We start from the raw sequence: 288,358 nt of genomic DNA, 5'->3' as shown, positions 1-288,358 counted from the left end.
ATCACTGACCCAATGGACGCGAGTCTGAGTGAACTCCGGGATTTGGTGATGGACAGGGAGGCCTGGCGTGCTGCGATTCATGGGGTCGCAAAGAGTCGGACACGCCTGAGCGACTGAACTGAACTGAACTCTCCGAAACTAGCATATGATCCAGCAATTCTACTTCTGGGAATTTATCCAAATAAAACAAAAACTCAAACTTCAAAAGCTATTTGCACCCCCACATTCGCTGCAGGATTATTTACAATAGCCAAGACATGGAAACAATCTAAGTGTGCATTAAAGGAGGAACAGATAAATAAAATGTGACATAATACTATTTCATCTTAAAAAAGAAATGAAATCTTGCCATTTGTAACAACATGGATGGACCTTGCTGCTGCTGTTGCTGCTGCTAAGTTGCTTCAATTGTGTCTGACTCTGTGGGACCCCAGCTCCCCTGTCCCTGGGATTCTCCAGGCAAGAACACTGGAGTGGGTTGCCATTTCCTTCTCCAACGCATGAAAATGAAAAGTGAAAGTGAAGTCGCTCAGTCGTGTCCAACTCTTAGCGAGCCCATGGACTGCAGCCCACCAGGCTCCTCTGTCCATGGAATCCTCCAGGCAAGAGTACTGGAGTGGGGTGCCATTCCCTTCTCTAGGATGGACCTTGAGCGCATTATATTAAGTAAAATAAGTGAGGCATAGAAAGCCAAATATATGATCTCACATACACTTAAATTCAAACATCCAAGCCAAAAAATACAGAAAACAGACTGGTGATTTCCAGAGGTGATGGATGGAGGTTGGCAAAATGGGTGAAGGAGATGAAAAGTACAAACTTCCAGTTATAAAATAAATAAGTCATGAAAATGTAATGTGCAGCTTAGTGACTACAGTTAATAATACTATTTGTATTACATGTTTGAAAGTTGCTGAGAGAAATAAAATGGAATAAATTATTGATCCATGATACAACATGGGTGAAATCACAAAATAATTATGCTGAGTGAAAGAAGCCAAACAGTGTGTTTTTTATGACTCCATTTACATAAAATTATCGCAGATGCCCAGCAACAGAGACAGAAAATAGACCAATGGCAGCCTTTGCAGGGGGTAGGGGATGTGATACAGAGAAGCCGCAGGAGGGAGGGTATTATAAAGGAGCGAGAGGTAACTTTTGTGGGTAATGGATATGTTCATTATCTTGACTGAGGGGATGGTTTCGTACAAGCTTGGCCGAAAAGTTCGTTTGCACTTTTCTGTACCATCAGCGTGTATGCCCCTTCTGATTAAGTGTTCTTAGCAAATACAATTGGCTTCTCAAGTCCATATTTCTCTAAGGCCTCTGACACGCTATTAAGTGAGAGAATTTTTTTAGGTCTTGTTACAAACAAAATACCTCTAAGAATCTTAACATACTAGTAGCACTTAGTTGTTAAAAGGCACATAGAATAACTCAATTTTATATATTACATTAATTCTCAGCAGAAAAAGCTGAAGTTATATATCAAATCTTATATCCCCTACTAACTTTTATTGTAATATACTTGGAATAAGTTAATATATTTTTAAAAAGCATAACATGTTCTTTATTTCAAAGTCTTTTTTTTACAATTTTCCTGTACTCTAAAATCAAGTCAGTAAAATAAGCCAAATCTATCATTTCATACTCAGCTTTAACTCTTAATAACCCCAGTGAGTACTTGGTCATAGACAAGGATTCTAGAAAAGCAATAATGTGAAGAATGTGAATGTGAATTGGAGGACTATAGAAAATATCAAAAGGTCAATCTCCCATTCTGTAAGCATACAAGACATGTCATAAGTTTCCTTGAATCATCTTAAGATACCCCATTCCATAATCATCAGTATAGTATATACACCTGGTCAGTTGCGTTGCTCAGTCATGTTCAACTATTTGCGACCCCATGAATCACAGCACGCTAGGCCTCCCTGTCCATCACCAGCCCTGGGAGTTCACCCAAACTCATGTGCATCGAGTCAGTGATGCCATCCAGTCATCTCATCCTCTGTCGTCCCCTTCTCCTCCTGCCCCCAATCCCTCCCAGCATCAAAGTCTTTTCCAATGAGTCAACTCTTTGCATGAGGTGGCCAAAGTATTGGAGTTTCAGCCTCAACATCAGTTCTTCCAATGAACACCGAGGACTGGTCTCCTTTAGGATGGACTGGTTGGATCTCCTTGCAGTCCAAGGGACTCTCAAGAGTCTTTTCCAACACCACAGTTCAAAAGCATCAATTTTTCGGTGCTCAGCTTTCTTCACAGTCCAACTCTCACATCCATACATGACCACTGGAAAAACCATAGCCTTGACTAGACAGACCTTTGTTGCAAAGTAATATCTCTGCCTTTGAATATGCTATCTAGGTTGGTCATAACTTTTCTTCCAAGGAGCAAGTGTCTTTTAATTTCATGGCTTCAGTCACCATCTGCAGTGATTTTGGAGCCCAGCAAAATGAAGTCTGACACTGTTTCCACTGTTACCCCTTCTATTTGCCATGAAGTGATGGGACTGGATGCCATGATCTTAGTTTTCTGAATGTTGAGCTTTAAGCCAACTTTTTCACTCTCCTCTTTCACTTTCATCAAGAGGCTTTAGTTCCTCTTCACTTTCTGCCATAAGGGTGGTGTCATCTGCATATCCGAGGTGATTGATATTTCTCCTGGCAATCTTGATTCTAGCCTGTGCTTCCTCCAGCCCAGTGTTTCTCATAATGTGCTCTGCATATAAGTTAAATAAGCAGGGTGACAATATACAGCCTTGATGTACTCCTTTCCCTATTTGGAACCAGTCTGTTGTTCCATGTCCAGTTCTAACTGTTTCTTCCTGACCTGTATACAGGTTTCTCAGGAGGCAGGTCAGGTGGCCTGGTATTCCCATCTCTTAAAGAATTTTCCACAATTTATTGTGATCCATACAATCAAAGGCTTTGGCATAGTCAATAAAGCATGTTTTTCTGGAACTCTCTTGCTTTTTTGATGATCCAGCAGACGTCGGCAATTTGATCTCTGGTTCCTCTGCCTTTTCTAAAACCAGCTTGAACATCTGGAAGTTCACGGTTCATGTATTGATGAAGCCTGGCTTGGAGAATTTTGAGTGTTACTTTACTAGGGTGTGAGATGAATGCAATTGTGCAGTAGTTTGAGCATTCTTTGGCCTTGCCTTTCTTTGGGATTGGAATGAAAACTGACCTTTTCCAGTCCTGTGGCCACTGCTGAGTTTTCCAAATTTGCTGGCATATTGAGTGAAGCACTTTCACAGCATCGTCTTTCAGGATTTGAAATAGCTCTACTGGAATTCCATCACCTCCACTAGCTTTGTCATAGTGATGCTTTCTAAGGCCCACTTGACCTCACGTTCCAGGATGTCTGGTTCTAGGTGAGTGATCACACCATCATAATTATCTACATTGTGAAGATCTTTTTTGTACAGTTCTTCTGTGTATTCTTGCCACCTCTTCTTAATATCTTCTGCTTCTGTTAGGTCCATACCATTTCTGTCCTTTATCGAGCCCATCTTTGCATGAAATGTTCTCTTGGTATCTCTAATTTTCTTGCAGAGATCTCTAGTCTTTCCCATTCTGTTGTTTTCCTCTATTTCTGTTCATTGATCACTGAGGAAGGCTTTCTTATCTCTCCTTACTATTCTTTGAAACTCTGCATTCAAATGGGAATATCTTTCCTTTTCCCCTTTGCTTCTTGTTTCTCTTCTTTTCACAGCTATTTTTACGGCCTCCTTAGACAGCCATTTTGCTTTTTTGCCTTTCTTTTTCATGGGGATGGTCTTGATCCCTGTCTCCTATACAATGGTATTAACTTCCATCCATAGTTCATCAGGCACTCTGTCTATCAGATCTAGTCCCTTAAATCTATTTCTCACTTCCACTGTATAATCATAAGGGATTTGATTTAGGCCATACCTGAATGGTCTAGTGGTTTTCCCTACTTTCTTCAATTTCAGTCTGAATTTGGTAATAAGGAGTTCCTGATCTGAGCCACAGTCAGCTCCCAGTCTTGTTTATGCTGACTGTATAGAGCTTCTCCATCTTTAGCTGCAGAGAATATAATCAATCTGATTTTGGTGTTGACCATCTGGTGATGTCCATGTGTAGAGTCTTCTCTTGTGCTATGGGAAGAGGGTGTTTGCCATGACCAGTGCGTTCTCGTGGCAAAACTCTATTAGCCTTTGCCCTGCTTCATTCCGCATTCCAAGGCCAAATTTGCCTGTTACTCCAGGTGTTTCTTGACTTCCTGCTTTTGCATTCCAGTCCCCTATAATGAAAAGGACATCTTTTTTGGGTGTTAGTTCTAAAAGGTCTTGGAGGTCTTAATAGAACCATTCAACTTCAGCTTCTTCAGCTTTACTGGTTGGGACATAGACTTGGATAACTGTGATATTGAATGGTTTGCCTTGGAAACTAACAGAGATCATTCTGTCGTTTTTGAGATTGCATCCAAGTACTGTATTTTGGGCTCTTTTGTTGACCATGATGGCTACTCCATTTCTTCTAAGGGATTCCTGTCCACAGTAGTAGATATAATGGTCATCTGAGTTAAATTCACCCATTCCAGTCCATTTTAGTTTGCTGATTCCTAGAATGTCGACGTTCACTCTTGCCACCTCCTGTTTGACCACTTCCAATTTGTGTTGATTCATGGACCTAACATTCCAGGTTCCTACGCAATATTGCTCTTTACAGCATTGGACTTTACTTCCATCACCAGTCACACCCGCAACTGGGTATTGTTTTTGCTTTGGCTCCATCTCTTCATTCTTTCTGGAGTTATTTCTCCACTGATCTCCTGTAGCATATTGGGCACCTACCGACCTGGGGAGTTCCTCTTTCAGTATCCTATCATTTTGCCTTTTCATACTGTTCATGGGGTTCTCAAGGCAAGAATACACCTGGTATATCTCAGCAAATATTACATTGGTGAATTAACTACTACTGGGCTTAAAGAGAGACTAGGTAGAATTCAGTAACTCTTCATAGAGGTAAGTTTGATGGATCATATCACCTGACATTGTGTATACTAAAATGCTTGTCAACTATTAATGTCCATAAGGTGGTTCAAGTGTAAAAAGTTCTCATTGTGAAAGGTCAGTAAGTTAAACAGTGAAAGGCCTGGGTATCATCCAGAAACCTATAGGGTGTTATTGTTTCCTAGTGGTGTTAAGAGCCTAATTCAACTGTCAGGACAACATGGTTTTACTCAGGAACATATGGTGAAATAAATGATGTTTATTCTGAAATAGTAATTCTTAATGAAATAAATTATGCTTATTACACTGTTTCCCAGGTGGTACTAGTGATAAAGAATCTGCCTGCCCGTGCAGGAGGTGTAAGAGACATAGGTTCTATCCATGGGTCAGAAAGATCCCCTGGAAGAGGGCATGGCAACGCTGTGTATTCCAGAATACTCCAGTATTCTTGCCTAGACAATCCCATGGACAGAGGAGCCTGGCGGGCTATGGTCCACAGGGTTGCAAAGAGTCAGACATGACTGAGTGACTTAGCACAAGCACAACACTGTTTATAAAAAGAAAGAAAGTTGCTAAGAGAGTAATTCTTAGCAGTTTCAAGAAAAATAAATAAATAACATCTGAGAATAAGTGTTATCCAGACTTACTATGTTGATAATGTTACAGTATATACAAACAGGGAATGATTTTACACACCTGAAACTAATATAACTTATGTCAACTATACCTCAGTAGAAAGAGAGAGAGAGAGAGAGAGGGAGGGAGAAAGGAAAAAAGGATAAGGGGCTGGGAAGTCAGTGAAAAGTGTATTATTGAGCTAATCACCACTAAGCAAAACAGAGCTCTAGTCTCTGAGGAGCCTCTAGTCAATGAGAGGTTGAAACACTTACCCCCCCCTCCCCTGCCCCGGCTTCCATGCCCCTTTGGTTGAAGTATGCCTGAGGTGCATTCCTTCCTTACATTTGGAGCTTATCCTGTTCACAGCTATATAAGCTCTTACTGCTTCAGAGAAAGACTTGAAAAAGGAAGTCAGAGAGATAAAGCGGGCACTTGGGATGGGACTCTGTCAGCGCGCTTGAGAACATCCACTACTCCTCTTATGAAAATCAAAGGTGGGCTGAGTGGAGGTGGCGCAGTTTACTACAAGCCTCTACTTCCGCACCAAAGCCAGCCCCATACACCAATAGGTGGTCTCCTTGAATTAATATTTCCATTTTATGGGCCCTATCTATTCTCACCAGAGTAACCCTTGTCTCCTCAAGGGCACTGAGTGAGAGAAGAGATGACCTATGCACACTTTATAAAGTTAGCGCTGAAGTTAGGAAAGATCCCTGCTCCTCGGAGTTGAGTGACTGTGTGCCTTCCTGTCGTGTGTGTGTGTGTGTGTGTGTGTGTGTGTGAGCCTGTGTTAACATATTGGAGGAAGTGAAAGTGAAAGTTGCTCAGTCGTGTCCAACTCTTTGTGACCCCATGGACTATAGAGTCCATGGAATTCTCCAGGCCAGAATACTGGAGTGGCTAGCCTTTCCTTTCTGCAGGGGATTTTCCTAATCCAGGGATAGAACCCATGTCTCTTTATCAGGTCCTCAATCCTTTACCAGCTGAGCCACAAGGGAAGCCCAAGAATACAGGAGTGGGTAGCCTATCCCTTCTCCAGCACATCTTCCCTACCCAGGAATCAAACCTGGGTCTCCTGCATTGCAGGCAGATTCTTTACCAACTGAGCTATGAGGGAGAATTAAGCAAATTATCAGCTGTCCAATCTCTTGCTCCAAAATCCAGTGTCCAGAACATAGAACTTTGGTTCACCTTGCATGACAATATCTGGGGGCAGCCTCTTCCAGAGAAGATACTAAAACACGTAGATGAGAAATAATACAGGTTTTTCTACTCTTTGGTGAACTTGTGGCCTATCTTCCATCCTCCCAGAGAATGGAAGAAAAGGAAGAAGAGTAGTGCTTACGGTTATCATTAGTATTGTGCCTGAATCTAGGCTGAGATTCGGTGTGGGGGAGAGAGCACTTTGGGTAAATGTCTGGATACATGTCCCTCCTCCCCACTTGCTCCTCTCGGGTCGTGGCCTGTCCTTGGCATTGGTCAATGTGGGCTGGTCTCCAGGCAGTGCATTGAAGTTCAGAACTTAGAGACAAAGCTGTACCTATTGGCACATACTGCTTGAAGCTCTTTCCCCCAACCCTTCATTTGAAGATTTAATGTGTCACCCTGAGGGGATGAGGAATGGGGTTAAGAAGAAGGAATGAGGGGGCTACAAAGAGTATATTTAAAGGAATATTTGGGTCAGAACAGCGGCATTATCTTCCATCCTTTCCAGCCAGCGGTTCACACTGCTCTCTCTCACCTCTGCCCCAGGACAGATTTTATTCACAACTTGAAACATGCTACTTCCATTTTCAAAAATGCTTCCTCACTTAAGGAAAGGAGCTTAGTTGTCAGTTCTCCACCTCTTTTCTTCTTTCTTTTTCCTGTCCTACTCTCCAGTGTCTCAGACCAGCTTTATAAAAAGAGCAATTAAAAGCAAAGATGGAACAAAACGAGAGGCATCAGCAAGGAACGCCTGTAAAACAAGTTTCACTCGTCTACACCAAACTTAGAAAATGGAAAACCGAGAGGTCTTCCTTTCAGTTTCACCCCGAAGCAGATTCTGCAATAAGGATTTGGGGACAAGGAGTTTGGAAGAGGCAATGGCACCCCACTCCAGTACTCTTGCCTGGAAAATCCCATGGATGGTGGAGCCGGGTGGGCTGCCATCCATGGGGTCACACGGAGTAGGACACGACTGAAGTAACTTAGCTAGCTATCTACAAGGAGTTTATCTGAGGGGTGATCGCAGGCAGCAGGGTGATGGAGGCGGGCAGTGAAACAGCAAATGGAAGGAGATAGGGCAGAATGGTGGATGCTTCCACAAAGAATACCGGGGTGAGCAAATGGCCTTCAGTGCCACTGCGGCCTCTCTGGGAGATTTTGTAAAACACAGCTGAAATAGTCCCACGAAGGACAAGGAAGTAGAAGTATTTTCCCCTCAAGATCCACTCAGTCATGGTTGAAGACCCGGGAGCCTTCAGGAGTCTCTGGAGGTAAGCAAATTGTCTGCCTGAACACAGCTGGCCTCCTGGGTGGGCTGAGGGGATGTGAGCAGGGCACTGATGTCAGAGTTGTATATTTTTGTATTTTGACTGAGTCTTTAGGGTTTTCTATACATAAGACCATGTCATCTGCAGAAAGAAACAATTTTATATATTCTTTATCTCTGATTTGGATAATTTCATTTCTTTTCTCACCTGATTGCTCTGGTTAGAACATTCAGTATCATGTTGAATAGGAGTCATGAGAATAGGCAAAGTGAGGTGAAAGTGAATTCGCTCAGTCATGTCCAACTCTTTGCAACCCCATGGATTGTAGCCTACGATGTTCCTCCATCCGTGGAATTTTCCAGGCAAGAGAACTGGAGTGGGTTGCCATTTCCTTCTCCAGGGCATCTTCCCGACCCAGGGATTGAACCCGGGTCTCCAGCATTGCAAGCAGACTACTTTACCATCTGAGCCACCAGGGAAGCTTGAGAATAGGTAAACCTCTGAATTTTAGAGGTAGCCTTCAAACTTTCGCCACTTGGTGTGTTAGCTGTGGATGTAAGCATCGTTAGTTTTAAAAGATTAATTTGAGTTAGCAAATATTCTAGATGCCATAGAAAGAGAAATGAGGAAAGGATTGGCTCTCAGGATGTGGAGTCTTTATGATAAGACTTAAACCACTTGAGGGTAAGGATGATGTCTTAGATCTGTATTCCCATAGTTCAGCATAGTTCCTGATAAACAAAAGGTTTTCAAATAAATAATCTAAAAAACTGGAAACATTTAATAACACACAGTAAGTATCCAAATGGTATCTCACGGAGAGTATTCCTACAAAGATTCCAAGAATGGGATCTAAACTTTTCAAAGTTTCAAGATGCTAAAATTCACCAGGACTTTCATTATTTCCTTATTTAAATGGTCCATACTTTCAAAATTATGAACTCCATTTTATTCACATGTAGAAAGTATATAGCTCTCCACTCAATTGTGAAGTGCACACTTCTTCCAAAAGAGCACTATGGAAAAAAGGGAAAAGAATAACTTCAGGGTGTAGAAACTGACAAACACTGCCTTAGCCAGAAGATCAAACTGAACGTCAATGGTGATAAATCATTTTAATAGCACACACCCTTGATTATAGGGCTTCCCTGGTGGCTTAGACAGTAAAGAATTTGCCTGCAATGCAGGAGACTCAGGTTCAATCCTTGGGTCTGGAAGATCCCCTGGAGAAGGGAATGGCAACCCACTCCAGTATTCTTGTCTGGAGAATTCCATGGACAGAGGAGTCCATGGGGTCACAAAGAATCGGACACTACTGAGCAAATAACACACACCCTTGACATAGTGTGATGAAGTGGCACTTTAGTTCTGTGATCTTTCTCCCTAAAATTTATAAGCCCAGGCTGATTATAAGAAAAGCATAAGGTGAATCTCAATAGAGAGATGTTCTTCAAAATATTTACAAGCATACCTCAAAACTGTCAAGGTCATAAAAAACAAGGGAAGTCTGAGAAATTGTCACAGCCAAGAAGAGCCTAAGGAGACACAGCTATTAAATGTAACTTGGTGTTCTGAATGAAATCCTGGAACGGAATACTGACAGTAGGTAAAAAGCTAAGGAAAACTGAATAAAGAATAGACTTTAGTTGATTATGGATGTGCGTGTTTAGTCATGTCTGACTCTTTGCAACCCTATGGACTGTAGCCCATCAGGCTCCTCTGTCCATGGGATTGTCCAGGCAAGAATACTGGAGTGGGTTGCCATTTCCTTCTTCAGGGCATCTTCCCAACCCAGGGATCGACCTCTTGTCTCCTATACATTAATTTAAAATGTTAATAACAGAGGAAACTGGGTGGGGAATATTAGGAACTCTCTGTACTGTCTTCAAAATTTTCAGGTATATCTAAACTAGTTCAAAAAATAAAATTAATTTTAAAAATATAGGGACTACATTTAAAATGGATAACCAATAGGGACCTATTGTGTATCACAGGGAACTCTAATCAATGTTATGTGCCAGCCTGGATGGGAGGGAAGCTTGGGGGAGAATGGATACGTGTGTATGTGTGGTGTGTCACTCTGCTGTCAACCTAAAACTACCAAAACATTGTTAATTGGCTATACTCCAATATACAATAAAACCTTTATAAATAAATGATCTTTAAAATATATATATATATGCTAAAAATAGTCAAAACAGAAATATTAACTTTCTAGTTTCCTGTTTTTTACATCTCATACAAAACTGTTTTTGCCTTTCCAATAATAGAAATACACATAGAAGCATATTCACATCACAGAAATTCATAATAATCTGTACTTTGACAGTAAGTATCAAATACATTTACTGCCAAGTTGTAAAGTAAGTTAGTTGGAAAACATTAGTTTTAATTAACTATGTGTAAGGAGATCCGGGTTCAATTCCTGGGTCTGGAAGATCCCCTGGAGAAGAAAATGTAACCCACTCCAGTATTCTTGCCTGGAGAATCCCGTGCACAGAGGAGCCTGGAAGGCTACAATCTATGTGGTAGCACGAGTTGGATATGACTTAGCGACTTAACTACTACTAACTAACCTAAAGACATCATGAACAGCCAAGTGTCAGTAAGTTACCAGTTTTATGTTTAAAGAAATTGTATCACCATCCACGGTTAGAGAATTGTCTTGGCATGCTTTTTATAAACTGTCATTTGTGAACTGGATATTACCATGAAGACAGATGCTATTAAAAAATCAAACTGATTTATTTTATAAAAGAATATGTTACAAAATAATTTGTATAGCAGTTATCCAGAATGTTACCTTTTTCTTCTCATCTGTTTTCAGTCTTATGGTTTTTAAAGTAGGAAGCCAAGTACTGACAATGCTATTAGGTTATTTTCTTATTTCAACTTTTATAATTAGAGGTCATATGAACTATCCAGAGTAAAGTCAGTATATCTACTTAATTGCTTGGCTCCCACCTTAGCTTTAAAACTAATTAACTGGATGAACTTTGGCAAATTATTTACACTTTTTGTGTCTCAGTTTCCTCATCTCTAAAATTGTTGGCTAGTATTATTTCATATGACACAAAGGTGTCATGATAATAAGTAAAGTAATAGGCATGAACACTACATGGTATGTAAGTTATCTTTCAGAGTACTAAAAGTTCTTTGTAAATAGAAACATTCAGTGAAAAAAAATTCTCTGAGGTTATGGGAATGGGAAAGATTCTGTAAGGAGAAAGATTGGTAACTGGGAGTAACTTGTTTCAAACATGGGGGGAAAGCCTCATATATATTTGTTATACTAATTTATTCAGGTTACTCACTTATATTCCTCTCATAGCTCTCAAGGAAATATCAAACTTTGGGGCTAAATCCATTATCTTAAACTTGTAATAAAAGATAATTAATAAAAATAATTAATTGAAAGTACTACTTAACGTATAGTAAACATTAAATGTATCAACTGCATATGAAAAAGAATTTCTGCATGATCTCAATTTGCTAAAGCCCTTAACTTCTCTCACGGATACTTATGTTCAAACTACTTTCCTAGGTTGTCATGGTTTATTAATATTAACCTGAATGTGAACTCAAGGTTTCTGAAGCAGAACAGACTAATATTTGCTTACAGCAAAAAACTGTACCAGTTCCCTTTTGTCCCAGTTCTTAGCCGTACAACAATGTGATGAGAGATGGACCTGGTATCATCACACACATATCAGAGTTTGTAATATGGTTAAGAACTCAGAGAATATAAATCTGGGTGTTTACCTAGAGAGGGTCAGCTCTTTCCCCTCCTCTTCTGAAAGGTAAGGACAAAAACCTTTTTTCCCTTGAGAAGGATCCTAGGTTGCTGCTCTTACCCTTTGAAATAGAAATAAATCTCACCAGGAGAAGATAAGACTAGCATCTCTGTGGAGGGTTTTATAGCAGTTTTATAGCTTCCCCCAAAGGGTTGTCCTGAAATATGAAATGATAAGTATCCTATTCGTGCAGGCTATAAGGATAAAGTTGATGGGCATATTTTTAAAAAGAAAACCAGAGGTGGAATTTCTGTAGTAAGAAGGATGATTGACTAGAGAATCTTCAAGTTTTTCTTGTTTTTGAGTTTATGGTAAAAGTAAAAAAGGCATTGATTCTTTCCTGCTATTCATAGTCTGAGGAAATTGAAGACGTTCAATAAGTAGCAATATTCTTTACAAATATCAACTGAGCTGGGAGAAAAAGGTCAGTCAGGTTAGGGTCTCCAGAGAGCAGAATCAGGAGAGGGTGAGGTCCAGAATCTATGTTTCAATGAGCTCTTCATATCATTCTATATTCTAAAGTTTGAGAAGCACTAGCAGTAATGATACGACAGTCACGATGATTTTTCATGCAGAGTTTTGCATGATTACCATAATATTCCTTTTCTTATTTGTGGTTAATATAGGTGACGGACTTCAATTTATTGGGCTCCCAAATCACTGCAGATGGTGACTGCAGCGTTACAGTTAAAAGATGCTTGCTCCTTGAAAGAAAATCTGTGACCAACCTAGACAGCGTATTAAAAAGCAGAGACACTACTTTGCCAACAAAGATCTATCCAGTCAAAGCTATGGTTTTTCCAGTAGTCATGTATGGATGTGAGAGTTGGACCATAAAGAAAGCTGAGTGCTGAAGAATTGATGCTTTTGAACTGTGGTGTTGGAAAAGACTCTTGAGAGTCCTTTGGACTGCAAGGAGACCAAATCAGTCAATCTTAAAGGAAATCAGTCCTGAATATTCATTGGAAGGGCTGATACTAAAGCTCCAATATTCTGAGTCAGTTCTTGGCCTGATGCGAAGAACTGAGTCATTTGAAAAGACCCTGATGCTGGGAAAGATTGAGGGCAGGAGGAGGAAGGGACTGCAGAGGATGAGATGGTTGGATGGCATCTCCCACTCAATGGACATGATTTTGAGCACGCTCTGGGAGTTGGTGATGGACAGGGAAGTCTGGTGTGCTGCAGTCCATGGGATCACACAGAGTCAGACTCGAATGAGCAACTGAACTGAACTGATAGGTAGCTCATCCAGGTCTTTTGTGATGCCTTGGTATAGGATGGGTGAATTTGCCTTGACACCGTTACTAGTTACTTTTTTGTCAAATAAGGATGTGGAAGTGGGAGGAACTGGAGGACTTGCCTAGAGCAGAGTAGAACCATTTATAGCCAGGGACCGAAGGTCTAGATTGTTTTCTTGGATTTTTGTTAGGACTCCATTTGCCTTTTCAGATGGTATGAAAGAAAGCCTCTCAGTCATGCCTGACTCTTTTCGACCCCATGGATTGTAGCCTGCCAGACTCCTCTATCCATGGAATTCTCCAGCAAGATTTGCCAGGCAAGAACTCTGGAGTGGGTTGCCATGCACTCCTCCAGGGGATCTTCCTGACCCAGGGATTGAACCCAGGTCTCCTACATTGCAGGCAGATTCTTTATTGTCTGAGCCACTACTTCTCTTCAAATTGCAAAAACTAGCTAGTTTTCCAGCCCCTCACCATGGATTGGAAAGGACAATGTCCTCTGTTGGTTAGGTTGGTTTCTATTTTGGAAGGAATCAACCAGGACTTCATGGATGGTTTGATGGAGAATGAAGAGAGCTGCTGGTCCATGAGCTGAGGTTCAGCACAAACTTGGGCACCTTGGGATGCTGCTAGGTTATCCAGTGATCAAGGGTTTGAATGGAGCTGGGAATGATAGAACCGATAATCTCTGTTTTTCAGGAAATAGGATTGCATCCTCCTAGTCCCCTTCAAAGCTTTTCCTTCCTAGCTTTTGAGGGCACCCATGAACTGATGCAACACTACAAATCTAAATCTATTTTCACCAGTTTTCCTCTCCATCCCCCAAAGAAGTTGACTGTGTTCATACCGCTTTGCCTCTCCTTCCTTTTCATTTGGGAAGTTCTTTTTTTTTTTCCTAACCGCTCCTTTCACAGTTTCTCCCCCTTTCCCATCTCTTCCATAAAACCTTGAACATTGTTGGTCTTATATTGTCAGTTTCTGTAGCACTTATCCCCTGAACCATGTAATTTAACCATTAATTACATGTTGCACCAGATTGTTTGCTCTTGCATTAACATGTCTTAGATTTTTTTTTCTCCAACTAAATTATAAGTATCATGAGACTTTTCACATCTCTCACTTTACAAGTGCAAAACCCTGCTCTTAGCATAGAAAAGAAATTCAGGTCCCAGATTTAGATCTGGTTTTAGCACGTGAGCCTCCGCCAGTTCTCCTATTTAATTCTACCAGATGCTCTGATTTTGGAATATTTTCTCTAAACTCTCTTATCTTACTTTGTAAATGACTCCTTCTCTTTCTCTCTCTTGGATGTTGATAAATGTTCATTTCACAGGATGGATGTGTTAGCTACATACATAGACCACCACATGTGCTTATAAAATAGAATAGAATATTGATGGGAACAACATTATCTTGGCCTTATGGCATTTCACAAATGAGTTGTTATAGCATGTGGTAAAATCTGGTAAGTTGAACTCTTTAATGAATAGGGACTCCCACATTCATGAGGATTTTTACGAGAAATATTAAGAAACTCAACTCTACATTTATTGTTTAAAAATGTCATTCTCTTCTGCTATTTCCACGGCTAAATCCACTCCTTCATTCATCTACAGTTCTCCTAACTTGTTACTTTTAATGTTGCACAATGTTGGCCTTAGCCAATTATTTCTAGAGGCGTATCTGCTAAGTCACTTCAGTCATGTCCGACTCTGTGCGACCCGATAGACGGCAGCCCACCAGGCTCCCCGGTCCCTGGGATTCTCCAGGCAAGAATGCTGGAGTGGGTTGCCATTTCCTTCTCCAATGCATGAAAGTGAAAATTGAAAGTGAAGTCGCTCAGTCGTGTCTGACCCTCAGTGACCCCATGGACTGCAGCCTTCCAGGCTCCTTCATCCATGGGATTTTCCAGGCAAGAGTACTGGAGTAGGGTGCCATTAACTCATCTACCCATCTCAGAATGTCTATCCATCTGACTAAGAGGTTGGGTCTGCTTCACTGACGTAAACTTGACGATGATGATTAAAACAAATAGGGGAATATTTTTCTCACATAACAGGAAGTAGGAAGTCCTCCTGGAAAGCAAGAATTCAGCTAGGGTAGCCCAGGGATGGTTACCACCTTACTTGGGTCATCATCTCCAGGCGCCTTTTCCTACTTTGAAATATCGAACATGTGCCTTTTGTTTTCCTAATAGTCTCATGGTTACAGTATACCTGCCCCACATTTTGTTTCCCATCCAACTCTGAGGTAGGAAGCCAACAAATCAAGCAAAAATAAAGCAATAAAGGAAACAAGGAAAACAATCAGGAAGGAGGAAGAGCCTATATCAAGAAAATAAAACTCTTGATCTGCAGTAGATCTGAGGCTACATGTCAAGGATAGAACTATGTCATGTGGCCTCCTCTGGCTGTGGTGGAGATAAGGAATTATAGGTTTTTTTAGTTGAGTACACTGTCAGCTGGGGTTTTTATTATTAGGGAAGAAGGTGAGAAGGATATTTGATAAGCAACAAGCACTGTCTATCACAGAAAAGCCAGAGGCAATCACTCATGAACGATCTAACCTACTTTCAAAGTTCCAAGACATTGTGGCAAGGAGATTATCATGTGTGTGTGGTTGGCTGAGACATTTCAGGCAAGACTGTTGAAAGCTCTGAGCAGAATCTCAGCCCTTCAGATACTGCTTGCACTGATTCATTAGTCTTCTACATTTCTCAATTAAAGGACGCCTTATTAGTTAAACCCAAATAAATGCCTCAAGAGTTCCTTATATTGAATGTAGGAGACTAGAGAAAAATATTCATTCTACTCTGAAGGGTCAAAAATAAACAGGAAAAAAACAGCTATCCTTTTGGCAAGCATTGTGCTTAGTTTATTGATGTTTGCTGCCACCTGCAGTTTAAACTTGATATTCACTCTGGAGCATATTGACCCAGGAAGTAAAAAGACAGAATTAGACTAAGAGTATCTGCCACTGCTGGAGGGGTGTGTGGGTGTGGGTGTGGGTGTGGGTGTGGGTGTGGGTGTGGGTGTGGGTGTGTGTGTGGGTGTGGGTGTGGGTGTGTGTGTGGATGGGTGTGTGGGTGTGTGTTTTCATTTGACTGTTTGCCTTTAGTTGAGTGATTATTTGATATTTAAGTGTAAATTAACTCATCAGCTATATCACTTACACCTGGCTTCATGCTCAACAGGTTAGAAGCCTAAATGGATTAAGTGAAGTCGCTCAGTTGTGTCCGACTCTTTGCAACCCCATGGACTGTAGCCTACCAGGCTCCTCCATCCATGGGATTTTCCAGGCAAGAATACTGGAGTGGGTTGTCATTTCCTTCTCCAGGAAATCTTCCCAACCCAGGGGCTGAACTCGGGTCTCCCACATTGTAGGCAGACGCGTTACCATCTGAGCCACCGGGGAAGTCAAGTGGATTAAGGCAAAGTGATTTCTCAAAAAGGCACAAAGATCTGAAATGTCAGTGAAGCTGAATGGTGGTATACTCTGCTTTGCTAAGAAAATGATGCAGTCCCTAACAGAATTTAGCTCTATTTATTATCCTTTCTAAGTAGACTGTCACTTTTTACTGTGACGTTTTTTCTTTGACAGTTATTTGACCATTCTCTAGTAGGACTACTGCTCTTCTGTATTGGGTTGTGGATCATTAAAGAAATACCAGATGGGCAGCCCTCCTGTATGGAAACACCCAGGCTCGGTGGTCAGAGAAGCGGGGGAAGTCTCCTAAGGGCACGTCCTGCATAAGGAGGGGTTCCGGGGGAATTCAGGTATTGCTGGAAGATATAGTTCCTTTGTTAAACCTATGCTATTTACATTGATAAGTTGATTACTGTTCACCCTATTTGCCAGATGCATAGCTGGTTTGGTCACATAATCTTTGGTAAGACAGACTGGTATTTAGGAAATAAATCTAGGCAGTTATTTTTTAAAACTGTAGAGAAATATATCTGGAAACATTGTTCCTCCCTATTCTATTTTTGATTCTGTCTGAGTCACCCATTTTTTGTGGGTTTTCACTATAGTTGTAATATGCAGGTATAGATGTTCTGACAAACATTTACAAAGCATACCCCAAAGCATGAAGTTGAGGTGAAGTGAAGATTGCTCAGTCATGTCTGACTCTTTGCAACCCCATGGACTATAGCCTGCCAGGCTCTTCTGTCCACGGAACTCTCCAGGCCAGAGTACTGCCACGGAACTCTCCAGGCCAGAGTACTGGAGTGGGTTGCCATTTCCTTCTCCAGGGCTTCTTCCCAAACCAGGTATTGAACCCAAGTCTCCGGCATTGCAGTCAGGTTCCTTACCATCTCAGCCACCAGGGAACCCCAAGGCATGTTCACTATCGATTGCTATTTATGGAACCCCATGTCACTGATAAGTAAAATTGGTCTTGAAATTTTTCGTTTTATTTCTTTTATAAATTGAAAATGTTCTTGGCTATTCATAGCCTTAGCTAATCAGTGTTTATGGAATTAAAGATGACAGTCAAAGAAAATTTAAATTAAAAAGATTCTTGCCTTTTCATTCATTTGGTTTAATTGCCTGGCCAATGAACAAGTTAGCAGTCATGTACAGATGTGAGAGCTGGACCGTAAAAAAGGCTGAGTGCCGAAGAATTGATGCTTTTGAACTGTGGTGCTGGAAAAGACTCTTGAGAGTCCCTTGGACAGCAAAGAGATCAAATCAGTCAATCCTAAAAGAAATCAACCCTGAATATGCATTGGAAGGACTGATGCTGAAGCTCCAATATTTGACCATCTGATGCAAGGAGCCAATTCATTGAAAAAGCCCCGGATGCTGGGAAAGATCGAGGGCAGGAGGAGAAGAGGGTGACAGAGGATGAGATGGTTGGAGAGCATTACTGACTCAATGGACATGAGTTTGAGCAAACTCTGGGAGATAGTGAAGAATAGGGAAGCCTGCTGTGCTGCAGTCCATGGGGTCGCAAAGAGCTGGACACGACTTAGCAACTGAACAACAATAAAAATGGACGAGTTAAATTCTGGCACAGTTTCTATTACTCCCGTTCTTAGCCACTTCCTTACAGACTTTTTATCTATGTGTATTAATGATGCAAAGAACTTTACAGTATCAAAATTCATCTTATAAGTTCAACAACTTTTATTGACTGGCAAAATTTTATGAAATTTTTGGATTAAGTTATGCTGGAACTTATGATAACAACTCTTGAATTTTAAAAGCAAGACAAAAATGATTATAACTAGCTGATTGGCTTCAACTTTGTGCTAGTGATTGCAATTATAATAAAAAAATCTACATTTACTTATGAAATTTTACCTGGGGGTGTAAAAAAAACCTCATAGTCTATTAGAAAGATGATAGTTTTATATGCTATTAAAATGAGTCATGCTGAAATTATTGCTTACTAGGGGTCCATCTAAATGATAATGGGTACAAAATGTAGGTTATGCTCTGACAGTAGAGGTCTTATTTCCATCTGGCAAATCTAATGATACTTGAAAGATGTTAAGTCATGAACAAACTAATAGCCCAATTAGAACATCAAATAATCCATGACCCTAATGGTTTATTTTATCTTACACCTTTAAAGTACTTTTGGTAACAATTACTAATCTCTATGTTCCAAAAAGATATAACCTCAGAACCTCTATAGTACTGAAGTTGTTTTTAGCTCTCTTGGTGTTATGTATCTGAGGAATATTCATACCTAATTTTGCATAAAAATTCCTGGGATTCATAGCTCTCTAGAAATCCTATTCTGTTAGGCATAGAAAAGAATATTAAATGAAATGGAGTTAATTTTATTAATGCTTTGAAAGGTATGATTTATAAATGATTCTTTATCAACATTGCTGTGACTTGATATTCAGAAATTTTAATTCATACCCAGGCCATAACATTTATTAATATTTTCTTAGGATAAACCTTCAGAAAATTTGCATACACACCTGGTCTAAGACTTGAGCCAGCTTTATTTTATCATTCAGTCAGTCAGAAAATGTATGGTTAACAATTACTGTTGTGGCCATCTATAAGGAAGTCACAATACAGGAAATATTTCCTTCAGGTTTATTCTCTTACATTCATTGAAGAGCTAGTTATAAACTTAGATGGACACACCAATTTGCTCATCAGTGTTGGGGATTTTTGCATTTTCCGACATAACAAATACATGTCTACAACTTTGCACCCACAATTGGCAAGCTACTTTTGAATTCTCAGAGTTGGGTCTAATTCTACAGGGTGTCCATTAGTCAATATTCTGTGATGAGGAATTTTCAGAGTCTTGTTCATAGCACGTGCCACAGGGAAAAAGCAAACATCAAGCCAAGTGGGAGATTTCCCCAGGAGCATGTAGCCAGCGGGAAGTTTGACAGTGGAAGTCAGGATGCTATCTTGAAGAGTTTCTGAGTGGTGAGAGAACCATTCAGGGTCCCAACAAGAAATGGATGGCACACTCAAATTAGGGTAATTTGAGAGAGGTCCACTTACAAAGAGATGGTTCCAGAAATAGAGGTGGAGTAGGGAAATTATTACAATAGTGTGGGAACCTGGGACCGCTAACTGGGACTGTCCCCAGCCCTAGGTCTGAGGGCCCATGATGAAGAAGAGGTTACTAGGAGCTGGAAGGGAAAGCGTGATGGAGTTCAGGTCACCTCTATCTGGGGATACATCAGCCCAGAGTGGCCTCCTGGGATGGAGACGGGGAAGGAACTATCTCTGTGTCACTCTCCTCCCACCTCTGATCTCTTGTTGGGCTCTCTTTTAGCAAGAACCAATAAAACCCCCTGGGTTTCCCAGGTGGCTCAGTGGTAAAGAACCCGCCTGCCAAGCAGGAGACACCAGTTTGATCCCTGGGTTGGGAAGATCGCTTGGAAAAGGAAATGGCAACCCACTCCAGTATTCTTGCCTGGGAAATCCCATGGACAGAGCATCCTAGGGGACCACTATCCATGGGGTCACCAAAGAGTCGGACAAGACTCAGTGACTAAATGACAACAATAAAAATCCCTATTGGTCAGCCTCCTGGGGCAGAGAGTGATAACAGATAACAGGGGGAGAGTGACTTCTGGGCAAAGTGAATGTTCTTCCACCCAGAAGCAAGACGACTGAAAGCCCTCCTTTTTCAATCACTGATGGTATTTAAAAACTTATGAAAATACCATAGGGGTAGAAAAGTTTTCTGTTCTGACCTTTCTCTCTGAACCTCAACCTGCTTTTTCCTCTCCTGAACTGAGTAAAACCAGTTGCTTTAAAATCAGACCCTCTGAGGATACAAAGCATAAACCCCTCATTTTCTATGCTCCCCAGACTGAACCTGAACTATTAGCCATATTCAAACATTTTCCCAAAGTCACTGAGGATCCCCACGGATTTGCTGAGGAATCTAGTATAGTCATTTAAACTTATCAACCTGGTTTCTCTGACTTTTATCAGCTAGTTCTTGTGCTTCTCTGTGAAGGCCAGGCCCAGTGGTGGATGAAAGCTGCTAACCGGGATGATCTTGAGAAGTCTTTAGAATTACATCTTCGATACAAAGGAATCCCTGCTGTTTACTATTTGATGTAATCATATTATCTATGATCGGGTATGGAGAACAGCAGGTGACTGCATCTGACAGTTTCTAAGGCTTTCCCAAATCCAGTTGATTGGAATAATATTCAGGCTTTTATTAAAAACCCCAGTGAGCTCATGCATGATCATTAAAGCCAGCTCCAAACTGTCTTTAAAGAAAACTCTTTTTTGTATGTTGAATCACTTGAGAAGACCTTAAGTCTATGATCATTAGCAGGCTGAACCGAGATCTTTTTCTTCTAGTTAAAAAGGCCAGGATGGAATAGGAAACTATGTCCTGTCCAGATTTAATTTAGCAGACCAGCTCACCTACACCCTAGAAGATTAGACCAAAAGGAAGATCACTAAAGTCTTTAATTTTCAACTGCAAAAAATGGAGGTCCCTAAACCAAACCAAAACTCTCTTAGTCTCTGCCATTATTGCAGAAATCCAGGGCACTGGAGGAAAGATGGTTATAGGCTTAAGTGCTCCAGATGCCTTCAGACTTTTCAATGTCCTCCTGACTCCCCAGTGATGAGACTCTGAAGAACTATAGGGGTTTTTCCCAATCCTTCCCCTTAAACAACTTGGAGAAACCACTCTCCAGATTGGGAATGAATCTTTCTCTGCCTTTATTGGCACTGGAGCTATACCTTTGGTGCTCAACCCCACTGTTATGAAAGTCCCTGCCTCCGAGTGCTAAATAAAATGGTTCAAATAGTACGGGGTCTCAAACTTGGACAAGTTATTGTTTCTAAACCCATCCCCTTTGGTTTAGGCCCTCGAAGACGTTCTTACCCCTTTCTCTTTAGTTCTTCCACCTCTTATTTATGTATTGGGGAGAAATTTCTTAGAAAAACGTCATGCTGAGATATCTTTCTCCCAAAATGGGGAAATAATTCTAGGATTTGATAGTAGCAACCAAAACAGCCAAACAGGCAAAGCAAATAACCCTTCAACATTCCCTCTTTCCTCTGCTTCTGAACACACTAGAGCTAATTTTAGGAACACTAATCATTTGTCCCCATTGGATCAGCTACCACATTCCTTATCAACAAAATCTGTAACTGATATTGATAGAGTGTACCTTCTTCTGAAGTCCAAATAGATCCCTCAAAGCCTCTCCCCAGAATTAATCAATACCTTATAAATAAAGGCTTCCCTGGTGGCTCAGATGGTTAAGAATCTGCCTGTAATGCAGGAGATCTGGGTTCAATACCTGGGTTGGGAAGATCCCCTGGAGAAGGAAATGGCAACCCACTCCAGTATTCTTGCCTGAAGAATCCCGTGGACAGAGGAGCCTGGCAGGCTACAGTCCATGGGGTCCTAAAGAGTCAACTAACACTTTCACTTTCACTTCACTATAAATTAAGAAGTCCTGCAAGGCATTAATCTGATAATGAAAGACTAAGACCCAGGACTTCCTTATCCTCTTCACTAGTCCCTCCCATAACCCTATTTTGCCAGTGAAGAAACCTAACATCTAAGGATGGATATTTGCCCAAGACCTCTGAACCATAAACAATATTGCTATCCCTCATCAACCTTTGGTTCTCAGTCTCAGTTTATTAGCCTTCATCATGCTGAAAGCAAATTGTTCACCGTGACTGGTTTATGTAGCTCTTTCTTTAGTATCCCTGTGGTAAAGCTGGTCAGTATCTCCTCGCCTTTATTTGGGAAAGAAAATAGACCTGGAAGTGATATCCCAGAGTTTTACCAAAGGCTGTTCTTAACTTTCACCTTGAAAGCAGATTTAGATAATATCATCCGTGTGACCTGTTGCTATTTCAGTGTAGAGAGTAGACTAGTTTTCTGTTGCTGTGTAACAAGTTGCTGTTAACTTAAAGGCTTACAAGAAAAATCACTGATAGGCTCACAGTTCTACAGATCAGAAATTGGCATGCCATGGTTATGTTCTCTGCTCAGCGTCTTCCTAGACTGAAATTAATGTGTCAGCCAGGGCTGTGATGCTTATCTAAGGCTTGCAGTCATCTTCCAAACTTATTCAGGTTATTGGCAGAATACAGTGGCTTGTGGTTGTCTGTCTGAGGTTGCCACCTTTTGCTGGTGGCATTGCTCAGCTGCCAGGGACTGCCTATTTGAAAGTCACTTATTTGGGACCCTTGGAGATTATCCTTAGTGAGCTTGACCTAGTCAGATAAGTTACTAAAGGTATTTGACTTTTTCTGGAAAGAGATCCAAAGCGTCAGGGAGATGTGATGGAAGGGAGGGTCTCCGCTGCTGAGTGTGTCAATAGGAGGAGTCATGTGGCAGGGAACAGTGGGCAGATGTAGTCACAGTTCTGAGAGGTGGAAGGGAAAGGCTGACAAGGAGGGGAGATGAGCATGCCATGTGGAATTTTTCCTTACCTCATCCATCCGTCCATCCATTCCACAGACAGTCATGTAAGACCAGCTACTTTGTGCCAAACACACAGAAGGGCAGCTAGAGAGATTCAGGTGGACAGTCTCTCTGCTTCCTGTCCAGCCAGAGAGACAGAGGTAAGTGGATGCAAGATGGTGAATGTTACTGAGCGGGGACCATAAGATGCCAAGAGGGAGAGAGCAGGAGTCCTTTTTAGGAACTAATGCTTAAGGATTCTGTATTAGCTAAGAGAAGAGGGTGGAAGAGCAACAGAGTGGGAAAGGTGGAGACCTTCCTTCCTTCAGGAAAGGAAAAAAGCGCCGATGAAAGGTGGAAGCTTTAATGACTAAAGGCACATTTAAGGAACTATAATTAGCCCACTATGATCTGAATTGTCTCAGCCCACCATACAAATCATGCTAATGAGTTTGAATTTTTTCTCCTAAGCACAATGGGAAGACACTGCAAGGACTTAAGCAAGACTAACTTGAAGAGATTGGCATTTAAGTGATATTAATATCAGTCAGGCTGTAGTGTGAAAAATTTATTGAAGAGGGTGGCCATAGCAGAGTCATTGAGATGACTGCAGATGGGTGGGACCAGGAGAGGGAGGAGAGAAGAAGGCAGATTTGAAAGAGATGCCTAGTGCTTGGTTGGACTTGTGTGATGATTTGTATGTTATCAAGTATAGGAGTTGTAAGATTAAATGTGACTGCATGAACTTGAATTCACAGTTGCCCCTTTATACTACTCAAGATGTGTCTTTTCTGTTATCAAGATCCTTAGGTTGCAGCAAGACAGCATGTCTTCTAGCCACGTTTGGAATACTTGTTCCATCAGTTTGGAATATTGCACTGGGAATACGTTTTTAAGCAGGATAGAGAAGATCTGGATTCCTGTGCCTTTTATTTCCTTGTCTGCTCAATGAGAGGACTGAATTGTAAACCTCAAAGGCTGACTCTAGGACTGACACCCCTGAACTGGGCTCACTCTTGTTTCCACCCAGGCTAGCCAGAGTTTCTGGCTGTAGTAATAGCAGAATTGGCAGTACCCTGAGAACAGTGCATATTTGGATCAAAGGCTGCTTTTGAACTTTTGTACTCCTCCAGTCCCAGGAGTAACGTAAAGAGAGTAGCTAGAAACAGTCAGGTTTATAGATTTAGCTTCATAGCCTGATACCTCTGAAAGTTGCCCAATGTGTCACACAGCAGGGTCATCCATCTGAGCACATGGGAGTATTTAATCACTGTCAATTTCCCTTTAATTTCTCCTCTCTCAGTAGGAGAAGACGCATTGAGTACAGTGAATGACATAAATTCCGCATAAAATTTATATTTTATGCATATATATATGTAGAATTCCATACTGCATTTATAAACTTCATTTTGCTCTGTCCTCAGAGATTCCAATCAGCAGTGGAGTTCTATGCCTGGGCAGAAATGCCTGAATGCACAATGCTGAAGATGGCAAGGAGAAAATTCTGTCTGCAGCTAAACCTACCAGTGCCAACCTGGGCTCCTCCAGCAAAACCTGCTGTGAGGCAGATATGATGGAGATTTCCACTCTTTTAAGACCCAGACTCATTTCACTGGATGCACATTGCCTTTTTGTGAATGTATCTCATACTTTGTCTTTCTGTGTACTTTAATCTAATTTAACTCTCCTAATGGCTTAGATGGAGAAGGAAATGGCAACCCACTCCATTATTCTTGCCTGGAGAATCCCAGGGACGGAGGAGCCTGGTGGGCTGCTGTCTATGGGCTCTCACAGAGTCAAGACAGGACTGAAGCGACTTTGCAGCAAGGACTTAGATGAATTGTAGAAAGTGCATTTTATTTTAATCCACTAGAGGGAGCCAGAGGGATTTAGACAATGGCACAAAGGGAACAATCAAGCTGCTTAAGGGCTAAGAAATTTAGAAGTTTAAACATTTAGAGAAATATCCAGGGTTTCTCAAAGTGGGCTTATTGTCAGTATTACTGGGAGGTGCTTTATGTTTCTGCTTCTTAACTTGTTTGCATTAAAAAATAGACTAAGAATTTTAGATTTACAGCAAAGCTGAGCTAAAGGGGAGTTTAAAAATATGTAGATTTCCAGACCCTGTCTGAGATCTATAACATCAGAAGCTTTGGGGTGAGGAATCGCTACTGGAAGGGTTGGTAGAATGTCCGGCTTATAAAAAAATGTATGCAAGCTTAAAACCAAGCACAGGGGCAGAAGCACGCTGAACTGTATGTAGCATACACAGCAGGATATAGGAACAAAGACTCACAAAGATTTAAATATCAAAAAAATAGAGAGAGATTAAAAACTTAGAAGCTATCAATATTTAAACTATGGGTTGTATATTTTTCTAATTTCAACTGTTATTAATAAATATAATCTATGTGACTTACATACAGTCAAAGGAAAATCTGAGAACTACCATTAGGATAAGTTTTCCAAGCTCCAAGATGAGATTTTTAGGGAACCCCCAAATCAGTAAAGAGTATACTGTTTCGGAAATAAGCATTTCATGAAAGACAGCCCGATTCCTGTGGCTCTTACCCAGGGAATAGAAATAACTGCTCTAGATCCGATTGCTACCAGACCCAGATGTCTCCACAGTGTCCAGCGCAATCTGTCACACTGGCCCCGACACAAGCAGCTTAAAAAATTAAAGAAAGAAAAGAGGGCACGTGGATTAACAGAGAGAAGTTAACACATTCTGTCCTTACAGAAAGAAATTTAAAATAAAATGAAAGTAATCGGATTGATGTATAGAAAGTGTGTTAGAAAACCCAAGTGGTATGATGAAACTTAGCAATCCAGCCCCTTTGGATGCGGCTGGCCCTGTGGATATTTATAGATTTGTTTAAATCAACATCAAATAGCTAGAATCCTTGTGCTAAGAATTGGTCTTTATAACCGGTGTCTGAAACCTAACTTGAATATCAAATAAAAACTCAGAGCAATGCTTTAACCAACCCCACCAAGGTCCAGCTAACTAGGTTTTCTTTTTTCTTATCTCAATTTATTTATTTGGCCACACCACCTGGCATGTGGGATCTTAGTTCCCACACCAGCGATTGAATCCACACCCCCTGCAGGGGAAGGGCGGTCTTCACCGCTGGGCCTCCAGGTCGTCCCCCTAACTGGGCATCTACTACAGTCTCAGGGTCAGAAGCGTCCTCCTGATGATGACGCCCTTCCAATGTCAAGAAGTAAAAGGGCACACCTCTTTTTGCCTCTACGTAAAAACAGAGATTCTGAGCACAGTCAAACTTGAAATATTTTTCCTCAAAGATTAAATACAACAGTAATTTTAAAAGGAAAAATGGCAAGGCTCAATTGGCCCAACAGGCCCTGATAAGTGTGGAAACAAGATTCTTCCCGAGAAACCTGGGCAGGTTGGCTACTATCTTAAGAGTTCTTCATTATTTTTTCTTCAAAGGTTTCTTTCCTCTGTAAGGAGGGCCCTCATACTTTTATAACTGAATCTACTCAATCATAAAGCATAACAGAATTGCATTTTATGTTATTGATGTATTTCAACACAGAAATACAGGGAAGTTATGTGATGGAGAAGGAGGTTATGTGATGGAGAGCAATTTAGTAACGTACAGTCAACTCTGAGTAAATCATGCAAATGAATAAAACTCTTTTTAGCTAACTTGATTATATATCCTTCCTCTATATAATCATGTTCAATTTGAAAATAAAATTTTAAAGGAATATTTTTGTGGATAAAAAATTTTTTTTGGAAAAATCTTTTGTTTTAAAATAGTGAATAACAGGGAATTCAGGGAACTATGATCCTGCATGCTCTGAGGTATGACTAAAAAACAAAAACAAAAAATAAATGAAAAGTTCCTTCTGGATTTTAATGATAGTGAATATAAGACTATGTGCCATTTTCCTCATAATAAAATATAAATACATTTATACTGTTATTCACTCCCTTGATTGCAGAATCATTTTCAGTCCCCTGTCTGCCCTTACCAGCTAAATGTTGTTCTCCTATCAGCCTTTGGTTAAAAATGAAATATATCTTACTATAAGTTAGTTGGCTGCAAAACTTGGCAATTCCTACTAGGCTGGCTTGGCTAGAGAACGAGCTCTTGTTTGAGGTTCTGATATAGAGTCTGGCCTTCAAGATCATTAAAATTGTCAGCTGGTCTGTAACAGCTGCCTAGGTCCCAGGTTCAACACCCACACACCAAATCCACACTTTTGAAGAGACAGGTAATTTTAATAGTAAATACCATTATTTTTTTCATTTGCAAATTTATTATTCAGTCTCTGATTTTTTAAAAAATGTTAACCACTTTCCACTCCTACCTTAGTTATCCCACCCCTGAGAGGCATATTTAATGGATCACAGTTGTTTTTCCCTCAGAATGGGGATGTAGACTTGTAACCCATCTAGCATAGTGATCCATAGTTTCCTTTACTGGAAGTTGGCACTTGCGGTGAAATCTATTTACTACCCTGGCTTTAAGTTACATCTTTCAGAAACATTAGGTTCCAATTAGCTTTTCCCTTGGTGGTAAGGATCTTAGAGGAGGAGTTCAACTGGGACGCAGATGCTCATACAATGCTCCTTTCATTTTAATCAACACAGTGTTGAAAATATCAGGGGACCAAAAGTCAAACCTGGCAAGACAGACTTTGTTCATAAATATTACTGGCCTGGAGCTTCTCACTGGGTTGAGAAACTGGGTGACACGTATCTTGTTTGATTATGCTTGTTTCTGCTCAATTGTGGATATTTTTGATCCACAATTATCTTGAATGAGTGGAGATCAGAAGATCAGAAACTCATCAGAAGTTTGCAAATTAATAAAGTCTCAGGAGGGAACCTGTATTCAAGGGAGAAATCTTGGCAAGTATTTGGCACAAAAGTCAACTCTGATTGGTTGTTGCCAACTGCATTCTAAAACTCAGTTCCTATACAGGCTTTTTCACATGAGTTTTAACTGATTCCAAATTGTTTTACTAATTTATTCTGAATTATCTTAATTGATTAAAAATGTTAGATAATGTGGTAAATGTTAGATAATGTGGTAGATTAGCTATAACTTTCCTATATGAAACAGTCAAATCTTAGTTTTTCAAAGTCTCTCTTCCTTCCTACCTGCATTGGTAAACTGACATTAAAGTAAGAAAACCCCAAACCTCCCAAACAGAAGAGAAAAGAAGAATTCTGAAAGCTAAGGAAGTTCAAACCAATCTTCACTGTGAGACTGTCTGCCAGACCTTTGAGACTTTGAGATCTGTTTGATCAGGCCAGAGAGTAGGGGCAGTAGATGAAGCCCAGCATCTGCTCCAAGTGGGAAACTTGATCTGAGGCGCTCACATACAGCTGAGTCCCCAAAGAGCCTCACCCTCAGTCTCAGAGTGAATGAGTGAAACTCCTTGCATCGAAGGGGGAGGTGAGAAAATATGTGCCTCTTGACTTTGGCACCAAGGGAAGGGCAAGGAATAACTGGAGAATTCATAACCCTACACTGTTCTTGAGTGGCTGTGTGTTTTTAATTCATTCTGCTCATGTGGCCACAGAAAGCCTTACGTGTAGGATATAATCTAATGTGGTTTCAGGCTGGTGGTGCCCCTGGATAACTGGCAGGAACAAATGGCCTCTGGAGAGACTCAGGCTACGAACAAATACAAACGGAAAGTTGCCATGAAATGATCCTCATTAGAGCGCCAACAAATTGATGCTTTCAAACTGTGCTGCTAGAGAAGACTCTTGAGAGTCCTTTATATAGTAAGGAGATCAAACCAGTCAATCCTAAAGGAAATCAGTCCTGAATATTCATTGGAAGGACTAACGCTGAAGCTGAAGCTCCAATACTTTGGCCACCTGATGCAAAGAGCTTACTCATTGGAAAATACTCTGATGCTGGGAAAGGTTGAAGGCAGGAGGAAAGGGGACGACAGAGGATGAGATGGTTGGATGGCATCGCTAATTCAAAGGACACAAGTTTAAGCAAACTCCAGGAGATGGTGAAGGACAGGGAAGCCTTGTGTGGTGCCGTCCATGGTGTTGCAAAGAGTTGGACATGACTGAGCAACAGAACAACAAGAGGAAACTCTGAAATTTCCATTTTTGCTGAGAAGGAAGGTCTGAGATGCAAGAAAGAATGGGGAGCTAAAATATTGCTAAATATGTAGATAGATGCAAACAAGATTGCTAGGAGAAATATCAATAACCTCAGATATGCAGATGACACCACCCTTATGGCAGAAAGTGAAGAAAAACTAAAGAGCCTCTTGATGAAAGTGAAAGAGGGGTGTGAAAAAGTTGGCTTAAAGCTCAACATTCAGAAAACGAAGATCATGGCATCTGGTCCCATCACTTCATGGCAAATAGATGGGGTAACAGTGGAAACAGTGTCAGACTTTACTTTGTTGGGCTCCAAAATTACTGCAGATGGTGATTGGAGCCATGAAATTAAAACCTGCTCACTCCTCTTTGAAGGAAAGTTATGACCAACCTAGACATCATATTAAAAACACATTACTTTGCCAAGAAAGTCCGTCTAGTCAAGGCTATGGTTTTTCCAGTAGTCATGTATGGATGTGAGAGTTGGACTATAAAGAAAGCTGAGTACAGAAGAATTGATGCTTTTGAACTGTGGTGTTGGAGAAGACTCTTGAGAGTCCCTTGGACTGCAAGGAGATCCAACCAGTCTATCTTAAAGAAAATCAGTCGTGGGTGTTCATTGGAAGGACTGATGTTGAAGCTGAAACTGCAATATTTTGGCCACCTGATGCAAAGAGCTGATGTTGGGAAAGACTGAAAGCAGGAGGAGAAGGGGACAACAGAGGATGAGATGGTTGGATGGGATCACTGACTCAATGGACATAAGTCTGAGTAAACTCCAGGAGTTGGCGATGGACAGGGAGTCCTGGAGTGCTGTGGTTCATGGGGTCGAAAAGAGTCAGACACGATTGAGCGACTGAACTGAACTGTATAAAAGAATATTTTTTCCCACAGATAAAACATTAAGATTAACTAAAAGACTAGATAGACAGCAATAAACTTATAAGGTTGGGTCAGGATAGAAGGGTAGGAGAGTTAAAAGTTTTTTAAGGTTCTTATGTCTTTCAGGAAGGGAATAAGGATATTAACTATAATTTTTAGGTATGTGAATTAAAATAGCTTGAATTGCCTTTAAAAGGCTAGAAATAATATAACTCTTAAAGAAACAGAGAAGGAAAAATGGGATGGTAAAGATATAGCAATTTTAATCAGTTTAAAAGAAGGCAAGAAAGCTAGGAAGGAAAAAAGAAACAGAAATTTAAGACAAAGAGAAAGTACATGATTCAGTGCTAGAAATAAATGCAAATATGTAAAAGTCCCTGATGCTGGGAAAGAGAAGGCAGAAGAAGAAGGGCATAGCAGAGAATGAGATGGTTAGATATCACCACTGACCCAATGGACATGAATTTGAGCAAACTCTGTGGTACAGTGAAGGACACGGAGCCTGGCGTGCTGCACCTCATGGGGTCACAAAGAGTCAGACATTACTTAGTGACCGAACAACAACAGCAATATAAATAATTACAACCACTCTCTAGTGAAAGGCAAGTTTTTTCAAAATAAATAAAATTCTGCTGTATGGTCTCTATAAGAGCTATACATAAACATAAAAAAACACAGAAAGATTGGAAGTCAAAGGATTGAAAAGATACTCAGGAAACAGCTAAATGAAAACTGGCATAGCAAAATTATTACTAGACGAAGTATAATTAAGGGTTAAAGTCACTTTATGATGGGAAAAGTTAAATTGCTCAGGATGATGCAAGTCAAAACTTGTATGTACTTAATGAAGTCTCAAATGATATAAACCAAATATAGAACTGTGAAGATAAATTGGTAAGTCCACAAGCATACTTGGAAATATTAAATCTCTCTCATAGTAATAAATCTCTCTCGTGTGTGTATACTCAGTCATGTCCAACTCTTTGTGACCCCATGGGCTGTAACCCACCAGGCTCCTCTGTCCGTGGAATTTTCCATGCAAAAATACTGGAGTGGGTTGCCATTTCCTACTCCAAGGAATCTTCACGACCCAGGGATCGAACACAGGTTTCCTGCATTGCAGGTGGATTCTTTACCACTGGGCGACAGGGAATCTCCAATATCTCTCATAGTAAATAATAAGGCTGACAATATCTGTGAAGATAAAAGATGATTCGAAGAGAAAAATAAAACTTAACCCCCAAATTGGAGTATGCACATCTTTTTGAAGCACAGATGAAACATTATGAAAACTGACACTTTGAAAACTGATATTAAGTTTCCACACCCATCAATGTAAAACCTCAAGTCAAAGGACTGGTGTCATACCGATCACTTCTCTAACACAAGGCAACTAAATTAGAGATAAGAAAATCCTACATATTTAGCTATTCAAAAAACCACTCATGTCTAAGGGTCACAGAAAAGATTATAGAAATTAGAAAATGTTAAGCTCTGAACAATGATAAAAGTACTCCCCATCAAATTTGGGGGGATTCAAATAAAGTGGTACTTAGGGGAAATTTATATTAAGAAGAATCAGGGTTCAAAATTAGTAAGTTAAATATCTATCTTAGGAAGTAAAAAAAGAACAAGAGAATAAAGTGAAAGAAAAAAGTAATGCAATTTGAGAAGAAAATGATGAAATAGAAAAATAAACAAACATACAACAGAGAAATAGACATAGTCTCAAAATTGATTTTTTGAAAAAGAATACAAAAACAAACCTCGGGGAAATTAAGGAAAAAAGGGAGAGTAGTCTCAAAATAAATGTCATGAACAAAAAAAATGCTATGACTAAAGATGTCAAAGTTATGAGAAAAGTAAATTATTTTACAAACTGGATGAAAATATTTCTTATAGAAATACAAATTGTGAAATCTATTTGAAGAAGAATTAGAGAAGCTGAACAGTCTTATAACCATTAAAGAAACGAAATAGTTGAAAACCTTTGCAAAGAGCAATTTTGATCTTCAGATAATTCCAGTCTTCTCCAACCCTTTCAGAGACCCGAAATGGAGGGATATACTCCCCAACTTATTTTATGAGGCCAACATTATCTTGATGTCAAATCTAGACAAAAACATTACAAGCAAAATGGAAGCCCAGAAAACCCTGAAATGAGCCAATCTCAATCACGACCACAAATAAAAATTCTGAGCAAAATGTATATTAGCAAACTGGATCTGAAAATGCACAAAGATAGCACATTATGATCAATTTGCCTTCATCCCCCAAATGTAATTATCAGTTTGCTTTTAAGTTGTCTATGGCCTCATAAACAATAGAGAAAAATCAGATGATTACTCCAATTGATGCAGAAGAAACATTAGAAAAACTTGATATTCACTTAGATTAGAAAAACTGGAAAACTGAAAATAGTCACTGTCATAGCTTGAGTTTCTCAGGAAGAAGTGTCTGAGATGGAGGTTAACATAGAGGAAACTGATTAGGGAGTGTTCCCAAGGTTAGGATCTTTGGAAGAGAAAGCAGGAAGTAAGACGGGGCAGAGAAGGGAGAAGTCAGGCTGCAGTGTAGACTCAGGGAAAGCTTCACCCAACCCTAAAGAGAGTGCTGAAATGAGGGTAGCCCTTTGGAGTTGGTTTGACTTGTGGTGATAGGTGGGCCTTTACACCTTGTGTCAACCAGCCACCTGAGGTGAGCTACCCCAGGAAGTGGGTGTGATGTGGGCAGGTTGACTCTCTTCAGCCGAAGAAGGCTGACAGTCAAGGGCTATTTGCCAGTAGCACCGCCAGCTGCTGGAAGAATTACTTCAGTTCAGAAAAGAGGGACCACAGGGGGACATCACAGAGTCTGTTACGGGCATGTATAAAAAGCCTACATCAGATGCCACAGTTAATGTTAAAATGTGGAGAGCACTCCCTTCAAGATGAGAAACAAGACAAGGAAGTCCATTATTACCACTTCTGTTTAGCACTGTGTGGTGAGCCAGGATAAACAGGTTTAAGGATTAAAACGGAAATAAAATGAATATTGTTGTAGCCACGTATTCCGGGAAACAAACTCACTCAGAAGGACAATGCAGATGGAGTGCAGTTTATTACACTGGCGGGCCCAAGACAGAGTCTCCTCTTAGCCAAGGACCCTGACCAGTTTTTGTGAAAACCTTATATACCCTAAGTGTAGTTGCTCAAACCCACCTCCCCAGATTCCTTGAAACTAGTCTGGACAAGGTAAAAGAGAGATATGATCAAAGTTAGCCCATGGTTCATGGGTCACAAGACTAGACAAACAGTGGACATTTATCAACAGGCCTGTGGTCATATCCCGATAAACATAATGGAATTTACCACTTTGTTTGGTTAGAGAGATAATTAGCATATTCTTTTAGGTGAGTCCAAGTCCTGAGGCTCTTTTATCGGAGGGTCTGGTTTTCCATTGGTATGCCGCTTCTATAGACACCCGGCGCAAAGTTCAGAGTCCATTGGGAGGGTGACCCTGCATGTAGCCTGATGTTCGCAGCCTGGCCTAAGACGGAGTCCAGCTCTGTCTGTTTCCTCCTTCAATATGATTTGCAGGTGATATGATTGTCTATGAAGAAAACAACCTACAAATGAATTATAACAATAAAAAGCTAGTCAGCACTGCTGGATGCAAAGCAAATGTATATAAATGTGTATACATATATGTGTTGATGCCATTTTTATAGATAATTATTTAGAAAACCTTATTCATAAATGGCATTTACAATGGCATAGAAATATAGTAACTTGAAATAAATCTAACAAAAATGTGTGATACTGAAGAATATGTTAAATAAATATATGATGTTTATGGCTAGTACTCTATTCTATAAAGATTTCAAATCTTCCCCAATTGATCTATAGATATGAAACTCCAATAAGCAAAAATACTACCATGTTGTTTGTGGAATTTGACAAGCTGATTTGAAAATTTACAGGGAAGCATAAAAGACCGAGGAAAATGAAAAGTGAAAAGACTTGCATTACTGGATAAAGTGACTTGTTATCAGATTACATTATTAAGAATAGGATGTTGATGCAGGGATAAATTGACAAGTGAAACCGAGTAGAACAGAGTCCAGAAGGAAACCCCCATATATGCACAAATAGAAAATGGATTTTCACAGATCACTGGGAAAGAGTAGACTATTTTGTTAATGGCTTAAGGATGATTTGGTTCCCATATACTTTTAAAAACCTGAAAATTGATTCTAATCTTATATCATAAGGTCAACTTAGGTGTTAAAGACAATGTAAAAGGCAAAACCATACAGTTTTAGAAATAGTGTATAGGGACTATCTTAAAAATCTTTAGTAAGTAAAGTTTCTTAAAGAAGACACAAAAGTACAAATTATGCCGGAAAAGATGAATACACTCAATCAAGTACATTAAAAATGAGAGTTCAGATAGTCAAAAGACACAACAAACAACCCCAAAATTAGAAAATTAAAAAAACCCCAAACTAGGAGATGATATTTGCAACCTTTATTATTAACAAAAAATTAGTATCTGAAACATATATATAAACTTTGAAAAAAATAAGGAAAGACAAACAAACACAAAAATGGAGAAAACACATGAGCCAGATACTTAAACAGAAAAGGAATACAAAAAGTTCAGAACCATAGAAAATGTGTTAACCTCATTAGTAACAGCATATTGAAAAGCAGAGACATTAGTTTGTCAACAAAGGTCAATCTAGTCAAGGCTATGGTTTTTCCAGTAGTCATGTATGGATGTGAGAGTTGGACTATAAGGTAAACTGAGTGCCGAAGAATTGATGCTTTTGAACTGTGGTGTTGGAGAAGACTCTTGAGAGTCCCTTGGACTGCAAGGAAATCCAACCAGTCCATCCTAAAGGAGATCAGTCCTGGGTGTTCATTGGTAGGACTGATGTTGAAGCTGAAACTACAATACTTTGGCCACTGATGCGAAGAGCTGACTCATTTGAAAAGACCCTGATGCTGGGAAAGATTGAGGGCAGGAGAAGAAGGGGACGGCAGAGGATGAGATGGCTGGATGGCATCACTGACTCAATGGATGTGAGTTTGGATGGACTCTGGGAGTTGGTGATGGACAGGGAGGACTGGCATGCTGCAGTTCATGGGGTCGCAAAGAGTCGGAAGTGACTGAGTGAATGAACTGAGCTGAATAGGGAAATACAAATCAAAACCAAAATAAGCCATGTGAGTTACATTTTCCTTTGCCTCTAAACTTAGTAAACACTTACTATCTCAAAGTTTCTGTGGGTGAGGAATTTGAGAGTGGCTTAGCTAGGTGATACTTGCTCAGGATGTGTCATGAGGTCAGACTCAAGAAGTTAATGAGACAAGGATATCATACAGCCAGGGAATATAGCCAATATTTTATTATAACTATGAATGGAGTACAACCTTAAAAAGTTATGAATCACTGTGTTGTACATCCAAAACTTACATAACATTGTAGATTAACCATATGTCAGTTTTAAAAAGAGAGGCTCATTTAAAAAAGATTTAAATGATCCTCATAAAATTGCCAAACATGACTGTTTGTTGGCAAAAAAAAAAAAAAAAAAGAGTAACTTTTAGATGGATTGATATCTACCTAGGACTTGTTCATTAAACCCACCTGTCTGAGTATTGTGACTTGATTGGGGTTTTCTTTAAGTCACTCCTGAAGCATTGTGATGGCTTTGTCTAACATTAATAGATTTTTAAAAATGATATGTCTTGAGGTATGACTATGAATAAAGGGGAGAATCTGTTGCTATTGCAAACCAATTATGGAAGTAACTTAAAAAGAAAATCTGAATTGTAACTATGTTTCTATTTATGTAAAATACTGTCCTTGCCTTTCAGTCTGTAGTTGATGTGCACAGACACAGCAGTGGCTCTTGGGTTGCTGTTCTGCTATCTTCCTGTCTCCTTTAGTCCCTCCATGTGTATATGAACTTCAATGATATAATGGGGCATTTAACAGAGATTGCTATGTGCAATACTGTATTTAGTGTTTCTATTTTAATTTTTCTAGGATGTTAATTTATATGAAAATAAAATGCATAATAAAAGAAAAAAAAAAAAGACAGTAGCTGAGCTGTAGTCTTCTAAAGGCTCGACTGGGACTAGAAGGTCTACTTCCAAGATGGCTCACACACATGGCTAGCAAACTGATGTTGGCTGTTGCCATGGGTAGAAACTGCTTGAGCATCCTTACAATATGGCAGCTGGCTTCTCTCAGAGAAAATAATCTAAAAGAAAGGAAAGCCAAACTGTGATTTCCTTTGTGATCTTTCCTCAGAAATCATAATCATCCATTTTTGCAATATCTTAGTGTTTACAGAGATCAGCTGTATTTATTGTGGGAGTACAGTGTATCAGGAGGAGAATATTGAGAGTCAGGATTCATTGAGAACCATCTTAGGTACAAGTAACTATGGTTACCATTGCACATTTAACAGACTGACAAAATTTTAAGTCTACCACTCCCTGTCATGAAAAAGGCACAGTTATGCTCACTAGGATCACATGGGGAAAATTCAAGACTGAAAAGTTAACCATGTCCTGTGTGTCCCCTATCCTCTTATCCTACTGGTGAGAGAGAAGAACTAGGGCCATTGAGCCATGCTGTCTCTCTCAGTCCAAGGGTTTAGAGCGTCAAAGACTGTCACCTGCTCGCACATGGGAATATAAACTGGCACAAACATGTCAAAAATATTTGGATTTCCTAGGAGAGTTGAACTTTTGTGCAACCTGTGATCTAGCAATTCCATTCCCAGTATGTACTTTAAAGACAGTTTTGCACATATGCAATAGAAAAACATGTTCACAGAAGTCTACTTTTAAGACCAGAGATTTATAAATAATCCATAAAAGGATAAAAAAATTATGGTTACTTATCAAGCAGAAAATGATATAGTAATAAGTGAAGAGGAACTAAAGACCCTCTTGATGAAAGTGAAAGAGGAGAGTGAAAAAGTTGGCCTAAAGCTCAACATTCAGAAAACTAAGATCATGGCATCACTTCATGGGAAATAGATGGGGAAACAGTGGAAACAGTGTCAGACTTTATTTTGGGGGCTCCAAAATCACTGCAGATGGTGATTGCAGCCATGAAATTAAAAGATGCTTACTCCTTGGACGCAAAGTTATGACCAACCTAGATAGCATATTCAAAAGTAGAGACAATACTTTGTCAACAAAGTTCCGTCTAGTCAAGGCTATGGTTTTTCCTGTGGTCATGTATGGATGTGAGAGTTGGACTGTGAAGAAAGCTGAGCGCCGAAGAATTGATGCTTTTGAACTGTGGTATTGGAGAACACTCTTGGGAGTCCCTTGGACTGCAAGGAGATCCAACCAGTCCATTCTAAGGGAGATCAGTCCTGGGTGTTCATTGGAAGGACTGATGCTAAAGCTGAAACTCCAATACTTTGGCCACCTCATGGGAAGAGTTGACTCATTGGAAAAGACCCTGATGCAGGGAGCGATTGGCGGCAGGAGGAGAAGAGGATGACAGAGGATGAGATGGCTGGATGGCATCACTGACTTGTTGGACATGAGTCTGAGTGAACTCTGGGAGTTGGTGATGGACAGGGAAGCCTGGCTTGCTATGATTCATGGGGTTGCAAAGAGTCAGACACGACTGAGCGACTGAACTGAACTGAATTTAAAATGAATGAACTAAGGTACATGCTTCAATTTTAAGTAATCTAAAAACAATATTGAACAAAAGATGCAAGTCACAAGGAATATGCTCAATATATTCTTTAGAGACCGTACATATGAGATGAAACTATCAAGAGAACAAGAGAATGAATGAACAATATAAAATATAGACTGGTGGCTACTTCTGTGGGAAGGGGATCAGGAAGTAATTCAAAAGAGGGTTTTGGTATTGTCCCATCTCTCAAAGGCCATGGTTCTTTAAATTCTACTGGTATATTTTATACAGTCCTTTTGTAAAAAGGACATGTTTCACAATAAAAATGCAAATTAAAGTGTTCTTAAAAAATAATTTTAAATGTCAGGGCTATTTCAGTGAGCAAACAAATTGTTCTTAAATATTCATCATTACACATCAAGCATCTCCCCATCCTCCATGCCTCTTTATCAAAAGAGAAAAGTATAAATGCATCAAGCCCTTCAAGGAGGACCAAGTTTCCTCAATTCACAAATGTTACCATAAAAGTCATGGTAATTTGCCCCCAGAGCTCCCTCTGATTCATTGTCTGGCTCCATATCTTTGATGTAGGTTTTCAGGAGAACACTAAAATAGACTGAGAATAATAAGCCCAAATTCAACTTCATGCAAAAGAAAAATTAGAATTTGACTAAAATTGATGTCCTAGGTGGATTCTTTTATTCCTCAGGTCTGTGACATCATGGCATTTTAATTTTAAAATGTATATACATATGTGACTTGGACTTCCCTGGTGGCTTAGTGGGTAAGAATCTGCCTGCCAGTGCAGGGGATGAGTTCAGTCCTTGGTCTGAGAAGATTCCACGTGCCTAGGAGCAACTAAGTCCATGTGTGACACCTACTGAGCTGAAGTGCTGCAGCTACTGAAACCCAAGCACCTAGATCCTGTACTCTGCAACAACAGAACCCATCACAGTGAGAAGCCCAAGCAGAGCAACGAAGAGTAGCCCCCACTCACTGCAACCAGAGAAAGCCCACACACAGCAGCGAAGACCCAGCATAGCCAGAGATAAGAGGAAAAAAAGAAAAAAAAAAAAAAACCCAAGCATATATGACCCTCTTTATTCTCACTGTTTTGTAAATACTTCAAAATAGACATTTCATCAACTCCAGATGAGTTACCCAGATGGCCCTAAATATTAGGGTGCTCTTGTTGATTAAAAAAATCAGAAGACTATTTCCAGAAACATAGTACATTTTCCTATAGTACGTTAATCACTAAACTCTTTTTTTAAATAACATTCTTTCCAAACCATGAGTAGCTTTCAAAGTGTATGCATTTTAGTTGCATAATTATACAAAAATAATTCACTGGCATTAAGATAAGATCAACAGCACAGATTTGACAGACCCACGTATCTGTCAGAGTTTCATGGCTGCAAGCGACCAAAACCAATGCTGACTGGTTAAAACTAGAAAGTAATTTATTGTGAGGATATGGGGTGTCACCAAAGTGAAGACATAATTGACCAAGCAGACTTTGGAAATGGCAGGATTTAGTGTAGCTCCAAGAATCTAGACAGTAGAAACTATTAGGCAGTATTTTTCCCTAGGTACTGTCATCAAAACAAATTAGCTCCAGGTCTTCTCTGGTGGTTCAGTGGTGAAGAATCCACCTGTCAATGCAGGAGACACAGGCTCAATTCCTGATCTGGGAAGATCTCACGTGCAGCGGGGCAACTAAGCCCGTGCACCACAACTCTGAATCTGTGCTCTAGAGCCCACTTGCCTCAGCTACTGAAGCCCACGCACCCTGCAGCCCGTGCTCTGCAACGAGAAGGCACCACAGTGAGAAGCTTGTGCATGGCAGCTAGAGAGTAGCCCAGGGAGCAACGAAGACCCAGCACAGCCAAAAATAAGTAAGATAATATAATTTAAAAAAAAATTTAGCTCTAATATATTTCAGTCCTTATGTCACTGTGCTCAATTTTCATATTTCTCTGATAATCTGGTCTGGGCCACTTCTTGGCAATAGAAAGTATGGCATAATTGACAATTCCACTCAGGCTGCTGCAGTCAAAAGTTTGGGGTGGTAGTGGGAAAAGATTCAGTAGTTCCCAAAGTAAAATCAGGTGCTGTTACTAAAAGAACGGGGGGTGCTGATGCTGAGCTGGCAAACAGCAGATATCCACTATAACCCTCTTAACAGAAATTAATTTTGCTGTAATCTTCTTATCCGGAACCACTGCACAATTTAAATTAATGCTATAAACATTTGTGCGTTGTCTTAGTCTGCTTGGACTGCCACAAAAAATAAATAAGTCCAATAGATAGGGTGGCTCACACAACAGAATTACATTTTCTCACAGTTTTGGAGGTGAGAAGTCTGAGATCAGGGTGCCAGCATGGTTGGCTTCTGCGGAGAGAGCTCTTCCTGCTTGCAGATGGTCACCTGTCCTCACATGGTCCTTCCTGTCTCTTTATCTTAAGGCCACCAATCCTATCAGGTTAGAACCCCACCCTGATGACTTCATGCAACCTTGTCTTTTTTTTTTCCATTGACCTGGAAAGTTTCAGTTCATTTTAGCGGTTACTATTTAGGAGTGTTTGCGAAATGATTCTGTTATTAAAAAGTTGTGAACCTACGATATGATGGGTACCATGGGGTTGTGCAAATAAGTAGAAAGTAGATAATTATGTCTTAATAGTCCTATCTCCAAATACAGTCATACTGAGGGTTGGGGCTTCAACATATAAATTTTATGGAGACACAGTAGTTTTTTTTGGCGGATACCACTATGGGATTCACGATTTGCTAACTCACTTTGATAGTCTTCTTGTCCTCATGCACAAATTTGATTGTAAATTCTGGTGAACTCGTGCTGTTTTCTAAGTAATCTGTCAGAGGTTTGTGGGAAACCCTGCTTGTGCTCTTCCTAGACCAGGAAACACTGTGCTCAAAACCAGAGGCTCGTGTCTACCGTCCATATGCCAGACTGACTTGTCTGAGTCCTTTTCCGCACTTCCGCGCTGGAGCACTCTCTGCTCTGGTCTGGGTATCGCTTTCCTGTTTTTTTGCGAGGCCATGTGGAGTCGTGGAAAGGTGTGGAAGTCGGAACACCTGTGTCTGTTCCTAGCTCCAGCACTTCAAGCTGTGTGACTTTAGAGAAATCACTTACCTTCAGTAAATTCATCTGTGCCCCAATGTGCCTTGCTTTCCTACTTGCAAATCTGCAGCTAGGTGTTGAGAAGTCAGAGATACATGCTATGAAGGAAAATGTGGGATGCTATGAGAGCGTGTGGGCGGGGTGAGGAGCGAACAATCAATCTGGTGGTGTAGGTTGCAGAAGGCTTCCTGGAAATGATAACGAAAATGCAGGATGAGCAGGAGTTACCTAGGAGCAGGCTGGGGGCAGTGTGGGGGAGGGAACACTCAAGACTCAGGGACCAGCCTGAGTACAGCCCCTGAGGCCGGAGGGACTGGGCAAGCTGAACTTCTGACTGGCCAGAGAGAGACTCGGCAGGTGTGATGTCTGGTGAGCCTGGGCAGGCATGCAGGGGCAAGAGTAGGGAGCTGCCAGGCTGCTGGAGATTCTGTTCTCTATTCCAGGACTTGAGAGAGGAGCATGGACATCCCTGGTGGATCAGACGGTAAAGAATCCGCCTGCAAAGCAAGAGACCAGGCTCTATCCCTGAGTTGGGAAGATCCCTTGGAGAAGGGAATGGCAACCCACTCCAGTACTCTTGCTTGGAGAATCCCATAGACAGAGGAGCTTGGCAGGCTTCAGTCCATGCAGTCGCAAAGAGTTGGATGCGACTGGGAGGCTAACGCTAAGAGGTGGCTGAGGCAAGACTAGTGAAGCAGCTGGGGAGGATGGTGGTTTGGAAAAGAATGGGGAGAGTAGAGATAAACATACTAGTCAATTCTTTCCATTTTCAATATATACATGTTTAACTGCACCGGGTCTTAGCTGAAGCATGTGGGATCTAGTTCCCTGACTAGGGATTGAACCGTGACCCCCTGCATTGGAAGCTTGGAATCTTGACCACTGGGAAGTCTCAACCTGTGAAGTCATTTCTAAACAAGGGTACTGTTTAAGTTACCTGCGGATTACATAATTCTACCTGATTGGCCTAGAGTGATGTTTATTGAGTAATACATTCAGCATATATTGAACTAGACACTTCTCTAGGTGCTGAGGACATAGCAGTGAACAAAACACAGAATTTGACCTCTTACAGCTTTTTTGCTAGTAAAATGGCTTGCATTCTACTGAGGTTGTTATAGAGTCCAAACAAGATATGTAAGCTACCCAAATGTGAATGGTTACCTTGGGATCTCCAGTTCACAGACTTCTAGAGAATACTGGTTTTCAGCTTTTCCCCAGTATTAGTTTACTATGGTTGCTGTAATAAATTACCACAAACTCAGAGGCTTAAAACACCACGCATTCATTACCTTCAGTTCTGGAGGTCAGAAACCTGAAATGCATCTCAGTGGCTCCATCTGAAGATCCTTCACTTAATTACACTTGAGAAGTCCCTTCCGCATAAGGTGCTGGGGGTCAGCACGTGGACACCTTTGGCAGTGGTCATTATTCTGCTGACCCCACTCCCCAGTGCAGTTACAGTCTGCCCAAGTCATGACATGGAATCACGTTTTCTCATCTCTCTTTTTGGTGACCGTCCCCAGAGTGTTAGGGAACAGTAAAGGGAATCACAGGGACAACCACGTTGGTTCAGTCCCTTTTTCCTGTGTCTGAGAGGTTTAGAGACTCGTGGAGGTTCCCTCTTTACGAGAGGATCTAGTGTCAAAACCCCAGGCCTCGCCCGTGCAGCTGGGGAGGAGAGCTGAGCGGGTGGTTCCTAGTTATCTCAGCTGCCTTGCTGCTCTCAGACTATTCCTGACAGTATCTGGAAATCTTTAACTGTGAGTGGTCTCTCGAGCACAATGTCCTTCCTACAGGGTTACTAGTGGGGGAGAAAACAACACTCTCAAGAATGTACCCTGATGGTGGCTCAGGTGGTAAAGAATCTGCATGCAAGGCAGAAGACCCAGGTTCAATCCCTAGGTTGGGAAGATCCCCTGGAGAAGGGAATGGCAATTCTAGTATTCTTGCCTGGAGAATCCCATGGACAGAGGAGCCTGGAGGGCTACAGTCCATAGGGTCACAAAGAGTCAGACCCAACTGAGTGACTAACACACACAAAAAATATGCCCTGACACATTTTACAGCACAGAGGTAGGAAAAGATTCAGTTGATTAAGAAAAGTTCTGGAACTTGCTTCCTTAAGGGGGAAGCAATTCTAACCAATTCCTTTAAGAATTACACTTTCCCACAATGCTGCTATTAAGGGATGAGAAAAACACCCCGGGAGATTTATTGGCATTTCTTCATCAGCGACCAGGCTGTAATTTTATGAATCTTTCCCATGGCTGTGTTAGAAGAGCAGCTCTGAAAAAGAAATAAAAGGTTAAGTTAAGAAAAGGTTAAGTTCTCTTTTTTTCTCCCTTCAAGAAAATGACTAGGGTTTCCTGATTCCAAGTAAGAAACTGCCAACTCAGTAACAGCAAGTGAAAAGTTACCCGCTTCAAATGCACACGTTGTAAGAGGTGGGAGTGAGGTCTGGGTCTGCCGCAGTGCCCGGCAGGGTCCTTGGCTGCACTTTGCAGGCAAGTTTGATTTGGATCCTCAGCTCCTGTGAGTGAGAGGGTATAAGGGCCAGCAGTAGAGAGTGGTTTCAAGTATGTGGATGAAAAGGGCTTGAGATGGAGGATGGGTACTAGAGTGGTGCCAGAAATCAAGGCTGTTATCCAATGGAAAACAGGTCCATTTGCTCTCATGAGTTGTTCCCGGTGTGACAAGGGATGGGAGCTGACAGTGGAAAGGTACACTGAGATAGAGGGCAGGAAAATAAACTTTCTGGGCCCGTGTCTATTTTTTTTTGGCCGTCATGGGTCTTAGTTGTGGCATGTGGGATCTAGTTCCCTGACCAGGGATTGAACCCAGGTTTCCTGCATCAGGAGGGTGGAGTCTTAGCCACTGGACCACCAGGGAAGTCCCCCAGCCCCATGTCTTTATTGCTTGCCATACACCACACTCATGGGTCCTCTGGTCAGATTTGCTTCTCCAGTAAACAAGATTCTTCATTTTACCCGGCCTCTGGGAAGGCCCCTGGGAGAAGCAGACAAATGAATTTCAGGAGGGACGTCTTTGAAAGACAAAACCACGAGAGGCCCGCAATCCACACTGTCCACTTTCCTGGACTCACAGTGCACATCTTTCTTCCTTTCTCAGCCCCTGTCTGAACCCTACTCTCTGCTTTCTTTCAGTCCTTATGATCGCATCATCTTGTCCGTGCCTTTCAGCGGCTGGCTGGCTGGCCTCTGTTCCCCGAGCGGTGATATCGGTTCTCAGGGGCACTGGCTGGAGAACAGACGCTGCCTCTGCTGGGAGCTGAGTCTCCTTTCCCAGACTCCAAAAAGGGAAATGGGTGAAAGGGAGGTGAGGAAGGGCCTCTCTTTCATTTTCAAAACCCTGGCATCAAACCCTGCTAAGATTTCCATGCGGTACTTCCTTGTGCATTGAGGACTGCAGCCCATGTCCTTTCTATTAAAGCTAGAATTGATTCACTAGGTAATGAATGGAAAACTCCTCCGCAGGCTTCCCAGAGAAATTACATATGCTATTAGTAGCATTCAGCAAGCTTTTACAACTGGAGATAAGCTACCCCAATGTTCTGTCTGTCACAATGTGTAAAAGCCTGGGCTTCTTCACCTGACTTCAGGTGGGTGACAGGGTCAGAGGAAAATGTGGCCGTTTGTGGCTCTGATTCCCAGCATGGTTTGTTCCTGTGGGGTATTGCTCTCGTTCTTTCACTAGAAAGCATGGCTTATTAAAGCCAACTAGACCCAGAGAGCATGAAAAACACACTTTAAAATTCTGACTTTGCTTTAGGGCTTCCCATGTGACGCTAGTGGAAAGAACTTGTCTGCCAATACAGGAGATGTAAGAGATGTGGGTTTGATTCCTGGTTTGGGAAGGTCCTCTGGAGGAAGGCATGGCAACCCACTCCAGTATTCTTCCCTGAGAATGCCATGGACAGAGAAACCTGGCGGGCTACAGTCCATAGGGTTGCAAAGAGTCGGACATGACTGAAGTGACTCAGTATGCTTGTCGCCTTAGGATTTAGTAACCTGCCTAGTCAGATTGCCCTGGTGTTGATCTTAAAGCAAAACTGCCTCTGTAAGTAAATTGCCAGGTGGACCTGTCCAGGCAGCTGAGGAGTTTGTGTCACCGTGTCGGTCGAAATTGCTGTCTGCTGCAGTTTCGACAGTCAGGTGTGGGGTGGGCCCTGATTGTAGGGCAGCTGAGCTGTTGAATAGGGGAGATCAGCTGAACTCCTTTAGAAGTCTGGCTCAGGACCCCAGACTTGCATATCTGGAAGAGTCTATGTGATAGATATATCAGTAGCCCCTTTTTTCAGTAGATGAGCTCAGAAAAATTTTAAGTGAAATCTTTTATTATTATTATGGCTGGTTGTTCAGTTGCTCAGTCGTGTCTGACTCTTTGCGAGCCCATGGACTGCACAGCATGCCAGGCTCTTTGCCCTTTACCATCTCCCAGAGTTTGCTCAAACTCATGTCCATTGAGTCATTGAGGCCATCCAACCATCTCATCTTCTGTCACCCTCTTCTCCTGCCCTCAGTCTTTCCCAGCATCAGGGTTTTTTCCAATGATTTGGCTCTTCACATCAGGAGGCCAAAGTACTGGAGCTTCAGCTTCAGTGTCAGTCCAGTGAATATTCAGGGTTTATTTCCTTTAGAGTTACCTGGTTTGATCTCTTTGCCATCCAAGGGATTCTCAAGAGTCTTCTCCAGTTTGAAAGCATCAATTCTTTGGCGCTCGGCTGTTATTATGGCTAGTATAGTTTCATTTAAGGAATTATTTTCATAGTCTCATTTAAGGAATCACATAACAAATCCTTTATAGACACAAATAATCATCCCTTAATTGTACTTCTAGAATTGCTGATTTTCATATGTTGGAAAATGGTTATTCCTCTAGAGAACAAGTTTCAGGGGTAAGTAAGCTGTTTAGCAGCAATATAGTTATTTAAAGTACCGAGAGTGAATAATTTCTGTTCCCTCTCTCAGTAAATCTGTTTTGTGTGTCTCAGCTTGAAGAACATTGCAGAGGACACAGACAAACATCTGAAGATAATATTTCAGCTAGGCAGCCTAAGCTCCTCTGGGGTGCAGTATTTAAGGAGGTGGTGACAATTAGATAAGCCAGGGAAGGACATGATGACCTTGCAGTCCCTATAGTCTTGCTTCCCAAGAGTGTCCAGGCACAACATTTTTGCCTGTCCTTTGGGACAAGGTGGGTAATGCAAAGCAGCAGAGAATGTATTCTTCAGAGATCCAAAGATACAAAAAATACAAAGTGTGAAGACAAGATTTGATCTCCTGAAGTCCACCCTTAATGTTCTTCCTTCTCCTAGGGATGAAAATGACATTGAACATTTAACAACACATAGTGAAGGCAGTCCCAGTTAGAACCAGAGGGGCGCTCAATAAGCAAGAATGAACTCAGCAGTCCAGACCAAGAGGCAAAGGGAGAAGGAGCTCCTTACAGTCAGAAGGCACACAAGCTAAATCTCAGCTTAGACATGATACTCCCACCCAGTATGATTCTTCAGCATTTACAAAATGCACTGAATGCTCACAGAGATCCTGGAGGCTAGCTGTTGAGGGTTGAATTTGTCTTCCTGAAGGTAATGTTGAAGTCCTGGCCCTAGTACCTGTGTATGTGTGTAGGTACATATGTATGTGAAAGTCGCTCAGTTGTGTTCAGCTCTTTGCAATCCCATGGACTGTACCCTGCCAGGCAATTCCATCCATGGGATTTTCTAGGCAAGAATATTTGAGTGGGTTGCCATTTTCCTTCCCAGGGGATCTTCCTGCCCAGGGATCAGACCCAGGTCTCCCACATTGCAGGCAGACTCTTTACTGTCTGACCCACCAGGGAAGTCCTAGTACCTGTGAAGTGAAGTCGCTCAGTCGTGTCTGACTCTTTGCGACCCCGTGGACTGTAGCCTACTAGGCTCCTCTGTCCATGGGATTTTCCAGGCAAGAGTACTGGAGTGGGTTGCCATTTCCTTCTCCAGAGGATCTTCCTGACCCAGGGATCGAACCCAGGTCTCCCGCACTGTAGGCAGATGCTTTACCGTCCGAGCCACCAGGGAAGTAAGGTCTTTGCAGATATAGTCAATTTAAGATGATGTCATACTGGATTAGAATGGGCCCTAATCCAGTGACGGGTATCCTTGTAAAATGGGGGAAATTTAGACACACAGAGAGGAGAAAATGTCATGTAAAGACACAGACACACAAGGCAAGACAGCCATGTGATAAAGGAGCCATGTGACAATGGACGCAGCCGAAAGCCAAGGAGGCCAGGACTGCGAGCAACCACAGGAGCTAGGGGACAGACATGGAACACACTCTCCCTCTGAGCTACCAGGCAGGAACCAGCTTTGCTGACACCTTGATTTTGGACTTTATAGCATCCAGAATGAAGAAAGAATACATGCTTGTGCTTTTAAGGCATCTAGTTTACAGTACTTGGTTATGGTATCCATGAGAAACTAATACCGTGGGTGATATATTTCCAGTTGTATGAAAAAACAAACAAACACAGGTTTCAGAGATGTTAAGAAACATACCCAAGATTATATAGTCAGTAGGAGGTTAGTATGGGCTTTCCTGGCGGCTCATTTGGTAAAGAATCCACCCACAATGCGGGAGACCTGGGTTCGATCCCTGGGTGGGGAAGATCCCCTGGAGGAGGGCATAGCAATTCACTCCAGTATTCTCGCCTGAAGAATCCACTGGACAGAGGGACCTAGTAGGCCACAGTCCATGTGGTCCCAGAGTCTGACATGACTGAGCAACTAAGCACAGCATAGCACACGGAGTTAAAATGGAAACTGAAAACCCAGATTTATGACTCTCAATCCTCAGCCCTTCCCTCAACACAGCCTCTGAAACAATTGACATGAAGGTGAATAAAAAAGAGATGTGTAGATAGCTCATTTCTGGCTATATACTCAAAAGTATTGAAAGCAAAGTCTCAAAGTGATATTCATACACCTGTACTCACAGCAGCATTACAATGGCTAAAAGGTGAAAGCAGCCATAATGTTCACTGATGGATGAATAGATAAGCAAAATGTGGAATGTATGTATATATACAATGGGCTGTTATTCGGCCTTAGAACACAAGGAAATTCTGACTTACAGTGCAACGCAGATGAGGCTTCCGAGGTGGCTCAGTGGTCAAGAATCTACCTGCCAATGCAGGAGATGTAGATGTGGATTTGACCCCTGGGTAGGGAAGATCCCCTGGAGAATGGAATGGTACCCCACTCTAGTATTCTTGCCTGGAAAATCCCATGGACAGTGGAGCCTAGCAGGCTATAGTCCATGGGATCTCAAAAGAATCAGACACGATTTAGCATGCACGCACATACTATAACATGGATGAACCTGAGGACATTTTGGTAACAGAAATACGTGGATCACATAAGGACAAACACTGTATGATCCCACTTATATGAGGGATCTAGAGCAGTCAAATCCCTCGAGACAGGAAGTAGAAGCCTGGCTGCCAGAGGCTGAGGGAAGGGGGCAGAGGGGAGTTGTTTAATGGGTATAGAGTTCAGTTTTACAAGATAGATGGAGTTCTGGAGATTATTACAACAAGTAAATGTACTTAACACTCATGCACTATACACTTAAAAATGATTATATGGTAAATTTTATGTGTATTTTACCACAATTTAAAAAGAGGGAGGGAGCATATTTTGATAACAAGATTGTTCGATTGGATTTGCTGTGAGCAGACAGCCGGATTGAAAGGGCTGGTTTCTTCCCTCAAGAAAATATTGCTTCCACCTAGGTAGCTCAGCTGGTAAAGAATCTGCCTGCAATGCAGGAGACTTTGGTTCGATTTCTGGGCTGGGCAGATCCCCTGAAGAAGGGATAGGCTACTCACTCCAATATTCTTGGGCTTCCCTGGTGGCTCAGAGGGTAAAGAATCCACCTGCAATGCAGGAGACCTGGGTTCGATCCCTGGGTTGGGAAGATCCCTTGGAGGAGGGCTTGGCAACCCACTCCAGTATTCTTGCCTGGAGGATCTCCATGCACAGAAGAGCCTGGTGGGCTACAGTCCATTGGGTTGCAAAGAGGTGGACACTACTGAGCAACTAAGCACGCACTGCCTAGGCTGTCCACCTTAAGAGAGGCTTCAAATAAGGGGGAGTCACCTGCCTCCCTCCAGGGGGTCTGGAAGCCCACCCTCTGAGGGTGCCGGCCTCGCCCTGCAGGTCTGTGCAGGTGCTGGTTATTTGCTCCCGAGACTTCCAGGGTTACGTTCTTCTCTCAGAAGACTTGCACATCCTCAATTTGTTAGTAGGATGGGGATTTTCATTGCTCTGCTTCCTGATTTTGCTGGTTTGTGGTGTAGAAGGGAGGCGTGGGGGTCCTTTGCATGGTTTGTTTCCTTTGTGGTCCTCGCTAACAGAGCTGTGGCCAGGGTTGGGAGATGGCCTCCGTTCCGTTTCCTGGATGGGAGCCGAGGGCTGAGCTGCTGAGTTCCTGGGTGGTGGCCCTTGGCCTGTGGGGGGCGCTCTAGATGGGTAGTACATGCCTCTATTTTGTCTGTGCCTTCTCTTGTGTTTGTGTCGTTGACATACACAATTACAGTCTGATTCACCTAGCATTTCTTCCGAGAATTAAGGGGCAGGATTTAAGGACTATCACTCGCAGACAGATAAGCATCACAATATAGTAAACGTGTTGGTTCCTCTGTATCCAGTCCTCAGCATATTTTTCCCACACTTCTCTGCTGACGTCTAAGGATGACCTGTCCAGTGCTCCCCTTGCCCTCTGGCTTCCAGTTGGGTTTAGCCTCCAGGAAGCACTGGCAGGGGATGACAGGCAGGAGGAGAGTCCATTCACGCTAGGTATTTATTCTGTCTGCGTCCTCACTGCTGGCCCGTGGCTGAATTCCTCCACTAAGGCCACAGCTCCCACTGGGGGCAGAGTGGTGTGACCCTTCTTGGCTTTGGAGCGCCCAGAGATCCAGGAACAGCCTCCTCCTAACAACAAAACTAAAACATTCTAGTCGTGAGTTTGATGTCCTGTATTCAAGAGAAAGCAGTCCGTGGGCTAGGGGGAATGCAATGACTCCAAAACAGCGGCACACTCTTCTCGAGGGAATTTAAACAAGAGCCAGTTTTACAGAGTGTTAGAAAAAGCAACTTGGAAACAGGGCATGATTGGCTGGAATTACATATCTGACCTTATTCAGAAAGGTCAAGGGAATAGGACATAAGGGAGAAGGCAATGGCACCCCACTCCAGTACTCTTGCCTGGAAAATCCCATGGACGGAGGAGCCTGGTGGGCTGCAGTCCATGGGGTCGCTAGGAGTCGGACATGACAGAGACTTCACTTTCACTTTTCACTTTCATGCATCGGAGAAGGAAATGGCAACCTGCTCCAGTGTTCTTGTCTGGAGAATCCCAGGGACGGGGGAGCCTGGTCGGCTGCCGTCTCTGGGGTCACACAGAGTCGGACACGACTGAAGTGACTTGGCAGCAGCAGTAGCAGTAGAGTCCAGACTGGCTTGGTGTTTGGGGATTGGATGACGGCTACGCTGCATTATGGGTGCATGGAAGTCCAGGCACATCTCCATCGACAGCTCTATTACTGGTCTCTTACGTGACTCCTTTGGGTACCATCTAATTCCTGCTGAGACTCTGCCTGATACAGTGAGTGTCAGGAGAAAACAAGAATATTATCACTGAGAACCAAGGGGCTGGGAAAGGGCAGGTAATATAAAAAGCTCAAATCAAAAGTTGATTGATATACTTCGGTTCTCTGACTCACCCACTGGAATTTTTAACATGAAAGGCCCAGCAGCTGCATTGACGAGGTCAACTGCATTTCTAGGAAATCAAATATAGTTTCTCACCAAGATAGAGCAAGGACCCCAAACTCTCATAGAGGAACCAAGTTACCCTATGAAACCGTGGCAGGCTCTGTTTCACGTCTCTTGCCTCCCTCAGCTGCCCACAGGATGGGCCGCCCTACTGCTATCAGCCCCACTGCCATCAACACCACCGCCACTTCCTCCTCTTGAAGCTTAAGTTTCTTTCAAGTTCCTCATCCGATCCTGACTAAGACAGCAAGTATCCTGACTCTGGGTACATTTCCTCTCTGCTGCTGCCTGCCTACGTGGCAGTCCAGCAGCCCACCCCTGCTCTGCCTCCAGGGGTCTTCTCCGTCCTGACTTTCCCTTCCCCAGCACACACACTCTTGCTGTATCTATCAGACAGAGGACCAGCCAGCCCTGCTCTCACAGGCCCCCCAGCACAGCTATCAGTCAGTCTCCCTGCCCGGCTTGGCTCTCCCCGAATTCTGGAAGACACTCAGTGGCCACATGATGGCACTAGAAAGTTGCCGATGCTCTTACAGAGCTGGCGACTGCAAAGCTCCAGGGAGCCGGGATCTGGGCTTTTCTGTTTTTGTGAAAGTCACAAAACTGAAAACTGGTCATGGTCAACAGCCTCCGGAAAATCTTAATATTGTTTCGTCAAGCACTCTTCCTAATCAATGGTTATTGGTGTTTGACACTTGCCGAACGTCAACCCTCCTTCCTCAGCATGCAGCCACACTGCCCAGGGCTCTCTTCTCTTCGCACTCAATACATTTCCGTCCTAAATAGTCTGCCAGTTGCCATGAACCCAAAATTACACACACAGAGATGTAAGAGAGATTAAAATGTCTCACCTAAGCATGACTGAACTGTTCTCTCCTTTTGTTTTGGTTCATGATTATGCTACATAGTTAGATGTCTTTTCCCTTTACACAACAGAGCTGGGTAAACATGCGCAAATGAAGACTGCCCACATTGAGAAAAATCCCTCGGCTGCCCCTGGCTGATTAGTCATTACATATTTACATAACACAGGCAAGGTTACCGGAGTAATCATACAAACATTTGCTATTTTCCTGTACCTTCCCTGGCTGATTCAGATTCTTAGGAATCGAGATTTGCTTTGTGCATGCTTTTAAAAACAGCAATGGTGAGATTTACTTGGACGGCTTCTGTTTTAATGTGACTGACTGACAGCCTAACGTTCTCTGAGCTCTGTATCAAAGACAGCAAAACAGAGTGGGGTGGGGGGAGTGGAATACATCTCCAGGATCTAGAAGGGGGAAGGGAACCCGCTGAATCCTGGCTCAGTTCTTTGCCACCTTTGCCAAATGTTCTCAGTTTCTTTGACCTTTAATTTGCTTATCTGCGGACTGGGGTAAAGAATATTTGACTTCTGGAGTTGTTTGGGGGGATTAAATCAGATAAGACAAATATGCACAGAAGGTACTCAATCATTTGGAGCTATTAATAGTATTCCTGTGATTAGGCTGGATGATCACAGATCCTAACCCACGGTCAAGCGGCTGAAAGGTCAGGAGACGGCCTTGTGCTTCTCCTGAAACGCCACATGGTGAGGAAGAGCATGATCTTTTGAGTCAAAAGGTCTGGATTTAAACCATGGTTCTGCCATTTGTGCAGCAGATGAGTTCGGCAAAGGTAAAATAAAAAGCTTTCCAAGCCTCAGTGTCACAGTTTGTAATCGTAACATTCATAGCTGTTATAGCACTGAACAAGATAATCCCTGTATTGTGGATTGAGTTGTGTTCCCCCAAAAGATGCTGAAGTCCTAACTCTCAGGACCTGCCACGGTAACCTCATTTAGTGATAGTGTCTTTGCAGACGGTCAGCTTAAGATGAGGTCATTCAGTTCATTTCACTTCAGTTCAGTCGCTCAGTTGTGTCTGACTCTTCGTGACCCCATGGACTGCAGCACACCAGGCCTCCCTGTCCATCACCAACTCCCAGAGCTTACTCAAACTCATGTCCATTGAGTTGGTGATGCCATCCAACCATCTCGTCCTCTGTCGTCCCCTTCTCCTCCCGCCTTCAATATTTCCCAGCATCAGGGTCTTTTCCAATGAGTCAGTTCTTCTAATCAGGTGGCCAAAGTATTGGAGTTTCAGCTTCAGCATCAGTCCTTCCAACGAATATTCAGGACTGATTTCCTTTAGGATGGACTGGTTGGATCTCCTTGCAGTCCAAGGGACTCTCAAGAGTCTTCTTTAACACCATGGTTCAAAAGCATCAGTTCTTCCGTGCTCAGCTTTCTTTATAACCCAACTCTCACATCCATACATGACTCCTGGAAAAACCATAGTTTTGACTACACATTAGGGTCATTAGGACGGGCCGTAATCCAATACAACTGGTGTTCTTACAGAAAGCGGACATTTGAATCCAGAAAGAAGCTCGCACGGGGAGAGCACCATGTGAGCATGAAGGAAGAGATCAGGGTGATGTGCCTACAAGTCAAGGAACGCCAAAGGTTGCCAGCAAACACCAGAGCTAGGAGAGAGGCATAGACAGAGTCTCCTTCACAGCCCTGGGAAGGAACCAACGCTGCTGAAACCTCCATTTCACACTTCTAGCCTCCAGGGCTGTGAGATGCTAAATTTCTGTTAAGCCAGCCCGTTTGTGGCACTTCGTTACAAGAGCCCCTCCCCCCTACAGACTAACACAGTGTGTATGCACTAACCCAGTGGTTGGTACCTCGTAAGCATTCAATAAATCTTAGATATGATTGCTGTGGTTGTTGGCTAATGACATGTCTTACCTTTTCTAACATTAGTTCCTTTGCACACAAATATTCCCAGCTGCTCTCCCCTGCTTGGTTTCTAGAACATGCATTTTATTGTGATGCTTAAACACGTACAGAAAGGGATATACAAATGCAGATTTCAATCAAGCTGTTGTTTGGATTTTTAAAACATGCAAGCACCATGAACAGAGCTTCATTAAATAGAAAGCCCAGGGTATAATGATTTTATACAGGGTGAGGGTGGAACCAGAAAACATCCCTGATTAAATTGTGAGGCATTTTGGCAGGTGTCAGGCCCACGGCCAGCAGGGGACAGATCAGCGGCTCAGAGAGTGAGGATGAGGCATCTCGACTTGCTATTCACACGTTTCCAGGGAGTGGAAGTTCATCTCATGAAAAATACAAGATTCCTAGCGGGGCTCCTCAGTGGCTGTTTTATTTTACACTTGTCCTGTGACAGCACAATAGAAGCAGTTTTATTCTCTCATCTCTTGGTATGACCTGTCTTGCTGATGACAACTACTCAGGAGTCTTGACCGATCTGACCTGTGACTTGGTTTTGTACCTTGGCATTTAAACTGTATCTAAAACCACATAAATAGCACAGAAGCTCACACAGTTTCTTACTCTCTGTTCAACAATATGTATGTGCTGGAAGAATATGAACTGCAAAAATAAATATGTATTTTACTAATACTTGATCCTTGACCTTAAAGATCATTAGGATGGTCTCACTGGAAACACACTATAAAAGTTTCAGGTGGAAAGCATCGATGGTCTGTCTTTCCAGAGAAATTAAAATTACAAGCGTTCTCTTCCTCTCATACATACAATATACAAACAATCCCTAGAAATGAACTGTCTGGAGTATTTTATTTCTTAATTAATCCAGTTTTGCTATTTGGTATAAATAGGATGATGTTCAGGCTGAATGAAAGAATAGGAAAGTTTAGGGAATACAATCCAAGGAGGAGTTTTAACTCCCTCCACATCTGCTGCTGTATTTTGCTTTAAATTAGATTTTAAAATTAATTTAATTTTTCATTTGAAATGGCTCAGCTTTCCCTCACCCCTTTCTTTTTCAATTCTATAGCTGGTCCTCCTGTCTGTGTCCCCTTGGAGGACAAATACTACTTTCTCCAACACCTGATAGTTCTTTTCCCATCTTTTTTTTTTTTTTTTTATCATTTAGCTATATTTCTGGAGAAGGCGACAGCACCCCACTCCAGTACTCTTGCCTGGAGAATCCCAGGGACAGGGGAGCCTGGTAGGCTGCAGTCCATGGGGTTGCTAAGAGTCGGATACGACTGAGCGACTTCACTTTCACTTTTCACTTTCATGCATTGGAGAAGGAAATGGCAACCCACTCCAGTGTTCTTGCCTGGAGAATCCCAGGGACCAAGGAGCCTGGTGGGCTGCCATCTATGGGGTTGCACAGAGTTGGACACGACTGAAGTGACTTAGCAGCAGCAGCAGCAGCAGCTATATTTCAGTAAGAAGAGCATGACATCAGAAATAGGCTTATTGGCATATAAAAAAGATAAAATTCTCTCCCACGATGTTAGAAATTCCACTTCATAACTCACCTGTTTCTGAAAGCACTGCCCTCTTTCCACATGCAAATACTCAAGGTAACACAATATTATACAGCTTGACACACCTTCACCTTAGTTTCCTCATGTGGGAAACTGAGACTCACCATGAGGATAACTATATCCCAGAACTATTGCTGAAGATCGTATTTTCATGTATCTATTGATAAAGACTCAGTTTTCCAGCAAGCAAGATTTTATCTGCTGACCACACATATAATACAAGAAAATAATGGTAAAATAAAATTAAGGAACCAGAAACAAGGATGAAATAAGGATATTACATGTGATAGTAGAAAGTCAAGATTGAGTCAGGAAAAATATGTTGTGGGGGTGGGGTGGGCTGGGCCACCTAGTTTCTGTAATTAAGCTTTAATTAATAAATAAATAAATAAATAATTTTTTTGGCTGTACAGCATGTGAGACCTTAATTTCCCAACCAAAGATGAAACCCCTGTGCCCGGCAGTGGAAGTGCACAGTCTAAACTGCTGGACTGCCAGGGAAATCCCTGAAATTAAGCTTTAAATACAACTTAGATTCTTGAGAATTCATGGGTTAAGGGTCAGTTATATGATCTTTATGATCACAGAGAAGATAAGGGTTTTAAGAGAGGACATGTGGAACTTGAATGTCCTTACCCCAACAGCATGTGATGCAATGAGGTCATGTTTTCATGAATAATTCACAACCCATAACTTCTGGTTGTTGATATTAGCCCCTTATCTTCCACCTACTGCTCTCCTCTACTTCCTGCATCTCTATGCTGTCTCCAGTCACCCTTGCAAACAGTAACAACAACAGCACACAAAATAGGAACCACAAAACACAGCTTGCCACATGGTGGAAGGGATGAGGGACCTCCCTGGGGTCTCTTTCATAAAGGATGCTAATCTCATTCTTTTATAAAGTATGCTAATTTCAGCTCATTCAGTTGGATGTGGATGTGACTGGTGATAGAAGCAAGGTCCGATGCTGTAAAGAGCAATATTGCATAGGAACCTGGAATGCTAGGTCCATCAGTTCAGTCGCTCAGTCGTGTCTGTCTCTGCGACCCCATGAATCGCAGCACGCCAGGCCTCCCTGTCCATCACCAACTCCCGGAGTTCACTCAGACTCACGTCCATCGAGTTGGTGATGCCATCCAGCCATCTCATCCTCTGTTGTCCCCTTCTTCTCCTGCCCCTAATCCCTCCCAGCATCAGAGTCTTTTCCAATGAGTCAACACTTCCCATGAGGTGGCCAAGTTTCAGCTTCAGCATCAGTCCTTCCAATGAACACGCAGGACTGATCTGCATTAGGATGGATGGGTTGGAACTCCTTGGAGTTAAAGGGACTCCCAAGAGTCTTCTCCAACACCACAGTTCAAAAGAATCAATTCTTTGGTGCTCAGCTTTCTTCACAGTACAACTTTCACATCCATACATGACCACTGGAAAAACCATAGCCTTGACTGGATGGACTTTGTTGGCAAAGTATTGTCTCTACTTTTGAATATGCTATCTAGGTTGGTCATAACTTTCCTTCTAAGGAGTAAGTGTCTTTTAATTTCATGGCTGCAATCACCATCGGCAGTGATTTTAGAGCCCTAAAAAATAAAGTCTGACACTGTTTCTACTGTTTCCCCATCTATTTCCCATGAAGTGATGGGACCAGATGCCACAATCTTCGTTTTCTGAATGTTGAGCTTTAAGCCAACTTTTTCACTCTCCTCTTTCACTTTCATCAAGAGGCTTTTTAGTTCCTCTTCACTTTCTGCCATAAGGGTGGTGTCATCTGCATATCTGAGCTTATTGATATTTCTCTCAGCAATCTTGATTGCAGCTTGTGCTTCTTCCAGCCCAGCATTTCTCATGACGTACTCTGCATAGGAGTTAAATAAGCAGGGTGACAATATACAGCCTTAACGTACTCCTTTTCCTATTTGGAACCAGTCTGTTGTTCCATGTCCACTTCTAACTGTTGCTTCCTGACCTGCATACAGGTTTCTCAAGAGGCAGGTCAGGTGGTCTGGTGTTCCTACTCTTTCAGAATTTTCCACAGTTTCTTGTGATCCACACAGTCAAAGGCTTTGGCATAGTCAATAAAGCAGAAATAGATGTTTTTCTGGAACTCTCTTCCTTTTTCCATGATCCAGCGGGTGTTGCCAATTTGATCTCTGGTTCCTCTGCCTTTTCTAAAACCTGCTTGAACATCTGGAAGTTCACAGTTCACGTATTGTTGAAGCCTGGCTTGGAGAATTTTGAGCATTACTTTACTAGCATGTGAGATGAGTACAATTGTGTGGTACTTTGGACATTCTCTGGCACTGGAATGAAAACTAACTTTTTCCAGTCTTGTGGCCTCTGCTGAGTTTTCCAAATTTGCTGGCATATTGAGTGCAGCACTTTCATAGCATCATCTTTCAGGATTTGAAATAGCTCAACTGGAATTCCATCACCTCCACTAGCTTTGTTCGTAGTGATGCTTTCTAATGCCAACTTAACTTCACATTCCAGGATGTCTGGCTCTAGGTGAGTGATCACACCATCGTGATTATCTTGGTCATGAAGATCTTTTTTGTATAGTTCTTCTGTGTATTCTTGCCACTCCTTCTTAATATCTTCTGCTTCTGTTAGGTCCATACCATTTCTGTCCTTTATTGAGCCCATCTTTACATGAAATGTTCCCTTGGTATCTCTAATTTTCTTGAAGAGATCTCTGTCTTTCCATTCTGTTGTTTTCCTCTATTTCTTTGCATTGATTGCTGAGGAAGGCTTTCTTATCTCTCCTTTCTATTCTTTGGAACTCTGCAATCAGATCTTTCCTTTTCTTTCCTATCTTTCCTTTTCTCCTTTGCTTTTCGCTTCTCTTCTTTTCACAGCTATTTGTAAGGCCTCCTCAGACAGACATTTTGCTTTTCTGCATTTCTTTTCCATGGGGATGGTCTTGATCCCTGTCTCCTGTACAATGTCACGAACCTCTGTCCATAGTTCATCAGGCACTCTATCAGATCTAGTCCTGTAAATCTATTTCTCACTTCCACTGTGTAATCATAAGGAATTTGATTTAGGTCATACCTGAATGGTCTAGTGGTTTTCCCTACTTTCTTCAATTTAATTCTGAATTTGGCAATAAGGAGTTCATGATCTGATCCACAGTCAGCTCCTGGTCTTGTTTTTGTTGACTGTATAGAGCTTCTCCATCTTTGGCTGCAAAGAATATATCAATCTGATTTCAGCACTGACCACCTGGTGACGTCCATGTGTAGAGTCTTCTCTTGTGTTGTTGGAAAAAGGTGTTTGCTATGACCAGTGTGTTCTCTTGGCAAAACTCTTTTAGCCTTTGCCCTGCTTCATTCCGTATTCCAAGGCCAAATTTCCCTGTTACCCCACGCGTTTCTTGACTTCCTACTTTTGCATTCCATTTCCCTATAATGAAAAGGACATCTTTGGGTGTTCGTTCTAAAAGGTCTTGTAAGTTTTCATAGAACTGTTCAACTTCAGCTACTTCAGCGTTACTGATTGGGGCATATACTTGGATTACTGTGATATTGAATGGTTTGCCTTGGAAACAAACAGAGATCACTCTGTCATTTTTGAGATTGCATCTAAGTACTGCATTGCAGACTCTTTTGTTGACCATAATGGCTACTCCATTTCTTCTGAGGGATTCCTGCCCGCAGTAGTAGATATAATGGTCATCTGAGTTAAATTCACAAATTCCAGTCCATTTTAGTTCGCTGATTCCTAGAATGTCGATGTTCACTCTTGCCATCTCCTGTTTGACCACTTCCAATTTGCCTTGATTCATGGACCTAACATTCCCGGTTCCTATACAATATTGCTCTTTACAGCATCAGACCTTGCTTCTCTCACCAGTCACATCCACAACTGGGTACTGTTTTTGCGTTCATCTCTTCATTCTTTCTAGAGTTATTTCTCCACTGATCTCCAGTAGCATATTGGGCACCTACTGACTTGGGGAGTTCCTCTTTCAGTATCCTATCATTTTGCCTTTTCATACTGTTCATGGGGTTATGTTCATGAATCCACACAAATTGGGAGTGATCAAACAGGAGATGGCAAGAGTGAACGTCGACATTTTAGGAATCAGACTGGAATGGGTGAATTTAACTCAGATGACCATTATATCTACTACTGTGGGCAAGAATCCCTTAGAAGAAACAGAATGGCTGTCATTGTCAACAAAGGAGTCCGAAATGCAGTACTTGGATGCAGTCTCAAAAACGACAGAATGATCTCTGTTCATCTCCAAGGCAAACCATTCAATATCATGGTAACACAAGTCTATGCCCCGATGAGTAATGCTGAAGAAGCTGAAGTTGATTGGTTCTGTGAAGACCTACAAACCTTCTAAAACGAACACCCCCAAAAGATGTCCTGTTCACTATACGGGACTGGAATGCAAAAGTAGGAAGGCAAGAAATACCTGGGGTAACAGGCAAATTTGGCCTTGGAGTACAGAATGAAGCAGGGCAAAGGCTAATAGAGTTCTGCCAAGAGAATGCACTGGTCATAGCAAACACCCTTTTCCAACAACACAAGAGAAGACTCTTCAAGTGGACATCACCAGATGGTCAACACTGAAATCAGGTTGATTATATTCTTTGCAGCCAAAGATGGAGAAGTCCTATACAGTCAGCAAAAACAAGACCGGGAGCTGACTGTGGCCCAGATCAGGAACTCCTTATTGCCAAATTCAGACTGAAATTGAAGAAAGTAGGGAAAACCACTAGACCATTCAGGTCTAGATCAAATGACCTAGATCAAATCCCTAATGATAACACAGTGGAAGTGAGAAATAGATTCAAGGGAATAGATCTGTTAGAGTATCTGATGAACTATGGATGGAGGTTTGTGCCATTGTACAGGAGACAGGGAGCAAGACCATCCCCCCAAAAAAGAAATGCAATAAAAGCAAAATGGCTGTGTGAGGAGGCCTTACAAATAGCTGTGAAAAGAAGAGAAGCCAAAAGCAAAGGAGAAAAGGAAAGATATACCCATTTGAATGCAGAGTTCCAAACAATAGCAGCGAGAGATAAGAAAGCCTTCCTCAGCAATCAGTGCAAAGAAAGAGGAAAACAATAAAATGGGAAAGAGTAGAGATCTCTTCAAGAAAATTAGAGATACGAAGGGAACATTTCATGCAAAGATGGGCTCAATAAAGGACAGAAATCGTAGGGACATAACAGAAGCAGAAGGTATTAAGAAGAGGTGGCAAGAATACACAGAAAAGTTCTTCATGACCCAGATAATCGCGATGGTGTGATCACTCACCTAGAGCCAGACATCCTGGAATGTGAAGTCAAGCGGGCCTTAGGAAGCATCACTATGAACAAAGCTAGTGGAGGTGATGGAATTCCAGTTGAGCTATTACAAATCCTGAAAGATGATGCTGTGAAAGTGCTGCACTCAATATGCCAGCAAATTTGGAAAACTCGGCACTGGCCACAGGACTGGGAAAGGTCAGTTTTCATTCCAATCCCAAAGAATGTCCAAAGTACCACACAATTGCATGCATCTCACACGCTAGTAAAGTAATGCTCAAAATTCTCCAAGCCAGGCTTCAGCAATACGTGAACCGTGAACTTCCAGATGTTCAAGCAGGTTTTAGAAAAGGCAGAGGAACCAGAGATCAAATTGGCAAAGCCTGCTGGATCATGAAAAAAGGAAGAGAGTTCCAGAAGAACATCTATTTCTGCTTTATTGACTATGCCAAAGCCTTTCACTGTGTGGACCACAAGAAACTGTGGAAAATTCTGAAAGAGATGGGAATACCAGACCACCTGACCTGCCTCTTGAGAAACCTGTATGCAGGTCAGGAAGCAACAGTTAGAAGTGGACATGGAACAACAGACTGGTTCCAAACAGGAAAAGGAGTATGTTAAGGCTGTATATTGTCACCCTGCTTATTTAACTTCTATGCAGAGTACATCATGAGAAATGTTGGGCTTGATGATGCTCAAGCTGCAATCAAGATTGCTGGGAGAAATATCAGCAACCTCAGACATGCAGATGATACCACCCCTATGGCAGAAAGCGAAGAAGAACTAAAGAGCCTCTTGATGAAAGTGAAGGAAGAGAGTGCAAAAGTTGGCTTAAAGCTCAACATTCAAAAAACGAAGATCATGGCATCTGGTCCCATCACTTTATGGGAAATAGATGGAGAAACAGTGGAAACAGTGGCAGATTTCATTTTTGGGCGCTCCCAAATCACTGCCGATGGTGATTGCAGCCATGAAATAAAAAGACGCTTATTCTTTGGAAGAAAAGTTATGACCAACCTAGACATCATATTAAAAACACATTACTTTGCCAAGAAAGTCCATCTAGTCAAGGCTATGTTTTTTCCAGTAATCATGTATGGATGTGAGAGTTGGACTATAAAGAAAGCTGAGTGCCAAAGAATTGATGCTTTTGAACTGTGGTGTTGGAGAAGACTCTTGAGAGTCCCTTGGACTGCAAGGAGATCCAACCCGTCCATCCTAAAGGAAATCAGTCCTGGGTATTCATTGGAAGGACTGATGTTGAAGCTGAAACTCCAATACTTTGGCCACCTGATGCGAAGAGCTGACACATTTGAAAAGAAATTGATGCTGGGAAAGATTGAAGGCGAGAGGAGAAGGGTACAACAGAGGATGAGATTGTTGGATGGCATCACCACTCAATAGACATGAGTTTGAGTAAACTCTGGGAGTTTTGATGGACAGAGAGGCCTGGCTTGCTGCAGTCCATGGGGTCACTAAGAGTCAGACACAACTGAGCGACTGAACTGAAACTGAATCTCATTGATGAATGCTCCATCCTCATGATTCAAGCACCTCTCAAAGACCCTACCTACTCAGACCATGACAGGATTTCAACACTTGAATTTTGGGGGAACAAAAACATTCCATCCATGGCAGTGGCAGACTCCTCCATTGGCAGAGAGGTGGGTACAGACATGGAGAACTCAGATCTCTTTTTTCGTTTTGTTTTCAATTAAAAATGGACTCTAAGTTGCCTTTTGAACACAGTTGAAACTGCTAGCATAGGAGGGATAACAAAACAGTGAGGGAAGTAACATAAGCCAAAACGGGGTGGGTGGGGGGAACCATCAGGAGTTAACCTGCTTTTGGGCTGAAGACTGGGTTCCTGACCAAGAGTCAGTTAGGCTTTCTTTCCTTTTTCCTTGGGAGATCTCACACTGCACCCTGTGCATCCTCAGAAGAGCATTAGTCCTATGCTAGTATCATCATCTTCTATTGACCTGTCTCTCTCTGGATTCTGGCGTTGCCTGAGAGGAGACTTCTGTTTTTGTGTTGTCTTTACCTGAGCATCGCTAATTCCTAGTAGGTTTTTAGCTGCAAGAGGGCAGGGAATATATTTTGCTATCTTCTCTATCCCCTGCTCAGTCTGCAATAAATATTTGTTGCATGAATACATAAATTACTCAGCAAATTTTAGGGATTAATAAATATTTATTCAATTAATGAATCGTACATGGAAATTAAATCATGCTCTGCTGTGCTAAGTCACTTCAGTCATGTCTGACTTTTTGCGACCCTTTGGGCTGTAGCCTCCCAGGCTTCTCTGTCTATGAGGTTCTCCAAGCAAGAATACTGGAGTGGGTTGCCATGCCCTCCTTCAGGGGATCTTCCTGGCCCAGGGATTGTACCCACGTCTCCTGCGTCTCCTGCATTTACCACTGAGCCACTGGGGAAGCCCAAATTAAATCATATTTTCATGCAATAAGGGAGTTAACTGCTTTGAGACACATTAAATATATTGTGTGTTAACTGATTCTTTTATCCACTTAAAATCTCTAGTCTTGTCTTTAGGTTTTCCTGATTGTACAGTAATATGTATCCTGGACTGAAAACCTAGGAAACACAGAAAATATAAATGATACAGAATCCTCCCACATAAAATTAAGAACTGTTAATATAGCCTTACTCATACAGCACACATAGTTTTTTATTCTGCTCTTTACTTAATATTTTCCTTCATTGTCAAGTCTTTTGGGTTAACATCCTTTTTAATGGCTATGTGATATTCTGACTAATTGATGTGCCTTATTTTATTTAGCTATTTCTCTTATTCTAATGTAGGTCAGTTTTGATTTTTCACTATTATAAATAACATTGCAAAGAAGACTGAATATAAATTCCAGTCTGCATTTCTGATTGTGTGCTTAGAATTGATTTCTAAAAATCTTTTTTTCTCCCAAGCTGTTCAGGGCAGTATATCTGAGTAAACACTAAGACTTTCTGCTTTTTATTAGTGACCTTGGGTAAGTGGAAACATTGTTACCAGCTATTAGTCTGCAGATGGTTCTTTCTTCAGGATAGAGACCCAATAATTCCTTCTGCTCTAGCCTGGGACTACTTACTGAATTGTATCATTATCTCAGCCATGTTTACAATGCTCTGGCACCCCACCCCTGCCCCTTCCAGGGCTGTCTGAATGCCCTGGACATTTCCTTAACATCCACAAAAGGGTTTTGAAAACCCTGAGATTGATGGGGTCATTCAGGAGTATCCTCTTCAGGACAGAAAGGATGAAGGTAAGGACATTTTTATGACAGCATTCAGTCACCCTGAGCACCTACTAACCTCACCAATCCCCTGCATTCATGCCCCTTGTCACCCTCTGAAGACTACTTTGGACTCTAGCGCAAACTCAAGGACATGGTGATTCTGTCAACAGTGTGTGGCAGTAGCTCTCAGTAGAAGAGCAGATGGGTGCCCCTTAGCCCCAAACATTACATAAAGAATGCCAGTCTCCATAGCCGCAGAGGCAGCTACCTTGACTGTCCCTAGGTAGCCTTGTTGTGGCTAATACCTGAGTAGCTACAGTAGATTTTTAAACTGGACTGAACAGAAATTGCCATGAGGCTGAAGACACGGAGCTGGTTCTGGTCCCCAGCTCTGCACTGGGGCAGCTCCTGTGTAAATCCCTAGGACTGGCCTGTGATCTCCAGCTGCCACAGGGCTAGAGGCTTAGTGGACTGCATAAGAGGCCCCAGCTATTGGCACATGATGGCCCTCAAGATGGTCATGGGTCAGGAGAGGGTCAAGAGGGTTAGAAGGCTGAGTGCCCACCTCTGCTTTTAGACATTTTCTGGGTTACCATTCCCTGGTGGCTCAGTGAGAAAAGACTCTGCCTGCAACGCTGGAGACCTAGGTTTGATCCCTGAGTCAGGAAGATTCCCCTGGAGAAGGAAATGGCAACTCACTCTGGTATTCTTGCCCAGAGAACCCCATGGACAGAGGAGTCTGGTGGGCTATGGTCCATAGAGTCACAGAGAGTCAGATATAACTTAGCCACTAAACCACCATCACCGATAGCTGAGAGACTGGCTGGTCCAGAAGAAAGGAAATCCTTAGAAAGTCAGGGGATCTGTGGTCATGTGTTGGAAAGCTGCATGTGCCAGGTATGAGAGAGGCAGAGAGGCAAGGACAGCGTGGGAAGCATGGTCAAGGGAGGGTGCAGGTAAGTGTCAGCATGCCCGAGTCCATAGCCAATTTCTGGTTTTAGAACAAAAGAAACATTCGATCTGGAAATAGATGACAGGCAGGATTAAAGCAGACACTTATGAATTAACAGTATGAACTTTTAAACCGATGATACACACACTTAACTGGTGGCCCAAACACTGTGGTTTAAAAAAACTATCACGTGGCCAACAACCCCTGCCAATATATTTTTACAAGGTGGTTAATACTGCCAACACTCTGTGATGCTGAGCCAAATTACTCTGGGGTATTGTGGTGCAGAGCATGATGCCGTGTTTTTGTGACAGACTGGATAGCTGGGGAGCAATCCCTATAACTCAGGAATGTGTACATGGGGCCAGAAGGCACTGGTGGGATCCAGGCCTTCGTGTAGAGCATCTCAGCTCCCTACCTTTGATGGTGGGGCGGGTGGAGAGTTAGGCTGAGTGAGACATCTTCCTCGGAGGCAGGGAAACCAAGACCTGGTGTTGGTTTATTAAAACCCCAAGCATGTATCTCATAACTAGAATTGGGAACTTCTCCCGGCCTAACGTTTGCCTTAGCGTGTGATACCCGGTAACGAGCCAGTGATGTTTTCCAACAATCAGCATGAGCGCTGGCTGGAGCTCCGCTTGCAGGAGCCTGGAGCAGGTCTCCTTGAGGTCATCGACCTGCAAACAGGCCCAGCATCCACCAAATGCTCACAGCACCCATGGCCAGGCCAGGCCTGCTGCTGCTTAATGGGTACCTTCCTCACCAGTGCCGCTTCCCCCACCTCCAACAGGACCGACTTCCTGCCTGTCTGACCAGAGCTCCTCTGGATTCCCTGATGTTCAGTCCAGCTGCTTAATGAAGAAGCCACGGTTCAGTCTGTATTTCAGTACAGGAGATGCCAAGGCCTGCGAGTTTGGCTAAGATTCTCCTGGTAACCAAACCAGATGAGAGCTGAGAGGCTGCTAAGTGGGCAGGTGGATTGTTTACACCTGGCTCTTTTCAGAGGTTCTCTGCAGAGCTGACTGTTGCCTTATTGTGCAGTACACGGTCTCCCAGGGCTGGCGGCGATGGGCAGACCAGAGCTGGGTGAAGGCAACGAGAGTTCTTGGGGTTTAGCAACCACACAGACCATTAACACAAGCATCTAGCACTTGCCTTGGAGCATGGAGTATGTGCACCCTAGCTATTCATTGCAAGAAGGCAGCAATGTTCTCAACAGCGGGTAACATTGAGGGAGAGGGAGAGGGGATGTGTTTTTCACAAACAGTACTTCTTTTCCCTGCAGCAACCACTCTCCCTACCCAGACCTTCACCCTCTGCAAGAAGGATAATATGGAATATGTAATGGGAAAACACGTCCCTTTCCTTTCTTCTCCAGTAGCTTTTCTAGACTAAGGTGTGATGGGGACTTCCCTGGTGGTCCACTGGTTAAGACTCTGTGCTCCCAGTGCAGGGGGCTGGGGTGCGATCCCTGGTCAGGGAGCTAGATCCTACTTGCTGGGACTGAGAGTAGGAGTGCTGCGACTAAAGGTGCTGTGTGCAGCAACGAAGACCTGGTACAGCCAAACGAATGAATGAACCAAAAAACATTTGGAAAATAAAGATAGACTGAGCTGGGATGCAAAATGGCTGTCTGGGGAAGTGTTACAAATAGCTGTGAAAAGAAGAGAAGCGAAAAGCAAAGGAGAAAAGGAAAGATATAAGCATCTGAATGCAGAGTTCCAATAATAGCAAGAGATAAGAAAGCCTTCCTCAGCAATCAATACAAAGAAATAGAGGAAAACAACAGAATGGGGAAGACTAGAGATCTCTTCAAGAAAATTAGAGATACCAAGGGAACATTTCATGCAAAGATGGGCTCGATAAAGACAGAAATGGTCTGGAGCTAACAGAAGCAGAAGATATTAAGAAGAGGTGGCAAGAATACACAGAAGAACTGTGCAAAAAAGATCTTCATGACCCAGATAATCACGATGGTGTGATCACTCACCTAGAGCCAGACTTCCTGGAATGTGAAGTCAAGTAGGCCTTAGGAAGCATCACTATGAACAAAGCTAGTGGAGGTGATGGAATTCCAGTTGAGCTATTTCAAATCGTGGAAGATGATGCTGTGAAAGTGCTGCACTCAATATGCCAGCCAATTTGGAAAACTCGGCACTGGCCACAGGACTGGAAAAGGTCCATTTTCATTCCAATCCCAAAGAAAGGCAATGCCAAAGAATGCTCAAACTACTGCACAATTGCATTCATCTCACATGCTAGTAAAGTAAAGCTCAAAATTCTCCAAACCAGGCTTCAACAATACGTGAACCGTGAACTTCCAGCTGTTCAAGCTGGTTTTAGAAAAGGCAGAGGAACCAGAGATCAAATTGCCAACATGTGCTGGATCATCAAAAAAGCAAGAGAGTTCCAGAAAAACATCTATTTTGCTTTATTGACTATGCCAAAGCCTTTGACTGTGTGGATCACAAGAAACTGTGGAAAATTCTGAGAGAGATGGGAATACCAGACCACCTGACCTGCCTCTTGAGAAACCTATGTGCAGGTCAGGAAGCAACAGTTAGAACTGGACATGGAACAACAGACTGGTTCCAAATAGGAAAAGGAGTACGTCAAGGCTGTATATTGTCACCCTGCTTATTTAACTTCTATGCAGAGTACATCATGAGAAACGCTGGGCTGGAAGAAGCACAAGCTGCAATCAAGATTGCTGGGAGAAATATCAATAAGCTCAGATATGCAGATGATACCACCCTTATGGCAGAAAGTGAAGAGGAACTAAAAAGCCTCTTGATGAAAGTGAAAGTGGAGAGTGAAAAAGTTGGCTTAAAGCTCAACATTCAGAAAACGAAGATCATGGCATCTGGTCCCATCACTTTATGGGAAATAGATGGGGAAACAGTGGAAACAGTGGCTGACTTTACTTTTTTGGGGGCTCCAAAATCACTGCAGATGGTGACTGCAGCCATGAAATTAAAAGACGCTTACTCCTTGGAAGAAAAGTTATGACCAACCTAGATAGCATATTCAAAAGCAGAGACATTACTTTGCCAACAAAGGTCCGTCTAGTCAAGGCTATAGTTTTTCCAGTGGTCATGTATGGATGTGAGAGTTGGACTCTGAATAAGGCTGAGCGCTGAAGTATTGATGCTTTTGAACTGTGGTGTTGGAGAAGACTCTTGAGAGTCCCTTGGACTGCAAGGAGATCCAGCCAGTCCATTCTGAAGGAGATCAGCCCTGGGATTTCTTTGGAAAGACTGATGCTGAAGCTGAAACTCCAGTACTTTGGCCACCTCATGTGAAGAGTTGACTCATTGGAAAAGACTCTGATGCTGGGAGGGATTGGGGGCAGGAGGAGAAGGGGATGACCGAGGATGAGATGGCTGGATGGCATCACCGACCTGATGAACATGAGTTTGGGTGAACTCCGGGGGTTGGTGATGGACAGGGAGGCTTGGCATGCTGCAATTCCTAGGGTCACAGAGTCGGACACAACTGAGTGACTGAAATGAACTGAACGAAGCTGGGATGACCTAATTGAGGAAGAAGCCCTGACCTGGAGGAAGTCATTGCCAGATGGAAATAGGAAAGGAGAGAGCTCCTTCCTCCGTGGGTGGGTTTGGAAGTGACAGAGGACATGATGGGGAGGGCGAAGGTCAGCTGTGACTGTCTGGCTACCATCTGCTGCTGGTGGGTGAGGCTTCGGCAGCATTCCTCAAGTAGTAACAGACCGGGAACCCGCCTCACTGTCCCCCCAACCCCGCCCAGCTCTCTGTGATGAAATGTTCCCCCGGCCACTCTGGCTGGAAGCTGGAAACGCAAAATAAAAGAACAAAAATGGAGGGTGCCAGAGCCCTGAGGTCTGTGCTTGCCATCTGTGAATTTTCTGAGTGATTCTGCTTCCAGCCTCCCCTCCAGAGGCAACTGATATTATTTTCATAGGCAGAGCTTCTCATATCCTGGCAGCCTTCTTTGGCTGCCAGAAATAAGTCTCAGGGTCGAGAAGCTTCCCCAGATATCTGATCCACTCAAGAAGGACGTTGTCGGTGGCTGCCTACTCACGGGTGCTGGGGCAGAAACTGTTCCCAGTGAGGAGCTGAGCATGTGATGTGCTGTCTTGTGGGTGGGGTGCAGTGGGGCGGGGGCGGGGGCGGCCTTATGTGTGATGTGGAGCTGGTCTTTTTCCTTGGCCACATCAGCCCAACACATGAAACCTTCAATGACCCTGTAGTTCTCAATGGGGAATGTTAGACTCTTTCTCCCACTTTCATCATCCTGCTTAGTCTGGCCCCACCCTGCTTACGCAACTTGTTTTGTACTCACCACCCTTAACACCTCATCCTCTGTCCAGTCGCCCTGTTGGCCCTGTTCTCAGATGCCTCATCTTCTGTAGACTCTCCCAGGTCTCCTCCTTTCTGATCACTGCTTGGCACACATTTACTCTACACTCTTCCAAAGCTCACTCTGGTCTCTGGTGTCAGTTTTGTCTCCCTCAGTTCATTCAAAAATGCATCAAGGCCAGTTCAGTTCAGTTCAGTCGCTCAGTCGTGTCCGACTCTTTGTGACCCCATGAATCTCAGCACGCCAGTCCTCCCTGTCCATCACCAACTCCCGGAGTTCACTCAGACTCACGTCAATTAAGTCAGTGATGCCATCCAGACATCTCATCCTCTGTCGTCCCCTTCTCCTCCTGCCCTCAATCCCTCCCAGCATCAGAGTCTTTTCCAATGAGTCAACTCTTCATATGAGGTGGCCAAAGTGCTGGAGTTTCAGCTTCAGCATCATTCCTTCCAAAGAACACCCAGGACTGATATCCTTTAGGGTGGACTGGTTGGATCTCCTTGCAGTCCAAGGGACTCTCAAGAGTCTTTTCCAACACCACAGTTCAAAAGCATCAATTCTTCGTCACTCAGCTTTCTTCACAGTCCAACTCTCACATCCATACATGACCACTGGAAAAACCATAGCCTTGACTGGATAGACCTTTGCTGACAAAGTAATGTCTCTGCTTTTGAATATACTATCTAGGTTGGTCATAACTTTTCTTCCAAGGAGTAAGCATGTTTTAATTTCATGGCTGCAATCACCATCTGCAGTGAATTTGGAGCCCCCAAAAAAGTAAAGTCAGCCACTGTTTCCACTGTTTCCCCATCTATTTCCCATGAAGTGATGGGACCAGATGCCATGGTCTTCGTTTTCTGAATGTTGAGCTTTAAGCCAACTTTTTCACTCTCCACTTTCACTTTCATCAAAAGGCTTTTTAGTTCCTCTTCACTTTCTGCCATAAGGGTGGTATCATCTGCATATCTGAGCTTATTGATATTTCTCCCAGCAATCTTGATTCCAGCCTGTGCTTCCTCCAGCCCAGCATTTCTCATGATGTACTCTGTATAGAAGTTAAATAAGCAGGGTGACACTATACAGCCTTGACGTACTCCTTTCCTTATTTGGAACCAGTCTGTTGTTCCATGTCCAGTTCTAACTGTTGCTTCCTGACCTGCACATAGGCTTCTCAAGAGGCAGGTCAGGTGGTCTGGTATTCCCATCTCTTTCAGAATTTTCCACAGTTTCTTGTGGTCCACACAGTCAAAGGCTTTGGCATAGTCAATAAAGCAAAATAGATGTTTTTCTGGAACTCTCTTGCTTTTTTGATGATCCAGCAGATGTTGGCAATTTGATTTCTGGTTCCGCTGCCTTTTCTAAAACCAGCTTGAACATCTGGAAGTTCACGGTTCAGGTATTGCTGAAGCCTGGTTTGGAGAATTTTGAGCATTACTTACTAGAGTCCCTGCCTAATTGCTGTCTCTGAAGTCCCATATTAGTCAAAACAGACAAGGGCGAGCTTTCGCTGGGGTTCAGGTCTTGTGTCTCTGAGCTAAGACCCAACTCTTAAGAGTTGTGACCTGTGTGGGGCAGGGAGCACAGCACGTTCTGGGAAGAGGAAGAGGAACAAGGCTGTGCTGGCCGCTCAGTGGGATGAACAATTCCTGGAAGTCAGTAACGCGCTGGTGGAACAGGACCTGGGGTGGCCACTCCTGCCCCTCTGGTCGTTCCTAGTCTTTTTTCCCTCCAGGCGGTAAGGTGGGGCTAGAGAGGAAACCCAGGCCTGCGGTCCTGCTGGGAAGGAATCCCCAGCACTTCACTGTGTTGGCTCCTCCCTGGAGGCGGAGGTCCGTGTGAAGGGGGGGCACTTTCTGCAAGAGATGGTGCTGTGGGAACCTGGCTTCGGTGGACTCCCATCCAAGCAGTGCACCTCCGTGGTGGGAAGTGGGTGTTGCTCTCTTTTCATGTCAGCATTTCACCTCCTCTCATTGGCAGTGAGAGGTCAGCCAGAGGAAGCGCCAGAGGGGCAGCCAAGCATGTCCTTCTGGGGAAGGCCCCCATCTACCTGCTTGTTGCCCCTTCTTCAGTCTGCCCCATCCTTCTCAGGGACCTGCTGGTCCACACCTACCTCACTCTTCAGTGTACCCAGTGGCACCCAATCGAGGGTCAGGCCCCCTGACCGTGAGCTGCAGGACAGAACCCTACGTCCCAGTTCAGGGCCTGGTCAGGCATGCGAGTGGAGCGGGGAGGGAGATCCGGCCAGGGAAGGGGACCCTCCCTGTGAACAAAAGTGCCTGCATTTCTGACCCTCTCCCTCCACCCTGGGTCTCCAGGGGGCCTGTGGTGGGCCTGAGCTTGGACTGCTGGCTGCAGGGTGGGTATGGGGGGTGGTGATGATGAAAATGTTCAAATTTGTTGCAAAAAAGACACCTTGTTTTAAGAAGTTTGCCCTCTGATACTCTGCTCTGGGGCACAGCTTCCATTTCCCAGCCCGGCTTTTGGGCTCATTTGCACGAGCTTTGCACCTGAGGTGAAAGAGGTGGACGGGACCCTGTTGTATCTTTTTTTTTTTCATTGTATATTTTTAAAAAAATAATTTTTATTGTGGTAAAAGTCACATAAATAAAACATACTATTTTCACCGTATTTCACTGTACAGTTCAGTGGCATTAAGTACATTCACATCGTGTAGCTCTCACCATTGTCCATCTCCTGAATTTTCCATCCTCCTAAACTGAAACTCTGTCCCCTTTAAACACTAATCCCCGTTCCCCCATCCTCTCCCCCTCAGCCCCTGGCACTTACTAGTGTACTTTCTGACTATGAATTGGACTATTCTATTCTAGGTACCTCATATAATGGAGTCCAGTAGTATTTTTAAGGTTAACTTGTCCTACGAACAGATTGCTTTTTCCTCCTGTGTTATACAGTAGATTCTCATTGGTTATCTGTTCTGTACATACTAGTGTATATGTGTCAATCCCAGGCTCCCAAGTTATGTCCTCCCTCCTCCATTGTATCTTAAATCCTTTGCTCTAGCCAGTTGCTTTTCCTGGAACACTCTTCTCCTGGATGACCCAAAAAACTCCCTGCCTAATTCTTCGTATCCTTCATGCCTTTCCACCAGTCTCCCATTCTCCATGGTGGTCCACCCTGACCACCCGATCTTCATACTGCAACATGTACAGAAGGTATCATCCCCGGCTCTTGTGATGTCTTAATCTTGTCCCATTTCCTATCCTTCTCTTCTTTATGTTTTCCTATCCTCCCATCCATCAGTTGCTAAATAGTGTCTGACTCTTTGTGACCCCCATGAACTTCAGCACACTAGGCTTCCCTGTGTCCTTCACTGTCTCCTGGAGTTCACTCAAATTCATCATTGAGTCAATGATGCCAACCAACCACCTCATCCTGTGCTGTCTCCTTCTCCTCCTGCTCTAAGTGTTTCCCAGCAGCAGGGTGTTTTTCAGAGTCAGCTCTTTGCATCAGGTGGCCAAAGTATTAGAGCTTCAACTTTAGCATCAGTCCTTCCATTGAATATTCACAGCTGATTTCTTTTAGGATCAACTGCTTTGATCTTCTTGCTGTCCAAGGGACTCTCAAGAGTCTTCTCCAGCACCACAGTTCAAAAGCGTCAATTCTTCAGCATTCAGCCTTCTTTATGGTCCAACTCTCACATCTGTACATGACCACTGGAAAAATCATAGCTTTGACTAGATGGACCTCTGTTGGCAAAATGATATCTCTGCTTTTTAATATGCTGTCTAGGTTTATCATAATTTCTGTATTTATGAAATTTATCATTTTCTGCTAGTGGCCTGTTTGTCCACTGCTGTCTCTGAAGTGCCTGGCATTGTGACTGGCAGGTGGCAGGCATTCAGTCCATGGCTGAGGAATCAGTTTAATAAAAGGTCACCCTCGCCTGGATCTAGACAGAGACAGAGCTGGATTCGAACTCTAAAGGTGTCATCTTGCTCTTCCATCTCAGAACCCAAAGCCTGTCCAGCTGGAAAGCAGGCTATTGGCTGCTCAAGAGATGCCTGTTAACTGGATTTCCCCATCAGACTGCTACTCCTCGACAGCAGGGATATCAGAGGCTGTGAACACAAGGCCTGGCCTTGTTTTTCCTGGTTGACAGGTTTGCTGGCATCCAGAGATGGTGGCACACTCCTGGTCACAGGGCACCAAGCTCTGTGGTCCTCAGGAATGTCCTGAATGAGCTCTTCCAAACAATACTAGCCGCTGGGCCCATGCTGCGTGCTCAAGACACAAGCTTGCAATCTCTCCAAGTCAGACACCTGTCAAATCCAGAATTGGCTCCCGGCCTTGCTCGAAGGATTTGCTCTTTAGGAAATGATGGAGGGAAACAGCTGGGGCTTGCAAGGCATGAGCTGGAGGTATCAGGGCAGCACAGAGCTAGAGAGGATGCAAGGAGAAGCCGGTGGAGCAGGGGCGCCAGGTATCTCCCAAGAGGCTGCTCTCTGGGCAGAAAGGCAGCTGAGCCTAGAGGGCTGAGATGAGACAGCGGTTTTGCCGTTTTTGTTTTTAATGAGGGTCTGGGGATGGAGACCATGAAGAAACTCTATAACGTGAGGGTAGACTTGGGTCAGTCGGGGTCCACTGGCTTAAAGGATGAAGACATCTTCCTGCTCATTTCATAATCAGTTTCCTCAGAACAGATTCTCCCCTGAACTCCATTTACCTGGTCCTTTTACTTGTTATGCTGTGGTTCTGGCTTCTATTTTCTTTTTTCTTGTTTTTGTTCCTGTTATTAGCTGACCTTGTTTATGTTGGCATTAAGGACAGTTTTCTTCCTAATCTCAGTGGCTTGGTAATAGAAAGTTACACATGGTTTGGATTCTGGGTGAAAGGGAACATTTGTATTTATTCTCATACTTACTGGCTATGTTAGTGTTTCTAGGATAGCCCCAGAATTAATGTTTTAATGAACACTCTAACTGCTAGGAACACCATTCTGGAACATATTAACCCAGTTAGAGAACTGCCAGTTAGGCTGGTATTTGGTCAACAACAAGCATTTTCTTCCCCACAAAAGAGAGTAATGGAATTAATTTACCATTTCCTCGCTTATGGCATCTATCTAAACATAAATCTCTATAGAGAGATCGATTGCACATATAACTAGAAAACAGAGTATTGGGAGAAATATTATGATGAGGAAAATCAGAACAGAAGCACAAATCAGGCCTGGCTGATGACATACAGGCAACTAATACATGTTCTCAGGAACAGCATTTAGAAAATGGACTTAGGAACTTCCCTGGCGGTCTAGTGGTTAAGACTCTGCCTTTCAATGCAGGGGGTGTAGGTTCAATCCCTGGTCAGGGAGCTAAAATCCCATATGCCTGCAGCCAAAGGACCAAAACACAGAACAGAAGCAATATTGTAACAAATCAACAGATTTTAAAAATGGCCCACATAAAAAAAAAATCTTAAAAAAAAAAAGAAAATGGACTATAATGAAAATAAATCACCTCTCTATGATTTTTCATTGCAGATAATCTCAGTATTTGGAATGAGTGTGTCATTGTTTCAGTCAGTTCTGGGTAATTCTGGGTGATTTAGTCTTGCTCCCAGTGGATATACGTTTTCTGTTCACGAGTTACTTTGTAACAGAAGTGCATCTTCGCATTGAGACTGTCACTTTTTGATGACCTAACAAGTAAAGAAAATAGTTTTTAAAAATAGCATCTTGGTGACCAGAGAAAATCTGCTTGGCTTCCTAAAGTGTATAGCTCACCTGGATGCAGTTTGCCCCTGGCCCCAGACTGCCTGGTCTAGCAGAAAGCACACAGGGTGTCGACATGGTAGCAATATCCTTCTTCATTTGAGCATCTCTTCCTTGGTATTCTCACAAAAGCTCCCAGATGAATAAAAAAGAGACTCAGCTTCTTCACCATATGTTAACTGGGATCACAGAAGAAAACTGAACAATTTTAGCAGAATTCTCCAGATCCAAATAGTGCAATGAACCTACACTTGAGAGCGCCTAGGTTAACTGAACTGCTTGTTTTTAACTTGTTAACTGTAGCATCTATCTGCAATGGTGGTTTCTAGTCTTTTTCAGGTCACAGACTCTCTTTCTCCCACTTTGGGAATCTGGTTAAAGTTTTAGATTCTCATTTCTGAAAAATGCACATAGAGGTATACCCTCATGGTTGAAAGTTCACTTTAGGCCATTTTAACGAAGACTTACATCAGTTCTTGTTTTCACTAACCAGAAGAAATCCAAGGAGGATTTCTGATTTTACAAAAAAGACAGAAAGTGAAAATAGCATTCAGCACATGTCTTGCAGTGTGCTGTTACAGAGGCAGCTTACACCTTGAGCAGCAACAATGTCACCCCCAAGCTCCTTTCCATCCTCAGCATCTCAGCATCCAGGCACATAGCTTTGAACTGTGTCTGTGAGCATCTGGGCTTTATCTCAGTTTGTGTATCCATTAGCAAGATGCCTCCTAAGGTAATTGCTTCTTTGCTTACACCATTTCGGCATACAGAAGGTTTTTCAGATAACAGGGAATCCTATACACTAACAGGCCCCATTCATAGACTCCTAGGCCAACAATTGCTCATCTGACACCATGCCAAAAATCTCTTGTGTTTATGGTCTTTGGTGTGCTCTCTAGAAATGTGCTAAAATTTGCTGTTTATATTGAAACATGTACACATACTAAATGTATATATACATGAAGACACTTGAGAGTCCCTTGGATAGCAAGGAAATCAAACCAGTCAATCCTAAAGGATATCAATCCTGAATATTCATTGGAAGCACTGATAGTGAAGCTGAAGCTCCAATACTTTGGCCACCTGATGCAAAGAGCCAACTCATTGGAAAAGACCCTGATGCTGGGAAAGAGGGAAGGCAGGAAGGGAAGGGGGCAACAGGATGAGATGGTTGTATGGCCTCAGCGACTCAAAGGACATGAGTTTGAGCAAATTCTGGGGGATAGTGAAGGACAGGGAAGCCTAGTGTGTTGCAGTCCATGAGGTCACAAAGAGTTGGATATGACTTAGTGACTGAACAACTATATATATATATATATATATGACATTTTCTCTATTAGAATGAATAAATGAAATAATATATGAAAAGATATATCATAAAAAGCCAAATTGAGAATGTTGATATTATTGTTATTATTATTTGAATTGGCCATTTAAAATTCAGCATCAAAACTTTAGCTTCATATTGCAGCAGGTAGTATCTTTTACGGAAACTGCTCTAACATATGACCTTTTACATTCTAATAATTCAGACTGCCTCTTTATTTTTATATCACTCTAATCAATCATTTAAAAAGTCATGACACACCTGCTCACCAATCTTTGTGGGACAGGTACTTTTGGGGTGTGTACTGTATATGAAGTCTTTTTCATTTTGTGAAAAAAACCACTTCTCCACATTACTCTGATTGGAGTTACTGTAACTCCAATACAGGTCCTGACAAAAGCAATTACATTCTGACCTGAGTTAGAAATCTTATTAATTACGCGTAATCGATCAATTGCTTGTTTGTTTCGCTGATTTCTTGTTATAAACTGATTATAGACCATTAGTGTTCATTCATATACCAAATTAGATTTCACATCTTCTTCATTATACACTGGAAATAACACCAGTTCACACTTTGACAGGGTCTGTTAAAAAGAATGCCTGTTGTAACCATACTCTCCTATGTGATTCTGGAAGTAGATAAACCACTCAAGAACAATTTATGAGCTTGCTAATTTTTTTTCTGCTCCTTGCCTTTAGCAGTAATATATAGCTTTGATATGGAGAGCCCTCAAGAGTGCTGTCTCAATGAAATTCTTAGAGTAGGGAGGAAAATAACTTACGAGAAGGATAACTTTATTCCAGCATATGTTTTATGGAGAGTGAGACTTTTGCTTAATATTTGGGGAGGAGGGATACTGAATAGGGGGAGCTGGGAGTTGGAGAAATACACAGAGAAGAGTAGGGAGAGAAACAATATTTCCTATTTTGAAAAATAGCATCACAGTTCAGTAGAATCAAATTTGAACTAACGGACTCATGAAAAGTTTTTGTTTAAGAAAGACCTCTCAATATACATATTTGTCGAATACATGAAAGAGTGGGCACCATCTGTAGATATGGATTGAATTTAGAAGGAAAAAAACCAAAATTATATTTACAGTTAGTCCATTGGGGCTGCTATAATACAATACCATGGACATTCGTTTCTCACAGTTCTGGGCTGTTTGAGATTCTGAAGATTCGATGTCTTAGGAAGGCCCTCCTCCTGGTTCACAGATGACCTTACTGCTGTGTCTTCCATTGGTAGGAGATATGAGAAAGCTCTCTGAGGCTTGGGATCTCTTCTTATAAGGACACTTGCCCTTATAAGAGGTCATGAGGGGCTCCACCCTTATGACCTCATAACTTCTCAAAGCCCCACCTCCAAGTACTATTGTATTGGGAATTAGGTTTAAACATATGAATTTGAGGGACACATATTCAGTCTATAAACATACTCATTTATTAGGTGCTTAGTATATACTATGAGCTAGAGTCAAAGATGAATATGCATCATTATAATATTTTCTATAAAAAGGAAAACATACCTTAAATATTGTTTTCTAGAAATCAATTTTGGACTTCAAAGTTGTTTCAATTTGTTGCCTAGTGCCAGATACTTGTCTTACTCAATCTCCTAAATTGGTATTTTGGTTGTTTCAATTTTTATAAGTAACACAGAGTAGCAACTAACAGAGAAAATAATTTAGCAAAATGAGAAAAACTCCACTCCCAATTCTGGGAGAAAAAAAAAAGAAAGAACAAAAGAACCTCCCAAAAAACCAAAACACTGTTCTACAAGAAAATGATCAAACTTGGCAACAGTGACTGAGGATATTATTTTTTTGACCAAATTATAATGCAGACTGGCCTTAATTGCTTTTGATAAATTGTTTTGGTCTAAATCACTAGTAGAGAGAGAGAGAGACTGGCACAAATAACTGCAGTATAATGTAATAAGTACACCCCTTTAAGCTTATCCAAGATGCTAATACATCAAAAAGAAAGAAGACAGGGTTAGAGAGGGTCACAGGTAACATTTGAACTGGACTTAGCAAAGTAGGCATTTCCATCTAAACCCAGCCAAGAATGCAGAGAAAAATACTCCAAAATGTCTCTAAATAATTTTTTTAATCACAGGATTCTATGATGCTAAGTATTATTAATTTCTGTCCTTTATCTCTAATTTCTTGAAGAGATCTCTAGACTTTCCCATTCTGTTGCTGGTTTTAGAAAAGGCAGGGGAACCAGAGATCAAATTGCCAACATCCACTGGATCATGGAAAAAGCAAGAGTTCCAGAAAAGCATCTATTTCTGCTTTATTGACTATGCCAAAGGCTTTGACTGTGTGGATCACAAGAAACTGGAAAATTCTGAAAGAGACGGGAATACCAGACCACCTGACCTGCCTCTTGAGAAACTTATATACAGGTCAGGAAGCAACAGTTAGAACTGGACATGGAACAACAGACTGGTTCCAAATAGGAAAAGTGGTTCCAAATAGGAAAAGGAGTACGTCAAGGCTGTATATTGTCACCCTGCTTATTTAACTTCTATGCAGAGTACATCATGAGAAACGCTGGGCTGGAAGAAGCACAAGCTGCAATCAAGATTGCTGGGAGAAATATCAATAACCTCAGATATGCAGACAACAGCACCCTTATGGCAGAAAGTGAGGAGGAACTAAAAAGTCTCTTGATGAAAGTGAAAGAGGAGAGTGAAAATGTTGGCTTAAAGCTCAACATTCAGAAAACGAAGATCATGGCATCTGGTCCCATCACTTCATGGGAAATAGATGGGGAAACAGTGGAAACAGTGTCAGACTTTATTTTTGGGGGCTCCAAAATCACTGCAGATGGTGACTGTAGCCATGAAATTAAAAGACGCTTACTCCTTGGAAGGAAAGTTATGACCAACCTAGATAGCATATTAAAAAGCAGAGACATTACTTTGTCAACAAAGGTCTGTCTAGTCAAGGCTATGGTTTTTCCAGTGGTCATGTATGGATGTGAGAGTTGGACTGTGAAGAAGGCTGAGGACCAAAGAATTGATGCTTTTGAACTGTGGTGCTGAAGAAGACTATTGCGAGTCCCTTGGACTGCAAGGAGATCCAACCAGTCCATCCTAAAGGAGACCAGTCCTGGGTGTTCATTGGAAGGACTGATGCTAAGGCTGAAACTCCAATACTTTGGCCACCTCATGCGAAGATTTGACTCATTGGAAAAGACCCTGATGTGGGAGGGACTGGGGGCAGAGGCAAAGAGGACGACAGAGAATGAGATGGCTGGATGGCATCACTGACTCGATGGACATTAGTTTGGGTGAACTCCAGGTGTTGGTGATGGACAGGGAGGCCTGGCATGCTGCGATTCATGGGGGGTCGCAAAGAGTCGGACACGACTGAGAGACTGAACTGAAGTATTATTAAACTAATAGAGTCAGTGTTGTGAAAAAAATCTAAGTTCTCTCTCTTGGAAGATCATTTAGCTTTCATCATTTTTATGTTCCACTAAGTAGGATATAAAACTAAGCTGATATATATGGGTTGGCATATAAAGGCTTAGAAAAGTGCTACTATTAGTCATGTGAAAATCTGGAGTTAAGATCAATTGTGATCCAAAGCAGGGTAGCCAAAGTTTAATCACTGACATCTGAAACGATCATTTTGATGGCCAAGCTTTTTTCAGGTTTTATTTCAGGTTCATCTGTCCCTCTGTTCTCTGAGAACAGGTGCTTCATGGACTCACATATTTCCTTCTCTGAAGCCTATTCTCTGACTGAAAGCACATGCTAAACTTTTTGGATCTTTCATGGATGGGTAAATGTGACTTCTCACCAGCAAGTTCATCACTGAGATATGAAGGCTCAAAAATACAGTCAATGTTTTTGCTCTGCAGCTCAGGGAGGACTCATGGATTGTTGCAATCAAGGCTCTCAATCTATTAGTTTCTAGCAGCTGGTAGTCTTAAGGCTTATTTTTTTTCAATGAGGATCTCTCAAGCTAAGCGGAGGTTCCAAATGGTGAGTCTAGCTATAGCTAATTTGGTGACATTTACCTGTTTCCTCTCCTGTCTCTTCCTTGAGCTTCTTAAGGTTAACTCTGCATTTCAGGGAACTACAGTTCTCAGACTCCTTTGTTCTGTTTTCCTGGTAGTCTTGGTCGTCTTGGCCAATGGGAAGCATTGGTAATAGACTGTGAAGTAGGAGAAAGGAAGAAGCCAGGGCATTTTCCTGTTCATTGTGCTTCCAGCGCTGCCCAGCCATTGCTGTGCCACCTTCATGATTCCAGCCTGTCCGGGACCATTCCTTCCCGCTGCGGTCTCGGCCTCCGCTGAGTCCCCCGTTGTTGATCTAGCTCACGCTCTGGCCTTTTCTGCTCTCTTGCAGCAATGCCTTCACCTTGTGTCTTTCCTCGTCCTGCCCAGAGAGTGCCATATTGCAGTTGCTAATTTCTGAACTGCCATCAGAGTTCACCATCCACTGTTTGATGGCTCAGCTCTTCCATCAGCAATGTAACACATTCTTCATGTTAAATTTCTTCTTGTTGAGACTGAGTGGTTTCTGGTTCCCTGGCTGACCCCACTTGTAATAATTACAAAGATAATGACCATAGAAGAACCTGGAGGATTTCTCACTTTAAACAAATCTCTTCACAATGTGATGCCTGCTTCTGAGAATCTAGGGATCTTGTATTGTAACCATGAGAATCACAGAAAAAAGAAGGTTTTGCCAACTTCCTTTGAGATGTGGGGCATATCAGCAGTTTCACCAAAGGTCTCAGGGAAGCTCCTAAAATGTACTGAGGAGCCACCAAGTAACCTCTGTACAGTGGAGCAATAATTGACACTTGGTCTTGGATTTTTATCTCACGAGGTAAATTACAATCTCATTGCCAAATGGATTTTTTTTTCTTGCTTCCAGCTTTTTATAAAAATATCACGGGCAAAAATGTAATACAGCATATATTTGTAGGGTAAGGGAGCAGTATGTACGTCTCATTTTTCCCTTCACACCTTTTACTCCAAAATAGAATAAAACAATTTATTTTACAGCGTATTCAAGACTCATTTTAAACAGAATAGCTTCTACAGTTAATCAATAGATAAAGACTCTGGAGAAGTCTTTGCTCTTGCTCAGACGTGCTGAATCTCCTATTTAAAGAATGAGCTGTGTACATGAGCCAAGAATGCTTTTTGGTTTGGCAGTCTTTATCTGATCTTTGGGAGAGGTTAAAAGCCCAGATACACAATGTGGAAATTTTGAAACTGCTCCTTAATGCACTCATCATTGTATGAGGAGACAGAAAGAAAACTAAATCTATTCTATACTGTTTTTACAACAGAAAAATAAATCCAAGATCTTGTGAACATTCATTATATTTATCTACCTTTTAATCATGTTTTTGATGTATTAGATGCTTTTATCTAGTGTTTAAAAGAAATTGTGTATATTGATTGATAATAACAACAAAAGTCACTTTCAGATTTTCAGGGACTGATGAATCTCTCTGAGATCTCTTGTTCATTCTCCCTCTCGATATTTGCTCATTTATATTAGCACTTCCACCAGAAATAAAGAAGACAAGAAGATAAGGTTGATGACAGTGAAAATTCTAGCTAGCCATTTTGTCACCTGTTATTGTCGCTGAAGAAAGGCCCGCTTGGGAAAAGGAAGATGAACTTATTAGGAAGACTATAACAATGTAATTATTAAGGGATTTGCTTGACTCCTAAAATCCTTGATCCTATTTCTAGAGAGGATTACAAAAATGCTGCAGTAGCTAAGAGGTGTTCTTCTTTACCTCACGGACAGTGTCTCCCATGTTTCACTGACCAAAAGAAGCCAGTCTCAGATGTGTGAGCAGCCTTTAACTATGATGGCTTAAACAAAAAACCCCCCATCCCCTCTAAAACAAAATAAGCAAGCCTAATCCTAATGATGAGAGAGTATCTGGTGTGTCTGCTGATCTTACCAGCAGTGTGTAGTCCAGGTCAATTAAAATGGAGGAATACAGCTCAGGCTCCTGTGGGTTTTCCCTGAGACAACTGATATATTTTGAACATGCTGCTGCTGCTGCTAAGTCGCTTCAGGCGTGTCCAACTCTGTGCGACCCCATAGACGGCAGCCCACCAGGCTCCCCCGTCCCTGGGATTCTCCAGGCAAGAATATTGGAGTGGGTTGCCATTTCCTTCTCCAATGTGTGAAAGTGAAGTCGCTCAGTCGTGTCTGACTCAGCGACCACATGGACTGCAGCCCACCAGGCTCCTCCATCCATGGGATTTCTTGCCTGGAAACAGGCAAGAGTACTGGAGTGGGTTGCCATTGCCTTCTCCGTTTGAACATGCTAAGAGATGAGAAAACTGTTCTATCTTTGGTGAGTTTACTGTTGCAAGTACAGTGATGAGAATTTTCTAATGACAGCTTATAATTAGGTATCTCACAGTTAAGGTAAACATGAGATTACCCACTAAAAATAGAATCTGCATTCAATCTTGCAGATAGAAGTACCACTTTGTGTTAGTAGGGCCTAGCAGAGGCTGTGTTCTGTTGCAGGCAAACTTAAGATGAAAATTCTGTTTATATTTTTTTCAACAAGAGTTTGAGACTTTTCTTTCATAATACTTTGTATGTGCTAAGTTACTTCAGTTGTGTCTGACTCTTCGCTACCCTTTGGACTGTAGTTCTCCAGGCTCCTCTGTCCGTGGGATTCTCCAGGCAAGAATATTGGAGTGGGTTGCCATGCCCTCCTCCAGGGGATCTTCCCGACCCAGGGATCAAACCCCGGTCTCTATGTCTCCTGCCCTGGCAGGCGGGCTCTTTACCACTAGCGCCACCAGGGAAGCCCTTAACACTTGGTTCAGTCTTTATTGTACATTCTCTGAGTGCCTTCTAGTGCAGGATGGAAGGACGTAACCAGACTGAAGACAAATACATGCCAGAGGCCACATTAAGTCTTGTATTTTTATTCATTAATAAGCCATGGCAATTTCCTTTTAAAATTTTATATATTTTTGCATATTTGCCCTGTTTTCTAGCTCTGTTCAAGCAAGAAGCAAGTCTAACTTGCTCTCTGCTGAATCGCTAGGAACCTGGGAGAGTGTCTGAAACACTCTGGGAGCTTAATAAATGTCTGTGGAATGAATGAGTAAAAACTAATGACCCAAGAATGTGATGCAGGTGAATAGGAGTTTGTATAAAGTCCTTTGGAGACTCATAAGAAGCAAGAACAAATTGGGGGAAGAGAGAGGCAGGTAGGTCACAAACATGTAAATTGAGACTTAAAAAAGGTGAATAGACATTTTTCAAAGAAGAGTAGAATACAGACAGGAAGGGCCATTTCAGGTGGAGTGCAGAAAAGTGAAAGTCAGCAGGGGTGTGGCAGGGGAGGAGAGGGGAACTGTGTATATTTTGTTAGGCAGAATCTAGGGCAGAAATGCAAGCCCCTCTTTAGAACTGAACAGTCTGCTTCACTGGCAGGGAGTAGTAGATGAAAAGGCAAGTGTCACTCTGACATAATTCATGTTCTCAATGCTACAGAAACTCTCAGTTTCTTTTTTTTTTCTTTTTCTTTTTGAAGGCGGGGGACAGGTAACTGGACTCTCAATAAAAATCACTTTATGCATTTGTCTTTGAAAGGACGTGATTAGTTTTAAATCGCTATAAGTACATTTCAAACATTTAAGCTGAGGGGCTTCCAGTTCAAGATGGGAGAGTAGAAGGATGTGTGCTCATCTCTTTCTGCCAGAGCAACAAAATCACAACTAGCTGTTGAACCACCATTGACAGGAGGGTGCTAGAATCCACGAAAAAAAGATACCCCAGTCCAAAGACAAGAAGATGCAATGAGATGGTTGGAGGGGCACAATCATGATAAAATGAAATCCCATAGTCACCGAGTGGGTGACCCACAGGCTGGAGAACAATAACACCAAAGAAGTTCTCCCACTGTGAAGGTTCTAGGCCCCAAGTCAGGCTTCCCAGCCTGGGGATCTGGCAAAGGGACTGGGAATCCCCAGGGAATCTGACCTTGAAGGCCAGCAGGGTTTGATGACTTCCACGGGACTGGAGGGCACAAACATGTAAGCTGATCTTGGAAGCAATACTGGCTCTTTCAGAAATTATTTCAGCAATCCTTCCTCGTTCATAAAATTGATTTTGTTGGTTTCCAAAGCTACTTTTGGATGAAAACAAAACTATACTTCAATTTAAAAGCAGTTCTTAACTTGCAGTCACTGGTTTATTTTCACGGCAGTATTTGAATATACATCAGTGACACAGCTGATAATGGTGCTCTTACTAGTGCAGCAATCAGGCAGGTTGATCCCTATTTCTTTTCTTCTATAAAGGCTCAAAGAAAACCGCCTGTTCTTTAATAGAAAGTACGTGGAAAAGTCAATTAGTGCAGCACACTGGTGTGAAGAAAGAGCTGGATATTTCTGGTCTCATCTCAGAAAATAAGAGCTACACTCTGACCTTGGAAGATGAGCAATAACATGTGTTTGAAGCAGTCTGATTGAAGGACAGCATCCAAAAAAGCCTAGGGTAGTTGGAAACCGCAAGCAAAATGATAGCAAATGTGTTGTCATAACAAAACAAGCTGGAGCCTTCCCAAGGTAGAGGAGAGATGATTCTTTTGCAGGAGACGATTCTTTTTAGCTCTTTATAAAGCAAGAAATAGGGACTGGGATTCAGGGATTGAAGCATAATCCTACCAGGTACAGAGATAAGAACATGTACATAGATAAGAACATGTACATATATGAGCTGTATTAGTCCTCATGATGTAGGTGTTCTTATTCCCATTTTACAGATGAGAAAAGTAAGGTTTTGATGTCTTATAATTTGGGTGTGGTGGTCTCAAGTCCATGCATGGAACATTCCTTGTTTGTGTATTGCGTTTCCTGCTCCACCATCCTCAATAGACATTACTGAAGGTACAGCCTAGCTGCTCCACCTGGGCTGATCCACTCCTCTCATTTTACAGATGAGATGTAAAGACTTGTTTCAAATCATACAGGAAGTTAATGCTATAGCCAAGTCTGGAACTCAGTTGTCTTGATTCTTAGTGGAATCTGCTTGCCACTGGCCCAACTATTCCTATGTTCTTCTTCTCTACTGCATTATATAAAGAAAAGAGACTAGATGTTTTAGTGGTGGTATTTAAAATATATAAAATTTTGCAGCTCCTGGCCAAGAGTACATTAAGTCACAAAGTTATCCATCTGGAAATAGATAGCAAGGTGAACAGTACTTAACATGTACTTCGGGTTTATTTAACTAGTGAGGCTAAAGTGTTGTATGGACTGGCAGGGTGGTGGTGAGGTTTTGCACAAAGAAGGAAGAGACAGCTTGCTAGCACTTCCGTCACTTACTAAATAGATGCCTTGGGTCCCAAGAGTCAAAGCTGTCATGCCCATGATACGGGGCCAACAGCACCGTGCCTGCCTTAAGAAGTTGGTATGGTGACTTCTCAGCTTAGTTCTAAGGGGTGATTTGATGCTATGTGTTTCTACTTACTAGCAACAACTACAAAAATTGAAAGTCAGGAACAAAGTTCCTAAAAATTCGGTGAATGAGAATCATCATTTCTCCTAGGAGAGTCAAAAAACAAAACAGAATAGAACAAAACAAAAAACTCTTAGGTGCCAGTCATTTTTTGGGAAAATGTTACTTGAAAATCAGTACATTTTATGGCCCTTTGTGCAGAATTATGAATTAATTAATGTGTGTTCCTAGCCTAAGGCCAAAATAAGCCAGGATGTGGGAAAGTTGCTCTGCATCCATCGCTGTTCTTCTCTAGGCTTTCATGCTAATTTGCATTCACTGGGGAATGAAATGAATCTGGAACACAAGTTTACGTTAATTTATTAGTAAGTAATGTTTTAAGGGCATTCAAAGTGATCGTAACAATGACAAGTCAAAAAAAAATCTTTGGTGATTAGCATTACAATGAATGTAAAAAATAGGGCGGGTGGGAGGGGCAAAGGTGGGTGTGGATGGAAATGAAGGTGCTTTTCAGAGGTCATTTCCAAGAACATCTTATACATTTACATCACACATGGCCCACTAGGAATTCCGTGTACTCTGCACAAGTGACAGCCATGTTAAATTTCAAGAAAAACAGAAGAAACAATTTAAGAATTGACTTTAAAAGCAGCTATTGGGAGAAGAAAGCAAATGGAACAGTCACTGAATTAAAAATTGGGGTGACTGAAGTTAATACTTTTAAGATTCCTTCAATAAGAAAGAGTTGTTTAAAAATCCAATGTAAATCTATTTCTCAACGATTTAGGTGTGTGGCTTACTACTTAGAAATGCTTTTGTAAAAGGACGAAGCTATGTTTCCAAAGTGATCCAAATTTTGTCTCAGGTTGTTGTTGTTGTGCTTAAACCTTGAAGTAGCAATAAAAATTCAGAAGGTACATACGCTTGTCATGACTTGCTACTTAATTCATTATTTCTTCTGCTGTTTTAGGACTTCCACCTACTTATAACTTAAAATTGTGGCTCTTGAATTTAGAATGGATGGGAATTACAGAAAGAGCTCACTAAACATGGATATTCCAGGCCGCCCTCTAATTTTGATTTGCTTAGTTTAGACCAATGCTCTGGAATCTGCAGTTTAACAAGACTTACAAGAGATTCTGGCACAGGTGAACAGCAGCCGACACCTTGAGAAATACAGCCTTAGACCAGTTTCCAACAGTGAACTCTGAATTTACACCTTTATTTTGGAGTGGGCTGGTTGGATATAATGTACGCCCTCATATATTGTTCTTTCTTATAAGCATAAATCTTACTAAATCTCTGTGTCTGGTAGCACAGAGCCAGGATAGAAAACAGTTCCTGACCTTGGGAGAATTTCCCAGTTTCGTCATATTTAAAATAAAAGAATTGGACTAAATGCTGTCTAGACTCCTATGTAGTTCTAATACTTTATGTGCATATCTGATGCCTGGCAAATATTTCGTAAAGATTATGACTCATGTATTGGCCAATGTAGATGGAATGAACCAGAAGAAACAGAAACCAGTCTTTGGGCCATTAAATCAGTTAAAAAGATTAAAAAAAATTCTCTTCATCCCCTTCTGAGACCCCTCAGATGTCAGGCACAACCTAAGGAGCTAGAATAGCAATTAGATATATGAACTCTAGGCTTAAATAAATGAAAAGATCTATATTATTTTCTTAAAAATTTAAGCAACAGTCTACTTATAATTGGACTTCCCTGGTAGCTTGGTTGGTAAAGAATCTGCCTGCAATGAAGGAGACCTGGTTTTGATCCTTGGGTCAGGAAGATCCCCTGGAGAAGGAAATGGCAACCCATTTCAGTATTCTTGCCTGGGAAATCCCTTGGGAAGAAAAGCCTGTTGGGCTACAGTCCATAGGGTCACAGAGTCAGACACGACTTAGTGACTAAACCACCACTACCACCTACACATAATTATCAGAAATTAGATGTATTGATTGCCAAGTTGTCATCTCTGTATGGATGGTTGATATTAGTGTAAAAAAAAAATCATGCTTAGAATCTTTTTAAGTAATCCTGTCACCAACAGAATAAACAAAACCAATATCATTTGTGTTACAAATAATTGAATTCAGAAGGTTCCCTTTTGATTAACTCTATGTTAAGTAAAAAAAAAAAATTTATTTGCTTGATGCTATTGAAATAGGTTCTTTTTATGATATAGTGACTGGGAGATTAAGTTACAGAAAACAATAGTAGGCTATTCAAATAGAAACACTGAAGAAAACTCAATATTGGAGAAATCGTGACTTACAATTTTTTGGGTATGTATTTTACACAAGACTATATATACACAGTACCTTAATGATATAAATGGTGTAAAAAAACATCTGTTGGTTGAAGGTTATTCCAATCATAAATACTAATTTACTCTATATTTCCCTAAAACTACTGTGTGTGCTAAGTTGCTTCAGTTCTGTCCAGCTCTTTGTGACCCCATGGGCTGTAGCCTGCCAGGCTCCTCTGTCTGTGGGATTCTCCAGGCAAGAATACTGGAGTGAGTTGCCATGCCCTCTTCCAGTGGACCTTCCCAACCCACGGATCAAACCCATGTCTCTTACATCTCCTGCACTGGCAGGCGGATTCATTACCACAGCAGTTTTAAAAGCTGCCCGTTCTTGTGATAAGTTATTTAAAACAATAGCAGGTAATACTGGTATTAGTATTTTTTTTTTAATGTACCTCTTATTAAGACATTTGTAAATAGCTGTAGCAAAGCCTATGAATACAAGGTAGAATTTCATTCATTCATTCACCCATTAAACAAACATTCACTGTGTACATCAGGTATGAGATGCCACTCCAGCACTGAAAACGGCGGGGGGAGAAAGACCCAATAAAGTACCTTTCTGTTCATATGGAGCTTAAATTCTAAGAGGTCAGGCAGACAACAGACACATAAGGAAAACAAATATGTTACATAACAAATCTAAATAGGAAATAAAACAGAGTAAGGGGCAAAGGGTGATTGGGAATTTTATATTGATTTGTCAAGGAATCCACTCTGATAAGGTGCTAATTAAGCAGAGGCCTGAAGGAAGTGAGGATGAGCCAGAAAAACATCTAGGAGAGATCTGGGCAGAGAGAACAGCAGCCCACATGTTTGAAACATTTTAAAAAGTACAACCTGAATCTGAAGAACCAAGCCTTTTAAAAAATATTGGACGTTCTCCTGTAGCTTAAGTTGTTCTTTTCTATTAAGCCTCTTGGACCACTAAAACCTAGTGACCTCCTTCTCTGAACATCTATAGCAGAATTTAACTTGTCATTTAACACAATGAAATGTTTCGTTTCACTGGTGGTGGTGGTGGTGGTGGGGTTTGATCTCAATTGGCCTGTCAACTGAAGAACAAGGACCACCGATGTCTCCCTGGTGGTCTGGTGGTTGACAGTCTGCCTACTCAGGTTGGGGACACGGGTTTGATCCCTAGTTTGAGAACTGGGATCCTACATGTCTTGGGGCAACTGAGTCCCCATGCAACAGCTCCTGATCCCATCGGCCACAATTACTGAAACCTGTGCACCTAGCGCCCACGCTCTGCAGCGAGAGGCCACTGCAGAGAAAAGCCAGCGCACTGCAGCTAGTTCTTTTGCTTTTGCTCGCTGCAGCTAGAGAAAGCCCATGCGAGCAACGAACGCCTCATGCAGCCAAAAATACATACATAATAATTAAAAAAAAAGAAGAGAAACACACTTCATGTTATTTCTGATGCCAACTCCCTGTCTCTGCTCCACGTGCCCTGGTGTTCAACATATGTGAGATTCTGACCAAAAGTATCTGATTAACCAAAGGGGGTTAGGCAACATTATCTGCAATCTAAAGTTTTTAATGGGGAAACTGTCCTTGGCCCAGTTCTCTGGGTATGGTACGGAATCACTGTTAGGTTTTAATACGTCCATTTGCCATGGTACACACTCATCCCCAAACACCCAAAAGCTTACTTAGATGGAGAAAAACATAACAAATGAGGAGATATATCAAAAGACTTTATTTACAATAGAGAAATTTTACAAATATAGTCTTTAAAAATTATGTGTCAATCTATTATGTTTCCCATTACATTAGAGATTTATATAAAGTTGAAAATGACACAGTGGATTTAAGCACAAACAAAAAGCAATGGGAAGAACTACCAGTACACATGAAGATGTCATGACGAACATCACTGAAGCTCTGTAAACTGCCAGGTAACTTATATGTGTATCACACAATGTATACCAAACATGTGCAGAAACAAAATTAAGTGCTATTTTAATTATTCACCTTTTGGGATGTGAAAACATATGTAAACATAATTGCACAGTTTTTGCTGAAAATGAACGAAAGACAGCCTCTACCTATGGACTTCAGTTGTTTAAAATAATTAACACAAAATATAACTTTAATTAAATTACATCACCATAATAGTAATCTCTTATTTTGCTTACGTGATTGGTATTTTGGGTCCTAGGCTAAAAATATCCAAGTTCTAGAATTGAAATAACTTTGTTCTTGCTATTGGCTGGGCAACGTGTAGTACAATCTTCTTGCCTATTTATATCAGAAAGCAAAAAGTTCATCATGGTACAGTTCTATGTGTTCATACAACCTGACTTTAATATCCTATCTGCTGCAGAAATACCTATCAGCTTGTGCTTTTTCAAATCAGATTGAAAAGCAAAGAAAATAAATTATTTTAAATTGCTAGCTCAAAGACACTCATATGAAAGTTATAATCTAAATACATATGGCCCAATTTTGATGAGAATCTTCTATACTTTGCCTTTAAGTTTTGGAAATAGCAATCATGATGTCCTAAAGGATCTTTTCCACTTACTAACTGTACTGATTTATTTTTTGACAAATACCAATAAATAATATTGAAAAAAGGGGCAGGTCATATACCTTTCAGACAGTGGAAATCTTTTGAAAAGCTTTCAAAAGCTGAAATAGCTAAAACAACTAAGTCTATTGAGATCTAAGAAAATAACTGTCTTAAAAACTATTAGGCTGAAGCATATGAAATTGCTGATATTGAGCAATTTTTAAACTACAAATGCCTTAATTTCATACGCTTCAACCTAATCTATGGGGTTGCACTGATCTATGTGACTGCTGTAGTTGAAAAGTACAGATGGTCAAAATCTCTGTACCTCAGTACATGCATCATATTAGCCCTTTCATAGGAATATATATAAAATATGAACCAATATGATAACCTAATCTATTTCTGGGAAAACAATTCAAATCTCAAAAAATGTTTTGAAGAATCATTTAATTATAATTATTTTGATCTGCTACAGGACTGAGGAGGATTGGGAGTGCCCATTCCTATGCATTACTTCTAAGTGGAGATTGCTACATTGAACTTAACCAGACAAAGTATACTATAACCTAATTTGGCCTAAAAGTTTATTAGATTTTTCCTCAATTGACCATGAATAGACACATTGCCAAAGATTCTTTGAGTTAAATTCTGCTTTCATAAACTGAAATGAATGATTTACTGTTTGAGAAAAGACCCTTTTCAAACCTGAAAAACCTAAACAAATGTAACAGTTTCTTTTTTTCAAGAAAAATTAAAGATGAAATGTAAACAAAAAACCATATGAAATACCCTCTCTCCAGAGAGTGAGCCCCGATTTCTTTACATATTCAGATAAAAGCAAATGCTAACACACTAAAAGTTATACAGTTTCCCTTTAAAAAATATAATTCGGTAATAGCAGAGCTCTGCAAAACTGAAAAGCTCACTTTGTTGTGTGGTGGAGAATGGAAGAAATTAACCAGTACATGATCCAGAGATGACACAGGGCGTTTAAAATAAAATCTGAAAACTATTTCCCAAATTAGGGAACATTAATAAAATTAACTGACAAAAATATACCGTGGATCTGATGAAATGAGGTCGACAGGAGATGATCCTTTGGGGATGATATTCTAATTTGAATTACAATGTGAGTAAAGTATTCTAGAAGATATTCTATCAAATGATAGACCCGCATAAGGACACTGTCACAGTTATAAGATCTGTCTCTGGTGGATAGACAAACCCGATTAACATGAAATTGGAAAGGAAAAAAGCTTTTTTATTATTTAATTCATTATTATGGCTTTTTGCAACATGGCAAAACATTACAGCTTAAAGCAGACATCATCTCCTCATAGAGGAGGAAAAAGTTTTGCAGTCAAATCAAAATTGTAATTAAGAGATCATAGGTATACCGTTCTATTCAGTTTACTAAAAATAATACTACATCTTCATAAACTCTAGAGATAACAGATTACTTAAAAACAACAACCAAAAAATCCTGTGATTCACTGGCTGAATAATAAAGGATACAGTAAGGAATTTATGTCCATCTATATGTATGATAATAAACATATAAGACTGCAAAACAATTTTAAAACTTAGAATAAACACAGATCTATTAATAAAAATTCATCATGTGCCTGATCACCAGAAAAAGAACTATTAAGGTATGCAGTGAAAGGAGTGGAGGAGAGTAAAATATAAAATGTCTTTTTATTTCCCATCGTCTTCAACTTTCTTTAAATTCCTAGAGAGTACAGGGAGAAGATGTGCCTCGGTGTTGAAGATCCAATGTTCCAGAGGAAGTAGATCATCATCAGAAAATATTAAGTACAAATATCTGGAGAGAGAAACATGGGTATGTGAGGCCTGAGGGACCCGGTTAGTCAGTGAAACCACAAAGACACAGAAAAAAACCACATCAGCGTCTCCATTCCCCTTATGGAGAAGTGTGGACATCAGTCAAGCATAGCAAAACCTTAAGAAGTGCACTCGTTAATGCTGAGGAAAAGCAGCTGCTGTGTGCTTTGATCCCCTGGACAAGAACCCTACACAGCAGTCCCAAGGGGCTTCCCTGGTGGCTCAGGAGGAAAGAATCCACCTGCCAGCACAGGAGACATGGTCCAATCCCTGATCCGGGAAGACCCCACACTTGGAACAGCTGAGCCTGTGCACCACAGCTACTGGGCCTGTGCTCTAGAGCCCTGAGCCCGTGTGCTGCAAGGACTGAAGCCCAGGTGCCTGAGAGCTCGTGCTCTGCAACAAGAGAGGCCACCGCGATGAGAAGCCTGCTCACTGCAACCAGAGTGCAGCCCCCCTTACCACAACTAGAGAAAAGCCTGGGCAGCAACGAAGACCCAGGAGAGCCAAAAATAAATAAATACAATTAAAAATTAAAGAGGTAGAACATGTAAAAATGTTAACTTAAAAAAAAAGGCAGTCCCCAGCTGCCGAACTTACACAAGGATGAAAACACACCCACAGCTACTGCCATGCACGCAGAATGGATTTCGGCAGCAGTCATGCTCGATAGTATTTGAATGTGCTCATGATAAAGACAACTGGGAAGATGTGCTCAGGTATCTCGGGCACACGCACTGAGAATAACTTTTACTCACTTTAGTGTCTCTGCCAGGAAGAAGCTCTGTTGCACATCATCATAGCTCTCCTTGTTGAAGTAAACATCCCTGAGGCCGGAATAGCCCCCTTTCACTCTGCAGTGTTTCTCCAGGGCCTAAACCGCAAAGAGGAGGGGAAACATGGTCACGTTTCAGGAAACTGGCTGTCACAGGGTTTTACTACTAGACTTTCACGTTTACAGAAAATAAGGACTTAAGCTGACCGACTGTGCCACCCTATGGACTGAGGCCCACCAGGCTCCTCTGCCCATGGGAGTCTCCAGGCAAGAATACCTCCAGGTTGCCATGGCCTCCTCCAGGGGACCTTCCCGACCCAGGGACAGAACCCAGGTAGGTCTCTTCTGTCTACCTGCATTGGCAGGAGGCTTTTTTTTTCCACCAGCGCCGCCTGGGAAGCCCATGGACAGTATATCTCATCTAACTGGAAACACTTTTACATTTAATTTTGGAATAATTTTTCAGTGTTTTTTTTTTTTTTAAACCATTTCATCTTACGGTCTAGAGCAAGATTCGTCAAACTACAGACCACAAGGTACATCCAACCTGCTTTTGGTTTTTGTAAATACAGTATTATGGAACCACAGACACACTCATTTATATATTGTGTATGGCTATTTTTTCACTGCAGTGGCAGAGTTGAGTAAATGCTTATGGCCCCCAAGCCTAATTCTCTTTGGCTCTTCCAGAAAGTTTGTTGACAGCTGGTCTGGAAAGACTTGATGTCAACCGGCATTCTAAACCACTGGTTGAGAGAGTGTGCGGGACTGCCGCGGTCCTCAGAACATCTTATCTTTAAAAAATTGATAGAGTACTAATGAGTGATATTGGTGACTGGCAGATATAAAAGGAGAAAATGAAAACCAGTGGAAAAAACATGGCTGGCATCTATTTCTGAAATATATTTTTCTTTTCTTTAGACTGAGATGGAAGAATATGGGATTAAACCACTGGTTAACTACCCAGAGAGAAAGGATCCTACATTCTTACCGCTGACTGACTACAAGTGCGTATTATAGTCAGAGATGGGAAAAGGCAAGGGATGGGCAATGTGGGAGTGAAAATTTAGGTAACAAAATTTTAAAATGACTTGCTTTCCATGTGCCAGTTACTGCTAACCTGACTGCTCTTTGTAGTGGATATCTGGATATTACACTGGTTTGCCTTACTGGCTACCAGGCACAATCATCTCCAGAAAGTTATTTTCTACTCACTACATCCTATTGATTTTAATAACTATATGGTCAAATAAAGATTCCCACTGTATACAAACTCTTACTGGAAACCTGGTTCTAATTCATAGAATGTGGACAAAAATAATAAAGTATAAGACTAAGTCCCTTACAATGTTTAATGAGATAAAGGAAACATGAATAAGATAAAGTTATTCTTCAGGTTATTTTTCAGTTTGTTTCTACAGATCACTACCATGTCCCTTTAAAAAAAAATTGTATAATTATATTGCATTTTCCTCCTATTCAGCTCAACTACCAAGAGGATATGGCATAGCTCTTGCCATATTAATTGAGAAAAATCTTCATCAGCGAGAGAAGGGTTTAGGAGGAAAGTATGGCTCTAAGAATGTGGAGCCTGGAAAAGGTGAGGTGGAAGGCAAAGGCAGGGAGCAAGAATGTGGTGCTGAGCGATCCACTTCCATCTGCAGACACTGATAATGAGGATATTGATTCCACACCCTAGGGCTGGAGGGCAGAAGGCAGACAGCATTGGTCGGCAGAAAAAGCATTTAATTACCAGGTGAAAGAAAATCTAAGTGGCAGGCTACGTGAACATATCTCCCAGTGTAGAACTTTTTAAAAGCCCTAGGGAACATACGAACAATCAACTTAAAAAAAAGCAGTTTCGATTATACTCTCAGTTTCAGACAAAGAACTAAATGGAAGGAAAGCCTGAAGAAAGGGACTTTCAGGTTCTATTATATTTTTCCTTCCTTCCTTTTTTGATAACCGTTCTGTTTGATAAAAAGTCAAATGCCAGATACATGGAGTAGGCCAAAAATTATTTGTAAAAAAGGGTAAAAAAAAAAAGATTCAGAAGAAGTGGGTAAATTTGTTGTCATTGAACGTAATGAAATCCTATTTCCAGACATTTCCTTAAAAGAAGAATTTATCCACAAAAATTTTTCTTGATTTTTTTCCCTTGAAGTTCTTTGGTACTGTGATAAACTAAAGAGAGGGCCAGGTATAATAAACAGCTAACCCGCCTTCCTATAGAAATTTCTATGTGATAATGTATTGGTTGCTTAGTTGTGTCCAACTCTTTGTGACCCCATGGACTGTTCTGTCCATGGGATTTTCCAGGCAAGAATACTGGAGTGGGTTGCCATTTCCTTCTCCAGGGGATCTTCCCGACCCAGGGATCCAAAATTTCTATAAGCTCCTTCTTTTGTTGTAGAAAAAAAGAGTTGTTTTGGGGCAGGTGCTGCCCAAACATTTTTCATCTTTTCAGTTCACTTCCACTCATTCTTTTTTTTCTCCCATGCCTAATGCGGTGAACCAGAGTGGTCAAGAACACAATCTGACATTTTAGAGGTGGGGGCTAAGTCCCATCTCTAGACTTCCTCATTGTGGCCTCAGTTTTCTGGATCCAGGGAGCATCATTTTTCTCAACGTGAGGCTGTCCTGAGAATACAACAAGATGACACACTTACTATTATTAGCACAGCACAGGCCTTTCAGAAGTTTAGAGAGGCCTGCCTGTGTGCTAGGTCACTTTAGTAGTGTCTGCCTCCTTGTGGCCCTATGGACTGTATCAGGCTCCTCTGTCCATGGGGATTCTCCTGGCAAGAATACTGGAGTGGGTTGTCATGTCCTCCTCCATGGATCTTTCCAACCCGGGGATCAAACCCACACCTCTCATGTCTCAGGCATTGGCAGGTGGGCTCTTCACCGCTAGGGCCACCGGGGAAGCTTAGAGAGGCCTAGCTACTTTAATATTTTGAGGTTTTTGGTAAATTAAAAAGAAAAACAAGGCAGGAAGAAATGCCAAATAAATATTTTAACTTTCAAAAAATAAAAAAGCCTTCATGTCAAGTCTAAATTTTAAGACTTCAGAGATGTGAAGCTGGGGACAAGCAGCTCTCCTTGGTCCCCATGACAGTCCCTGGCTTTACTGTTTCTCGACAGTGGAAGAGGCCACGTACCCAGGACGCTTAGTTTGATCAGAACATCATTTCACTACCATCTTTGGGACTCTCAGCCTCTGGACATGGGTTCCTCCAAAAACAGAGCATGAGACATGGGCTGGATGCAGGGAGCTTTGCTTTTTACAGAGGTGACATCAGGAAGTGATCGAGCTGGTGGGAAAAGTGAAAGAAGGGAGGAGGGCCAGTGAAATACACAAGGGCAGGTCACAGCTGTGTGCATGGGGGCTCACTCCCGCCTGAAACCCTCTAAAGAGCCAAACAGAATGCCTCTCAGAATGATTCTTCGGAATAACTATTCTGGGATAGTGATGTATCGGTGGCCGAGGGCGGCCCTTGGGGCTGCAGCCTCCCACACGTCCCAGACCTCCGCCAGCTGCCTCGGAAGAGCCTCTGAGTCAGAACAGCTGAGAAGCACTGGCGCTGGACATGACAGGGCCAGCAGGCCAGGGTGCTGTCCACTGGAGCTGAAGCCAGGACACAGGGAGGGCTGATGGGATGGGACCCAGCAGAAGAGGAACAAAAGGTGCTGCCATACCTTCTGAGTCTATGATCTTCATGGTTTTTCACAGAAGGCAAGAGGCCCCAGCACTACCACCCTCCACTACATTTCAAGTTCTAACAGAAGTTACCACGGGCAAAAACAGGGGAATTCCTGAGTTGCGACACAGCAAACAATCTGACATCATATGCTACAGCAAAAGGAGTCAACAGATAAAAACCCCAACACATCGAACCAACCTTCATACCCTGCAGACAACCCCCTCCCCAAGAACCAAGCAAATCAAAGCTTTCTGCCCACGTGACAAACTACCGTCATACAATTTTTTTTTCACACTTTAACATCTCCAAAATTGGCATGTCATAATTTAATTGGTATTGTTGTATTTTCTTAACAGTATATAAAATAATGGTTTCTTATCAATTATGGTGTTTCATATTTGATGAAATGTTATTATTGAAATTTTTAATTTAAACTGATACTTGCAAGGGAGTGTTAACCTTAATTTCCTTGCTGGCCTATTGAAGACTAAAATAATTCCCAATTACCAAAGCTTAGCTGAATCTCAATTTTAATATACTTTTTATTCAGAGGAAAAAACATAAAGAAACTGGAATTACAACTGACTAACCATAATTAGAAAATTTTGCAAAAAAAAAAAAGGCATAAAGAATTGCTATTACTTAAAATAACTGACAACTGGTGATAAGATACATACCAAATGAAAAGAGTAATAAGCAAGATTCATCAACAGAGTCCTAAGATATTAGTCAAATTTTACACAAAGGCAATGCTCATTTTAGATTTCCTAAGAGAAGTTATTCCTAATGGTTTTAAAAGACAGCTAACTTTCTAACAAAGAGTGCTAGACAATAAGAGAATGTATTGATAATTAAAGTGTTTGCCTGTTCTTATCCCCTGAATTTCCTCCCACTTCTTTTGAAATAATAGCTCTTAAAATTAGACATTGTTTGATGCATATCCTAAAGTGCACCTCCTCTGGCATTCAGCACACAAAGTGTGAACAGATTCGTTTAGGAAGATGATACATTATATTCAGCAGGAAGAGATCCATGAAGTGCCAAGATAATCCAAATAACACACTGGACAGATGGAAAGCTTACAGCTATTCCGAGGATTCTGAGACCCATGTTGGAATATTCGTGTACAAAGTAGTTCTTCTATAGGTACTGTCTAAAAGTTATATGTAAGTACCTCATTTGTGCTAATTAAAAGCATATATTACCATTATGATGCTCAAAGACTAAAAGAAACATCATACAGTGGTTTCTTGAAACACACAACAGGTAAGGGTGACTATTCCCAAGTTGCCAGATACCCTTTGTGGGATTAACTGGTCAATGTTTTTATAAACGTGAGAACTTAATTTTATAATAGGTCTTTCTAGATTCTTCAATACCAGAGGAGGTATATTTACATACAAAAAACAGAGCTGAAGGCAGGGATGTGGGATGACTTAACTGAAAACAGTCTTGAATGGAAAGATGGCTGGTCAAAGCTTTAAGCATCATAGGAGAGTTAATATACTAGATTGATAGGGATCACTGAGTATTTTTTCCACACACATATTCCCATAAGAAACATAAGCAAACTAAAACGTCACCTCCACAGCTTCCCAGGCCCATTTCCTGTACTTTGGATCATGAGTCAGTCGCCACATGTACATGTAAGTCTCAACAACTTCTGGCCGTAAGATGTAGTATTTCTCATTTTGCCTCGTAGCAATGGCTTCAACACCACCATCAAATCTGAAAGCTTCTGGTCCCAGTTTCACAACTAAAAGACATGCAGTGGGGGACAAGGGTTATTGTCTCTGACAATGCTTAGTGTCTATAACGTAAATGAAATTAAAAGATACTTTAAAACATTCAAGAGGGGTGCCAAAATGCCCTTTTAAGGAATAGCTATACACATTGTATAATAAGCAATAGTCAATATACATTTTAAATTTATCTACTGAAAAGAGTACATTTAAGAAAGTGGTAATAATCCTTTATTTTCTTTCATTTTACCACCATTTACTGAGTACTCACTGGGTCAGTGCAAAGCATCACCTTATTAGTAAGCTAAAAAATCAGTGTTTGAGAATTCTAAGTCATTATGGCATGAAGGTTACATAGTATTTGTGCATCAAACTTTCATAAGAAGGCAGCTAGACTCATCACATGGGGCTTCCCAGGTGGTGCTAGTGTTAAAGAAGCTGCCTGCCAATGTGGGAGACCAAAGAGACGTGGGTTTGATCCCTGAGTCTGAAAGGTTCCCTGGAGGAGGGCAAGGCAACCCCCTCCAGTATTCTTGCCTGGAGAATCTCACGGACAGGGGAGCCTGGTGGGTTACAGCCCATAGGGTTGCAGGGTCAGATACAAACGAAGGAATTTAGCACGCATGTAGATTCATTGTATATTTCATGGAGATTCTGGGAAGATTAATAATAGTTTATAACATACCAAATTTCTTCTGTATTAGGACAGGGACTCTCGGCCAATGTTATTTACGTAAAGCAGGGTCAATAAGTTGCACTTGACCTTTTATGGCCTGGATTTTTGTTTATTGGTAAACTAAAGGTAAATATTTTTATGTAGAAAAGCAATGGCTCTTAAATTAAAAATGTAAATTCCTTTAAGATATTAATCATAATCATCAAATATTCATCAGGCACAGTAGATGTTCTTTTGATGGCAACAAATGGACAAAGTTACTTACTGAATGAAATAAAAAGCACAAAGAGTTTATATATGAAGAGTAACAGGGACTCACAGGTGCGATTGTAAGATTCATGACAGGTCCGGGCAATTTCAGCCCCAAGTTGAAGGTAGTGTTGGGTCATTCCTTCAGGAGCGTCGTCGGCCCCGAGTGCAAACATGCCTCCAGCAAAGCAGGTCAGGTGGCCCATCTTGTGTTCCAGGAGGCCCCCTTTCCACTCTGCGATGTAAGTCAGTCCATTACGGGACTTCCGGATCAAGTGAGTCTCAATAGCCTGAAAATAATACTTATTTTCAACATTCTGTAATCTTTTCTCAGATTTAAACTAAAAACACATTGTGGCTCAGATGGTAAAGAGTCTGCAATGCAGGAGACCAGGGATTGATCCCTGGGTCGGGAATGTCCCCTGGAGAAGGGAATGGCAACCTACTCCAGTATTCATGCCTGGAAAATCCCATGGACACTGGAGCCTGGGGGGTTACCGTCCATGGGGTCACAAACAGTTGGACACGACTGAGCAACTAACACATTCACTCTCACCACAACAGTATATACATATATATATATAAAAGAATAAAACATCACTCACAATTTGAATTTGGTTCCATAAATACAATTCAACTTGAGATTTCATTTATTGCTCTTGTATATCTCCTCTAATCTATGCTTTGTTAGTTTGGTTCGTTGGAATTAATGCTGTTGGGCCAGACCCGTAGGTTTTTCTTGGTTCCATGATCAAACACTTGTAGTCCTCAGACCAGAAAAGCTGTCTCTTTTTCAAAGACAGGCCACTGGTATAGTGTTGAGAGCTGCTTTAATGCATTTCCATTTTCAAAAATAACACAAAGCACAGGCTCAGCTCTGAATAATAAACAGAGCATATTTGTGTATAAACCCCAGGCCAGTGCTATTAGTCTTCCTTTCCCTCCCTTAGGCTTGAAAGGGTGGCAAAACAGAGTGGAGAAAAAGGAGCTGTTCTTCAGGCAGTCAGATCTTGGGTATGTATGCGCTTCGTTGCTCAGTCATGTCTGACTCTTTGCGACGCCATGGACTGTAGCACGCCAGGCTCTTCTATTCATGGAATTTTCCAGGCAAGAATACTATAGTGGGTTGTCATTTCCTACTCCAGGGGATCTTCCTGACCCAGGTATCAAACCAGTGTCTCTTGCATCTCCTGCACTGGCAGGTAGATCTTTACCACTGCTTGGTCTGGGAAGCCCCAGTTGCTTGGCTTCAAATTCCAACACTGACATTTACTATCTGTAAACTTTGTGGGTAATTTGCTTACTGCATCTTTAAATCTCAGTATCCTTATCCATGAAATAGGAATAGTAGTATCCATTGAGAAAATTGCAACATTTTGTTTATGAAGCAGTCAGTACAGTGATTAGCAGTTGATAAAAACCGTTTATTATCATCACATCACCACTGTGGTAACACATGAATTAAATTCCTCCCTAATAATTCTATTAAAAAGGATATTAATATATGATGAATAAGTTTTTTTTTTTTAAAGAAAAAAGGTCTTTAAATTTGGGAGAAATGATTTTACAAAAATGACTAAACATCTTTGGTTATTTCTGCCCCAGAACTGTTGATATTCTTCTGAGTATATAAACAAAATAAGCCTTATTAGAAAAAAACAAAGTTGTGGTATAAGGGCTTGGCATGACTATTTTTATTACTTAAATAGGAAATACCCCCCATACCCTCAATTATTAATACTTCTTGGAAGAAGAAGGGCTATGACTGTGTCTGTAACTGTTATAGTATCATCAAAAAAGAGATTTTAGGAAGCACAGAATACAAGCATACCTTTTTTTATTGTGCTTTGCTTTATTACACTTTGCAGATACTGTATTTTCCACAAACTGAAATTTTGCTGTGACCCTGTGTTCAGAAAGTCTATCTGCATCGTTTTTCCAACAGCATTTGCTCTTTTCATGTCTCTGGGTCACATTTTGATAATTTGCAACACTTCAAACTTCTTCAATATTATTATATTCATTATGGTGATTTGTATCCGTGATCTTTAATGTTACTATTATGACTCACTGAAGACTCAGATGATGGTTAATATTTTTAACCAGAGTATATACATTGTTTGCTTTATACATACTGTTATTGTACACTTAATAGCCTAGAGTGTAGTGTAAATATAACTTTATATGCATGGGACAACCAAAAATTTCATGTGAGTTGCTTTACTATGTTACTTGCTTTATTGCAGTGGTTCTGGAACTGAACCCACAATATCTCTGAGGTGTGCCTGTAGTAGATACAGACAAAATTGTGATAGAGAAGAATGAATGAAAATGAATGCATAGGTAGATAAAACCTCTTTTACCTTTAATGGAAATAAACAAATGAAACCAAGATGGCAGGAAATAAATGAACACGCTACTGTGCTCATTAACTGTGGTTAAGCTAATTTTATTGATGGTCTAGTTATTACATTAATATTTCATTCTTATTTAATGCAACTGAACATCTTAGTTATTTACACTTCTCATAGCACAAATTGCAATAAAGTCCTTCAAGCAGATACTTGTTCATCACCCAAGAAATTATTCTTTCTACATGGCAAGAGTAATAGCTTTGAGCATGCATTAGAGAAACATTATTACCCTGTTATGGATCACGAATAAAGTACTGTATTATTTTTGGCATGATTCTGACCAAGTCACTATCTCTCAAAACAAACTACAGTGAAGTTCTAAGACTTTTGAAACAATGTTTGTGTGGCAATGGGAAAATGTAAATAAATATAAAGGAGGAAAAATTAGTCTTCAGTGGTTTTAAGATATGTTGTGTCACGCCTATAGAGAATTGATTAGGAAAAAAAAAACTTGTATATTTTGTGATTTCATCCTTCTATATTTGAAAAAAATTAGTTGGATGTACCTCTGGAATCCTAAATGCCTAATACATCACCTGTCCAGATCATTCCAAAGGACTTTCTGGTGCCAAAGGACTTTCTGGCTGCATGAGAACCTACCACAGTGGCTTCTTAGTATGGCTTCCAGATGAGGCCACATAACAGCCAGGTAAAAACCCAAAAGTATCTGTTATTAACACAATAAAAAAACAAAACAAAACAAAACACGCCACTCTGGGATTAAATGATTTTCAAAAGGCACTAGAAGCCAAAGCTGATGGACTACATGTCCAGTAAATTAACTGTCCAAAACAACATTGCAAGGGATCCTCTACTTTACAACAAAGATCTTTTAAAGTACAACCAGGTGGTGGTAGTGTTAAAGAACTCGCTTGCGAATGCAGGAGGTGTGAGACACGGGTTTGATCCCTGGATCGGGAAGATCCCCTGGAGGAGGGCATGGCCAGCCACTCCAGTATTCTTGCCTGGAGAATCCCATGGCCAGAGGAGCCTGGTGGGCTACAGTCCATAGTGGCAAAGAGTCAGACACGACTGAAGCAACTTAGCATGCATGCAAGCAGCCACATATAACCAGCACAAGGAAACTTTAATATGTAAGACACGACTACTTCTTCAAATCAAAAGTGCAACTGTTCTAACTTTGCTTTCTAAGTTGAAAAACACAACATGGATTGGAAGTGTTTTTACTATTAAGAGAAAGAGGAAACACTTTGACTTCATTTGTTCTTAATGGATTTTCCTGTCAATGGTTTGTCTAAATACAATATGTTAAAAGCTGGGTGGGTATAGTTCTAGAAACCAAGGGAAAAGTATTTGAAAGTTGTCTTTCCTGGAACATCAAGATCTAAGGGGGCCATTTTAAGATTAGAATAATTAAAATGTCTGCCAGGACAGTAATTAAAAATGATATAATGGAAACCATACTGTATGGAGAACTCCCTGAGTTAAAACCTGAAGCCTCACAGGAATGAAGAAAAAATAAATCTGGAAGAGGGCATATGGACCATATCCTAGTCTGCTTTTAATGTTTATCATGTGTCTTAAAGGCTGTGCGAAATAAAGGCCACGGTTCTAACTAAGGTGTCTGGTTCCAATATCTGAAATCTTAAAGAGCTGTATCTGCTCTGTGTAGTAAAGTTCACTATCGACCTTGGAGGGAACCAATGTAATATTAAATCTAGAGAGAGGGGATATATGTACGCATATGGCGGATTTACTTCATTGTACAGCAGAAACTGACACAACCCAGTAAAACAATTACATTCCAATTAAAAAGTGGTGATGGGAAAACTGGACAGCTACATGCAAGAGACTCAAGCTGGACCACTTTTTCACACCATATATAGACATAAATTCAAGTGGATTAAAGACTTCAGAGTACGATCTGAAACTATAGAGCTCCTAAAAGAAAATATTGGCAGTGCATTCTTTGACACTGGTCCTAGAACCATATATATATTTATATGACTTCCTTGGTGGCGCAAATGGTAAAGAATTTGCCTGTGATGCAGGAAACCTGGGTTCAGTCTGTGGGCGGGGAATATCCCCTGAGAAGGGAACGGCTATCCACTCCAGTATTCTTGCCTGGAGAATTCCATGTATCGGTTTTTGATCTGTCACCTTAGGGAAGGAAAATAAAAGCAAACAAGGGAGACTACATCAAACTAAAGAGCTTTTGCACAGTGAAGGGAACTAGCAACAACAACAGAAGAAATGGGCGCACAACAGAAAACCTACTAAATGGGCGAAGATATTCGAAAATGTATCTGATAAAGGATTAAACAAAATCCACAAGGAACTCATACAACTCAACAAACAACCCAATTAAAATGGACAGAAAGCCTGAATAGACATTTTTCCAAAGAAGAGAGAATACAGAGAGATGGCCAACAATCACATGAAAAGATGCTCAACATCACTAATTATCAGGGAAATGCAAGGTAAAACCACAGTGAGCTATCACCTCACACCGATCAGAACGGCAATCATCAAAAAGACAACAAACAGCAAATGCTGATGAGGATATGAAGAGAATATGGTTGATAATACTGTAATAACTTTGTATGGGGACAGATGGTTACTAGACTCACTGTGGGTGATAATTTCGTAACATACGCAAATGTCGAATCACTATATACTACATTTGAGACTAATATAATATCATACATCAACTACATTTCACTTAAAAAAAACCTAAACTAACACAACATTGTTAATCAGCTATACTCCAATAGAAAATAAAAACAAAAAACTATTTAAGGAAACAAACATATTATATATTTACCTAACACAATACTTATTACACAGTAAATCAACAAATATTTGTTCCCCCTTATTCCTCTTCTATCACAAGGACCTTTGAAAACTATTAATAATTGTCCCTTACAGATTAGTTTGGATAGTTCAGGTTTTTATTTCAAAGTAGTGTCCATAATTAAATGCAAGTAGCCATTAGGACTGTCTGTAATCGTGGGTAATTTTAACTTACTTAATTTTTAGAATATAAATTCAGGATTTACAATAATTTCAACTGTGATTTTAACAGGGAACTCACACATGTTTAAGAAAAATACCTCATTTTCAGATGTGTGAATCTTAGCTGAGGTTTGAACCATGAAAAAACTTCTAACTGCCCTATTAGAACTAAACCATATCAAGTATGATTATAATTGTTATAATTATACTAGCACATATTGAATTCTACCTAACTGAAAATATTTTGTAACCCACTCATGTAGTATTTCATTTTTTCATTAAAGCTTGATTAATATGCAAGTTATAAGTTAGCTGAGTGCCAATAATGATTTAAATTTGTGTTTACCTTAATAGCATCAAAATACATTTTCTTAGCCTGGAGATCTGTCTTGTCAGACATTAACCATGCCTTTAGCAAATATTCATAAAAACTGTCTCCAAGTCCTCCAACTGATACATGATCTGCAAAGAGAAGGAAATGAATTTTAGACTAATTCAGACTTTAATTCAGATAATGCAGTAAAATCACATCAGTAAGTAGGATGCAAAACCCCAAGTCAACAGCAAGTCAATGTTACATTTAAATTCCAACAAATCTCCTATTTGCAGAAAGATATTCTGAAATGAGCAGATGTGCTGTTAATCAATGTGATATACTTTAAATAATAACCAGTGTAGTTTTATAAATATGCAGATAAAAAATAATCAACCCTAATTCTAAAATTCTATTTCATTAGAAAAAAACTAAAATGTTTCACTATATATATACAGAAATTTTAATTGCTTTATCTCTCAGTAAGATAATAAACCATGTCAAAGCTATGAGTATCATATCTTACAAAAAACAAAAACAAAAAAAACCCTGGCCTGAATATAACCAGAAACTCCTCAGTTTCTTCTAGTTATTATTATTATTTGATAGCTTTTGTAGTATTATCAATCTGAAGGCTCAAAATTCTTCAGGGGAGGCCAGTAAGAAAGAAGACAGGACAGAAGTTTTTCTTCCTAATACAGTCACTCCTCTGTATCTGTGGGCTCCCTGTAAGTAGATCCAATCAACTGTGGATTGAATATGTGGAAAAAACATTCGAGGAAGTTCCAAAGAGCAAAACTTGAACTTGCCACGCACAGCCAAATATTATTTTAATAGCATTTATACTGTATTTACATAGCATTTACATGGTGTTACGTATTAAAGGTAGTGCAGTGGTAAAAAATCTTCCTGCCAGCGCAGGAGACACGGATTTGATCCCTGGGTTGGGATGATCTCCTGCAGGAGGAAATGACAAACCACTCCAGTATTCCGGCTGGAAAACTCTTGTGGAGAGAGGAGCCTCGTGGGCTAGAGTCCATGGGATCACAAAGAGGCCGACATGACTGAGCAACGAAGCACGCACATGCACACAGGTAGTAAACGTACTCTAGAGATGATTTAAAGTATCTGGAGGATACGCATAGGTTACTTGCATATACTATGCCATTTTATATAAGGGGATGAGCACCCGTAAATTTTGGTATTGTGGAGTCCTGGAAGCTATACTCCACAGACAGGAAGGATGGAATGCACTTCATTCCTACAATCCCCCTCCACGTCATTTATTATGCTAGATCCACTATGTATGTTGTAAACAATCTTGTAACTTGCAGGTAGGTAATCCTCTTTAAAAGTGAGATAAGAAGCTTAGAGGAGCTAAATGAGATTTTAACACTGGTAGGTGCCAGGTGACTCTCCAGCCCCCATAGGGTCTCAAATTTGTAATCACTTGCTCTCCAACATATATACCAACCGTACATATTCTTTTGCCTACTACTTGAATACATACATTTTCCAAGCATATTTACCTATAAAAACAGAGACACACTGAAAGATCATTCCTAGAGTTCACAGACAATTTGAGCATTAATAAGATGGTCTTATTTGGGAAATTCGCATTTGAAGTTTCAAACCTTAAAACTAATTTTATGTATCTATTAAAAAAATCTTTATTTGTTGAATTAGTTACAAAAAAGTAAACTGATTTTTATACCACTATCCAAACAATTTTCTCCTGAGTCCCACCCAACAATGAAACTTGGACACTGGGACCTAAAATTGAAGAGGTGATAAGAATGAACATATTATCTTTCCCTCCTCAACCTTATCTTAGCCTTGATCCCTGTCTCACTAAGTGGCACCTTCATACTGCCAGGTCAGCATAAGTCAGACATCAGATGGTCATTCTTTACTTCTCTCCCTCACTCCCATATTCACTGAGTTACTGAACTCTACTAATTTCACCCCCGATGTATCTCTCGAGTCCATCCACTCCTTCCTGTCTTCACTAATACAATTTTGGTCTGAGCTACCACTATGCCGGAGTCTGCAATGGCAAATTATCTTGTCTCCTGCACGGTGACAGCATTTCGCTATTCAAACTAATTAAAAAATCAGTTCCTCAGCCATACTCGTGCTCAAGAGCTCCATGAGGCCTTGGTCACAGCACTGGAAGGGAGACGCAGAGCATCTCCACCGCCACACAAAGTTCCAGGGCCAGCGCCACTCCAATCTATCCTCCACATGAATGCCAGAGCAACCCTTGTAACGTGTGAACTGAATCATCCCTTTCCTGACGCCTTTAATGTTGAAGACTCAAATCCTGGGTGTCTGGAGACCAGGGAGGCCCTGCACGATCTCGGCCTTCCCTATGTCATCAATCCTGCTCTCTACCCTCTAGATATACTGACCTTCTTTTGGGTTTTCAAAACAATCAGACTCCTTCCCACCTCAGGGTCTCTCAAGGCATTGTTCTCTCTGCCTGAAGTGTGCCCCCTGACTCCTCTCCCCTTCCTTTGGTAACGCTTACTCACAGTTCATGTATCAGACTGCCCACCAGGCTCTCCATGCACTTTCTCACAGCACACGTTTGCCACAACTGCACTTTCATGAAATGGGGACATTTATTGTGTGTGTGTCTTCTCCATGAGATTATGGTTCAGGAAGGCAGGGACTAGCCCTGTTATGTTTTCCAGTCCACGTCAACCCCTAAGGAGTATCTTGCACATAGTAGGTACTCAGTAAATAACTGACAAACAAAGCCAAATTCTTTTAAGTTAATTTTATTAAGGACTACATCTATGAAACCTAGAAGGGATTTATTTTTAATGTGTGATTTTCTTTTGCAGAAAGCCCAGAATTACAGTTTGTTTTATTGTAAGATTAGTATTTTTATAATTCTAAGGCTGATTCTTAAAATAGCAGTTTGACATGACCTTTACAGCTTCCTAAATAGACAGCCACAGAAACCTCTGACATTTACAAACTAAACGGACTAAGTACTATCTCATCAGTAAGAAGCCTGTTGTTATAAACACGATCACAGGAGACAAATGCAAGTGAGGCATGGTGAAGCAAATCTCTGTTCAGTTACTTTCAAAACAACAGGGACTAAATGAAGTAATAGCAAATGATGGCCATGATTCAGACATGTCCTTTAGAGTTAAAGCAATGAGAGTTGAAAACGAACAGCCAGAAGCAGCTTCATTTTCTTCCCCCTTGGGTTATGATTCTATAATGGAGGAAGACGCAAGCTTGAACATTTAGTGATTTTTTTAAAAAGGAAAAGGGTTTACATATTTGCTTTAATGCCAGTTAGTTTTTTATTTTTTTCACCTATAAAATTTTTATATTTGGAAAGAATCAAAATAAAGGAACATAAGGGAATATGGAAGAGAAACGAGAAAAATTCTTTTTTAATAATTTAGTATTTCACTCACTAAGCTCCCCCCGACCATGTCTGGATGACTATTTATGTTGGCAACAAAGTCCTGTGTAAACATCTTAGTGGCTGTAAGAGAGAACATGCCTCGTTTTATCAGCAGGAAAGGACTGTCTACCAGAAGAAACATATATGGTGTTCTTGTTCCCAAATGCTCTAAACATAATGTGTATGACAGCCACGCAAATATTATGCTGTTCTATAAAAGGGGTAATTTATTCTTTTCAATAGGAATAGGTCCCAGAAAAGGATGTCTTCCACTTTAAAAGAGAAAAAAAAAAAAATCAAAAGAATCAAGACAAAAAGGATTATATACTCAATATCTTAAGCCTTTAGTTTTATAGACTTCATCTGAATGTGAACTTCTCTCTTCAAAGCAATCCCCCAATGATGCTCATTACACCACATTTTATACATATATATAATACTGTGTTACTATATGTATATATAATATGGTGTTACTAAACACACACAATGTTGTCTCTATTAATTGAAGAAGGGTGACAGTTGTTCTATTTATAGACATGGAACCCATCTTTGGCCTCAACAGTCATGACATATTATTAATGATCAGGACTAGATGCTGCCTCTCAACCACAGTTGAGGAGCAGGAGCCAAATGGCTCAGAGAGGAAAAACAGAGCCATTACTAACAGGAGAGGCAGGCGTTAGATTGGATACATACTGCATGAGTATTCACAAAATTCAAGTAAACTTCTACTAGCTGTAAGACACTACGTGCTGGGTTAACAAATATGACGAAGTCACTGTCCTCAACAGTTCTGGATCCCTAGGAAGATGGATATGTATATGAGCCATTAGGAAAAGGACTGTGATGGGAAAGTACCGAGAGTGTTGGGATGGGGGAGGAAGATGGGGGCAAGCAGAGGAGGAGTGGGTGAACAATTTCCAAACAGTGTCTTGAAGAAGGCCACGAAGAAGAAAGGGTGATTGAGTTGGCTCTTGGTAGAGTTAGAAAAACAGGAAAAGGGCTGGAGGGAAAAGGCAAAAAAGCCAAGACCCAGATACGGCCAAGCAGAACTTGATTAATGAATAAAAAAAAAGTGCATCTTCCTCGTGGCTGGAACATCGGATGGGGATGGGGGAAGAGAGGCAGGAGACGCATGAACTCTATTTGTTTTTCCATCAGGAAACTGGCCCATAAGCAATTCAATTACAAAGGGCCCTTTGTACCAGGAAGCATGGACAAATACATAGTACACTGGTGACCCAGAAGGTGAAACTGAGATGTTCCAGAACTGACTCTTTTTGTCCTTCATAGTGGTCTCTACATCCTATAACACAGGAAGGAGAGAGCAACTCACAGAGACTTTTCTTTAAATTTTGAAATCTTTCATGAGGATAACTTTAAAAATACTTTTCCTTTCAGAGAATCATGTCTAGTTATCTTGAATTGAGAAAGTTACTCAAGTTCTATTTTTCCCAAATATTATGGTGGCCTTCACATTTTTAACCTCAGTACGCTTTAACATTCTTAAAAATGAATATGCATGCTGAAGAATCTGTTTATGTAATATCTATCAATATTTGAGCTTCCCAGGTGGTGCTAGTGGTAAAGAATCCACCTGCCAATGCAGGAGACACAAAAGGCATAGGTTCGATCCCTGGGTTGGGAAGATCCCCTGGAGGGCAACCCACTCCAGTATTCTTGCCTGCAGAATCCCATGGAGAGAAGAGCGTGGCAGGCTACAGTCCACGCAGTAGAGTTGGACATGACTGAAGCAACTTAGCATGCATGCATATCAATATTTACCGTATTGGAAATTAAATCAGAACGGAAAATATCTTAGTAAAGTAATAATATACCCATTATGTTAATATATAGGCTTTTCAGAAGAATATGCTACATTTTACCAAAAAAAAAAAATACTTAGTGGGAAGACAGACACCGTTTAACATTTTTTCAAATCTCTTTAATGTTTGCTGTACTAGAAGACAATTGGATTTCCATATCTGCTGTACATTCAATCTGTTGCTATGTGTTGTTCTGGCTGAAACATATGAAGAAAATGCAGCCTCACACACTTACATAGTGGGAAAGCAAAGAGTATTTTGATAGTCTTTTCAGATAACTGCAGATAATTTTTTTGGTACTACAACAAAACTGACAAGTGGTTAAAGTTTTTAACAGTTACAATGTGGAGTTAGAAATCACATCAATGAATTTTCGCACTATTACATTAAAATGCACTGGGCCATCTTGCACTTTGAATGCACTTTTTCTCACACATGATTTTGCAACATCATGCACGGTCATTTGGGACATACTGGTTCCCTGAATTATGCACAGCTTCCAGATGACGAAACATTTGATTATATAGCATCAAAAAAACCATATTTGTTATATCATCACCAGTCTTAGCAGAAGAATCTTTTAGTGTTGGTGAAAGGCATTAAGCTTATGGTGGCACATGGAAAAAATTTCAAAATTCTAATTATAAGCTCAAGTTTTATCTTTGGTAGAGACACTCTTCATTTTCCTTGAAGAAACATGCTCATTTTTGTGACATTTACCAATTACCCAAGTCTGAATAATCAGTTTGTCTTCAGCACTTCCTTCAAGTAAAAATGATGAGTCATGAAACAGCATGGCAGCCAGTTCAGCTTGCAACTCAAATCACAACACAAGTGCTTTATTCTATGAGGTTTTTCATCATGCAGCAGAAGCGTTTTGTGTCTTTTTCATTTAATCATACAGAATATTACAAGGATGTGATCTACTCAGTGACTGTGATTTACTAGAATCAGTAAATGTTTTGCTTCATTAACATCATTCATGAGCGAAAGTGGCATCTTTTTATTTGTTGTGGTTATCTGTAGTGAAGGACATAACCACAGGCAAATCTCAAGTTACTGCCCTTCATTTTATTGCCTGAGTTTGTTAGAAGTTGGAAGTTTGTGAAAACCCTGCATTCAGCAAGTCCGGCATCATTATTCCAACACCGCTTGCTCACTTCCTGTCTCTGGATCATAGTTTGGTAATTTTCCAATATTTCTAAGTCTTTCACTACTATTATATTTTTTATGGTCAACTGTGATCAGTGATCTTTGATGCTACTGTGACTTGCTAAAGAATCAGAAAATGGCTAGCACTTTTTAGCAATAAAGCGTTTTTACATTAAGGAATGTATATTGCCTTTTAGATATAATATTGTACTACTGTATGCTTAATGGACTGCAGTATAAACATGACTTTTATATGTACTGGGAAATTAAAAAATTTGTGTCACTTGCTTTATTGTGCTATTTGATTTACTGCCGTGGCCTGAAACGGAGCCAGCAATGTTTCTGAGGTTTGCCTGTTAGTATCTGCTGTCTCTGGCATGATTCTCACCATGGGTTTAGCAGTTTTACCCACTACTGCTTTTGCAACATAACTGCAAATGTCAACATGGTGAAAAGTGTTATTATAAAAATAGCTTTGATTGTGGAGATCCCCTGAGAGGTCCAAAGAACATCTAATGACCTAGCAGACCATGCTTAGGTTAAGTGGCAACCTTGACTGTGGACTTATCATGTCAATGCCAAGCCTTCCACAGACAATACTAATGCAGACACAGATTTTAGCGCATTTTTTCCTACTAAATTATTCTTTAAGAAAAATACTTGTGAAGTAACAGTGAAGCATACTCATCTAATACCCTATTTAAATATAAAGAAAAAACTCTTGAGTAAAATCTCAAGGTGTCGCTAACATCCTTGTCACTGCCAGGCATCTCATTTAGGGTTCTTCATTTGCTCTCAGGTGTTGCTTAATCTACCACTGTTTTCCCCAATCAGCCTGAGAGCATTTCTTTCAGCTACTCTGAGTCTTTATAGCCTTGGTCAAAGTCCCTAAGGATCTTAAGTGAGGGCTTCTAGCACAATACTTTCTCCTATGGTAAAGGTAGCTCTCCTGGCGAGAAGCCTTTATCTGCCACCTTAACACTGACTAAAGAAAAGTACCCTGTTTGCTCCTTCAATTTCTCAGCCCTTAAAGATTCAGGGTCTGCTTTCATCCTGCAGCCAAGAAGAAAGAGAAAATGTTATGAAACAGAATGCTCTAACTACTCTGGGAAAATCCTGCTAGTCATTAGCACAAAGGAACAATTTTCTTATCTGCATAATCAGTTTGTTAGAGGCTATCATCCCCACACTACCCTGACCAGATCTGCCTTTCTGATTAACACCTTTAAATGCGCTTACAGATAATCAGGCTCACAGTTATGCATGAAAAATAAAACAATATAGCTCCCCTGGTAACAGTTATAGTCTGCCCTATGACAGAAGCTTATTTATGAAGGGAACTTTCCTCTTTTCTAAGGATTCTCCAACAAGATTTGGGCTATTTTGGTGTTCCTTCTCTCTGTTACTAGAACAGTGCTGGGTACTATAAAGAGCTAAAACAAGGCTTAACTCTTGACTTACATTGAGCCCACTGTCCACTATTGGGATTCAGATAGTTAGGGTAAAGGCCTTCTGGTTTTTCCAGGTTGTTCAGTACTGTTCGAATATTCATTACCTACAACAGAAAATGAAATGTTACTATGAAAAATCTAAAGAAAAAAGTTTGGTGCCATTCTTCTCTTTCTTGATTACCTTTTTTCCATGTTAGAATAAAAGTTGATTTAAATGATGCAGTATTAGAACAAAGATAGTTGTCACCAGCTTACAAATAATTACAGTAAGTGAATATAGTCACACTGATTACCATATGCGAGATACCATATAAAGAAGTAGAATGAATCAGTGGATACACTGGATAAACAAAGTCATTACTGTTTTGGAGTTTGCATCCAGTGGAGTGAGACAGCTAAGAAACAAATAAATACGTCAAGTGGTAATAAAATCTATAAAAAATACAAAAGGGTAATGGGACAGAGTGATAGGAGGTGGTGAGGCTGCATTCGGTTAGGGTGCTCTGGGGAGGGCACTGGGAGAGTGTTTAAGCACAAATTTAAAGGAATAAAAGAGGAAGCAGTGCAGAGCAATGCAGGAGCAAGTACACAAAAGCCCTGAGAAGAGAGTGGGTTTGGCAAGACCACCGAGGCTGAAGGTGAGGAAGCAAAGGAAGCCAGGACCCACACTGTGCAGGCCTCTCAAATCATATCTTAATCTGAGGAAGATGCAAAGCCATTGAAACTTGTATTTTTACAGGATCAGTGTGACTGAGGGTATGAGAGGAAGTGGTAGTCAGACAGCTACTGCACAGTCCAGGTGAGAGATGATGGGTCCCTGAGCCAGGGTAATGCACAGGGGATGGGATACAAAAGATTTCCTGATGGTTTGGACCTGAGGTTTATAGAAAGAGAAGAACCATGATAACTTCAAGAGTCTTGGTCTGGGCCCTTGGGTAAACAGGTGTCTTTTCCCAGACAGTAAAGACTAGAGTAGAAGCAGGTGTGAGGCGTTTTAAGTGGGACTTGTCTGAGCGACCTCACAGTGCAGATGTTGAACAGGTACTTGGCTACAGAGCTTGGAGTTCAGGCGCCAGGTTGGGACTGGATTTACAAACGTGGAGGCAGTCAACATACAGATAATACGTCAAGTCATGAGACTGGGGAGAATAATGGAGAGAGTGAAAGTAAAAAGAAGAGCCCCCAGTTTGAGTTCTGGGCTTTTCCAGTGTTTAGAGGGTGGGGTGATAAGGAGGATCCAACAGAAGAGAGTGAGAAGGAAGCAACCTAGGGGAGTACTGTCTGTCTGCATCCAGGGCCAGAGAAAGCCTCCTGGAGAAGGAGGTGATCCAGCGCATCAACGCTGAGAGGGCGAGGAAGACGGAGAGAGACGACAAAGGTCCCTGGATGTGGCAACAGTGTGGCTGGGAGAAAAGCCTGGCGGGAAAGCGCTCCAGGGAGTGGGAGTCAGGCAGAGAAGACAACAGACACAGACAATGCGCCCAAGGGACGCTGCTGTAAAGGGCAGCCGACAAAGCGGGGTGAAAGCTAGATAAGGGCAGAGTGGTGGCATGGTGGGTGTGTTTCTTGAAAATTAAAAATCAATTCAATTGCTACCTTGCATTTGTAAAACTGAGCTTAAAAAATTCTTCCACATGTGTGGTTCACATAGTCCACAAAACACTGTTTTTGAGAAAAGGGAAAAAATTCAGAGAGGTAAAGTTACTTACTGGAGGTGCAGAGAATCAGACATGTAACTCAGGCCCTCTTGCACTGTTAGAATAGTGCCATGAAATAGTGCTTTATAGTTTGGTTACAAGCAATGCTGCATGTAACAAAAATTCACGGAGGGCTCCATTAGACTTGGTTGTTCTTTTCCACATTCCATATGCCTAAATCTCCCCAGAGAGGATATTTTCCTATAAGTACTCTTTTGCAATGCAGAGTTGACTGGAGAATCTCACCTTATCAGCAAAGATGGGGTTTCCTGATAAGTAGCTCAAGTGCATAAACTCCAAGTGCAGAGTTCCAAATTCTGCCAAAATACTGCTTCCTCCTGAGGCCCAGGGCCAGTTCCTTCCAATCCCACTACAGAAGAGAAGAGAGTGAAGAGTTATGGGTCAGACTAATTCCATGTTTTTGCAGCTCTAAGTAGTAGAAGCTAAAGAGACAGTTTTTGAATAACGACATTTCAGCTAACAGATCACTTTATATATTTTAAAATATTCACTGCTGTTTGCCTTGGCTACTGATTTCAAGCTCTGACCCTTATCTCCAGATGGAAAATTACTTTTGATGTAAGTCAGAAAGAAGTTGTTATGTGCTTGCTGTTGATGAACAAATATTTTAGAAGGTATAGGTGCCATATAGAGATACACACCCATTCCAATTAGAATATAAAACAAAATCAGATCAAAATACCCCCACCATGTTCCAGAACCCACATAAAGACTTTCAACATTTTATTTAATAAAAATCCAGGGGTTTTATAGATTTTACATATAACATTTTCTATACAATTTTCTATAAAACATTATTCTTGGATATAAGATCCAACACTCATTCCAACTCGCTTCAAACTTCCTCCCCATTTACTTGATGCCCTTTCTTATGTTTCCCTTCATACAATATTACCTGTTCTCTAAGGCACTCATGTATTATTCCATGATCTAGTTAATTTATGCTCAAAAGTTTCAACAAAATTATGTAGTTCAAATCTGAAAGGGGTCAAACAGATACACTTAAAAAATGATTGCCTTGTGGCTTATCTTAGGGAGATGCTTTTTAGAAAGAGTTAGTCCCAAACGTACACTGACACAGAAACGCATAAGCAACTCTTGAGACATGGCCATACCCTTGGGTATAGTTTATTTTGGGAAGGCTATTTAAAATGTCAAACACAGGTGATAATTCAAATAAAGAATAACGCTAATGATTCTCCTGACCAATAAATTCCCTTGCAGAAGCTGAAAATCCATATTTTGGTTTTCATTCAGGTTCACATTTATTGTCTGCCTAATATGCAGATGACACCACCCTTATGGCAGAAAGTGAAGAAGAACTGAAGACCCTCTTGATGAAAGTGAAAGAGGAGAGCGAAAAAGTTGGCTTAAAGCTCAACATTCAGAAAACGAAGATCATGGCATCTGGTCCCATCACTTCATGGGAAATAGATGGGGAAACAGTGGCTGACTCTATTTTTCTGGGCTCCAAAATCACTGCAGATGGTGATTGCAGCCATGAAATTAAAAGGCGCTTACTCCTTGGAAGGAAAGTTATGACCAACCTAGACAGAATATTGAAAAGCAGAGATATTACTTTATCAACAAAGGTCCGTTTATTCAAGGCTATGGTTTTTCCTGTGATCATGTATGGATGTGAGAGTTGGACTATAAAGAAAGCTGAGCGCCGAAGAATCGATGCTTTGGAACTGTGGTGTTGGAGAAGACTCTTGCGAGTCCCTTGGACTGCAAGGAGATCCAACCAGTCCATCCTAAAGGAAATCAGTCCTGAATATTCATTGGAAGGACTGATGCTGAGGCTGAAACTCTCATACTTTGGCCACCTGATGCGAAGAGCTGACTCATTTGAAAAGACCCTGATGCTGGGAAAGATTAAAGGCAGGAGGAGAAGGGGTGACAGAGGATGAGATGGTTGGATGGCATCACTGACTCAGTGGGTTTGGGTGAACTCCAGGAGTTGGTGATGGACAGGGAGGCCTGGTGTGCTGCAGTTCATGGGGTCGCAGAGAGTCGGATATGACTGAGCGACTGAACTGAACTGAACTCTTTGCCAGGGACTACAGTAGGACATTGGGTTCAAAGGATTTTTACAGTGAACAAATCACTCTTCACTGCCTTCTAGTATAATGGGAGAGAAAGACCCAAGCATAAATAATTCTAATCACTTACGATAAAAACTAAGTTAAATGTGTGAAGTGTTCTGAGCGCCTAGAGCCAGGACATGCAATTCAGCATGGTAGTGATCAAGATGGCTTCTTCAAGAAGAGTCTTGAGTTGATTCTTGAAGGGTAAGTAAGAAATAGTGAGGGAAGAATGGACAGAGAATCCAGACAGTGAGAGACTCATAACAGAAGGGCTAGCCAGGAACTGGAGGCAGCTCCAGAGACTGGTAAGTGGGGGGAGGGGAAGGCGGGAAGGAGAGAAGGCTACAAGGTTAAGTTGAAGCCAAATCTTGGAGGCTAGAGAGCCTCTTGATGAGGATGAAAGAGGACAGTGAAAAAGCTGGCTTAAAACTCAACATTCAAAAAACTAAGATCATGGCATCTGGTCCCACCACCTCATGACAAATAGATGGGGAAAAAGTGGAAGCAGTGACAGATTTTATTTTCTTGGGCTCCAAAATCACTGTGGACAGTGACTGCAAGTATGAAATTAAAAGACAGTTACTCCTTGGAAGGAAAGCTACGACAAGCATATTAAAAAGCAAAGAAATCCCTTCCCTGACAAAGGTCTGTCTAGTCAAAGCTGTGGTTTTTCCAGTAATCATGTATGAATGTTAAGAGTTAGACCATAAAGAAGGCTGAGTACTGAAGAACTGATGCTTTCAAACTGTGGTGCTGGAGAAGACTCTTGAGAGTCTCTTGGACTACAAGGAGATCAAACCAGTCAATCCTAAAGGAAATCAGTCCTGAATACTCATTGGAAGGACTGATGCTGAAGCTGAAGCTCCAATACTTTGGCCACCAGATGCAAAGAGCTGACTCACTGGAAAAAACCCTGATGCTGGGAAAGACTGAGGGTAGGAGGAGAAGGGGGTGACAGAGGATGAGATGGTTGGATGGTATCACCGACTCAATGGACATGGCTTTCAGCAAACTCCAGGATATAGTGAGGGACAGGGAAGCCTGGTGTGCTGCAGTCCACAGGGTCACAAAGAGTCAGACACAACTCAGCAGCTGATCAAAAACAACACCTGGAGGCTTGTGGATTTGTCCCTTTCCTCTTTTTCCAAGTTGGCTCCACTGACGCACCGCTCCTGGTGGACCCTAGGTTTCCCACCTGCTTTGTTTTTCATCTGAGGCATTCACAACCCTGGGTAAACCCTTCTGTTCTGTCACTGCTTCTGCTGCAGGGCTTCTAAGGACACTCAGGAAAAGGAAAATAATGATGACAAACTGGTATCTGACATGGCATGCCTTCCTATTACTCCCTGTTTCTTTTTAGAAAAATCTAGGTTTTGTTTCTAAAACACAGATTTATAGTAAGCCTAATAAAAAGAAATAAAAGACAGAGATCTGAAAATATTTATTTTAGAAAATGCCTTACACTTACTAACTTCTGGGACTGAGAGTCAGTTTTTATTTTCATGGTTGGCTTAGGTAAAAGGAATGGCCAGTCATCCAAATAGGATGAACAGCTACTTTCAAATTTTATTAACATATGGCAAATGCATAGAGTGATTGGTCATTAACTTGCTGTCATGACATATTATTTTTTTATTCTAACCGTTCCATCACTGACCAAAGTCAATAAGCCTATTTAGCAAAACTACACATTTCCATGTTCCAGAGAATCTATAAAAAACAAAGCTACAAAACCAAGCAAGGGGGAACAATGATTCCATGCTAGAGAAGGAAGAGGACGGCACGTTTCCAGATCTTCAGGGACTAGTTCAAATTCAGGGTATCAGAGGGTGTGGGAGGGCACTCAGATGCAAAACAAGCAGTGCAGGTTCTATATAAAATTCAACTTACTTTTGTATGCTGGTATTTGCTCTCTGCTATTAATGTGGTTAATCAAGAGAATATCAGATACACACTGAAAAATTTTCAATATGTGAAAAAATAAAGATTTTTAAAAGGGTTTTATATATATATATACACACACACATATATATATGTTCTCTCTTTCTCTGTCTTTGCACTCATTCATATCAGAAGGAAAACAGTACTGTATCACTAATTATACAGGAAGCAAAACATTAAAAGCACTAGCAAAGGATGTGTCATATGAACAGAAAGGAAGCTGGGCTCCAAATGCATGTATTATGCTTATATGAAAGTATAGTTTTGGTTGCCATTCTTTCAACCTACAAAATTAATATATTTCAGTAAAATTATAAGATCAATGGTTACACTGGCTCTTAAATGTAAGTCCTGAAAGGGTTTCAAGAAATCAGATAAGGCATCATTACATCTTTATATTAAATAAGGTCAAAATGAATTTCATTTGAGAGCGTAAGGGATTTTAAATATCTTTACCTTTAGTTCTGTTGTCACAGTATCTTAAAGGAAATCATCTTCCTTATTTTTATTTTACAAGCACTAATATTTTAGAAAAGTGTTTTAAAGATAAAATAACAGTTTGTGCTCAGAAACTATAAATTCCATAAGGCAAGCATGAAAGGAAAGAATACTTAAATACTGCCAATCTTGTTATAGTGACTGCATATTAAACCAAAACGATGACTCAGCATATGGAAATACATACAAAAAGGCAATTAACATGATGTGAAGAGCTGCTAAGTGTTTGGTTCAAAGAATCCTAGAATAGAACTTCAAACTTTGGTATCATCCTAATTTCATTTATTTCTGTTTCCTCCAATCTTCAGTTCTGCCATTTTAAAGTATAGTATTACTTAATACATACATCTCAACTTTTAATTTAAAGCATCACAATTCTACAAAGGTAATAATTCTTTGAAAATAAAACATCACATCAGAAAATAACTGATTCTGGCAACTGCAATTAGAAACATGTCTTTTAAAAAACTGAGCTGCTATGATTCTTTTGAAAATGTGGATTACTGTTGTTGCTTTCGAGACTGTAATTTGAATGTGGTTTATTAGCAGCTGTAATATACTTCCTCATTCGACCGCACTCAAAAGCAAGAAGGTATAATTATTTACTGAACTTATAACTCTGATAAGCAATGGGCGTTATGTGTTTCCCTTCTTTCTCTTGGGAATAGTTAACAGCACCAGAGAAAGGAAGTACAGTAGTAATGATGCTATTCCACTCACGTTTGAATCCTGTGAGATTCAACTCAAAAGAGATGCGAACTCTTTTGCCAGAGCTTATAATGAATCAAGTAGCTGGAGGACTGTTCAGGATTGATGGTATACCCCCTCAAATTAATCTTAAATCCAGGTACCTGAAGTTATAGTTACTTCCCAGATACAATTTAGAACATTAACAAATACACCTGTTTTTTTTAATATCATCAAATGTAACAAAGAATTTATAGACCTGAACAATTCTAAAAAACTGCCAGATGAATATACAAGCCAAACATTAAACGGTCATAAAGTCCTGTTACAGACTTTAAAGTTACTCTTCCTTGCTGCCTGCTCTTCTTTATAAAATGGGAAATGGGCCAATAAAGAAATTTCTTGAGGATTCTTGCCTGAATAATTTCTGATTAGCTGATTAGTAAACAAACTCTTTCAAGTTCACAGTCCAAAATACAGCTTATTCCTTGGGGCTATAGAGTTAACAAGTTTTGGAAGAAAAAAAATTTCCCATGTTCTATATATCATTGTAAAGCTTTACTTATGTTTGCAAATGAAGGGGCACACGAGGATATTTAATTCAGAACAGCAGATAATCCAATATTATTCCTTTTGGATTTTAGCACAAATTAGGAAAAAATAATTAGAAAGTTCATGATGATTGTTTCATTTAAACGAATTCCCAAAGCTAATTGATTTCCAGACTAAGCAATTTCAGCTTCACTTATTACAAATGCTTCCTTCCTGCAAAGGTTCGCACAGTGCCAATCTTTCAAGTTTCTAGCCTAAGACCTCATTAAGACTTGGACTACAATTCCAGGGACTAAGACTAGACATGATTCCACTGTAGCTCATACACAGAAATTCTGACTGGGGAGCACTGATCTCCTGAGGGCTATCCTTCCAGGGAAAGCTGTTTTAATAAAGGGCAGTCACTTGACTGAATTAATTCATAATTCAGTACTTAACTGTTTCTGAATAGTAGCATGTGGATTATACCTCTAAAGAATTTTCATACTTAAAATTTTTTAACCAAGGGACACATAACTTTTTAAAAATTATCCAGATCTTGTTCCACTTTGCAGGTATTTAGTTTAGACAGAATTGGAACTGAATAGTTATTATTTTAGTTTATTCTCACCCTCAATACTGCTGTCCTTGTACTTGACCATCCTGGATTGGAGGATAAGCTCAGGGCTACAAAGACTGAGATGTTAAGTCCTCTCTAATTCCATAACGGATTTGCTCCCGAGATTCAAAGATGCTAAAACTCTGTTTTCCAGCTGCTCTTTAGGTAAGGCCCCCCTCCTAACCACTTTCAACAGACTGAAAATAAGCTGAATGTACTTTCTTCCCCGCTATGGGGCACATGGAATATCCTACCATTAGGTCAGGGAACCCCACCAAAAGTACTAACGAGAAAATAGTCCAGTGACTTTAGGATGTGTGAGCATGCTCATATATTTACTTTATCATACTTAAAAAAACCACATTCTACTTGTTTGCTTTAAATATACATTCTTTTTTCACAGACATTTCCCACGCCAATCAATGTACATCATTGTTGTTGTGGAGTACTGAATGCATAGTATCTGATTGAATGGATATATTCTAATTTACTTAAATATACACCTACTGACTCAGTGACATGAGTTTGAGCAAATTCCGGGAGACAGTGAAGGACAGGAAAGCCTGGTGTACTGCAGTCCATGGGGTTGCAAAGAGTCGGACATGACTGAGCAACTGAACAGCGACAAAAGACCCTGATACTGAGAAAGATTGAGGGCAGGAGGAGGACGAGGTGGCAGAGGATGGGACAGTTGGATGGCATCACCAACTCAGTAGACATAAGTTTGAGCAAACTCCACGAGATAGTGAAAGACAGGTCCCTACTGATGGACACTGAAGCTAATTTATTTTTTATTTATGATTTTACCACTATAAATAATTTGCTGATAAGTACAGACCTTTGATAAAGCTAACTTACTTTTACATAAAAAATGTTGACATCAATTCCAGCTGGAAGCTGTTAGCTTGTCTGAACTGATAATGAGGATGGGCTTGGGAATGTATACTGGAGGCATATATGTCCACTGTTTACAGCAGCACGCCACGCTTCCCTGTCTTTCACTATCTCGTGGAGTTTGCTCCAACTTATGTCTACTGCGTTGGTGATGCCATCCAACTGTCCCATCCTCTGCCACCTCGTCCTCCTCCTGCCCTCAATCTTTCTCAGTATCAGGGTCTTTTCTAATAAGACAGCTCTTCGCAACAGGTGGTTGGAGCTTCAGCTTAAGCATCAGTCTTTCCAATGAATATTCAGGGTTGAAGTCCTTTAGCATTGACTGGGTTGATCTCTTTGCAGTCCAAGGGACTCTCAAGAGTCTTCTCCAGCATCACAGTTTGAAAGCATCAATTCATTGGTGCTCATTCTTCTTTATGGTCCAACTCTCAAATCTGGTACATGACTACTGGGAAAACCATAGCTTTGACTAGACGGACCTTAGTTGGCAAAGTAATGTCTCTGCTTTTTAATATGCTGTCTAGGTTTGTCATAGCTTTTCTTCCAAGGAGCAAGTGTCTGTTAATTTCATGCCTGCAGTCATCATCTGCAGTGATTTTGGAGCCCAAGAAAATAAAGTCTGTCACTATTTCCACTTTTTCCCTATTTGTCTGCCATGAGGAGATGGGACCAGATGCCATGATCTTAATTTTTTGAATGCTGAGTTTTAAGCCAGGTTTTTACTCTCCTCTTTCACCCTCATCCCGAAGTTCTTTAGTTCTTCTTCACTTTCTGCCATTAGAGTGGTATCATCTGCATATCTGAGGTTGTTGATATTTCACCCAGCAATCTTGATTCCAGCTTGTGAGTCATCCAGTCTGGCATTTCACATGAGGTACTCTGCATAGAAGTTAAATCAGCAGGGTGACAGTATATGGCCTTCACATACTCCTTTTCCAATTTTGAACCAGTCTGTTGTTTCATGGCCGGTTCTACCTGTTGCTTCTTGTTCTATACACAGGTTTCTCAGGAGACAGGTAAGATGGTTTAGTATTCCCATCTCTTTAAGAATTCTCCACAGTTTGCTGTGATCTAGACAAAGGCTTTAGCATAGTCAGTGAAGCAGATGTTGCGTTGCAATTCCCTTGCTTTTCTATGATCCAGTGAATATTGGCAATTGGATCTCTGGTTCCCCTGCATTTTCTAAATCTAGCTTGTACCTCCAGAAGGTCCTGGTTCACATACTGTTGAAGCTGAGCTTGAAGGATTTTGAACATTACCTTGAGAGCATGTGAAATGAGTGCAAATGTATGGTAGTTGGAACATTCTTTGGCACTGCCCTCTTTTTTTGCCTTGCATTGTATGGGTCTATGGCTCATCTTGGGACTCCCCTTGTAGGTCAGTTGGTAAAGAATCTGCCTGCAATGCAGGAAACCTGGGTTGGGAAGATCTCCTGGAGAAGGAAATGGCAACCCACTCCAGTATCCTTGCCTGGAAAATCTCATGGACAGAGGAGCCTGGTGGGCTGCAGTCCATGGGGTTGCAAAGAGTCGGGCACGACTGAGTGACTAACACTTACTTGTGGCTCATCTACAGATCAAGACCAATGAAATCAGTACAGACCCCAAGTCTTTGATTCTCTGTATGCTATACAATAGTCTCTTTTCATAGCCAGAATGGCCAGGATTTCTCCCTTCTACCTGATTCTAAATCCTTAGGGAGACAGATTCTGCTTTATGCACCTGTGCAACCTCAAAGTCTAAGGCACTGCCAAGAAAGAGAGGTGCTCAGTTCAAGCTTCATGTACTACAATTGAAAAAAAAATTAACAAAAGGGTGTTTTTATTGCCTCCTCCCCCTAATTTATATAATCCTACATTAATGTCACCATACACCTGCCTGCTCAAAGCCAAGTTAAGAAAAAACATAGTCGCTGGATTAATCATATAGTTTTCTACCATATACTTGAGGTAGTCTGAGGTTGTGATTTCTAAGAACTTAGAGGTGAAATGAGCAAAGTAAGGAAAGAATGGTAAATTTTATGAAGGCTAAATTTTATTCAATTTAATGACTTTTTAATTCTGAATCTATGTCTCTCCTGTTTTTGTGATGTTAAGCTTATCTTTTTCTTCCCAAATGGAATAATGATAGGAGGTAGTTTTCCTTTTTGTTTTCTTGAGCATCTTTTTTTTTTTTTTTCTTTTTTAATGAAAAAAAAAAATGCTGACAATGTAAGGCTGGTCTCTCAATAACTGGGGAAATTTTACCAGGTCCATGAAAGCTAAAAATCTGGCACCGCTAATTGTAAGATACAGTCAAAGCTACACAGCAATTACTACTGGAAAGCTCACTATCAGTTATACCAAAAAATGGATGATATCAAGGTAATCAGGGCTAATTACCAATGCATTCTTTTAAGTAACATTAGGTAAATTTAGATATTTTTCTTACCATCTAATGGAAATCTAACCAGCCCAAAGAAACTAGATGGTTAGTTAAACTACTTTATCATTGGAAATGGTAGTTTCCTTAGTTTTGAATTTTTACATAAGAAGTATCACACAAACAAAAATGTGTGTATAGCTTGTGGGAAGAACAAACAGACTATGGGATTACTCTGAACAGATGCTAGAGAATAAAGCTACCAGCTATCGCATTCTCATTTTCCTGCCTTCTGCCTACAACGTATGCTTCCAAGACTGTGGAAAACGGTGTTATGAAATAGTGTGGCAGCTAAAGGTTTGAAAACATAAAGATAAGGAAAAATTAAGACAAAAGAATAAAGAGGACAATACAAATAAAGAGGAAGCATAAATTGCTGAGGAAAATTCAGCAATAAAGACAGGTGTCCTCAACGGAACATTACCTACTACAATAGAATCAACGTCTGTTCTGTTCTGACTCTCACTGACATCCTTATATAAAATAGAATTGTGGTAAAGAATCATCTGTGTATAATTAGCTATATGCTGCCTGGTGACATCTTCTTTGTTATTTGTTTTTCCACATGCTGAAATTCATCTCTCTAACCAGGGAATAAGATCTACAGGGGGAGATAAAAATCTCTCTTTTTTTTTTTTAACCACCACGCCTCCTTCAAAGAGATACTCACATAGTATAGGCCATAATTTCATGTTTGATGCATTTATATATTAGGGTAACAAATTTACTTCTAATATTACTGTAATTAAAATTCTGAGTAAGGTTTATTATAATTAAAATATTTTATATGTATTGATACTTTCAGTTTATGTTTACCTCTAATTTACAAGTGTGAATATTTTCAGTAATTGAGATTCTTTTTATTATAGGAAAAAAATACTAAAAAAAAGTAATCTCCTAAAAACTTTCACAAAGTAAAAATAATCAAAATGGGTAAACTACATGGTCTGAACCTTTGGTAGTCTCCTAATCCTGATACGAACATTCACAAAATATTTCAAAATACTAAGCAAATAGTTGGTGGAACTTTGATAGTAAAACTGCCTGTTTCCCAGTAGAATATTCAAAATATGAGCACTGACAAACACAACTAACTTTTAAAATCTATAATGTGTGTTAGTTCTGTAAAATGCCACAATGAATACATGAGTATAATATTTTGAGACCATTCAGTCATATTTATTTTACCATTAAGGAAATAATCAGATAAATGAGTGCCATCACAAAAATGTAGCTTTTGATAACTTTAACGGTAGAAAACATTATAAAATGCTAAAATGAAAATATCAAAATAGCATTTCAAAGTTAGAAATAATAGCCACTCTCATTTTATCTATTTCTGTAGTTGCTAAGTCATGTCCAACTCTTTGCAACCCCATGAACTGTAGCCTGCCAGGCTCCCCTGTTCAAGGGATTCTTCAGGCAAGAATACTGGTTGCCATGCCCTCTTCCAGGGGATCTTCCCAACCCAGGGATCAAACCCAGGTCTCCCACATTTCAGGCAGATTCTTTAACATCTGAGCCACCAGGGAAGCCCAAGAATACTGGAGTGGGTAGCCTATCCCTTCTCCAGGGGATCTTCCTGACCCAGGAATGGTTAGGCTTTATATTTCATATAAGGTTCAGTGCAAATATGATGGCTCAGAGAATTTTATGTAATTAATAGGCCCCAAACACTGCTTTTTGGATCTTCCCCTGTAGCTCAGTTGGTAAACAATCTGCCTGCAACGCAGGAGACCCAGGTCGGGAAGATCCCCTGGAGAAGGAACTGGCAACCCACTCCAGTATTATTGCTTGGAGAATCCCAAGGACAGAGGAGCCTGGCAGGCTACATAGTCCATGGGGTCGCAAGAGTCGGACTTAGTGACTAAATCACAACCAAATACTGCTGTTCTTAACCCACTGAGGATAGGGTTTGGTGATGTTATGAAAAGAATATATAAGAAACAGAGGAATCTGGAATGAAGGGGAGAGACAAGACTTAGGACAATTAATATTAGACTAAGGTTAAGACCACACTTTCCAGGTAGATCTGGTCTGAAATGAGCTGTTGTGAAATAAAGCAATGAACTAGTAGGGGGATTCCAGGTTTTATGGATTGGGCTTACTCTTGGTACAAAATAAGTCTTAGAGCTCTGATGAGTGTCGTCTTGTTCCATGAATGCCAATTTAAAAACAATCACAATGTTTATGCTCTCTTCCCTGCCTCCCTCATTCAAAATGAACATGCTCTCCTAAGGTCCTTGGGGAAAATGTACTTTCTTGGAATTTAAGATGACCGACTCCAGTTAAGGGTAGGATTCCAATGTGGAAAATGGCACAATTATCATGTAATGTTAAGTACCAAGAAGAGAATAAAACAAGCTGATGAGACAGAGTCTGATGGGGAGCCGTTTTAGATGGGTTTTTTGGGAAGAACATGTTAAAGAGGAGATTTTCAAGTGCAGATGAGCAAGATAAAAATCAATCTGTCAGTGAGGACCTGGGAATGGTTTCTGCAAGTGCCCTAAACGGGGACATGACTCTGCAAAGCGTGAAAACAGGTTGTGTGGCTGTAGTGGCAGATCACCCAGGACTGGCAGGACAGAGCAAGCAGGGCCTTATTCTAAGTGCAATGGGAACTCACTTAGGGTTTTAAATAGGAAGTGACTTGCATTATTAAAGTTCACGCTGGCCACTATGTGAAACCAAGACTGGAAGTAAGCAAGCAAGTGCAGGTGTTCAGGCAAGATCAAGCTGGTGGCCTGCATGGGTGCTGGCAGTGGGCATGGACAGACGAGGGATTCTGGCTATGTCTGGAGGAGGAAATGGATTTGGGGATGAGTGAAGACCAGAATTAAGGCAGATTTTTAATTTTTTGGATTTAGCAGCTGAGGGAGTATTGATGCCACTTCGGAAGATGCAAAAGACTGATGTAGGAGAAGCCATGAAAAAGCATGAGTTCTCTTTTTCGGAGTTTGCTATAATAATCATCATTTATAATTAGAAGGACAAAGCCAAATTTGATCATTTTAACTTTCCTTTTTAAGTTTTTTTATAAGGATCAATTTATGCAATTTAAGGAACTTTTACAATGCTTTTTCTGAACTCTAAAAATTGTGAAAATAACAAGAATATGGCAAAAAATTGAAAACATAGAAAAGAATATGTAATCAAAACAAAATGTGCATTGTATTCTAAGTCTTAATTCTAATGGACAGAGCAGCCTGGCAGGCTGCAGTCCATGGGGTCACAGAGTCAGACACGACTGAGCAATAACACCTTCATTTTCACTAATTATTTTTCAGAGAAAACACCATCAAGAATTTACTGAAATCTCTCCCCAAATTTCCTAATGCATGGTCACTAGACAAACTTTTTCAAAGTATAAGTGGAAGTATGCTATCTGCTACTGCTGCTGCTAAGTCACGTCAGTCGTGTCTGACTCTGTGCGACCCCACAGATGGCAGCCCACTAGGCTCCCCCTTCCCTGGGATTCTCCAGGCAAGAACACTGGAGTGGGTTGCCATTTCCTTCTCCAATGCATGCAAGTGAAAAGTGAAAGTGAAGTTGCTCAGTCGTGTCCGACTCTTAGCGACCCCATAGACTGAAGCCCAGCAGGCTCCTCCATCCATGGGATTTTCCAGGCAAGAGTACTGGAGTGGGGTGCCATTGCCTTCTCCGGGAAGTATGCTATACATATTACTATACACTGTGCTTCATGAAAGATTTAAGTATCTTGGTGTTCTACCATGTTACAGCTGCATAGTATTCCAGGGTGTGGGTATACAGTTACTTATTCAATCATTTGTCTTTGGTCTCAAGTTTTGCTATTATAAACAATGTTGCACATTCATCAGTAGGTCTAAAGAATAAAATCTTACAAATGGAATATCCAGGTCATAAAGAGTATGTTTAAAATTTAATGAACATTACCCAATTACCTTCTAACAAATTTGTCCCAACACATAGTCCCTTTAAGTGTGCATGAGAACATTCTAGCTACTAACTCTGGGCATTTATCAAAATTCTGAAACTTGGTAAATTTGCTAGGTGAAAAGTAACATCTTAATGCTATTTTAATTTGCATTTCTTTATTTATGAGCTTCTGATGTTCAATGGACAATTGCATCTTTCTCTGAGAAACACATTTATGAAATTGTTTCATGTACGGATTGGACAAAATGTTCTCCATTACCATTTAAATGCAGCTTTTTTTCTCCTGTATTAATGGGGAAATACTGATGAAACTACTAAATAGCTTAATAGTTTAGTTGCTGCCTCTATTTCTGTTACTTTTGATAAATTAAAAAAATATACACGTATTATATAAGGAACAATGTAAAAAAGAATTGAGAAACAGTTAAACATGAATCCCTATGCTTAGTTGCTCAGTCCTATCTGACTCTTTGTGACCCCATGGACTGTAGCCACCAGTCTCCTCTGCCCAGGGGATTCTCCAGACAAGAATACTGGAATAGGTTGCCATGCTCTCCTCCAGAGGATCTTCCCAACCCAGGGATCGAACCCAGGTCTCCCACATTGCAGGCGGATTCTTTACTATCTGAGCCACCAGGGAAGCCCAGAACACTGGAGTGGGTAGCCTATCCCTTCTCCAGGGATCTTCCTGGTGCAGGAATCAAACCGGGGTCTCCTGCATTAAAGGTAGATTCTTGACTAGCTGAGCTACCAGGGAAGCCCACTGAATCTCTACCCCCTTGTAATGTTTCCCACCTGTGAATCCTAGTTAACCAGTGTCTTCCAACCACATGCATACAAACATAGATATATATCTATACAGATATATGTCTCTCAAGGATTTGTTCTTTTCAATAAAAGAGATTACTTTTACATAAACTACTTTGTGAGGTACCTGTCTTAATTAACAGCTTATCACAGACACTTTCTGGGATAATCATTTTTAACAGCTGCATAATAATATTCCATAGCATGGATAATCACATTTCATTAAGCCAGTCCTCTACTGATAAACAGGTACAGCTCTTCAAATTTTTAAATACTGTAGTTATGCCATGTTAACCATCCATATTCATACTCATGCTTGTAGGAATAGCTTTTTACACATTAAGAAAACTTGCTTTTTATCTAGCATGTGTTTCGCTAATTTTTCCCCAAGTTACTGTTTGTCATTTGATTTTGGCCTTTTTTTTTTTTGCTATATTATTTTTATTTGGTAACATTTTCAATTTTTTCCCTATATATTCAATAAGTTCTGGCTTCTGTGCCCTATTTATAAAGTCTTCTCCCTCCAAAATTATGCTTTAAAAATCCTGAAAATCTGGGCAATAAATCCTTTTTAAAAAAAGTTAGATTCAACAGTAAAAACCAAAGTATTATTGTATATAAGTAAGCATAAAATTTACATTTTAAAACTATAAATATTTTTGTTTCTTAAGTCATGTAATACTTTAGAAAAACTGTATTAGGGTCACCTGTTCAATAGCTTAGCTAATTATAGCTGTTGAATATTTAAGTTTCTAAAGTTAATTTTCCTCAGTATTTTTTTGGATCCTACTGCAAATTTAGTGATTTATTTCCTCCCTATAGAGATTTAGTAGTTTCATCAATATTTCCTCATTAATAAAGAGAAAAAAGCTGCATTTAAATGTAATGGAGAACATTTTATCCAGAAAAACAATGGAGAGGCTATAGGTAAATCAGAGAATGGGCCACAAAATCTTTAAACCTTATGTATTTAGAGAATTTGCAGGTGTAACCATAGCCAAGGCCCTTAAACTCTCTAAGGCAGCCATCTTTTGTTTTTTTAAAACAAAGTAACACCTGTACAACCCACCTCCTATGATTTCAGTGGGATCACATGGGATAATACACATGAAAGTACATAGAAAACATAGGGTTTAGCCCAGAAAAGTATTTTTATCTTTTGCATTAAGCAACTGACATTTAGCTAACCAAAAGAAATCTGTTTGGGGTTTTTTTCTCTTCAATTTTAGAGATATGTACTCAATAAAAATAAATTAACCAAATGTTCACTTGGAGATAGAAACTATAACACAAGTAATAAGGAAACAAAATAAGGCATTCCCAAAACTTAAAACTGTAACAAATTATAACCATTAACACCCAACTTCCTTAAAGCAACTTAATTGCTGTAAAGCTACCAAATAAGCAGCACTTTAAGAAAGCTCTTATATGTTGCAAGTCCTCTAGAAAAAGGGAATTCCAAAAATATTTCCAGGAGTAAGAGACAACTGCACAGACCTATGACATATATATAACAAAACATGAAAATCCCTGAGTGATTCCTCCACCCCTACTCCAGCCCCAGCCAAAGGTGAGAAATCTTCATTTGTTCTGGACAGGCACAGTATATCCCTTCTGCAAGCTGGATAAATAATCAATTATGAGTCTTTAAGGAATCATCATTTTAAAAATTCACATATTTATAAATATCCATATACACAGCAAATTATTAAAGATTATTCTCATAAATTATCCCCTGCCAAAACAGAACTTATATAACAATATCCATTTTAGAATGATTTCCAAAAGCTTACAAGAAAAATCTTTCTTAGGCCCAAACTTGCTCATTATGCTTACTACTTTACTATAGTAATGTGTGATGTCTGTAAAGAGTATTATGATTTCCAGATCTGCTGATCTAATCAACTGTGATCAGTGGGTTAAACCCATTAGAAAGTTTAAAGCTTAATTTTAAAGGGTAAAGATTTGATAACTCAAAAATTTATTTTACTTGGCAAGCTTGAAGAGTCATTGGTATAAATAATTTTTTGAAGTTAACATCAATTTTTAATTTAATTAAACTTACTTTCATTAAACTTAACTTTGCAAGCAAAACAGTTTAAATTTCATTCTTGTTAGAAGTATCTGTAAATAATGAAGCACTGCAATCAATGTCAAAAACAACAGCCTTTCACAGACTTTTATTTTTGACATTGGTTACATTGCTTCACAGACATATCGGTAATTCACAGTAAAAAAAAAACAAAAGCAAACGTATCAGACTAGAGGTAAATTCAGAGAAGAGAGGATGGCAAAAAGGAAGTGGTAATCAACTTCGCCTGTGGAAAGAAGACGAGACTCTGGTAATGCTCAGTTCAGTTGCTCAGTCGTGTCCGACTCTTTGCGACCCCATGAATCGCAGCACGCCAGGCCTCCCTGTCCATCACCAGCTCCCGGAGCTCACTCAGACTCAAGTCCATTGAGTCGGTGATGCCATTCAGCCATCTCATCCTCGGTCGTCCCCTTCTCCTCCTGTCCCCAATCCCTCCCAGCATCAGAGTCTTTTCCAATGAGTCAACTCTTCGCACGAGGTGGCCAAAGTACTGGAGTTTCAGCTTTAGCATCAGTCCTTCCAAAGAAATCCCAGGGCTGATCTCCTTCAGAATGGACTGGTTGGATCTCCTGGCAGTCCAAGGGACTCTCAAGAGTCTTCTCCAACACCACAGTTTAAAAGCATCAATTCTTCGGCGCTTAGCTTTCTTCACAGTCCAACTTTCACATCCATACATGACTGCTGGAAAAACCACAGCCTTGACTTGATGGACCTTTGTTGACAAACTAATGTCTCTGCTTTTGAATATGCTGTCTAGGTTGGTCATAACTTTCCTTCCAAGGAGTAAGCGTCTTTTAATTTCATGGCTGCAGTCACCATCTTTTTCAGAGCCCCCCAAAATAAAGTTGGACACTGTTTCCACTGTTTCCCCAACTATTTGCCATGAAGTGATGGGGCCAGATGACATGATCTTTGTTTTCTGAATGTTGAGCTTAAAGCCAACATTTTCACTCTCCTCTTTCACTTTCATCAAGAGGCTTGTTAGTTCCTCTTCACTTTCTGCCATAAGGGTGGTATCATCTGCATATCTGAGGTTATTGATATTTCTCCCGGAAATCTTGATTCCAGCCTGTTCTTCCTCCAGCCCAGCGTTTCTCATGATGTACTCTGCATAGAAGTTAAATAAGCAGGGTGACAATATACAGCCTTGATGTACTCCTTTTCCTGTTTGGAACCAGTCTGTTGTTCCATGTCCAGTTCTAACTGTTGCTTCCTGACCTGCATATAGGTTTCTCACGAGGCAGGTCAGGTGGTCTGGTATTCCCATCTCTCTCAGAATTTTCCACAGTTTATTGTGATCTACACAGTCAAAGGCTTTGGCATAGTCAATAAAGCAGAAATAGATGTTTTTCTGGAACTCTCTTGCTTTTTCCATGATCCAGTGGATGTTGGCAATTTAATCTCTGGTTCCTCTGCCTTTTCTAAAACCAGCTTGAACATCTGGAAGTTCATGGTTCACGTATTGCTGAAGCCTGTCTTGGAGAACTTTGAGCATTACTTTACTAGCGTGTGAGATGAGAGCAATTTGTGTGGTAGTTTGAGCATTCTTTGGCATTGCGTTTCTTTGGGATTGGAATGAAAACTGACCTTTTCCAGTCCTGTGGTCACTGCTGAGTTTTCCAAAATAGCTTGCATATTGCATGTAGCACTTTCACAGCATCATCTTCTTGGATTTGAAATAGTTCAACTGGAATTCCATCACCTCCACTAGCTTTGTTCATAGTGAAGCTTTCTAATGTCCACTGGACTTCACATTCCAGGATGTCTGGCTCTGGGTGAGTGATCACACCATCGTGATTATCTGGGTCATGAAGATCTTTTTTGTACAGTTCTTCTGTGTATTCTTGCACACCTCTTCTTAATATCTTCTGCTTCTGTTAGGTCCATACCATTTCTGTCCTTTATCGAGCCCATCCTTGTGTGAAATGGTCCTTTGGTATCTCTAATTTTCTTGAAGAGATCTCTAGTCTTTCCCATTCTGTTGTTTTTCTCTATTTCTTTGCATTGATCACTGAGGAAGGTTTTCTTATCTCTTCTTGCTATTTTTTGGAACTCTGCATTCAGATGCTTATATCTTTCCTTTTCTCCTTTGCTTTTCACCTCTCTTCTTTTCACAGCTATTTGTAAGGCCTTCCCAGACAGCCCTTTTGCTTTTTTTGCATTTCTTTTCCATGGGGATGGTCTTGATCCCTGTCTCCTGTACAATGTCACGAACCTCTGTTCATAGTTCATCAGGCACTCTGTCTATCAGATCTAGGCCCTTAAATTTATTTCTCACTTCCACTGTATAATCATAAGGGATTCGATTTAGGTCATACCTGAATGGTCTAGTGGTTTTCCCTACTTTCTTCAATTTCAGTCTGAATTTGGCAATAAGGAGTTCATGATCTGAGCCACAGTCAACTCCTGGTCTTGTTTTTGTTGACTGTATAGAGCTTCTCCATCTTTGGCTGCAAAGAATATAATCAGTCTGATTTTGGTGTCGACCATCTGGTGATGTCCATGTGTAGAGTCTTCTCTTGTGTGGTTGGAAGAGGGTGTTTGCTATGACCAGTGCGTTTTCTTGGCAAAACTCTGTTAGTCTTTGCCCTGCTTCATTCCGCATTCCAAGGCCAAATTTGCCTGTTACTCCAGGTGTTTCTTGACTTCCTACTTTTGCATTCCAGTCCCATATAATGAAAAGGACATCTTTTTTGGGTGTTAGTTCTAAAAGGTCTTGTAGGTCTTCATAGAACTGTTCAACTTCAGCTTCTTCAGCATTACTGGTTGGGGCATAGACTTGGATTACTGTGATATTGAATGGTTTGCCTTGGAAACGAACAGAGATCATTCTGTCTTTTTTGAGACTGCATCCAAATACTGCATTTTGGACTCTTTTGTTGTCCAAAAGAGTAATGCTACAATATGTTAATTAAATTTTTATTCACAGAAAAATGAAATAATATGAGGATCCCAACTCATATCCAAAAAGCTAAATGAGGTCCTGGCTGTAAAAATTCCTTGAAAGCTTCATGTTATCAAATTGTAATTGTTCTGTTTATTTGAATTTTTAAAAAGTGGTCCTTACTTGTTTGTTTAAAAAAAAAATAAAAATAGGCAATGGGCACTACCTTTAAATGAGGGCGGACTGGTAGGAGGTTGTTTATATAATTGAGTTAATCTTCACTACAACCACATAGGTAATGTTACCTTACTGTTTACCAAAGGAAATTGGTAAGATTAAGAGACTTCTCTAAGGCTTTCAGTTAAGTGGCAGGAATGGGTGGGTTTCTAAGCCAGGTCTATTTCTACAGCGTGTATTTCTACTCATTTCACATAATACATCATGTCATTTTTCATGCTGCTAAAAATGGTAGGGCCATGAATATAAGCAAATTACCTGAGTCTAGGACAGCAAAAGGAATTTATTAAGTGAAAATTGAGGAATGACCAATCAGTATTCATTTATCTGAAACAAGATGGTGTTTTAAAAAAGAAAATAATACATACAAGATGACTCATAATATACTTTTTCTTTAAAATAAGACTCTCCAGTACAAATATACTATAGAGATACAGAGAAAAGTGATGTTGATATCTTGCAACAAAATAAAACAAGTTCAGTTTTTTAATGACTCCAAAGTAAACTAAATGTCCAGGTCAATGACAGTTACTAGATCTATAAGCCTAATGCTTTGCCAAAATCTAAAAAGTCTTTTGGGCATGAAAAAATTTTTAATTTTTGTTAGGATCCAATTCTTAATGGCAATTTAGGACATAATCTCTTTTAATGTATATTTTTGTTAGATATAAAATGTTTCAAAATACTGAAAAGCATTAAAAATGAAAAGTTTGACTTTCAATTTGTGCCTCATCTTCTCTTTTCCTATTCTCTCTCCTCCACAGAGAATCACTCCTGTCTGCTGAATCACTTTTACAGAAATTTTTTGCATATGCCAGCAAATATGAATAAATATTCATTCCTTTTAACAGAAATAGAGCTTCCCCAGTAGCTCAGCTGGTAAATAATCTGCCTGCAATTCAGGAGACCCTGGTTTGATTCCTGGGTCAGGAAGATTCTCTGGAGAAGGGACAGGCTACCCACTCCAGTATTCTTGGACTTCCCTGGTGGCTCAGATGGTAAAGAATCCGCCTGCAATGTGGGAGACCTGCGTTTGATCTCTGGGTTGGGAAGATCCCCTGAAGAAGGGAACGGCTACTCCAGTATTCTGGCCTGGGGGCCATGACTGAGTGACTTTCACTTTTACAAGACCATACTCTTGTTTCATATTTAGAATACTCACTGCTCTACTTTTAAAACTTAATTTTTAACAAAAAATGTTGACTACAAAGACACGGTAAAGCAAAAGTTCAATAAGCACATAGATTATCTGTATGCCCACCACCTAGATTTAATACTATTAATATTCATATTGTTATATTTGCTTTACTTATCTACGTATATATAAGCATATTAGTGTTCTTTTGGGGAATTACTTTAATAAAATTATAGATATCTAGTCACAAAATAGTTCAATATTCATCTCCAAAGAGAAGGGACATTTTTCTTCAAATCATGTAATGCCTAGTCATTATCCAATCTCATCAACAAACTGACCTCAACATGTAAAGAACCATTACTTTTTAAAGAGCTCTTTTTGCCTGCAGTACCGCTGGCATAAGAGAAATATTACAGTCTTCATCTAATACCAAAAGTTTACAGTGTTTATTTTTCATTTTGGTTGTTGTTGTCAATTTATTTTTATTAGCACTTTTCATCTCTATTAAAAAGGTACTGTCTAAACTTCACTTTGACGTTGACATAGGAAACTGTCCTCACCATATTTAGTCTTCTGCAGTTTGACACGCACAAAATTGCCTTAAAAATGTTATTTATATAATCATAGCTAACATCCTGAGCAGCGATAGGAAGTGCAAAGGAGAAAGCCCAGTTGCTCCTGTGGTAGAATCTTCCTTCTCTCTCTTCCACAAATTCTCTACTCACTGACCTTGGAGGGAATTTATCTTACATTCTCAATTTATTAATCAACAGGAAGAGTGATTAGCGGTGGTGAAATCTGCACAGCTCTGTGTATATATACTGAAAAACTTTGTATACTTTATATGGGTGAATTGTATGGTACGTAAATTGTATGTTCATTAAAGAAGTTTTAAAAAGAGAGGGAAATACATGTACAATTTATTCTAAAGTATGTGTTAAACAGAATTAGTCCCCTAAAGTGAAATTTAGGATTTTTCTATGTATATTCTTAGTACTAAAAAGAAGCCTAATAATTAAACTAAATGAACTGAAGTTCCTATATATTCTACTATTTTGATTATGTAACCATATTACAACTGTGATTCTTACAAATGTAGGCATAGTATGCGGAGACAGTTTATAAAAGTATTGTTTAGCTGCTAAGTTGTGTCTGACTCTTTGGGACTCCCATGGACTATAGCCTGCCAGGCTCCTCTGTCCATGGGATTTCCCAGGCAAGGATACTGGAGTGGGTTGCCATTTCCTTCTCCAGGGATCTTCCCAACCCAGGGATGTAACCTGAGTCTCCTGCACTGGCAGGCAGATTCTTCTAGCCACAAGGGAAGTCCATAAAAAAGTACAGTTAGAAACAATCTTTAAAGCTGTGTGACTTGAAGGGAAGTAAGTAATCTTACTTTCACAGGTAACACTGACAATTGGTACAATCATTCTGCATGGGTGTTTGTCAAAATATATAACGAATATTTATAATAGTCACACTCCTTAATAATTCCATTTCCAGAAACTTATCCTGAAGAAATAATTTTATTGTCAAATATAAACACTTATATCCCCAAATATAAATAAATGACTTGTATATTCAGGTACTATTTATACTAATGTAAGACTGAAATGAGCTTGGCTATCTAACAACAAGGAAAAGTTTAAAAACTATAGAAGATCTTATAGTATGCAGCCATGTTGTTAAGAAAATGTCTAATAACATGGAGGACCCTTTTTAATATATTTTTTTTAAATGAAAGGACGTCTGACTTCCAGCAATGGTGAAGGGAGCTGATTGGAAAATCCTCCAGTAAGTAACAATTATAAAATCATGTTACCTATCTGTCTATTAAAGGCACCAGAAAGTCACCAAAAGCAGGCTTAATATAAAGGAAAAGGTGACCACTGCAAGACACCACTGCAATGAGCTAGGGTTCAGGTTAGTGGCTTTCCCCCAGATCGCGTGGCGTTTCCCAGGGGGCGCAGTGGTAAAGAATCCACCTGCCAGTGCAGGAGATTTGATTCCTGGGTCAGGAAGATCCTCTGGAGGAGGAAATAGCAACCCACTCCAGTATTCTTGCCTGGAAAATTCCATGGACAGAGGAGCCTGGTGGGCCGAGTTAAAGGTTGGTAGAGCAGCTGAAAATTTGTGTCTGTGTCTCTGTGGGTGTGGGGGCCTAGTCCATAGACGCCATAGAGGATGTGGGACTAAAAATCTGAGTATACTGTCTGCCCAAATCCCTGCTGGACCACTAAATAAGATGGCACTGGGTCACCAGGAAAACAGCTAACAGAAACCAGAGGGACATTTACCACTGAAAGGCAGAACTGCACTAGATCTGTGAGATCTCTCTGCATGCGATCTGTGAGTTCCTGGCTTTGCCTGACTCCTGAATCTATGCCTGACTTGGGAGGCAGAAAGCTAAAGCCTCACTGATTAAGTGTCAGCGGACAGAGATTACTGATGGCCTACCACAAACTTTGCCCCAAACCTGACTGAATGCTAAATTGCACAGGTACAAGAAAGTTCCCCGGGAGGCCAGATTGAAAACAATAACATCTGGAAAGTAAAAGAACTGAGCAGAAATCTCAGCTGTTGTACACTGCAGGGTAGATAGCTTACGGTTTGAATGCAAAGGAGCTAGCTGCTTACTAAACGACAAAACCATTCTCAGAAGGACATAAAATGTCAAAGGTCATATCCACAATATCTAGTTCTCAACCCAAATTCACTAGATATGCAAAAGAAATAGGAAAATATGATTCATACTCAAAAGAAGGATCTAGATGCTGGATTTAGCAATGACTCCAAAGCAACTATTTAAATATATTCAAAGAACTAGAGAGAAACTTGCCAAATAAATGGTCAGAAGAAACAGAAAACTTGAAATTATTAATAAAAATTCATCTGTCGAACAGAAAGAAGACATCTAAACATAAATTTCAGAGTCCAGAGGAGAACATTTAGAGGTCAAACAAGCGTAAAGGAGAGAAGAGTGGAAAAAATATCTGAAGAAATAATGGTTGAAAACGTCCCAAGTTTTTTTGAAAAGCATGATTTGCGAATCTAAAAAATGCATTGAACACAAGCAGGATAAATACAAAGAAATCTATACCTAGCTAGGTACATTAGGGTCAAACTTACAGTAGCCAAAGATAATGAGAAAAAATTAAAAGCAGTCAGAAAATAAACAGCAAATTACATAACGGGCAACAGTGACAAGGTAATAGCTGACTTATTATCAGAACCAGTGGAGGCCACAAGCTGAATGAATGATATTCAAAATGTTAGTAAGATTTGAAAAGTAAAAATTCTATATCTGATGAAGCCTTTCTCCAAAGGTAAAAGAGAAATAGGTATTTTCAGATAAGGAACAGATTGTTTGTGGCCAGTAGCAAAAACAAACAAAAAAACCCTAATACTAACACTCAGCGATTATGAAGGGCCAACTATACTATGCCATTTTATGTAAAGTACCTGAGCATGTAAAGGACCTCAGATTTTGGTATCTGAGGAGGATGCCGTTGGATACCAAGAGCTGACTGTATACTGTTGGAAAGTTCCTATATTTTACCTGAAATAGAATATTAACTCTAAGTAGATTGTAATTCTTAGAGCAATATACATGATATCTAGATACACAGATTATATACCAACATATAAAAATATATGTTCACATATAATAATACAGGAAAGGGGAAAAGGAGGGACAGCGGACAGCATGCACTTCAATAGGGACATCAGTTCCTCTGTCTTCACGTTCCACAGGGGTGACACGCAGAAACCTGAGTGGATGCTACACATGTGGTTGGCTTGTATTCCTGTCAAGGAGCTTTAACCTAATAAGCTTGCTCAACGATTGCTCCAGAACAAGACATTATCTTTGTTATCTTGAACAGCAAAAACCACAACAAAACCGTACAAACAGAACTGCCCACTACCCTAGAAGACACGTTAGATACTTTACCTTCTAAGGTTGTTGAAAAGATCTTTGAAAACAGAGCCAGGAACAAAAACTGGTATGATTCAACAATTCCATTCCTAGGTATTTACCCTAAGAAAACTAAATAACACGTTCATGTAAAGACTTCAACTTTCATAAACAGCTTTATCCATGACAACCAGACATTGGAAATATCATAAATGTCCATAAACTACAGAATGGATAAAACCATAGTACACCCATAAGACACTATTCAGCAATCGAAAGGAACTATTATACACAGAATAATATTAATGAACCTCAAATACTATGCTATATGAAAGAAATGAGAAAAGGGCATTTATTGTATGATTCCCTTTGTATAAAATTCTAGAAAGGGCAAAAGTCATCTATGGTGACAGCAATGTATCAGTGGTTGTTGATGGTCAGATGAAGGGGAGTGATGGCAGCAAAGGTCACAAGGAGAGTTTTATGAGTGATGAAATGCTGTATGCCTTGACTGTGGTAGTTACAAAGTACACATATTTGTCCAAATTCATTGAAATTTATAAAGTGGGTACATTTTGCCTATAAATTATATCTCAAAAAAGTACATGAAAAGGAAAAAGAATAAGAGAAAAAAGTACATGATTTCGGTGTTGCTGCTGCTAAGTCACTTCAGTCGTGTCCCACAGATGCGCAGGCCATCAGATGGCAGGCCATCAGGCTCCACCATTCCTGGGATTCTCGAGGCAAGAACACTGGAGTGGGTTGCCATTTCCTTCTCCAATGCGTGAAAGTGAAAAGTGAAAGTGAAGTCGCTCAGTCGTGTCCAACTCTTAGCGACCCCATGGACTGCAGCCTACCAGGCTCCTCCACCCATGGGATTTTCCAGGCAAGAGTACTGGAGTGGGGTGCCATTGCCTTCTCCGGATTTCAATGGTGGCTCCTTGAAAATGCGAACTGAATGATTTTTAAAGTATTTATTTACACTGGATTGAAATGGTGAGTGATTATTTTATTTTTTCTATATTTTCTCCAATTAATTTAGTTTTTTCATAATAAGAGAAAAAGAAAATATAGTTTATTAAAAACAACAGGCTTACCAAAGATTATTTTACTAATTAAAGTTATTTAAAAATATGTTATCTAGAGAGAAAAACACCTATAGTATTTCACTGCAGTGGCACTAGTGGTAAAGAAGCCGCCTGCCAGTGCAGAAGACACAAGAGACACAGGTTTGATCCCTGAAGTCAGGAAGATCCCCTGGAGAAGGAAATGGCACCCCACTCCAGGATTCTTGCCTGGAGAATCCCATGCGCAGAGGAGCCTGGTGGGCTACAGTCAGTCCATGGGGTCACAAAAAGTCAGACACCGCTGAGCAACTGAGCACGTGACATGAATCTAATATTTAGAAAAAATTTTTCTAAATATGCAAAAATACCTATTGGACTAAAAAAGGAGACAAGAAAAACGGCTTGATTTTCTTGCTCTTAGGTTAACATATTCAACTGAATGTTAGACAATGCTGGAATACTAAACTTACTAGACTTGTGTAAGTGACATGGTTCAGAGAGACCCTTGTAATATAGCTCTGGGGTAATTACTTATTGATTGTTTGCAGCATATTTATCCCTTGATAACTTAATTGAAGAAAGTTTTATCTTTAGTTCAGAAGCAAAGAATCTGATTAACTTCATTCTAACACTACTGGTATTTCATGTGTTTACAATGAATCCAAAGCTCTGGTCAATAAAAATGATTACACTTGGAAAATATCATGATATTGTGGTATTGACTTAGGATTTTCTTTAATATATATTGATAATTCCCAAACAATTTTAAATAACACTTTTAATACCTTTTTTTTTTTTTGCTGAGAAACTCCACCATCTTAACTGACCATTCAAAAATGCATCATGGAATAAATTATTAGCACACAAAAAGTAACTGTAATTCAGAAAAAGAGTTTCTGGAACAATACACCTTAAATTTTTCTTATAAAATAAGTCAGATTTTTTTGGGGAAGCTCAAGACTCTTAGAAAACTAATTGTTAAACTAATATCTTAGTCACAGGATTACTGGAAACTGAGAATAAATCTAAAGAGTTTTAAAAAACAAACATGGAGGCAATACTAAATTTTTTCTAAATAAAAATACAGATGCTTTACCTACTCATAGACGAAAATGAAATATAGTTTGCATCAATCTTATACCTTTTAACCTCCAGAATTCAAACCTCTCACTGAGGGCAAATGTATGAATCTGTTCCTTTTTAATTAGAAAGCATCATAAATATAAGCAATAAGGCTAATTTTCTACAGTGGGTACTTTTTGAGATTAAGATTTCATATTGCTAAACACATGTTACTTTCATTAGTAGTTAACATAAATGAATAGTACATGACATTTCAATTCATTTCCAAATATATTCTGGGCAATAAGTTTATTATACTAGAGTAATGATATATTTATCAAGATGACTATGTGAAGAACATGTAACAACATTCATCTGAATCACTAATTTATGAAAGTGCATTCTGGAGACAGGAAATGTAGATCAGAAATGGCAATAGTTGTTCTGGATAAAAGAGGTTCCAAGTGAAAGAAGTCTGGGAAACAAAGTTATAAAAAGCCTGAACCCTAGTTAACTGCTCTGAGAAGTTTACAGTGAGGAAGGCTGTGTAACATACTGCTTACATTCACCTACAGAGCTGTTTTCTCTTCACAGATCACCTATTAATATCTCACGACATTATATTCTGTGAAACACAGTTTGATATTACTATCAACATAACATCAATAAATTCTGCTGTGCTGATATAAAGATAGAAATGTCACAAATGTGGTTGAGTTGCAAGCAGTTTTGATTGATAATCAACAGCACACACTTACGTTCTTTGAGGAAAGGTGCTTTACCAATAACAGAAAAAAAATGCTACCTCTTTTATGAACCTTTCACTCATTTTTCTGCAGTCCTACTTCTCTGCCACATTCTCAGCTCATGTAATTCCCTCTTCTTTATCTAGTTTAAACATATGTAAGATGAGCTGATAAAGATATGCATATAGACCTGCACCTTCTGAGTTTAGGCTTTTGGTAGCAGGACTCATCCTAAGCTACAGCAGTTTTGAATCTGAACCCACTATGATGGTTTCTTCTACAAATTAAATGAACAGGTTCCTTTTTTCAGTCTTCATTTTTGACTAACCGAAACAAGTAAACAGAACTGAAAAATACAAATTCGCTAGTGGTGTCAAACACAGGCTTTTTCTCTCAAGTCAAGTCATTTTTGGTAGCAGTCCCTTGTAAACAACCTGATTTCACAGATTATTTCAACTGAATGGAAATCTTGGAGACTGCTGCTTGATGGCTAAACTAAAGACAAAAGATCAAGTTTAACACTGTTCCCAGCATTTTGAGGACTGGCAACCTACTCCAGTATCCTTGCCTGGAGAATTCCATGGACAGAGGAGCCTGGCAGGCTACAGTCCACGGGGTTGCAAAGAGTCACACACGACTGAGTGACTAACACATGACTGACTGTGAACTTCCACATGCAGGACTTACTTCATAGGTTTGTGTTCTGGGGAAAAGTTAAATACGAAAGAAGGAAAATATAGAGATCCTAAACTATCAGCTCCTGTCAGTGCGCATGATTTGGTCCTAGGTTTTATGGCTTTCAAGACAAGGAGAGCAATAAATCTAACTCAGCTAAGCTCAAGCCCCATTATGTAGCTCATCCTGCTTAAAATCTTCCACGGCTTCCCACTGACATCAAGAGAAACATGAAACTCCCAAGAGGAGCCTGCTGTTGCTCCTTTCCAGATGTTGCTCTGGGTTCCAGGCAGCCTTGCCTTTGTTCTGCATCTCAGCCTTACCCTGCTCCTTTCTGACATGGAGATTCTCCATCATGGGCCCCACTACCTGGATGGTCCACTCTTTCCTCTTCCCCTAGATTTCATCTACACATCCCCTCGATCTCACCTTGAAAATCACTTCTTCAGGATAACTGTCTCTGATCTCCCTGAAATTTAATTGTGTTTGTGACTAATTAATGCTTGTTGGTCCCATAGACTGTAAATTTTGTTAAGAGTCACCAGGAATGTGTTTGTGTTTACCAATCCATCACTCGCACCGAGCCCAGGATCTATAATGAAGAGGATGGTCACTTGATGATTGCTGAGTAAGTGAGCAGGTTCTTTAACTCACCGCAATGGAAGCACAGGTCTAGTTCCCAGACCACTTTCCTGGAGCAGGTTCTCTGCACCAGGGCTGCCCTGGTTTAATATGACTATAGTGACTATGACAAATATATAACTGGACCTCAGATAATAAGCACAAGGATATTTCTTGGACCACATGGTCCTTCTGCTGATTCTACAATTCTGTGCTTGCTCAGCACCAGCCTGCTTGCTTTCTTGTCTTGCCAAAGCATTACTGAACTTATTTCACCTGATCATGAACCCTTGAAACAGCCTATCGAAATGCTCATGAAAAGTAGAGTCTTACTGGATAAAGAAATAAGATGGTATTTTTGAGTCTTAATTTTTCATACGAAAGGCAAAGGCAAGAGAAATGTTGTGCTGAACCACACAGTCTGGGCACTGGGACAGTGATTAACAGTGACTATTGCCACACTGCACTGTGATATTCCACTTTGATCATTTCAGATGCACTGGGCCAAAGATTCATGCCTATACATATTCTTAACAGAACTTACTGTCTACCTCATCTTCTAATTAAAAATGCTTTCCCACTAAAAAATTATGAAGAATATTTTTGCAAGGTGGTCTCTCTACTTTTTTCCACATATTTTATTATTTTCTTAGAAACTGGACTACAATTGCTTTTGCTTTACAATGTTGTGTTAGTTTGTGTTGTACAACATCATGAATCAGGCATATGTATACACATATCCCCTCTCTTTTGAGCTTTTAAAATCAGCCTAACTGAACCAAACATCTTCCATCCCATTCTTCTTATATCCGTGAAGTATGCAGATATAATTTAAATCCTTCCTATGAGTCCTGTTTTCTGATCATGCCAGAATAAGAGAATCTAAATATTATTTAGATAAATCACTGAACTTGGTATACCAGTTTTTAAGGTGTAGATGGTGGGATGGCCTCAATCTCTTCTCTAGCTATGTAAAACAGGAAAAAAAGTCCACAGTGCAACACCATTTTGTAAAAAGCTGCCTACACTATTTTTCACTACATAATTAATGTCATATTTACACAATAGAGGTTGACCAAAAAGACACTTTTGGTAATTATACCTCTATGCACCATTTTTTGTTTTACGGGAGGAAAATGATCATATTACTTCTTAGTTCACTCAGGAGCCTTCATCTCTACGCATTCAGCACACAGGCAGAACTATTAGAAATCTCACAACTAAGTGGTATAGCTTGTATTTGTAGAAAGAAACAAAATGTTAGGAGAACAAAGAAAAGAATGTGATTAAACTTGTCCAGGGTGGGGAAGGGACAAGGTAGAAAGGAACCAAAAAAAAAAAAAAAGAATCTTCCCCAGAACAAGTAATGTAACTGGCTCTTTAAAAACTGCAGACAGATGATCCATCAATCCCACTCCTGGGCACATACCTAGGCAAAAGTATAATTCAAAAAGATACATGCACCTCTCTGCTTATGACAGCACTGTTTACAATAGCCAAGACTTGGAAACAACCTAAATGTCCATCAACAGACGACTGAACAAAGAAGACACAGTATACATATAAACGGGGTACTACTCAGCCATAAAAAGAATGAAATAATGCCATCTGCAGCAACATGGATGGACCTAGGGATTATTATACTAAGTGAAGTAAGTCAGAAAGAGGAACATAAATTCTGTATGACAGCATTTATATGTGGAATATAAAATACAACACAAATAAACATTTCTATTGAATAGAAACAGACTTACAGACATAAAGAATAGATGTGTGGTTGCCAAGGGGCAGGAAAAGTGGGAGGAAGGACGGATTGGGAGTTTTGAGATTAGCAGATGCAAGCTAGTATATGTAGAATGGATAAACAACAGGATCCTACTGTATAACACAAGGAACCATATTCAGTATTCTGTGATAGAAGTCACAATGGAAAAGAATAAGGAAAATACACATATGTATAACTGAGTCACTTTGTTGTTCAGCAGAAATTAACACAATATTGCTAATCAACAATATTTCAGTAAAATTTTTTAAATGGCAGAGTTTTGTTGAGGGTAAGAGGGCCCTTTCGGGCAAAGGGGAAATATACATAAACATGGGGGTCTGAAAGCACAATACCTATTTGAAGAAAAGCTCTACAGCTCTTGAAATTAAAAGATGCTTGCTCCTTGGAAGAAAGTTATGACAAACCTCGACAGCATATTATAAAGCAGATACATTACTTTGCCGACAAAGGTCTGTATACTCAAAGCTATGGTTTTTCTAGTAGTCATGTATGGATGTGAGAGTTGAACCATAAAGAAAGCTGAACACCAAGGAATTGATGCTTTTGAACTGTGGTATTGGAGAAGGCTCTTGAGAGTCCCTTGGACAGCAAGAAGATCCAACCAGTCAATCCTAAAGGAAATCAGTCCTGAATATTCATTGGAAAGACTGATGCTGAAGCTGCAGCTCCAATACTTTGGCCACCTGATGAGAAGAACTGATTCACTGGGAAAGATCCTGATGGTGGGAAAGACTGAAGGAAGGAGGAAAAGGGGATGGCAGAGGATGAGATGGTTGCACGGCATCACTGACTTGATGGACATGAGTTTGAGCAAGCTCTAGGAGTTGGTGATGGACAGGGAAGACTAGTGTGCTGCAGTGCATGGGGTCGCAAAGAGTCAGACTGAGTGACTGAACTGAACTGAACTGAACGGTTCTTGGGAAGCTGTTAAAGATTCTTGAGTAAGGGGAGAAGTGTGGAGAGCAGACGGATAACAGTTTGGGAAGATTACTCTAGCTATGATAGATAACATGCATGTACTCTAATTGGAGGGAAGAGAAACTGGCAGCCAGGAGAGTATTTCCAAACCTATTGCTCCAGACCAGAACTGAATTGACCGAGGGTTGGTGAGAGTGGGCAGGGGGGCGGGGACGAAATAAGAATGGGAAAGGAACCTGGCTGTGAGAGGGGTCAGAAATATTACAGAAATAGAGTACATAGGATCTGATGACAGATTAACCATCAGAATAAGTATTTCAAGATGTCCTCGGGATGAACTGAGGTTACTGGTATAACAAAAGGTCAGTCTGGAAGGGACACTGGTGTAGGGAAATACTGCAGATGACTTTCAACATTTAAGTCTAGGAGCTATCTGGCACTCAGCAGGATATAGGGATTACATTCTGTAGGGAGGACTGGGCTAGAGATGTGGATCAAAGGATGGCTACTGCCATAAATCTAGGGCTTAACAATAGAATATCCAGATGCTTCTATCTAGAGAAGGCTCACAGGCAAGTATCATAACATCTCAACGGAGTGGGGAGGATGAGGTGTAATTAAGCAGGTGGTGTGAAAGATGAAGAGGAAAAGACTGATGCCTTGAAGAGTCAATGTAAGAGAGGATGCAAAGACCTCCTTCACTGCACGGAGGGCCTGGACACTGTACTAAGAGAGGCAGGGAGAGGCTCAGCCACAGAAAAATGCTTCTACCCTTTCTACACCCCTAAGACATTCAATGAATGCAGTTCCAAATTCTGATTATTTTGACATTATCACAAAGAGGAGGAGGACATACAGGAGAAGAGTAACTAAGATGGTAGAAGAGAAAAAGTGTATTTGTAACAAAAAGGGTTGAAAAGAATTCAGGTTCTACATAAGACTTAAAAATATATTCCTGTAATTTATCAAAGTATGTCTTTCAGTTGATTCTACTTGCAACATAATTTCTTTTCTTTGGGAAAAAAAGAATACAGATTCTTTACTCTAAAAGAGGAGTAAGGAAAGATTTACATAATCCTAGCTCTTTCATCCAGGTAAGAAAGATGCTATGCATATAATTTTCCATTTTAACTCTTTAGAAAAGAGATTATATTTATTTACATTTACTTTTATCTTTAAGTAGTGAGAGTGAGTTTAACAAAAGATATAGTTCTAATAGTAGGGTACTGGCGGAATTTCATTCTGGGAGGTATGTGGAATTCTCTCGGACCCAATGAATACACTTTCAATGGCCAGGAAGTGCTCAATGATCAATACAGCACAAACAGACGAACACGGTGATGGCCTGTAATGGCAGTAAAATATCAGGACAGCTTTCTATTCCCTGTCTTTCTGAAAGCGTGACATATTTTTTTCCTGAAAAAAAAATTTCTTTTTATTCCAACTGTTAACTATTTCAAAAAGAAATCTGAATTACATGATTGGATATTTATGTCTGTGCCAGACTAGATTAAATCACATTAGTGAAAAATTTAAAACATACATCTGTTTGGGACTCCTCTGTAGACTACAGAAAATTGCAGAAGCATAAGGCATTAATATTAGCTTGTCTGGTGGCCTGTAGCTTATACGCTCATAATTTTTCTTGCTTCCCATCTCCTCCCCTTTACATCTTTTCCTTTAGGATCAACATAATAATAAATGAATTTTGTAGCCCCTTTAGTTTGAAAAGAGACCCTAGGCTTTACTGTCTTTGGAAAAACTTGAAAAAGCAAATGTACTATTCTTAATAGATCTATAAATTCCAATTTTAAAAATTTCTTTAAAAAATATAAACATGAAATCATTTCTCCTTATAATCCTCAGAAACTCACATGAGTGAAATCTATAATTTGAAGTCCTTTGACTCTTGTAAAAATTTTGGATGCTAGCACTATATATGTTTTTCATTTAAAAATACCTCTCTGTCAGTACAGACTTACACCTTCAGCCATTTTGTTGCATAGCTAATCAATATTAAAGATTAATGTCTTTAAGCACTTTCTGACCTATTTCATCTTAAAACCAATAACTCACCTAAGAAAAGCTCCTGATCTAATTAACAACTTTTTCAGGCACACTTCCACGGTTGGCCCACTTTAAAGTGGAGAAAATTAATACCACGAGATTATAGAGCCTTATAATATTTAGATCCAGTTAAAGCAATTTAGAACTTCTCTTGAAGCCAATTTTAAAAATATTCTCAAGAGTAATCTAAACAGGATCAAAGTCCACTTAATACATTAAGACAATATGCCCATTATAAACTGCCAAATGATAAGACATTGGTCCAGGCTTGATAAAGGCAAATGACATTTAGATATTTACTGTTTATGGCAGCGGCCTTTGAAGCAGAATGCAAAACTCTTAATTAGAGTGCAGGAAGAAACTATCAAAGCTGCTGTTTCTAAATTTTTTATCTAAAAGAAAAAAGCTTTATTAAATTAAATATTCAGATATACACTATTCCCCTCCCTTGGTGCATATGTAAAAGGTTTCATATAAAAGATATTCAGAGGTTTCCATAGAGACTCCAAAATGAGGAGAGGTCGGCAGTGGGTCCTTTGCTTGTTCTACGGCTTTCAGGGACTGTGGATGTAGTGGGATTTATGAGCACAGAATGACACTGATGCAGTTCATTTTAAAATTCAAGATCTCTACACAGTAGAAAAATGATAATATCATAACAGTTTGTAAAAGGATGGAAAGCGACCACACAAATATTCCGCACTAAACAAGAGATTTTTTTTGATTGTCTTGAGGCAAAGTATTTAATTAAGAGTCGACATTTCACAAAAGAAATGTGTCCCTATTTGCTGATGTTTTCTAGTATAAGTAGCTGTTTGCAGTTTGCTACCTACCAGATAATTAAAAAACAGAAAGAAAGAAAATGGAAGAGAAGAAATAGAAAACATGCTTAACCCATCATTTGAAGATAAAAGTAACATTTGACGTGAATTAAAAAAAATCTGAATTTGAAAGAAAGTTTTTCTAAGAAAAGATCATCTTGAAATTGGAAATTTATGAAAATGTGTGACTGTGACTCACCTTTAAAATTCATAGAAAATATAGCAAATTTATACAAATTGATCAAAATTTGTGTCAAACTTGAGAATGGAATTTGCTATCCTGCTTTAGAATCTTCCAAAGGAAGAGTTCCAGAGGTTTTTCTTATTTTCTATTAGTTTGCAAGAAGAGATAACAAGAAATACTGAAATTTTCCAGCAGAGTTACAAGAATATTCTTTGCATAATTAAAGAATAGGATTTAAAACAAGCATCATGTTTTTAGATCAGCCAATACCACACTTCTCTCATCAACACAACTTTAAATCTTTTCCATCTGGACAAAATTAAAACGAAGTTGAAATAAACACAGAACAAGAACTTTGAATCACTTACTGTATCACAAGCATTAAATTGAATTAAAAAAATCATATGACTCACTAAAAATAACTAAAAATTTATTTCCTCATCTGTATCTTTTTACAATTTTATTTTTTGGAGTGTTTTAAAGTGATCATGACATTAATATGCTGCTACTTGCAAATAAAATTTATAAGTAAAAATACATGCTCTGGGGTAAGCGCTCAAAAATATATTACTGATAAGAGAGCAGAAAAGCTTAAAAACCATGGACTTATGGTACTGACATAATTGTGCAGTACAAAATTACATGTAAATAAATGGCTAAAAGTGATATATTTATGTATCATTCACATTAATTTTTCTCATTAAGGAACCATAATTTTTATACCTCATGTTGAATGAAACTGCCACAATTTTAGCCCTAATTTTAGCCCTAATTTTATAGTATCCCATAACTTAAAAATAACCTTTCTTCAGCTGGGCAGTTCCACTGTGTACTTCCCTTTGTGGTCCCTGCTGCTGCTGCTGCTGCTGCTAAAGTCGCTTCAGTCGTGTCCGACTCTGTGCGACCCCTTAGACGGCAGCCCATCAGGCTCCCTGTCCCTGGGATTCTCCAGGCAAGAACACTGGAGTGGGTTGCCATTTCCTTCTCCAATGCATGAAAGTGAAAAGTGAAAGTGAAGTTGCTCAGTCATGCCGGACTCTTAGCGACCCCATGGACTGCAGCCTACTAGGCTCCTCTGTCCTTGGGATTTTCCAGGCAAGATTACTGGAGTGGGGTGCTATTGCCTTCTCCGCTTTGTGGTCCTAGATGATGACAATTATTATGAAGCCTTATTAATATTTCCCTTGTTTGAGGAATGGCAGAAAGTGAAGAGGAACTAGAAAGCCTCTTGATGAAAGTGAAAGAGGAGAGTGAAAAAGTTGGCTTAAAGCTCAACATTCAGAAAACGAAGATCATGGCATCACTTCATGGGAAATAGATGGGGAAACAGTGTCAGACTTTATTCTTTTGGGCTCCAAAATCACTGCAGATGGTGATTGCAGCCATCAAATTAAAAGATGCTTACTCCTTGGAAGGAAAGTTATGACCAACCTAGATAGCATATTAAAAAGCAGAGACACTACTTTGCCAACAAAGGTCCGTCTAGTCAAGGCTATGGTTTTTCCAGTGGTCATGTATGGATGTGAGAGTTGGACTATGAAGAAAGCTGAGCGCTGAAGAATTGATGTTTTTGAACTGTTGGAGAGTGTTGGAGAAGACTCTTGAGAGTCCCTTGGACTGCAAGGAGATCCAACCAGTCCATTCTAAAGAAGATTAGTCCTGGGTGTTCATTGGAAGGACTGATGCTAAAGCTGAAACTCCAATCCTTTGGCCACCTCATGGGAAGAGTTGACTCATTGGAAAAGACTCTGATGCTGGGAGGGATTGGGGACAGGAGGAGAAGGGGACGACAGAGGATGAGATGGCTGGATGGCATCACTGACTTGATGGACATGGGTTTGAGTAAACTCCAGGAGCTGGTGATGGACAGGGAGGCCTGGCGTGCTGCAATTCATGGGGTTGCAAAGAGTCGGACATGACTGAGCATCTGAACTGAATTGATGAATTTTAAGGGATTCCCAGCGGACACTAGTAGTAAAGAACCTGCTTGCCAGTTTAGGAGATATAAGAGACGTGGGCTAGATCCCTGGGTCAGCAAGATCTCCTGGAGCAGGGTGTGGCAACCCATTCCAGTATTCTTGCCTGGGAAACCCCATGGACAGAGGAGCCTGGAAGGCTACAGTCCACGGGGTTACACAGAGTCAGACATGACTAAAGCAACTTAGCACACACGCATGCATGGGTTCTGTGGGGAGAAGTCTCACCCAGGGAGTGGATGAGCTGCCTGGGAACCATCTTCCCAATCAGAACTCCAGATGTGCTTTGACACTGGGCTTCCCCCTGCTGATTAAGTCTGCATGTTGGTCAAAACCCAATCTGGTGATGCATCCTCTATCCTCTGTTAGATCCCTGGGTTGGGAAGATCCCCTGGAGAAGGGAAAAGGCTGCCCACTCCAGTATTCTGGCCTGGAGAATTCCATGGACTCTATAGTCCATGGGGTCGCAAAGAGTCAGACATGACCTAGCAACTACACACACACAGATATACATATTATACTCACACACATAAAAAGACATACACTCGTTTACTTGAAAATCCATTCTTCTCTCCTAACTTAAACACAAGTGACATGGACAGCTACCATAAAGATGTCAGGGTTCTGAAATTCCATAATGATCCCCTCTTTTGTATCTAAAAGACCCCCGACTTCTCAAAAGTCTAAGGGCCTGTCATAAACATTATCCTTGTAAAATTGATACTATTTATTAACTGCATTTAAGAAATGAGAAAGCCAAGGCTGAGAGAAAGAAGAGATGTGATCCCATTATTTTGTAATAAAAATATACTCAGTAAAGACAGCATCTTAAACATATAGTTTGATGTATTTTTGAGAAATAAATCACACTGTTAATGTAGCAGAATTGGGACTTAGGTTCCTATTCCTTCTGCTGCCATTTTCTCACACACAATCAGCCAAGTTCTAGAAACGCAGTGTCAGATACTAAAAAATTATGGCACATATGTAATTCATAATTTATTTATTTTCAGAGTCCATTTGCAGAGTGCTAGCCAAAAAAAATCACCACTCTGACAGCAATTTGGGACAGAGACAGTGGGACAGGACATTCCCTAGCTCTCTAAGGAGAGAGAGTACCAACCCCAGGGTCTAGGCACAGAAAATAGAAGTGAGAGAACACAAGAATGTGTAATAGGTTTGTCCAAAGCATATAGAAGATTATTTATAAAATCATATGCTTTAACGGTTTGGCAAGTAGATTCACTGACCTTTGAAATAAATGCAATCATATTTTAAAAGAAAGAAACACAAAAAATCCAAGCTCTTTGTACAGTGTACTCACACACAGCTATATGAATGATACCCACCTTAAAATAGCTTATGTAACTTTTATTGTACTTCCAGGGGGATGGAATAGATTTATGCTTAAATTTTTGGAAAAACTGCTCACTGATAAAGCCATTATAGTAATTGCACTGGGTCTGTTTATTAATTTGTCACAATTAAGTCAATAAGAGCTTTACTAATGTCCTATTACTTGATTAGTTTTGAAAGTGATTATCTTAAGAACTAGACTTAATTGGAAGCCTCTCAATTTACAAGGTACATTAAACTCTCAGTAGCATCTTAAGATTATTCAACATATGCAGGTCAATTACCAGTAATCACTGTTTTGTACAAATGTTCCATAAAAACTATAGCATGACATGACAAAGAGGGAGAGTGAGATTTAATTAATAATGCCAGACTCCAATTGACATTTCCAGGATAAAAGGGCAACATGAGCATTCATATAAAGTCTTCCTGAAACTGGGTCTGTTACTAAAAATCAAATAATGGAAAGCTAGCAACTCTACACCTTACGGATGAAGATAATTTGTCATGATTGCTAAATCACCAAATTGCACTGCCTCTACTCATGCCCAGATGCATATTAATTTCTAGATTAGTAAATTACAATTAATTCTTACTATTGCTCCATCACTTTTCCATTTAATAAAAGAGACTTCAATTAATTATTGTTCATCCCCGTTTTCAGAACAGATCAACTACAGCTATTACTGCATAAGCAAGAAATCTGGAGTGGTTAATGTATCCACCAAGATTGTGAGTTCTTTAAAAATTATTGGCTGTAGCATAAATATTTTATATTGATCTTCCAATTTTGACTCAAAGATTCAATGTGGTCAGTTGAATATCTACAGTGACTAACAATTGTAAGGTCTAAGAAAGTACCTTGAGACCTAGGCTGATTTTCAAATACCTATTCAAACAATTTCATAACTTTTAAATTAAACTTTATTAGATATTTGAAAGGTCTGCCCCACACTAACAACATGAGCCTGGTCTTGAGATTCATCACAAGAAAATTGATTGCTGCTTCATTAAAAACCTGGGATTGTAACTCCTTGAGAAAACTATTCCACTGCTGACTTGTAAAGGCACCCTATGAATTATGTGTTCTGACTTGTTCCTAATCTAAGTTCTGTACACAGAATACATTTCAAATTGCCAAAGCTGATTTGCCACCAATTGTGTGAACACAGTGAACAAAGCTGAATCTGCAAAACACTAGTTCTGTGCATTTGAAAATCTTGAGATGAAAGGCGCTTTGAGTTTGTTGCATTCAAATAACTATAATTGCCCTTAAACAAAAATTTCCTGGTGCGTTAACCACTTAAATGGTGGGGATGCTATGGGGAAAGTCATGGTCATATTTAACCATCCAATTCCATGGATTTTGTACCAGTAATCTATCTGCCTAAAATAGAAGAGTGAGGAAGGTCTCTTAACAGACTTCCTACACACCACAAGTCATTTTTTTAAGGGTTTTAAGCAATCCTCGTAGGATAGATTGTCTCTAAATTGCCTACACATCACCTCTGATACATTTCTGGACTTTACGCATTTGCTGTAATTGAGCTTTAGAGGCAGGACATTATGAAAATAGACAAAAAATATTTTTTCAATATCTGATCCATGCGTGCGTGCATGCGAAGTCACTTCTGCTATGTCCAACTCTTTGCAACTGTATGGACTCATAGCCCGCCAGCCTCCTCTGTCCATGGAATTCTCGGGCAAGAATATCAGAATGGGTTGCCATGTCCTTCTCCAGGGTATCTTCCCAACCGACCCAGGGGCTGAACCTGTGTCTCTTACCGTGGTTGGGTAAAATAGCCAGTTTATTCCATTCACAGGTCATTTTTCTGTTCCTGTCCTACCAGAAGCACACAGAGGCAGTCTATAGCAAATGCGGATTCATGGAGAAAGAGGGTGGGTGATGTGGAGAGCTTAGGAGGACTGTTAGCGCCTATGTTTAGAGACAGATTACACCTGCTTCTTCCTCCAGGGAACAAAAGACACTGAAAACCCCATTTACCTCGGCATTAACTTCAATTATGACCAGAGGAATGGGATAAAAGGGAACAGTCTGCCTTCCTTTAGGCTCTTCAAATTCCGTCTGCCTCACAATGAATGTGTGACTAAGAAACAGCAAAGCATCTTTTGCTCAGGATTGCTTGTCCCTTAAGTCCCAATAAAAGAGGCTATACACAAAGTGCATTAAAATTAAGTGCTGCCACCCTTATTGTCCACTTGCAATAAATAAATGCCTTGAGCTTGGTCAAGCCACTGAGTACCTGGCATGGACTTAGTGATCTGAAGCTTGCTGAGAGGATTAAATGATTCAGAAAAAGCCTAGACTCCCTCTTCCTCTGGTGGAAGGATAACCTTAGCCTCTTTTCATGGGTGTGGAATGTCCTCAGGTACAAGAACTGGTTGCCAGCTGCTGTTAATAAAGTTGCTTTGGCTTGAAGCAACAAGAAGGTTCTTCTTTTTACAGTTACCCTGAGTTCCTTAATTAAAAATGCCTTTCTTTCCTCCTTCTATGCTAAAATGGCCCAAATCTTGCTTTCTAGTCTTACAGGATTAAAAAATATATATTGCAAGGGGACAAAGGCGATAAACTCTTTTTTGGTAATTAATGTTTGGAATTAGCTGTTTTCCAGAAGAAGCAACAAACTGCTTGGGGATAAGTGAAAATACTGGGCAATTATTAACAAGAGTTAATTAATCATAGAATTCCCCGCCCCTGCCCTCCCGGCCCAATCCCTCACTTTCACCCTATGGAAATTTGGAATTGGCTGCCCCTCTGAGCAGCTCTGAGATTTAAGAATCTAAACAGCTTGGATGTCTCAGTCAATTCTTCTATTACAGTGGTTCTCAAAGTGTGGTCCCCGACCAGAAGCATCAGTCAACCTCTGCATCAGCTGAGACCTGGTTGTTGTTCAGTTGCCAAGTTGTGGCAACCCCATGGATTGCAGCACGCCATGCTTCCCTGTCCCCGCACCACCTCCTGGAGTCTGCCCAAGTTCATGTCCACTGCATCAGTGATGCCAATGTAAATTATCATACCTGACCAAAAACCTGCCCAATCAGAAACTCTGTGGGTGAGGCCCAGCAACAAGAGTTTTAACAAGCCTTCTAAGCAATTCTTGAGGCTTCCCAGGTGGCTCAGTGGTAAAGAATCTCCCTGTGAATGCAGGAGATGCAGGAGATGTGGGTTTGTTTCCTGGGTCAGGAAAATCCCCTGGAGGAGGAAATGGCAACCCATTCCAGCACTCTTGCCTGGAGAATCCCATGGATAGAGGAGCCTGGTGTGCTACAGTCTACAGGACTGCAAAGAACTGGATAAGACTGAACATGTATGCATGCTAAGCAATTCACACAGACTCTAAATGTTGAGAATCATTGCTCTATTACAGCTGGGTGTTTTCAAATCAATTGTCTGTTTATTTCAATAGTTAAATTGGCCATCAATGGGGAAGGAAAGGTTTCCAAAGGTAACTGAAAACAGAAATGAATCTATACTTAGGATAAAAATATTAGACTTCCAGCAGTGATTCTCAAACCTAGATTAATAATGGAATGGCTGAAGAGCCTAAAAAATGCCAGGATCTTACTCTAAGCCAACTGAAACAGAATGGAGGGTAGAGAGGTAGTGATGATATTTAAAAAAGGCACAGGTTAGTCTATAGCACAGGGAAGGCTGAGAATCACTGAGAGAACATAACTACAGTAGTCAGACCCTTACTAGGACAGCCTAAGAACTAGAAAATAGGGCTATGTGGATGTTTCTAGCAGAAATATATGTACATTCTCATAGACTCATGTCATATTAATTAAGCACTAACTGGCATGTGGGACGTGGGAAAATAACATTACATTTTATTGGCTCACATGCTTCTTAAACCCCATAGGTTGAACAGTTCCTCTTTCCAGAAGAGAAAATTCACCAATAAATATAATTTGAGAGCGGTATCTGGGTTTTGACCCTATAGACTGATTCTAAAATAATTTTCAAAATAATATATGTTGGAGCATAAAGCCCCCACAATCCTACATAGACTATGGGGACACATTCTCTCCACACTTCTAGCTGGTTCTACTAATACCAATTCCATTTCTGACCTAGAAAATGGGACTCGAGTTTGAGAATGGATTAGAAGCACTGAATGACTTAAAAACAGAAGATTATCATAAAAAGGCATCAAAACCAAGTCAGTTTTAGTTATGTATTATTTTATTGCTCTATACACACATTATTTTATAATGAACATTTAAAACAAGGCCACAAATTAATAATTTCAATTTATATTTATTTCACAGCACTCTGCAATGACTAATCTTTTACATATTAATTCACTAGATTTTCACAAAAAATGCCTTATGAGGTCATCAGGACAGATGCTATTATTGTGGCTATTTTAGTTTTACTTATGAGAAGAGAAACTCAAATAAATGAATTATCCAAGGCCAACCTGGTGCAAAGAAATGACTCATTTGAAAAGACCCTGATGCTGGGAAAGATTGAAGGCAGGAGGAGAAGGGGACCATAGAGGATGAGATGGTTGGATGGCATCACTGACTTGATGGACATGAGTTTGAATAAGCTCCTGGAGTTGGTGATGGACAGGGAGGCTTGGTGTGCTCCAGTCCATGGGGTTGCAAAGAGTCAGACACGACTGAGCAACTGAATTGAACTGAACTGAGCTGAAGAGCTATACTGACAATCTTAACAAGTAGCAACTTTAACTTTGATATTTTGATGTCTGATATTAGTAACGTCATGCATGTAAGTTTCAAACCTCAAAATATGGTTATTTTTATTTCCAGAAGAGTTCAGTTCAGTCGCTCAGTCGTGTCTGATTCCTTGTGACTCCATGAACTGCAGCATGCCAGGCCTCCCTGTCCATCACCAACTACTGGAGTTCACCCAAACCCATGTCCATTGAGTCGGTGATGCCATCCAACCATCTCATCCTCTGTTGTCCCCTTCTCCTCCTGTCCCCAATCCCTCCCAGCATCAGGGCCTGTTCCAATGAGTCAACTCTTCACATAAGGTGGCCAAAGTATTGGAGTTTCAGCTTCAGCATCAGTCCTTCCAATGAACACCCAGAGCTGATCTCCTTTAGGATGGACTGGTTGGATCTCCTTGCAGTCCAGGGGACTCTCAAGAGTCTTCTCCAACACCACAGTTCAAAAGCAGAAGAGTATAAATGGCCAAATGAATTAAAACAGATAAAAGAGGGAAACCCAATAAAATATCCAATCAGAAAAAATAAAAACCTAGTTTAGCATAAATACCTGGAAAGACTAACTTCTTTTTTACTTTTCTAGAGTTGGTAGAACTTATTTTCGAATTCTTAACAGATCCATAAAACATATAAAAGATAAGCTATAAGATATAGCTCTAATTTTATACTTAGGCTATATAACTGCTACAAAACATGTTTAGGATAACTAAGTACTATTTTGCTTCTTAGAATATTAGCAAATCATTAAATAAGTTTGATCTCCTCAGGGCAGAAGATTTGTTTCTTGATATTTTTAAATTTTTTTTAATGATGTTAAACTATAGAATTGTATTCTGCTTCATTTTAAAACAATATACCTATTTCAAATCGAAAACCAGATACTTTAAAAAATGGTTAGCAAATTTAAAATGTAGATGTTTATATATTAATGTCAGGTAAAAATGCAGGGAGATATATGGAAAATACTTTTTAAAATATTTAACCTGATTAGTCTGTCTTTCATAGTTTGTGTCTATTAAAACTAATTATGATTTAATATTCAAGCATTTTATACCACCAAAGTATTAAGAAACCCCAAATGGGGGTTTATTACCCTACACAAACTACCTACTTCATAAAGGATAATGTTTCACTATTAGAAAACATTAAGCTATGTACTATTCTTAATTAAGCCCCTAGTTCTGTTAAAGTAAAGCAATTTGCAATTTAATTATTATAATACAAGCTAAAATGTAACTAATGACATAGTATACATTTGTGTTGGATAATTAGAGTAGTCAGTAAATAAAGCTTTACAAAGCAGGAAATAAAAACAGGTGAGGGAGTTGTGGCTCATTCATGGCCTTGCTTGGGCTTCCCTGGTGGCTCAGACAGTGAAGAATATGCCTGCTATGCAGGAGACCTGGGTTCAATCCCTGGATGGGGAAGCTCCCCTGGAGAAGGGAATGGCAATCCATTCCAGTATTCTTGCCTGGAAAATCTCATGGACAGAGGAGCCTGGCAGGCTACAGTCCCTGGGGTCACAAAGAGCTGGACACGACTGAGTGACTAACACATGTGGCCTCGCTTACTAATGAGAATTGGAGTAGAGATCAGTCACTCGTCCATCTCATCAGAACTGATTCAAATGAATTCTTTTTAACGGCTGAGTAATACTCCATTGTGTATATGTACCACAGCTTTCTTATCCATTCATCTGCTGATGGACATCTAGGTTGTTTCCATGTCCTGGCTATTATAAACAGTGCTGCGATGAACATTGGGGTACATGTGTCTCTTTCAATTCTGGTTTCCTCGGTGTGTATGCCCAGCAGTGGGATTGCTGGGTCATAAGGGAGTTCTATTTGCAATTTTTTAAGGAATCTCCACACTGTTCTCCATAGTGGCTGTACTAGTTTGCATTCCCACCAACAGTGTAGGAGGGTTCCCTTTTCTCCACACCCTCTCCAGCATTTATTGCTTGCAGATTTTTGGATCGCAGCCATTCTGACTGGTGTGAAGTGGTACCTCATTGTGGTTTTGATTTGCATTTCTCTGATAATGAGTGATGTTGAGCATCTTTTCATGTGTTTGTTAGCCATCCGTATGTCTTCTTTGGAGATGTGTCTATTTAGTTCTTTGGCCCATTTTTTGATTGGGTCATTTATTTTTCTGGAATTGAGCTGCATAAGTTGCTTGTATATTTTTGAGATTAGTTGTTTGTCAGTTGCTTCATTTGCTATTATTTTCTCCCATTCAGAAGGCTGTCTTTTCACCTTGCTGATATTTTCCTTTGTTGTGCAGAAGCTTTTAATTTTAATTAGATCCCATTTGTTTATTTTTGCTTTTATTTCCAGAATTCTGGGGGGTCGAAACTGGAGCCGATTATACAGAGTGAAGTAAGCCAGAAAGAAAAACACCAATACAGTATACTAACACATATATACGGAATTTAGAAAGATGGCAATGACGACCCTGGATGCAAGACAGGAAAAAGACGCAGCTGTCTATAACGGACTTTTGGACTCAGAGGGAGAGGGAGAGGGTGGGATGATATGGGAGAATGGCATTCTATCATGTATACTATCATGTAAGAATTGAATCGCTAGTCTATGTCTGACGCAGGATACAGCATGCTTGGGGCTGGTGCATGGGGATGACCCACAGAGATGTTATGGGGAGGGAGGTGGGAGGGGGGTTCATGTTTGGGAACACATGTAAGAATTAAAGATTTTAAAATTAAAAAAAAAAAATAATAATAATAAAAAATAAAAAAAAAAAAAAAAAAAAAAAAAAGAGATCAGTCACTCGCCAGCACGTTTCCCTGATGTGGGCAATAAAAGCGCATGCTGTAGACTGACCTGCTAACCGAATATAACCACCAGGTAAGTGTCTGTTCAGGAAAATCCACAAAGAGAAACAACTGATGGAACAGGATAAACGAAAACTAACTCACAGGAAAGACAGAATAATCACTAGGAACACCCAGACTATATGCTCTGTGATATAAATGAGTAACGGGAATATTAACCATACTTTTTAAAATTAAGAACACTCTTTAGAAAACTTCAAACTACTACATTTATCCTATTTAGGCTTAAATTATAACTAGAAATATGGAAATGGTGAAACATTTGACTTTACAAACCACAGAAGTGATTTTTCTTCTTTAGGTTGGAAAAAAAAAAATGCATAGAGCCTCTTACTAGTAGTACTAACAAGATCAGACATCAAATTTTGACATTTTCACAGTAGCGAAATTGAGTTCTACCAAAATCTAATCTGTGAAAAAGGCAATGTTTTCCTTTTACCAGAGGTGTTACATAATGTACGCATTCTCATTCTACTATTGTACTGGTGAAGCAAGCATGTTATTCTAATCAAGTACTCTGTGTAACACCCAGGTGTTTGTTCAATCAAATTACCACTTACTATCAATTCATAGTTTCAATTAACTTACAACTTCATATAGCAACTCTTGAATTAGGAATTTATTATAGATGTAGCAGAAGAGATAATTTAAAACTTTTTTTTTGTGAACAGATTTTTTGGGACAGACTTTCTAATGTAGGATATGCGTAAATTATTTAGATTCTCTGGTATTCTCAGTTTGCAGAAATACTGAAATCTAATTCGGTTTATTGGTGTTTTGGCTCCAAATACATAAACCTCCCCAATTCAAAATACTGCTTGCCTTAAGTTCAAACTGGTAAAACCTAAATACTAGAGGAATGTGAACAGATAATACCAGTAAGTTGACATTTCTGTTAACCTATAGGTTCTGGCAAAGAGTAGCCTCCATAACTATTTTCAAAACTGAGATGGAAGAGCAGAATTATGTTACAGACAGCATATTGTGCCCCTCCCATCATAATTATTGCCAAGAGTTTCAAAGCCAGTCAATAGTGAATAAGGAGCTATTCTAAACAGCATTCTTGAACACTTTATTTCCTCTTGAGCGTCCTTCCATTGATACTCCCTAAGTTTAAGAAGGTAATTAAGAAAATATTATTTTGCCAGATATATTTTTCCCCACCTCTTTTGAAACTTCACTGGTGACAGGCTTCAAAAAACTAGAAAATAAGCCCCAAACCTGCTGTCCTTTGTCCTCTGGCCCATACTGTGAAAATACAGTGATTCAGAGAAAACAGCAGATATGCACTGGGTGACATCAGTAACACATCCTGAAATGTAATTATTGCAGATAAATATCAAATGCTGTTTTTGTTCCATAGAGAGAAAATTCTTCAAGACGATAAATGAAGCTGATTGGGCAAAGGGTAGGATGAATTTCAGTGGGTTGGTATTACTATTAATTTTGCCAAGACTTACTGTGTAAATTTGGGTAAGTCACTGCTATTTAGTAAATGAGATTGAGAGTGGATAAAATAATAAAAAATTCATACAGGTTGCCAGGAAGAAGTTAAGAATGTTCCTGTCAGTTGTAAAATGGTTACCTAATTTCCTCTAGTTCAACATGAAAACATCATAGATTACATAAATGAAATGGCACATTATTTCTGAATCAAAATAATTTTCCTGTAATACTTAAAAATCAAACATAAGTTCTAAAGTACAATACTGTAAAATAATGTACAATACTGTAAATTTGAAATAAGTTCTGATAAAAAAAGGTAAAGCCCCAGTTAATGAATTTTCAGGAGATATAAAGATAACAAAGGATTCAGTACTGAATAGTTTTTAGAAATATTCCTTTATGCATTGAAAAATATCTCCACTATACACAAAAGATAGATTTAACTAAGGAAAAAAATCCTCTTGGCTGTAAAAAGAAATACTAAGTTAAATATGTTTTAAAATAATCTAATTTCTTATAAGTATTTCAAGAGAGGCTAGAACTAATTAAATGATATCAGCACCTTATAATAATTGACTTAACTTTTGCAAAGATGTAGGCCCACACCTCAATTAGTTTTAAGAGCCTTTATCTAATTCCATTATCTTCCACAAAGCAATAAGAACTACCCTTATGGCATCCTGGGCTTCCCGACATCTCAGTGGGTAAAGAACCTCCCTGCAACGCAGGAGACACAAGAGATGCAGGTTCAATCCCTGGGTCAGGAAGAGGCCCTGGAGAAGGAAACGGCAACCCACTCCAGTATTCTTGCCTAGGAAATTCCACGGACAGAGGAGCCTGGTGGGATACAGTCCATGGAGTCGCAGAGTCAGATACAACTGGAGCGACTTAGTATCCATGTACATACTTAGAACCAGGTCTCTTGGTAACCAGTTAAGTTAGTGGGTTATTATGCCCATATCATTCCTCTCAGAGGGTGCGGAAAATATGTGTTAAATGTGCACAAAGTTTTCATAACTAGATCTTATTTTCAAGTATCAGAGAAGTTTCTAGGTCTGAATCCTATCTGTGTACTATCTGAATACAAAGTCTGAGGATATGGACAGTATTATAGGTGATCTACATGAGCCAAATAAAAAGCTCACAGATCTCTAATACCATGCTGCTCAAGCCAAGCATATATACCCACTTCCACCTTAGGACACTGGAACATGTGCCATGATCCCCAGGCTAACAGAGAAAGCCGGAGGAACCCAAAGGGAAGAATGAATCCTGAGATACCACATTATGCAACAGAAAGTAACTTCAACTTAACATGGCCCAGGGGCGTGAACTCTGCCCGTCTCATCACCGCGACACCTTTGCCTCTGCCCCAGACACATGCACTTACACATAGAGACACACACACATACATAAAATTATAGACAGGTACAGGGTGATTTCAAGGTACAGATATAACATACAGACAGAGCATGACATTTAACTGATACATTAGCCAATTAATTTCATGATTTTCCATGATTAATTTTAGGAAGGAATGTCACTAAAATAAATAATTAAGGAAAAATGTGCATTAATCTTGCCAAGTCGCCCTGTGCATCCTCTTGGCTTTCCTAACATAAGAAAGCCATTTAACTTTTGCCTGTGAATCCATGCATCTGAGTATTCTGGTTCTACCATTTACACACGGCACGGTGTTAGGCAAATAACTGTCTCTGTGACTCAAGTTCCTGATTAGTGAAATGGAGATAACAGTAGTACTGACCTTATTGGGTTGCTGTGAGGATTAAATGTGGTAAAGTGTCTACACAAAACTTCATACTTTATGATGACCAAACAGCTGTCATTATTATCATCACAAAGAGACACATGCAATTAATTACTTATGGGGAAGAAGGAGTTAGAAGGGAGCTTAAGATAAAACTATTAACAAAATGCTCAGGCTATCATGAAAATTCAAACTATTAATACTTCCTGTGAGAATATGAGAAATTCAGTTTAGCCCAAGTTTTTCTTGGGGCCACATTCCTATGAACTTGGCATGCCAGGGTTCTCCACGCACATGGGATGCGGAGGATGGATTGATCTGGGTCAGTGGAGCAGTTCCCTTCCCTCCTTACAACTGTGGGTGAGCAGCCTCAGACGCATCCAGTCTCAGTTACACTTAGCTCGTCGCGTGGTCGTTCCACTTGTATGTGCTGATCTACACCTTGTATTATGCTGACTGATCTACACGTTATATCTTACCAATGCCTCTGACCAGCAGCTTAACTGATGGAAGTGATCTAGGAACTGGCTTCTTTTGAGAGTGAAATGCTTTGATGATAAAGGGATGTTTTTGGAATTTATGGAGAGACAGTATCATTGATACAATGTCACCATGAAACAGTGAAAACCTTGAATCATGTCTCATGTGGATGACTTTCTTGAGGTCATTTGATCCCATGATGGGAACCCATGGAACACTGAAAAACACTAATAACTTCCAACACAAGGACGTATGCCAAGACTTGCCATGGTATCAGTCACCAACACCATTCAAGTAAATATCCGTCTGATGTATGTTTGTTAGACCACAATCTTGACTATTTCAACTTAAAACATGTTGTTGAAAATGAAGAGTTTTACCTTTTTATATTCAGCAGTGCCCAAGGTATTCCAGAGGGTGTCTGAAATGCAGGTAGCAATTTTACCCCAAGTTCCACTGCTTTCTTTCGAAATATCTGAAAAGTTAAACAGTTAAGTAAGCTACTGTTGTAAGAAAAACAAAATGTGCTATTCTACTTCCCCGCATTGAGTATATTTCTACTTAACATTAAAAAAAAAATGTTTTTGAACTTAATGAATTACCCAGGAAAGTAAGAATGGTCCAGGGGCCACTGTGCTGTGGAGTATTTATTACCAATGGTGGTTGCACATTAGACTCATGTGAGGAGATCTGAATAATACTGATGTCTTGGTAGTACTCTTGATATTCTAATTTCTATGGCTTGGGGGCTCCCAGATCAGAACTTTTTAAAGCACCACCTGTGACGTCAAGTGATTCCAATGTGCATACCCAGGGGAGAACCATCAGAAGTTCTGGTCCTGTTCTGGTTTCACTTATTTACTAGGGCACAGAGAAGGGAGAAGTTGTAAAAAGATATATTATCCTACAAATAATCTTAAGTCCTCTTAGCCCTCTGCAGTTTTAACTTCCTCTTATGGTTAAGTGCAGGTGACACGGAAAATACAAAGTTAAAATAGATACAAATTCTGCCCAGAATTTAGTAAAGAAGGCAATGTATGAACAGATATCTGACACACAGACCCTGACATAAAGTCGTCTAAGAGTTCCGATGAGTTCAGCAAGGCTGCATGCCATTTAGATGAGGACTGTATGCAGCATGTAATGGGGGGTTCATAATTCTAGAGACAGGCTGAGAAGGAGAGGGAGCATTGTGAAGGCATCAGTATTAAGCACTGATGCAGGCAAGTGGGGGGCCTGCAGAAGAAATGGACCAGGTCAGCTTCCCTGTCCAGAGCCAAGAGGGAATACTGGTAAATGAGGTCTGGTATGCACAGCATGGGCCCAAATCACAAAGGGTCATAAATATAAGGCTAAGAATCTTATTCCATTAAAATGGAAAAATATTGAAAGTTTAGAGCAGCCAGTTCACTTCATCAGAACTGTGCTTTAGGAAGATTAATTAAACGACAGCCAGTCACAGTTTTAGGTCCAAAGAAAAGCACCGAGTTAATTTATTCAGTGAAGGAAGGACTGCTACAGCGTTCCCTGCTCAAGCTGTGGCCGCTAGCAGATGCCCTGTCCCTTCTCCCTGCCACTCTGTATGACTGCGTGCGGTGGGCTGGGAACTTACTATTTCCTTCTGTCTCTTCGTCAAACAAGAGAGATGTGAGAAAAGCTGCAGGAACCCTGAAAAGCATGGAGGATGAGCCAAGTCCTCTTCCAGACTGGGAAGGGGTTCGTTAAAGCCATGGTCAAGGAAGCGTTTTGTGGCTTCTCCAGAGGCAAGGGTTACAGTCCTTGGAACTCCTGCTGCAAGACCTAAGCCCCCCACAGAGAAGTCTAGGCACTGGGGCTTCCGGACGGAGAAGAATCCAGTGATATCAATATTGATGCTGCTTCTGAAACCCTACTCTTTTGGAAACTAACTCCTACTCTGTAATGGAAGTTGAGAAAATAATGAGTTTTAATGTAAGAATTTGGCTGACAGTCAATTTAGGTAAACTAGCATTCTTGGAATACAAATGAGGACAAAGACATTTGTAGTATATAAGGCACTAAAGAAATAGAGATATCATTTTCCCCATAAAATATTGTAACTCTTTGAAGTGGACAATTTCCTGTTTCAACAGCTGACAGTGAATGGGAGAGGAAGAGAAAGAAAATAAGCCAAAAGGTATATTCTTTATTTCCAGTCTCTTAGTCTAGAGAATTCCAAGTTCTCTTCTGCTGTAAGGAATTATCCAATCACTGCCCAGCCATCTGCCAACTTTCTAGTTTCCACCCAACTTTTAAAACTGTTAATTAATTAACTCCTTTACAAGAAACTTACATAAGACTGGAAGTCAGACTTGTAATTAAAACACCATCACGGATATTATAGCCATATGGCTTGGGAGTTAAGGGCTCGGGCTTTGAAAACACGATGCCTGTGCTGGAATCTCAGTTGTACTTCTTCAAATGGGGTAATCTTGGGCACACTGCTTAATCTACCTATGCCTAAACTTCTCCATCTATAAAATGGGGATAGCCATGTCCAAGGCCAGCTTCCCTAGTTCCATCACTGACACTACTGTTTGGCCAGTCCCTGGGGCATGAGAGAGCACACATTCTGACTTTCATCACCTTTCGGTTATTAAACATCAACATCGAAGTTCCCAGAAACATCTCATTTATGGCTCATTTCCTTTCCGTGATGTGAACACAGTCCATATTTTCATCCCCAGGCACAATGAAGGGGCATGGCAGCAAAGAAGGTCTTCCTACCTAGGTCCCCATTCTCTAGGATTTCCCTTCCTATCGCCATTAGCCTCTATCTATTTTACCATGTTTTTCTTTTTACCATGTGATTTTCTTATTCAAGAAACCATCATGATTCCCTCTGTTGTGTAAAACGTCAAGTCAAAAACTAATGTACTGGCTAATCTACTGACCTCTATGAATCCGACCATCTATTATCTTCCGTTTTTACAAAGGCCATCCTGGCTCCAGCTTGAGTCTTCAGGGTCTCAAGTACTCATTCAAGTTCAGTCTACCTTAGTATCTTTAAAAAAAATTTTTTTTTCCTTCAGATCTAGTGAGATATAATTGACATACAACGTTGTGTAAGTTTAAGATGTAACACATGATTATTTGATACATGTAGATATTGTGAGATGATTACCATAATGAGGTCAGTTACCACTCTCATCCTCTTGCATAACTATCTTCCATATGCATGTATCAAGCCAGCTTAATATATTTATTTACACGGTTTTCTCATCCTAAAACATGCAGTGCTGCCTCCAGTTGGCTAATCCAAACTCACCCAGTTCTCCAGGCCAAGATATTTATTAACACCTTCAGTGAACTTCTACTTGACAATTGGCATCAGCCAGTGCAGCATTTGATTACAGAAGGCAAGATCCAGATCTCTGTTTTCCTGTGTTACTCTCTTATATCCTCAAGTACTTTTCTTCTTCAAAAGCAGAGAAAAAAATCTCCGTTTCTCCTTCACTACCTATTGTACATATCCAACTCAAATTTGCTCACTTTGTATTAAAGTTATTGATATCACCACAGTATTCCTATGAGTAGTAGGTGGGAAGATATTTATAATCTTAGTTAACATACAGGAAGGAAACAGCAACCTCCCCATCCCAAGGTTTTTGCCTTTGCTGTTTTCTCTGGCAGCAATGCCCGTTTCCTAGCTCTTTGCATACCTGTTTCATCCTTAACTTCAGGAAACTGCTTGAAAGTCCTCTTTTAAGAGAAGTCTTTCTTAAAAACCCCAAATAAAGCTGGCCATTCTCATCATTTATCATATCACCTTATTTTGATCCCACTATCACACTCTAATTGTCTTATTTGCTTGCTGATTGGTTGACTGACAACCCCACTAGATGTAAATGTCATGAGGGCAGGACTTCTGTCTTGTTCCTCCTTGCTGTACGTATACACCTAGTATCCAGCAAAGTGGCTGGTCCTCAATGAATGTTCATTTAATTAAGGAAAGAATCAATCAAATATTAAATATATCTGGAGCACTCTAATGAGAAACCACTAATATTATAGTGTCTGCAAAGTGTCTGTCCTATTCCATGAATTTCTATCATCTTCAATGTCTACAAGTAATTATATCAAGTACTCTGCAGTCTCTATGTTGGGCACAATTACAAAATAGTTTTTGGATGAAAACATTAATTAACCTATTGATACTTTAAATGAAATCATATGTGAGCCTAAATTAATTCCAATTCTTAACATTTGATTTGTTACCTCCTCTTGAGACATGAAGAGAGGTTAGTTACTTGGAGGAGGAATCCAGATTCTCAAAGAGAATATCTTTCCACCCAAAATGGTGACTAATAAAATTCCAATTTAGCTTACAAAGTTAACACTGTTAAAAGAATGAAGGAGCAATGTCACAAATCATCCTGAAGGGCAGTTAAGTTTTAACTACCACGTCTTAGTTAATGTGCTCAAGAGTAAACGACCACAGAAAGCACACAATGGTACTTCAGTGCCTCTTCCCAGGCGGCAGGCACGATGGAGGGTGCGCTGGACCCAGGCCCGCACTAGGTCCCAGGATGGGTTTTACTATGGCTCAGTAGCAGGCCTGGGCCTGCCACTTAACCATTTTGATCTCAGTTTCCCGAAATAGGAAAGCGGGGTTGGTAACTTCTAGTTTGGACTTATTCCTGAAAAAATTAGCATCAGAAGTCACAAAGCTAGTATTAAAATGAGACTGGCAAAAAAGCAAAACTATCATAATTTTTTTATAAAGATAGAAAGTATTAATGTGCCACCCAATTCTTAGTCAATCTTGGTTTGTTGGTACTTACATTGGGTAGGGTGGATTTTATAAAGTTAAGAGGGAAAGATGAAAAATGACAGGTAATAAAATGTAATCTGTGCTGATAATAGAAGACATACTCTTAAAAGAAAAAAAAGACCATTAAAACTAAATATGGCCTTGGGTAACTTGCAGCAATCAGCTTGAAACGGGCAGATATCTAATGACCCAAAAGGAATCTTCAAAAAGATTCTGCATTATAGAGACTCTGATTACATTCACATCAAAAAAATTCAAAACTAATAAAATTTACTAGAAGGGTGGTAAAATATTATGAAATAGCTTCTGAAATAATCTTTCAAGCATGTAACTAAAAAATAGATTTAAATAAAAACATTTATGGTCTAAAGTTAAGAATTTCAAAATAACTACATCCAAATTGTATATTTTCATTATACTTAAATACCATCATCACCGTCTTATTGCTAGAAAACTTCAGATTTTAGAATCTATCAAATAAAAACATTTATCTTTTTACTTTACCCTTACAGATAGGATTAGACAGGCTGTAAACAAGATGTATGGCTTTCTTTGCCTTTCTAGTTTGCAGATCCCTGAAGAACCGCACAAGAATATTTACACACCAGAGCAAAGAATAAGGAAAGAAGAAATGAATAACAACAGACGGCTCTAGAAAGAACCAGTTTCAGTTCAGACATGCTTCGATTTGAAATGTACAATTAATATAAAAGCCTTTCTTTAAAAGCTCCTGCTGCAAACTTCACTGTTAAAAGATCAAACACTAATTCCCCATTAGTACAAGCAGAGTTTACCTATTACTCATTTCTGCTACATAAAGCTTTCAGCACAAGATGCCATTGATCTCATAAATATCTTTGGCTTAAAATAACTGAAATAACCCACATATCATTAGCTGAGTTGACTAACACATATAATATGGGCCAAATTTAATCACTCAACCAATAAGCTACTGTATTGAGCTACTCTGGCTTTTGAATTTAGACTGGAACATGGAAAGGTTTAAATATTTGAATAAAGATATAAAAATAGTTAATCCAGGAGAAATTTAGAGCTGAGAGGGACATCAAAGGTCATCTAGTTACATAATCTTGGCTTACAGATGTGGAAACTGAGGTTCAGAGAGGCCCCATTCCCCTAATTAAATGTTCCAAAGTGGGATGGGTTGGTTAGAACTACAGGCAAGTGAATGCCAGTTTCATGCCATCCCAGGTACATGTAATTCTTCTGATCTGGGGGGATCGCCCCTGTGAGTCCCTTATGTATCAGTGTGTACACATCTTTCATTGCCTCTTTCTAATCTTTGCATTATCTCTACAATTAAGCCAAACACTAAACTGAAGTTTTTCTAAATTATTTCTTGTATTTGTCAAACTGTACTTTGAACTTCATTGTTAAAATTTATAAATTTAATTAGATTAAAATTGTTATCAACTGTTCTTTCTTCCCTGTGATTCAGTACAATTCAATTTTTAGCCTCTAGGCCATTAGATGAAAAATGTATTCTTCACTTCTTCATTCTTCTGCAGAATTAAAGCACTAACATCTTCCCAACTTGTGTACTGAATATAACAAGGATATGCATACTAACCTACCAATAATCGCAGGTTATAACAAAGAAGAACCACAGGTTTTAACAGGTTATAATCACAGGTTAAAACAAAAAAGAATAACTCTATCTTAGACTTGACTTTCTAAAGCACAAAGTTTGAGTGAAAAGAAAAATTTTCTGATAAATTAAAAAAAAAATCTAGCCATAGAATGCTCTTACTGAACAGGCATTTTAGACTTGCAAGTGAAGTCGCTTAATCATGTCCGACTCTCTGTGACTGTACAGTCCATGGAATTCTCCAGGCCAGAATACTGGAGTGGGTAGCCGTTCTCTTCTCCAGGGGATCTTCCCAACCCAGGGATAGAATGCAGGTCTCCCACACTGCAGGTGTATTCTTTACCAGCTGAGCCAGCTTTTAAAAGATCATTATTATGAAATAGTAACAGCTAGTGCAACTTTTTAAAGTTTGCTTTTATACTATCCCCTTGTCAAAATGAAATAAATGTTGATAAATGAATTAACAAAATTGCATCCTGATACTGATTTTTTCCTGAAGGTTCAATCTCATTCTCTAGCACGGAAGGTTTTACAAAGTTGAGAGAGCAAGATGAAAAATGGGGAGACATACTGGAAGAACTTCAGGCTATTGTTCAAGGTAGACGTCACTAGCATCCATGCTGGCAGAAACCAATGCCACCTACTCATAGAAGTGGTCCTGTATTTTTCTTGAGCGTAAGCCATAGTCAGGGTGGCCCGGTAGCAGACACACTGAACAGGGCCTGAGTTCTAGCTCAGGGCCTACTACTTACCTGCTCTGTCACAGTAAAGATGCATCATTTCAGTTCTCTAGTCAGTTTTTTTTTTTTGTAAAATGCGGGCACTAGATAAGACACTTTCTAAGGTACTTTTCTGCTCCACAGGAAGTGGGTTTAAAACTTAAGAAGAACTTACTACATGCTTCTCAGTGTGGTAAGGGCGATAGGGGAGATACACAAGAAAAAATAAGATCCCTGATTCCAAGAAGCTTAAATCCAGAAAGGCAAGTCAGTTATATAAAACTAGATAAACATAAAATACACACCAGAAAACAACCGTACGAACCAACACAGAAGTAGAGAATAAACTCAGTGATATAGGCTGTAACTAGGGGAATAAAAAAGACTGAGTTAGGTCATGGGGAGAGAAGACTGAAGATGGTGCTTCTGTGGGTGCAGATGTGGATTCATTCAGGGGCTGGTATGCACATACTTGTGCACACTCTGGGTTAATATCGTGGAGGACGGGAGATACAGCAGAAGCGGAGAGGAAGGAGCCTGACTAGAGGCGAAGATTAACAGGGTCTAGAAAACGAGAAGACAGCAACGGATGAAAGCAGGCAGGCTAACGACCTTAACTGTCAGGGACAGAAGTTCAAGGGTTGGTTAAAAGAGCACATCAGTTGGGTCAAGAAAGTCCCAACACTTCTGATCTTGGTTCCTCCCATTTACAAGTGGAAGGACTTCTCAGTCATCAGGGCTCTGAGAGACGGGGCAGGGAGAAAGGCGGTGGTTCTCACTGGGAGCTTTTCTTAGTTGTAAGGGCAAAGATACATAAATGACAACATCGAGAAACATTACATTGTCTGTGTGAAGGAAAGGCCTTGAGAAGTAATTAGGGTCCTTTTAAAATACTGTGTTCTCAAGAAGAAAGTATACATGTGTTGTAGAGATAAATGTGGCAGGGACTGGGAAAGAGGAAATAGTGTGATAATCAAAAGGCATGTGTTCTAACATGCGCTCAGTATGCAAGTTAAAAATGCACAGTAAAGGAGAAGAGAATCAACGGCTAGGTAGTTCTCACACTTAGAATCATTGTGAGGCGTGCGACAGCTTGTGTTGTCTAGATGTTCTAACTCTAAAGCACTGGCCCAGGAACTGTTGTAAGTGACAGTACAACAGTCCGAGCCATTACACAGGGCTTGAAGATAGACTTCTGAGCTGATCTTTCCAACTCAACGTAAGTTTAAGAAATGGGCAAGCTGCCAACATAAGGTTTTGGAAATACACAGTTTATTGTGTATTTAATATTAGGTAAGCATGTCAAGGAGAAGCATGTCAAATAGTTCCTGAACTATTGTGCATCGAGAAGAAAAAAGTTTTTTTAAAGAAAACAGAGAGACAAGGAAATTATGAGAACATGAACCCTATCTGGTTATTATTTCTAAAAGAATTTGTGTGAACCATCACACAAAGGTTGTTAACATGTGAAATCATAGTGTTAAAATAGGAACTGTTTGGTTTACTATTATGTTTATAGGTAAACCTCACAAATCACCTGAAATATACAAAATCCAGGCTTAGAAACCTTTGTTCCAAAGAAAGAAAAGAGAAAGAAAATGAGAGCCTCATCCAAGTAAATACATTGTGATTTTCTGGCATTTTTGAGTTATGAGGCATTCTCTGCTAGTGAGTTTTTCCAGATACTGAATCTTACTTCTAAAGAGCATTGAAATATTTATAGTTTAACCTTTTTGTCTCAGTTTTATAAACATGTTTATCTGCTCTTTTGATTTAGTGCAACTACACAAATCCTGTCTTGATGACTCAGCATCAGCATCACATGAGTTGAGGCTAGAAGATCTAATTCTTGGTCATCAGCTGACTGAGCTGTATGATCTCGAGCAGCAGTCCCTAACCTTTTTGGCACCAGGGACTGGTTTCATGGAAGAAAATTTTTCCACAGACTGGGGGAGGGGAGAGGAGGAGGATGGTTTCAGGATAATTCAAGCCACATTACATTTATCATGTACTTTATTTCTATTATTATTACATCAGCTCCACTTCAAATCATCAGGCATTAGATCCCAGAGGTTGGGGACCTCTGATCTGGAAAACTCACTTAACCCCCTCTTTGCCTTAGTTTCTAAGTATATGAGTAAGGATCATTCTTGCAGATCACAAGATGATTAAATATGATTAAATGCATAAATGCTTTTTAAAGAGCATAATAGTTACCATTATCATTGTTCTTCACTATAGACACTGGTTCCTTCAGGAAAATGGAAGCGTATTAGACTTTTTGTCCACACACTAAATGATCCAAAAAACTGCTGAGCTTTTATGTCTGCTTTCTATAACTCTACTGTTTCTTTTGTTATTAGATATCCATTAATTACAATGAAGACTTCTCACTACAACAGTCTGCAACAGTAACTGTCTGCTTTCCCCTAAGTTGCAGACTAATTTTTATAAACAGCTGTCTGTACCAGGGCTTAAGGATAAGTCAAACGTCTCTTCTTATGATGCAGGGTGTGAATTTCAGGAAACATGCCCTCTTCTTTGTCAGATGACTACATTTGAACCACTAACTCTACAGGTATGAAAAAGCAATTAATTAGTATATTATTTAGGAGTAATAGTTTGCAAGTTTGCAAAGTAAACTAAACACCCATATCTCCATAGATTTTGTTTTGCTTTTGGTTAAAAAAAAAAGTGCAAAATGGAAGCCACTCCTTTTTCATTTTATCTAAGCAAATGTAAACCTATCTGGTTGTGCATCTATTCTCATTAATCGAATGTTTTTTGATTTCTGCATGACCTGCCTTTATTTATTATACATGGATACCTCCACAGTACCTATGGGCACAGAGTGCATAATTTCATGTCAGTTGATCGATGAACATTTTAACTTATCAAAAGGTACAAGATTTGGAAGCAGTGCTATTTTTGTCTTATGCTTGTGTCCCTCAAAGCAAGGTGATTAATCTCTTTTAACCTCAGTTTCCTTGTCTACAAAATAGAGAAATATACAATTGCATTCTAGAACTCAAGAGAATTTCTTTTTTCTATTCTTTTTCCCATGCCAAAATCTAAAATTTTAATTTTCTTATTATGCAATAAAACTATCTTTATTATTGAAAAATCATAAAATTAGACAAATAAACAAAAAATAGAGCCCCATTAATCCTATCTGCAAAGAATTGGACATGACTTAGTGACTGAATAACCACATTCCTATCCACCCAAACACAATTATTGTTAACATCTTAACTATCTCTCTTCTAAATTGATTGCATTTCTTTTGAGAAATGGCATCTTTCCATATACACTATTTTGTAATGTTTTAAATTCATCCCCAGCAACTTAATCAACATTAAATACATCATTCAACATCAGAGGTCAGCAAACATTTTCTGTAGAGGGTCAGACAGTAAGTATTTCAGGCTTTGCCAGGCACATATCTCACGTCGTGATTTTTTAAAATAATCTTTAAAAATGTAAAACCATTCTTAACTCTGGTAGTACAAAACAAGTCTCAGAGTGAATTTGTGCTGTAGGTTGTTGACTTTTGTTTTATATCAATGGATAGATTTCTGTATACAGGTGTATGGATATGTCAGAACTTAGATACAAGTCCCATACCATTTGACACTTAGGTTTCCACTGTCTAGATGTTGCAAACAGTAGCGAATAAACATCCCTGTACATACTTATCTGTATGCACGATTATTTCCTCAGGTTAAATATTTGAACGTGGAATTTCTGGTCAGAGGGCATGTGCTCCTTCATTTACTCATTAACTCTAGTTGTAGGGTCAAAGCAGCCATGGATAAAATGTAAATGAATGAGCATGTCTATAGTTTGCCAATCCCCGGATTATACTAACTTGATTGAAAGCATCAAGCATTAAATAATTTTCATTTAAATGAAGAGATTTAAAAATATATTTATAAATCCTACTTCAGGACAACACTACTGTGTTTTTAATAGATCAGTGTTATATTCTTACAGTACCATAAATAATTCAATGAAATGTCTTGTATTAACAGATCAGAATACGAAATGCCACGTAACTTAACAGTTTTCTTATTAGAAGACTTTTGAATATATCAACTGAAATAATTTGGGAGGCATTTCCTCTTTAAAATATGAGCATAAATAATAACACTACAAAACATAATTCATCTTGTGAACTGTGGTCACTCTTGTACTACGTGAATGTTTTAAAAATGATTACACACATAGACACACACACAGATACACACTTCAACACAGTTTAAACTTTCTAAATTATGAGCATTCTAAAAGGAACCTGTACTGTAATTTTGACCTTTTAGAGATGTCAAGTCATTTATTCAACAAATAGCTATTAAACGCCTATGAACTACATGTCAAGTTTCACAAGGTATGGAATACAAAACTAAACAAGAAAGCTGTGGTCAGTGACTCGGACACTTGCTTTTGAAGAGTGACAGTCGAAAAATATTCAGAGTAGTATTTTCCGATACACAGGGGAGGCTAAAGTAATAACTTCTATTTCTTCTTCAAACAGAAAATGAATACATATTTTAAGGGTATTAATGGCAGAAGCTGTGCTTCAAGAATGTGAAGCAGAGCGGAAGGCTATGGTCCTGCCTCAGCATGTCCTCCACCTGTCTTTAGGGGAAAAACGTTAGCCGAAGAATAAGCTTTACCAGAGAATTATGAAAATGCAGAAAGAAAGGAAAACAGTCAAAGGAGGCCAAATAAGAATAGCTTAGTCATTAAGCATAGTCAGGGACTTTTAGTATCTTCACAAAGGCTAATAATATTCCGAGCCATATCCTGTGAGTTGTCTTGTAAAGATACTGAAACCCCCAACAGGTGGAGGAGGTTAACTACACGATGTTCAGACTGTGGCCACGATGGAAGGCGCCACCATTACGAGAACCGGCCTCGAAGATAAGGGAGCAAACTGACACTGGAACCGAAGATTAATTACACTTAAAACAATCAAGACGACACTGGGCAAACCAGCACCTGCATGACCAGTTTTTCAAGATTACTGTTAGAGCTGACTGTACTGTTTCTACGTGTAGCCCCTCCCCCTCCATCTGTAAGAGCGCTTGCCCATGATTTTTTGTTTTGTTGGTGGTGGGTTGAGGCAGGGCAGTTGGCTTTTGGGCAGGAGTCTGCCCTCCTCCCCAGTTGCTGGCATCCAAAATAAACTTTCCTTTCCAAATAAAAAAGACAATGAAGACAAGGACAATACTGTTGTATTACTTCGCAAAGTAATCAGACAAATCCTTGCCATTAGTCTGACCATGCAAAGTTGGCAAAGGTATCAGATATGTGGACAAACTACTGTACAAAACTGTCGAGAAAGCTACCATTTAGGTGTTTTTGAAGACCTCAAATTCAGCTTTAGACCAAACTGAACACATACATTTGTGCGTGTGTGACTAGTCAACAACTTGAAGGTTATCATTTAGATGGGAATCACCTACAGGAGTTAAGAATTGACCTATTATATCTGTAAAAAGAACTAGCTCCAACAGAAAACACTGAAATAGTCTTTTAGAGAGACTCATGGACAGGGAAAGACTATATATCATTTATATGTGGAATGTTACAGAGCTGAACTCAGAGCAACAGAGGAAGGGGGCAGGCGGGATGATGGGAAAGTGGGAAAATGCTGATCAAAGGGCACACAAGATGCGGAAGTTCTGGAGATCTAGTGTATGCTATGGTGATTATGGTTAACACAATGTTATTAATATATACTTGAAACATGCTAAATATTCTCACCACAAAAAAGACATGATAATTATGTGATGGAATGTAGGTGTTAACTAATCCTACTGTAGTAATCATTTTGCAATATATAAATGATCAAATCAACACTCTGTACATCTTAAATTTACACAATGTTAAACAATATCTCAAAGAAGCTGGAAAACAAGTGAGACTCAAAGTTCTGAGAAAGCACCGTGGAGAAAACACGGCAATCAAAAGATAAAAGAGGAATAAGGCAGTCCAGTAGAAGGGCCATGCGGCAGACCCACAGAATCAAGATGCAAAGGAAATGGGGTCAAGTTCATTTAACATTAAACAAAAGCAATCCCCAAAAGAGTCAGACATGACTTAGTGACTAAACAACAAAGAACAATGCAGTGGGTTGAAACTTGACATGAGGATAGTAGTTTAGTTGCTAAGCCGTGTCCGACTCCTGCAACCCCACGGACCGTAGCCTACCAAGCTCCTCTGTCCATGGGATTCTCCAGGTAAGAATACTGGAGTGGGTTGCCATTTCCTTCTCCAGGGCATCTTCTTGAACCAGGGATCGAACCCAGGTCTCCTGCATTGTAGGCAGATTCTTTACCAACTGAGCTGTGAGAGAAACCCAACATGAGAATGGATACACGTGTATGTGTGGCTGAGTTCCTTCATTGTTCACCTGAAGTTATCACAACATTGTTAACTAGCTACACCCCAACACAAAATAAAAAGTTCAAAAGAAAAAAAAACAAACTTGACATCTATGTCGAAAATTTCATCTGTAACAAAACAGTAAGAGTGGGACATTCCTGAGTCACTTACGAGGCAGTACTGTTGAAGACAAAAGACTGAGAATCCTAGGAAAAAACAAATGTCTCTTTTAAAGGGTTAGAAAACAGAAACTATTTCTTTCTTAGAGACAGACGAAGAAAAACAAAAATTCTGGCCAGGTCCAACACAGATCTTGGACTTTGAGGAAATAAGATTTCAAAAGGCTCTTAAAAGATCTTCATTATAAATTAGAGTAATGATAGAAATTAGTGTCACATATTCCATGGGGATTATAACAGGGTTCTTCTGCTTGCTTTATTCAAGTAGAGTTGTCCTTAATATAAATGAAAACCCAAATAGCTTATGCTTCCTTTGATATGATGTTTATCAGATTTCAGGAAAAAAAAAAAGCTTTATTATAATTCTTTATCTTTACCAATTCTTTATCTAGCAAATCAGGACATGGTTTCCTTACCAATGGTGAAGGCCAAATTTGGATGTCTCTTTTCTTAGTTGATTTTTTTGAAAAAGAGGAATCCTGTTAATTGCAAGGGGTCAGAGGTTCTCAAACCAGCAGCATTAGCATCACCTGGGAAAGGCAAATTAGCAGCCCTGCACTGAGATCTACAGAATCAGAAACTCTGATAGCGGTGTTGTGGGAAGGGGGGACCCTACAGGGCCTCAAGAGGGGGCTCTTGTCTAACACTTGGAAAAGAACTGTCCAAGGAGACACGAGGTGTCTCCTTTAGACCTTCCCCGAACTCTTCCAGTTGGTGGTGGCTTATTAGTTCCGTATTACTTATCAGGATCTCCTGTCATAAAACAACTCATGCCAATGGTTACTATGGTGCCTGGCCAGGGTGGGTGGTTTCAATCAGTGTGCTTCCCTCAACAGTGGGGCCCACAAATCTGCATTTTAATAAGGTTTCCTGGGAAATCTGATACATAGCACAGTTTAAGAAGCACTGAACTAGGTGAACTCAGGTAATTCAATAAGAATGGGAAATAAATTGATTGGAATGAATAATAATATTTATTGCCATGGGTATGATGTACACTGTTTCTGTAGTGAACTAAGCAAAAAAACTTTAATAATCTTCAAGTTTAGCAAACAGAAGAGGTATTAAGCCACGTTTGCTGAATCTGCAGTTTAATAGCCAATTCTCCATTTGCTGCTTGCCTGATATTTAAGAGCAAATGGGACAGCCAATTCCTAAACGAATAGCAGTCATCGCGGCATAATTTCAGTCTTATGTGCTTGCCACTGTGGTTTAGGAGCTTATTTTACTGTTAAGTCATGTCTCTAAGTCACTTAATAGCATTAGAATGGAAAGATATGGTCAAATTTATGAGGCCAAGAATGAACCTCCTGTGAGTACTTTACACCACATTGAGAATCTAATTATTGGTTAACAACACAGCATTTATTAGTTTTCTCTCTCTTCATACAGACTCTGAGGCAAATCAGCACACAATAGTATTGTTTTAAAGAGTCATTTATACATAAAATAGCTCTTGTATCTGTTTTTGGTAGTTTACAGGTTAAAAAAAGTCCCCGTTTTAGGGTAAGACTTGTCATACAAGGTCAGACACAGTAGAAAACAATAAAATAACTATTTTTCAACTGTGAGAACTATGCCAATATCATAGGTTTGAAATCACATAATATGAAAAATGTTTCTAAAATGAATATGAACAATGGGAAGAAGATTTACGTTCAGCTTTCTCAAGATATATTTTGGGCTTTTTTTTTTTTAAAGTTCTTAATAAGGAAATCAACAAGAAAGAAATGAAAACTAGTGGAACATATGTAAATATTTCTTGATGTCTAGATTCCTTAGAAAACTTGGAAAAATTAAATATATAAATATTTTTAGGTTTCCTAAGGCCTTTCCAAAGGCTAGGCTTTACTTATCAACGATTGGTTAGAATGTAGAATTGGGGTGGAGGGATCAAACATATTGGGTTTGTGCTGGTTGAATAATTTCTTACATTCAAAAAAATCACGATAAACATTTTTCACTAAAAAATACAAATACAGTTAAATAAAAGAATCACACAGCTAATTATGATCATGGACCCCATGCATCTCAGCAGACTGCAAATCAAGTGTTTTAAGGCCACTCCTTTTCCCCATGAGTTGTTTTATTTCCTCCCCCTCTTTTTTCCTTTTTGCCTTTTTCCTCCTTTCCTAAATATCCTCCTCTTTTATAGCTCTTGCAATAATATATACTTACACTGTGAATCGATAACATTTCACGATAAAAAGAACATAGAGGTTTCACCCCAACTTACCTCTAACATGCTAACCGTAAGCAAATATGCAGACATAGATTATAAAATCTGAACAATGTGCTTTGTTTATATTTCTGTCCTGTAAGAAGTCATTTAAGTAGGATGAGAACCTCTGAGAAAACACATTTAGTAAGAACTCTCAAGTTCAGGGATGCTAGGAATGAGAAAGTTTAAGTAGGCCTTCAGCCATATAATTTCCCAAAGACTGATCTGCATAAATGATTTTGGCCAAGTAATAAACACCTGATGCCTATGTAGAATTCACTATATTCCAGGGACTCTTCTGAATGTCTGCATTTACTAAGTTGCTCTATCCTTCTACAAGGCTTCTGAGGTGGGAAAGGTTATCATCCCTAATTATGTTCACACAATGCCAGCAAGAAGCAGAGAAACAAGAGACTGGAATGCACAATCTGGTCCCAGAGTTTATGGTCTTGACCACTTCTCCACACTGCTGAAACTAAGTGTTGTTAACAATTCTGGACAAAAAGTCACATTTGTTGTAAAATGAGAAACGAATTAATTAAAAAATTGTTCAGTGTTCTCTATATATGTTATAGTGAAAGTGAAAGTCATCAGTCGTGTCTATTTGCGACCCCATGGACTATGTAGTCCATGGAATTCTCCAGGCCAGAATACTGGAGTGGGTAGCCTTTCCCTTTTCCAGGGGATCTTCCAAACCCAGAGATCAAACCCAGGTCTCTGGCATTGTAGGTGGATTCTTTACCAGATGAGCCACAAGGGAAGCCCAAGAATACTGGAGTGGGTAGCCTATCCCTTCTCCAATGAATCTTCCCAACCTAGAGATCAAACTGGGGTCTCCTGCATTGCAGATGGATTCTTTACAAACTGAGATATCAGGGAAGCCCTTATATCATAGTATATCCTGTTAAGTATATAGTATGTTTATGACTAGAAAATTTACTACCTAACCTAAAAGTGGTAAATGAAAAACTGTTTCAAGTTATTTGGACAATCTGTTTCATAAAATAAAAAGATGAATGCTGTAAGTCAAAGTATCTGTTCAATTAGCACTTTAGGACAAGTATTATAGAATGAATATTTGTTGTTGTTATTTAGTAACCAAGTCATGTCCTACTCTTTGCAACCCCGCAGACTGTAGCCCACCAGGCTCCTCTGTCCATGGGATTTTCCAGGCAAGAATACTGGAGTCTGTTGCCATTTCTTTCTCCAGGGGCTCTTCCCAACCGAGGGATTGAACCCACCTACTGCATTGGCACAGAGAAGGCAATGGCACCCCACTCCAGTACTCTTGCCTGGAAAATCCCCTGGATGGAGGAGCCTGGTGGGCTGCAGTCCATGGGGTCACTGAGGGTCAGACATGACTGAGCGACTTCACTTTCACTTTTCCCTTTCATGCATTGGAGAAGGAAATGGCAACCCACTCCAGTGTTCTTGCCTGGAGAATCCCAGGGACGGGGGAGCCTGGTGGGCTGCCGTCTATGGGGTCACACAGAGTCGGACACGACTGAAGCGACTTAGCAGCAGCAGCACTGCATTGGCGGGAGGGTTCTTTAACACTGAGCCACCAGGGAAGCCCGTATAGAACATTTACATTTACTTTACACTTGAATTATGCTTGTTTTATATGTGAAATATGCTCTCTAATGTATACACATCAAGCTAATGCAAATACATTAAATATTCTTTCAAATAAAGAATATTCTTTCAATTAAGAAAGAGATCCAAAATAGATCCCAAGATCCAAAATTGATTCCATCAAGCTTTGACTGTTCTTCTAGGTAATCTCTTTTATTATTGATATGTTTAAAGCATATTTAAATTCTAAAGATACACAGAGGTGTATACATATCTTCCCACTCACAACACACATGCCTACAGAATGCATAACTAAAGACACACAGCCTAGTAATTACCATCTAGGTCAAGAAACAGGGCTCTGTGCGCCCCATTAAAAGCCATCTATCTGTGTACCTTGTCCCAACCATCACTCCTTCTCTCTCTCCAAAAGTAACCACATCCTGGCATTTATTCTGAACATTTCTTTATCAACCAACAGCACATCCTTAGAACCTATAGTCAGTCTTGCCCACTTTAAAACAAAACAAAACAAAACACACAAACTACTTAAGGTCTCTTTTAAACCATAAGCTGCCCCCTTTCCCCTTTCATTTCTTTTAGTTTATCTGGACAAATTTAAGTCATTGCAAATCTAGGAGCCTCATTCTGCACATGTATAGTGCAGTTCAATACATTCTTCTCACAGTGTTTCTGACAAATTACAAGCTGGATCCAGAGTCTTGGTTCCTTTGACAAGGTTCTAGGTGATACGTTCTTTTATCAGGAGGTTTGTATGTGGTTTGCTTTCCTTTTGAGAAGTCAGCAGCTTTGATAATCATGGCCTGGATCCATTAACTCATCAGGAGTTGTAAAAATGGGTCACTTTCATTTATTAACAGAAATAATTTTATTAAGACACTTGGCTTATCTACCATTTGGTTTCCTGTGATACAGTTCACATAGGAAAGGCAAGTCAAAGGCTTGGTTCTTTTTATCAATTTTCATGGTAATAAACTGCTTTCCTTTCATTCTTTGAAGGTGACCAATTGTTTTTGATTTTTAATATCATTAAGAACTTACAGACTTAAATGTATTTGGTGGGTGTTAATCTGTTATATTTCTTATTTATACTGAAACTCAAAATGTCCGTCTTTTGAAGGAGGGAGTCTCTTTTAAGTTGGCCCCTGGGTCCTTTTGACATTGCTCTCGTAGTCTTTGTCCGTGTCTTTGTCATGGACAAAGTTCGACATGGTTTGATGTTTCAGAATGATACTGTACGTTTTTTATTTCAGCCATTTCTCAGAAGCCCTGGTTAGCAAGGAATCAGAATTCAACACCCAGTCTGGGCATACTTCACTGTTTCCAGGCCTTTTTAGGGGATACACACACATATTTATATATTTTAACCTATAGTATCTCCTAAGTTCTTACTAATATTTTCAATTAAATTTCAGAGCTATGGTGTTTTTCTTTTTAACATTTTCATCATATAATTTACCCATTAAAGTATACATTTCAGTGGTTCTAGTATAGTCATACTAAATTGATTCCCAAAACAAATTTTAGAACATTTTTTATCACCCATCCCAAAGAAGCACCATGTTCATTAGCAGTCACTCCTCATTTCCTCCAACCACTTCAGTCCCATGCAACCTCTAATCTACTTCCTGTCTCTACAGATTTGCCTACTTTTGACATTTCATAAAAATGGACTCATGATGCATGCTCTTCAGCTGTCTGAAGCTTGTTGCTTGGTATATTTCGTCAGGAAGGGCTCTTTGAAACAATACTCCCCAAGTTTCTGCATGAAGATAATACTTTGTCAGTGCCCTTTACACCTGAAAAGTCAGTTTTGCTGGGTATAAATCCTTGTTTCTCATTCTTGCTACAGCTGCCAGAACTGCCTTTGAGTTTGTCATTAAAAAGGGAGCTCTGTTTATAATGAAAAGCAATCTGCATTCAAATTTTGCATAAGGAAGGAGTTAAGACTGTGGGTGTTCATAAGTAAAGAACCAGTGCATATTGCTCACTGTTTCTGTGTCTAGAGAAGTTTATTGTTTTCCTTGCAGAGCTTCTCTAATTTTTAGCATCTCCCTTCCACTATCAACCAGCCAATTCATCTTCCGTAGGACACAAGCTTTTTCCAGAGCATAAAGAGGCCCAACTTTCCTATTTCTATTACACCCCCAGGTATTTACATATCTGGATAACCTAAGAAGCACAAATCTGTATTTCACCAGAAGGAGTTACTGAATTTACACCCAAAAACAAGTTAAGAAGTTGTGAGTTATGAGGAGGAAACTTCTCCCACACACCCACTCCTCCAATTTACAACATTCTATGAACTTGAAAAATCCATGTTTCATAGTTCCAGAACACTGCATTTAGAGGATACTTAAAAGACATTTATTTCCCATTCCATAACAGCAAATTTATGAAAAAAAAATCTGAAAGTGATAAAATGGCTTGTTCAAGGTAATGCAGTGAGGCAACCACTAACCAGGGTCTGAGAAGCCAGGATTCCAGATTCTAAGAGCAACGTTCCTTCCACTCCATATGAGCTACTTAAGCTCACTTGGTAGATGCCTCCCAAACAACGAATATTTCAAGTAGCCTCCTGTTTACATATGGTTTACCTGTAGGCCCCACATGTAGCAACTTTCCTGAGAAATACAATTTTAACTAATGAGAGCCTCAGATCATTACACAGACGTCTACTCCTATTACAGGGTCACAGGGAGCAGCTAATCCTCATAAATGGAAGGAGAGGCAGAGTTTTAGGGTGAGGAGAGAGTGAATGAAAGAAGACAGCTGGCTTTTCATCACATCTATAAACTCCTCCAAACATTTTTTAAAAGTATTTTAAAAATATAGATACTGCCAGTATCTGTGTACCCATAAGCAAGTTCTATCAATTCATATAGTCACATTTGCTTTAGATTTTGAAAAACAAAGGAAAATATTACAAATTTGAAATAGTTTCTAATTACCTTGGGTTTCCGTCATAAAGTGAGTCTAGGTTTTGATTTGAGAAGTCTCACGAGTGTCTGGTAGTCTATACGCTCCCCTTTTTATAGTCACTTTCTTTATCTCACAGACAAGGTTTTCCTTTTTCCCTGGCTCATTACTGAACAGCTTTTCTCTTACTCTCTTCTTCAAGCAAGCATGCATGTTTTTGAAGTTTCTTAAGGATATTTACTGCTGTAACAACAGGAAAAAGGCTCTCTGCTATGTCTTCCCTAATACCTTCTTTCAATTAGATCCTGTAGAGAAAGACAAAGTCACAGATTGAGCCAAATGCCTCAGGAGTTCCAGATTTCCTTCTTTGCTAGTAATGAACACAAACTTTATTACTGAATCTATAATAATAATCACAAGCAATTCCACTCTTGACTTTTAAATGGTTGAGGATGGAAAATGCAGAGATTTCCCATGAATGCATTTTTTTAAGAGTATGAAATACTGTACATACTATTTTGTATCACTTTAGATAGGCATGTGCAACAAAAGAGCCTTGTTACTATAATCAGCTTTTGTCTTTTTAAACTGCTTTTGAAAATATAAAGATTAAGCATTGATGACCAATCTGTTTACTTAAACTTTGTGTTGCCTCCATTTCCATGTGAACTGAGGATGATACTAGCATCTAATAGATGTTGCTGTAAATAAATCCACCATCTGAAATGGAAATCTATAAATTGACTATAAAGAAGGAAATTCAATTATCACTGAGTAAAGTCATTTTCTTTATGAAACAGATGTCAGAAAGGGAGAAAGGTGACTTTCAAGACTTCACAGGCTGGATTCTTATAAGAAAAGTTAAAAATAGTCAAATTTAAAAAAAGGCTAGAACAACTGAATCCTGAGGAACTTTAGGGGGAAAAGTTTGGTAAGGATTTTTTTCAAGTTTATTGCAATTTTCCTTTAATATTTTTCTGATCATAAGATTACTACTAGCTCACTCTGAAAAATCTGATAAGAAACACAAAAAGACATGGGAAAGATCATAACAATCATAAGCAAATATTGTTTACATTTAAGAATAATGCCCTATGTAGTTATTCTATCTTTTTGTAGCTGAAAACAAAGAAACAAACAAAAACACTAAGTTCACAAATATAGAGATCAGAATAGTAGCTGCCAGAAATGGGTGATGGGAATCAAAAACAATCATATACACATTAAATTTTGTCTCTTGTTTATCAATATCTATGTCATCAAATAAATTAACAGGCATAAATTTTAATGGTTGCACAACATGACATTATGTGAGCATTCCATGAGCTGCTCCACCATTTTTTTACTGTTGGATATTGCAGAGTCTCTTCCTATTTTACTGTTTATATAAAATGCATTCATTAACTGCTTTGGCATAATAAGATTACATTTTGGATTACTTCCTTTGGTAGATTCCCCAACGCTGAATAACTGGAACTAAATAAATACCTTTAGAGTAAGGATCTTCCTCTATGCATAGTTCTTAATTGCTTTTTGGAGCAACTAAATCTAGTTACATTTCCTTCAGCAATGTTGAGCCAATTTTTATCCTATTCTCACCAAATTGGGTATTAACATGTTTTCAGTCTTTGCTAATTTGATAGGGAAGAAAGAGGGGGAGAAAGAAGTTGGAAGTGTTGCTACTTTATTATGACTTTGTATAAGGAGAAGTCAGTGATCATTCTGCATCTGTCTGGATATGTGAGTGGGGAGAATGCATTGAACAGGTAAGCAATACTGGAGGGAAGTGCATGCCAGGCAGTGGTGAAAGGAGGCTGGCAATCTTTGAAAGTGTGGCAACTACCCATTTATCTGAGCACTAGCTAAACCCCATTATTTGAAGTAGCATCCTGAAATTCCATAATGGAATGAACTCCTAGGAAAAACTGGAGAAATGTCAGGTCCCTGGATCCCTGAAATCTCTCCAGTATTGATACTGTATACCTGGCATAGGTATAGGTACCTGGATCTCAAGGGCCCTGGTTTTGAGTCTTATCTTGTGACAACAATTAACTTAATGGAAGGAAAACCTACTAGAAAACGGTTCACTGCACATCTTTAATGACTGTGAGAAGTAGATATTTTAATCATTTTTTGCAGTTACTTTTATGATATATGACAATAAATATGAGCATTCCTTCTTCTCTTTGTCTAATATAAAAAGCAAGTAGGCAACTGTATTCCAAATTTTTATTCTCAGTCAGGAGAAATTTATTAAAGTGTTGTCAACATATGGTAGATTTATGAGCTATTTCTAAGTTCTTTTTGGAATTCTCTAATTATATAAAAGCATTTCAATTGTATTGGTAAACCTTCACAATTTATGTGTTAATAAAGCCAAACTATTTTAATTTCATTTGAAATGACAACGTACTACCTTTTCCCTTCATATTTCTTTATCAAAAAATATGATTCAAAACTTGAAAGTAATTATTCTTTTTTCTAAATTGTATATATGTACATCATTCAGTGCTCTCAATTACTATGGTTCTCAAAATATATTTTATTCTGAGGAAGAGGGTGAGAGAGTGAAGAATAAAACCACAGAGAAGGAAATGAGAACACTTGCAACTCAAAGAACTATTTGGAAAAATTTAAGGAAAAGTTTGTTTTGGAAAAAGACATGAATATGATGAATACATACTTTTAAATATGATTGGAATAATAAAAATATGTTATAAACTCTTAAGTGTTACCATATCATAGCTTAGTCTTCATACATCAATTATTCCTTGTTGCTCAGAAAAGTGGAAGATTTCATGGGTTTCAGAAGACTGCAGCTGGCTCATTACATGTTGAACTGATAAGCAAGTAAATAAGAAAGGAAGATTGTGGTAACTCTGGATTTGGGAATATGTGGATAGGGTCATTGTGCAGACAGAGCAGGGTCTAATTCCAGTTTTCTCACTTACTATATGACTCAGGAATCAGCCAGTCAGACCTTCAGTGTAGCTACAATATGGAGTTTATGAAATCTCTCCAGTATTGATACTGTATACCTGGCATACAATAAGATAATGGTCTTACTACCACCATTATCATCACTACCACTGTCCTCCTCCTCTTCTCTGTTCCAAAGAAAAGAGAGAAGTCTACTATAAACTCTGAATTCTTAGGTTCTTCTGTTTAGATTGTTATTTTCTCCCAATCTTCAATGGGGTCATTCCAATCTGAGATCCATTTCATGCTAAAGTAGTCCTTCTTGTCCCATCCATCTCTGTCACTCTTTATCCCATGACTGAATTGTATTTTCTTCATAGCACTTACTGTTATCTGACATTATACTGTGAACTTATTTAATATTTTATCTCACTAGAATGCACATTTCACGACAGTGGGGACTTCATCTAATTTGTGCATCACTGAATCCTCCAGATATAAGAACACACTTTGGCACATAATAGATGCTCAAAATTATCAGAGCTGGCACATAGTATTTGCTGAATAAAGATGTGAACCATAAGCAACTAAACATGTTAATAACTGCAAGCCTGACAAGATGAAAGAGCTTTAAAGTTCACTATATCTGATTTTTGAGAGTTAAACTCCAGGTTAATATTATTCTGGGTTTCCCTGGCAGCTCAGATGGTAACGAAAAGTCTAGTTATATAGCACTATATAGCATTCTATAGCTATAAAGGCTAGATAGCAGAAACTCAACACACATACTACGGTTGTTATTTGAATTAATAGTTAAATCTAAATTGAATAATATGTATACTTTCTACCTGACCAGAGGAAGTTCATGAGACACAGTGGTTTAAAAAAAAAACAATATTTAATAATTTTAATACCAAGTGAGCTGTAAGAATTGAAACAGAAGTTAGCAGCAATTTATACATTAGAGTAATTATGGTTATTATTATATCAAGAACTTAAATATGTTAAAATAATATTAAACAAATTAATGCATTAACCAAACAGAATTTAGAAGAAAAGGTGACAATCTCTTTTACTTATCTGTTCTAACCCTAACTGTCTACCTAATGGCATGAATGAAAAACAAAAGTGTTTATAACAAAGAGCTGTGAGGAAATTCTTGGGTTCTCTGCCCTATTATTAAATCTCTTGGATTTCCTTATTTTGCAGGACCCTGGAATTAGTCATTTATTGTATTGCTTCAGGAGAATTGGATAACTCAAATTAAAATAAAGATCAATTATTAAGTTAAAAACAAACATTACCCTCAAGGCTTAGGTTCTCTTTATTATCAATGGAAAAGAATTTTCAGCTAAATTATAAGACGAACTTCCAAATGCAAAATTAATGGTCATATATCCAGAGAAGGGCTTCTCAAGTGGCCCTAGTGGTAAAGAACCCACCTGCCAAAGCAGGAGACATAAGAGATGTGGGTTTGATCCCTGGATTGGGATACATAAACAGATCTCTCTCTAGAAGAAACACTTCATGATGTAGCAGAAACGGCTGCAGTTACTAGGACAGTTAACCCTAAAATTTGTCAGTGAACTATCTTCTAAAATGTTTTAAAGGAAAAACTTTAAAGAAATATATAAAACTATACATCTGCATCATAAAGTGGTAACAGAAAGCTTTTTAAATGAAATCTTCAACGACTTACTTTAGAAGGCACTTGCTATACACTGAGTGTTTCCTCTCCTCCCAAAATTCATACGTGCAATACTAATCCCTAATGCAATGATAATCTGGAGACAGGTGGAGGCTTTTGGAGGTGGTTTTGGATGAGATTAGTGCCTTTATAAAAGATTCCCTAAAGACCTCTCTCAACCCTTCTGCCACATGAGGACGCATAAAGAAGATGGCCATCTATGAAACAAGAAGCTGACCATCAGGAGACACCAAAATCTTCTGGCACCTTGATCCTGGATTTCCCAGCCACCATAACTATAAGAAATAAATGTTTCTTGTTTATAAGCCACCTAGTTTATGATATTCTACCATACCATTATAGCACCGTGAATGGACTAAAGGAAATTGAAAACAAATTCACATCACTACAATTAAATTTACTACAGTTATCATAGACAAAATTTCATCTAGTTATAGCTGAAAAGAAATAGCTTTGCACAGGTACATAGTTGCATTAAATCTAACTAGTTAATATGCATTTGTTTACATTTCTACTGCCAACTCCAATCATCTGTACTAACTTAAGGCTCTACAGTCATGAATGTTTACCCAACAATCATATATTTAAATTGCATACTGCACGAATATTATTCTCCTTTTTAAGTAGTGACCTTTGTTCAGTACATATTTCCATATGGATTTATAAATATTATGTAAAGTGTTTATATCTTAGGAAATTTAAAAATAAGTTCACTGATGCTTGGAAGGTTTTTTTCTTTTTAAGACCAGTTATGTTTTTAAATTAAAATACATTGCACAGGAAGCCATGCAGAGTTTCTGGCAAAATCTCCTTAGTCACTCATCCTTGTGATGTCATCCCGGATTATGACATCACTCAAAACTGCCCTATTTTTTAGATCTCTCATTTATACATTCCACTGTACAGCCTTAACTTCCAGAAATGTCTAGTTATTTGCTAAATTACTGCTACTACTGCTATCCTACTTCAACTAAATAGGCAATTTAACCAGTTGATTTTCTATCAATCACCTGATTTTTTTCATACTGTCAAACTTGTTCTTGGACTTCATGGTCTATAATTTTAATACTCTTTTTTTTTTGACAATACCATATAAAGTCCATGCCTTTTTTTGATGTCTCTGTCTCATCCATCTAGCAAAACTCAACAAAAACAAACCAGCTACCTTCTCCATGCTTGTATCTGAACTGCTGAGCACTGCTGGAGAAACAAGTATCATACTCCTGAGGACTGATGCCACCATGAATTCACGGTCTCCCACCAAGATGCTGTCCAGAAACGCTACCATGTTTCTCTAGTCAGCCCTCTCTAGGATGACAATCTCAAAGTACACAGAGTCATCTGAAATGTCTACTCTCTCCTCGTGAACCTTAGCAACACCCTGTCTGGTAATTCTTCTTCACACAGTTAACAAGGACCATTGGATAATAAATATCTCATATGTTTGCCCCCAGATCTGCCGAGGCACTCACATGTATGCCTATCTTCTCCTCTGTTCTCTCATACTGCAACGGAGATGGAAACACTCTATCAAGTTGTCCTCTGAATCCTCCCCTCTGCTACCTTAAGGATCTCCTCTTCAATCAAAATCAATCTGGATTATATGCTATTACTCTACCAAAAGTACTTTCAGTAGAGTTATCCATGACCTCTATATAGCTATGTCCAAAGATACTTTTCAGTCCTGAGACATCCTGCCCTAGCAGCAACCTTTGACACAACTGAATAGTTCCTCATTTTTTAAATATCACTTTCTCTTTGCTTCTGTGATAATCACATTTTATCGGTTTTCCTCTTACTTCTGGGATTACAACTTCCAACTTCTTAGTCTCCTTTTCTAGCTCCTTTCTCTCACTAATGCCTACATGTTTAGGCTATCTCTTTTCAATCTATATATATTCTTAGCAGCCCCATTCCCTTCTATCCATTCAATTATCATTTAGCTGTTGATGACTCATAAGTCTGGGCTTCCCAGGTGGCACAGTGGTAAAGAACCCGCATGCTGATGCAGGAGCTGCAGGAGAAGTGGGTTTGTTCCCTGGGTCAGGAAGATCCCCTAGAGTAGGAAATGGCAACCCACTACAGTATTCTTGCCTGGAAAATTCCATCCATTGTCAGAGGAGCCTGGAGGGATACAGTCCTAGGGTGCGCAGACATGACTGGGCACCCATGCATGACTCATAAGTTCAAGCCTAGAGCCTACTTCTAGCACCTACGTTTGAGATCCCTAATGTTTGGCTGCTACTTGGTATCCTAAAGTTAGACTGTCCAGCTCTGAAAGCCAGCTCTGCTATTTTGTATGCCCTTGGGTAAGTTACTTAACTCTCAGTGCTCTGTTTCTTCCTATATAAAATGAGGATAAAAACAATATCCACTCTTACTTTATAGGGCCGTTGTAACATCTGGATTAATGTTTGTCAACGGAGACTACTTCCCTTGTTCACTGTTTCTGCAGCACCAACTGCAGTGCCTCAAAGTAGGTATTCAATAGCATATGCTGATTCACTCAATACATGAACTCAACAGATGGTAAATTATCCCAATTCTCAGGAATTTTCTACCAGTCCCATTAAATTTAAAATTCCTTGCTATAGCTACCTCATGATACCTTTCTAAAAGACATCATAGTAATTTCAAACAAAAAACATATAAGGAAATATTCCTGGAAAAATATAGCATTTGTTTAAATCACACACGTATATACACATAATCTGAGGTTTCCCTGGTGGCTCAGACGGTAAAGCATCTGCTTTCAATGTGGGAGACCTGAGTTCGATCCTTGGGTGGGAAAGATCCCCTGGAGAAGGAAATGGCAACCCACTCCAATACTCTTGGCTGGAAAATTCCATGGACAGAGGAGCCTTGTAGGTTACAGTCCGTGGGGTCGCAAAGAGTCGGACACGACTGAGTGACTTCACTTCACTTATATACACATACAAATTTAGTATTAGAAATCCATGTCAATGTAATTCAGGCAATGAAACTGATTTGAAGCACTGGTTTTAACAGGTATTGTAAATTATGGACTATTTCAACATAAATCTAAATGTAAACATATTACCTCATTTTTTACATTAGGTTTTATAAAACAAGAAATACCTGGTCTTATGAAACACTTTAACGGAAGAGAACAGTGGCTGGACGAAAACCACCAGGTCCACAAGGAGGGCTCAACACAGCAGGGTGATGCCAAAGAGCAACAATCTGCTTGCCCACCAGATGACTCAGGGCTGGTGACAGGTGCTTCTGTTCCATAAAGTACTTTACCTCTGTTTCTCAACTTTGCTGTTTGAAATTTGGAAAGTTAGAGAAGTCTAGAATGAAGATGTTTCTTAGAGAAACAGAACTTTTGCAGACATGTGCTAGAAGAGTAGCCTTTTATTTGAAAAGTTAGTGAAGATATGTATTCCTATCCCATGATGATTCCTATTCCTATCCCTATCTCTACTTATTACCCTAGGGCCACAGGATGGAAGTCTTTTCCTTGTGGTGCAGGCTAATTCCAGTTTGGGAACCCTTCAAACAGGTCTCCTTCTCACAAATTCCTATCTTCTGCTTCTCCTGGCAGTTAGGAAGGCTACACAGTTTAACCCAAGTCAGTGGCCACTGGGGCAGTCGTTAACACTATTTACTCCCAGGCAGGCAGAGGAACCAGAGATTAAATTGCCAACATCCACTGGGTCATTGAAAAAGCAAGAGAGTTCCAGAAAAACATCTATTTCTGCTTTTTTGACTATGTCAAAGGCTTTGACTATGTGGATCACAAGAAACTGTGGAAAATTCTGAAAGAGATGGGCATACCAGACCACCTGACCTGCCTCTTGAGAAACCTATGTGCAGGTCAGGAAGCAACAGTTAGAAGTGGACATGGAACAACAGACTGGTTCCAAATAGGAAAAGGAGTATGTCAAGGCTGTATATTGTCACCCTGCTTATTTAACTTATATGCAGAGTACATCATGAGAAACACTGGGCTGGAGGAAGAACAGGCTGGAATCAAGATTTCCGGGAGAAAGATCAATAACCTCAGATATGCAGATGACACCACCCTTATGGCAGAAGGTGAAGAGGAACTAAAAAGCCTCTTGATGAAAGTGAAAGAGGAGAGTGAAAAAGTTGGCTTAAAGCTCAACATTCAGAAAACGAAGATCATGGCATCTGGTCACATTACTTCATGGGAAATAGATGGGGAAACAGTGGAAACAGTGTCAGACTATTTTTTGGGGCTCCAAAATCACTGCAGATGGTGATTGCAGCCATGAAATTAAAAGACGCTTGCTCCTTGGAAAGAAAGTTTTGACCAACATAGATAGCATATTAAAAAGCAGAGATATTACTTTGCCAACAAAGGTCCGTCTAGTGAAGGCTACGGTTTTTCCAGTGGTCATGTATGGATGTGAGAGTTGGGCTGTGAAGAAAGCTGAGTGCTGAAGAATTGATGCTTTTGAACTGTGCTATTGGAGAAGACTCTTGAGAGTCCCTTGGACTGCAAGGAGATCCAATTAGTCCATCCTAAAGGAGACCAGTCCTGGGTGTTCACTGGAAGGAATGATGCTAAAGCTGAAGCTCCAGTACTTTGGCCACCTCATGCGAAGAGCTGACTCATTGGAAAAGACCCTGATGCTGGGAGGGATTGGGGACAGGAGGAGAAGGGGACAACAGAGGATGAGATGGCTGGATGGCATCACCGACTCGATGCACATGAGTTTGGGTGAACTCCGGGAGTTGGTGATGGACAGGGAGGCCTGGCGTGCTGCAATTCATGGGTTCGCAGAGTCGGACACAACTGAGCGACTGAATGACTGAACTGAACTGATGTGGTGGTAACACTGCATTCCCTCCCCCAACCCTTTAAGTTACAGTGACCAAGTGACTTGCTTTGGCCAATGAGAAGAGAGCTGAAGTAACAGGTGTTTTTCCAACAGCTGCATCAAAAGACACTGCGTGGTTTTCTAGGTTTTCTTTTGCTACCTCCCCACCCTCCAACACCCTGACTCCTGTCTTGGCAAATGCAAATGACTCAGATGGCAGCTGGTCCATCTGTGTCTGGGCCCCAGAGGGAGGTTGATGAGAAGCAGAGTCGTGGGCAGACCATGTGGCATGCACCGGACAGAAAGTGGGTAGAGCATATTCTTTTGAACCACTAGGATTTTTGAGGCTGTTACTGTATCATTCTAGTCTCTTCTAACTGATGTGAATTTGCAGTCCTATTTCATAAAGAAACAAGTTAATTTTCTGAGTTTCCCTCTCCTTTAGGTGCCAAGCCTATCATCTTGTTTGGTCTATCATCTTTATCAATCAGATGCAAATCTATACCAGCTTCGGGCTTATATATTAGCCATGAATAAGTTTTAGAGCTGAAATTATTGGCACACTGTGGAATTGCTTTCATGAATTACTGAGATAAAGTTCTCATAGCTAACAAAATTTCTGTGCTTTCGAAAACAATCATAAATACAGGATAGAGCTCTGTACAGAGTGAGACATATAGCAAACCTGAGTTAAGCAGCAGGGATGATTTCTGTAACTCAATGTAGGACAAAAAAAGCAGTATTTTCGTTTGACTAAAGTGTACATTATTTTAGAATCAATTCCACCTACTCCTAGATCCCTTTTAAAGTATAACATAAACTTCCAATCTTAATAAAATATTCAACATGAAACAATTTAACTCATTAACCATGGAAACAATGACACATTTAAGCAAAATTACTGTCATCTAGTATCATTTTGCTAACTTAAACATTTTTAAATGAAAATATTACTTATTCAGTTTATCATACTCCTTTATAAAAGTTTCAATAGTAAATTAATATCTAAAGTATATGTAAGGAACATCACTAAATAAACTCTACAAAATTGATGTCTAGCCCCTGTAAGCATCCCAAATACCTGAATCCTATTATGAGATTTAAAAAAAATAGATTTTTCTACCACTATATTCACATTCTCAATCTAATTTCCCTCCTCCCCACTCCACAATCCTTCCCCCTTCCTTTAGGTTTACCCCCTTGATATTCTTAAAATTAGTGATATTAGCTACTTCTCTTTTTCAGGAAGCTCTTTAGCCATCTTTCCTACTGGTATGTCTGGAGCAGTGGATTTCTTTTGGTTAATTTGGGAAAACATTCTTTTGCAGCCTTCAAAATGAAGGTTATCTGAGTAAATTGATCTAATGTAAAAATCCATTATACATGTTTCCCCAGTCTTGGAGCAGATGCCCTTCTTTCTTTTATTCACTGGAAGCTCAGTCAATCTTTTTAGCTTTGATGAGTTGACTTTTTTCCTACTTCACACACTTAAACCATATTAACTGAATGTTTCCTCTGAGAATGAAATACCTGGTCAGTACTAAATGTTCTCTCTCAATTTATAGTTTTTCAAATCAGGAAAAGCCTTCCTAAGTATTTTATTAAATTATCAGTGTCCATAGAGCTTGTATATTTCCTCTGATTGTCTTATCCACCATAGTGAAATAATGTCCTTTATTTTTTAAACTCCCAGGCATTTTTTTGTTCATACCCTTCCAACAGAGCCTCAATTTCCTGTTTAGAAATTATCTCTATTTGGTCTTCATGGGATACAGAATTCAAGCCGCATGGAAGACTCCTATCATATCTTCTCTTTCATTTCCCAAGACCCTCATGGGGCCACATTAACTAAAACAGACAACTGACCTTTCTGATAGGGCTTTGCGTCTTGACAAGGGTAGAAAAAAATCAGTGATTTATTATTTCTAGGATGTCCCAGAGTGATTGTTCAACTATAAAAATCCTCTCTGGCACCTTGAGAGTGTTAGGTTCAATTTGTTCTTCAGCCTTTTTTTACATGTCTGTGACATGACTGTATCCCATTAAATTAACTTTCTGCTCAACACAACCATCGGTTTCTGTGGTACAACTAACAATAATATTTGATATAGGCATACATGTTATTTTCTACATGTATCTTGTCTCTTGAAATGCCTTGTTTTGCATTTGCTGATCTTCAATGTCACTTTTGCTTTGGTTACTCTTAATCAACATTTTCCAAAATTTGTTCTGGGAAACAATGTTTGTAACTCAGTGTTAGCAGATGTTACATTAAGAAAAAAAAGAGTTTGTGGTTAAGTAAGTATGGGAAACACAAAGATAAATAAAATTAGTTTCTTTTTCTGTGACTTTGAATTTCTAAGAAAAAATATAGGATGTAGTTTTTCCTATTTTTTAGAATGTACACAGATACAGATTTATCCTGCCATATCTAAGGTGATCCGTAGAATATAATTTGGGGAATGCTATTCTAGAGGCTGCTATTTACTGTCTTCAATAGAGACTTTAGTTTCCCTCGAACTTGTAATAATACAGCAATGCTATCTCTTTTATGTTTAATACTATTTAGTGTTTGGTATTCATCTTATTCTTATCCCATTGGCTTACACTTTTTGTGGTTATCTGTATCCCTTATATAGACTCTGGAAATCCTGTGACTTGGTTTTAAAAAAAATGCTACAACATATTTTAACTGAGCTAGGGCATTTTAAGTTTTGAAAATGTATTTCATGTGTCTATCGTTCTTTTGGTAGGTTTAGAAATTCATTGACATTCTCCATTATTGCTCAGTGTTTCTAACTGTAATTTTCCTGAGGCATGTAACCCAAAGCAGTGGTTTCTCTTCTGTTTTTGCAGCATAAATTTAAGAATCTTGAGCTTATATCAATGTAGGCCTATATACTTCTGAAGGTGATTTATAAGATGTTCTCAGAATACGCCTGAACCTCAGCGACGAAAGGAGAATGTTAAATTATGGTGATTTAGCAGTCCCTCTATGAGATAATTTAGGAAGATGAATTTTCCTAGACTATCTTAGTAATACCTTGATCTACATAAAAGTGTGTAGCATAGAACTTTATCAACAATCAAAAACCAACTAATTCATAATGTGGCCATGTTGATGTTCTTTTTATTAAATGAATGCCTAGTTTTTCATTTTGATATGGAAACAAATAGATCAAGCTCAGACTTAGGGTAAATAATTTTTCCTTGATCCTGTTCCTGACAGCCAATTTTCCTGAATGCATTGGTCAAATGAAAGGTAACTATCAGTGATGAGGTAACTGGTAGGAAAAAACAGGAGATGATGGTAAAACAGTCTAATACTAATTGTTTCTCATCTGGCAATCCCACTTTAAAGAATAAATGTATTTACTGGTTGATTATAGCTACATTATTCAAACTATAGGAATACTGAAAACAACCCAACTGTCCAACATTTAGGGAACAGTGAAAACTGGTGAGAAGATGAATCTTTAAGAACTAAAATTAAAAATATATTCTATATAAACACACAAAAGTATATAACAAAGGAAGTTAAGCTAAGTTAATTTTTACCATAAAATTAAAATACAGAAAATATAGATAAAATTAACACAATGTTTTTTGCACATGAATAAGGACAAAGCATATATACTAAAAGAATAATTATTTTCAATGGAAGTGTTCTTTATGGTCTTTTGCTTACTACAGTTAGCTAAGCATAGAATTTTAAAATACTCTTACAAGGTCCTAGCCAAATGATTTTATCCAGGCAAACTATCTGTGGGTATTATATTTTTATCAGTAAATAAATATATGTCTCTAATAAGAATACTCATATATAGAAACAAACACATAAACTTAAGACACTGTTATGAGTGAAAAAGTATCCCAATTTACATGATAAATATTTAGAAGAAATACATAACTGCTTCTCTTTGCATGCTTTATTACCCTATCTGAGTCCAGATACAATGAAGTAGTCCTATTTCCTCCAAATTGTCTCACCCCCACAGAAATGATGACAAGAGTTAAAACCAAGTATGCCACATCAAAAGGAAGGGAATATGCAGACACTGGGTACGCAAAGACACAAATGCTAAAAGCAGAAATTTGTTCAGTAAAAAACCAGTAGCTAATTTTAAGTAGGAGTTTTAAAAATTATGGATTCCCTTGCTTAGTGTTTAGAACATCCTAAACCAAAATGAACAACTGAAGTTATTTGGGACTAGAAAAAGGGAAGAAGAGGGATAACGAAGAACAGGATTTAACACAAAGAGGACAGGTTAAGAGGAGTGTAGAAGCCTTCTCTATACTTTGAAGACCTCTATGGCAGAGTAAAATCTAAAGTGAATGACAAGCTGTTTTGCTATTACTAGGAAAGTGCCTGAGAGACAGAACAAAGGAACGCAGCCTTTCTCATTAAACGTTTACTGCTCTGCTTCCGCTTGTGTGAAGGCGCACAGAACCACATGGACTAGTATGCTAGGTCAGATCCACTCCTGCCCCAGCCAGACTGCTGAGGCTAACACAAAGCTGATTGATATGCAAATGAAATATGTGACTGTTTTTCCTTGATGTCAGCTTCTAACACTGTTGACATTGAAAGTGAGGTCCACTAATGACTCTTAGTGGACACTTAGGTTGTTATTCATAAAGTTGCCCAAAGCCTCTTGAGGAAATAGCATCTATGCTTTTCATGAGCATGATATAAAAATCTCTTCTTAATCTACTGATAAAAAGCAGCTCTTCTTTGCTCTGAGTAGCAGATAATTAATGAAGCTTAACCTAGGAAGAGCTGCAAAACACTTTACAAGGACGTACTGGCCTACAGGACTTCTAACTGGGAAGCAGAATATCTCACTCATTTTCTTAAATACTAGTTTTTATATCTCACTTGCCAAGCTTTCTTTATTTCAGATTTTTTTTAATTAAGCCAACATTATACTAACATGTCTGATGGCTCAGTGGGTAAAGAATCTGCCTGAAATGCAGGAAACATAGGAGACAGGGGTTCGATCCCTAGGCTGGGAAGATCCCCTGGAGAAGGAAATGGCAATCCACTCCAGCATTCTTGCCTGGAGGATCCCATGGACAGAGGAGCCTGGCAGGCTACAGTCCATGGGGTCACAAAGAGTCAGACATGACTCAATGACAGGGATATATACTAAAATTAAAATAATTTTTAAAGAAAGAAATCCACAAGCTTGCCACTCTACTAAACCTGATGACTTTGTCCACAGGCATATATAATTTGTAGTTTTAATCACATGATATGTAACCTAACGGAGCCAGGCTTTTTTAAAGGCATTGTTTAACATTTTTTGACATGCATGTTCTGCTGAACTTTCCCAGTGTGGTCACTTAATTAGTACATAATAAAAGAAATTCAGTATATGCTAGAGGCCAACCAAAATGTGAAAATTTAATGGATACCACAAAAGTCATATAGAAAATACGATTTTAAGACACTTCATAATTCCCATTTATAAGCCACTTTCCATCTTACCTCTGCTCCAGACAGATAGTAGGCTGAGATTAGTCCACCAACAAAGCGTATATTTACTTCAAAAACAGAAACTTCAGCATTCTGTGGGAAACAGAATAAAGGATGTTCATATGTAAATGGTACGATACAATTGAGGAAAATATCACCATGAAAAGTGCATGAAACATTTAAATTTTGTTCAATCCTATATGCTTGCTCAGAGAAATTTATACACAAGAGGAAAAAGCTTTGTCTTTTAACTGTCAAATATATGTAAATATTATAGGTAATTTTGACTCTTAAATACCAATTATAAAAATATTTATAAAATGAAGTTATTTCCTCCTTCTATTCAGTAGAGGTTCAGTTCAGTTCAGTCGCTCGGTCGTGTCCAACTCTTTGTGACCCCCATGGACTGCAGCACACCAGGCCTCCCTGTCCATCAACAACTCCCGGAGTTCACTCAAACCCATGCCCATTGAGTTGGTGATGCCATCCAACCATCTCATCCTCTGTCGTCCCCTTCTCCTCCCATCTTCAATCTTTCCCAGCATCAGGGTCTTTTCCAATGAGTCAGCTCTTCACATCAGGTGACAAAGTATTGGAGTTTCAGCTTCAACATCAGTCCTTTCAATGAACACCCAGGACTGATCTCCTTTAGGATGGACTGGTTGGATTTCCTTGCAGTCCAAGGGACTCTCAAGAGTCTTCTCCAACACCACAGTTCAAAAGCATCAATTCTTTGGTGCTCAGCTTTCTTTATAGTCCAACTCTCACATCCATACATGACCACTGGAAAAACCATAGCCTTGACTAGACACACTTTTGTTGGCAAAGTAATGTCTCTGCTGTCTAGGTTGGTCATAACTTTCCTTCCAAGGAGCAAGCGTCTTTTAATTTCATGGCTGCAGTAACCATCTGCAGTGATTTGGGAGCCCCCAAAAATAAAGTCAGCCACTGTTTCCCCATCTATTTGCCATGAAGTGATGGGAGCAGATGTCATGATCTTAGTTTTCTGAATGCTGACCTTTAAGCCAACTTTTTCACTCTCCTCTTTTACCTTCACCACAAGAGGCTCTTTAGCAGATGTGACAGGCTCAGGGTATTCTAGTATTCTGTTCTGTGTTCTTTTATTTTATTCATTTTCCTGTTTGGCCATAAAGGCTCTTTATACATTGGCTGGTAGTTCAACATTATTCTATAACTCTTTCCGCATCATTTTAGGTATTAATAGCACAGCTAGAATGTTAAATAGGATCTGAAGTTGGAGTGGCTTGGGTTCTAGTGCTGGATCTCAAAAATACTGCTTTTGATCTGGGATGGTCATATTTCTTTGAGAGTAAGTTTCATCTCTAAGTAGAGGATTATATGTTGGACTTCCCAGGTGACTCAGTGGTAAAGAATCCTCCTGCCGGTGCAGGAGACGCAGGAGATGTGGGTTTGATCCCTCGATTGGGATGATGCCCTCGAGTAGGAAACGGCAACCCACTCCAGTATTCTTGCATGAAAAATGCCATGGACAGAGGAGCCTGATGGGCTATATAGTCCATGAGGTTGCAAAGAGTCAGACACAACTGAGTGACTGAGCACTGAGCAATAATATATGTTGAACCTTGTTAAATTAGCTCTTATATACACCAATAATAGCTTGCTTTTATTATTATTTATTAAGTACTATATCCTGCATTATAGTCATATAGTCTCTTTATATGACTAAGTCTTTTAATCCTCACATCAACTGTATGAAATAACTGCTATTCTTTTGTCCATTTTACAAATGGAGAAACAAAATTATAGTGGTTACTGTGACTATTTTAAGGTCAGACAACTAGTAAGTGGTTGAATCAGGATTTAAACTTGAGTACTCCGATTCGTGGTCTCTGTTATCCTCACTCCTGTCACCTCACATGATAATGCATCAGGTATCTTTATTAATGGTCATATAATTCTGGCATATAATTAGTAATTATTGCCAACAACTGTTGCATAATATTTGACTATTACATTCTATTATAGATAATTTAGCCCAGCTAACCTACAATAGAAGTTAGATACACTTTGTTATCCAACCAAACTTTGGGTCTGCTTGCCCACACAACAAAGCCAGTCCACTGACATCGGGTTGCAGTGAAGGGAAGTACAGTGTTTACTGCACGATGCTACTGAGAACAAGGGCAGCTCATGCTCAAAAGACCTGAACTCTCGCTGGCTCTGAGGGGAGGGGTTTTAAAGGCAGTGTGAGGGAGGGGACTGCAGGGTGCATGATCAGCTCATGCACCATTCTCAGGATTGGATGGCATCAAGGTAAAATTTCAAGCATCATCAATATTCTGGTTTCAACTAGACTAGGGTGTATGTGCTTACAGTCAGCAGTTTTCATCTGGGGTGGGTCTGTTTCCTGTAAAAATAACGTGAGAATGTGTGCCAGGCCTTTATCTGTATCTTTCAGGGATACTGGGAGTTCAGTGATTATGCTATGTGGCAGATTTATAATCTAAATAGCTACCACATTCCAGGCTCAATAGCTATTTTTCGCTTCTACATTTTCACATTTCCTAATCATTAACTCTTGAGCCAGCCTTTTGAGACTCAAGAGAGGCCTGGAAGACTAAAGCAAAGGTCTTTTGCTTCAAAGGAGATTGCATGTACACCCGTGGTGGATTCATGTCAATGTATGGCAAAACCAATACAGTATTGTAAAGTAAAATAAAGTAAAAAAAAAAAAAAAAAAAGGATAGGGACACAGGGCCTTGTATGTTGCTTCAACTCCAAGCTTTCGTTAGCTTCTTTACATGGTCATTGGGCCTACGTGATAATTGTTCACTTTTGCCTAACATCAAATCAGTCACCGAAATCACAAAGGCTAATAGCAAACTAATATATGGAGTCAATATCCAGCAGATGAGCTTAGTCACAATTTTTGGAGAAATTATTTCCCTTAACAAACATTTATTAAGCAACTACTATGTGCCAGGCACTGTCCTAGGTTCTAGGGACACAGCAATGAAACCTCAGGTCCTCAAATTATGGAGTCTACATTTTAGTGGGAGTCTACATTTTCAGGAAAAAAAGGATATGTGTTTTCGTTTAATTTCCACATGTTCTCTCTAAAAAGGTGTAAGTGTCTCACAAATTAAAGCTAAGTAATTGCTTAAGTTACAACTTTGTTTTCCAAAAAGTTTCTTGCAAAAGGAAGATCATGAAAATTACTTAGACAATAACTAGGTTAGAGTTAGGGAAAACCACCATAATATATGACTCTCTGGTGAGTTCATTTAGTTGTATTCCCTAATTTGTAATATGTACCTAAAACCTAATATAATTTGATTAGAGAACTTTACATAGTAATAATTTATCTGTGATGTGTATCACTCTAAATGAGCATCATACAAATATTGGTAGAAGCTTTAATATTAAACAAAATTCCTGATAAGGAAAAAGGAAGGAAATTATTAATTATTTTTGCTCACACAGCCACACTTATGTCTAAAGGTAATAATGTCTAATAATAAAATCTAATAAATAAAACCCTCAAATCTTATCACTCTCAATTTGTACTTGTGGATTTTAGTTTTTAAACCTAAGAACAGTCATCCACATTTCTGCCTATTGAAGCATGTTGATTTTATATTCTTATTCTAGCTTTGGGTTCATTTGCTATACATTTTTTTTTCCTCCTTTGAAAACTTTGGATAACTGGGACTTTCATATAAATATCTGATATAACTTATTGCAAAGTAGAGGACTGAGCCATGTCAAACACCATCATTAATATATCTTCAGCAAGACATCCGTCACTTACAGGGTACAGCTGTTCAACCAATTATTGATCCAACAATGTGTTCTAGAACCTAAATTCTATTTATCTTCCTCTGTCCGAAGATATTGAGAGATGGTTTTGCAAAGTGCCCTGCTCAAGGTCAGTGCTTTGTCTTTTGAATTTCTCAGATCTAATAGTTTGGTGAGCCCGTCCAAGAAGCAAATCTGGCTTGTTAGTGAATCCATGCAGGTTCCTAGTTCCTTGTGTTCCTGTCTTTAAAGTTCTCATTCAGGAATGTCAAATCACCATTAGTCATACACAATAGTCATATTTACCTTCTCTTGGGGGCCAAAACTACATTTGAATTCCCAATATATAATTTTTCATCCTTTTTTTCCCCCCAAAGTTAAATCCAACTTATTTGAAACCTAAGTTTGAGAGCTTTTAACATTTGGGGTTTTACTATGTTTTAGGTAAGAAGAATGAAATTTACATACTTTAGGTCACTCTTTACAGATCTGTAGATGAAAAGGACTAAGAAGATAAAAACATAACATCTTGCTTGGCTATAGTCGGGGCAAAAGACTATAAAAACACTGCTCTAGAGGAGACAGCTAAATGTGAGATCCCAGGCAAACCACATATTCTGAGTCTTGGTTTTCTCATTTGTAAAAAGGGACCATGCACTTCTTACAGGGCACTATTAGTCCATGCATTGCACACACTGCCTGGCACAGGTGAAAGTACCCAGTAAAGAGTTGATGCCCTTACACTGGACAAACCTCAGCTGAAGTAAACCAATAAGGCCTAGCTTCTTCAGGGATGAATAGCAAATCAGAAACTGCAGAATCATAATCTTCTAAATACTAGAATGCAAACTGATCCTTTTGGGAGTCATGTCCCATACCCGTATAAGTGAGTTACGTTTCAAATCCTCCTTTTGAAATATAGTATCCTAACCAAACTTCCTTTTGTGCTTAAAGTACTTTATACAATATCTGGATTTTCCAAAGTGAGCTTCTACAATCTGTGGGTTTAAGGCCAATTTTATAAATGTCTTGATTCTAATTTACATGAAAATAAACTTATTAAATTTGAATGAAGATACGCATCCTATTAATATTAATGCAGCATCTTTTCAGATGCTCTAAAACTTCTCTAGTGATTCACTCTAATGACAGAAGAGGGGTCTGGGCAGGGAGAGAGCAGTATGTGAAGGATGGGAGCCCCAAACAGCCTGTAACACTAGAATTTTGTGTGATTTATCTTAACAATGTAGATTTTGTAATCTCTTTTAATCTGTGTTTGTTTTTTTTTTACATATGTAATCTTTAAAAAATCTTAAAAATGGGAGTATAAGTGCTTTAAATGTTGTGCTAGTTTTTTCTGTACAACATCACGAATCAGCTACATGTATCCATATATCCCCTCCCTCTTGAGCCTCCTCCCACCTCCCGACCCCATCCCACCCCTCCACATCATCACAGAGCATCAAGCTGAGTTCCCTGTGCTATACAGAAGCTTGTGTTTATTTTAAATGAGACTAAATTCCCTAAATCTTTAAGTAAGGTCACATTTCAGGAACATGCCCTGTGTATTCTATGGTGTCCAGTACACAGTGAGTGTACACAGGTGAGTGCCAGTTTGAGAAGTAGATTCAGTCTTTGTTAACTGCATGCACAATGGATGAGCAAGGGGAAGCTGGACATTTTCGGCTTAAAGCCTACCCACAAAACTATGTGGGCTGGAAAACTGCTCTTTCACTTTGACTTTCCTCTACCAATAGCTGTTGAATCAAAGAACACACTTAACCAGAATCACACATAAATTAAATAAAATATGTAGTATAATTAAGTTTGCAACTAAAATCAAGAGGTAAAATCATGCAAAAACTAGGCTTCCCTACTAAAGTCTCATATTGCCCAGGGTGTCTTAGACTGGTAATTTCCACATTAAGTTAACCCCTTTCCTTAGTACTGCTGTCCTCTGGCATACTAAGTATGTGTCTATGTGCTTGCTATATACAAATATAAATAAAGTGAAAGTCACTCAGTCGTGTCTGACTCTATGCGACCCCATGGACTATATAGTCCATGTAATTCTCTAGGCCAGAATACTGGAATGGGTAGCCTTTCCCTTCTTCAGGGGGTCTTCCCAACCCAGGGATCGAACTTAGGTCTCCCGCGTTGCAGGCGGATTCTTTACCAGCTGAGCTACAAGGGAAGCCCTGCAGCTTAAGAGAAAGATAAAAAACGTCTGACACTTGCAGCCTATTTTCTCCGTTTGGGGGCCCCTAGCCTTCCTGCCTGTTATCCTCTCATTCTCCCCTCTTCTTTTATGAGAATTATGTTGCCAAGGGAAAGGGGTGTTGTTCTCGTTCCGTAACTGCTTCTGCGCTGATAAGGGGCATTGTACCTAAATTGGTGAGGCAACATATTATCCTAACCCTCATATTGAGGATCTCTGATCCACACATATACATTTCAATCTCCTCCTATAACACAGGATGGTATTTTAAATAACTCAAAGAAACTTATTAGGTTGTATTTTTTTATAAGCAACTTATTCACTTTTATAAGCAAATTATAAGATGATGTATGGATGTGAGAGTTGGACTGTGAAGAAAGCTGAGCGCCGAAGAATTGATGCTTTTGAACTGTGGTGCTGGAGAAGACTCTTGAGAGTCCCTTGGACTGCAAGGAGATCCAACCAGTCCATTCTGAAGGAGATCAACCCTGGGATTTCTTTGGAAGGAATGATGCTGAAGCTGAAACTCCAGTACTTTGGCCACCTCATGTGAAGAGTTGACTCATTGGAAAAGACTCTGATGCTGGGAGGGATTGGGGGCAGGAGGAGAAGGGGACGACAGAGGATGAGATGGCTGGATGGCATCACTGATTCAATGGACGTGAGTCTGAGTGAACTCCGGGAGTTGGTGATGGACAGGGAGGCCTGGCGTGCTGCAATTCATGGGGTCGCAAAGAGTCAGATATGACTGAGTGACTGAACTGAACTGAAGATGATAGATTTTAGTAAATAAAATAACAGGCTTGCCCATTTGAATAAGAAATTAAGGTTGTAGAACAGATTCAGCCATGGATTTTGATTGAGGAATTATAGAGGCACAAACTTTCCTTGATAGATACATTGCTCCTTTGCACCTTCAGGCTTTAAGATAATTATTTAAAATCAAACCTGCATCAAGTTTAAGGAATTCTCCTTAATTCTTAATTTATGTTCCATACAGCAGGACAGACTGGATTGCTTTAAACTGAAAAAGACTTCTTAGAAAAGAATTTTTATTTCCAGAAATATCTTAATTTTAAATATCTTAATCCTATTCTCGATTCCAATTATTAGTTTTTTTTTAGACTAATACTCTGAGCCTTAATATCAGAGAATACTTCTCTCCTAGCTATTCCTCTAAACTTCCTGTCAGTTTTCTACTCAATGAACTATAAGCAAGGAACAAGCAAGTATTAATTAATAACAGCTGCCCCACTACAAACCAATGCCATAACTCTGTTTAATAACAACTGCTCCACTACTAACATGTGCTAACCTAGACAGCGTATTAAAAAGCAGAGACGTCATTTTGCTGACACATTTCCATATAATCGTGGGCTTCCCTGGTGGCTCAGAGGGTAAAGCGTCTGCCTGCAATGCAGAAGACCTGGGTTCGATCCCTGGGTCAGGAAGCCCCCTGGAGAAGGAAATGGCAACCCACTCCAGTACTCTTGCCTGGAAAATCCCATGGACAGAGAAGCCTGGTAGACTACAGTCCATGGGATCGCAAAGTCGGACACGACTGAGTGACTTCACTTTCACTTTCCATATAATCAAAACCATGTTTTTTCCAGTAGTCATGTATGGATGTGCGAGCTGAGAAGGCTCTCAGAGCCCAAGAAGGCCGAGCGCCGAGGAATTGATGCTTTTGAACTGTGGTGTTAGAGAAGACTCTTGACAGTCCTCTGGACAGCAAGGAGATTAAACCAGTCAATCCTAAAGGAAATCAACCCTGAATATTCATTGGAAGGACAGATGCTGAAGCTGAAGCTCAAGCTCCAGTACTTTGGCCACCTGATGCGAAGAGCTAACTCACTGGAAAAGTCGCTGATGCTGGAAAATATTGAGGAGAGGAGGAGAAGGGAGCAACAGAGGATGAGATGATTGGATGGCATCACTGACTCAACGGGCATGAGTTTGAACAAACTCACAAAGATAGTGAAGGACAGAGAAGCCTGGCATGCTGCAGTCCATGGGGTCGCAAAGAGTGGGACAGGCTGAGCAACTGAACAACTATGCTTTATCTTATATTTATGTTTATCTTATCAACTATGCTTTATCCACTTACAGTGGAAACAGCATTAGACTTTTCAAGACAGGTAACTACCCATAAGCTTTGTCTATGTTTAGGCTTAGCATACACATTCACTTGTATGTGGTACTTCAAAGTGTGTGTTGTAGTAACATCTTAAAGATTACATTTCCTCTTAATAGATTAAATTACAATATTAAACAGTATAGCTTAGTATAATATGTGTCCAAGCAGCTTTTAACTTCATGTTTAAGTAACATGATAGACCTCTTAAGATGAACAAAGTAGAAATTCTTTGGGCAACAAAGATAGGCAAATCACCTTCTTCTCTCTGTTAATAGGTTAGTTTTACCAAGCAGGTCCAGAAAGGCCCTCAAGTAGCAGTCCACTCTATCACTGATTACTGTCAGAGGGATCATAGCTCAGTATCCTTATAGCTAAAACCGAAATCATCTCCTCTGGCAGACAGTGATTAGCATTCAGAGAGAAAACACTGAACAGCTCCATTTGACAGGATAATTAACTCAGTTATCTACACCATCGGCTGTAAAGGCTGCTCGAAAACAGAGCTTTTATAAAAGCAATACTAAGGCAGAGGTCACTTCTCCTATACTCCATGGTACGGAGCTCTGGACCTAAGCCAAGGACTCATTCAGGCACTTGAAGAAATCCCAATTTGCTTCTTGAGGTCAATTTACAACCTTCAGATAGAGAAGCCTACAGCTTATTTTCTAAAAAGTAGGATGGCATTCCAATGGTGTAAGAGAATCATCTGGATCTTTAAAAAATACAGTCACTGTTGCTACCAATACCTCTGTTATCTAAAACATATGGTGTTCATTACAATTTAAAAGCACAATTCAAGTGTTTGCCAAAGATCAGTCTCACTGTGTTGCTAGTTAGGGTCTGGAACAAGCTAATCATTAGCTTTGTCATTCTCAAAGCTCATCCTCTCATACAGAGATATCACTTTACCTCAATGCAGGAAAAGCCTTTTTAATAATAATTTTAATATAGTTTCGATTTTTCCTGAGGGTTTATATAAGAAATTGTTATATGGAGAAAATGTCTATGACATAAAATTCATTATGGAAGTCAGTTTTCAATATTCCTCACGGAAGGATCTAGGTGATCAATACTTCTTTAAAGTCACAGTAGAGAGAAGGAAGGAGAAGGCAATGGCACCCCACTCCAGTACTCTTGCCTGTAAAATCCCATGGACTAGGAGCCTGGTAGGCTGCAGTCCATGGGGTCGCTAGGAGTCGGACACGACTGAGCAACTTCACTTTCACTTTTCCCTTTCATGCATTGGAGAAGGAAATGGCAACCCACTCCAGTGATCTTGCCTGGAGAATCCCAGGGACGGGGGAGCCTGGTGAGCTGTCGTCTATAGGGTCGCACAGAGTCAGACACAACTGAAACGACTTAGCAGCAGCAGAGAGGAGGAAGTTCAGAACTGAGTTTGCAAAGGCCTAAATATGAAACTCCTGATCATTTGTTCTTAGGTTAATGATCCTTCGTATCAGGAGTCACCAAAAACCTGTTCTGGAAGTAGGTTAGGGAAAAACAAGCACATCACTTGCACCTGAACTGCGGATCATTTCTAACTATTTAAAAATATGACACAGCGCAGTGTCATATTCCATGTTCTACCCATGTTCCACGTCAGATTCTTTCCTAGCTGAGTCTAGCACAGTTTGTCAGCAAGTAGGACAAGGTAACAACATCTCATCATTTCATTAATCTTTAGTGAATACCTATGGAATGATTCATCCTAATGAGTACTGAGATATCAAGATTACATGCCTACTTTTGAGGGACTCAAATTCTTTGGCTGCCTATGTTTCTCAACTCTCGGCAGTTCCTTTCCGCTAAAAACAGGGTACTGAGTTAGGCAGATCTTATTAAAAAGCACAAGTCTTATCTAATGCATGATTTGCAGCAGATTAATTAGTTACCTCTTCGTCTATAAAAATAGGGAAAACACCACTTACCCCCTGTAATGTGTCACAAAGATTAAATCAGGTAATCTATGAAAAAAATCACCTAGCATTAATACTCTGTATGTCTCAGTACTCTTTAAATAGTAATTTCCTTTGTCCTTTCTTCATTTCCTAAAAAACCTGGCCTGAGCTAGGTAATTTCACTATTATTCCTGCTAGACTATAAGCTTCATTAGGGTAAGAACTTGACAATTAAAAGGTAATTACTATAGCTATATTTAAAATGGATAACTAAAAAGAACCTACTGTATAGCACATGGAACTCTGTTCAATGTTACGTGGCAGCGTGGATGGGAGGGGAGTTTCAGGAAAAATGTATACATGTATATATAAGGCTGAATGCCTTTGGGGGTTCACCTGAAAATATCACAACATTGTTAATGAGCTATTCTCCAACACAAACTAAAAGGTTTTTTAAAAGGTAATTAGTATATAGTTAATACAAGCATGAATTAATGAATGAGTAATGAGTAGCCGAGGATCTGCTTCAGATTCCTTGTCTTAGGATTACTTTGAATTAAAACCAGAAAACTCAGCCACCAGAGTCTACCCTTATAGTTTTCTTCCCAGACCTTTGTGCCTTTAGACAACTGGAATAAATACAAAGCTCTACCTGAAGCCCTCGATCCTATAGATTATCTCAGTGATTTAAGTCAGTTGTTACAGCCATTTGAACTTTGTACTACCAAGTAAGCAGATTCATCAACTTGCTATGCCTTAATTAAAAGAAAATGAGTTTTGGTTAATGACAGTATAAACCAATAAAAAACATGTACTTTATACCTGTAAGTGATACAAATTGAATATTTCACATATAAACAAATTTATTCTTGACTGTAAGATTTGTTTATACTCAGGAGCACCACAAGATAAAACAACTCTCAACAACAGTGGTTTTATTTCAGTTTCATTCTTATTTTTCCCTTGCAATAAATTTGGATGCATTAACTTTTTTTTGCATTACCTTTATACTGTCAACTAAAATACCTTATCAGGAAAAAGCGTTAATTTGAAAACAAGCAATAATTTATCCATGCTGGAATGATACTATATGTTATCCATAAAAATAAGTTTTCTGTCTAACTTTTCCAATTTCTCCTTCCTGTACATAAATGGAACAATGTTTTCAGCCTTTTCAGAAAGAAAACTATAATTGTTGACACAATTGCCAGAATCTCTGGGTAGAACAACTGAATACAGGAAAGATTCTTTTATGGGACATAATAAAACCAACTAGAAGACTGTAGCTGGAGCACTTTAAATCAATATAGTTGTCCTGAATTTATATGTGTTATTAGTTTTAATATGGGAAGTATTATCATTTGGATGTTACTGATAAACTTTTATATTTTTAAAGAAAAATATAGCAATACCCAAAGTTGTTGTTCAGTTGCCCAGTTGTGTCCAACTCTTTGCAACGCCATAGATTGAATACTCAAAGAGAGAACTGCAAAAAATACGTTTCAAGACCTCTCACATTAGGAACAGTAAAATAAAGTGAAATTTGAGATCTGTGACCATGGTTTTTAAAGTATATTTTGAAGGGTATAGCCCAAGATTATCAATAACAGTTCTAAATTATATTTTATATAAAAGTCTGTGAAGTCATTGAAGAAAATCTTACAGAAATACAAAAGTACAATTTTAAAGAAACAAAGCACAGTATCTTAGGCATCATTCAACTGATAGTCTAATTCCTTTATCTGACAAGCAAGGAAGTCAAAGAACTTGCTCTTCGTAAGTTCTAAATAGCCTGATATCCCCTATTAGATTCCCTTTGCCTCCTCACAGGCTCCTACGGTCCATGGAGCACATTCATGTCACCTGGTCATGGTCTGAGGCCAGCCAACTGCCTTCTGTTACCTTGACTATTACTGTGTGAGGCTTTTGTGCTTCATCCTTTTAAATAAATGATTCCAGAGTTTCTCAGACTACCACTGGACAGGAAAAGCAAAGAACTGCTGCAGTGTTCGGGGAAACTTTTGGGCAGCAAAGGCATAAGTGCCAAACAAGGAACCTGGACACTCTTTAGCCTATGTCACTAAGGTCTACTCTCCTGGAAGAATCGAGGTCTCATTCTCCTCCTTGTCCGGAAGAGAGGATGGGGAGGGAATACATTCTCCATTCTCTCCTCCATATATAGTTGAAGACAGGCCATAGTTCTTTACCAGTAGGTAGCTGAGTTTATGCAAAAATAACGTGGCAGGACAAAAATACTATTAAGAAAGAACTGCTGTTGTTGTTCAGTTGCTAAGTTGTATCCGACTCTTTGCAGCCCCATGAACTGAAGCACAACAGGCCTCCCTGTCCTTCACCATCTCCTGGAGTTTGCTCCAACTCATGTCCATTGAGTCGGTGATGCCATAGAACCATCTCATCCTCTGTCGTCCCCTTCTCCTCCTGCTTTCAATCTTTCCCAGCATCAGGGTCTTTTCCAATGAGTCAGCTCTTAGCATCAGGTGGGCAAAGTACTGGAGCTTTAACATCAGTCCTTCCAATGATTATTCAGGGTTGATCTCCTTTAGAATTCATTGATTTGATCTCCTTGCTGTCCAAGGGACTTTCAAGAGTCTTCTCTAGCACCACAGCTTAAAAGCATCAATTCTTTGGTGCTCAGCCTTCTTTGTGGTCCAACTCTCACATTCATATGGGACTACTGGAAAAATCCTCAGAAAGAAACCTTTTGGTTCATTGCCTTAATTTTTCACACTCAGGTCTATTGGTTATATCTGAGCTACCACAGGTCATATCCAACCAAAAAGCCTATATTGGTTATATCTGAGCTACCACAGGTCATATCCAACCAAAAAGCCATAGAATCTTACAAAATCACTCAATCCTTGAGCTTGTTTTTTCATATTTAAAGTAAAAAGACAGAACACGTCAATTTCCAAGGTCCCTTTATGTTGGAATACTGTGTCTTTTATACTCTAAATTCAGTTATAGGCAGACTAAACGCAGACTCATCTGATTCTTTAACTCAGTGATTTCCAAAGTGGGTTATTTATGGCAATTAATTAGAGGAACAGGAATATGTTTTTAATTCAAAGAGGCAGGAAAAGGACTCAGTGTTAGGCTGCCTTTAATACTCTGGATGGTGCTGGTGAGAAGAGCTCCACAATGCAGAGGGGTCAGCAGGGAGACACCCTTTCTCTGTCCATTCTCAACATACAGCATGGTACTCGTGCCTGGTTACGGGGATTTACAGATATTAGCAAATGCTTAGCAGATAGAAAGAGGCTTATAAGAATTTCTGCAAAGTAATCTCAGATTAAACATAATACAGTGAAATAAGTCAAATACCACATGATATCATTTATATGTGGAATCTAAAAAAATGATACAAATGAACTTATGAATCAGAAACAGACTCACAGACATATAAAACAAACTTCTAGTTATCAAAGGAGAAAGGGGGAGGGATAAACTAGGAATTTGGGATTAAAAGACACATACTACTGTATATAAAATAAACAACAAGGACTTACTGTAAAGCTCAGGGAACTCTATTTAGTATTTTGTAATAAACTATAATGGAAAGGAATCTGGAAAAAAGTATGTGTGTGGGTATGTGCATGTAACTCAACTTAAAAAAATACCGACGATGCAAACGTAAGTGAATGACTAAAAATCACCAGGGCCAACTTTTCCTGTTCTGAAAACAAGTTCTTTGTTAATCTCATTATGAGGGTAAAGGAGGGACTGTGGAATAAAATTTGCTCTGACAAGATGTAGTCCCAAACTATCATGAAATGTTCACTACCCATAATTATGAACCTTTTCCTTGATGTACAGTGGGTACTGAGATTTATTAAAAATGATAGTATGTGTACAAAATTTTAAAAATATTTCATATAGAAACTGATAAAAGTTTATTTTGGGGATTCCCTGGCCATCCAGTGACTAGGACTCCATGCATCCACGGCAGTGGGCACAGGTTAGATCCCTGATCTGGGTACTAAGATCCTGCAAGCCCCGTGATACAGCCAGAAAAAAAGGGTCTACAATCAACAAAGTTTAAAGCCTTATTTATGGGAAAGTGGATGCAGCTGCTGCTGGATGCATATGGTGCGGTCAGATAAGCTACTTCCCGGTATTACTGACTCGGCATCCATTTTGTTCGGCCAAGTAGCTGGTAGGGGCTTTAAATGAACACTGGCCCCTCAGGAGAATCCCAGGGATGGGGGAGCCTAGTGGGCTGCCGTCTGTGGGGTTGCACAGAGTCAGACACGACTGAAGTGACTTAGCAGCAGCAGCAGTCCCTCAGGCAAGAGTGTGCCCTTGATAACAGCCCCAGGGTCACAAGTAAATGTCAGTTCCTGGTAGGGCTCCCTCTTGTGATCATGTTTCCCCCACCCCCAGGGCCCGCCCTCTGTGTGCCCTTCAGAAAAGACCTTACTGGAGCCTACTAAGTTGGTTTGAATTGACCAATTCGGCCTTACCTTCGGAACCCTGAAGCACTCGATCTACCGTCATAAAGGCATGTGCCCCAGGTCCTGTCTCTCTGTCCATACTCTGCCTTGACCTCTCTGTGTGGCCCCTGGAGGTGAGTCATGTACCTTTTCAGGACCTGTTACGTAATAAACCTCTCTATTTCAATTTCTCTTGCGGTCTTTCATTGAACTGCAGCTTACCATATAACACCCTGGGTTCTAGCTAACAAAGGTTCATCTAACAAAGTCGCAATATTGCACCATGGTGCAGCGCAGAAGCACAAGGCTTTTGTGGGGCTCACGGCTCTGATGTACAACTATCTGTGTGGTCTAGAGAAGCCCTGAGGCTCTTATTTCTAATCTGTGAAGGTGTGAAAATAATACTCATTTCTTGGGGTTACTGTGGGACTTGAACAAGAATACTTGGCATGTGTAGGTCTTAATAAATATTAATTTCTTCATTCTTACTCTTAATTTGCCAAAAAAAAAAAAAGATGTATTTGTGAAGTAAGGAAGGGAAAGTCAAGAATATAGTATGATACTATTTAAAATTGCATTATTTGTTTCTGCTAGGGTACAACACAATAATTTGCCCCACAGGAGAATTTATCCATGTTAACTGAGATTTAAGAACTGAATAGGCAGCTTTTGTTTAACTTACCACATTAAAATTTAGATTTTCTTCAACCCATGCTTGAGCCTCTTCAAATTCATCTTTCATATTCATAATAAAAAGTGTATCCAGGGCATCTACTATTGTTGCTCCTTGGATATTACCTGAAAATATCAGAAAAATATTTACTCAATAAAACACCTTTGACAGATCCATACATCCACACTGAGCATACCTTGGACAAGAAGTGAGTAATACTGAATTTATTAGTAAACAAGAATATTGAACACAGTCTAAAGTTCTTTCAGTGAAAGACAATTTAAAAGTTGTATCAAACCAAACTAAAAATTATCACAGGCTATAGACTGGTACACTAATCTTTAAAGTCTTTTCTGAGTTGCAGAAAATAAATCTCTTAGAAATTTCATTTGTGATCACATTCTCTAGCAAAAAAAAAAAAAAAAGACCTGAAACCAAGGAGCAATACACATATTAATTTTAATGTAATTACATCAAAGTGCACCTGCACAAAACTGTTTTAATTATAATTAGATCTAAAATTGTTTAGTGATAGCTCTAAGAAACCATTACTCAAAAATGGAATTCAACCCCCTCTCTGCAGCTCTGACTGATCCTAACCTCTCCTCCCATGTCCTAACCAGGCCTGACTCTCATTTATTTCCTCTCAACTCCCTCAGCAGGAAGACTTTACATTGCTCTTTCACTCATCACTTTCTATCTCCCACTGTTCCTACATATATGCATCTCCTTTCAGTCTGTGAAGTTCCTCAAAATAGAGAAGTCATGTCTTATTCACCTCCGCATTCCATGCTGAAAGACTCGGAATGTTTTTAAGGCTTAACAATAAATTTAAAAATCATCACTGTATTAACACAGAACTACGGAATCTCTTCGATAAAGATTATGGCAAACTTACAACTAAATGACTTCTTAATGGTATGAACAACTTTCATAGAGATAAAAGCAAAACTGGAATTATTTTTTTTTAAGTTATAGTAAGCAATAAAAAAAATTAAGAACTCTGAGTCTGCATAAAGTGTCTGGGTTTCTCTCTTTATTTACCATCACCCATGTTAACTGGTCACCACATCCTCAAATATACTTTAGAATTATCTGAAACCACATGTACTGCTACCACTCCAGGTTTGATTCTTTTCACCTCTAAAGTGAGTTGCTATGATGAACCAACCAGCCTTTCCCCCTACTCATCCAGTGCTCCCTAACTGTTCCTGCAATGTCCTCCTCCCTACCAGAGAGTCTACTGTTTTTCACAACTTCCAATGATTATCTACTGAATCTACCCAGTCCAGTTCAGTTGCTCAGTCGTGTCTGAATCTTTGCAACCCCATGGACTGCAGCATGCCAGGCCTCCCTGTCCATCACTAACTCCTGGAGTTTACTCAAACTTGTGTCCATTGAGTCAGTGATGCCATCCAACCATCTTATCCTCTGTCGTCCCCTTCTCCCCTGTCTTCAATCTTTCCTAGCATCAGAGCTTTTTCAAAATGAGTCAGTTCTTCGCCTCAGGTGGCCAAAGTATTAGAGTTTCAGCTTCAGCATCAGTCCTTCCAATGAATATTCCGGACTGATTTCCTTTAGCATGGTCTGGATGGATCTCCTTGTAGTCCAAGGGACTCTGAAGAGTCTTCTCCAACACCACAATTCAAAGAATCCACCCAGTCCTTTGGTAATTCACTATCTGTACATACGTCTTCTGCACTAGGTCATAAACTTTGCAAAGATTTGTGTTTATTAATAACAGTGCTGGAAAGGGAGCCAAACAAATGGAAAGTCCTAAATAAATGGAAAAATATAGTGGGGTGATTAGGAGCAGACTCTGACCTTAGCCAGTCACACGTGGGTTCAAGTACTAGTTCAGCCAGTTAGTAGGTGGCTAGCACTGGGCAAGCTGTTCTCTCAGTTTCATATTTCTCATCTATAAAATGCACGTAATAACAGGGATTAAATGAGAAGATGCACAAGTGGCACTGTGGCACCTAGGGTCAGCTGATACTGTTATTTGTTACAGAATGTGATCTATTTAACAGGGGGCTTCCCGGGTGGCGCTAGTGGTAAAGAACCTGCCTGCCAGTGCAGCAGATGTGAGAGATGCAGGTCTGATCCCTGGGTCAGAAAGATCCCCTGGAGGAGGGCGTGGCAACCCACTCCAGTATTCTTGCCTGGAGAATCCCATGGACAGAGGGGCCTGGCGGGCTACAAGTCCACAGGGTGGCAAAGAGTCAGACACAACTGAAGTGACTTAGCACACACTATATAACAGCTTCAGTTAAAAGATAGAACATCACCTTTTCCATGGTGATTTCAGAAGTATCAGACCAAGATTCACATCCTCCCCCCGCCTTTCATCCTGTTACTTACAGACGAAACTGTGAGAACTGAAGAGGAATGGAGTTCAGGGAGAAGGGCGCTGGGGAGCCCTGTGACCCAAGGAATCCATCTAACACTTCTGTTACTTAGCTTCTGCACCTCCACAATGTGAATGTTATTAATACGTGGAGAAGGTATTAATCACAGAAGCAGGCTGTGAGGACCCAAAGCAATAAAATGATGCCAAAGTGGATGAATGGAAGTTCATATAACAGATGACTCCATCCTCCCTTTCTCTCACAAACAAGAGAAATTCAGAGCCAAAGCTGAGAGTCACTGAGACACAGTGAAGGTCACCACGGCTGGCTGCCTTGGCCAGCTTATTGATAAAGACACAACTTTTATCTGACAGGAAGCAGTTAATGCAGCCAACAAATACTCCTCTGCTATGTACCACATGGGAGCTAAAAATCAGGATACTGTGCCCATGCCCATTAAATAAGGATCTTTGGAAGTGTGCCCTAGGCATCAGTATTTTTTAAGGGGCGCAGGCGGTTCCAAAGTGCAGTCAGTGCTATGTCTGAAGGACACACTACGCACAACCCCTGCAGACAACTCCATCAGGTGTACAAGTCTCCTAGCAACACAATCTGGAGGGTCACACAGACTTTCTCCACCACCCACAAGTGCAGTCGATTGGAGAGAAGTTACTGCCAGGAATGAGCCAAAGCACATACTACTCACCAAACAAACTGCTTGAATGGCCTCCTTTTGATACAGGCTTCAGTTCATTTTTACCCCAAGCATAACGTTTATAATTTTTCCAAGCATGTTTCATCATCTGAGAAAAGAAATAAAAATGGGATTATAATTTGAATTTGAGACATTTTTGCTGCAAGATAGATCATACATCGAAGATCTAAAGGTTAAAACACTAAAACTCACTGCTTAGTTAAAAGGATGATGATAATTAAAAGGGGGACAATGGTATGAATAAGCTGGAACACACACATAACATACAAATACACATCATCCCTTTATGTCTACAAATGGAGACTTTTTAAATCCATTTAATCTTATTTCATACATTTATACATATCATTTTCAAAAGTCAGTTCCCAGCAACAGATAGTTTATCATAAAAGGGTGAATCATTCTTAATAGATAAGTCTAAGTAGATAAATCATTCATTTATCTATTTCATCCTCATAATGCATAAAATCTATAAGGATTGTATACTTAAAATTCCCCCTTTTCTTGCAAAACGTTCTCTGTACTTAGCGTACAGACATCCAAAGTTATTACTTTAAACACTGATGTATCTTGACCAAGACTATATGGAGAAGTATTTTTAAATAAATATAGGAAATGAAAAAAAGAAGCTAATTCTATATATTCCTAACCTAGATGTCTTGTACTAGGAATGTTTTTAAAGTCCAAAACTCTCTGCCATAAATTAGTTGTATACATTTTTCATTTTCAAATTTTATTAATTTTAACAAAATTAGTTTACATACATATAATGAAAATCAATCAATTTTTCCTGGCTTAGAAACTAAGCTCTGACCTATTATGCTAGATATTAACTATAGTAGAAAATGAATAATAGTCAAGGAAAGAAATTATTCTCTAAGAGCTTATCAAAACAGTTGTGTAACTATTATAGAATAGTTGTACAGATGTTTTTAATGACTCCGAGAATACACTGCACCTATTTTTGTATACATTTTTTTAAAAGGGTTGAGGACTCCTCACCTGTCCAGAATTTATCCATGCCACTATCCCCGATCCATTAGCAACAGTAACTAAAATATGAACACAATGGGGAAATATTCTAATCTGGCTCCATATTTTAAAATATCTTAAAAAGCATCACTAAAGTCATACATACTATATACAGGCTGTTTATCACTAAAAATCTTCAGTGAAATCAGTACGATTTTATTAATAAGAAAGTCTTCCTATGTCCCCCCAAATAACAAAGCACTATCTTCAATCACTCTGTATCAGTAAAGTATCTTCCTAACTCACCACTACTGTTAGTAATAACAGCTACCAAAAAATCTGTACTGTCTGCTGGGTACTCCACTAAATGCTCTATGTTCAGTACTGTATTCAATTCTCGTTACCACTCTTTGAATGACGTTGTATTGTCACTGTTTGCTAGACGAAAAAATTGAGACTTTGAGAAGTTACAACACAAACATGTTTGCTCAGAGTCATGCCATTTCTCCACAGCTGTGGAGCCAGGGTTCATTCCTGTGTTGGCCTGACTTCAAAGCCAGTGGCATTAATCATACACTGTATAAACTTCCTTTGATGAGTCAGCAACAGACCCTTCCTATGATGAACCAGATTGTTGATCTTCTAACCATCAACAGAATGTGTATACGATGGTGTTTTAGAGATTTTCCTCCTTATAAATTAATTTTGTTGAAAAGTATACTAGGTTTGGAGGGAAAATAACTTGATCTACAATGACTACCAACTACTCACACAATCATGGATGAGTCAGGCTTTCTTTATGGGAAAATCTGGGATAATTCCTCACAGGATGCATGTAAGGATTACATGAGCATGACCTGTGTGGTGGCACCCTGCACACAGGGTGAATAATCGCACACCTACTGAATTTAAGCCTATATTGAGCCCAATTAAACTCACGTCACACAAATAGAAACCAATGAGCCTCTGAAAAGACGGGGTACATGAACACTAGGTACAAAAACACCTTGAGATTACATCTCAGTTTGATTTGGTCTTCTCATTAAACGCACTGTATTTGGTAAACTCTTTATTCCTGTTTCAAAGACACTTTATAAATCCAAAAACTTTTGGAATACACCTAATACAAGAACAGGAAAAAAAAAATTGTTACGATGATTTGTTTCCACTCCAGGTCTGAATGGAAATCTGTGCCATGTACTACTAATGACTCAAAGACAGCATAAAGCTTTCCTATAGAAGACTGTTGTTTAGCCAAACATGACCATTTATACAATGTACCACTGGCATAGAACCTCACTGAGTTACTACTGTAATATATGTGAACTTTCCGTATCTTTTTTTCCCTAAGGGAAAATCAGACACTAATTGCTTATCTGCCTGTATTTCAAAAGCTGCTGTGACCCATTTCTCAAAATGGGTTCCTCATCCCATGGGATTTTCTATGCGTTAAAGTTAGAAAAGAAAAAGAAAACAGTGTGGTCAAAGTGCCCTGTATGGAGCTCTAATATCGGTTTCTCCAGGAATCTGTGAAATAAGGAGGAAGAGCCATCCTGTTAAAGGATTCCAGTGGTTGGTCACCTGGGGTGAAACCATGAGGGAGGTGGAAGGCAAGGAGAGAGAGAGAGACTGGGAAGCAGACGGCAGGGGCGGGGGTGGGGGGGGTGGGGGGGTGGTCAGTTATTTGCATGGTGCCCAGGGGAATTATGTCAAGCTTGTATAGCTGCTGCTGCTAAGTCACTTCAGTCGTGTCCGACTCTGTGGCTCCTCTGTCCCTGGGATTCTCCAGGCAAGAACACTGGAGTGGGTTGCCATCTCCTTCTCCAATGTGTGAAAGTGAAGTCGCTCAGTCGTGTCTGACTCTTAGCAACCCCATGGACTGCAGCCTACCAGGCTCTTCCGCCCATGGGATTACAGAACTGCAAACAATGCTGCTGAATGCTCAATGTTGATGAATTATCTTCCTCTCCTCCATGAGGTTCTTTTCCTGCTGAGACTGTTTACTTACTGCCCAGTGGTATGTCCTCATAGAAAAATCCTCTTGTTTACTGCGGAGGAATGTATAAGAGCAAGTCACAGGTACAAGCATCTTAAAAAATGGGTTCATATCTGAGCTCTGCCATCATTGGTGTGACTCCAAGTGAGGCAATTAATGAGTCCACTTTCCACACCGATTAAGTGTAAACAAATAAATGTACCAGTCCAGTAGACAGCAAGGAGATCAAACCAGTCAACCTTAAAGGAAGTCAACCCCGAGTACTCTTTGGAAGGACTGATGCTGAAGCTGAAGCTCCAGGATTTTGGTCCCCTGATATGAACAGCTGACTTATTGGAAAAGTCCCTGATGCTGGGAACAATTGAGGGCCGAAGGAGAAGAGGGTGTCAGAGGATGAGATGGCTGAACGGCATCACTGATGCAACGGACATGAACTTGGGCAAACTCGGGGAGATGGTGAGGGACAGGGAGACCTGACGTGCTGCAGTCCATGGGGTTGCAAAGACTTGGATATGACTGAGCGACTGAACAACAACAACCAGTTCAGAGACACTCACATTCCAGCTATTCCAAAGGACATGGAGGGCTACACTTGGTTCAGCTGAGGACTAGCGGAGAAAGGGGGAGGGTGTTGAATCTACCGCCCTGATAAGGTAGAAATTGATGGCCTTCGCTCTTAAATTTACATTTACAATCGATGCTTTGAACAAACTGATTTTAAAAGCCTGTCAGTAATTCCCACCAAACTTTGACATTACTTGTCACATGAAAGTAACTTCTGAAACATCCAGATAAAAATCTCAACTGAAAACGTTTTTAGGATCACTCTCTCAGTCTTCTTTAATCTTTGGTGGAACAGGGACATGGCAGCAGGGAAACAAGATAAAAAGTAAACTTCAAGAAATCAAGTCACAGCTTGGCCAAACCCTGCTCACCCACTGGAAAACAACGTCTAGATTCGTGAACATGAGACAACAATCTAGCCGGCCCTGCCTCTCATCTGGTGCAACCCGGCTCCCTACATTCCCGTGGGAAGAAGGCTGAGGACCAGAAGGAGCGCTGAGCCCCCGGGAGACCCTGTGCTGTGGATGCCATCACAGGGAGCAAGGCAGGCGGGCTTCAGCTGGGGGAGCTGGAGCCCTGTTGTCTAACGGTCGGATCTCTCAGACCCTCAGTTTCTCATCTTTAAAAACAACAATCGAAGGAAACAAACATCCCACTGCAGTGCAGCATGTTAACTGTGCAGGAGGATTGGGTTGTGCTAGGGCAGGGATCTATGGGAATACGCCATACTTTCCACTCAATTTTGCTGTGAACCTAAAGCTGCTCTAAAAATTACCGTCTACATGAAAAAAAAAAAAATGAATAGAATTATCTTCCTCACATCATGGTCAGGAGATCAGATCTGATAACGTCTGGCTACAGGGAGACATCTGAAGAGTGTTCCTGGCTTTCAGGCCGACCTCCACCTCACTGCCCCACCTGGTGCAGGAGTTTAAACAGAGATAAGCAAGAACAGCGCAAAGGAAAGTGGACACGGAGCTACGCACACAGTGGACAGGGCAATTCAGTGGGAGGGAAATTCACAGGGGAGGGAAGAGGTCAGTGTCACTGAGAGGTCACAGAACGCAGAGCACGGTATGACTCGGCACTCACAGACACTGCAGGCCTGGAGTCTACCATAATTACTGCATTTGGCACCCTGTTACGCTAAATGGAACCAGGATGCCGCCTAAGACAGTCCTGGGAAGATTCTCCCCTTAAGATGGTATACTGGGCAAGGTCCGAGTCCACCCACCTTCTATCTGTCCTCGCTCTGCACAAAGAACCCTCCCAGCCATGAGAGCTTCCAAATTCACCCCGTATCAGATTAAAACACTCATTCAGCACTTTGCTCAATTTATCTCTTTCCAAAACTGAAATACATCAGTTCTCTCTCCCTTTCCATTGGACAGTAGAGAATCCACCTGCAATGCAGGAGACCTGGGTTTGATCTCTGGATCAGGAAGATCCCCTGGAGAAGGAAATGGCAACCCACTCCAGTATTCTTGCCTCAAGAATCCCCATGGACAGAAGAACCTGGCAGGCTCCAGTCCATGGGGTAGCAAAGAGCTGGACATGACTGAGTGACTAACACTTGCTTTCTCCCTTTCCACAAGGCTGTTTGTGTGGCTGTGCTCAGCTGTATCCATCTGACTCTTTGTGACCCCGTGGACTGTAGCCCACTCCAAATTCAACACAGTCCTGTACTTCACCCAGCAGCCCCTGGACAGAGGGATAGAATACATTCAGTTGTTGGTTCTGGGTCCAGGGCCAGCTCCCTGGCTTGTGCCCTGCTCTGCTTTGGGCTCCGAAGAAGGATTGAAAATTCAAGGGCCAGACAGAAATAGAATGGCCAGGTTTAGGGCAACTGAAAATGATGGGGGAATTTAGCCAAACAAGAGTGAAGGCCCTGGCTAAAGCCATTTAAAGAAATACTCTTTAAAAAAAAAAAAACTAAGCTTGCTTTCAAGGTTTGAGCTAGGTTTTGCAGGGGTCTAGAATAAAAACAGTATACTAGTGAAAGGGAAAAAATATCTGTGAGCCACAGATGGCCCACAGACCAGTGGTCTGCACTGCAACCCCAGGTTTAAGGGCACATGTCTAGACCTGACTACTCTGTTCTCAGGCCTGTGGGCATGACACTTCCCTCCAGGCTGCCCCCCCCAGCTCAGGGAGCAGTGCCTGGCCCGCTTCCAGCCCAAGTTGCCTCAGTGCCTGCTCTTGACCGTTCAGGGCCTGTCAGGACATCGGTGTTGACTCTGCCCAGAGTTAGTGAGTCCTCAAGACCTGAGATGTATAAAGCACTATGCACATGCCTCTCAGCAATTCTCTTCTTGCTGAATGAGAGGTAAGCTGCCATTTCAGAAAGCATTTGTAATTCTAAATCCTACACCATTCTACACATACAAGTGCAGAAGCTGTAAAGAAGAAAGTGACTTAACTTTGCCCCACACCTACAAGGCACTGGGGGAGGAACCTGGTAATGCTTTGTCACACACTTAATCCTCCTTAATGCCTCTGGGGTCCGAGAAGGCAATGGCACCCCACTCTAGTACTCTTGCCTGGAAAATCCCATGGGTGGAGGAGCCTGGTAGGCTGCAGTCCATGGGGTCGCTAAGAGTCAGACACGACTGAGTGACTTCACTTTCACTTTTCCCTTTCATGCATTGGAGAAGGAAATGGCAACCCACTCCAGTGTTCTTGCCTGGAGAATCCCAGGGACGGAGGAGCCTGGTGGGCTGCCGTCTATGGGGTCGCACAGAGTCGAACACAACTGAAACGACTTAGCAGCAGCAGCAGCAGCAATGCCTCTGGGGTACTATTAACCCCATTTTACAGAGTAGGAAGCAGAGGCCCAGCACAGCACAGAGAAAGAGCAAGGTTGTGAACTCTCCCATTCTGATTCTTTCTTTTGCATCACTTAGAATGCCGTGACTTTTTGCTGCTTGCAAACCTTAAGACTGAGCTCCCCTGCTGCTCCAGGCACAGGGGGCAGCCCTACCTGGGGTCCAAAGGGACAGGGCCGGGTCTCGCAGCAAAAGGGCACACACCAAACTGGACTTGTAAGCTGGCTCCAGGACGGGTCCTAGCAGCACCAGTTTTTCTCATCTGCATTGTATCCTTCAACCATCAGGACCTTCGTTCCCTCTGCTTCAGCTCTCTCTCCAGCTCTGAAGCCCAACTCTTCTCCTCCCACTGTGTAGGCTACTAGGGCGGACAAGATGGCTCTGCCCTCCTCTGACCCTGCCTGTCCCTGGATTTATGGAGAACCGTGAACTCTTCTTCATCACACTGAGCTGCCAACTGCGCTGACCCCTGATCTTTTCAGCTGCAGCATTTCGTGAGCTTTATCACCACCTCTAGGGCTAAAGGTGGCCACTCTTCTTTCCTCCTCTCCACGAGCTGACTTCTTCTTCCTTGTCCCAGTGTGTGCAATTAGTCACCAGGCACCCCAGGCTGCCTTATAACCAAGGAGTGGATAGATGTGTGACCACATTTTCTTCAGATTCAGATGTCCTGAATTCTCCCACAGCCGATTTAGTGTTTTTTTTGTTTTTTTTTTAAGAAAGCAGGAGATACATAAAGGAGGAGTAATTATTAATGCTATTATTGTATGAATCCTAATGGGCTACTAAACATTAATTCCTCGAATTGAAACAGCAGTTAGAGCAGCAATCTCTTCTGAAAAAGACTTGGAATGCCTGATAAAGTCAGTTTTAAAAAATGAGAAGTCCAGTTAATCACCACTTATAGAGGACAGATTGTCCTGTTTCTAAGAAGTATCTCATATCCTAAGAAAAACCCAGTTTTTCTATGTCTAGCCCAGAGAACTGGGTTATAAGCTATTTAATGGTTCTTTCTCTGTGACCAAATTCTGACACTCTTTTATAAAATGTCTGTGCTATTACCAAATGAAAGAGGGTAGAGGACACCCCTTTCAAGCCCCCTCCAAACTTGACTACAATATAAATATTCTAAGAAACAGTAATTTTGCATCTGAAAAGTTGGCTGTTAGAAAAAGATTTGTTCATATATGACTATCTAGTACACTCCTTTTTTTGGAAAAAAGTATTTATTGGTGAGAATATTTTCTTTATACAGACAAGCTCTGGATCAGCTGAGGGTCTATGACTTGCAGTTATTCCCTTCTCAAAAATATCTGTCTTGTGGTCAGTGACTGTGGTCTCTTCCCACAGAGTTCAAACATGCAGCATCAGAGTTCTTGGTTTTTCTTTGGTTGATTTAAAATCGATCTAAATCTGCTTCCATTAATTATCCTTGCCAAGTAAGACCTCTGTGGTCAATGGGAGGCTAGCAAGTGGTCCTTTGCAGGCCAGATGCCAACTGATCTTCCCTGCGCAGTTCCCAGGCAAAGGCCTAGTAGTGAGTGCTTTTCCAAACCTGGGAATCATCAGTGACTACAAGGCAATGGCACCCCACTCCAGTACTCTTGCCTGGAAAATCCTACGGATGGAGGAGCCTGGTAGGCTGCAGTCCATGGGGTCGCTAAGAGTCGGATACGACTGAGCGACTTCACTTTCACTTTTCCCTTTCATGCATTGGAGAAGGAAATGGCAACCCACTCCAGTGTTCTTGCCTGGAGAATCCCAGGGACGGGGGAGCCTGGTGGACTGCCGTCTATGGGGTCACACAGAGTCGGACACAACTGAAGCGACTTAGCAGCAGCAGCAGCAGCAGCAGCAGAGAGCTTTTAGCAGGCAAGAGAAAACGATACCCCCTGCTGGGATACCACGGACCTTCGTTTTATTCTAAGAAGGTCTCAAAAACGTTTCTTCATAGGAAACAAACCTATTCTCAGTGAATCTCTTCTCTCAAAAGACATTTTTTTTTTTAATTTTAGTTTTAATATTTGTAATAAAATAAGCTTCCCTGGTGGCTCAGTAGTAAAGAACCCACCTGCCAATGCAGGAAATGTGAGTTCAATCCCTGGATTGGGAAGATCCCCTGGAGGAGGAAATGGCAACCAACTCTAGTACTCTTGCCTGGGAAATCCCATGGACAGAGGAGCCTGGAGAGCTGCAGTCCACGGTGTTGCAAAAGAGTCGGACACGACTTAGCAAGTGACTAACTAAACAACAACAACAAAGCAAGTCCAAACATCCTTTTAACTCATGTGTGTCACTCTACAGCTTCAAATTTTCACTCCATTTATCTTTCTGCAGGTGTGACACAATGTTTTAGAATAAATATGCTCTTTAAGGGATCTGTTTATAAGATCTGTCAAGTTCATGAAGACTAATAAACTTTTTGTTGGTTCTTTTAATACTCCTTTTTTTAAATGTTACAAATACTATGAAGTTAGAATATAATTAATGAGAAAGAATATATAAATAATAAAAAAAATAAGCAAAATTTTTCTAAAAATGAGCAAAAGTTAGAGATAGCTGCCTTTTAAAATTTACATTCTTTTCTTCTTCTTTTCTTAAGCAAGCAGAGTTGCCTGAGAGAGTCCTGTTCTGCTTCAGTTATCAAGAGGAGAGTTGCAGGACACAGCATTTCTTTTTTTTCTTTTATATGTATGTGTTTTTAATAGACAATTTTTTAGAGCAGTTTTCGGTTCACAGCAAAATTAAAAGGACAGTATAGATTTTCCATATACTCCCTATGCACACACGTGTAGTAATACTAATAATATTATGTTTTTGAATGATACATTTGTTACATTAGTGAGCCTAAACTGACATGTCCCATCACCAGAAGTCCATAGTTTACATTAAGGTTCACTCTGGTTATTGTACATTCTATGAGTTTTGGCAAATGTATAGTGACTTTGTATCCATCATTATATCATCACACAGAATAGTTTCGTTGACCCAAAAATCCTCTGGCCTCCACTATTTTTCCTTCTCCTCCACCCCACCCTACAACCACTGATCTTTTTACTATCGCCATAGTTTTTCACTGTCCAGAATATCATACAGTTGAAATCATATAGTACATAGTCTTTCAGACTGACTTCTTTCACTTGGTAAATATATACTTAAGGTTCCTCTATGTCTCAATTTTTATGACTTAGTACCTCATTTCTTTTTTTAATTTAAATATACTTTAAAATTTTTACAATGTTGTGTTATTTCAGCCACACAACAACACAAATCAGCCATAATTATACATACATCCCTTCCCCCTCCAGCCTCCCTCCCCTTCCCCCCAAGCCCCATCCCTCCCAGTGAATAGTACTCCAGTGTCTGCATGTATCACTCTATCTATTCACCTTCTGAAGGACATCTTGGTTGCTTCCAAGTTTTGGCAATTATGAATAAAGCTGTTATCAGTAGGAGAATTGCAGGGCACAACTGTTCCCTTTTCAAATTAAAACTAGAAATCACTATCTTAACTAAAGGATTACAAATTATTGGTATAATTTTGTAAGTTATTACTTCTTGAAGGTAGAATTCACACTATATTGCTTATAAAAATGTCACATATTATAGGGAAATTTTTTTTTAAATTTTGGAAATAATTACCCTTAAGACTGTCCATTGTTAATAAATAGCTGGGATACTCCTTGTCATTTGAGAGTCTACAATATAATATTATGAAAGTAATTTTTGTATACTGCAGATAACCATTTTAAACATTAGTATCTAGTTTACCAATAAAAATGTTCTATTTTAAAAATTACCTATGAAATGTCAGCTATATATATTAAATATCAAAAATGCTGGTTCCTAAGTATAATCTTGAAGTAGCAGCTAATCTTGTCTTGCAGCTTCTGCAAGACGTAAAATTCATAATTGATGTGTCACAAAAAGGTATTTTCTTATCATCCTTAATAATAGAAAGGGCCAGCATTCATTGAACACTTATATGTCAAGAAATATGTGAAATATTTGCATATTCTCTCAGTCCTTCACAACAATCCTACAAGGAAAGTAGTCTCTCCACTGAGAGTCCCATCAACACAGATGAAGAAATCAAGAGGTTAAGTAATTTTTCCAAGGTCAGCCCTCCATCAGGGTGGAGGCTCTGAATTCAGGCTGACTCTGAAGCCTGTACAGTGTCCTGAGTTAAACATGTGACCCATGAAATCTGGGGAATATGCCTTACAAATAAGTTTCCAAACAAACTGTTAACTCATGTGTTATTGATACATATAATGCATGCTTTCTATTATTTATTTAATTATCCTGGATAAATTCAACTTCCAGTAGTGAGACTTCAGAAACAGGCTATGCAAAACCATCTTCCAATTTTTCCATTTTTAAAAACCTTGCTGACACAGGAGAGCAACATTAAATATATTGGTAGATTGAGAAACTAGTATAAAAATGAGAATATCTCTTGCTTCCGATGCCCTGTGGGAAAAGATATCTTATATACACGGAAAAAGACTTTTGCTTTACATATTATTTTAATATCTAAAATTTCCTTCCAGTGACAGATATTAGTTTATTTCCTTCTGCACATCCTACAGTGTTAGGTCATAATCTTTATTCTTGGTTTCATAGTATACAACATTTTGTCACCAACAAAACCCTAGTAATTTTGTTTATTGAGAACTGAAAAAACATGTTTTGCTCAGAATGAGTTCAAATGTCAATACCATTCTATAAATTTCCCCTAAATTGGAAACATCAGGTTTTTGCCCAAACACCTACCAAAAAAGTACAGCAATACTGATTATTTTCCAATGCTCGATTACAGGTCTATTTAGACTACTGCTATGTTTCTAATATTGAATATGGCAAACAGTGACTTTGGACTATATGTGGTACCACTGTTAAGGCAAGCATTAACATATAATACGGTCGTATCCTTACCATTCGATAAGCCATATTTTCTATGGGTTGAAGATCATCTGTGATGTTTTGCAAGTGATGGCAGTATTTCCCTGGGCTTGAAAATGCATTACTCTAACCATTCTGTTAGAACTCTAAATTCTGGTAAGGCTAGAATTTTTTTTTTTGGAAGGAGATAATCATCATTCATTCTACAGTTGCTGGATGGCAAGTGCCCAGAATTAAATGTACACCAGATTCAGTGACCTGTTAAAGTAGATGGTATTACTTAGTATTAGCTTTGGGTACAATGACTTCCAATTTTGTTCAGCTATTTCATGGCTTAAAAAATTGGGCAAAGACCTTCATAGATTTAAGAAGGAAAAAAAAAAAAAAAACAGTGCCAAGTTTATCAGCAGAGGTCAACTTATTTCATTGTTCATAAAACTACAAAACAATAATAAAACAGGAAAATGATGAATATATATTCTATCTATTTCAGACTGACTCACCCCACACCCCAATCTCCTTCTCCCTGCTTGTCCAGAAACTATAGAAGCTGAATGTGTGTTTTCCTAATCTCTCTACAGCTAGAGATGGCTATGTGACAAAGCTCAAGCCAATGAGACGTGAGTCAAGGCTGACCAACAGCCCTGCTGTTCCCCTTCTTTCTGTCTTGAATGGAGGTGTGAGGCAGGCAGATGTGCTGTCACTGTGGCTGTTCTGCTACCATAAATGAGTGTAAATCCTATACTACAGGGCATCGTCCTGAAGAGGAGATGGCGATAGCCTGCCTCATTATGTTTATTTTTAAAATTAATTTTATTTTTGGCTGTGCTGGGTCTTCATGGCTGCACACAGGCTCTCTCTAGTTGTGGTGAGCAGGGGCTACTCTCTAGTTGGGGTGGGTGGGTTTCTCATTGTGGTAGGTCCTTGTGTTGTGGAGCACAGACTCTAGGGTGCGTAGGATCAGAAGCTGCAGCTCGAGGGCTCCACAGTACAGACTCAGAAGTTGTGATACATGGGCTGAGCTGTTTTGCAGCATATGGAATCCTCCCAAACTAGGGATCAAACCTGTGTCCCATGAATTGGCAAGTGGGTTCTTCACCAGTGGACCACTAGGAAAGTCCCCCGTTATGTTTCAAATTCAAACTAAGGTTATTTTGTCACTTACCTCACTGATTACCAATCACTGATGAATTTAACATGTGAGTAACTACCGTTTTAAAAACCTGAGTGATCAGATCAAAATTGGACTTATACCATACCCCCAATCTGGGGAAATAGGAAGTTTTTCTCTGCATTATTTCTTTTCATAATATTGTTTCCTAGCTGAAACTATTCTGAAGGTTTGTTCAGAAAAGTTGCATAATAGTAAATAGTATGATTTGTCAAAGAAATTATGGGAGCTTGAGTCCTTTGTTCAAGGTTTAAAATACCAGTAGGGGGACATGCATAAATAATTTAAAAAAGAAAAATTATGTAGTCAGGGTTCCGGGATTTACCCAGAAGACAATAACTTCAAGGGGCAACCTGAGTTGTTTTCATCCACCTTCCTTGAAAAAAATAAAATATTTGTTCAAAATGGGATAAACTGTTCAAGTAAATACTGTTATCAAAGAAGATGATTATATTTTTGGATGAAAATCCCAAATATTAGTTCAGGCATCTTCTATAATAGAATTTATCCACAGTGGTAAAAACTGAATTATCTTAATAGTTGCATCTCATTCTTATCTTGAAAAGGGCTCTGATTAATACATAATATAGTATTTTCACTAAATATTGTGCTTTTGTGAGTAAAACTAACAATACTAGTTGGAATGTTTAATTTTTATCTACTTTCATGGAGTATCATAGCTGAGTTACAATTTCTTTCTCTCAAATATAAAATTTATCTCATCGCCCTCAAATATATGTGTGTATATGAAAGAATACAGCCTTTTCCTATTATAACTACACCAAATCTTATTTAAAATAGGTCAGTGTATTTGTGATCTTCAACTATCAATTTCCATATAAACCAACTGTTTTATACTGTGTATTTTCTTCTCATTGTTTGAACAATATTAGAATTCCATATCCTTCATTTCTGGAAACAAGACTGTTGTTCCAAATAGAGAAGTATGACCTTCTACTGTCGACAGAAAATACCTTCCTAGCACTGAATATAAAACACTGTCCTTGGCTTAGGACTCTCTACTATGATTTAGAATATCCTTGTTTAAAATGCATCTCAGAACCAGGAGAATATTCTACGTTCTCCCAGGATGCTCTGTCAGGACTTGTGAGGGATGTGTCCCTCCTGCCTGTTCCCTCAGCCCTGTCTTAGAAGGATACCTTCCTAGGAACTAACTACTCACTTTAAAATTTTACTGGCAAAGATCTGAGGTCTTGGAACGTAGTAAGAGGTCAAACACATAACCGGTAAACAGGTACCCTGGGCAATAGTGAGGGCGGTGCAGTAGTCTTAGCCTCACCATGCTAGCCACTAGCCGGCTCCTGTAGGACGTGCTCACAGAGAAGGAAGCACACCCAACCCCTGTCAGCCAGGCAGAGAGCAAACTCCAGAACAGATACAGTGGGGCAGCGGGGTGCAACCGCTCCCATACAAGACTCTCTGGACGCCAAGTCCCAACTTCATTCCCACCTGTTTCCTTAGAGACAGGCTGAACTGCTCATTCCTTATGCACGAGCATCTGCGTGCCTATAGCTACACAACCAATGCTGCGTTCACTTCCTGTCCACAAGGGGCTAAGCAGTACACAGCTGTCTGTCATGTTTTAAGTCTTATCAGTGTTAGTAATTGCTGGAATTCTGGTCCTGCTGTTTTCTCCTCTGACTTGGACTTCTGGGTCCCAGGCTCTGCTTAGCTTAACCCAGGACTACTATCATATGCCTCGATGCTGGCATTCTTCTTGAAACCTGGATTCACAGCTTAGCTCCACCCTTGGGACTTATGGTAGACAGTTCTTGAACTGCCTTCCTAGCATGATCTCTATCTTCAGCCCAGATAGAGATCTTCATCTCTGTCTCTACCCCTCAAGCCACTGGCCTGGTCCATCACAAAAAAATACCATTCTCCACACTACACGAGCAAGAGGCATGGTCCTGTGACATCTGCTGTGGAGCTAAGCCTGTTTACCAGTCCTTTCCGTAGAAGAATACGTGTAAATGCTGATTCATTGTAATCCAAGGTCTCCCTCCCCCAGATCAACTAATTCTCCAGGGAGAAACTTAAGCATTTCCCTATTACCAGTTTCACTGGTAAAGCTGTTATAGAGTTTTTCCACAATGTCTTCATCACAAGGCTCTAGATTATGAAGTGGCCAAATAAGATTCAGGTAACAGTCATTTCAAAACTGAATGAAGGAAGGCTTTAATTCATTTTCAACTGTTGTGTAGTTTGATCTTTTAAGGTTCAAAGATGCAGCTAAGTCCATAGCGAGGTGGCCTCCGACGGATAAAGCTCTCCGTTCTAACAGTCTGAGGTCACAGAGATGATCCAAAGCCTTGAAGGATGCCAGTTACTCCTAAAACTAATCCCTCTTCATCATGAAGTCTGTGAAGAATTAGTTATCACAGTTCTACCACTTCTAAAGAGTGTTATAAAAACCAAGTTTTGAAGTTTAACAAAAGACCACATTAAAAAGTGTAATTCTGCTGTAAACTGCTTTTCCCAGTTTCTAGCCCTGAAGACAAAATATGGCTGATATGGTGTATATTCAAAAACATTTTGTTTGTTCCTTTTAAATGAAGTGTCTGGGTGTTTCTCTTTGAACCTCTACAGGTACATAATACCTAATATGTGAAAGCATTAGTCACACAGTTGGGTCCAATTCTTTGCGACCCCATGGACTGTAGCCTGCCATGGAATTCTCCAGCCAAGAATACTGGAGTGGGTAACCATTTCCTCTCCAGGGGAATCTTCTTGACCCAGGGATTGAACTGAGGTCTCCTGCACTGCAGGCAGATTCTTTACTGTTTGAGCCACCAGGGAAGCCTAATACATAACATAATGACCCAAAAAGGACAGAGTGGATGTCATCCCCACTGCAAGGAACACTCCTTTTGCTGACACTTACGAGCCAAGAATTTGTTAATTGCAACAAGAAAAATCTATTTCTATTACATACAATCACAAGTTTTACCAATACTTAGCATGTGTATCACATCATGAAATCAAGTATTTCTGAGCACCTACTAGTACCTACTTGGTGCCCAGCATGACCATAATGATTTACAGCTGCAGGTTGTTGTGTTTCTGTCCTGTGGTTCTCAGTTTCGTCAGGCAGACAACAGAGAGGAAGCTAAGGGAACACACCCAGATTCTTTGCTTTCCCTTCTGGAGGTCAGTTTCCATAGTTCCCTGCACCCTAGTTGCAGCGCAGGTGTTGAAGACTAACTGACCCAGTCATCAAAAGGACAAATTCTGTGAAAAGGAAGAATGGATAAATATAGTCCTGGATAGTGAGAAAGATGGCTTAAGTAGCCAAGCTTGGGGTAAAGGTAACAAGGTTGGGGGTAATGGAGAGGAAGGACTAGTTGAAGCATATTCTAAGTCATCCGATCTATGTAAGAGGGAGGTGGGGAGTGAAGACCGCACACAAGCTTTATGTCACAGTCAGAAATAAAAATGACACTGGCGCAAATGTTTCTGGCCTTTCTAGACCATACACTACAATGTAGGTAAATTCTACACTGGTAGCTATAATGGGTATTTATCTGGTCTGTACTCTGTTTCAACATACATGCTGCTGCTGCTAAGTCGCTTCAGTCGTGTCCCACTCTGTGAGACCCCACGGACTGCAGCCCACCAGGCTCCTCCATCCATGGGATTTTCCAGGCAAGAGTACTGGAGTGGGTTGCCATTGCCTTCTCCGTTCAACATACATAGTAACAGCTAATATCCAAATTCAAGTCAAATTCAAGTAATTTCTTTCCTATAATCTCCAGAAAAAAGCTCACTGGAAAGTTTGTAAATATTATTTATAATAATTATTATTATTTATAATATTATTTATAATAATATTATTATTATTATTTTACTGTAGAACTCAGAGCTCCATGGCTGTCAAGGATGAAGATATTCAGTGTTAAAAGTCACTAATGAAACATGAGTATCTCATTTGCAAATGAAGGTGTTACTAAAACCATATAAGGTCACTGGTTTAAAACAGGGTTTCAGCCTCTGTTTTACTGACATTTTGGGAAGACAGAGTTCTATGTTGCAGGGGGGCTTTTCTGTGCATTGCAGGATGTTTCTAGCAGGATCCCTGGCCTCTATCCACTAGATGCCTGGAGCACATAATCCCACTGTGACAGCCACTGTCTGGGGGGAGAGGACAAAATATCCTTGGTTGAGAAGCAATGATTAAAACAAACTGTTTGATTAGAACAATAATCCTAATAGTTACACAGCACATGTACTAGGCTCAACTCCATGTGACCATCAATGACAACTCTATGAAGTAGGGCTTATTTTACAGATGAGGAAACCAAGAGGTTAAGTTAGTTTCAGAGTTAAGTTAGTTTACAGAGAGGTTAAGTTAGTTTCCCAAGGTCACTGGACACATAAGGGGCAAACAAGGAAGTCAAGCCCAAGGAGTCTGGCTCCAGAGTCTGTGCTCCTAACTTGTATACTACACTTGCTATGACATATGAAGAACAGACACAAATCAGAAATACTTTTCACTCAAGATTTTTAAGTCTATAACATTGGGTACTACACATATCCGAGTTCAGAATACTCATTTGTAAAATAACGATAATGAAATTAAAATAAGGTACTTTATCAAAGGCTTCAAGAAAAGCTCTAAGAATAAAGAGTAAAATATTTTTCTTATTTACCAATACTCTTTTAAATGTGGATACATCTCTGGTTTCTTTTTCCTGTTTACCTGCATTTAGAGGTGGGTATACCTGGTGGCTCAGCAGTAAAGAATCTGCCTGCAATGCAGGAGACACGGGCTGGAGAGGTGGATTTGACCCCTGGGTCAGGAAGATCTGTTGGAGAAGGAAATGGCAACCCACTCCAGTATTCTTGCCTGGAAAATCCCATGGACAGTGGAGCCTGGCAGGCTTTACAGTCCATGGGGTTGCAAAGAACTGGACATGACTTAGTGACTAAACAATAGCAACATACACAAAACGACTATAAACCTGGTTTCTTTTGGTTTGCTTTCCTCTACCCGTAACCTGAGGCACAAAATATCTCTGAGGTAACAGCTTGGTTGATCACAAACCATAGCAACAGGCAATTCACCAATCGCTGTGAGTAACTTTTGTATGTAAGGGGCTGCATGCAGTTAGTACCACATACAGGATCACACATAAGACCCACAGGTGGTTAGAAGAAACCCCCCAAAGAGGCTCATTCCCTTGGCCTGTAAATATGTTGTCTCACAGGTCAAAAAGAAAGTCTGCAGACGTAATGATAGTTACTCAAGGACGATTAAGACAACCTTAAAATACAGAGATGAGCAACCTTAAAATACACAGTATTTGGGCACACCTAATCTAGTCACCTGAGCCCTTAGAAGCCAAAAACATTTTTCAGCTGGAGACTGAGGAGATACAGCAAGGGGACAAGTCAGAGGTTCAGTGAGAGATTCGTCACACTCAATGTGACATCGCCAGTTTGAAGATGGAGGGGTTATCTCAATGTGAAGGCAGGCAGCCTCTAGGAGCTGAGAGGCTCCTGGCTGACAGCCAAGCAAGAAAGTGGGGACCTCAGCGCTACAGTTACAAGGAACTGAATTTTGCAACAAATTTGAATGAAGCTCTGAGAGGATCCTCCTCTAATGTCTGCAGATAAGACCCTGGCGCCTTGATTTTGGCCTTATGAGACCCAATGCAGAGAAACCCAAAAACAAGCCCACTCAGGCTCTGTGAGATAGTGACTCGTATTGTTCTAAGTTGCTATGTTTGTGATAATTTGTTGCAGAGCTGCAAGAAACCTAACTGCACAGGATACGCTGGAGACAAGAAAGAACAGCAATCCACCCACTTCTATGCCACAAATGACCAAACGGTAGATAGGGGTTTTAAAAACCTGGTTCTTCAACCTCCAAACTATTTCCTTAAATAATCAATATCTGCATCATAGTGGAGGCAAACAGTTTTGCATCCACTCATCACTGGGTCCTAACATCCAAGGAAGGCAGGCATTATCCTCCCTTTTACAGATGAGAAAGGCTCAACGAGTTGTGTACTTAACATAGGGTAAGGCTGTCCATAAGTGACATAGCCACGAGCTCCTTCATCTCACTCTCTTGCATGCGCTGCCTTTAACAGTAAAAGTGTAATAAACATAGTATAGAGAATTAAACAAAGCAGGTCATCAGAGCACAGTATCACAAATGATTTTTGGCTGAAGGGGGATAGGAACAGGTTAGAATTTGTGGAACTGATAACATTTAAGTTGTATTTTGATGGGCAGGTAGGATTTCAAAAGAAGATGACTGTTAGGACTTTTTGTTGTTACTGTAAACCTGGAATCTGTAAACCTGGAATCAAGGCAGCAGTATGGTAGGCTATTAAAGAATGAACATCTCAGGGAAGGTTTGGCTCATGAACTGGTATTTTCCAGGCAGGTTTATATCGCAGTTACTGGAACAATATGAAGATACTAATACTTGTGTGTGTGCTCAGTTTCTAAGTCCTGTCTGACTCTTTGTGACCCTATAAACTGTAGCCTGGCCAGGCTTCTCTGTCCATGGTATTTCCTGGGCAAGAATACTGGGAGTGGGTTGCCATTTGCTCCTCCAGGGTATCTTCCTGATCCAGGGATTGAACCTAAGTCTCTTGTGTCTCCAGCCCTGCTGGTGGATTCTTTACTGCCGAACCGCTGGGGAAGCTGGGGAAGTCCCGGTGATACTAATACTGGTGAACTGTAATTTCATGACAGTAGAACTTTCTGTAGTGAATACACAGCAGAAATCCAATCTGCCTCTAACAAGCAGTCCCACAACAGAGAAACTTCCAATAAGAAAAATGCAGCTGGGTGCAGCAGAGATGATGGAGATCTCCGTGTAGCCAGGCAACCCTCTTCTCCCCGACGCTCAAGAGGCTCTGCACCCTGGCTGTGCTGGGGCTAAAAACCAATTCTCTGCCCCTTGGCCACAGCTGATTATAGCTAGATCTGATTCTCTGTTCTGGAAATTTGGAACTGAATCTCTGAGATGCTTTTTAGAACCTCTATCAGTCCTTTAACCCACTGGCCATGTAAATTTGTTTGCAGAGGAAAGAATAAAGCAGCTATGTCTGCAAACGATCAAGCAGCCCAGGAGGAACAACAGACTTGGTTTCAAGTGTCCTGCAGATTCATAATTCCAGGCCCTCTGAGGTTTTGGTGCACCACCTGACCTGGATCCATGAGATTATTCCTCTTATCTTTATAATATATATCTCTCCTTATTTTCTCTAACCTAAGTTGACCGAATTTATATCCTTATAAACATGAGACTCTAACAGATTCTCCAGAAAAGCACTTGGGACCATGCATCTTCTGTTTCAAACACTTAGGGAAACCCCAAGACTAGGTCAATCTGTTTTGTCCACCTTCCCCAAATATGGCAGAGTGGCTGAATCCTGCTAAAGGAAAAAAAAAGAAAAAAAAAACCAACAAGTGAGCAGATGGGGCCATAACAAATCCACGGCCGCTAGCCCCACATGTGTGCTCGGCAGGGCCCAGCAGGCTACTTCGTTTCTCTCCTCAGCCTTCCCATTGCCCCTTGTCATCTCGCAGCTGCCATCCCATCTCTCTGTCCTGCTCACGGCAGCCTTCCTGTCTGTCCTTCTTTACCTTCATTACAACAAGGCTCCCACCCCAAACAGGCCACTGCAGATGCTCCAGGCTTCTACCTGCTTGTTACCAAACCCAAATTCTCAGCCCTCTTGCCTTTCAGCAACATTTGACACTGTTGAGACTCACCACTTAAAATAGAAAATATCCAAAAACGCTCGAGGGTGTCATACTCTAGTTTATGGCTAAGGTTTTCTGTTGCCTCTTTCTCTCTGCATCCCTTAAATGTTGGTGTTCTTCAGACTTTAGGCCCTGATCTCTAACAGGACTCTCAACCCTCAAAGGAACTTATTTACTTCCACAGATTGATGATCTTAAGATTGATAACTCTAGTTTACCCCTCTCTTTGCAGGGCTTACTGTGTGCTTCCAACTGCCTGTGAGACCTTCTCCACATGGATACCTTTCCCATTTAATGCAGAACACCCGAAATCAAATCCACCACATCTCCCCACTTCTCTGCTTCACTTGGGTCCCCACTGTCACCAAAACTCTTGTGCAAGCCAGGAACCTGAGAACCATTTTTGACTCTGATCCCCACCCCCAGCCCCAATATAAATACAATGTTCTGTAAATATTAAAAAAAAAATCTCAAGGACCTGTTCACTCTATCCTCACTACTTTTGCGCATTTAGGCCATTATTACCTCTCACCTAGATTGCCGCAGAGTCTTCTAACACTGGCCCCTGACTCCAGTCTTATCCAAAAATGCAAATTTGATATTATTTCCCCAACTTAAAACTTCCCATGGCTCCCAGTGATCTCAGGATAAAGTCTGAACACCTTTCAAGATCCATTCTCTGTTTTACTTCTCTGGACCACTTCTTAGCATTCTCTTGTCAACTGCCATGTCCCAGATTCAGCTCCTTGGCCGGATCTAATAGCTATTTTCTACAAGGAAACAGCCCTTCAGCGGGCTAGGTCCTACTCATGATCAGGTTTCTCTAATCCTTTCCTACTTTTAGAAAGAATTCCTGAACCCCTCAAACCTGAGCTTACTGTCCCTATCAGATCCCCCACCACACTCTGCAATTCCCCCCCCCCCCCCCCCAAAGCATTTATCCTTGCTCTTTATCCCTCTCGATTCCAGACACACAGTGGTTCCATCTGTCCTGCTTACCGCTGTTTCTCCAATGCCTTGCACAGCATGGTACTCCTAAATAGTTCTATGAGGACATTGTTGGCTAACATTTCTTAGTTTATTAAAGGAAAATGATATTAAGGTTATTTGTTAAAAAAAATTCACATGTGTATGATTACTGCATTGACCCACTTGCATATACTTTTAGAAAGAGTTCTAGGACCTGGTGTGTCATCACAGGATCAATTAAACAAGTCTTTGTGATCATTCCTATATAAAACCTGAGTGTCAAGTCAGTAATGATGTGTTGTGTTACTCTGACTCACAGATCTGTTTTGGCAATAAACCTCATTGTGAATTTAAAATTCACATCTCATTTAATATAGTCACACTTAATGGAAAGTCTCTCTTGAAAAGTAAGTTATTGCAAGATTATTCATTTAAGATTTAAGATTAAGATTTGTCTGGTGGTTCAGCGGTTAAGAATATGCCTTACAATGCAGGGGACACAGGTTTGATCCCTGGTCTGGGAAGATCCCACATGCCGTGGTACAACTAAACCTGTGTGCCACAACTACCAAGGCTGAGCTCTAAAGCCCACGAGCCCCAACTACCCAGCCCACAGAGCAACTAAGTCCGAGAGCCACAACTACTAAGTTCAAGCACCACAACTACTGAAGCCCGTGAGCCTACAGGCCATGCTCTGCGATGAGAGAAGCCACTGAAATGAGAAACCCTCCCACCCCAACCAGAGAGTAGCCCCCACTCACTGCAACTAGAGAAAGCCTGTGTGCTACAATGATGATCCAGGGCAGCCAAAATAAAGAAACGACCACATCATCACCACATCCAAAAAAAACTTAAAAGAAATAAACTATAGGAGTCATAGTTGCCCCAAGATGAGAGTGAGGAAGGAAGCAAGTTCAGACTTTCTTTCAGGGACCACTTTCCCTCTCCACTTTGATTTAAACAACTTTCCAGAACTCCCAATTTCTTCCGTTAGTGCGTCAAGTATTATTTAGATAATTATATACATACACATACATCATCATGTATTTATATATATTGTGCATATACATATTATTAACATCTACACACATACATTAATACACACGAACTTATGCTTAATGTTGGATATAATATTACTCTTAAGAAAAGCATTTCCAAATGAACTGATCATGGGTTTTACTTTGAGAATTAAATATAAAAAACCCAAACAAAACAAACATCCCCTGAACCCCAGCATGCTTTTTGCCACAAGCTGAGATGGAAACAGTGTCAAGCTTCACACTCCTGCTTCCCCCTCCATACTTCTCAGGCAGAGGACTGACTCTGTCACAGGTGTTCCAGGGCTTTAGTCCTGGGTAAGATCCTCAAGGGTCTCAAGGTATGGGGGTCGGGGTGGGGAGGCTGAGGGCCACTGACTGTGGCGAGCACAGTGAGAGTGAGACATGTGCCCGGGTAGCCAGATGAGCCGCGTCCAACGCCAGGTAAGGACCCAAGAGCTCTGTAACCCTGGGCAACCTGCTTGACCTTGTCTCCCTCAACTTCCTGTATCTAAAACTGGGGAAATAATACTGAACTCACAGGGCTGTTCTGAGAATTAAATGAGTTTATGCATGGAAAGTGGTTAGCACTGTGCCTAACAAGAAGTAAATACTCCACAAATGGTATCATGCAATTTACTTTCATATATCTCACCACTCTAGAATTAAAATAGCAGATAAAGGAGAGACAATCTACACAAAGATGAAGACTATAAAAATCTAGTTACTGGTTGTTTTAATTATATATAGATCAAGCTACCCAGAAAATCACTTAAGGAGAGACTGTTCTCAGAACAAGGAAAGTTAACACATGCATTCTACTGGGAGAAAGAAGGGAGCATCTTTTAGAATATAACTGAGAAGCTGTATTTTTTATTAAATATTTAGTCTTGACTGCCATTACAATTTTAAATCTAGAGAAAAAGTGAAAATTATCAGCTATGTTACAGTTGTTGCTATTCATAAGGAAAACCTACCTTTTCACACTGTTCAGTTTTATACATCAGGGTCTTACTTAGAAAAGACCCTGATGCTGGGAAAGATTGAGGCAGGAGGAGAAGGGGATGACAGAGGACGAGATGGTTGGATGGCATCACTGACTCAATGGACGCGAGTTTGAGCCAGCTCCGGGAGATGGTGAAGGACAGGAAAGCCTGGCGTGCTTGCAGTCCATGGGGTCACAAAGAGTCGGACATGACTGAGTGACCCAACAACAACAACAACAAAAACATACCTGCAAACTAATAGCTAAGGTCTGAGTCAACTAAGCAATTAAAAAAAAGATCTCATTTTATATATTAAGGCAAAGTGTTCGTCACTCTGTCTTGTCCGACTCTTTTGCGGCCGCATGGGCTTTTTGTAGCCTTTCGGGCTCCTCTGTCCGTGGAATTTTCCAGGCAAGAATACTGGAGTGGGTTGCCATTTCCTCCTCCAGGATTAAGCAAAATTTGGTTTAATAAAGAAATAGCTAACCTGGGGTCTTGTTATGTGAGGATAGAAAACCAGAGTGCATTATATACAGACACTCTTAGGATCACTAATGTGTGTTGTGCCCCTGGGGTTTGTGAAGACAGGATACTCCAGGTGAGGTACAGGTGCTGTAACCTACCTGGAAGTAGAGGAGGAACCTTCCCTCCATGCCAGATTAGTTTACCGCCTTCACATCAGCTCCTGAAAGTGCTGTCTGCAAAAATCCTCCAGTGTTTTGGAAAATTCGAGCAACACTATGATGATACTTGAGATTTCAAATCAATCAAAGGCATTGCTTCTTGAGATAGCTTCCAAGCAATTCCATTGAGAGCCAAAGACCCACAAACATGTTAACCAATCATATAACTGGACAGCTTTCTCCCTCAGGAATTCTAAAACCTAGCAGCGAGTGCCGGCAGGTCAGGGAAAAGGTGATCTGTTTGTGTGCAGTGCTAATGTCTGGAATCCACTTCTTAAGGTTCCAAGAAGCCAGAGTGCTCCTTGGACCTGGCTGATAAGCACAGTCACTTCCGGATTATTAAGGGCGCTAGTAATGTGACATGTAATATGTGTAATCCTATTTGTGCTGCCCTCTGCTTCTGTGTCATCGGCATCACCTCTCCAAGAGAAAACAATAAAGGATGGACGACGATGAACAGCATGGGTTAAAAGCATGACAGAAAACACAGCTGTGTTAAGCTCAATTAAGACAGCTAAAACTAATACCTGGGTACTTGTATGGTGTACTTAGCCCTAAAATCCTAAAACTCTATTACCATATCAAAGTCAAAGTAGGGGATTTAGGTCAAAACCTTCGCTTATTAAAAACACATACATGCAGAGAGTAGTTTTCCTGATCAGGAATCTGCAACTAGTTAACTCACCCTGGTATTACAGTTTATCAAACTTCTTCCTAGTCCCCACAGAAGTCCCTTCTAAATGTCCAAATTCTAGTGCCTGTCCCTTAGAAAAACCTAGAGTGTAATTCTCCAGATCACAGGTGGGTGGAGAGCTACAACCACAGAAACACAAAAACAGAAACCCCGATTTACAGGCATATTCTAGAGAAACTGTATTTAAAAAGCATTAAGAAAGAAAGAGATGAATAGCGTCCCTCTTCCCTACTCCACTAAGGGCAGTTGTTCTTAAACTTCTGTATTTAAGCTTATCACACCATGTTATATCTTGGAATAGGACTCTTTCCTATTTATAAAATTAGGATTATCTATTGGTTTTCAATTTTAGAAGCATTTAACAAGGCATGGGCAATGCAAATGCCTCTTGATTTTAACTTTTCCTATTTTCCTTTCTACCAATGGCAAACAGGTTTAAATTCTAAGATAGGGGAAAACAGATGGCCTGGGAGGTGGGGGTGGCATGAAAAAAGGAAAGCTAGAAAAAAAAGTAGAGTAAATAGACTCATGGCAAACAAGCATACCTTTACTTCTTAATTGTTTTTATTAAACAGATTCTGCTTTGAAAATCTAACATAAAAAAACTTATAGATATCATAGATCAAAAGTTTTCTATTGTTGTAGGTTGAATCATTAGAACTTAGATATCACTGCTTATGTTAAAACTAAATTCAGCCAAAACACTCTTCAGAAAGTCTTTAGTATAATGTTCCAATAAAAAAAAAGTAAAATTTAAGAACACTAGTTGGTATTCTGTTTCCAAATCTAATCCTCCAGGCATAAACTACAAAGTTAATAAAGAGCAGATTAAAACTAACCAGGAATAAGTTATTAATTCCGTTTTCCATTTCACTCTTCAATTCTTGTCTTAAATGCTCTAGGAATCTCTGCTGCTGATGTAGTTAAAGCTGCAGCAGCTCTAATAATCAACGAATCTTATCACACAGGGTGTAGATACTTTCTAAATGAAAGCACCATATGTCTAATTATTGAGCTAAATTTATACCCGTAGCTATCTCTGAATGAAACATTTTCAGCTTCTTCAGCTCACAAAACATTTCTTTCTATGCCCTTAAGGCATTTTAGATTTCATTCTTCTCCTCCGCCTTTTTTCCTCCCCGCAAATCTGAGTGTTTGTGTGACACCAGACCAGGAACCAGAGGTAACTGGCCATTGATGAATGGATGTCCTCTCCCTGGTTTTCCTAAGCATGAGTATCACTTCTGTGAGATAACAATTGAAAAGAGGAAAAGAATGCTTTCTTCCCCACGACAGGAAGCAAGGATTTTGGCAATAACATCTAAGAAGGGAGGTAACAACAGAAAATACAAGCTATGGGTTAACACGGCAATACTGCAGTTCAAGCTTCCTTTTCTTTCCTGGAAGGGGCTTCTCAAAACCAGTTCTCACCAACAACCTCTTTTCTCAACCCATTCCTTGAATCAATCCCTACTTGCCAGTAAATACTATTACTGACTAATGCTATGTACCAGGAATCATGTAGAGATTCATCTTCTACTTTAATTCTTAGAAGAAATCTGCAAAAGGCAACGACCCGCCATTTCCATTTCACAGGTGGAAAGGGAAGCTCAGAAGGGTTTCTACTCTGCCATCGTGCCTCACCATCTGAGTAGATTGTAAACAATTTTGGTGATATACTTGTTTCTCACTTTGGTTATATTTAAGACACACTGTCTTCCACTGTTAAATTCTGGGCCATGAACCTATGCAATAAAAAAAGGTGTCTCCATACAGAGGAGGAGTTTAGACTCTAGTTGGAAGCTAACCAAGCCCATGAAATTAGCAACACACAGGTCAATGACAGAAACTATCAAAGCCACGTGATTCTGGAGATATCAGAGACCAGTAAAAGATGGGAATGTGAGAGAGCTCCATGGTGGCATAGAATTTGAGAAAATGAAAAGACATTCCATTTGAGAAGGATAAAATAGAGTGTGGTTTGGAGACAGTAACTATGCAAGTTTTGCTTTTCAGCAAACACAGAATCCTTCCTAATTTAAGGGATGTGACTCCAGCAAACGGAGCTAGATTTGTAGAAGATAATGAATGCCAGCTAGAACAATGTTTTTTAAACTTTAGTTAGTTAAGGAACCAGAAGTATCAGCATCACCCACAGGAATACGTTAAAAATGCAAATTCTGTGTGGCCCACCCAGATCTAGTGAATTAAAAATTTTGGAAGCACCAACTTGCAATCTGAGTGCTAATGTGCTTTCCAGGTGACTTTAAGCTGTCTAAAGTCTGAATCAGTGCTTCATAGGAAATGAAGCCCACTAAAACCTCTGACTTGGGCAACAGGAGGGAAGGGATATTTTTGGAAGATGAATCTAATATGCAGAATGAATTGGAAAAGCGACCATGTACAAATTCATGAAATTCACAAAGCCTCTACCATGCAATTATTTATATGAGATAACACTTTTCAGGAGATATAACATGAAACTGGGAAACAGAAGAGTAAGGTTCTCTCTCAAAATACTACACCTCTTACAGAGAAAGTTTTATTAAATTCTAACTTCTCTAGAGGAAATGATATTTAACCCATGACTTTTCATTTCAATGTGATATTGCAGGCACTATTTATAAAAACACCATTGTCTCTCAAAATTTTTTGCAGAGATAGGAAAAAAAAAATCCACAACAACTTTATTAGGGTGTAACATGTATAAAATTGAAATGTAAGAAAAATGACAACTCTTATTAAATGTAGTCCACAACTTTAGATAATAAAGAACACAAATGAACAAGGATTACCTAATTTAAAAATCACAGACCTGAAAAACAAAATGCTGGGTTGTAAATGTAAAGTAGATTAACTTTTAAGCAAAAGAGAACTTTTTATATTCAAGTGTTGACCTTCAAAAAATCTTACAAATATCTACATTTATTTCAGTGATGTTACATCTGCTTAAAAGATTTTTTTATGAACCTCCTTCACAGCCAGTTACAAGTCACATAAGAAAATGAACACAGCTTTTCATTTTATAAATCATTCTAAAAACTTTAAAACTAGAAAAGCTGTTTCCCATTTTTAGACCTGCTTCTGTATGACTTTTGACTATTATTAAAATATCACATCTCCCCTCCAGACAAGGGCCTGTAGCCCCTGAGAACAGGTAGCAAAGGTTCCAAAGAGGCAAGGACACCACTTTTGGAATACATGATTAAACAGGGGTGGGTGTCACACTTAACCTAAGTAACCCCTCTTGGTTGTCATTTAGTCACTAAGTCGTGTCCGACTCTCTGGGACCCTGTTAGCCCACCAGGCTCCTCTGTCCATGGGATTCCCCAGCAAGAATACTGGAGTGAGTTGCCATTTCCTACTCCAAGGGATCTTCCTGACCCAGGGATCAAACCTGCATCTCCTTCACTGGCAGATGGATTCTTTACAAGCGAGCCACTAGGGAAGCAATTCCTCCTGGTACGCTTGTTTAAAAAGGTGCATTCACTCAACACATATTTACTGGTTCTATTATGGGTGAGGCCCAGGGTTAGCTGCTCAGGTGGATGAATTCGGGGAAGCACTTTGTCCTGCTCTCAACAGGACAGTCCTGCTGCAGGTTCATGACTACGAAGGGCCAACATCACAAAGACTCTGCACTCTCAGAGTAAGTGAAAACAGGAGTATTTCCAGCCTTTGTGGTATCTTATTACTAACAGAACACTTAATAAATCATAATTTTTATTCACCCTAACTGCTAGAGCAGCTTTTCAACAGTAGTTAATAAACCATCTTCATTTCTTTATGCTCCTCCAACTGCACCCCTCCCACCCCACCTGCTTTTTTCTCATCACCCATTCTAAGTTAAGCGAGCCCTGTGTGTGTGCGTGCTCAGCTGCCCAGTCATATCCAACTCTTTGTGACCCTGTGGACTGTAGCCCGCCAGGCTCCTCTGTCCATGGGATTTTTCATGCAAGAATACTGGAGTAGGTTACAATTTCCTACTGCAAAGGAACTTTTCGACCCAGGGATAGAACCTGTGTTTCCTGCATTGGCAGGAGGAGTCTTTACCACTGGGCCACCTTGGAAGCCTAACTAAGCCCCTAGGAGGATTAAATAATGAAGAATAGCCAAATACTTAATATGAGTGAACATATACCATGTATTAAATGCACATCAATTATAAAGTACATTTTTTACTACATAAACTTACTAAGAATGCCTTATAGAAATGCTGACTCAGGCTAACTCTTGAAATCACAACATGGACTGCTGAAGCACTTCTAATCATGAGATGAAAACCTGTAGTTCTAATCATGGGATGAAAACTTGCAGTTGACTAGACACATTATAACACTCCACACTGCTAGTTGACTACAAAAATAACATGTCTCAGAGAACAGCATCCTAAACAGTCTAAAATTACTATCATCTCAAACCACAATTTATAAAAATAATATAGTATGTTTATATCCATCGTTATTCACCATGTTAACTCAAAGCGAAATTTAAACAGTTCTGGCATTTGGAAGACTTTTATGAACTAATCAAGGTTAGAGTACAAATACATTTTGAGATGTGCAGCTCCTCACTATATCAAAAAAGCATGGCTAAAAACACATTTATTTAAAGAAATTGGCCAAAAATAAGAAAGAAAAAACCCAAACTAAACTTCATAATCATGCTTTGCTTTTATACTATAAATAAAATACCTTAGACAAAATGTGGATTTATCCTACTTAAGTCACCAAAGGCCTCTAATATACAAAAGATCAACCTGCTCCTTCAAACATAAAAATGTATGTTGCTTTGAAATTTTATCAACAATTTCCCTTTGGTTAATTTTTCTTCTGTAAGAATTCAGCTTTGTAAGACTTGCCATCTTCTGGAACCACTAGGGGGAAAAGGTCACTTCTGAAGTTCTATCTGGATTATTTTTGAGCTTCAATTATGATCTTAAAAATATTAGGAAGCCATCCTGGTGAATTCTAAAATAGAAGATTCCCTCTCTCTTTCCCCAGCATCTTCCTCAAATATCTGATGCAAAAACCCAATGATAACAGTGAAGATGAGCCAATGCGAGTTGGCTGGCTGGGTCTTAGCTGACCGAAAGTGGGCTGTTCTAGTGTGCTTGGCAGATACTCATATCAGTAAAGACTACTTATAATTCTAGGGATCTAGCCCAGGAAAGAAGCAAATTTTGTTGTTGTTTTTTTTTAAAATAAAATGCTGTCTACTGCCTTTCAGGACTTTGCCTCCTTCAGGAGCCCATGTGTCTCTAGCCAGCTTGTTGGATCCATCTTCTCTGATGTCCCACTTCTTAGGTCTCCAAGCTCTGTCTTCATTCCCAAGCCTGCTCCTTTAAAAACTTCCTTGTCCTGTACATTTCACAATGAGGAAATCCAACTAGTCAACCAACACAGGGAAAAGTGCTGCTCAAACAAGGGCAAACTAAATACACGTGATACTGTTTCATCACCCATGAAAATCAAAAAGAGTCAAGACTAGGTTCATTACATTACAGGTGGAAGTATAAGAAAAATCACCCCTCAAAATGTACTGATTCTTTGACCTATTCATTTCTCCTATAAGAAATTTAAGACTAAAAATCCTACTTATGGGGTAAGGGCAATGAAAAACCAGCTGGAATCTTAACGGACAAAGATGTTTATCCCAACCTAAGATAAAAACAAAAAACTGGAAATAATCTAAATGTTCAGGTCCCAGGGGAGGGTTAAATAAACTATGATGATTCTATTTCATATATTATGCTATCATAAAATGATACTTTAAAAGAAAAATTTAAAAAAAAATGTATCCATACTGCAGTTTTAATTGTAAGAAAAAATAACCGATATGCTGGGGTGGGAAGTGTTGACATTGCTTGGGACTGGGTGATTGAACTATGAAGAATTCCCCCCCCCCCCCCTTTTCTCTACTCCTGTGTACTTTCAAAATGTTCTTTCCTAAGCTGGTATTACTTTACAATGAAATAACACAATGGAAGATACTTGCTTGTTTTACAAACTCATTCTCACCCTTGCTAAGATAAACCTCAAAGAATAATAATTTCTGCTGGGCAAATTTAGTGATATCATTTTAACAGGAGCCTTTAAGAAGTAATACATGATTGAAAGGGAGGCAGTGATGGTGAAATTTCAGGCAGCTGGGAATGAGATTTTTGAGACCAGGTATACACCCTATGCTGCCTTCATCATTCCACAGATCTCTCCTTTTGTCTTGTGGCCCAACAGACAGACAGACAGTGAGGAAATGCAATCTTTTATCAGTTGCAGCACATATTCTTGTGAAAGAGGAACTAGAGTTAATCTTGCCCCGAACATCAGCTCAGAGAAGGTGGACGTGGCCATCCCGAGTGTGAGCCACGAGTCCTGGACTCCTATGTCTGAATCCTCTCATCCCTTAGAAGAAACAAGTGCTCTTCACAGGACTTTACAAAGACCTTTCTATGAAGAAAGATTTGACAGGTACGAAGATCCCAGCAACAGCTCATGGTCTCTGGATGGCCCAAGTTCCTGTCTCAACCAGTTATTCACAGGTCCATCATTATTACTGTTGCGCCTTCTCTCATAAACTCCTGGCCTTGGCAAACAGATATCCCCACCAGCGTTGCAACAAAGGTTGTTTTAGGGTGTAGTGTGCTGTATTATTGAGCTTCCCTGGTGGCTCAGCTGGTAAAGAATCTGTCTGCAATGCAGGAGATCAGGTTTGATACCTTGGTTGGGAAGATCCCCTGGAGAAGGGAATGGCAACCCACTCCAGTATCTTTGCCTGAAGAATTTCATGGACAGAGGACCCCTGCAGAGCTTGGCGCCCTTGACCATGTTTTTATCCCCTCCCTTTACAGGCCCACTCTCATACTAAGCCCCTTCATACTAGACACTGGAGATAGGACAATCGAATGGGAGACCGACTAATAATTACATTTAAAAATGCAAATAAAAATTAATACAGTATGCCTGCGTATCATTGTATGGAAGGATGCAGAACAAGGGGAACCAGAGTGCATCGGAGCAAATGAGGGACCAGGTTGCTGCTAAGCTTAAGAGGGAGGGAGACTAAGAGACTAACAATTTTTAAACAGGAAGTGACGGCGGCATTTTACTGATAGTTACAAAAGTCAAGCAAATACAAAGGGTACATGGGCTTTTTAATTTCATTATCTCTAGTCTGGATTATCTGCAGGTCTGCTAGGCTCTAATGTGCCTAAAGCAACTGCCAGAGTATACATGACAGAAATGAGGGCTGTGACTTCTAAATGCTCTTAAGCCTTAATCTCATTTGGTTTTCTTTCAAGTATGTAATGATCACAGAAGTCTTTACAGGACTCAGTGGGGGTGGGGCAGCACCTCTGCATTCTGCAGAGCAAAGAAACTAGCCAGGATTGCTTTCTCAGGCAATGCCTCACCAAGGAAAGATCTTCCTTCTCCTTCTAGGATACTCTCAGTGGGGTTTCTAGCTGCCGGCCTGCTATTCAGGGCTGAAGAGGAGGGAGGGCCAGGCCAGCCAGCCTCCAAAGCATATGTTCTCATTAGAGTCAAGACATCGTGGGCGGAGCTGGCCTGAGAACTAAAGAGGCAGTTCCCAGCTCCATAGTAAACGCACTTGGGGAATCTCAGGAGCTCAGGGCTCACAGAGCCCTATTTTTCATATGTAAAGTGAGTATGGGCTTCAGGATCTCCGAGGTCCTTCTGGGCCGGATACCTTAATAAATCTAAAATCAAAGCTCTCAAAAAGGCCGCGATCTAGTTACAGTCTAGACCTGATTTGTGTGAATTTTGACTACCAGGTAACACACTGAGCTCTGATTACAGAATTGATCATAATTACATACATTTTTGCTAAATCTAAAATAATTGTCTTCACACTTCTTAAAAATATTCCTCCAAAGACAAAACAGGTTAAAATGCATTTTACTTCATCCCTCTTCTTCTCTACCTTGGAGAACAATTTCAAGGCTTAAGGAGGCAACTCAAGAACTGTGCTCATTCTGAGAAGATGGTACTTCAGGAACAAGCACATGAGACTGTGAGAAAGAGACAAATGAATTCTTTCACACATATTCTGAAGTACAGAAGCTGGAAAAGTATGCAATTTTTAAGGATACCGAAAGTTTTTTGGACTTGGCAGGAACGTGAGAAAATCAGAGTTGACAGTAACACAGTAAAATCATAGCTGTCTGAAAGATCATCCTGAACTGGAAATGTACCCTTTAAGCAAACCTACTTTGAACTTTGTTTTTGATAACTTTTTGAAACACCGTTACCCACTTTCCTGATGCATTAAACAGTATCTGAAACAATGTAATCTTGGCTTGATGGCTTCAGGTAGTGACTACTAACAGTAACAACAGCAAGCAACATTTATTCTACACTCCCCGTGCTTTATAATAATGTGTGCTAAGTCACTTCAGTCATGTCTGACTCTCTGTAACCCCATGGACCGTAGCTTTCCAGGCTCCTCTGTCCATGGGGCTTCCCAGTCAAGAATACTAGAGTGGGTTGCCATTTCCTATTCCAGGGGATCTTCCTAACCCAGGGATCGAACCCCAGTGTCTAATGTCTCCTGCACTGGCAGGTGAGTTCTTTACCACTGGTGCCACCTGGGAAACCCATGTATAATAATAATACCATTTTAAGTGTTTTGTGTGGATGCTCACATTTAAGCTTTCTGATCCAAGAAAGTGCGTACTTGATTATCACTGCCATTTTACAAATGAGAAAACTGAAGCTCTGACAGATTAAGCAACTTGCTTAAGGTCACAACAACTAATACACGGTAAAAGCCAGATTCAGGCCCAACTTGTCTGACTCCAAAACTAGCCCTTCTCACCATACCATGTTGCTACAAAAGAATGTAGCAGGGGCAGGTAAAAGCATCCGGAGAATCTCCAGAACCTTCTTGGGTGAAGAGACCCCAGATTGGTGCTTTTTAAATGTATGTCTACTTTTTGTTTTTTTTAAGGTAAGTATAGTTAACATGCAAAATTATATAAGTTACAAGTGAACAATACAGTGATTCACAATTTTTAAAAGTTATACTCCATGTATTGTTATTATAAAATATTGGTTATATTCCTCATGTTGCACAGTATCTCCTTGCAGCTTATTTCATACCTAACAGTTTGCATCTCTTAATTCCCTATCCCTAGATTTCCCCCTCCCCCTTCCTTCTCATCACTGGTAACCACTAGTTTGTTCTCTATACCTGCGAGTCTGCTTCATTTTTGTCATACTTCATGAATCCCACAGATAAGTGCTATTATTAAATATGTCTACTTTGAAAAATATATACTCCGTCAGGGAATGGCATGATATATTGAAAGCAATGAAAGGGAAGAACCTACAACCAAGAATATTCTACCCAGCAAGACTCTGATTCACATCTGATGGAGAAATCAAAAGCTTTACACACAAGTGAAAGCTAAGAGAATTCAGCACCACCAAACCAGCTTTACAATGAATGCTAAAGGAACTTCTCTAGGCAGGAAACACAGAGAAGGAAAGGACCCACAAAAAATAACCCCCAAACAATTAATAAAATGCTAACAGGATCACACATATCAATAATTACCTTAAATGTAAGGTAAATGTAAATGCAAAAAATGTACCAACCAAAAGACATAGACTGCTGGGTAGATGAACCCCACAAATTGTATGTAATTATTTTATATTGTTAGGTTAATCATGTTTCCATCATGGCTTGCAACTGTAATTATCTGTTTGTTTTTTTTTCCCGGTTTGGCTACTATTGATTGTGAAAACTGATAAACATCTTTTACTATTGTGATTCAGTTGAGTTCAGTCGCTCAGTCGTGTACAACTCTTTGTGACCCCATGAACTGCAGCACGCCAGGACTCCCTGTCCATCACCAACTCCCGAAGTTCACCCAAACTCATGTCCATCGAGTCGGTGACGGCATCCAGCCATCTCATTCTCTGTCGTCCCCTTCTCCTCCTGCCCCCAATCCCTCCCAGCATCAGAGTCTTTTCCAATGAGTCAACTCTTCACATGAGGTGGCCAAAGTACTGGAGCTTCAGCTTTACCATCAGTCCTTCCAAAGAACACCCAGGACTGATCTCCTTTAGAATGGACTGCAAAGATGGGCTTGATAAAGGACAGAAATGGTATGGACCTAAGAGAAGCAAAAGACATTAAGAAGAGGTGGCAAGAATACACAGAAGAACTGTACAAAAAAGATGTTCATGACCCAGATAATCACGATGGTGTGATCACTCACCTAGAGCCAGACATCCTGGAATGTGAAGTCAAGTGGGCCTTAGAAAGCATCACTACGAACAAAGCTAGTGGAGGTGATGGAATTCCGGTTGAGCTATTTCAAATCCTGAAAGATGATGCTGTGAAAGTGCTGCACTCAATATGACAGCAGATTTGGAAAACTCAGCAGTGGCCACAGGACTGGAAAGGTCAGTTTTCATTCCAATCCCAAAGAAAGGCAATGCCAAAGAATGCTCAAACTACTGCACAATTGCACTCATCTCACACGCTAGTAAAGGAATGCTCAAAATTCTCCAAGCCAGGCTTCAGCAATACGTGAACCATGAACTTCCAAATGTTCAAGCTGGTTTTAGAAAAGGCAGCGGAACCAGAGGTCAAATTGCCAACATCTGCTGGATCATGGAAAAAGCAAGAGAGTTCCAGAAAAACATGTATTTCTGCTTTATTGACTATGCCAAAGCCTTTGACTATGTGGATCACAAGAAACTGTGGAAAATTCTGAAAGAGATGGGAATACCAGACCCCTGACCTGCCTCTTGAGAAACCTGTATGCAGGTCAAGAAGCAACAGTTAGAACTGGACATGGAACAAGAGACTGGTTCCAAATAGGAAAAGGAGTATGTCAAGGCTGTATATTGTCACCCTGCTTATTTAACTTATATGAAGATAACATCATGAGAAACGCTGGGCTGGAAGAAGCACAAGCTGGAATCCAGATTGCCGGGAGAAAGATCAATAATCTCAGATATGCAGATGACACCACCCTTATGGCAGAAAGTGAGGAGGAACTAAAAAGCCTCTTGATGAAAGTAAAAGAGGACAGTGAAAAAGGTGGCGTAAAGCTCAACATTCAGAAAACTAAGATCATGGCATCTGGTCCCATCACACTATTGTGATTCAGTTCAGTTCAGTTCAGTTGCTCAGTCATGTCGGACTCTTTGCGACCCCATGAATCGCAGCACGCCAGGCCTCCCGTCCATCACCAACTCCCAGAGTTCACTCAGACTCACGTCCAGCGAGTCTTTATTATTCATTTAATACCACTGCATCATGGCTGTGTGCTCAGTTGCTCACTCATGCCCCACTTCTTGTGACTCTATAAACAATATCCTGCCAGCCTCCTCTGTCCATGGAATTCTCCAGGCAAGAATACTGGAGCAGGTTGCCATTTCCTCCTCCAGGAGATCTTCCTGAATCAGGGATCGAACCCACATCTCTTGCATCTCTTGCATTGGCAGGCAGATTCTTTATCACCAGTGCCACCCGGGAAGACCATATCAACAGAAATTAGTAAAATTCTATATCCCCAAAACTACCATTTAAGAGAAAAACCTGTAATTGCTTTTTTAAATCCAGATGCACATTAGAATTATCTTGGAATATTTTGAAAAATACAAATGCACAGGTGTTGTGTTTTTCTTCAAAGCTCCAGACCTGATTCTAATGAGCAGCCGTGTTTAAAACTACTGGACTATGTGATTATCTTTTAGTACTATCTAGTTTGTTTCATTTTTTTTCTATTTTACATTCAGTGCTCCTATTTTGTTTATGTTTTCCAATTTCTCCATCTCTGTTTTTTGTTGTTCTTTCTCAAGCCTTCATGAAGTGTAACAGAAAGCTTTTGTATACATGCTGCTGCTGCTACTGCTGCTAAGTCGCTTCAGTCGTGTCTGGACTCTGCGACCCCATACCCGGCAGCGCACCAGGCTCCCCCATCCCTGGGATTCTCCAGGCAAGAACACTGGAGTGGGTTGCCATTTCCTTCTCCAATGCATGAAAGTGGAAAGTGACAGTGAAGTCGCTCAGTCGTGTCTGACGCTACATATATGTATACTTTTATGTACATAAATAGCATGCACAATATATTTAATTTAGAAAATTATGAATTTTTGCCTTGCTAAAAAATTTACATTTTGATTCTGCTTGTTTGACTCTGAACAGAGTGCTAGATTTCTAATTTATATTCACTCAAAACTTTGATATAGTTCCATTTATTCTGGCACCTAGTATCACTGCTCATAGTCTAGAAAGCTTATTATCTTGGTGATTTTAAAAAAACATTTTTTTTGAATGAGGCTTGAAACTTCTAATCCAATTCTGAGAATATAAATACATACTATGTTGCAAAAAGAAAAAACCAGGAAAGTAACATGTGATACAGTATTATTGTATCACGTTGTATTATAAAGTGAAGATTTTGTTCAAATATCAAAAAACTTTATGTTAGTGTCCATTATTTGTTTTCATACCTTATACAAGATTCCATATTGCATTTAATTGCATTGAGCAGCTGCAGCCTCATGCAACAAATTCTGATAACTTCTCTTTTCATTTTTATTGTCACAAATACTTTCTAATTTCCCTCGTTATGGTTTCTTTGATACACTTATTTAAAAATAGACATTTAATTTCTAAACACATGGGGTTAAGTATTTTTTATGTTAATTTCTCATTTTGATATTCATTTCTCACTTAAATCCTTTTTTCTCTGCAATCACCCTCTTCATTTTTTCAATCTTATGACTTTATTGAAGCTTTTTACTTGGCTAAGTAAAGACACTCTTGGTAACTGTCACATTGCACATGAAAATATGTGGGTTATTTTCAAGTATCTTTCGATACTGATTTCTAACATAATTCCATAGTGATAAGAGAACAGACTATATGATTTCAAGATCTTTAGACCATGAAATTTTTGCATCTTGTTTCATGTCCCTGGATATGTCCCAGTGTCTCCAGGTTTATAGTCTATGGGAACTGGAATAGAATTTGTACTCTGTTGTTGTGCAATAATTATATAAATCTTAATTACGTTGAATTGATTCATAGCACTTTTTCAGGTCTACTCTATCCTTCTAATTTTCCGTCTATCCATTCTATTAATTTTTGAGAGTTTGATATTGAAACACCAACTAAAAATCTTAATTTATCTACTTTTAGAAATAATTATAATACATAGTGGAACTATATATAATTGCTCTTTATTTTCCAAGTCTCCTGTAAATGTGTTATCATATTCACAATTTAGAAAAGAAAAAATATATACTTCTTCCGGTTAACTTTCAATTCTTCTGTTATGCATTGTGCAATGTCAAAAGAGCACCTACATTTATGGTTTGAGAGAACTCTTCCGCGCTGGTACACCCCTTTCCTCTTTTTTTTTTTTAAATTTCTCCCCTAGCTCTCTTTGTAAAGAATGCCCAATTGAGTAATTACTAATGTCTCTGTTTCCCTGCAGGTATCTTCATACGAGAAAAATGTATCATCAAATTTCCCAGGATGGCTTTAAAAGGAAGAGGCCTTCTTAACCATGACCCTAGTAAGATCTTTTTTTAAATTACAATAGTTAACGTAATTCATATGAGACCAAAGTTATAATACTACAGGATTGTACATGTTTTGCAGTTACTTGACATTAGTGTCTGCAAATAATGAATATGAGAGTCAATTTATACACCTCCTTGACATTTTACTTAGGAGGCAAGTCATGTCTGGATAATAAGCAACATTCACCCAGGATTGGACTTCCATGCTCAACTCTACCACTAACTAACTAGCAAAATGATTTTCAGGGCAATCTTTGTGTCTCAGCTGCCTTTATGGTAGCTATCTCTAATGTCTCATTCAGATACAATATTTTATGGCTTCGAATACATTGGAAAGATTGACGCCAGGAGGAGAAGGGGATGACAGAAGATGAGATGGTTGGATGGCATCACTGACTCGATGCACATGAGTTTGAGCAAGTCTCTGGGAGTTGGTGATGGACAGGGAAGCCTGACATGCTGCAGTCCGTGGGGTCACAAAGAGCCTGACACAACTGAGTGACTGAACTAAACTGCACATTTACTTTCAAAAATCAGAGTTATTTTTATAGCATTTTTTGATAGTAGGAAAAAATTTGGCAGACTTGTTTAAAGGACCTTTAAACGTATTTAATAGTAAAGGGTGGGGGACTAGAGGTAGCTCAATTACTTAATACTGCACAAGACATTAGACAAAGAACATTGAGGGAAAAGTCAAGACTTAGTTTCCCCAAAGAATCTCTTTCTTAAAATACCAAACACTGGCGTGTCCTTTATCATTTCTGCCTCCTTAGGGGAAAGGCATGTCGAACATTGAGGGAAAAGTCAAGACTTAGTTTCCCCAAAGAATCTCTTTCTTAAAATACCAAACACTGGCTTGTCCTTTATCATTTCTGCCTCCTTAGGGGAAAGGCATGTCATGGTATCCACAGAGCCCAGCAGGGGAGCCACTCCTGTAGCGACCAACCAAAACTCACCTTTGACAAACACATTTTTGTGGTTTTTGTAGGTTATAAAGGACTTAAAAGGCCACAGGTTCTCTACTGGGTTATGAGATATAAGGGTCCTATGCAGTGCTGATCTACCCATGTATATATAGCCCTCATCACTCATACTGACCTGGTGGGTTTCCTCCTGTCTGACCTTTAGACCCATGCTTTAACTTGTTCTGATAATGAATTTGTATTACCATAGCTTATTATATAATTTAATACAAATAAGTTAACTAAGCTGCTGAAGTCCAACAAATTCACTCATCCAAAGACACTTTTTACAAATGTGAATCATCAGCACAAATTTCTCAAAGTGGTTTATTAGCTCACTGAAGAAATAAAGATGCATTTACTTGAAAATACATTTTTTAACCTCTTTTCCACTGAATTAACTAGGTTCTAGATCCTATATAGAGCTCCTTTATATGAATGTTAAGTTACCCAGTAAGAGAAAAATACTCCTCCCAAAGAAATTATCAGTAGCTTACAGAAAATTGAGCTGAGCATAACTGATTATCCATTAACAATCTTTTCCTGCATTTGTACATATATTAATGTTCAACACTCAGCATCTACTCTAATACTTACACTGCTGAAATCTTAAATTTATTCATTTACTTGTTAAAGAGAGAAATTTTTACAAATGCTCCATGACCTACTTGCTCTGAGGAAGGTCCTAAGAGTGGGAAAATCTTGCATTTGCTCCTGTTCAATGTCTGGTGTGTTTCAGAACTTGGTGAGCTGAACAGGCAAGGTAACCCAAGGCCATCCAAGCTCCTTCAGAGTCAGGTCTTCAAATGGTGGCCTTTATTATTTTGCAAATATTATTTTCCATACTACTACTCATACAAATAAGTTTCAAAATAAAAATGCCTTGTTTTAATATGTCAAGGTAGATTATTCCTATGTCTGATTTTTAATAAAAGTTGTCACTAGTTAACATAAATTATAGACTCATGAACAACCTAAGGCTAGTGTGTCAGGCATAAAAATATATCTTCACCATTAGCTATCAATATGAAAATTTTCTTTCAACTTTTAATTATGTAACAGTTCTGGAATTAAAAACTAAGGCCTGTTTTGAGAAACCTAGAGAAGAAAGCTGTGACCCAACAGTTAACTGGTCCTAAAACCATACTTGATAGACCCAAACCTGGCTGTCAGCCTCCCCACTCCCATCCCATTTAGACTGGTGGGGGTTCCAGTCTAAGAAGGGAGGGATCACATTGATAGTTTGACAGTCTTCAGGCCCTATTACTCAGAGACCCTCCCCATAATTACACAAAAATGGGGGGGGGGAGTTCATACTCTAAATTAGGATTAAGGTTCTAATTCTAAAGGATAGTGTGGATGCTTTGCGTAGACTCCCCCTAAAAGCTTCCTGATTTTTTACAAAATGTTGGGATAGAAAAAGAAATTACTATTTTTCTAAAAATTCCATGGTGCTCTTTCACTTCTGTGCTTCATTTGCTTTTTAAAGTTAAGGGCAACTTGAGCACAATTTTAAAAAGATCAGCCTCGTGGGAATACGTACTATGTATGTATTATAAATTTCATGGAAGTCCCAGAGTTGATTTATTTATGAAGTTTTCATGGGGTGGGGGATGTCCTAATTTCAGTTTTAAGTTTTATGACAAATATTTACCATCCATCCAGTCAGTACTAGAAAGCATGTAGCTAGCACCTTTTGTGAAGAGTGCTAGGCAATAAACATCCTATTTGAAATTAAAGACTGTTTCCCCTTAACACAAGTTTTTAAAAAAATTTACCACAATACCAGTAACACAACTGCATTGGCAAAAACAAAAAAGCACTGGCTGTTTTTAAACCAAATTTACAAAATGAAAGTTTGGCTCAGAAATTATAGTCCAAGCTCCCAATATGTTAGAAGACTTGCTTATATCAACACTTTCTGAATTTTACCTATAACACTGTTAGTACCTCCAGGTGTGATAGAGAACCTAAGTAAATAAAAAGAACTAGAAAAAACAGGAACAATAAAAATCAAGATCAAGGCAAAGATCCATTGGTTCCTGACAAGGCATACATAGTATCTGAAACGGAATCTAAATGTATCAAGTTGAAGTCCATTCATAATGGGCAACCACTCTTCCCTCTCTAAAACTGAATGTTTACAGCACAGCTTTATAATAGCGTGAGTTAACCTTTTTTTTTGGTTTACAAACGAACACATCTGCCTGAACTAATCTGATGGGAAACCATAATCCATTTCTTCCCATTAGTCTTTGACTAAATACTAAAGCTAATCATATTGGCTTTCTACCCCCACCTCCCCACCCCCCCTTGGATCTCAGGGCAACATGAAATTTTAAAGAATCCATTTAGTTCCACCACATTACGCAAGACTGGGCAGTTTCAAAACATCCAGGTACAAAGATGTTAGCATCACACTGATTCAGAAGGCTACATAAATTTCCTTTACATGGTTAATTAAGATCTTTTGATCTACAGACAAAGATAATGCTGGGTCTAATAGCAACAGATACGTGAGAAACACGAACTGTTAATATTCTGTTCTGAATTGACTGCTACCACCCCAGTGCTTCTGATCTAAATGCACTTTTACTCTGTACTAATCAGTACCAATAGCTTTTTCACATCCACAGATCTATAATATTTAAAATAATATCCTGGGACAACTGTGATCTGCACTGTCAGTTCATAGGAATTCAGAGGCATGAAATGTGAATTACATTGCTTCAAACTTAAAGGAAACATAAGCAGATACAGATTTGGGGCTAATTTACCTATGGGTTTTGGTGGGATATTTTCAAGGAGGCTGAGAGATGAAAAGGAGAGGGAGATGACTGGTGAAAGCAGAGCTTTTTTCCATCTTCCTGGAGAGTGGGAGGAGTTTCATGGAGAAGGAGAACTGCTAGAAAGAAGTTGTCACAGGGAGTACAATCCACTTCCCCAAGTCTGGGAAGGTTTTATGCCTGAGGAAGGGTCCCATAGTTAAAAGGCTGATGGGCTATGGTACAGGAGGGATGACTGCAGGCAGTCTGCCTAGGATAAACTGAAAGGGACCCAAATCCACCTTAACTTGCTCAATTACAGCTTAACCAAATTCATCTGGTCGTCATATTAAATCACAAATTCTACAACGATCAAGCTACCTCCAATCTGCAGCCACTTCAGCTAAGTACCTCTTCACAACCTCAAAACTCTTTTTATGCTCTGAAAATGGGGGAGGCGGGGGGAACCAGGAAGCTTCCTTTCCTGAGTACCTGGTCCAATGTCAAAACACAGCATTTATTTTCAAACCCTGTGAAACTTAAAAAAAAAATGAAAATTCATAGTGTATTTCAGAAATTGGAATCAAAATTTGGGGTAACATGCTTTTAACATGGTTTCTACAGTTGCTGGATTGTGCAAAAATCCAGAATGGTATGGTTTCACAGGGAAGAGTAGCTGAGAAAGGAGGCTTGTCCACAGACAGCCTGGTAACAAGAAGTCTGGGCTTCAAGTCCTGACTCAGTCACTAGCTGGCTCTGGGGCTCTGGGCCTTTTCAACGTTCATTTTTCAAATGATAGTCTGAAACGATTTTTAAGGTCCTCTTCAGCTTCAAGCTAAGCACAAACTGACCATATGTTTCAAGTTCCAACCGAAAATTACAGGAAAGAAATTATGAAAGACTTAAAGTCCATGTTTGCCCGAGATTAAGTCTGTCGTCATTGTGCTGCTGTGGAGGAAAACCTGTTGCATCACATGGAATACTCTTTCCAGCTACACTAGAAACGCAAGAAGCAGCAGGCTGGCTTTTTACATCTTTTTTTTTTTTTTTTTCTTTTTGTGAAAAGTAAACAACAGTGTGCCCCCTATGATAACAAGTTCTCAAGTTTCACCTTTATAGTCTGTAAGTACACACAGGATGCCACCTGGCGAAATGGGGCCACGTGACTGAACGCGGACTGGGCTGGCCTGCTGTTGGAACATTTCTGTGATGCGTGATTGATGCTCTGCGTTTACATTCAAGCTTCATTCCAAACCCACATCCAAGCTTTACTAGAAGGCTGCTTGGGACCATCACTGTTGCTGTTTTCAGGGACGTTTAACCACCTATTGGTCAGTGGAAGAGGAAGTCTGCACAGGATCTGCCCATGTATTTAATACCTACTTCGTGTGGTTTATGCTCACTGGAGCATGCAAGTTAAAAACAACGGGATTCAACCTCAGATCCTAATTGGTCACATCTACTTTGACAATAAAAGGGAAGTGAAAGAGCCTTTGACACTGCATCTGGTGGAAGTGGAAAACCTCCCTGTCTTCCCCACGCTAATGTTACAGACCTGCCCTCCACCTCCGCCCCCCACCCCCAGCACTGTAATATCACACAGTTGAGAGTTTCAAAGGTCTGTCATTTCTCCCAGAAAAACACCGCGGGTCTGGAGGGATTTCTAGCTGGGCGCACTCACCTCTTTGATCTTTTCCCTCTTCTCGCGGACGGCGGCGTCGGCGGGTTCCCGGTCAATCGCCCCGACTGTATTCAGGGGTGCTAAGTACACGGGGGGCAGCCTTCTGAACCCCGCCCTGCTACTCAGCTGGTCCTGGGCCACCTTCTCCTTCTCCATCAGGATGTCTCTCTGGATCTCCTCGGGCAGCTTCTGCAGGGTCTCCTTGGCTTCCCTCAGAGCCCGCTCGTGGTTTTCGCGGATCCTGGCCAAGCTGTCCTCTAGGGAGGCCGCGGGGTCTCCCGGAGCGCCCTCCTCGCCGCGCCGGGCGCGCCCCTCCGCCGCGTCCTCGGCGCGCGCCCCGGGTCCCGGCTTGTGGTCGGCGGCCGGCTGCAGGGCGGGGCTGGAGTGGAACAGGACCCCGCTGAGCAGCTTGGAAGAGTCGGGCAGGAAGAAGATTGCCCCGAAGCAGAGCGTGATGAAGGCGCTGAACACCAACAGCAGCACGAACTTCTCCGTCAGGCGGAAGGCGGCGGGGCCCGACCCCTTCCTGCCGCCGCCGCCGCCGCCGCCGCCGCCGCCAAGCCCCCCGCCCAGGCCGCCGCCCGCCGGGCTACTGAAGAGCGGCAGCAGGCCCCCCACGGGCATCGCGCCCGCCGCCCCGGCCGCCGGGTCGCCCGCTGTCCAGTGGCCTCGCGCCGCGCCGCTCAGCAGCCAAACTTCGCCGCCGCCGGGCGTCAGCGGCCGCGGGGCTGCGTCCTGGGCATCCAGGCCGCCCAAACCCGCCGCCCGGGCTGCAGGTATCCCCCGGGGAGACAACTCCCCTCAGGGTCTTCTCCCCGAGGCGGCTCCTTTGGGAAACGACGCGCGCGCCACAGACCTCTCGCTGCAGCCCCTGCGGGGAGAGAAACAGTAAAAACACAGTAATTAACCAGGATGGTGATAAAGTTTCCACCGGTCTCCACCCTCCGACGGACAGCTCCCCCGGCACGGAGTCCGGAGTCCAGCTGCCGGCACCGCCCTCGGAGCCCACTCTTTGGACTTAGGGGTGAAGTTGGCGGGTCTCGGGGGCGGGGTGTCCGGCGCACACCTGAAGCAGGGCCGCGCGCGGTCACCTCCTTGCAGAGGGCAGCGCGGGAGAGGCGCAGCAGGGGTAACGGTGGGGGACTCGTCAACTTCGCCTGCTCCTCATCCCGAAGATGGGGCCGGCTGTCTCTCCGCTTCCCAGGTGGCGTCTGAGCGTGCCTCCCCGCAGCCCCGAGCACCGCGCGGCTGGGCTAGCGCGCCGACCCGCGGGCGAGTCGGAGCGAACAGGGCAGCGCGACACCCTCCGCCGCGGCCCCGCGAGCACTAACACCACTGCCGGTCTCGGGGCGGTCGGAAACGAGGGCGGTGACGCGGCCGGAGAGTGACGGCGCGGCCGGGCCAATCACGCGCCGCTCAGGGCCCCCCGGGGGCGGGGCCGAGGCGGGGAGGGGGGCCGCGCCGGGAGGGGAGTTTACGGGAAGCGCAGCCTCGCGGGGGCCCGGCCGGGGGCGGGGAGGTAGCCGGGGCCCCTGAGGCACGAGGCGGGCGGGAGAGGCGGCGGGAAGCCGGGCAGCCTGACCCGCCACTGAGGCCATGGGCCGGAGGCGGCGGGCAGGACCCGGGGTCCGGGAGTTTATCCCGCTCTGGCCTCGGGCCCGGGTCCCAGAGGGTGGCTGGTCTCGAGTTGCGGGGGTGGCGCCTGGGCTGATGCAGGACCTCCTTGCTGCCCCCTCGGACCTGCGCCTGGCCCTGCGGGGCCCGCTCCAGGAGGGCCGAGAAGGACGGGGTCTTGCCAAGAATTGCCAGATCTCTATGAAGCATGGTTTCTGTTCTTTACTCAAAGCAGGGATTCCGCCAGTGCTCGGTGGTAGCAGTTAACCCAAAAGTCCCTTGATGAGAGGCTGTGATTTGGAGAGCTCTTGAGCTCAGCTTTTGAGCTCTTTGGTCGAACATCCTATCACCTAAGAGCCTTAGTGGTTCTGTGGTTGCTCCGAAATCTTCGACTGAATCCTCTCCCCCTTAAAAAAAATAAGTGGTGTAGCTCCCCCACCCACCCCCACTTTCAAAAGTCACCTGCCTCATACAAGTTGGTCATATTTTCCACTTAAAGAAGAAGTTTTATGCTGCCATAGCTTCAAGTAATAAATTTCAACATTGTTGAAATTGACTTGGATTTGACTACTTCCAGGGAAATAAGGAGTTGGTCCAACGGAGATTGTCTTCTAGACAGCGTTGTTTTGCAAAACGTGTTTGTAATTCCCCTGTTGCTCTGCAAATAAAGGGTTATCAAAGAGAAGAAAGTTGACTACCTTCCCATTTCCTATTTCTGAAAGCTAGTTGATAGCAGGCTTATCTTCTATCCCGCATGCTTCTCTAGAGAGGTGATTTTAGATGTTTCTGCTTGTTGTCTTTAGAAGAAAGGAAACAGCTGACACCTTTCAGGAAGGTGCCCACAGCATAGCTGTTCTCAGGATTTAGGCTGTGTGAGAAAATCTAAAATAAAATTTAAAAATCCTCATTACAGATTTCATTTTAGTATTCATTTTAACCACCATTACAGTATTTGTTTTGTGTAAAACGAAAGTTTTTGTTAATGGGAAATTATTGTTCGATAAAGCCAACTGTATGGCTTTTTTTTTGGATAACTGCTGTGAAATTCTATGCCCAGAAGAGTGCAGCATATCCAAGCAGGGTAACAAAGTTTAGAAGGACTGAAAAAGAAAACAGTAATTTTCATTTTTAATGATGGAAGGGTAATTTTTGTTTCAAACTACAACTTGTAGATAGGTTGGAAAGTTAAATCATTGGGAATTAAGGTCTCTTTATCATCATCTTTTGTGGAATGCTTTATTATTTCAACTATTGAATTATTTCTTGTAACCACAAAATATTTAGAAACATTAAGATTAATGTTACTAAGTATTCCAGAGAAGCAATAAAATCTTTTAAGTGCATGTTAAAGTGATGAAGAAAGGAAGTTATAAATCTAACGCCATTTTTAAAATTTTGATATCAAACCAGTTTGAGTTTAACCCATATCCTGTAGTGGAAACATTTAAAATTTAGTGTATGGACTTAAAGATGATTTTTTTCCCTTAAACACCTTAAATTTTATTTATCTATATTGCAATTCATGGGGTCGCAAAGAGTTGGACATGATTTTTTTCCCTTAAACACCTTAAATTTTATTTATCTATATTGCAATTCATGGGGTCGCAAAGAGTTGGACACGACCGAGCGACTGAACTGAACTGAACTGAACTGATACTGTTTAGGGTTTCCTCAGTGGCTCAGTGGTAAAGAATTTGCCTGCAATGCAGGAGATGCAGGAGAGGTGGGTTCAATCCTTGGGTGGGGAAGATTCCCCTGGAGGAGAAAATGACAACCTATTCCAGTATTCTTGCCTGGAGAATCCCATGGACAGAGAAGCTTGGTGGGTTATAATCCATAGGGTCGCAAAAAGTCAGACATGACTGAGCAATATTGTGTTTAAATCTTTTACAGTGACTATTATATTCATTTGTGTTTACCTTTATGTAGCTTATTTTAAGACTGCTTTCTTACTATATATTTTTCTTATGAAACAGATTTATTAAGAGTGAAGCCTGCTTTTAATGACTGGTTAAACCAAGAAATTAGCATGGGTGCTTGATTATGGGATATGTATTAAAGGGTGCCAGTCTGTGTTAGGTAGGAGAAAAACATGTGGGAATGCTCACATTTGGGCTAAAGCAAGTTTTAAAAAAATTCACAGAGAAGGTATTTGAAGAGACATACCAACTAAATCAACAGCATTAAAACCCTGAAAACCAACCATGTATATTCATGGTAAGGAAGGAGGACAGAATGTTCAATAAGTAAAAATGTACATTTTGTAGAAGTGAAATAGAAGACTTTGCCCTGATTTCAAAACCATACAGACTCTACAGTTGGAATCACAATACTTTGTATCCTCATATATAGCAAAAATAAAGGAGACTGTTCTGGTCTCCAAATAATAAAACTTCCTGTAAATCCAGACTCCCTGCCTTGCCTACCTGAAGACGGATGATCTTTGTGAATGCAGTGATTGTGATAAAGTTGCTGTTTTCTCATTATGAATAGTCTAATGTGAGCTTAGCATCCTTAGGAATTTTGTGCAGTTTTTCTGTTCAGATGTTTGCTGTATTTTCTTACGTGGCCAGCTAGTCCTGAAGCAACTCCCTTGTACTTCTTGCAAGTTTGCTTGCAAACTTAATTCTTAATTTTTCCTTTTCTAGAGCTTATATCTCTGTATCTTTGACAATTTGTAAAATGTTTCAAGATAAAATCTTTAGCATCAAGTAATTTTTTAAAACTTGATTTTGGTTGGAGACATCCTCCAAAGTACAAAAAATCTCCAATTTATTTGACTGCTTGAATTTCTCTGTTTCTAAAATAACATTTTTAGCAAAGGGTAGATTTAATTTTTACATAGATGTGCTAAAATTAAATATAATGATAACTATAAACAGGATTACAAAGGAAAAGAGACAATATTTTTATGAAAACTGTGGTGAATAAATGTTTTTGTAAAGCTGTAAGTTCTCAAAAATTAAACTGCAAAAATCTTTTCTGACTAGGAAGTTTCCAGAAGGTGCTTCTTGTTTTATGGAAAAATCTTTTTGACATTCTTTGTTCTCTAATTTAAAAATATAATGTAATCTAATGAAAGAATTTAACATATATATATAATAATTAATACTAAGATGTTCCAACAAGTTAGATTTTTGATAAAAATAAATCTTCCTATAGCTGATTTTCTAATTGTCTTCAAATTACAGTTCAGAATAAGTTTTTACTTTTATTTTTAAAAAACCAAAACATAAATATGAAAAAATTGTTCATTTGTGAACATTAATCTTGAAATTTCAATAATTCAATCGGCAATGCTGAATTTTACATGAAATGTATTATGATGAGAATAAACCAAAGTATAAAATAAGCTATCAATAATATTCTTAATTATTTGAGGAGTTACAGTCATATATCTGGCCCTTTTTTATACTCCTCCTCAGATTACTTTGGAACAGCTTGAGTAGTAGATTATTTTTACAGAACTTCAATCACCTTTGTGTGTGTTTGGGGCCAAGGTTGGGTGAGGGGTAGGCAGGAATAAGAGGCTGAATCAAGGAGCCCCCTCTGTCCCTACATGCTCCTGTTGAAAAATGTTTTTGTTTTCAAAACTCATTTCATCAATATTAGCAGTTTCCAACTGAAAAACATTGTGTTCTACAAAGTATTTGGGCATAGCTCTTGGAAATTTTAGAGCATTTCTCTCCATAGAAATAAAGTTGTAAATGGTGCTTTGGTGCTAGTCTTTAAAGATCTAAAACCCTAGGGAAGAATAAAACATTGGAAAAAATAATGTTGCAGTGCTAGTAATCAAAGTAGCATTAAATTAGAAACTGTTTTATTTATCAAGACTGTTGGAGCCTCAGGACAGATTTGTCTGGAAGAAGCAGCAATATAATGATTGTTTCAGGAAGATTCTAAACTAACTTGCAAGGTTGTAAGGTTTGTGGAAGCTCTTAGGTATAGTTTTCCTCCAAGTAGATTCCATTCCATTTCAAGTGTATCACTAGTGCTACCCCTAGGGTGTTTTGTTTCTGTTTTCTTTTGATTTGATTAACAAAGGAACTAAAAGAGATAAATAAGTTCCTGGAGAGGTTTTCCTGAAGTAATTGAGCACGAGTTTGAGAAGAGATAAGAAAGCCTTCCCCAGCAATCAATGCAAAGAAATAGAGGAAAACAACAGAATGGGAAAGACTAGAGATCTCTTCAAGAAAATTAGAGATACCAAGGGAACATTTCAGGCAAAGATGGTCTCAATAAAGGACAGAAATGGTATGGACCTAACAGAAGCAGAAGATATTAAGAAGAGGTGGCAAGAATACACAGAAGAATTGTATAAAAAAGATCTTCAAGACCAAGATAATCACGATGGTGTGATCACTCACCTAGAGCCAGACATCCTGGAATGTGAAGTCAAGTGGGCCTTAGAAAGCATCACTATGAACAAAGCTAGTGGAGGTGATGGAATTCCGGTTGAGCTATTTCAAATCCTGAAAGATGATGCTGTGAAAGTGCTGCACTCAATATGCCAGCAAATTTGGAAAACGCAGCAGTGGCCACAGGACTGGACAAGGTCAGTTTTCATTCCAGTCCCAAAGAAAGGCAATGCCAAAGAATGCTCAAACTACCACACCATTGCACTCATCTCACATGGTAGTAAAGTAATGCTCAAAATTCTCCAAGCCAGGCCTCAAGAGTATGTGAACCGTGAACTTCCAGCTGTTCAAGCTGGTTTTAGAAAAGGCAGAGGAACCAGAGATCAAATTGCCAACATCTGCTGGATCATGGAAAAAGCAGGAGAGTTCCAGAAAAACATCTATTTCTGCTTTATTGACTATGCCAAAGCCTTTGACTGTGTGGATCACAAGAAACTGTGGAAAATTCTGAGAGAGATGGACATACCAGACCACCTGACCTGCCTCTTGAGAAACCTGTATGCAGGTCAGGAAGCAACAGTTAGAAGTGGACTTGGAACAACAGACTGTTTCCAAATAGGAAAAGGAGTATGTCAAGGCTGTATGTTGTCACCCTGCTTATTTAACTTCTATGCAGAGTACATCATGAGAAATGCTGGGCTGGAAGAAGCACAAGCTGGAATCAAGATTGCCAGGAGAAATATCAATCACCTCAGATATGCAGATGACACCACCCTTATGGCAGAAAGTGAAGAGGAACTAAAAAGCCTCTTGATGAAAGTGAAAGTGGAGAGTGAAAAAGTTGGCTTAAAGCTCAACATTCAGAAAACGAAGATCATGGCATCTGGTCCCATCACTTCATGGCAAATAGATAGGGAAATAGTAGAAACAATGTCAGACTTTATATTTTTGGGGTCCAAAATCACTGCAGATGGTGACTACAGCCATGAAATTAAAAGACGCTTATTCCTTGGAAGAAAAGTTATGACCAACCTAGATAGCATATTGAAAAGCAGAGACATTACTTTGCCGACTAAGGTCCGTCTAGTCAAGGATATGGTATTTTCTGTGGTCATGTATAGGATCTGAGAGTTGAACTATGAAGAAAGCTAAGCACCGAAGAACTGATGCTTTTGAACTGTGGTATTGGAGAAGACTCTTGAGAGTCCCTTGGACTACAAGGAGATCCAACCAGTCCATTCTGAAGATCAACCCTGGGATTTCTTTGGAGGGAATGATGCTGAAGCTGAAACTCCAGTACTTTGGACACCTCATGCGAAGAGTTGACTCATTGGAAAAGACTCTGATGCTGGGAGGGATTGGGGGCAGGAGGAGAAGGGGACAACCGAGGATGAGATGGCTGGATGGCATCACTGACTCCATGGATGTGAGTCTGAGTGAACTCTGGGAGTTGGTGATGGACAGAGAAGCCTGGTGTGCTGCAGTCCATGGGGTTACAAAGAGTCAGACATGACTGAGTGACTGAACTGAACTGAACTGACCTGAACTGACACTACCATGTGTAAAATAGAAAACTAGTGGGGATCTTCTGCATAGCACAGGAAGCTCAATTCGGTGCTCTGTGATGACCTGTAGGTGTGGAACGGGAGAGTCGGGGAGAGAGGAAGGCTTAAGCGGGAGGATTATATGTATACACATAGCTAATCCACGTTGTTGTGCAGAAGAAACACAATGTTGTAGATCAACTATATTCCAATTAAAAAAAATAAAATGGGAAAAAAACTTTCATTTCTACCAATAATAATAATATCCACCAGAGGAAAAGTGGGGGAAAGAGCCCCAGGTTTTGGGGAGAGAGTCCTACAGTGTTTCCTCACTCTATAAAAATAGGACCAAAAGGGTTACGAAAGAATCAACTTTATATTTCTTAAACTTGAGAAAATATGAGTGATTGCAGAGTCTGAATGTGAGGAGAGTGTTATTACTGCTCAGTGCTTGAAGAATCAGGAAAAGAACAATTCAGGCAGAAAGCCTGGCTAGAGAAGGCCAACAATGGCCTTTCAGAACTCTGGTATATATATATTTGAATTTTATGACTTGAAGAGATAACTTTTTTTTTTTAAGAACACATACGCTTGACTGAGTGAAACTGAAGGAAAAAAGTTTTCTTCCTATGACTAGAGAAAGAGTTTTCCTTAATTTTAAATTCAGTTCAGTTCAGTTCAGTCCCTCAGTCGTGTCCAGCTCTTTGTGACCCCATGAATTACAGCACGCCAGGCCTCCCTGTCCATCACCAACTCACGGAGTTCACTCAGACTCATGTCCATCGAGTCAGTGATGCCGTCCAGCCATCTCATCCTCCGTTGTCCCCTTCTTCTCCTGCCCCCAATCCCTCCCAGCATCAGAGTCTTTTCCAAGGAGTCAACTCTTCACATGAGGTGGCCAAAGTATTGGAGCTTCAGTCTCAGCATCAGTCCTTCCAATGAACACCCAGGACTGATCTCATTTAGAATGGACTGGTTGGATCTCTTTGCAGTCCAAAGGACTCTCAAGAGTCTTCTCCAACACCACAGTTCAAAAGCATCAATTCTTTGCCGCTCATCTTTCTTCACAGTCCAACGCTCACATCCATACATGATCACTGGAAAAACCATAGCCTTGACTAGACAGACCTTTGTTGGCAAAGTAATATCTCTGCTTTTCCATATGCCATCTAGGTTGGTCATAACTTTCCTTCCAAGGAGTAAGCGTCTTTTAATTTCATGGTTGCAGTCACCATCTGCAGTGATTTTGGAGCCCCCCAAAATAAAGTCTGACACTGTTTCCACTGTTTCCCCATCTATTTCCCATGAAGTGATGGGACCAGATGCCATGATCTTAGTTTTCTGAATATTGAGCTTTAAGCCAGCTTTTCACTCTCCTCTTTCACTTTCATCAAGAGGCTTTTTAGTTCCTCTTCACTTTCTGCCATAAGGGTGGTGTCATCTGCATATCTGAGGTGATTGATATTTCTCCCAGCAATCTTGATTCCAGCCTGTGCTTCCTCCAGCCCAGCGTTTCTCATGATGTACTCTGCATAGAAGTTAAATAAGCAGGGTGACAATATACAGCCTTGACATACTCCTTTTCCTATTTGGAACCAGTCTGTTCCATGTCCAGTTCTAACTGTTGCTTCCTGACCTGCATACAGATTTCTCAAGAGGCAGGTCAGGTGGTCTGGTATGTCCATCTCTTTCAGAATTTTCCACAGTTTCTTGTGATCCACACAGTCAAAGGCTTTGGCATAGTCAATAAAGCAGAAATAGATGTTTTTCTGGAACTCTCCTGCTTTTTCCCATGATCCAGCAGATGTTGGCAATTTGATCTCTGGTTCCTCTGCCTTTTCTAAAACCAGCTTGAACACCTGGAAGTTCATGGTTCATGTATTGCTGAAGCCTGGCTTGGAAAATTTTGATCATTCCTTTACTAGCGTGTGAGATGAGTGCAATTGTGTGGTAGTTTGAGCACTTTTTGGCATTGCCTTTCATTGGGGTTGGAGTGAAACTGACCTTTTCAGTCCTGTGGCCACTGCTGAGTTTTCCAAATTTGCTGGCATACTGAGTGTAGCACTTTCACAGCATCATCTTTCAGGAAATTTATTTTAAAAAATAGCTTTATTTTTTTTTTGAAAAAGTTTTTTTCTCTCCATTCCATATTCTGTAAAGATCACAATTTTTCCCAGACAAATCAAACTCAGAAAATGAGAAAAATTATGATACGTTACTCTGCCGAAGTGAAAACTTTTTCATGAAATAAAGCGAAATGAAACCACATGTGCTTGTTCCTATTCCTATTTTGGAGAAACTCTCTACAGCTATGACACGACAGCACTTGACTTTGCAATTTTATTACATTATAAATGTGCTCTTTGCACTACATATTTGGTCTTTCATATTGCCCTTCAGGGTAGAACTTTTTCTTAGCTCTTGGTCTCTATAAATGAATAGGAGTTCACTTGTGGTTCTTTGTCCATAGAACAAAATTCACTTGAAGCACTCTCTTGCAACATATAGTTAAATTTAGGGGCTAAAGTTAAAGCAGATTTGTTGCAGAGAGGACCTGAACAAATTATATCTACTGAGTGTGTGACTGGTAGTCTGATTGTTTGGTATAATTAATAGTGGTCTAAGGTTCGTCTAGTCGAGGCTATGGTTTTTCCAGTGGTCATGTATGGATGTGAGAGTTGGCCTGTGAAGAAAGCTGAGCACCGAAGAATTGATGCTTTTGAACAGTGGTGTTGGAGAAGACTCTTGAGAGTCCCTTGGACTGCAAGGAAATCCAGCCAGTCCATTCTGAAGGAGATCAGCCCTGGGATTTCTTTGGAAGGAATGATGCTAAAGCTGAAACTCCAGTACTTTGGCCACCTCATGCAAAGAGTTGACTCATTGGAAAAGACCCTGATGCTGGGAGGGATTGGGGGCAGGAGAAGAAGGGGACAACAGAGGATGAGATGGTTGGATGGCATCACTGACTCAATGGACATGAGTCTGAGTAAACTCCGTGAGTTGGTGATGGACAGGGAGGCCTGGCGTGCTGCGATTCATGGGGTCACAAAGAGTCGGACACGACTGAGCGACTGAACTGAACCTAACTGAGACTGTGGGAATGGGAGGGACATACTCAAATTAACATAGGAAAAGAGAAGGGAAGATTTCCAAACCACTGACCCATATATCGATTAGACTTAATGGTCTGAAACTGACTGGGTCTCATATAGGGTTTCTACAAATTACTGGGCTTAAAATGTGTTGAGCTTGAGATACGCAATCTGGCTGTTAGATTATAAACAGCTTTTGAGCGTCCACTGAAATCATTTGATTCTCCAGTTTCTCTCAAATATTAAATGGGCATGATGTATTTGACTATTATGATGTATTATAACCAGAACAGCAACCAACAAACAATGAAAATATCAAGTTCCTTAACATGCCATTCCTTTAAAAAAATTCTTAGCATTAAAGCCCATCTCTCTCTCTCTATTATATATATACCAAGAAATTAATTTCAGTGTTTTTAAAAGTAAGAATTTAGTTTACTTAAGAAGTAATTGATTGCCTTAGTCTGGGGTCCTGAGATAATGAAAGGTCACTGCTGAAGGATATGAGGTTTCTTTTGAGGGCATGATTGTGGTGATAGTTGCATGACTCTGAATATACTACAATTGTACACACTAAATGGGTAGCTTTTATGGTATGTGAACTATATTTGAATAAATTTATTATTAAAAAAAAGTTTTCCTTTCAGAACTCATTTATAAGAATCTTGAGAACTTGGAATACCTTAAGCAAAAAAAAAAGGTAAAAATAAAAGGATGAAGCTGACATCGTACAAAATGGTATTAAATATTTGAAAAGTAGTAAGTGGAGAGTACAAAGTCAAAAAAGATTTTCAAGTACATAGAGGAAAATGCTATAAATTCTCAGCTTGAGAAGTATATATTTTTACTGAGTAGTCAAACCAAAGTAAGATTTTAAAATTCTGAATCACTTCTACACTCTACACTTTTTCCTATTAAGTAAAACATGGATAAGTAATATCATTCATATTTTTTGTATACATGGAAAATTGCTATTAAATTAACTGTACTTCACAGCACTGTAGTGACCAAAATGTTTCCAGAAGTTAACTGCTTAGAGGAGCACTTTATACTAAGCAAAATGATGCAGGGGCAAGAGAGCTGGATTAGGAATCAGAAGACCTATCTTTAAAACTAGCTCTGATTTCTGTGGATTTTTAAACACTTCGCTTCCATTTTATTTTTCTGTAAAATAATGGGGACTCCTAATTGAAAGAGTTGTTATGATGATTAAATTAGATACTGTTTGTCTATCAGAGAATGTTCTATGAGTATAAGATATTATAACAGCTATTAATAATATTAATTAGTAACACAATAACATACAATTATATTAATTAGTAACACAATAACATACATTAATATTAGATAATTATTATTGTTAATCACTTACCAATAACCTCAGATATGCAGCTGACACCACCCTTATGGCAGAAAGTGAAGGGGAACTAAAAAGCCTCTTAATGAAATTGAAAGCGGAGAGTGAAAAAGTTGGCTTAAAGTTCAACATTCAGAAAACGAAGATCATGGCAACTGGTCCCATCACTTCATGGGAAATAGATGGGGAAACAGCAGAAACAGTGTCAGACTTTATTTTGGGGGCTCCAAAATCACTGCAGATGGTGACTACAGCCATGAAATTAAAAGACGCTTATTCCTTGGAAGAAAAGTTATGACCAACCTAGATACCATATTGAAAAGCAGAGACATTAGTTTGCCAACAAAGGTCCGTCTAGTCAAGGCTATGGTTTTTCCAGTGATCATGTATGGATGAGAGAGTTGGACTGTGAAGAAAGCTGAGCACCAAAGAATTGATGCTTTTGAACAGTGGTGTTGGAGAAGACTCTTGAGAGTCCCTTGGACTACAAGGAGATCCAACCAGTCCATTCTGAAGATCAGCCCTGGGATTTCTTTGGAAGCAATGATGCTAAAGCTGAAACTCCAGTACTTTGGCCACCTCATGCAAAGAGTTGACTCCTTGAAAAAGACTCTGATGCTGGGAGGGATTGGGGGCAGGAAGAGAAGGGGACGACAGAGGATGAGATGGCGGGATGGCATTACTGACTCGATGGACGTGAATCTGAATGAACGCCGGGAGTTGGTGATGGACAGGGAGGCCTGGCGTGCTGCGATTCATGGGGTCACAAAGAGTCGAACACTACTGAGTGACTGAACTGAACTGAACTGGAGAATCATCTAGCACCAGAATTCTAATACAATGTCATTGAGAAGACTAACAGGGTAAAATTTGTATCTATTATATAATTTCTTTCTTTCTCCCTTTCTTTCTTTCCCCTATCATCTATCTTCAAGATCTTTAACTCAAAAAGCTGAAATATTTTGCAGAATTGACTACTATTATAATTTTTTAAAGAACTCAGAAGTATTTAATAGGATGTATTATAAAATTTGTAGCAGAATCTGTATCTGACTCTTCTATGTTCAGTTAATTCTACCAAAACAGAAAACAGTATTTCTTCAAAAAAAAAAAAACACCAAGACATTCTGAGAAATTTTCTGTTTTTCTGCTTTCATATACTATTCATACACCTATTAACTATATATTTTCTACTCAAATTGTTTTTACCTTTTGCATTTTTATAGTTTTATAAGCTTATCACAAGTATAATACATGTGTTATAGAAAATTTAGGATATATGGTCAACAAAAAGAAAAAAAATTAAAATTTTTACCACAATGACACTTTTGTACATATCGTATGTAGAGAAGGAAAACTGTTCCCTTTTCCTTTCTAGCTTCTTTGGCAGGTTTAATAATTAAATTGACGTGAGATAGATTAACAGGAGAAAAGCAAATTTAATTTCATATTTATAGGAGCTCGTAAAAATATGAGACTAACCAGTGCAAGCAACTTTTATACTTTTTAGATAAACTATTATTTGTGAAGATTTGACAGAATGAAGGGGTTTAGGCTTGGGGTAGCAATTTAATAAAGAAGTAATAAACTTTCTTTATATAGCCTTCTCAGCCTTGAATTTCCTATCTCTGGTGATAAAAATGCCTTCTACCTTCCTGGTATAGGAGGACACTTTCACATGGGACATTTATTTCTGGCATTCAGGGAGACAAAGAGTCAGAGTGTTCTTCTTGCACTGGCTATTTCTTGAATAATTTTAATTAAAAATAATCAACATGCCAAAGTGGCATATTTTGATGTAGCCTATTTTGTTCACCTTCAATCTTGCCTTTGAAACTTGCTCAAGAAGTTTCGCTCTCATAAGTTGTGCTGGTAGATTGTTCCATCTCATTGAACCAGTCTTCTATTCCTAAGAATATGTTGGTTCAGATAAATTCATTTCAGGAGCTGGTGATGCAACACGTGTATGCATGCTCACTAGTGTCTGACTCTTTGTGATCCCATGGACTGTAGCTCGCCAGGCTCCACCGTCCATGGAATTTTCTAGGCAAGGATACTGGAGTGGGTTGCCCTTTCCTACTCCAGGGAATTTTCCCAATCCAGGACTCGAACCTGCATCTCTGCATGTCTTTCATCTCCTGCAATGGGAGCCCCAAATTAGACCTATAGTGCTAGCTTTCAGGCATTTAATAGAAGGCATGTCTATGGAAACAAAAGAAGAACAATGATTAATGACTGCAGTAGATCATACATCTAGTTTCTGAGTTCTGCAGAAAACCAATAAAGATTTCTAGATATCAAACTCGAAGCATTTTCAGATAGGTGAGGGCAAGCAGTGGCAATTTGATAACTTTTCCTCGTTTGTGGATTGAATATCTGTGGTGATCTGAATGGTTCACAAAGCAGCAGGTGCAAAGACTGTCCATATATGAGCTGTTGTGGTGATTTCTCTGAAGTTTATATCAAGTTGTCCCACTTTAGCTTGCATGGCTTCAGGAAAAAGGGCAGTTTTAGTTTTCAATGATTTCAAGTCAGAAAGGTGGGGGAAAAATTTGGAAATAATAGTTTGGAGAGTTGTAGTCAAATATTGGAGAAAACGAAAAATCAGGATTCAGTCCAGTTTACAGGTAGAAAACAAAACCTCAAAGACAATTAATAGCACTGATCTTTGATATCCACAAAGATGTAGTACTGAAACATAATTTTTCTCCCTATCATCACTCCATTTCTATCAAAGAGAACCGCAATAAGACTAATTCGCTTGCAAATAATTCTAGTTTAATAAACTTGACCTGCTTGTTTACATATGTGTAGCAAGAATGGTGAATGACCATTATCTTGGAATATGCTGGAACTTTTAATAAAAAGACTCATATTGAACTCTAAAAAGCCTCTTGCGGCTAAGAGCCAAACTGGACTTTGCGCGCAGTACCTATAGATATGGGTACATTCCTCTCTTCTTAAGCTCCCCCAAATCCTGAGCTTCCTGAAACTGTCAGGAAGTGACCTTCCTTCCTCACCTGATAAGACTCTAGGAACCCTGTAGGCAAGATATCAGATTGTTTTTCCAAGCGACTTTATTGACTTCATTAATTCTATCTTAGTTTCTTAAAGCTGTGTGGTCAAATTTTAAGTCTATGCATATCTCTCTTAAATGTGACATTCTGGTCAAAGCCTTGATAATATGACTAATGTTTTCAATTGTGTCCTGTTGCAAAGAGAAGAGATTCTTAATTGAGCTTATGCAAATAACTATATTGCCATGAAAACAGGAATGCTCATTGAGAGCTTTCAAATTCTACAGTGATCAGGTAGAGAGAAAAAGTAATTGTTTTCTTTGTTCACAAGAGTATACTTTACCAAACTGCTTTAAGTTAGCCATAGCCTGAGAGAAAACAGAGAAATGTTTTCTTAAATCAGAAAATAAATAAATAAATAAAGGAACCAACAACTTTTCAAACAAAAATTCATGAAAATTATAATCATCCTCATCAGTTCATTCAGTCCCATGTAATTATTCCTTGTTGATCTTGATCTTTTGTTAGCAGTTTTATGAAGCCATTAGTTTCTCCATTAGAGTTTTGTAAATTCTTACCCAATTCGGTGGTATGATCTGTAAGTTATCAGTATTCTACAGTACTTGTCAGAGTCCTTTCCATGAATCTCTCTGAAGATGAAACATTTTTGCAAAATCATCAGGGTAAAATGCTAAATGCAGAAGACTTTAAAATGCCCACGATTAAAGATCTGATGAAAGTTCATTACAAGGTTCTTGTCAAGGAAATTTTAGTTATTTCTGTGACATACATTTTAAGATAGTAATTAAGAGTTATAAGTGATAACATCATGCTAGAACATATTGGATTTGGAAGTATGTTGTACTATTTCTGGAGCACTTATGACATATGCCTATACACATACAACGTGAAGAAAGCCTAGTACTATTCTCTTCTTTGACAAAATAAAATTGTATGTCTGCATTATGCTTAATAACTCTGAAGACATGTCTATTTTAATCAAATCAACTTAAATTAGTTTCTATTTACCAAAGATTATCCCAAATCATATAAACTTGAAACACATTTTATTTTCTCTATTTCTGAGTTTTAGGTATGTTTAGTTTCAGTTCAGTTCAGTCGCTTAGTTGTGTCCGACTCTTTGCAACCTCATGAACTGCAGCACGCCGGGCCTCCCTGTCCATCACCAACTCTCGGAGTCCACTCAAACCCATGTCCATTGAGTTGGTGATGTCATCCAACCATCTCATCCTCTGTCGCCCCCTTCTCCTCTTGCCCTCAATCTTTCCCAGCATCAGGGTGTTTTCCAGAGAGTCAGCTCTTTGCATCAGGGGGCCAAAGTATTGGAGTTTCAGCTTCAACATCAGTCCTTCCAATGAACACCCAGGACTGATCTCCTTTAGAATGGGCTGGTTGGGTCTCCTTGTAGTCCAAGGGACTCTCAAGAGTCTTCTCCAACACCACAGCTCAAAAGCATCAATTTTTTGGTGCTCAGCTTTCTTTATAGTCCCTCTCACATCCATACATGACCACTGGAAATATCAGAGCCTTGACTAGACAGACCATTGTTGGCAAAGTAATGTCTCTGCTTTTTAATATGCTATCTAGGTTGGTCATAACTTTTCTTCTAAAGAGCAAGTGTCTTTTAATTTCATGGCTGCAATCACCATCTGCAGTGATTTTGGAGCCCAAAAAAATAGTCTGACACTGTTTCCACTGTTTCCCCATATTTGCCATGAAGTGATGGGACCAGATGCCATGATCTTTGTTTTCTGAATATTGAGCTTTAAGCCAACTTTTTCACTCTCTTCTTTCACTTTCATCAAGAGGCTCTTTAGTTCTTATTCGCTTTCTGCCATAAGGTGATTGATATTTCTCCCGGCAATCTTGATTCCAGCCTGTGCTTCCTCCAGCCCAGCGTTTCTCATGATGTCCTCTGCACAGAAGTTAAATAAGCAGGGTGACAATATACAGCCTTGACGTACTCCTTTTCCTATTTGGAACCAATCTGTTGTTCCATGTCCAGTTCTAACTGTTGCTTCCTGACCTGCATATAGGTTTCTCAAGAGGCAGGTCAGGTGGTCTGGTATGCCCATCTCTTTCAGAATTTTCCACAGTTTCTTGTGATCCACACAGTCAAAGGCTTTGGCATAGTCAATAAAGCAGAAATACATGTTTTTCTGGAATTCTCTTGCTTTTTCCATGATCCAACAGATGTCGGCAATTTGATCTCTGGTTCCTCTGCCTTTTCTAAAACCAGCTTGAACATCTGAAAGTTCATGGTTCACGTATTGCTGAAGTCTGGCTTGGAGAATTTTATACATTTAGTTCATAAACACTTAATTTAAGCCAATTAAAAAGAGTTCTTTTACAAATTAATTGGTAATATCATCTGGAAAATAGAGAAAAATGCGTATCTGTAATGTACATACATAAACATATGGGCACAGAGATCTAAGTTTTTATTCTAGGAGTTCCCTGGTGGTCCAGTGGTTAAGAATCCATCTGCTAATGCCGGGGACAAATGTTCCATCCCTGGCCTGGGAAGATTCCACAGAACATGGGGCAACTAAGCCTGCACACCACAGCTATTGAACCTGAGCTCTGCAGCCTATCAGCCACAATTCTTGAGCCCACCAGCCACAACTCCTGAGATCTCCTACCACAATCCTGAGCCCTTGGTGCCCAAGAGCCCATGCTTTGCAAGAAGAAAAGTCACTGAGATGAGAAGCCTACACACTGTAAGTAGAGAGAAAGGCTGCACACAGCGATGAAGACCCAACACAGCCAAGCAAATAAATAACAAATAAACTTTATAAAAAGAAAGAAAATGTTTTAAAAAATAACTTTTATTCTGAAAAGTTAGTCATGAATCAAATATAACAATATAAAACTTGCTAGTTTATAAATAGCAGTTGAATTCAGGTTATATCTCTGCCGGACAGAATAAGTTAAGATTACCTTGCTGAGATGGCTAAAGCTTTTTATTAACATTTATGGAGAAGGTTTTTAAGATTTATATTTGCCCTTGACAAGTGATCTTATGGAGGCTCAGTGGGCTAGATTTTGGGCAAGGGAGTTTCTATAGCAGTCTGTATTTTAAAAAGCCTCCCCTCTTTGTTTTTAGTCCCTATTAAGTGGGGGCTGTGTTGTATTTATTTCCTGAGGTGTTAGTATTTCAAAGACTTGGTAAGATTTATAACTTCATAGGATAGGGAAAGAATGTAAGCTTTTTCTTAGGAGTTTTGGAGTCTATTCATCTATTATCAAAAGTCTAGGGCAATTGCTATTTCCATTTTTTCTTATTTTTTCTTCTGTGCAGGACAATTGCACAGTCATTGTCTGAATTTTTTAGACCTGCAAATGTCTGAAGGCAAATAAGAAGTGGTATGAGTGGATTTTGAGGTGCTCTCAGAGTTGTACTTTTGTTTCTCTAAAGATTCAAGTTGCAAATCAAGAATTACTGACTTTAACTCTTCTCTTTTCTATAATCTATCTTCAAAGAATTGGGGAGCTGCTTTTATCATAATGCTCAGAGGTGGGTTAACCCACTGAGCCACACTATTTGAATTTGTCATTTTATATCAGGGAGAAAATTTTCTACCAATGTGGAAATTAGAGGATTTTTATGTTCTATAGCTTTAGGGTTTAGTGCAGTGTGGCTTTGAAAAGTTTGTACAAAGCATTCAACAAAGGTGTTTGTATGTGCTTCTGTTTGAGTGCACAGTTTAACCTCAAACCAATTCACCTTTGAGGAGAAAACCTCTTCTTGTATTTCTATTTGTCCCTGAATATCAGCTTCCAGTTAAGCCATTTCCTGATCATTTGCAGAAGGGCCTGGGAGAATTTTTGGCCATCTGTTTCCTCTGAGAGAAGGGTTTTTTCCAGGGGGCCATCTGGCTTGTCTGATAACTACAGTATAATCATGGGTGGGAAGAACACCCCTTAGCAGCCAAACAAGGTTCTTGTGAGTAGGGTTGCAAATGGCCATTAATCTTTTTAATTCCTCTTTAAATTTGGTAGGATCTTCTGAAAGTGGAGGTAAAAGGGTCTTATAATTCAAAAGACTTGTTGTGGTTTAGGCAACATGAACTCTTTGGTGCTGGTGCTGGTGGTGGGGGTGTGGTCTAGGTCATATCTGCAAAGGACATTGCTTAAGAAAACCTGAAGCTGGCAGAGCCTAAAAGCAGGAGGAGCCCTGGAAAGCAGGAGGTGTTTTTAAGGGACAGCAAAGCAAGCTTTACTGTCTGTCTTGGGTGCTTCTGCTAAATTCACTTACTGGCTTTTAACATTTACCTGAGTAACTTGTATGCCCTGGGCTTTGGGACTAGAGGCGCTAGAGTGACTTGAGTGCTCCCTGTAAATCTTGTAGGAGAAGGAAAGTTAAAATAAGCAGCTGGATGTTTAAGGAATTTTCTGAGAAAGCTGGAGGATTTGAGCTGTTAAGGGATTCATTGAGGAAATGGGGGAATTCACATTGTATGTGGACTTTAATTTTGTTTTAATTTCTATTATTTCATCTTAGGGGAATCCCTCAGGCTAGTGTTATATTCCTTTGTATTCATTTTTCAACTTGGTCTTTCTACAGGTATCTTCAAGACAACTGTTTAGGACAGAGAGCCCTAATTTTTTTTTTTTTTCTCCTTTAAGTATAATCACTTAAAAAAATCCATCATTTGGGCACTGACAATAGGATCTTATGTTAATCTTAATACTATGCTGTGCTTAATTGCTCAGTTATGTGGACTCTTTGCGACTCCATGGACCATCCCCTGCCAGGTTCCTCTGTCCATGGAATTCTCCAGGCCAGAATACTGGAATGAATAGCCGTTCCCTTCTCCAGAGGATCTTCCCACCCCAGGAATCGAACCCAGGTCTCCTGCATTGCAGGCAGATTATTTACCATCTGAGAATGAGGGAACTCCCAATCTCAATAGCAACTCAAACTAATAAGCCTATTTATAGCTTTACCAAGGATGCAAGAGGTACCCCCAAAGAGGGTGCAAAACACCCTTATAACATCCAGAAAAGTAAGCAGTCGGACTTGTGCAGTGAAAACAGTGATTCCAGTCTGTCATGGGATGGGAAACACCTCTAGTTACACACTGGCTAGTCTTTGACACTGGGCAGGTGCTAGTAGGATGAGACTTTCCCAGTACTAACAAAGTCACAAAGGTTGAGATGACAAAGGCCTCTTATGGACAAGGATCCCTTATGACTAACTCCCCTGAGAGCTAGCACAACCAGACAAAGAGAATGCTGCTTGTGACTTTGAGTCTATTCAACCGGCCACCAGACACACACTGGTAAATGACCTTCTGAATTCTGGAGACCAGAGAAAATATTCTCACTGGTCACAGAGCCACACTCTCAGCACTTAGAACAAGATGAAAGGAGAACCTCCACTGGTTTTTATATAGGGGACCCATAGCAAAGTCCACACTAGTCTGCTGAGAATCATGAACTCACAGGTCTTTGAGCCCTGCTCAAACAATTTATAGACCTATTGCCTTAGATGGCAATACTGGTATTCTGCAGCAGTGGTTTTTATGTTCTGACCAGATCATTCCTTCTGTTTATGGTCCTTTGTGGTTCTAAGAGCTCAAGGGTGACCTCAGTTCTTATTTATTTTCCAATCCTGAATAGTCAGAGAAGTAAGGATTGCTTCTGAGGACAAAGGTGCATTTAGGGGAGGTCCCCCAACAGGATCCAAATTCTTTTGGTACCACTTGCAAACAACCAACTCTTATTTTCATGTGAGAACTGGATAGATGGCCATTGAAAAGTAGCAACACCCAAAGAATTCACATTGGGAATGGTGGAAGTCAGCAACACCCAAAGAATTCACATTGGGAATGGTGGAAGTCTGATTTTGGCTTAGGTTTCGCCAGAGATGAGAGATTCTGTTAGTCAGACTGGAACAGTCATTTCTGGAATAGTCACTGGAATTTCCTAGGTTTTAATTCATACTGTGACCAAAGCTTTAGGTATTTGTATTTAATCATCTCTTTCTTTAAGATTTCTAATGCTGTCAAAAGCCCTAACTTCCACTGGCAGTCACTGAATTTGTTGAATAAGTCACTGGTACTGGCAACATTGTCCCCCAGAGCTTTACCCCTACTGGATATACTTGATGCAGATGACCAGAGATGATAGTTGACTACTTTTTGGTCACTGATTACCATAGATTTCTGGGTTATCTTCCTATAACATGATAAAGGCATTCATGGCTTTTCTGGTTTCTAATTCCTGGTTCCAAATTTTGACTGCAGATAACAGAAAGCAATACTGGCTTCCTTCAGCCAACAATAAATTAAAGTGAAGGGATTTATCAGAGGATGCAGAGGATTCATGCAATTAACACGTGATTGTTGTTGTTTAGTCACGAAGTCGTGTCTGACTGTTTGCAACCCGATGGATTGTAGCCTGCCTGGCTCCTCTGTCCACGGGATTTCCCAGGCAAGAATACTGGAGTGGGTTGCCATTTCCTTCTCCGCTTCTCCAGGGGATCTTCTGGATCCAAGAATCGAACTGGGATCGAACTCCTGCATTGCAGGCAGATTCTTTACCATTAAGCCACCAGGGAAACCCCAATGTGTTGACTGCTAAGCCCTTAAATGAGGCAGTTATGCTGCTAGTGGGAACCAGAATTATTTGCAGACTTGTATCCAGAGTTAAAGCCCAGAAAGCCCCAGGGCACCAGTTATAAAAGTGAAATCTGGGAGAAGAAGGCTTAGATATCAAAAGACTGTGGGACTTGATCAATTTACTTCAGCAGTCATTTGCAAAATGTATGGAAGAATAGAAATTTAAGGTATAGAACCAAAGATGGAGAACCATAATTTTATATTAGACTGAATTTATTGATATGAGTTCACTTGTCAGAGATTCCTGATGGCATGTGAAGGTAAAGAACTGGGCTGGTGAGCACTACCCTAGACTTACAAATGAACGGAGGTGTCAGACATGACTTAGAATAAGGTAAAGAAAATAATTCAAAGAATTGGGAGATTGGAATACTGGATTTGATTTATTATAGATGTCTTGTCCACTCATCCAATAAATATGTTCCTCCAGCAGGCCCTGAAGACATTCTATTCACTAGGACTTTGAGACATACGTTGTGATTGGATCTCTGGCTTATTACAAAAGTAGTGTAGTAGTTCTCTGGAGTGTGTGGGAGAAGCTGAAATAGAAATGAATTTCCTGATTTCAGTAGGAACAGTGAGTCCTTAAGGCAGCAGAACCCATATAGGTTACTTACCACTGGAGGCCTGGTGGGCCTGGTTACTGTAATGACAGCAGGGAATGAAATGGGCTGACTGCAATGGGATTATTGCCAGTGGTCATGGAATCCTTGGGGTTGAAATAGAAAAACAATCCTTTAAGGTCACATTTTATTTCTCTAGCCCTAAACTGCAGGTCTGGTGGAATTAATTCCTCTATGCTTTATTCTAGAGCATAATATGTATGGCTTATTATAAAATAGTAGCCACTTCCTTACCCAGGGGATCTTCCTGACCCAGGGATCAAACCCAGGTCTCCTACATTGTAGGCAGATTCTTTACCATCTGAGCTACTAGGGAAGCTCCATTATAAAATAATAGTGGTTAACTCTAAAATTTACTTTTGAGGCTAAGGAGATCAAACCAGTCAATCCTAAAGAAAATCAAGCCTGAATATTCATGGGAGGGACTCATGCTAAAGCTGCAACTCCAATACTTTAGCCACCTGATGCAAAGAGTAGAAAAGACCCTGGTGCTGGGAAAGATCGAGGGTAGGAGGAGAGGGGGATGATAGAGGATGAGATGGTTGGATGGCATCACTGACTCAATGGATATGGGTTTGAGCAAATTCTGGGAGACAGTGAACGACAGGGAAGCCTTGGTGTGCTGTAGTCCAGGGTCTCAAAGAGTCGGACACAACTGAGCGACTGAAAAACACCAGAATACATATCACAATAAAACTAGAGGAGGAGGGGACATTACCCAGAGTTTGCAGACTTGTGATTTTATAGAGTAACTGATGAGATTTGGGACTATCTTCATTTGGAAAAGGAGTGTGTATTTGTGGTACAAGTAATGAATTGTATTAGGAAGAACAATTCTGGGGGAAGTGTGATTTTGGGAAAAAGGATATGAATAAATGTTTGTCTGCCAAAGGTGTGGACCGTACATTTTTCATTTTATTTCTGACTGTCTAGTATCTAGCCATATTTCTATTTGGGGAATTCCTCAGTGAGTATTCTCTTGGAAAGGATAAGTGCCTCACCTCCCACTACTGACATTAAAGATGTCAGCTCCTCTTTTTGTCTGCCCTGGAAGACAGGCTTGATCATATAACTAGCCAATTAGACACTGATACCTTGGACTGTAAGTTTTAATATGGAGTACATACATAAAGATAGGATGAGGTTTCAACTTTGGTGGTATAATGGAATAATTCTTGTAGTGTCAGGGTGTTCTGGTCAGATGATTCTTGTTAAAAGATACTTCTTATGACTCCTGGTTCTTTAACTTCTGGATCTGCTTTGATTCCTGCCTGGTTACAAGGGCTTGTGGTTCAGAATTTTTTGATTCGGTGAGCTCTTGATAGCATTTATTCTCCATTTTCTTGCACTTAAATAGTCAGAATTCATTTACATTACTTGTGTATGATGCTGTGCTGTGGTCAGTCACTTCAGTTGTGTTCAACTTATTGCACCAGGCTCCTCAGTCCATGGGATCCTGCAGGCAAGATGACTGGAGTGGGTTGCCATGCCCTTCTTCAGGGGATCTTCCTGACCCAGGGATCAAACCCAAATCTTTCGTGCCTCCTGCATTGCTGGTGGATTCTTTACCACTGAGCTACCAGGAAAGCCCCACTTGTGTATGTTGTTTGCATCCTAGTAAACACAGAATTTAAAGGGAATGTTCTTTCCTCCATAATCCTGGTCCTCTCCTATTATCTCATCTCAGTAAATGACACCATCATTTATCCAGTTGAACAAGCCAATAGCCAGCCCTGACAATCCTCATCTAATCCATCATTAAGATTTTTCCTCCTAAATATCCGTTCAGTCTATCCACCTCTCCACAGCTCTACCCCCTATCAATATCAACACCCTAGTCTAAGCCACTGTCATATTTCACCTGGACTACAGCATTCTCTTTGGTCAACTTGCTTTTTGTTCTTCTCCTCTAATCCATTCTAAATGTAAAATCTGATCATGTTACACAGTGTTTCTGGTGAGGGCCTGCTTCCTAGCTTTCAGACAGCTGACTTTTCATTGTGTTCTTCCATGGCCTTTCCCGAGTGCATAGGCCTCAAGTTATGTGAGGTCAAAGGATCTCTTCCTCTTCTTATAAAACCATTCATCAGATTAGGGCCCCACTCGTACAACCTTGGTTAGCCTTAATTACCTCTTTACCTTATCCTCAAACACAGTCACACACTGACTGACATCAACAGATGAATTTGGGGGGACACAATTCAGTCCATACCATTCTGCCCCTGGTATCCCCAAATTAATGTCCTTATTGCATGCAACACACATTTATTTTATCCCAACAGCCACTAAAATCTTAACTGATTCCAGCATCAACTCTGTAAGCTTCATCTAAATATCATCTAAATCAGATATGAGTGAGACTAGAGGTATGACTCATCCTAAGGCAAAATTCCTCTCTAGCTGTGAACCTGTGAAATCAGACAAGCTAGGTGTTTCCAAAATACAATGATGGGACAGGCATAAGATAGACATTGCTATACCAAAAGGGAGAGATGGGAAAGGAAAAAGGGATGATGGATCCCAACCAAGTTCAAAACCTAACAAGGCAAATACCGTTAGAGCTGAAAGCTTGCGAATAATCCTCTTCGGTTTGATGCCCTGCCTTCTGGACCTACTAGGGTGGTGGCCCTGTCTTGGGGGCCCTTAGGCAGGGTCACAACCTCATATTAGGCAGGCCATAAGGCCTGTTGAAACTGAGTTGGTAGCCCTGATGATCTCTGAATGAACTTTGGAGTCATTCTTCCTTTTTACTGAAGGGTAAAGCACGTGCACAGCCAAAAACTTCTATGGTTCCATCCTGTAAAATTCAAGGTGACAGCTTCCTTCATTCTGTCCCACTTTCTCAGCCCCTCCTTTGGTCCAAACTGGTAGTGTCACCACTGATATAATTGCATCTCTTTTCCAAGCCTCTGCTGAGATGGTTGATTGCAATCCATGAGTCACATCCTTTACCAGAAACTGTTGAGCCATACCTCTAGAGCTGTCTTTAGGACAAGCCTCCCCCCTCCCTCCCTTTTTATTTTTTTGGCAGTATGGTCAGGCTTAGCATGTTCCAAATCTTCAAGTTCCGGTTCCTTTATGCTTACCAATTGCTTTCTTAATTCAACTTTTTCCTCTCACATTTTACTAAAGCAGTAAGGAGGACCCAAGTGGCTCCTTTAATACTTTGGTTGAAAATCTCCTCTGCTAAGATCCAAATTCTTTGCTTGAAAGTTCTACCTTCCACAAAACTCTAGAGCATAATTCAGCAAGCTCTCTGCCACCTTATAAGAAGGAACTTTCTTTCAGTTTCTAAAACCCTCTTCCTCATTTTTGTCTGAGGCCTCAGCAGTTTGGGTGGAGTAAGGTTTGAGAATTTGCATTTTTACCTTTGAACATCATTTCTATAAGCTAGCAAAGGGCCTCTCAAACATTAAAATGCATACTAATTCCTGGTCATTTTGTTAAATGTAGATTCTGATTCTGTAGGTCTAGGGATTTCTGCAGTTCTAACAAACTGATAGGTTAGTAGCAAACTGCCTCCAGGTGAGTTGTACTTGTTAGAAATATAAAATGTCCATCTGATCCCCAGGGGTCCAAATTGGAATCTGCAATTAACAATGCAATTTAACACAATCCATGTCAATCAGTATTGGAGAAACACTATTCTAGGTACTTTGAATCATCAGAAAATTAGGAGGGAAACTTCCATGGAGGCTACAACAGACTCACAGAAAACTTGTGGATAGATGCTTTGTTCACGGTGGATAATATTTAGTTAGTCCACTGACTTTGAATATTTTACAGCTTATAACCACATCAAAAATATATTACTTTTTTTTCTTGACATAAATATCGTTGTATAGGTAGGGCAAGTCTTGCTAGTTCCATTTTATAGTTGAGAAACTGAAAATTAGTATAGATAAATCATTTATTTAAGGGCACACAACTAATGCATGTCAGGTCTTTAGTTTGAACCAAGTACTCTGCCTCAAGTCAAGTTTTTTTTTCACCAAATTATACTTCCAGATTCTTCTTTCTATTAAAAAATGACTGGTTTGGAAATCATATTACTTGAAAGGGAACTGGTCTTTCCAATGAAATCATTTTCACATATGTTAGCCTGTCCCTTCAAATTCTCCAAACAAAGGGTTCATCCTGACTGTCATCATCCATGTTTTTCTAAGATGTTCTTTTCTGTATACCTTACTTTTTCAATGTTTGGAACATGGCTGGAAGTCAGGAGATAAAGAGAGCTCTGCACAACCAAGGTGGGAACAAAAAGATCCAAAATGCTAAAGCTTATGTAGTTTGCTCACAGGTGAACAGTCGCTTCTGTAGAAAAGCTCCCAGAGCCCTCCCCTAGAGCCGGAATACTCTGGTACAGGTCCTAGAAGTATGGAAATTTCTGTCATTCTCCCTCCTGTCCCCAACCCAAAGCTAAAGCATATAACAAGAAGCATTTGGAAGGAGAAGAGTTCCTGTCACAGGCACATACAGTGACAGAGGGAAAAAAAAAATGGATTTTTTTTTTTTACAGTAGAAAGGATACAGTTACTATAAAAAATGAAGGAGAAAGAAAAGAGGAAGGAGGAGGGGAGGGGAAGGAAGATGAAAAGGAAGAAGAGAACTCAGAAAGCTCAGCCTTACATAGTCTTATGCACCACAGTAGGTCATGCATTCATCGCTGCAATACACTAGAGTGGAATTTTATTTTAAAATAACAGTGATTGTACATCATCCAAGAAAAGGTTAAGTTATATTTAGAGTACCTTTTGAAGAAAGCAGTAAAATATGCAATGCAATTCAGAAAGATTTCTACAAAGAGATTTAAGTGAGCAAATCTCCAACATTTCAGAGTGACACATCCTCTAAGGATTCCTGATAGATGAGATTTTCTTGTATTTTCTTTCTTTTGTCTCCCTTTCTATTATAGTGTTTTAGAGTATGGAGAAGACATATCACACTTGAATCTCACATCTGACTTTATATATATATGTATATATCCAGAACAAAAAAAAAAGGAAAAAAGGAAAGAAAAGGAAGAAAAAAATCACGGTGGCATTTCCTTCAGCCATTCCATCAGTGAGCGCATATTTTCTGGAGATTGGGATGGAGGACAGGCCTTTGCTCTTATTTCAGTCTTGGTTACTCTTGGGACTCTCATGATCCCTGCATCTTCCTTGTGATTGTCATGTTTGAAAGCATGTATTTTTTGTGCTCTATTACCAAATACATGTTTTATCCGTTGAACAATGGAGAAAAAACATTAAACTCTTCAGATGCTAGTAAAATGTGATTTGTGTTGTTCAGTCACTCAGTCGTGTCCAACTCTTTGCGCTCCCATGGACTGCAGCACGTCAAGCTTCCCTGTCCT

The 288,358-nt window shown here is 40.0% G+C and overlaps 1 protein-coding gene across 1 annotated transcript; it reads right to left on the bottom strand.

Moving 5' to 3' along the window:
- Positions 1–91,877: 91,877 nt before the first annotated feature.
- Positions 91,878–261,374, bottom strand: MAN1A1 (mannosidase alpha class 1A member 1). Its single transcript, XM_052645819.1, has 12 exons — positions 260,751–261,374; positions 217,218–217,314; positions 214,173–214,288; positions 199,019–199,099; positions 164,045–164,139; positions 114,676–114,799; positions 112,743–112,836; positions 104,907–105,022; positions 99,241–99,460; positions 98,087–98,259; positions 92,783–92,898; positions 91,878–92,004 (listed from the first exon to the last, which is right to left on the bottom strand). Exons 1-12 carry the CDS (start codon positions 261,372–261,374, stop codon positions 91,878–91,880), a joined length of 1,983 nt encoding a protein of 660 aa, XP_052501779.1.
- Between the last annotated feature and the right edge of the window lie 26,984 nt (positions 261,375–288,358).

This window comes from Budorcas taxicolor, chromosome 9 (assembly GCF_023091745.1).
Source record: "Budorcas taxicolor isolate Tak-1 chromosome 9, Takin1.1, whole genome shotgun sequence".
Taxonomy (NCBI): Eukaryota; Metazoa; Chordata; class Mammalia; order Artiodactyla; family Bovidae; genus Budorcas; species Budorcas taxicolor.
Note: the sequence above shows the minus strand (reverse complement) of the source record. Positions and strands in the feature narration are given on the sequence as shown.

Coding starts and splice junctions, on each gene's coding strand:
- MAN1A1 (XM_052645819.1), bottom strand. CDS start 261,374: ATGCCCGTGGGGGGCCTGCTGCCGCTCTTCAGTAGCCCGGCGGGCGGC. Junction 199,100..214,172: donor AAAATCTAAATTTTAATGTG/GTAAGTTAAACA, acceptor TGTTTCCCACAG/AATGCTGAAGTTTCTGTTTT. Junction 98,260..99,240: donor TGAATCTTACAATCGCACCT/GTGAGTCCCTGT, acceptor CATGTCTTTTAG/TTGTGAAACTGGGACCAGAA.